The sequence below is a fragment of the Somniosus microcephalus genome, chromosome 19 (genome assembly GCF_052327205.1).
Source record: "Somniosus microcephalus isolate GS21.2 chromosome 19, FLI_Smic_1.0, whole genome shotgun sequence".
Lineage (NCBI taxonomy): Eukaryota > Metazoa > Chordata > Chondrichthyes > Squaliformes > Somniosidae > Somniosus > Somniosus microcephalus.
In genome coordinates, this window is record NC_141005.1 from 65,559,360 (window position 1) to 65,825,824 (window position 266,465).

Here is a 266,465-nt window from a genome sequence, read left to right on the forward strand (position 1 = left end):
AGATTGTTTTACATAGAGGGCTCGTCTACCAATATCAAAAGGATGGACACGATAAGCAGATATATCACCAATTGCTTTAATTCATTTTCTTACGTTACAATAATTGCTATCACTTGTTTCTCTATTAATGATTCCAATGATAAAGTTGCTACGAAATGACCAATATTTAGCATTGCTTAACAGAATCTTCCTCAGTAGAAGCACAATATCCGGACTTCAGTATTACAATAGCAGAGCCTTTGCTGGGTTAAACAACATAAAAAAACAATCGTTTTCCAAGATTACAGTTTAGTGTGTGGTCCGTAATCTCTAGCCAGCATCTTGATGTATATGTATCATTTATATTAAACGGAGTCCCAGCTTCCACTTAACCTTCCCAAACCGTCGAACTAATGAAACGAGGTTCACCTTTAAATACATTTTCTCTTACCTGCAATAAATCATAACTGCAGTCAGTCGCGCCAATATGCAATCTTAGCCAAGACAGAATTCCAATTAAAACCCGCAACGACAACATCAAGGAGTGTACAAAGGCTCTCTAGTCTATCCCGGGCCCACCATATATTTGAATAGATGTCAGGCAAATAAAGACTGGCGCTTGACATTTCCGCAGGTGTTCCCCGGAAAGAGATCGGTGGAGCCCCCAGAGAAACAGCGTTAACGGCAGTAGCAGCGCGGGATTTCAGCGTCGGTATGTTTAAAACAGAAGCGTTTTCATCGCTAACAAAAAAGTAAATTGGGTAAAATTGGGCTGTTCAGCCGAGAATGCCCGACAACCAAAGTTTCCACTGGACTCTGTTGGGTCGGTGTTGGGTCGGGCGAGCAGTCCTCTTCACATCGCATTCCGAAAATGACCTTCTTTCGGGGCTCGAATCGCCTCCATCGAAAGTGTTTCAAACCTCCTCAGAAATACTATTACGAATATCAGAAGAATGGCCTGAATGACTATGAAGACGAAGAGTCCGGTCTGACACTTCAGAGCAATGTTACAGTACCAGTCCTGACAGGTGGAGACAACTTCATCCTCTGTTAGATACAAGATCCTCCTGCCTTGGAGCTCCGCCGGCGAGGAACACTTTATGTTCTTATAGTGAGATCGATCTTCCTGTTTGAGAAGCCAGGATCTTAGGTATAAAATATTACAATCACAGGCCCACGGGTTGCTATCCAATGAAAATGATCTCAGGTGTTGTAGAGGGTCAAACAGCCCATTGGGGATGGCAGTTAGTTTGTTGTTGTTCAGTTTGATCTCGGTGACGGTGGCAGGAAAGCGCTCGGGAATTGTGCTAACATCCAGCTCCTGGCCGCTGCAGTTCATAAAGGTTCCGGTACAGCGACAGGTTACCGGGCACTGGAGGATCGCCACTGGAACCAAGGAGAGAAGCATGAGGAAAACTGCTTCCTGGCTCACCATTGACATCGCCTGGAACAGGATTAGCGGGTTAGTTCGAAAAGATAGAGCATTAAAGAGCCTCTGATTGTGAGAAATTGAATAAAAAATACACAAAGGCAATATATGGAAAATACAATGCCTGGTCAAAACATTGTCCAAGACACTTGTAAAAATTGAGTGTTTATCTGAAAATTGTAATCAAAGTAATGAGACATGATAGCCAGACACAATGCCACGAAGGTGAAGGACCCAGCTATAAAAATTATACCGAGGGTTTATTCCTTAAAGTATAATTGCACTAACCTTTCATTTCTGTATTTCAAAATATCTTATTGAACCAGAAGTTTAAACCTACATCAAAACAGCTTTAAGGAAAGGATTTAACTGCAAAGACTGGGATATTTTTCCACTATCTCAAATCTTGTGTCTTACAGGAGAGCTCCAAACCTAACACCTTTTATAGAATAATTTAAACATAGTTGTCATTAGTTGCGATTTCTGTTATATTGATTATCGGACTGTCTATAAATTTATCTCATAGCTCCTCCCTGCTTTTACTAAAGCAGTACATGGAAGGATAATATAAATGAAACGTCAGTGTGGGCAGCTATACCCTCGTGTGATTCTCATTGGCTAAATGCGCCGCACGGTGTTACTGAGCCACGCGGACCAGAAAACTCCTGGATTCGGACTTCCATCTGTGCCGGGGAGCTGTTCTCAGCGTTCAGGCCAAGGAGAGATATGAATCAGCCAGTGTATATTCTCGTCGCTCCAGTCTACTAGGAAGTGCATCTAGAGAGTGACTTCATGTGCAAATGCGTCTGGGCTGTAATTGCTCGGTCCTGGGTTCCAATAAGTTGCCCGTTATGAATTTTCAGATTTATGCTTGAGGAACAATGGAGTGGTCAAGATGTCAAACCGTTTGGAAAGCCCATGGAGTCATACAATCATACAGCACAGAAGGAGGCCATTCAGCCCACCGTGTCCGTGTCGGCTCTTTGAAAGAGCTGTCCAGTTAGTTCCACTCCCCTCCTCTGTCCTCATAGACCGCATTTTTTGTCCTTTTCAATTGTATATATAATACCCCTTTGAAAGTTACTGTTAAATCTGCTTCCACCACCCTTTCAGGCAGTGCATTCCAGCTCATGACAACTCGCTGCGTCATTATTTGGGGTCGCACTTTTCAACCACCTAACCATTGTTGACCTGCCAAATAAGTCAGCAACACATCAATAAACAGAAATGTTACAATGTGAGAGAAATAGAATCAGCCAATCACTTTTGACATCTTGAATGTGGAAAACGCACGTTAGGGAGACGAGTTTTCCATTTTTAGCCACCTCTGTCATAGCCAGTATTGCAGTGCACCCACGGTACTGGTACTGGTACCCTGTACTGCTTCCCCAGCTTATTTTCCATAACCCGTCGCTTCCGACATGTACTTTGTATGGGTCACCCTTCCTAATATCTCCTGCTGTGGCTTCTTCCGTTTCTTTGTATTAGGACCGTGTAAATCGCTTTGGGACATTTCCCTGCATTAAAAGAGTTACATAAATGCACAGAGATTCTGCGGCGCTACAACCCGCTCTCCTGCGATAGACTTGGGCTGGAGATTGGTCGTTTTCCACGCCGTTTCTTTGGAAGTTCCATCGGACTCTCATTTAAATTAACAAGAGACCGAGCAATTTCGGAGCCACATGCTGGAGAATTGCAATTTTATTCGATTATGGCTGTATTGATTCGAATATAATAATCAATTTTACTATCCATAAATCTCACAGCGACGCCACGAACGGAATATAACCAGGAGCAACCCTCTTCATCCAACACTTTATTCCATATTTATAAGTCCTTGGCAATCATTCTTGCCCATTGGTTGCCGGAAACATGCAAATGTTTTTAATCTGCCATAAAATATCGCATAATCGATTAAAACGTCACACGCGATCGCACTCTTTACATTAAATGTCTCAATTACCTTTCAGTGTCTTCCAGTAGATATGTATCACTTCCCACTATAATCCCTCCTTCTTATCATATAAATTAAAGGTAGATCAAATTCATACCCAACAAGTGTGCACAAGTATTTTGCACCGAAATAATTCAAATAAAACTCCTTCAATTCTTTTCAACTTTGAGTGACGATGTCAGGACGCCATGGCTGCCGCAGATAGGGAACTCTACTCTAGCTGATAAAGGGAGTACCCATAAACAAGCCGTTGGCGTAAATAAGTAACCCACCCAGTGTCGCGTTAAGACGTACACAGAGTGTGCGCGGGATCAGAGCAACGCGTCACAGCACGAAACTACCAAAATGCCATCGAACTCTGTGGTTATTAGCAATTTAATTTTTATTGGTTTGGTTGGTTAAAATTCATGGATTCATTTGTCCCCCTAATAATTCAGAGTAACTCGTGGCAGCACTAAAGGGAGTTGTTGTGTATTAAAGCACGATAGGCATCCCAGGCACTGTCGTGTACTGGCTAAAAATTGTGTGCAACGTTTTAATGCGCATAACAACTCAAGAAAAAGGTCAAGGGTCAGAAAAGAGCCATTGCTATCATTGAGCTGATCCTACTAGTACTCCACTTCAGCCAGCCTATCGTCCAATTGTATTTTGAACTAGCGTCTTTGATTTATTTCCAGCATGTTCTGCTTTTATTTCAGATTTCCAGCATTTGCAGTCTTTTGCTTTATACCTGGCAGGGTAGTTTATTCCAATTGTTTATCACTCCTTCAGTAAAGGTTTTCTTCTAAGATTTGTTTTCGAATATTTAGCAACAAGCTGAATATTATTGTTCACGTAGAGCGAATCTATCTGCCCAGTGCTAAGCCTCATTGTATTTCACATTTGCAAACAAGGCCCGTCGAAACATTTTTTCATGTAGACCGTGTTTCTTTAAATTCATCCTACTCTGGAGTCTTGTTCATCCACCACTCCATTGCCCCACGATTGAAGAAAGAAAGTCTTGCATGTATGTAGTGCCCTTTACGATAATGAGGTAATTTTTTTAAGTGTAGTCACTGTTGTAATGTAGGAAACACAACAGACGTCCTCTTTTTAACCCGGCTATTTAAGAACGGAGGTAGCGATAAAACGGGAATCATAGGCCAGCCTGACATCAATAGCAGGTAAAATGCTAGAATCTATTATTAGGGATGCGGTGACAGGGCACTTAGAAAATCGTAATATGATTAGGCAGAGTTAACATGGTTTTATGAAAGGGAAATCGTGATTGACAAATCTGTTAGAGTTTCTTGAAGATGTAACTAGTAGGGTGGATTAGGATGGATAAGGAGGAATCAGGGATGTAGTGTATTTGGATTTTCAAAAAGCATTCGATAAGTTGCCACACAACACAAAATTAGGACTCATGAGATTGCGAGTAATATATTAGCATGGATTGGTTAACCAACAGAGAACAGAGTAGGAATAAACGGGACTTTTTAAGGTTGGCAGGCTGTAACTAGTGGGGTACCGCAGGGATCAGTGCTTGGGCCTCAGCTATTTACGATCTATATTAATGATTTAGATGAAGGGACTGAGTGTAACGTATCCAAGTTCGCTGATGATACAAAGTTAGGGGAGAAAGTAAGCTGTGAGGAGGACTCAAAGAGGTTGCAGAGAGATATAGGCAGGTTGACTGAGTGGGCAAGAGCACGGCAAATGGAAAACAATGTGGGGAAGTGTGAAGTTATCCACTTTGGTAGGAAAAACTAAAAAAGCAGAACATGTTTGGAATGGTGAGAGACTGGGAAATGTTTGCATTCAGAGGGACCTGGGTGTCATTGTACATGAATCACAGCAAGTTAACATGCAGGTATGGCAAGCAATTAGGAAAGCTAGTCAGAGTAGAAATAGGAGGATATTTCAAATGAATACGTGGCTACAGGAATGGTGCAAGGGGGAGGGATTCAAATTCCTTGGACATTGGAACCGGTTCTGGGGGAGGTGGGACCAGGAGAAACGGGACGGTTTGCACCTGGGCAGGGCCGGGACCGATGTCCTAGGGGGAGTGTTTGCTAGTGCTGTTGGGGAGGGTTTAAACTAAAGTGGCAGGGGGTTGGGAACCTGAGCAGGGAGACAGAGGAAAAGGAAACAAGGAAAAAAGCAAAAGACAGGAAGGAGAAAAACAAAATTAGAAGGCAAAGAACTCAACGGTTTAAATCAAACATGGTCACAGTAAATAAGAATTCATATAGGTCTGCGAGCATTAAAAAAACAAGCCTGAAGGCTTTGTGTCTTAATGCAAGGAGCATTCGGAACAAGGTGGATGAATTAGCTGCGCAAATAGAGGTAAACAAATATGATTTGATTGGGATTACAGAAACATGGCTCCAGGTTGGCCAAGGTTGGGAACTCAACATCCAGGTGTATTCAATATTTAGGAAGGATAGGCAAAAAAGAAAGGGAGGTGGGGTAGCATTGCTGGTTAAAGAGGGGATTAACACAATTGAAAGGAAGGATATTAACTCTGATGATGCAGAATCTGTATGGGTAGAACTGAGAAATATCAAGGTGCAGAAAACGTTAGTGGGAGTGGTATATAGACCTCCAAACAGTAATATGGAGGTTGGGGATGGCATTAAAAGGGAAATTAGAGAAGCATGCAGTAAGGGCACAGCAGTCATCATGGGTGACTTTAATTTACATATAGATTGGGCTAACCAAATTAGTAAAAATACTGTGGAGGAGGAATTCCTAGAATGTTTACGGGATGGTTTTCTGGAACAATATGTCGAGGAACCTACCAGAGATCAGGCCATCTTACACTGGGTATTATGTAATGAGAGAGGATTAATTAGCAATCTTGTTGTATGAGACCCCTTGGGTCAGAGCGATCATAATATGATAAAATTCTTCATTAGGATGGAGAGTGAAGTAGTTGACTCGGAGACTAGGGTCCTGAATTTAAATAAAGGAAACTACGATGGTATGAGGTGCGAATTGGGTAGGATTGATTGGGGAATATCACTCAAAGGGTTGATGGTGGATAGGCAATGGCAAACATTAAAAGACCGCATGGATGAACTACAGAAGTTGTTCATCCCAGTTTGGGATAAGAATAAAACAAAAAGGGCGACTCAACCGTGGCTAACAAGCGAAATTAGGGATAGCATAAGATCCAAGGAGAGGGCATATCAATTGGCCAGAAAAAGCGGTAACCCTGAGGATTGGGAGCAGTTTAGGATTCAACAAAGGAGGGCAAAGAGATTAATTAAGAAGGGGAAAATAGAATATGAAAGTAAGCTTGCACGGAACATAAGAATTGACTGTAAGAGCTATTATAGATATGTGAAGAGAAAAAGATTAGTGAAATCAAGTGTAGGTCCTTTGCAGTCAGAAGCAGGTGAAGTTATAATGGGGAACAAAGAAATGGCAGACCAATTAAATGCATATTTTGGTTCTGTTTTCACAAAGGAGGACACAAATAACCTCCCAGAGATGTTGGAGAACATCGGGCCTGATAAGAGGGAGGAACTGAAAGAAATCAGTATTTGTAGGGAATTGGTGTTAGGGAAATTGACGGGATTGAAGGCTGATAAATCCCCAGGGCTTGATAATCTACACCCTAGGGTACTTAAGGAGGTGGCCCTAGAAATAGTAGATGCATTGCTGATCATCTTCCAAAATTCGAGGAATCTGGAACTGTACCCATGGATTGGAGGGTAGCTAATGTTACCCCACTATTCAAAAAGGGTGGTAGAGAGAAAGCGGGGAATTACAGACCGGTAAGCCTGACATCGGTAGTGGGGGAAATGCTAGAGTCCATTATAAAGGATGTAATACCTGAGCACTTGGAAAACAGTGACAGGATCGGACAAAGTCAACATGGATTTACAAAAGGTAAATCGTGCTTGACTAATCTACTCGAATTTTTTGAGAATGTAACTGGGAAAATAGATAAGGGAGAACCAGTAGATGTGGTCTATTTGGACTTTCAAAAGGCTTTTGATAAGGTCCCGCATAAGAGATTAGCGTGTAAAGTTCAGGCACATGGGATTGGGGGCAAGGTATTGACTTGGATAGAGAACTGGTTGGCGGACAGAAAGCAGAGAGTAGGAATTAACGGGTCTTTTTCCGAGTGACAGGCAGTGACTAGTGGGGTACCACAGGGATCGGTCCTTGGACCCCAGCTATTCACAATATACATTAATGATCTAGATAAGGGAACTAGATGTAATATCTCCAAGTTTGCAGACGACACAAAGCTGGGTGGGCGTGTGTGCTGCGAGGAGAATACCGAGAAACTCCAGGATGATTTGGACAGGTTGGGTGATTGGGCAGAAGCGTGGCAGATGCAATATAACGTGGATAAATGCGAGGTTATCCAATTTGGTGTCAAAAACAGAAAGGCAGGCTATTATCTGAATGGCAATAGATTGGGAGAAGGGGAAGTGCAATGAGGCCTGGGTGTCCTTGTGCACCAGTCGCTGAAGGTAACCATGCAGGTGCAGCAGGCAGTGAAGAAGGCAAGTGGTATGTTGGCCTTAATAGCGAAAGGGTTTGAGTACAGCAGCAAGGATGTCCTGCTGCAGTTGTAAAGGGCCTTGGTGAGACCACACCTTGAGTACTGTGTGCAGTTTTGGTCGCCTTATCTGAGGAAGGATGTTCTTGCCATGGAAGGAGTTCAGCGAAGATTTACAAGGCTGATACCTGGGATGGCAGGAATGATGTATGAGGAGAGATTGGGTCGATTGGGCTTATACTCGCTGGAGTTTAGAAGAATGAGAGGGGATCTCATCGAAACTTATAAAATTCTGACAGGTCTGGACAAACTAGATGCAGGTAGAATGTTCCCGATGGTCGGAGAGTCCAGAACCAGGGGTCATAGTCTAAGGATAAGGGGTAAGCCATTTAGGACAGAGATGAGGAAGAATTTCTTCACCCGGAGAGTGGTGAACCTGTGGAATTCTCTACCACAGAAGGCGGTTGAGGCCAAGTCTTTAAATATATTCAAGAAGGAGTTAGATATATTTCTTAGAGCTAAAGGTATCAAGGGATATGGGGAGAAGGCAGGTACGGGGTACTGAGTTTGGATGATCAGCCATGATCTCATCTAATGGTGGAGCAGGCTCGAGGGGCCGAATGGCCTACTCCTGCTCCTATCTTCTATGTTTCTATGTTTCTATGTTGGCCTATATTGCAAGAGAATTTGCGTATAAGGGTAAAGACGTCTTACTGCAATTATATATGGCCCTGGTGAGGCTACACCTGGCGTATTGTATAGGATTCTGTTCTCCTTACCTAAGGAAAGACATACTTGCCTTAGAGGGAGTGCAATGAAGGTTCACTCGACTCGTTCCTTGGATGAGGATATTGCCTTATGAGGAGAGACTGGGTAGACTAGGCCTATATTCCCTAGAGTTTAGAAGAATGAGAGGTGATCTAATTGAAGCATGTAAAATTCTTAAGGGGCTTGACAGGGTTAATGCTCAGAAAATGTGTCCCCTGACTGTGGAATCTAGAACATGGTGTCACAGTCTCAGAATAATGGGTCGGCCATTTAGGACTAAGATGAAGAGAAAAATGTCTTCACTCAAAGTGTGGTGAATCTTTGGAATTCTCTACCCCAGAGAGCTGTGGATGCTCAGACGTTGATTATGTTTAAGACAGAGGTCAATATTTGGGGGGGGAACTAAGGGAATTAAGAGTTATGGGGATAGAGCAGGAAGGTGGAGTTGAGGTAGAAGATCAGCCATGATCTTGCTTAATGGCAGAGCAGACTCGAAGAGCCAAATGGCCTTCTCCAGCTTCTATTTCTTATGTTCTCGTGTTCTTATGTTCTCTACCCACAGGGGCCAGGAGGACATCCTGAAAGAACGATGTGGGACCAGAGCACCGATTCTGTCACTGCCAGTAGTTTCGCCCACACAACCTGGCTCCAGGGTCCAAAGAATCTTCATGACCTAAGAGCAGTGATCAAGTTCACCTTCAAAAGCCATTTCCTACCAACTCCACCAAGAGCCTCAATGCACGATTCTTCTGCCACCCCTCCCCCCCCATCCAATCACTCACCAACCAACAATTTGTACCAAACATGAGGCACACCTCACATTCCTAGCTTCACCTCACACCCTTGGAGGAGATGGTGCTGGCCATTCTGGGCACGGGCATGGCTGAGCACTTTGCTAGTGGCATGAGAGAAAAGATATAAGATGCTTATATCTTCATACGTTATCCTCCTTCTCGCATGCACCTCTTGTTTTCCCACCATCGCCTCACCATAACTCCACTCTTGTGCCTTCCTCATTTCATGCACCCAAGAAATGCAGCCAACCCAGCCAGTGGTTTGCCAAGAAGAGGGAGAGGTACGTGAAGCAGAAGAAGTAGAAGAAACACCATAGCTCGATTAGACACTCCCAACCACCAACTCCTCAAGATCGACCAACAAGGCCATTTGCAGTGTCCCCCACTGAAAGTCAGCAGCCTTCCCCCAGCCATGCTGCAGCCAGTGTGGTGGCACTGCGTGACATCAGTAAGATAGGAAAAAGCACACACAAGACAGTCACTAAGAGAATGCATAAGTGTGATGAGTTGATCTCTTGCCATCATATTGGATGGATAGATGTATAAATTTAGATTGAAAAGTTTGCTTTGCGGTGGCTTTTATATCAGCAGCATAGCCAAAAGACCACTTTGATGGTCAGTAACAGAGGGAAGGTAAGGTGTGGGACTATTGTTGCAAGGGGATTAGGGGTTGTGGTCACTGGTACTGCAAACGACGACTCCATCTCGGATATCATGGCCAGAAAGTGGCTCTCTCGGTTGCATCCTTCCTTCAGCTTTTTCATCTTCTGCTTCCTCCTCTTCTGTTTACCCCTCTTCAGCTTTTTCCTCTTTTGTTTCTTCATCTTCTGCATCATCCTTTGCTCTCTGCAAGCAGATGCTGTAAATCTGAAATGACGGCATAAAATTCTGAAAAAGGCTCAGCAGGTTAGGCAGCATCTTGACCTGAGACGTGAATTCTGTTTGACTGGCCTGCTCAGTATTTGCAGCTTTTTCTGTCTTCTCAGAGGCCTTCCTTTGCCATTGAAGTCCAGCAGCACTCCCTGCACACTTAAAAATGTTTTAACATTGATGCGCTATCAACAATACCAAAGACTACGAGATGGACTTAAATGAAGTAGGCTTTTATTGACTAAGAACTAGAGCATGCCTCTGCTAGTGAATCCATCCTAAGAGCTCCCGGGGGAAGGGTGGTGAGTCACCTTTATACCCAGGCTTAGGGGTGGAGCCAGGGGCTGAGACATGCCTGGACTTGTACAGGGTTAACAGTGGTTTACCACACAGGCATGTACAGGTTAACAGTGGTTTACCACATTCAACCCTCGTTTAAAAAAGAGTCCGGCGGGGTGAAGTGTTTCAAAAGTTCGTATACGAAAGTCTCTCCGGGGGTCTTGTCTGCCGTAATGATCTTCGTGGTGCCAGTTGCGGCGGTTCTTTGCCCGCGGCCGCTTCTCGCGTGGGACGGAGCACTGGCGTGTCGTCCTCTCGGGGTAGGGATGGCACCGGCATGTCGTCAGTTCGTGGTAGACACCCCGGTGGTGCGTCGTGGGAAGTGGTGGTGGGTGGAGGTAGTGGATGGTGATCGATGGTGTTTCGGGTGGTACCTGAGGCTGCGAGGTCTCGAATTGAGACTGTGTCCTCCCGCCCATCAGGATACGCCACGTAGGCGTACTGTGGGTTGGCGTTGAGGAGGTGAACCTTTTCGACCAGGGGGTCCGTGTTATGGCTCCTCACATGTTTCCTGAGCAGGACGGGTCCCGGAGACGTCAGCCATGGCGGTAGTGACGTCCCCGAGGTGGATTTCCTGGGGAAGACGAACATCTTCTCGTGAGGGGTGTCGTTTGTGGCAGTACAGAGCAGTGATCGTATGGAGTGGAGTGCATCGGGGAGGACATCTTGCCAGCGGGAGATTGGGAGGCCCTTGGATTTTAGGGCGAGCATGGCGGTCTTCCACACTGTTGCATTCTCCCTCTCTACCTGTCCGTTACCCCGGGGGTTGTAGCTGGTAGTCCTGCTCGTGGCTATGCCCTTCTCGAGCAGGTACTGGCGCAGCTTGTCGCTCATGAACGACGAGCCCCTGTCACTGTGGATGTAATTGGGGAAGCCAAATATGGCGAACAGGTCGTGGAGGCACCTGATGACTGTGGCGCTGGTCATGTCCGGGCAGGGGATGGCAAAGGGGAAATGGGAGTACTCGTCAATAATATTGAGGAAGTACGTGTTGCGGTCAGAGGAGGGAAGGGGCCCCTTGAAATCGACGCTGAGACGTTCGAAGGGGCGGGTGGCTTTAATCAGGTGTGCCCTGTCTGGCCTATAAAAATGCGGTTTGCATTCAGCGCAGACCTGGCAGTTCCTGGTCATGGTCCTGACCTCCTCGATGGAGTAAGGCAGGTTGCGAGCTTTAATAAAGTGGAAGAACCTGGTGACCCCCGGGTGGCAGAGATCATTGTGGAGGGTCCGTAGCCTATCGACTTGTGCGTTGGCACATGTCCCACGGGATAGGGTGTCTGGGGGCTCATTAAGTTTCCCGGGCCGGTATAAGATATCGTAGTTGTAGGTGGATAACTCGATCCTCCACCGCAATATCTTATCATTTTTGATTTTCCCCCTTTGTCTGTTGTTAAACATAAATGCTACTGACCGTTGGTCAGTGAGCAGGGTGAAACGTTTACCGGCCAGGTAATGTCTCCAGTGCCGTACAGCCTCCACTATCACCTGGGCCTCCTTCTCGACTGAGGAGTGTCGAATTTCAGGGCCCTGGAGGGTCCATGAAAAGAAGGCCACGGGTCTCCCCGCCTGGTTAAGGGTTGCGGCTAGGGCAAAGTCGGATGCATCGCTCTCCACTTGGAAAGGGATGGACTCATCCACTGCGTGCATTGTGGCCTTCGCAATGTCCTCTTTCATGAGGGTGAAGGCCGCATGGGCCTCTGCCGTCAGGGGGAAGGAGGTTGACTTGATGAGGGGCCGGGCTTTGTCCGCATAGTTGGGCACCCACTGGGCGTAGTAAGAGAAGAACCCTAGGCATCTCTTCAGGGCTTTTAGGCGGTGGGGGGGGTAGTTCCAGGAGGGGGCGCATTCGGTCGGGGTCGGGGCCGATGACTCCGTTTTCCACCACGCAGCCAAGAATAGCGAGGCGCGCAGTGCGGAACATACATTTTTCTCTGTTGTATGTCAGATTCAGCCGTTGGGCCATACGGAGGAATTTTTCTAGGTTGGCGTCGTGGTCCTGCCAGTCATGGCCGCAGATGGTGATGTTGTCTAGACAGGGGAAGGTGGCCTGCAGCGTGTTCTGGTCAACCATCCGGTCCATCGCCCTTTGGAAGACCGAGACCCCGTTGGTGACGCCAAAGGGGACTCGGAGGAAGTGGTAGAGGCGACCATCAGCCTCGAAGGCCATGTACTGGCGGTCCTCAGGCCTGATGGGGAGCTGGTGGTATGCCGACTTCAGATCAATCGTCGAGAATAACTGGTATTGTGCTATCTGGTTGACCATGTCAGATCTGCGGGGAAGTGGGTATGCGTCTAATTGCGTGTATCGATTGATCGTCTGGCTGTAAACAATAACCAAGCGCTGTTTTTCGCCGGTCTTTACTACCACCACTTGGGCTCGCCATGGGCTGGTGCTGCCCTCGATAATCCCTTCCCTCAGGAGTCTTTGTACTTCTGATTTAATAAAGCTCCTATCCCCGGCACTGTACCGCCTGCTTTTAGTAGCAATTGGCTTGCAGTCTTTGGCGAGGTTAGCGAACAACGGGGGGGGGTTTGACCTTCAGGGTGGACAGGCTGCATACTTTGCGCGGCACCGTGTTTAAATTCTGCTGGCTGCAGACTGTAAGTGGGGGCAGGGGCCCGCCATATGCCATCATGATGCTCTCCAGATGGCACTGGAAGTCTAATCCTAGCAGTACGGGAGCGCAGAGCTATGGCAGGACGAGGAATTTAAACCCTCTGTACTCCACGCCGTTCACTGTCAGAGTCGCTACACAGTAGCCACCGACGTCCGCCATATGGGACTTTGAGGCCATAAAGACCTGGTGGCGTGTGCGCATAACCGATAGGGAGTAGTGTCGCACCGTGTCGGGGTGGATGAAGCTCTCCATGCTTCCGCAGTCGAAAAGGCAATTTGTGGCATGGCCATTTACCTTTACGTTCATCATGGACCTGGCTAGTTGGTGGGGCCTAGATTGGTCCAGGGTGATGGAGGCCATCGTCGAGGTCGGTGGGTCGCTGTAGTATTCGCCCGCGCCGAGGGCCTGGTCCCGAGATGGTGTCCAAGATGGCGGCTCCCCCTCGGCTGATGGTGTCCAAAATGGCGGCCCGCACGGCTCACACGTGGTTGGTGGGGTCCAAAATGGCGGCCTGTATGGTTTACACGCGGCGCTGCTGGAATTGGGGGTCGATTTCACCTTGCACACTCTCGCGTAGTGGCCTTTCTTGCCGCATTTGGAGCAGGTCGCGTCCTTTGCTGGGCATTGCTGTCTGGGGTGCTTGGCCTGGCCGCAGAAGTAGCATTTCTGGCCTCTGGTCATTGCAGCTGTAGTTGGGCTGCTGGCGGCTTGTGGCCTTACTGGGTCCCAAGATGGCTGCTGCCGTGGCATCCACGTGGCCATCCGATCAGGGGGGTAGGCGTCCATGTTCTGGAGGGCCACGTCTAACGAGTTAGCAAGGGCCACCGTCTTCTGCAGGTCGAGCCCCCTCTGTTCCAGCAGCCTCTGCCGAGTATAGTTGGACCTGATGCCGGCTACGTAGGCATCTCGGATCAGGTCTTCCGTGCATTCCTTGGCCGTCACCGCTTTGCAATTACAGTCCCGGCCGAGGACTCTCAGTGCCAGTAAATATTCAGTGCCTGATTCCCCGGGGCGCTGTTTTCGGGTAGCCAGGAGGTGTCTGGCGTAGACCTCATTAACAGGCCTCGCGTATTGTTCCTTTAGCGTCGCGATGGCGGCCGCGTAAGTAGTGGCGTCTCGGATGAGCGAGTAGACTCGGTGGCTCACCCGTGGCTTCAAGACAAGCCGTTTCGCGTCATCTGTAGTGACAGTAGTGCTGGAGGCCTCCAGGAAGGCTTCGAAACAGCTCAGCCAGTGTTCAAAGTTATTGGCTGCATCTGCTGCTTGAGGATCCAGGTCTAAACGTTCCGGCTTCAAGATTTGCTCCATGTTTAAAATTAGTCCATAAAATTGATGGGCTATCAACAATACCAAAGACTACGAGATGGACTTAAATGAAGTAGGCTTTTATTGACTAAGAACTAGAGCATGCCTCTGCTAGTGAATCCATCCTAAGAGCTCCCGGGGGAAGGGTGGTGAGTCACCTTTATACACAGGCTTAGGGGTGGAGCCAGGGGCTGAGACATGCCTGGACTTGTACAGGGTTAACAGTGGTTTACCACACAGGCATGTACAGGTTAACAGTGGTTTACCACAAACATCAATTCCAAAAACCACTACTGCAGTGAAATCTAAAAATCCCAATCCAAAAGCTTAAATGCAAACTTACCTGATAAATGTGTGTGTCCGTTTAAGAGATGCTGACAGCCTCTCTGTCAGTCTGATTGCACATTGGGTTTACCTGGCGAACTCAGGACCCAGCACTGAACTCAACACAAAGGTCCAAGTTTGCCGTGGGACGTTAAGTCAGCGTTGCATGTTGACTGACGTCACCACTCCCTCATTCTACTTTGCAGGGCGACGCCTCTTACCCGCAGCGCTGCCGGGCCTAGGAAAATGTTGGAATCCACGGGACCTGCCACCAGCTGCGGAAAGAGCGGCGGCCACCCTCTTTTCACGATATTTTGACGGTAACGGGTGGCATAATGTCCTCGAATTTTTAGCCCTTCATTTTTTATAAGTAAAAATAAGAACATTCTGCAGTTAACTATATCACAGTCTTATCAAAATAATAACAACTTAAATAACGCGTTTGTCTCCAAATTACCCATAATTATTTACATAAACCCTTTGAGGCTTCCCAAATTGTCTTCAACTAACACTTCATGTTGCGTAGGTTTGGCCTGCAAAATCCTAACAACATAATCTAAACCATGTGTTTACTGCATCATACAGAATGAATCAATAATAGAAGGATTTTAGTACCAAAATCTATATTCAGCTATTTTTCATTATTTCACATCAGAGGGTCTAAGCCTTCTGCCACATCACGCCCAATATAACCCTTGGTTGTCTACATTTGCCCCTTAACTTAGCGCTCTATATAAATCATAACATAATACTCTTTAAACATACCAACCTGTCAACCTATTGTATTAAACACTGCCCTGTACTGTCCAGACCACGAGCGGGTGCAACACTTTTTCCTATGCCTGTCTTTTCATGGGATATGTGGAACATTCTTTATGCCAGTTCTACTCAGGTCCCCTCGCTCACCTCTTTTTCCGGTCCATCGATGACTGTATCGGTGCCATTTCCTGCTCATGCCCTGAACTAGATAAGTTCATTCACTTTACTTCCAATTTCTACCCTTCCCTCACCTTCACATTGTCCATCTCCACCTCTTCTCTTCCCTTCCTTGACTTCTCCGTCTCCATGTCTGGCAATCGGCTTTCGACAAACATCCACTACAAGCCCACTGACTCCCACAGCTACCTGGACTACACTTCCTCCCACCCGGCTTCCTGTAAGGACTCTATTCCATTCTCCTAGTTTCTCCTTCTCCGCCGCATCTGTTCTGACGATGCCACCTTCCATACCAGTGCTTCTGACATGCCTTCCTTTTTCCTCAACCGAGGATTCCACTCTACTGTGGTTGACATGACCCCTGACCATGTCCATTCCGTTTCCCGCACTTCTGCTCTCACCCATTCCCCTCCCTCCCAGAACCACGATAGGGTTCCCCTTCTCCTCACCTTTCACCCCACCAGCCTCCACATTCAATGGATCATCTTCTGCCATTTCCGCCACCTCCAACGTGATTCCACCACCAAATGCATCTTCCCCTCACTTCCCCTTACAGCATTCCAAAGGGACCGCTCCCTCTGCGACACCCTGCTCCACGCCTCAATCACCCTTAACAGCCATTCCTCTTTGCCTGGCACCTTCCCTTGCACGCGCTGGAGATGCAACACATGCCCTTTTACCTCCTCCCTTCCCACTGTCCAGGGCCTCAAACAACCCTTCCAGGTGAAACAGCGATTTACTTGTATTTCTTGTAATTTAGTATACTGTATTCGCTGCTCACCATGCGGTCTCCTCTACATTGGGGAGGCCAAACGCAGATTGGGCGACCGTTTTGCGGAACACCTCCGTCCAGTCCGTAAAGGTGACCCTGAGCTTCCGGTCGCCTGTCACTTTAATTCACCGCTTCACTCCAAATCTGATCTCTCTGTTCTCGGCCTATTACATTGTTCGAATGAAGCTCAATGTAAGCTCAAGGAACAGCACCTCATCTTTCAATTATGCACTTTACAGCCTTCTGGACTCAACATTGAGTTCAAAAATTTCAAACTATAACCCCTGTCCCCATTTTTCATGCTGCATGATTTTCCCATTCCCATTTGCAACATTTTATCTTTCCTGCCTCTTACATAAGCACAGTGTTTTCCTTCAATTCCTGTGTAACTAGGAGGGGAACTTGCAGGTGATGGTGTTCCCATGCATCTACTGCCCTTGTCCTTCCAGGTGGTAGAGGTCGTGGGTTTGGAGGTGCTGTCGAAAAAGCCTTGGTGAGGTGCTGCAGTGCATCTTGTAGATGGTACACACTGCAGCCACATTGCGCCGGTGGTGGAGGGAGTGAATATTTAAGGTGGTGGATGAGGTGCCAATCAACGGGCTGCTTTGTCCTGGATGGTGTCGAGCTTCTTGAGTGTTGTTGGAGCTGCACTCATCCAGGCAAGTGGAGAGCATTCCATAACTCCTGAACTGTGCCTTGTGGCTGGTGGAAAGGGTTTGAGGAGTCAGGAGGTGAGACACTCGGCATAGAATACCATGCCTCTGACCCGCTCTTGTTGCCAAAGTATTTATGTGTCTGGTCCAGTTAAGTTTCTGGTCAATGGTGACCCCCAGGATGTTGTTGGTGGGAGTTTCTACGATGGTAAGGCGTTGAATGTCATGGGGTGGTGGTTAGATTCTCGCTTGTTGCAGATAGTTATTGTCTGGCACATGTGTGGCGCATATTATACTTGCCACTTATCAGACCAAGCCTGATTGTTGTCCAGGTCTTGCTGCATGCATAAATGGACTGCTTCATTATCTGAGGAGTTGTAAATGGAACCCAACACTGTGCAATCATCAGCGCACATCTCCACTTCTGAACTTATGTTGTAGCGAAGTTCATTGATGAAGCAGCTGATGGTTGGGCCTAGGAAACTGCCCTGAGGAACTCCTGCAGCGATGTACTGGGGCTGAGATGATTAATCTGCGTCAACCACAACCATCTTCCTTTGTTAAAGGCAAATTGTGTTTAATTAACTTGATTGAGTTGTTTAATGCAGTAAGGGAGAGGGTTGATGAGGGTAGTGTGGTTGATATTGTTAGCTGTACTTTCAAAAGTCGTTTGAAAAAGCACAACATAATAGACCTGTTAGCGAAATTGATGTCTACTGGATTAAAGGGGCAGTGGCTGCATAGATATATCATTGGTTCAGGGACGGAAACCAGAGAGTAATGGTGAGCAGTTGTTTTCAGACCGGGGAGAAGTGCACAGTGGTGCCCCGCAAGGGCCACAGTTGGGACCACTGCTCCTGTTGATATATATTAATGACCTTGGATTGGGTATACAGGGCATAATTTCAAAGTCTGCAGGTGATACGAAACTTGTAAATGTAGTAAAGAGTGAGGAGGATAGTAACAGACGCCAGGAGGGCATAGACAGACTGGTGAAATGCACAGACACATGCAATTGTAACTTAACAGAGTGATGTGAGAACTGATTTCGGTAGAAAGAACGACGAGAGGCAATATAAAAGAAATGATAGATTTTAAAAGGGTGCAGGAACTGGAGTGTACGTATAAAAGTCTTCGAAGCTGGCAGGAGAAAACGAGAAGGCTGTTCAAAAGGCATACGGGATCCTGATAGCCAGCACGGATTTGTTAAACGCATATCCTGTGTGACTAACTCGATTGAGTTCTTTGGTGAAGTAATGGAGAGGGTTGATAAAGGTAGTGCCTTAATAAATAGAGGTAGAGAGTACAAAAGCAAGGAAGTGATGCTAAACATTTATAAAACACTGGTTAGGCCCGAGCTGGAGTATTGTGTCCAATTCTGGGCAGGATTCATTAAGGTCGATGTCAAGGCCTTAGAGAGGTTGCAGAGGAGATTTGCCAGAATGGCACCAAGGATGAAAGACTTCAGTTACAAGGGAAGACTCGTGAATCTGAGGCTGTTTTCCTTAGAGAGAAGGGTACGGTGAGATTTGAAAGATGTGTCCTTGAAGGAGTTTGATAGATTAAATAAGGAGAAATTGTTTCCAGTGGCAGAAGAGTCGGTAATCAGAAGACACAGATTTAAGGTAATTTGGCAAAAGAACCAGAGGTGACATAAGGGGCGAAATATACAGCGAGTTGTTATGATCTGTAATGCACTATCTGAAAGGGTGGTGGAAGAAGATTCAACAATAATTTTCAAAAGGGAATTGGATAAACTCTTGAAGGTGGGAAATATGTATGGCTATGGGGAAACAGCAGGGCAGTGGGTCTAATTGAATAGCTCCATAACAGAGCAGTCACAGGCGCGATGGGCTGAATGGCCTCCTTCTGCGCTGTATCATTCTATGATTCTATGTACTTATGGGACGCTAACTGCACCCACGATCGTCAGTCTTCTCAGCGCAGTGATTCAATCGTTACTTCTTGCTCTCTTCTGTGCCCTTCAGCTAGAGGATGAAAATGTTATTGCATTCAGTTCTTCAAAGACACCTGGAGTGAAGCCGGGCGATAAGTTATTAGGTACCAACATTCAAATTATTTGTATGAAATGTCTTTCTGATTGATATTTTTAAAATAGGAAACTGTGGAATTTTTTACAACGGTTCCTACAATAACATGGCACAGCGGGATTTCAGCTTGCAGTTTTCCATATCAATCACAAGTGTAATAAACAACTGTGACATTTGTCTCATTCAACCTTCGTCCATCCCAAGACTTGAATGCTGCCCCCGGGGAACTTTTGATACCTCACTCACATTCCAGGACAGGATAGAAGGAAAAGGTTCCTCTGTGTTTCTCCATCCTTGACTCACCTTCAATATATAATCTATCTATCTATCTATCTATCTATCTATCTATCTATCCCTGATGCCATTACGGACAGTGCTCAACCTCATAAACTAATAGTTTTTACAAATCAAATCACAACTCATACTCTGCTGATCCAATTCATTCTCCCGCGGACTCCATCGCTATTAATCCGTTTACCGCCCTCAGCTTTCCCTCTCTATTATAATGTTCAGGTTTCTAAAACCTAAGTCTGGCCTCATCTGATCGCCCCTCCTTGTCTCACCGCACCTTTTATTTTGCTGTATTCAACCATTCCCGTGTTGTCTTCTACCTCTTTTATCCTTTGTTTCTCTTTTTCTAAAATGCCCGGCATGCACATTATGCAAGTATCAAGGTAGGACGGGATCCTATAGCCCGATTTGACGTGGATGGGGATTTGCATGCATAATTAATATTCAATGACGTTGCGATGTTTGAAACTTCTTAAGCAGACGGTGAGAAAGAGCCCAGAACCACATTTGTGTCAGAAACTATTTTCCTTGTGACCCTCACCAGAACCTTCACTATGATTGAATCGGTTCGTGTTCTCGCCGCGCTGATGTTCTGTCTCCACAGTAAGTACAGGCGTTAACCTTCAGTATCGCGACGGTATACATTGCTCTGATTTTTTGTGCTTGCGTTGAGCGGACCTGAAACACACGCAATATTCACCATTGCACAGAGTGCAACTGATCAATAACTTGTTATTTCACCAGGTACAAACGCAGATCCTGTCCTGACTCAGCCCGCGTCCATCTCAACCTCCCCGGGGGAAACTGTCACGATCACCTGTGCCCTGTCCGGAGGCAGCATCGGCAGCTACTACACGAGCTGGTACTGGCAGAAACCCCGCAGTGCCCCTGTGCTTGTTTGGGACGAGGACGACGATACTGCTTCGGGGATTCCAGATCGATTTACCGGGTCTGTAGACTCATCAAGTAACAAGATGCATTTAACCATCGCCAACGTGCAGTCCGAGGACGCCGCCGATTATTACTGTGCTGTGTGGGACAATGATGATGGATTCACCTTCGGGAGAGGGACCAAGCTGAATCTGAGCAGTAAGTAAATTATTCGCAGTTTGTGACTTGGGATTTGTCAACAAGTTTTCGATTTGTGTTTGGTTTTGTTTAGCCGAAATTCACGGGATCTAAAAATATCAGTGTCCGAGTCGCTCGTGGTCTTTACACAGCCAATTATATTTTTCTTATTCTGTTGGCAAAGCGCTCATCAAATTGTCCTCTAACTTTTGCAGCGTTACTGACGAAATACCAAAAATACTTTTAAATCATTGGCTTGGTAGATTGAATTGGTGTAAATCAAGATTATTGCTCTTAAAATATATTCATACAGAGCTTGTGAATCAGCGTCCAGTGATATTTAAGAGATAGCCGGGCACAAAGCACGCCCGATTTTACGGAGAGTGTTCAGGCCTTGGAGGGGGTGCACGGCGCAATTTATTAAGTTGATATCGTTCCTGCGAGGTTTTAGTCACGAGAGACACGAAGGACGCTGGTTTCACTACAAGCTAACGCTGTGATCTGACGGACATGTTCAAAATGAGGAACCATTCTGTTACGGCAAAATGGATAAAAACTATTTTCACTCATCGTTCAGTTGGTAGCCGGAGGACATAAATTGAAGGTCATTGCTAGAAGAACCAAGGACAGGTTAGGATATTTGCTTTAGCCAAGGGACTGGTAGGACTGCAGTGTCCTCCCTGTAAGAGTGGGGCGAGCAGAACCATAGTGGCGCTTAAATGGGAACTGGTTAAACATTTGAAAAAGGAAAAACAAATATATGGGACATGGACTAAGTGGACATGTCTTTAAAGGGCGCGATCAGTCCTGTGCTCCATAATTCTATAATTCTATGAATCCCACATAGTATTTCAGACTGGCTCACACTCGGCCCTTATAACTCAAAAGGCTAAGAACACAAATTCAAACTTTTCGCACAATACCGGTTTTATTCCACTTAAAGCACTGCCACGATTTATCACCATTCTTGGATTGAGATTGCGGAATGATAGTGTGGCGACTTGCAGTAACTCACTCCCACTCTTCCCCAAACTCAGTGATAACCCTTCAGTACAAAATCCTCCGTCCTACATTTCGCATTAATCCCCGAAGACTGCACTAATCAGACTGTTGCGCTAAAATCAGCGAGTGATAAACATCAACACTATTCGATTTTCTCCATAACACAGTAACAACCCTCAATGATTGTCAGGATGTCTATTGTCTTAACAAGTGACGGGCTCATTACCTTGCTATCCGATCAATTGTGTGCGAATGTCTCGGAATAGCTTTTCAGATTTTCGAACCTGCGTTTCTCCTCACTCAATTGCGCTTTGCTGCTGGTGCTGTGGTCAGTGTCAGTGAGAGGAGTAAACTTACAGAAAATGCGGAGTTAGAGATATTGTCAGACTACTCGCATTTCAGCATCCAAATGATAATGTAGAGAAAGAAAGGTGAAGTTGTAGGCTCCAGGGCGAACCTCTCAGAACGGCAATAGATTGTGAAACCGACCCGGGTAAACCTGGTATTGGTGAGACGCGCTGATACAGCTGGCACCTCACCTCAATGCCAGGGCCAATTGTAGCGGCCCAGCCTCTAATTCTAGTATTGAAACGAAATAGTGTTTTAGCCCTTTCTTCGGTGCTTTGCGGTACATAAACCATTTTACCGAGGGGTTGTAATTAGCAGCTGATGCTTATAGCCTATGGTCGTTGCGAACGGTCATTTAAAGAGAGAGGAGATTTTGATAATCCGGCTTCAACATTCTTACACTGGATTATATTTCATTGTTACTATCTTTGAATAATTCTATTTAATAATAAGAAAAAATGAACTTGCATTGAAACCTCGGGGCATCGCAAGTTGCTTGACAGTAGTCGCCCTTGTAATGTAAGAAACGCGGCAGCCTATTTGCGCACAGCAAGGTCCCACAAACAGCAATGTTTTCGCGATGTTGATTGAGGGACACATATTGCGCAGGACATTTTTGTCTTCATTATTTGCATATTGAGGATATTGCTGAGGATACAATTGTTTACAATACCAGACGTTCTTTGTTGGAAACTCTTTCTCTTTAATGAAAACGCAACATTTGTGACACTCTGACCCCAGAGATGTCTCCAAAGACCGTAATTCGAATGTGATAGAACAGTCTTCTGAAGGTTTACACAATATAGTCACCGTCGGACGGGGCGGGAAACCTTGTGGAAACGCGGAGCCGAGCAGAGCGGCCGCGGCAGTGATTGTACAGAAATCCAAATATTAGTCCAATATTTACCACTTCCGTCAATAGAAGAGCAAAACTGGAGACAGAAGAAACAATCGAGATTAACAGTAAATTGATTAGAATCCAGTGTTTCCAGTTAAATATTACAGAATCGTTGCTGTCAGCAATGGTTCCAATATTTATCCCAAATTCGGATTCATTGCTTTTTACGTTTCTTTTAAATCCTCAGCCCCTGGGACGCTGTTTGTGACAGATTGCGTCAGACCAGTACATTTCAATATAATACTGTGTCCAGTATTATTTTCATGTTTCTGTTATTTTCTGACCCAATTATTTCCTTTAGATTAAATTTCCTTTTAAGAATTGTCATGTGCTCCTTTCCATGTAGGAAACGTAGTAACATCTTCTCAGGTTCTATACTTTCGAATACTTTGGACCCCAGTCGTTGTACAATTGACACTAATGAGGTTCCGTTGTATTAATTTCCTCAAAGCTTTGTAGAGTGACGCGGAATTTTAAAAGAATTGAAGAAAGTAAAACATTGATTGCGACTTTTATGTCAATTAAGATGGATCTTCTTTCATTTGTTTCTTCTTTTCAGGTCCGCGGGCCCCCTCGGTGACCGTCCTTCCGCCTTCGTCGGATCAAATCGCAGCAAAGAACACGGCGACCCTGGTATGTTTGGTGAACGGCTTTAACCCGGGCGCTGTGGAGATTCAGTGGACTGTAGATGGCAGTGTGAGAGGGAATGGTGTTGAGACCAGTCGGATCCAGCAGGAGACGGACAACACGTTCAGTGTGAGCAGTTATCTGACTCTGCCAGCCTCAGAGTGGAACTCACACGAGCTTTACTCCTGTCTGGTTAAACACGAGACTCAGGCAAACCCGCTTCAAACAAGTATCGCCAGATCCAGCTGTATCTGATTCAAGAATCTTATGTATTGATCTATTATACCATTAGTAAAGTTTCCTTAAAATTACTTTCCGTAATCAACTATTACGTCTTTGAGTTTAAGTGGAATATTTCAAAAGTCAAGCAGTTTGTCCGCTACATTCCGCTGTCTGTATTTTACAGTGTGATCACCCTGAGCTGATCAAAGGTTCAGTGTAACTTTACAAATACCGCAGTGTAATAAAATGTCTCTTCCATTATCTCAAGTGATGTTATTCTTTCCTGTCCGTTACCCCTGAAGCAATTCATAGCAACATTCTAAATCTGACAAAATAGTGAGGCTTTATTCTTTGTGACATTCTGCACATTTTATGTAGAGTCAGTGAAATCAGTGAGATTAGGTACACGATGTATAACTTTAATTCAACATTTCGTGAAAACAATCTTACAACATAGTTTTGAAAATAGACCTGGCTGAATCGTGCCCGTGTGGGGAAGGAGCTCACTAATTGTCTGTTTTTATGACAAGGATTCAAAGCACGTTGTGTAAATTCTTCTAAATTATCTGGTTGCACAAATTCAGCGAAAACCTCTGACCGCCTCCATTTTGAATACCCCGGAACTACAGCGGTGCAGCCTCTGCAATTGCTGATTTTTTTCCTAAACTATCCGAGGACTTTAATCTTTGGTCAATAATGGTTATATTAAAACAGGTGCTATTAGCAGCAATTCAAAGCGTCATAACTACAGGTTCTGTCAGGCCCTTGACTGAAACCAGCTCAGATAAGAGTGGCACTTCTTAAATTGAACTTCACACTAATCACACACTCGGTACAGTATCCCTTTCGTAAGTAGTCTTCGTTGTTCAGACTGATTTAGGACTATAAATACTTAAATCGCTAAAAGGAGAAACACAAGTTGTTAAGGCCATAAAGATTCCAAACAAGAAATAGAATACAAAAGAAGGAGGTTAGTGCTAGATTTATATTGAACTGTGTTCGGTTCTGGTCTCCACTCTACAAAAATGATAATGAAAGACTGGAGAAAGTGCAGAAAATATGTACAAGTTTGTTACAAAAATGGGAGGATGCCACAATCAGGAAAAATGAACAGGTTCAACTCTTTTCCCTGGAAATGAGAAGACTGATGAGATTTGATAGAGGGCTTTAAAATATGAGTTGGTGCGATAGTGGGGACATGGAGAAACTGTTTCCACTGTGGGTGTGTCTTGAACAGGAAGGCATAAACATAAGATCAAATGAATAATATATTTGAAGTAATGGGTTGGTAATTAGTTCGGAGGTTGTAAACGAAGAGTAGGGATAAAGGTTCGTTCTCTGATTGGCTGGATGTGACATGTGATGTTCCCCCGGGATCAGTACTGGGACCTCAGCTTTTCGCCATATATATTAATGACTTGGATGAAAGCATAGAGAGTTGTATATACAAGTTTGCAGATCAGACTAAGTTAAGAGGCACAGGAGGTTGTGTGGATTCGCGATGGAAATTACATTGATAGACTAAGTGAATGGGTAAAATGATGGCAGATGAAGTTCAATGTGGAGAAGCATGAAATCATCCACTTTAGAGATGAGAATGACAAATCAGAATATGTGCTTAATGCTGAGAGACTAGGAGCTGTGGGGTGAGCAAACGGATTTAGGTGTCCATGTACACAAATCATTAAAACTAGTGTACGGGTGCAAAAAGTGATCGGGTTAATGGAATGTCGGCCTTTATCACAAGGGGGTTTGAATTAACAAATGAAGAAGTAACGCTTCCGTTGTACACAGCCTTGGTCAGACCCCATCTGGAGGACTGCATTAATCAGTTCAAATTCATCAAAATGATATCAAGGCTTAAAGGATTCAATTATGACGACGGATTGCATAAACGTGGTTTGTATTCCCTTGTGTATTAACGGTTGAGGAGTGATCTAACCGAGGTATTTAACATTATCGAGGAATTCGATAGGATAGATACAGAGAAACTAATTCCACTAGTGAGGCAATCCAGAAGAAGAGGAATCAGGAAGCAATCTTTCACACACACGGTAGCTGAAACCTGGAACTAACTACTCCACCCCCCCCCCCCCTCGCCAATGCTGTGGATACTGAGTCAACTGACATTTTCAAGACTGAGATCGATAGATTTTTGTTAGGTAAGAGTATCAAGAAATATGGAACAAAGGCGAGTAAATGGAAGTGAGGTGCAGATCAACCTCATTAGGGATCACAGTCTCAGAATAAGGGGTCGGCCATTTAGGACTGAGGTGTGGAGAAATTTCTTCACTCAAAGGGTTGCGAATCTTTGGAATTCTCTACCCCAGAGGGCCGTGGAGGTTCAGTCGCTGAGTATATTCAAGACAGAGATCGATAGATTTTTGGATACTAAGGGAATCAAGAGATATGGGATAGGGGGGGAAAGTCTTGAGGTAGAAGATCAGCCATTATCCTATTGAATGGCAGAGCAGGCTCGAAGGGCCGAATGGCCGACTCCTGCTTCTATTTCTTATGTTCTTAACCATGATCTAATTGAAGGCCGGAACAAGGTCGATGGGCTGAATTGACCTGTTTCTATGCTGTAGATTCTCTGCAATTATGTGTAGTGAGAAACTATTTAAATAGCAGGATAGCATCACATTGTATTTAGAGTCAATAATAATATTGATCTAATTTCAAATGTGCCAAGAACACGAAGTTTGAGAGATTTTTTCAATCACAATACATGGCTGCACACAGTCATCCCTCCCCATCTAAGATACATCGATGATGGCCGAGTTAGCTTTTATTTCCATTCATTTAGCTGGAGGTCCACGTGCAGTAGGACAGCGACCACTTTTGTTCCGAATCAACGCCGTTGGGGGTCCGATTGAAAGAGATTTCCCTTCTCTGACCAGTAGTGTCGCTGTGGAGCAGATTTAACTAAAGTGCAAAGCCTGACTCCCAAATAACTGAGAAATGGAGCAAGGTAACACTGGGTAAAATAAACTCAAACCTATAAGCGGGAAAACAAACTAATCGATTTAGTATAACGTGAAGTGAACGAAAATAAAAAATAATGAAAATGTTGTCCGTATTCTGCTATGTCCTGAGCGATTTACAATGGAGTTGTTAGATTTTATAATGAACATAAGAACATAAGAAATAAAAGCATGAGTAGGTCACTGGGCCCTTCGAGCATGCTCCGCCATTCAATAAGATCATGGCTGATCTTCTACCTCATCTCCACTGGCCCGCACTATCCCCATATCCATTGATTCCACTAATATTCAAAAATCACTCACGAGACATCAGAGAACTTCCTTGTAGAAAGATGTAAGTCACACTTCCAATATGTATCCATTTCAGCTGGAGAGACTCAAACGGCTTCCTCTTCTACCAATATGTAAGAAATGCATCAGAGTTCATCTTCGCTTCTAGATGTAGTGAATAATTTAGCCTGATTTAGATTGTTTTACATAGAGGGCTCGTCTACCAATATCAAAAGGATGGACACGATAAGCAGATATATCACCAACTGCTTTAATTCATTTACTTACGTTACAATTGTTGCTATCACTTGTTTCTCTATTAATGATTCCAATGATAAAGTTGCTACGAAATGACCAATATTTAGCATTGCTTAACAGAATCTTCTTTAGTAGAAGCACAATATCCTGACTTCAGTATTACAATAGCAGAGCCTTTGCTGGGTTAAACAACATAAAAAAACAATCGTTATCCAAGATTACAGTTTAGTGAGTGGTCCGTAATCTCTAGCCAGCATCTTGATGTATATGTATCATTTATACTAAACGGAGTCCCAGCTTCCACTTAACCTTCCCAAACCGTCGAACTAATGAAACGAGGTTCACCTTTAAATTCATTTTCTCTTACCTGCACTAAATCATAACTGTAGTCAGTCGCGCCAATATGCAATCTTAGCCAAGACAGAACTCCAATTAAAACCCGCAACGACAACATCAAGGAGTGTACAAAGGCTCTCTAGTCTATCCCGGGCCCACCATATATTTGCATAGATGTCAGGCAAATAACGGCTGGCGCTTGACATTTCCGCAGGGGTTCCCCGGAAAGAGATCGGTGGAGCCCCCAGAGAAACGGCGTTAACGGCAGTAGCAGCGCGGGATTTCAGCGTCGGTATGTTTAAAACAGAAACGTTTTCATCACTAAAAAAAAGTAAATTGGGGAAAAATTGGGCTGTTGAGTCGAGAATGCCCAACAACCAAAGTTTCCACTGGACTCTGTTGGGTCGGGCGAGCAGTCCTCTTCACATCGCATTCCGAAAATGATCTTCTTTCGGAGCTCGAATCGCCTCCTTCGAAAGAGTTTCAAACCTCCTCAGAAATATTATTACGAATATCAGAAGAATGGCCTGAATGACGATGAAGGCGAAGAGTCCGATCTGACACTGCAGAGCAATGTTACAGTACCAGTCCTGACAGGTGGAGACAATTTCATCCTCTGTTAGATACAAGATCCTCCTGCCCTGGAGCTCCGCCGGCGAGGAGCACTTTATGTTCTTATAGTGAGATCGATCTTCCTGTTTGAGAAGCCAGGATCTTAGGTATAAAATATTACAATCACAGGCCCACGGGTTGCTATCCAATGAAACTGATCTCAGGTGTTGTAGAGGGTCAAACAGCCCATTGGGGATGGCAGTTAGTTTGTTGTTGTTCAGTTTGATCTCGGTGACGGTGGCAGGAAAGCGCTCGGGAATTGTGCTAACATCCAGCTCCTGGCCGCTGCAGTTCATAAAGGTTCCGGTACAGCGACAGGTTACCGGGCACTGGAGGACCGCCACTGGAACCAAGGAGAGAAGCACGAGGAAAACTGCTTGCTGGCTCACCATTGACATCGTCTGGAACAGAATTAGCGGGTTAGTTCGAAATGATTGTGAGAAAATGAATAAAAAATACACAAAGGCAATATATAGAAAATACAATGCCTAGTCAAAACAGAGTAGAAGACATTTGGAAAAATTGAGTGCTTATCTGAAAATTGTAATCAAAGTAATGAGACATGATAGCCAGACACAATGCCACGAAGGTGGAGTTCCCAGCCATAAAAATTATACCGAGGGTTTATTCCTTAACGTATAATTGCACTAACGTTTCATTTCTGTATTTCAAAATATCTTATTCAACCAGAAGTTTAAACCTACATCAAAACAGCTTTAAGGAAAGGATTTAACAGCAAAGACTGGGATATTTTTCCACTATCTCAAATCTTGTGTCTTACAGGAGAACTCCAAACCTAACACCTTTTATATAGAATAATTTAAACATAGTTAAGTCATTAGTTGCGATTTCTGATATATTGATTATCGGACTGCCTATAAATTTATCTCATAGCTCCTCCCTGCTTTTACTAATGGTGTGGAGATGCCGGTGTTGGATTGGGGAGGACAAATGTAAGAAATCACACAACACCAGGTTATAGTCCAACAGCTTTATTTGAAATCACAAGCTTTCGGAACGCTGCTCCTTCGTCAGGTGAAGGAGCAGCGCTCCGAAAGCTTGTGATTTCAAATAAAGCTGTTGGACTATAACCTGGTGTTGTGTGATTTCTTACATTTGCTTTTACTAAAGCAGTACATGGAAGGATAATATAAATGAAACGTCAGTGTGGGCAGCTATACCCTCGTGTGATTCTCATTGGCTAAATGCGCCGCACGGTGTTACTGAGCCACGCGGACCAGGAAACTCCTGGATTCGGACTTCCATCTGTGCCGGGGAGCTGTTCTCAGCATTCAGGCCGAGGAGAGATATGAATCAGCCAGTGTATATTCTCGTCGCTCCAGTCTACTAGGAAGTGCATCTATCGAGTGACTTCATGTGCAAATGGGTCTGGGCTGTAATTGCTCGATCCTGGGATCCAATAAGTTGCCCGTTATGATTTTTCAGATTTATGCATGAGGAACAATGGCGTGGTCAAGGTGTCAAACCGTTTTGAAAGCCCATGGAGTCATAGAATCATACAGCACAGAAGGAGGCCATTCAGCCCACCGTGTCCGTGTCGGCTCTTTGAAAGAGCTGTCCAATTAGTTCCACTCCCCTCCTCTTTCCTCATAGACCGCATGTTTTGTCCTTTTCAATTGTATATATAATACCCCTTTGAAAGTTACTGTTAAACCTGCTTGCACCACCCTTTCAGGCAGTGCATTCCAGCTCAGGACAACTCGCTGCGTCATTATTTGGGGTCGCACTTTTCAACTACCTAACCATTGTTGACCTGCCAAATAAGTCAGCAACACATCAATAAACAGAAATGTTACAATGTGAGAGAAATAGAATCAGCCAATCACTTTTGACATCTTGAATGTGGAAAACGCACGTTAGGGAGACGAGTTTTCCATTTTTAGCCACCTCTGTCATAGCCAGTATTGCAGTGCACCCACGGTACTGGTACTGGTACCCTGTACTGCTTCCCCAGCTTATTTTCCATAACCCGTCGCTTCCGACATGTACTTTGTATGGGTCACCCTTCCTAATATCTCCTGCTGTGGCTTCTTCCGTTTCTTTGTGTTAGGACCGTGTAAATCGCTTTGGGACATTTCCCTGCATTAAAAGAGTTACATAAATGCACAGAGATTCTGCGGCGCTACAACCCGCTCTCCTGCGATTGACTTGGGCTAGAGATTGGTGCAACCCTGGGAGAAACGAATAAACGGGCGTTTTCCACGCCGTTTCTTTGGAAGTTCCATCGGACTCTCATTTAAATTAACAAGAGACCGAGCAATTTCGGAGCCACATGCTGCAGAATTGCAATTTTATTCGATTATGGCTGTATTCATTCGAATATAATAATCAATTTTACTATCCTTAAATCTCACGGCGACGCCACAAACGGAATATAACCAGGAGCAACCCTCATCATCCAACACTTTACTCCATATTTATAAGTCCTTGGCAATCATTCTTGCCCATTGGTTGCCAGAAACATGCAAATGTTTTTAATCTGCCATAAAATATCACAATCGATTAAAACGTCACACGCGATCGCACTTATTACATTAAATGTCTCAATTACCTTTCAGTGTCTTCCAATAGATATGTATCACCTCCCACTATAATCCCTCATCAGCTAAATTAAAGGTAGAGCAAATTCATACCCAACAAGTGTGCACAAGTATTTTGCACCGAAATAATTCAAATAAAACTCCTTCAATTCTTTTCAACTTTGAGTGACGATGTCAGGACGCCATGACTGCCGCAGATAGGGAACTCTGCTCAAGCTGATAAAGGGAGTAACCATAAACAAGCCGTTGGCGTAAATAAGTAACCCCACCCAGTGTCGCGCGTTACGACGTACACAGAGTGTGCACTGGATCAGAGCAACGCGTCACAGCACGAAACCACCAAAAGGCCATCGAGCTCTGTGGTTATTAGCAATTGAATTTTTATTAGTTTGGTTGGTTAATATTCATGGATTCTTTGTCCCCCTAATAATTCAGAGTAACTCGAGGCAGCACTAAAGGGAGTTGTTGTGTATTAAAGCATGATAGGCATCCCAGGCACTGTCCTGTACTGGCTAAAAAATGTGTACAACGTTTTAACGTGCATAACAACCCAAGAAAAAGGTCATGGGTCAGAAAAGAGCCATTGCTATCATTGAGCTGATCCTACTAGTATTCCATTTCAACCAGGCTATCGTCCAATTGCATTTTGAACTAGCGTCTTTGACTTATTTCCAGCATTTTCTGCTTTTATTTCAGAATTCCAGCATTTGCAGTCTTTTGCTTTATACCTGGCAGGGTAGTTTATTCCAATTGTTTATCACTCCTTCAGTAAAGGTTTTCCTCTAAGATTTGTTCTGGAATATTTAGCAACAAGCTGAATATTATTGTTCACATACAGCGAATCCATCTGCCCAATGTGAAACCTCATTGTATTTCACACTTGCAAACAAATTAAGGCCCGTCGAAACATTTTTTCATGTAGACTGTGTCTCCTTAAATTCATCCAACTCTGAAGTCTTTCCATCCACCATTTCATTGCCCCACGATTGAAGAAAGAAAATCTGGCATCTATGTAGTGCCCTTTACGATAACGAGGTACTTTTTTAAAGTGTAGTCACTGTTGTAATGTAGGAAACACAACCGCCAATTTGTGCACAGCAAGCTCCCACAACCAGCAATGAGATAATGACCAGATAATCTGCTTTAATGATGCTGGTTGAGGGATAAATGTTGGCCAAAGTGGGGAGAGCTCCTTCTTCGAAATAGTGTCCGTGGGATCTTTTCCGTCCACCTAAGAGGGCAGATAGTTTGCTTTTGTTTGGTTTAATGTCTCATCAGGAAGACGGCACATCCAACAGTGCAACATTCCCTCAGTACTGCACTGGAGTATTTGCCTAAATCTCTGGAGTGAGACTTGAACCCACGACCTCTTGACTCAGAGGCAAGAGTGCTATCAACTGATCCACGACTGACACGATTGGCAGCCCTGCCTTCAGGGATATAAGCCTTAGGGGGTGAAATTCAGTAGGTTAGCGCCCCCAATTAGCGCCTGGCAGGGACACTAACAGGGCGCTCAAGCAGTAGCGCCACAGTGAGGCAAATCGCGTGCTGTACAGCAAATTCGCCAGCCCCGTAGCGCTGGCGATAACAGTTGGAGCCTTGGTTCCTCTCGCCATGCAGATCATGACCACAGCAAGTGTGCAACACTCACTGGGTGCCCGAGCCGCAAACTTCAGTAGTGCCCCCTGCCTTACCACCTCACGCTGACAGCACCAGGAAGCAATGGCGTGAACCAGCTGGCTGGCGACTGGCAGGGCGCTACTTAAAGGGATGCGCCCCAGCTGTCAAGGAACTTATGTTCGAAAGGTCAGTTATAAGTGGCAGAGAAGCCAGGATGTATCTGCAGCTAAATAAAGGCTGCTTAGTCCCCGGAGCATTGCGGGTCATCAAAGTACTTTCCATTTCATCTCACAGCATATCGCCATTCTGCGCTACCCGACTCATTGAGGGCTGGTGTGCAGACTCCAGTGACCCTCCCCTTTAATGGCTGGAAGGCGCCTGCGCCAATGCTCACTTCCAATTACACAACACTTAGTATTCGTAAGATATTCATCGTTCCTCGAACTACTGCTCTCGCCGCATCTTGAGATCCACGCTCAATGCCATGCGGCACCACATGAACACTCTCGATCTCTCTCTTCAGCAGCACCAACTCACTCTATCTCAAAGCTGTCCTGGTCCACAGTTCCATTTCATCCTTCGACTCATCTGACACTTCAACAAAAAACTCTTATTCTTCCTTTCTGATGTCAAGGATCGCAAGCATCATCAACTCTTGGACACCAACGGCCCTCCGGAACCTTCTCCCCCTTCACTTTCCTCTGACCCCATCCCTTCTTCCAATCTCACGCCCTGCCATGTTTTCACTATCCCCTCTGACCTTCCCCTCTCTGACCCCGAACGATCAGTCCTCAGCAAAGGCCTGAGCTTCATCCCCGTACGCCCCCATCTCAATGAATTTCGAGCTCGGCACGATGCTGAGCTCTTTTTCCATCACCTTCATCTCTGTGCCCATTTCTTTGGCCAGAACTCTTCCACCCCGCACAGCTGACCCCTTCTCCTGCTTTCAAAATTCTTGTTCTACTTGGAACCAACCCTCTGGCCTCTTACCCACTCTAGATTTTTTCATTGCTAACTGCCAACGTGACATCGGCCGTCTCAATTTCTCTGCTCCCCTCTCTCACTCCAACCTACCTCCCTCTGAACTTGCAGCACGCCGTTCTCTCCGATCCAACGCTAACATTATCATTAAACCTGCTGATAAGGGTGGTGCTGTTGTTGTTTGGCGAATCAACATCTACTGTGCGGAAGCTGAATGCCATCTCTCCAACTCCTCCTCCTACCTCCGCCTGGACCATGACCCCACTAGCAAACATCAAACCATTGTTTCCAACACTGTCACTGACCTCATCTCCTCTGGAGACCTCCAACCTCATAGTCCCCCAGCCCCGCACAGCCCGCTTCTACCTCCTTCACAAGATGCACAAACAGGACTGCCCTAGTAGACCCATCGTTTCAGCCTGTTCTTGCCGCACGGAACTTATCTCTTCCTATCTCGACTCTATTTTTCCCCCCTTGTCCAGTCTCTTCCCACCTACATTCGCGACTCTTCCGACGCCCTTCTTCACTTTAACAGTTTCCAGCTTCCTGGCCCAAACCATTTCCTTTTCACTATGGACGTCCAATCCCTCTACACCTCCATCCCCCACCAGGAGGGCCAGAGGGCGCTCCGCTTCTTCCTTGAACAGAGGCCCAACCAGTCCCCATCCACCACCACCATCCTCCACCTGGCTGAACTTGTTCTCACAATGAACAACTTCTCCTCTGACTCCACTCACTTCCTCCAAATTAAAGGTGTTGCTATGGGAACCCACATGGGCCTTGGCTATGCCTGCCTTTTCATGGGATATGTGGAACATTCTTTGTTCCAGTCGTACTCAGGTCCCCTCCCTCACCTCTTTTTCTGGTACATCGATGACTGTATCTGTGCCATTTCCTGCTGTCGCCCTGAACTAGATAAGTTCATTCACTTTACTTCCAATTTCCACCCTTCCCTCACCTTCACATGGTCGATCTCCGACTCTTCTCTCCCCTTCCTTGACTTCTCTGTCTCCATTTCTGGCAATCGGCTTTCATCCACTACAAGCCCACTGACTCCCACAGCTACCTGGACTGCACTTCCTCCCACCCCGCTTCCTGTAAGGACTCTATTCCATTCTCGCAGTTTCTCCATCCCTGCCGAGTCTGTTCTGACGATGCCATCTTCCATACCAGTGCTTCCAACATGTCTTCCTTTTCCCTCAACTGAGGATTCCCCTATACTGTGATTGACATGGCCCTTGACCGTGTCCATTCCATTTCCTGCACTTCTGCTCTCACCCCTTCCCCTCCCTCCCAGAACCATGATAGGGTTCCCCTTGTCCTCACCTTTCACCCCACCAGCCTCCACATTCAACAGATCATCCTCCGCCATTTCCGCCACCTCTAACGTGATCCCACAACCAAACACATCTTCCCCTCACCTCCCCTTTCAGCATTCCGAAGGGACCACTCCCTCCATGACACCCTTGTCCACTCCTCAATCACCCTTAACAGCCCTTCCCCTTTGCCTGGCACCTTCCCGTGCAAGCACAGGGATGCAATGCATGCCCTTTTACCTCCTCCCTTCCCACTGTCCAGTGCCCCAAACACCCCTTCCAGGTGCAACAGCGATTTACTTGCACTTCTTGCAATTTAGTATACTGTATTCGCTGCTCACGATGCGGTCTCCTCTACACTGGGGAGACCAAACGCAGATTGGGCGACTGCTTTGTGGAACACCTCCATTCAGTCCGTAAGGGTGACCCTGAGCTTCCGGTCACCTGTCACTTTAATTCACCGCTTCACTCCAAATCTGATCTTTCTGTCCTCGGCCTATTACATTGTTCCAATATAGCTCAACGTAAGCTCGAGGAACGGCACCTCATCTTTCGATTAGGCACTGTACAGCCTTCTGGACTCAACATTGAGTTCAACAATTTCAAACTATAACCCCTGCACCCATTTTTCATGCTGTATGATTTTCCCATTCCCATTTGCAACATTTTAACTTTCCTGCCTCTTACAAAAGCACCTTCAATTCCTTCCTACCCTCCCACCTCCCTCCCCCCTACCCCCCGCGTTTCTGCACCTGCTTAATATCTGTTACATCTCCAGCTTTTTCCAGTTCTGATGAAGGGTCCCAGCCCTGAAACGTTAACTCTGTTTCTCTCTCCATGGATGCTGCCTGGCCTGCTGAGTGATTCCAGCATTTTCTGTTGTTACTTAGTATTCGTTATTGCTTGGAGCTAAACGCCACTCACCTACACCATTAGCGCCTGATTTAGCGCTCCCCTGCATTCTTTGAGCACTGAGACTGAATTTAGTGGACAGCAAGATTAATTAGCACTCAATTTCCAACTTCTCAAAAGTTAGCGCCCCTTTCTGGGCATTACTGAATTTCTCCCCCCTAAACTCTGGAATTCCATCCCTACACTTCACCTCTCTCCTCCTTTAACACCTTCTTAAAACTTACCTATTTGAAGAAGCATTTAGTCACCCATCTTAACCTCTCCTTCTTTGGCTCATGTCAATTTTTGTCTGATTACACTCTTCTAAATCATCTTGGGATGTTTAACTACGTTAATGGCACAAAATAAATGCAAGTTGTTGTTCGTTGTTGGACATAGATATAACAATTAATTTTTACGAATCCGGGGCTCTTTTACCCTGTGCTTTGGATGTCATGTTCTGAATGTCATTGAGTTCTGTAAAGTGAAAATGCCACAGTTCCCCTGTAACCAATCCACACAGCTATGGAGGGAGGTTATGCACTTCCTGCACCTTTTTGCAGTGAAAGCACTGTTTTTTGTCCAGCGTTAAACTGGGAAGTATACACCCTTATCTCAGACAATTTTCAAAGTACTACAGTTAATATTAAAGCTGTTGTCCTTTCCTAAAATATAGCATGGAGGACCACAAATGGGCTGTCTGTGCCAAAGACCATCTTGCCTTTGAGACCAAACGGATCAAATTATTGTTTCCTTAGAGGACAATGTTATTTTATATGCTCACTGCCTCATAACAGTCAGGGAAAATGATGGTTTGAGTTGCTGGTAGATTTTAGAAACAAACTTTTCCAAAAGTTAACATATGAGATTTACAGATCTTGGATCAGAAAAATTTAATTTCTCTGCTTACTGAAATATTAAAGGTAATTGTTTGTTGGGTGGCATTACTGCCACCCAGCGAACAGCAATGTGATAATGAACAGATAATCTGTTTTTGTGATGCTGATTGAGGGATAAATATTGGTTGGGACACTAAAGATCACTCCCCTGCTCTTCTTCAAAATAGTGCCATGGGAACTTTTACGTCCACCTTAGAGGGCAGACAGCGCCTCGGTTTTATGTCTCATCCAGAGGACGGTACCTCCAACAGTGCAGCAGTCCATCAGTACTGCACTGGAGTGTCAGCCTAGACATTGTGCTCAAGTCTCTGGAGTGGAGCTTGAGCCCAGAACCATCTGACTCAGAGGAGAGAGTGCTACCAACAGAGCCATGGCTGACACATCTAAGAAATACATTCTAAAAAATGTATTTTAACATCTTATGGGCTGATTCTATTTTTACTGATTTTTGAAGTGTTACATTCTCCATATCTTACTGGTCACTCTGCATCCATGTATTATTCAGCTGTAAATCCTTCATTCATTTGTCTAAATGCCTGGTATTTTTCTGGGGAAACAAAAGAATGCAGCGGGCAACTGATCTGATCTCTGCTGAACTACATGCCATAATTAGGGGGAAATTGTTAATTCTGGGTGCCCTACTGCACATATATAAGGGTACAGGTTTTGAATCATAGGCACTTACTCACCAATAACCTGCTCACCAGTGCTCAGTTTGGGTTCCGCCAGGACCATTCAGCTCCAGACTCATTATAGCCTTGGTCCAAACATGGACAAAGGAGCTGAATTCCAGAGGCGAGAGTGACTGCCCTTGACATCAAGGCAGCATTTGACCGAGTGTGGCATCAAGGGGTCTAGTGAAATTGAAGTCAATGGGAATCACGGGGAAAAGTGTCCACTGGCTGGAGTCATACCTAGCACAAAAGAAGATGGTTGTGGTTGTTGAAGGTCAATAATCTCAGCCCCAGGTTATCGCTGCAGCAGTTCCTTAGGGTAGTGTCCTAGGACCAACCATCTTCAGCTGCTTCATCAATTACCTTCCCTCCATCATAAGGTCAGAAGGGGGGATGTTCACTGATGATTGCACAGTGTTCAGTTCCATTTGCAACTCCTCAGATAAGGAAGCAGTCCATGCCCGCATGCAACAAGACCTGGATGACATTCAGGCTTGGGCTGATAAGTGGCAAGTAACTTTACGCCACACAAGTGCCAGGCAATGACTATCTCCAACAAGCGAGAGTCTAACCATCGCCCCATGACATTCAATGGCATTACTATTGCCGAATCCCCCACCATCAACACCCTGGGGGGTCACCATTGACCAGAACCTTAACTGTACCAGCCACATAAATACTGTGGCTACAAGAGCAGGTCAGAGGTTGGATATTCTATGGCGAGTGTCTCACCTCCTGACTCCCCAAAGCCTTTCCATCATCTACAAGGCACATATCAGGAGTGTGATGGAATACTCTCCACTTGCCTGGATGAGTGCAGCTCCAACAACACTCAAGAAGCTCAACACCATCCAGGACAAAGCAGCCCGCTTGATTGGCACCCTATCCACCACATTAAACATTCACTCCCTCCACCACTGGCACACTGTGGCTGCAGTGTGTACCATCTAAAAGATGTACTGCAGCAACTCACCAAGTCTTCTTCGGCAGCACCTCCCAAACCCGCGACCTCTACCACCTAGAAATGTATGGGAACACCATCACTTGCAAGTTCCTCTCCAAGTTACACACCATCATGACTTGGAAATATATCGCCGTTCCTTCATCGTCACAGGTTCAAAATCCTGGATCTCCTTCCCTAACAGCACTATGGGAGTACCTTCACCACACAGACTGCAGCGTTTCAAAGGTGGCTCACCACCACCTTCTTAAGGGCAGTTAGGAATGGACAATAAATGCTGGCCTTGCCAGCGACGCTCACATCCCAGGAATGAATAAAAAATGTCAGTCTGCTCATAGAAACCTTTTCAATGTGAATACAGAACAGAAAAATAGGGGAAGATCCCAAATTATAACACACATCTCATATATTCAGGGATAGAATGAAAGAAAATCAGATGATTATTTTCTCTCACCTCTAACGTCCAGCATCTTTCTTGTTTTATTTTCTTAATACTGCACTTGCCTTTATTTCTTTGAACTTGCCTCCCTTGTTGCTCCTAAGTTCAAAATATGTATTCCTTTATAATCTTATACATTGTCTCGTACTCTAACTTATTCTCTCCTCCGACTGCAAAGGATTAATCTCTTTAACAAAAGTAAAATACTGCGTATGCTGGAAATCTGAAATTAAAAACAGAAAATGCTGGAAACGTTCAGCAGGCCAGGTAGCTTCTGTGGAGAGAAAAGCAGTTACCATTTCCGGTCGATAATAAATGTCATCGACCTGAAACATTAACTCTGTTTCTCTCTCCACAGATTTTGTCTGACCTGCTGAGTATTTCCAGCATTTTCTCTTTTTTAGTTATGAAACTCTTTACCTCCCTTAGTAATCCTTTCTTCCTACCTAAACTGGGCGTCGGCTTCTTGGTTTTTCTTTTCTTCTCGTCTTTTCCACCTTGGTGTTGTTCTACACAATGGGTTTCAGCAATGAGTATAAATAAGGCTCTTGCAGGCAGTCACAGTCCTTTTTTCCAAACAGGGCTTATCAGCTTTGCTGGATATTTAAGTATATCCGGCCACTGTAGTAGCGTAGATGAGTTGGCGAGTTCTTTTTTTCAGTTTATCTCTGTCACCCTCTTGGAGCTGCATGTTATCTCAGCATGACTAGGAAGCGTGTCAAAGAGGTTTCAGATCTTTGCAAAACCCGATAGCAGTGGTCACTGTTATTACTCGAATGCAGTCTTTATAGTGTACCTACTACTGGAATGTGAACAGTATTTTAGCAGCAATGTAATTAAGGAGCGAGGGTTACAGGAAGATGGAATCAGAAAACGGGGAATGATAGAAGTCAACTGATGCGATACACTGAGCAAATAGTGAGAATTCTCATCCAAACATTAAAAAAATATGTTTACATGACTGCGTGTGCTAACTCTCATGCGATGACTGTAACGCTATATAAATGGAACTCCTCGTAAGAACAGATCAACAGAAGGCTGGGTGTGTTGGGGAGGTCATAAATGTAATATTTGGAAAAGATGCCATTGACCAGGGACACTAAACATATAAAGGCCGCAAAATCAGGAAGTTAGGTGAAGAGATATTCCTTAGATTACATTACCTGAGTGAAAATCTCCATAATATAAAGCTATCCAACTTCACTGTTAGAGTGCCCCACAGTGCAAAATGGGAAAAGGAAACCCAGACAGTACTGCAATAACAGTAAGAGATTGCTCTAATTTACGCGGTCAAATTTCAGTGCACCAAGAGACTCGGAAACATATCTATGTATAGATGTATGTGGTGGGCACGTGCAATTTCCGAGCTTTCCTTGAAGTTCGAACTTTCCAGTACGTTTCTTTTAAAATTTCTAACACAGGGTTTCTATTTTTCAAAACGCTTCATAGCCACTTTTGTTGCTTTGGAAAACGCATCTATGCAAACCTCAAATACACCAGGGAAAACGCAGTTTCTCCCGGACACTGTTGAGAAGGTGCAATGAGATGCATTATGACAGTAACGATGGTGACGCCCTTATCGTGCCTCTTTTTACCTATATAGTGCACGGATGATCCCTTAGACTATGAGAACTATATAACTATTCCTCTTTTGGTTTTTTAAAAAGCTGTTTAGTCGAAACTGTCCCGATCCTAGTTTATTCCAATCAAGTGGAAATGAGCACTTGAATTAGATATAGTTGAAAAGGAAAATGTTTCTGGGCTATGCTGAAAGGGCAGGGGATTGAGACTTATTGGAGAGCTCATTCAAAGAGCCGGCACAGGCACGACGGGCCGAACGGCCTCCTCCTCTGCTATACGATTCTATGGTTCTGTGATCAGCCAATATCTTTTGACAATAATAAAATAGATTCCACAGATCCTGTTCACGCGGTTCATGATACGGATAATCCAGGATTAGCTATAGAAATGGAACAAAAAGAGGGGTCTTAATCATATTCATCGTGAGGTCGAAACAGCAAGTCACCGCCATTATAATGATATGAATCTCGATTTAACTGCGTGAGTATGAGTTATATCTGAGTTTGTGCAGAAATGCAGATTATTATGAATAGTTTTTAAATATAAATTGAGTATTCATAAGGCAACATGCACATCACTGCCGATGACGGGAAAGGTATGTAACCAGATATTATCTGGTATGAAATTGGCAGCATACAAATCCATCTAGAAAATAGGTGAAGGATAGATTTCAATGCACCCTAGCCTCTGAGTCAGCAGGCCGTGGGTTCAAGTCCCACTCCATGGGACTTCAGCACAAAGATCAAGACTGACACTTCAGTGCAATATTGAGGGAGTACTGCACTGTCGGAGGTGCCAGCTTTCGATGAGTCGTTAAACCGAGGCCGTTGGAAACATAGAAAAATAGAAGCAGGAGTAGGCCATTCGGCCCTTCGAGCCTGCTCCACCATTCAATGTGATCATGGCTGATCCTCCATCTCAATACCATATTCCCTCTCTCTCCCCATACCTCGTGGTGCTTTTTGTGTCTGGAAATCTATCTACCTCCTTCTTAAATATATTCAGTGACTTGGTCTCCACAGCCTTCTGTGGTAGAGAATTCCATAGGTTCACCATCCTCTGAGTGAAGAAATTTCTCCTCATCTCAGTCCTAAATGTCCTACCCCATATCCTGAGACTGTGACCCATCATTCTAGACACCCCAGTGAGGGGGGGGGTCTAGAACGAGGAATAGGAAACATCCTCCCTGCATCCAGTCTGTCTAGCCCTGTCAGAATTTTATACGTTTCAATGAGATCCCCTCTCATTCTTCTAGACTCTAGTGAATACAGGCCTAGTCGACCCAATCTCTCCTCATAGGACAGTCCTGCCGTCCCAGGAATCAGTCTGGTGAACCTTCGCTGCACTCCCTCTATGACAAGTATATCCTTTCTTAGGTAAGGAGACCAAAACTGCACACAGTACTCCAGGTTTGGTTTCAACAAGGCCCTGTATAACTATAGCAAGACATCCTTGCTCTTGTACTCAAATCCTCTTGCAATGAAGGCGAACATATCATTTGCCTTCCAAACTGCTTGCTGCACCTGCATGTTTGCTTTCAGTGACTGGTGTACAAGGACACCCAGGTCCCTTTGTGCATCAACATTTCCCAATCTATCACCATTTAAATAACACTCTGCTTTTCTGTTTTTCCTACCGAAGTGGATAACTTCACATTTATCCACATTATACTGCATCTGCCATGTATTTACCCACTCACTCAACTTGTCTAAATCGCCTTGGAGCCTCTTTGCATCCTCCTTACAGCTCACAATCCCTCCTAGTTTCGTGTCGTCAGCAAACTTGGAAATATTACATTTGGTTCCCTCATCCAAATCATTGATATATATTGTGAATAGTTGGGCCCAAGCACTGATCCCTGTGGTACCCCACTAGTCACTGCCTGCCACCCTGAAAAAGACCCATTTATTCCTAATCTCTGTTTCCTCTCTGTTAACCAATTTTCAATCCATGCCAGTATATTACCCCCAATCCCATGTGCTTTCATTGTGCACACTAACCTCTTATGTGGGACTTTATCAAAGGCCTTCTGAAAATCCAAACACACCACATCCACTGGTTCTCCCTTATCTATTCTACTAGTTACATCCTCAAGAAACTCCAGTAAGTTTGTCAATCACGATTTCCCTTTCATAAATCCATGTTGACTTTGTCTAATCTCGTTGATATTTTCTAAATATCCTGTTATCACATCCTTTATAACAGACTCTAACATTTTCCCTACTACTGATGTTAGGCTAACCGTCTGTAGTTCCCGGCTTTCTCCCTCCTTTTTTAAATAATGGGGTTACATTTGCCACCCTCCAATCTGCAGGAACTGTTCCATAATCTATCTTTTGCTAAAAAAAAATTTGTTTATCAGAGTGAAAAATGTCAGTGCTGGGGAATCGAGCATTTTCCGCATGGGGAACCAAATGTCAACTCAAAGCATTGGCAGGTCCGGTATAGCACAGGTTAGATGCAGGTACACTGTACCATTAAACACTGTCAGGTTAGGTAAAGGGTGGCCAGGTGCAGAGTAAATTATATTTCTAATCCGCCCAACAACGTGTGTGCTCTTTTGAAAATTATAATAAAGAGTAAAAAAGGATGGTTTGACAGAAGTGCATTTGTCCTCATTGGAGGAAGAACATTAAGTGTGGTCACGACCGAGGGCATTCAAATCTGAAAAGCAATGTTAAGTGAGTTATTTAATTTAAAAGATGATCATTGAGTAAGAAGAGTAAGAAACACACAATCGACAATTGGAAGTAAGACATTTTGGTCATCAGAAAAGTAAAAGGCTCCATCAAACCTACTTAATGTTAATGTTGATGAACTTTTTTAAAAAGCTAGAAGAATATGTTTGACTGAAAGCTACGGTAGAAGGTACAGACATGGACGATCAAATACTCTAAAGATCACAATCGCTCAATTTCTTAGGTCAAGCTACTCGCCAGTTTGCAGCTAACAGCAGTGCGTGTGTTCCTCTGTCTCCAATCCATCATTCTTCTTGCCGCTCATTTGCTGCCTGTTGCAGTGCTTCTTCGTGGCATTAATAACTTTTGATATTGTACCAGGGTTTATTCCCTCTGGCTAAATTTCAAGAAGCAGTTTTGATGAGTGAAAGCTTTCAGAGAATTTAGAAAAGCTTCTCAAATAAATAGTTAACAAAAAGTCTGTACCAAAACTTTGTTCCAGTTTGTATTCAGCTTTTTTTGTTAACAGTATTGGGAAATTAAGTACTTAAAAAAAAGTTTTGTGTTATGATTGAGGGGTTTTGTGCAGATTCCAGTGGTAACATTATTTTGCACAGAATTACTGCATTTCTTTATAAGTCTAATTTTATACCACATTGTTTTCTGACGAGAAACCATTCAGACTAAGGCTTCCATACTGTGTTCTTCTCACGTGGCCACACCCGATGGGTACAAATCATATACTTCAGTCATCAATGGATTACATATCCTAAAGAAGTACAGAATTGCAGAAATCACCAGTACACAGAAATGCCTCATTAACCATAGTCTCTGAACATGAGAATCTCTCTACAATACATTGTGGATCTTAATGAAAAGCTAATTCTGCTGGGAAATGCACCACTTTCAGAGACTGCAATGTGTACCGGTTTCTACATGATGCAGTCATGATTACGAGCATTGTGGGTGTTAAGTATTAATCTCAATAACAATGATATTTTCTACAAGTAAACCAGTGACATTCATTGCAGTTATTACTAAAATAACGTTCTGTAAATTCGAATGTAAATCAGCAGATCTTCAAGTTGGAATTGGTAAACTCCAAACATCCCAGCAGGTATGACTAATGTTTATTGAATAAATAGTTTCACAGTGAGACGCAATAGCATGGGGATTCCTGATGGCATCATTAACATCAAAGTGGGATATGGGAACAATGAATGAACAAGAAGCAGAGCTAAGAGGGTATAGAATATTTAGTATAAAATCAGAAAATGCTGTAAATACTCAATAGGTCAGGCAGCATCTGCGGAGACCGAAGGTTATCGACCTGAAACGTGAACTCTATTTCTCTCTCCACAGATGCTGCCTGACCTGCTGAGTATTTCCAGCATTTTCTGTTTTTATTTCAGATTTCCAGCATCCGCAGTATTTTGCTTTTGTAATAGAATATTTGTTAATAGGTCTATTTGCCTGGACAGGAATTAGCATTATTCTCAATACAGGAGACAAGGGCAAGTGGTGAATATATAGATACATATTTCTTACATAGTAATGAAATAGACTCACACCACAGTGTTAATTAATTCCGTTTTAAATCGGCTGAAAATTATGAATGGGGTTGAAGGTTATAGGCATAATATAATAACGGTTACAATATAATACAGACCATGAGGGTTCCAAATCTGTTAAGAACCTGGGAATACAACTAGTCAGCATTGCATAACATATATTCTGATGTATGGCATCCTGATTTTTTCAAGAAATAAATGTATAGAATTTCCCCGTGAGCGGTATTGCTTGTGGCTATTAATTGTAAATGAAGACATTGTCGAGTGTCAGTGTCTGTACAAATTGCGTACGTCCCATTGGGAGTATTTGGCTTGATGAATAGATCATTCTCCTTCAGTCATTTCCTTCATTATTACGTGGCCACTCCTAATGCGAGCTGCCAATCTATAGGCAATGGTGAAGTGGATCACAATTCCACCCGAAGTATAACATCGTGGATAATCATGGGAATCCCAGAAGAAGCATGCAGAGATCATCAACCAAACGGAAGATGAGTGAATCTGCTTTGGATTTGGAGCTTGACTGGACTTTCCACTACTGTACGCCTTCTTTTAACACGTACTGTAAAATCAGTACAGTGTCATAGCACTGATCAATGATATTCAGATACCGACTCACCACAGACGAATGTGTGCTGAAACCAATTGAGGCCTGGGGTGACACATGTTCAGTTTTTTGACTGGACAGCTCAGTTTTTATGCGAGGCGTCAGCAAATTTCTAAAGCTGTAAACTGACAGAAGTTTATTCTTCAAAATATAAGTTCCTCTCGGGTGGATATAAAGGATCCCATATCATTATTCAAAGAAGAGCAGGGGAGTTCTCCTGCTGTCCTGGCCAATATTTCTGCCTCACCCAACATCACTAAAACAATTAGGTCAAGTATCTCATTGCTCTTTGTGGGACCATGCTGCACGCAAATTGGCTGCCTACATTACAACAGTGACTACTCTTCAAAAGTACTTCATTAAATGTGAAGTGCTTTGGGATGTCTTGACATCATGAAAAGCGCTATATGAATGAAAGTTCTTTATTTTTCTATTTATTTCTGTGTAGTATGAACGTAGGAACGGGGTAAACCATTCAGCTCCTGGATCCTGTTCTGCCATTCAGTGAGATTATGGCTGATCTGTATCCTAACTCCATCCATCCGCTTTGGCTCCAATCCCTTAATACCCTTGGAGAGCAAAAACCTATCGATCTCAGATATCAAATTATTCGTTGAGCTAGCATCTATTGCTTTTTGTGGAAGAGAGTTCCACACTTTTACCACCCTTTGCGTTACGAAGTATTTCATAACTTCTCACACAAAAGCAAAATATTGCAGATGCTGGCAATCTGAAATAAAAACAGAAAATGCTCAGCAGGTGCTAGATACGCCTTGTCCTAGACGCCCCCGCCAACAGAAAAACTTTCTATCTACCCTATCAATTGCTTTCAAAACCCTAAAAACCTCAATCATATCACCTCTTAACCATTTATATTCCAGGGAATACAAGCCTAGTTTATGTAATCTCTCCTCATAAACTAATCCTTGGAGCCCTGGTCACAGTCTGGTGAATCTGCGCTGCACTCCTTCTAGGGTGTGGTGCCCAGAGCTGTACACAGTACTCCAGATGTGGTCTAACCAGGGCTTTGTATTGCTGTAGTAAAATTTCCTCCACTTTATATTCTAGCCCTCTAGTTATAAAGGATAACATTTTATTGGCTTTTTGATCATTTGTTGTACCTGGCTACCCTTTACAAGTCTATTTTGGCTTTCTATAATCAGCTTAAATTACTTTAAGGGCTCAGTCACTCTGTCCTTAATTATAGATTCCAATAACTTCCCCACAACAGATGTTAGACTAACAGGTCTATAATTTCCTGGATTCTCTCTCTCGCTCTCTCTCTCTGTCCTTTCTTAAATAATGGAGTTACATTTGCAATTTGCCAATCTAAAGGGACAATTCCTGAATCGAGGGACCGTTGGAAGGTTATGGCTAAAGCATCTGATAAAGTAACTGCAATTTCCTCATCTACTTCCTTTAAAACCCTGGCTGGAAATCATCAGGTTCTGGTGATTTGTCAGTCTTTATTGTCATTATTTTTTCTAACACTGTTATCTTGCTTTTATTTACTTTAGTGAGTTCCAGTCCTTGATTCATTATTAATTTCCCTGAAATGTCAGGTATATTATCCTCTTCCCTTACTGTGAAGATTGATACAAATTAATTATTCAACAAGCCTGCCATTTCCTTATTTTCATTTGCAATATTACCCGCACCTGTTTTTAAATGGCCGACATTACCTTTGACTGCCAGTTTTCTTCTAATATAATTGTAAAAACCTTTTGTGTTAATCTTGATATCCCTCGCAAGTTTCTTTTCGTATTCCTTTTTGCAGCTCTTACTATATTTTTAGTCTTCCTTTGCTGTTCTTTATATCTCTTGCCATCCCCTGGATTTACAATACTCTGCACTTTTGTATACTCTTTTGTTTAGTTTTATGTTATTGCTTACCTCATTTGTTGACCATGGCTGTTTTATTTGATAAGTAGAACTCTTTATCTTTATGGGTATATAATGGTTCTGTATTAAGCTAACTTCCTTTTTGAACACCTTCCACTGTTCATCTGTAGTTTTACCCGATAACAGTTTTAATAAGTTTGTTGTCATCAGTCTCTGTCTCAGTCTGTTAAAGTTAGCCTTACCAAAATCTAGAATCTTGGTAACTGTGTTAAGTTTCTCCTTTTCAAACCTAACATTTAATTTGTTCATATTATGATCACTGTTAGATAAATGTTCCCATCTGTTAGATTATTAACTAAGTCTGGCTTATTACTAAATCTGGTATGGCCTGCAATCTTGTTGGTTCTAGAACATATTGCTCCAGTAAACTATCTTGAATGCACTCAAGAAATTCACTACCTTTCCAACTTGAGTTACTCCACTCTTCCCAATCTATATGCAAATTAAAGTCTCCCATTACAACATGTTTCCTACATTACAACAGTGACTACACTTCAAAAGGAGTTCATTGGCTGTAAAGCAGACTTGTTGAAAAATTAATTTGTGTCAGTCTTCACAGTAAGGTCATGAAGGTGATATATAAATTCAAGTCAGTCTGTCTTTCCTTCTTTCTTTCCTTCCTTCTTTCCTTCTTCAACTCTGCTTTTGCTACAACTCTCTCTAATCTCTGAATTAATAGATTCTGCCACTTCATTGCTGCTATCAGGAGGCCTGTAGACAACTCCCACTATAGTTTTAAGTCCGCTCTCGTTCCTCAATTCTAGCTGTAGAGTCTCCACTGATTGGTTTCTCATACCTATATCCACTCTTACTAATGTTGTAATAATATCTTTAATCAATAAGGCTACCCCCTCCTCCTCGTCCAGTTTCCCTATCCTTTCTAAAGACCTTATAACCTGGAATATTTAACTCTCAATCATAACCATCTTGCAGCCATGTCTTAGTAATAGCTACCATGACATACTCTCTAAGCTGTATTTGAGCCTCTAATTCACTCAATCTATTTCTTGAACTCCGTGTGTTAATATATAAAGCTCTTATTTGGGCAAGAGACCCTAACCTTTACTTCTGCCCTGTGCTGTCTTTCTCCCAGCATTTAACTTAACATGTTTCTTATTTGTCACTCCTGCTGTATCTGCTTTAATTATTTTAGTATTCCCTTCAACTGGAGTGTCTACATTAGGTTAAAGTCCTTTTTACCAGCCTATGTATCCTATCCGCTAGGATCCTGGTCCCAGCCTGGTTCAGGTGCAGCCCACCCGAATGGTACAGCTTCCTCCTGTCCCAGTACTGGTGTCCCATGAAATGGAACCTCTCCTTCCCACACCACTCCTTTAGCCATGTGTTCACTATCCTGATCTGTTTGACCCTACACCAATTACCACATGGCTCGAGTAATAATCCTGAGATGAGCACTCTTGAGGTCCTGCTTTTTAATTTAGCTCCTAACCCCTGATAGTCCCTCAGTAGGACCTCCTCCATTTTTTCCCTATGTCATTGGTCCTAACTTGGACCATGACAACTTGATCTTCCCCCTCCCTTTCCAAATTCTTTTCCAGCCATATCAAGATATCCCTTACCCTGGCACCAGATAGGCAACACACCGTTCAGAACGTTGGATCATGGCTGCAAATTATGCTATCTTTCCCCCTAATTATTGAATGCCCTATAACTACTACATTTCTATTCTGCTTCTCTCTGCTTTAGACAGCCCTCTGCTCCATGATACCTAGGTCAGCATTGTGGTTGTCCTCCCTGTAGTCTTTCTCCTTATCCTAACAAGTATCAAGTACATTGTACCTGTTGGATAGGACCAGTGTCTGTGGGTCCTCCTCTATCTCCCTTCGGTCCCCTTTACCCTGCTGACTGACAATCACGTTCTCCCTTTCCTGTATCTGTGCTTTCCTGTGGAGCGTGATTGTACTCTGGAGAAAACGATCCAGAAATTCCTCCCCCTCCCTTTTGTGTCGGAGTGTCTCTAACTTGCACTCCTAATGAAGGACTCCGAGCTGGAGTGTCTCAAGGCAGAGGCATTTTCTGCAGTTGATTGACTGTCAACTTCCACTTATTGCAACATTTTAAAATTTAGAAATCCAAGTTAGATTTCAGTTTGATAACAACATGCTTTCTCTGTACTACTACTCACCCACTACTTACAAGTGAATTCCAACTTGCTCCAAATTCCCGCTGTTACTCTGTTTAACAAGCCACAGCATTTAGCAGATTCACTCAACACTCACCAAGCTCTGTGCTTAAAGGTCTATGATGTGGAGCATTAGCTATGAACGGTTAGTAAGGCTTTCAGTTTAAATTCTATTATCACCACAGAAAACATCAGAATTCAAGCCATCCCCTGCACCTTTCCTATCCTGCCCAATTTTTCATTTGAGAACAAAGGGCTAGAAATTCATTATAGGCTAGGAATGAGCGGTATCATTAGAAAAGTTTGAGAATTAGCGCCAGGCGCTAATGCTTTAGACTGCATGCAAAATTCATTCTCACTGCTCAAAGAAATGATTGGAGTCCTAATTCAAGTCTTAAAGGCCTAGCGTTACACTTAAAGGGTGGACCAATATCAGGTGCAGTCTAATCGCAACTCATCATTGCCACAGGCTTTTCCCAGTACAAAGGGGTGGTTCTTTGATACTGCAGCACCTCATTCTCAGCATTGCTGGCTGTGCAGCTGCCTCAGCAAAGAGAAGCACAACAAGGAAAAGGAACCAGAGGATTGAAGCAAGTGTGCTCATGGCAGATCCACCTCAGTCAGGTGATCAAGGCGATTGAATGCTTCAACAAATGCTACATACCACCCATCTGTACCATAAGCTTCACACACTGCCCAAAGCACCAGACCCCCAGCACTCACCCACCAACAATCTCTACCTACCAACACTCACACCCACATCTTACACCTTGCACACAATGACAGCTATTCAACAATGGCAGGTACAAGAGTCATTAGTTATTAGAATGAATGTGATATGTGTGATATGTTTATGCATACATTTATTAATGAAGTTTGCAATATTTTGTGGTCTCTCTCATTTCACCTTTGCACCTTTGCAGGAGGACACTGCGATATGGCATGACACAGGGATGGTATGATAAGCATGTGGTGAGCAAAAGGGATTTGGGGTTTAAGTCATCCTGGTGTGAGGCTGGAGGTCTGTTTGGAGGAGGTGTCAGAGTTCTGTAACCACCACCTTGGTGATGCAGAGCCATCTAATACACTGCTTGTCACTTAATTGGAGGTAGCAGAAGTGCTGTTGGAATACCCTCAGAGGGTAAGGCCTCCTGGTGTGAGCCCTGATGTCCCTCCTCATCCCTCTGCGCACATGTTCCTGTATTTCTCACTGCCTACGCTCCCTCCACCATAGATCCTGGACATTCCAGTATAGCCCCCATTAATGTTGCCAGGTGTAGCAGTTTGAATCTTTGAACAATAAATGTAGCTACTTTGTAGTTGCCAGAAGACCGCTGATACAAAGGAAGCTTGAAATTACTCATAGGAATTGTTCTACTGGGTAAAACTGACAACAAACCATTAAAACTAACCTGCCCTGACAGCTAGGAGTGATTAATGCTGATGCCTTTAAATAATGTCACTGGAGCTGGCTTCCTGGAGCTGCACGCCAGCTTTCCCTGTCGCTGTCTGGTCGAGACATTAAGGTAAGTGGTGACAATGAATTTTCCAAATCGGGCAGCCAGTGAGCATTGCACGCTCACTGACGTCATGATCTCCCTGGCATTGAAGTCCACGGCGGTACCTCGTACCAGCGGCGCAACAGGGGGCCGGATTTACCATACATCGCTGGATTCGCCTCGCCCTGGCGCTACTGCATCAGCACCCCATTACCGCCATCTTCTGGCACTAACGGGAGGCACTAAGATACCGAATTTTTCCCCCAAAGTGTCAAAAGTGAAGTTGAACCTCACATTACAGTCCAGCAAGTGGGTGTATCAATAGGCAGAGACCAGAGTGATGCTGAAGTGCAGTTTGCATGTACAGACACTGGTTAATGCTCCTATTCTACACAGTACAATTCACCAGCTCTGAAACCTCATCAGAGTCACCTCAAAGTCTCTAATTTCATAGGGTCAAATGAAACAGCCCCACACATTGGGGGGAAAATTCAGTATCGCCCCGTTTGGGGCGCCATTAGCGGCCGTGCGCAAAGTTTAGCGCCTGGCGCTAATTATCACCTCCGACTGCAAACTTGGCTTTTATCGCCCCTGGAGGTGATTGGAGCGCTAAATCAGACGCTTCACACCTGTCTTAAGGCGCAAAGGCCGAGGAGCAAGGTGCTACCTCAGAGCGCTGGCAAAGCTCATGTGATGTCAGTCAGCAATGGAACACAGACACACTGGTGCCAGCCAGTTCTTAAAGGGGAGGGCTGATGAAAGGTCATCGACCTGAAACGTTAACTCTGTTTCTCTCTTCACAGATGCTGCTTGACCTGCTGAGTTTCTCCAGCATTTTTCTGTTTTTATCTTAAAGGGGAGGGTTGATTTTGCTCTCCATCCACATCCTGCTCATTGCAGCCTTGAATCTCGGCCTGGAGAGACCTGTACATCAAATCTGCTGGAAAGAACAATGGAGAGACCCAGGGAAAGAGCTCTGAGTGCAGCCCCCAAGGTCTCTTCTAAATAGATACAAGGGCAAATCAAAATGAACCTGCAAAGTGCTGCTCAGTATGCAAAACTCCTTCACACAGCGTTGAATCTCTCCAGAAGTCTCTCTCTCTCTCTCTCAGAATTCGTGGTGCATAAATGTCACCAACAAAAAAAGGCAGGAAGCGGTCGCCTTTAAATAGCGCTCCCCAGTCCCTTCCTGACTGCAAAACGCTCCCCTCAACCTGTCGTTGCTAGCGGCAGGCGGTAAGGCAAGGGGCGCAACTCAATATCCGGTGCGGGGCGCTACCGGGGCATTGCGCACTCGACTGACGTCATGATCTGCTGGCGCAGGAGATGGTAGTGATAGTGTTTAGCGCCGCCACAAAATGTCTAGTTAATTTCGTGAGCGGCGCAAACATCGCCGCACCCAGGCACTAGTTGCTTTGCGCCCCATTAGTGCCCTCTTAAGGTGCTGACGGGAGGCGCAAACAACTGAATTTTTCCCCCATTGGCCTTGAAACTCCGTGGGGCTTCTTACAATGCTTCTGCCATAACTTCAGTGAGAGACTTGCAGAACCTTTTCAGCTGTTCACACTATTGCTATAGAGGCCCTGCCAGTCTCCCACCTTGTGGAATTCCAGGGCCTGTAATTATATCTGTAATTTAATCTCAAAGTGCAGTGAAATTTACCTGGGCCATCCCAGCATTATGTCGTCATATGGTTTATGATGCTGGATGTGATAGAATGAAAGCATTCATTGAAGATTCTGATTATGGAAGTATAAAACACAAACTGGGTGGAACAGAGTACAGCTGGAGGGCTGTCTGGAAGAGTGCATTCTTGGGTGGCAGAGGATGTTCAAGCAAGAGGGCCAGGTCTCTCTGCATAGGCATGAAATGCCACAGCATATAGGACAGGGGGATGGTGTCTGAATGGGAATGGGGTGAATTGTTATGACCCAGAATGCACTGCCTGAGAGGGTGGTGGAAGCAGATTCAATAGTAACCTGCTATAGGCAACTGAATTGAATACATGAAAAGGAAAAATTTGCTGGGTGATGGGGAAAGAGCAGGGGAGTGGGACTAATTGGATAGCTCGACCAAAGAGCCGGCACAGGCACGATGGGACAAATAGTCCTTCTGTGCTGTATCATTCTATGATTCTATGATTTTGTGACATAGTGGAGGTCATTTTCACCGTTAGTGATTGGGTGCTAACCTAGTGGAGCAGACTGCTCGCCCATTTCTTGAAAGCTGTCCGATTGTTATCCTGTTGAAATCAATGGGATAATTATCAGGTGTGTTCTACAATGGTCAGGCGATCCATTCTACTACATTAAGTCACAGGCGGTGAAGAGGAAAATCACCCCCAGTGTGTTAGAACGGGAGGATGCTCTCTGAACAGCCATGAGTTGAGACAGCATGTGGAACAGGAGGATGGTGTCTCCGGGCAATGGGGATGGGGGGTTAGGGGGAGTACATTCTAGTACAGGAGTTTCACTTTTTTTTGTAAACAGGGCATTCACACTACAACTGGAAGGCCTAGAAATTCAGTTGGGCGCGCCAGCCGTTAGCGCCTTAGGGGGAGTAGATCTCGAGCGCTAGGCGCTTATCGCCCGGGCGCAGCGCGATCTGCGCCTCTCCCCAACTTCAGGACACATTTAGCGCTGGCGCAAAGTCTTAGCGCGCGCCCTGCTGCGCGCGCAGATCATGACGTCATTTAATAGTGCAACGCCCTTTGTGCGCCCCAAACCGGAACTTCACTCGCGCCGGCCCATTGTGCGCCGGGCGTCCCGAGCGACTGTGAAGTGGAACGGTACACAGGCCAGCCGGGCCGGGGGGAGCGCTAATTAAAGGGCACTTACCCAGCAGTATAAAGGCCAGCCATTTTGCAGCATTCACTCTTGTGCAATGGTTTTTTGGACAGAGACCAAGGAGGAGAGTTTACTGGTTTGGACCAACACTTGGACAGGTATTTTTGGCTCAGGCCAGAGCTTACCAATTATCTTAGCCTTCATTCAGAGCTCAGTGTTTGCCAGCATATAATGGGGGCTGCATTGGGTGGCAACGCTGAATTTCAGCCTTATGCCAGAAGGGCATACAGACGCCGTGAGAGAGTGGCAGCCCTGGCTAGACGCAGAGGGGGCAACAGGCATCGCCAACTGAGGCCTTACCCACACAGGGTATACCGCCAGCAGACCTCCTATCTGACCATGTCTGCCGCGATGTGTGTTAGGAGGCTGCGATTCCGAAGGGAGGTGGTTACAGACATCTGCCGGCTGCTTCAGAGAGATCTGCAGCCACAGCTGATGCGCAGGACGTCTCTGTCGGTGGCAGTGAAGGTGACGGTGGCTCTCAACTTCTATGCCTCTGGCTCCTTCCAATCCGCTACTGGGGACATCGCTAACATCTCCCAGTTCGCCGTGCATTGCTGCATCCGCCAGGTGACCGAAGCCCTTTTCAGAAGGAGACATCAATTCATCTCCTTCCCCATGACCCTGGACAAGCAGCAGCAGCGTGCAGTGGGGTTTGCAAGAATAGCGGGCTTCCCCATGGTGCAGGGCGCCATTGACTGCACGCATGTGGCTTTGCGGGCACCTCTTGAGCATGCCGAGGATTACTGCAACCGGAAGGGCTACCATTCCCTCAATGTACAGCTGGTGTGTGACCACAGGCAGCGCATCCTAGCTGTCAATGCCCGCTTTCCAGGCAGCAGCCACGATGCCTTTATCCTGCGACAGACAACTGTGGCTGACATGTTCCAGGCACAGCCTCCCCCAAGAGGATGGCTTATCGGGGACAAAGGCTATCCTTTGTGTACCTGGCTCATGACCCCGCTCCGCGCGCCCACGACCCCTGCTGAAGAGGCATACAACGAGAGCCATCAAGCGACGAGGAGCCTCATAGAACAAACAATCGGCGTGCTCAAGCAACGGTTCCGCTGTCTCGACCGCTCCGGGGGAGCCCTCCAGTATTCGCAGGATCGAGTCTCCCAATTCGTCGTCGTTTGCTGCATGCTGCACAACCTGGCTATCCGCAGGACTCAGGCACTGCCACCTCACGTTGGACCACCACCTCAGGAGGAGGAGCAGGAGGAGCATGAGGACGACGAGGAGTACCAGCCCAGGAGGGACGCACAAGGTCCAAGTGCCGCCCGTCGTCGGCTTATTGAACGTCACTTCTAGGCCCCCTGTCAGGGAATGGCTTGTGCCAATGATAGAACATGATTGCAGCCGCTCCGCAAGCCCTCAGCCGGTTAAGGCAACAAACACTTCAAAGATCAAACATGGACAATGTGAATAAATAAAATGCTTTATTGTACAAACTCTGGGCCCTTCCCACATGAAAACCAAAAACAGAGGAAACCCCCAAAAAACACTCAAACACATTACTCGCTCCCACAACCTGGGGAGGATTAACAAAAGAGGGCAACTAAAATGGCCGCCATTCTCGGCCTTCGTCCAAAACAAACATCGCATCATCGGCCTTCAAAAAACAAACATCCAATTCTCGGCCTCAAGAAACAAACACAAATGGCCACACATTCGACTATTTGGCCCGCTAGGGCGATGCCTTGGCCATCTTTGGGTGGCCCCTGCCCGCCCTGCTGCTCCGCCTCAAAGTAAGGCCATTGGCTGCTGCAAGGCTGGGGGCAGGCTCCTGAGGGGCACATGTCGTGACGGCAGATGCCCTTGGGGGTCAGCCTAGTCGAGGTCTGGGCGTCGAGCGGGCGGCTGTTGATTGCTGCAGCTGTGGCTGGCCAGCATCAGTCGCTGCAGCAGCTCCTGGCAGCTCCACTGGGGGAGTGGCAGTGGCGGCTGGAGGAATGGCGGCAAGCTGGCGGATGGCAGGCGCTCGCTGGTCGCCTGAGACACTGGCACTCGCCCGGGCCAGCACTGCAGCATGCGCACCAATCTGCCGAGGGACAGACCGATGTGCTGCTGCAGCACACCGGGTGCCCTGGCGATGCCTGGCTGACACAGCGAGTGTGGCAGCAGTGAGTGCCCGTGTTGACCTGTTCACTGACCGCAGCAGAGCAGCCAGTGACTGGACAGCACCACTAATCACCTGGCCAGTCGCTGAAAGATCTGCCTGGTATTCCGCCCGACTGGTGGCCTCTAAGGGCCCGAACTCGGCCACACTCCGAGAGAGGGAATCGATGGACTCAGGCAACCGTGCCACTGCCGCCATGAGCTCCGTGTGCCGGCGCTCCGAGTCCACGGACAAGTCTTCGAGGCGTTCCATCTCCTCGGCGCAGAGCATCTCCTGATTGGAGGCCGGACTCTCCCTCTGGGGAGAAGGCCGCCGAGCTGGCCGACCCTTCCTGCATTGCTGGAGGCCGCTGGGCCCAGCAATTGGACTCCCCTCCGACGCATCCCCCCTCTGGGGAGAAGGCCGCCGAGCTTCCACCCCCCTCCCGCCTTTCTGCAGCACGCAGGTCCCAGGAGCTCCCCTCCCCTTCGACACTTCTGCCACGCTGCCCTCCAGGGAAGACGTGTCCCCTACATTGGCCTGGGTGGCCGCAGCTGAGGGTTCCCCTGATGGGCCGCCTTCCTCTTGCTCCTCCTCCTGCTCCTCCTCGGAGGGTCTGTCACTGGCAAGTTGAGGGACCTCCTCTTGACCATCTGAAAGCAGGAAGGCACAAGAGTAGCTTTAGAGTGAGGAGAGGGCGTCAGTGCGGGATGCATGAGTGGTGGCATTCAGCGCATTGGTCGGACAGTGGCAAAGGATGTAGATCTGATGCGCAAGTGGGACGAGAGAGGTGCAAAAGGTGATGTCCTTACCATTGCTTCCCAGAACAGGGTCGGCATCTCCACATGCAACGGGCCCAATCACCCGGCGACCCATGAGGCACTCCACGCGATGTTGCAGGTCGGTGAGTGGCTGGATATGGGGTCGTCCTCCCCCGGTCGCAGTCCGGCTCTTGCGATTATTCGCCAGCTTGGCCTGCAAGAGAAAGGACGGCCTCGAAGTACAGTGTGTCGCCGTGATCTTGTGTGCACTGCCTCCCATGGTGGAATAGCCTGGCCAGTGTGTCGCCATGATCTGTTGTGCACTGCCTCCCATGGTGGAATAGCCTGGCCAGTGTGTCGCCATGATCTGCTGTGCACTGCCTCCCATGGTGGAATAGCCTGGCCAGTGTGTCGCCATGATCTGCTGTGCACTGCCTCCCATGGTGGAATAGCCTGGCCAGTGTGTCGCCATGATCTGCTGTGCACTGCCTCCCATGGTGGAATAGCCTGGCCAGTGTGTCGCCATGATCTGCTGTGCACTGCCTCCCATGGTGGAATAGCTTGGCCAGTGTGTTCAGTGCAGAATGTGCAATTGATGCTCATGCCTGTGCCATAGCTGCTGGATGAAGGCTGGCCATTAGAGCTTTCAGGTCCCTTTGCCCATAATGTGAGGTGCACATGCAAGGATGAGGAGGTCATTGGAAAGGGTACTCACCCTGACAATGCGTGTGAGGTCATTTAACTTTTTGCGGCATTGGGCACCGGTCCTGGGGACGTCGCTGTTGGCTGACAGCTTGCTGGCGACATGCCTCCAGGCTCTCCTGTAGACGCGGACCGTCGCCTTCTTGCCATTGTCCGGGTACAAAACATGGCGCCTCTTCTCCACAGCAGCAAGCAGCACACTCAGATCACGCTCTGAGAAGCGCTGCGCACGTTCACGGGCCTTCTCCATGTCTTCAGGCGCTATTTGGGTCCAGCAGCAGTGTTCAGGCCTAGCTGGAGGGCTCCACTATCCAGGGCGTGGCAGCAGACACAGTCAACCCTTCCCCCTTAAGAGCTGGCCGGCGCCAGGGTGTCTGCTGTCAGTCACGAGATGGCCGCACCTGCGCTGCGCCCGGCCTCGGCGCTATCGATCACCACCTCCGGCTTAGCGCCCAAAGAGAGGCGTCCAACAGCAGTTTTAGCGCTCGCCCGAACTAGTAGGGCGAAGCTAATGAATATCGGAGAAGTGGCCTAGATTTGGCGGCGGCCGCAAACTTTAGCGGACGCCCCACTTTAGCGCCCCAAAAGTGGCGTCAATGAATTTCTAGGCCGAAGAGTTTCGCTTTGCAGTTAATGGTGTACATTCTGCCTGAATCCAGAGTCAAGGCATGATATGAAAGAGATCATCTCACTTTGGAGTTAGTTTGGGCTTTAACACCCAATTTACACTACACACATTTGTTGTGTAAAAGAAAGCAGCCAATGAAGTATTTTTGAAGTGTGGTCACTGTGTAGCGTTTCCAATCAAAATGTGGCTTGAATGGTACTGAAACTCTGCAGAGGTTCTTCTGGTCTGCTGCCATAGCTTTGGCAAGGAGACCGGTGGAACCCCTAGGGAAATGGTGCAAATTGACGTTTTGAACCAATTATACCATTTCCTGGGAGTTCTGCTGAAGTTACGAAGGGAGGCCTGGAGAAGCCCTGCAGAATTTCAGGGCCTCTTGATAAACATCTCAGTGGACTAGAGGCAGAGTTCAGAGCGCAGAGCAGAGAAACATTCACCTGACACCAACCTGGAAACTTTCTGTGAGAAGCCTTATATGAAACCTAGAGTGTACGGCAAATAAAGCATCTTCATTTTCATGCTAAACTCTGGTGCAGTAATGGTCAGAGTTCAGAGGCATGATGATGTCAGTGGTAGGTCCTGAGCCGTACCCGAGCTTTATCTAACTCTGTCCCCCGCGGGACAGCATTATGGCCCGGGCTTTTCCCTGCTGTAAATTTGGTAGGATGTCGGGCAGAACTCAGAGAAACAAGGTAAGCAGCCATTTTGGCCACTTCTCCACGGGTTCGCCAGAGAAACCCCACTCCCTTCTTACAGAAAATCCAGGCTTATGTCACTGGGTACAAAATGAATAATTGGCCAGCACTTGCACGCCTCACCTTTAAATAAAGCCCACTGCCTGAAGTCAGACCCATTTGAAAACATTTATTAGTAAAGAGTATTTTCCACATAAGCATTCCGATGCAGATACGTTTCTGAATGGTCTTCAATTGTACTGACAAGATATTAAATACAAACCCAAACAAACAAGCAGGATATGTAAATGATATGGTGGCACTATACAGAGTAGGCTGGACACATGGTCACCCTCGAGCTGTCTCTAGAGTATAACAGGAAACACGTGACACGTTCTGTACAGTGCATTTCCCCAGAGGCGTGGCCTGTGTCTTGCCCCGCCTTCTTCATTCCGATTTAATTTGGCTGAAGAGGTGAGTCTTTGTTCTTCACTCAGTTTCAGTCCGTCACTCACTGGTCCTGCATTTGCTGTTGCATTCGTTGCAACATTTCCTGCATTCGCCGCAGCTGCAGAAAGAAAGTCGCAATTACTGAGCACTGTCGGCTACTGCTGCACATCAGTGACGAGCAGCAACTACGCTCTCCACTACTGACCACTACACGCTGACTCAATATCCATCAAGCTCCTACAGTAGGACAATATTTATCTAGAGTGTGGGAACATCCATATTTAGATCATGAATAATCCAAACAGGTTGGCTGCATAATAATTGAAAGTTATACAATATTAAATGATATTCATTTACTATGATAATTGGCACTTAGTATGATGAAACATTTCTGCATACATGACATGGACGGTAGCGTAGTGGTAATGTCACTGGGCTAGTAATCCACAGGTCTGGACTAATAATCCAGTAGACACGAGTTCAAATCCCATCACGGCAGCTGGGGAATTTTAATTCAGTTATTTAAATAAATCTGAAATAAAATACCAGTAATGGTGACCATGAAACTATCAGATTGTTGTAAAAAACCATCTGCTTCACTAATGTTCTTAGGGAAAGAAATTTGGCCTGTATGTGACTCCAGACCCACAGCAATGTGGTTGACTCTTAACAGCACTGTGGGAGCACCTTCACCACACGGACTGCAGTGGTTCAAGGCGGTGGCTCACCACCACCTTCTCAAGGGCAATTAGGAATGCTAGCCTTGCCAGTGACACCCACAGCCCATAAACACATTTAAAAAAACATGAAGGTGCAATCGGTTTGACCACCTAGTCAATTCAAAGATTTGGGGTGGATTTTCAACTTGCCACCTGGATGTAAAACAGGTGTTGCGGGTTAGCTGCTTGCTATAGAAACTGCCAAATTTTAATTTCTAATGACTTTAATGGATCTGGAATTTTAATCACATCTGGGCAGCAAGTTGAAAGTGTAGTCCTTTGGTATTCGGACAAAACATCTCTACGAAGCCCACCACTAGGAATGGCCAATAAATGTGGCATTGTCAGCATTGGCCATGTCCTGAGAATTAATGCAACTGTACTGCTGATCATAATTGTCTGGCACTACCTACATCTATGAATCCATAGTTGCACTGCCCATCACCAGAATGATGAAATGTCTCATCTGGCATGATTTGAAAATGGTCACCTCATGACATCTTTCAGAAACAATTCATTGCAAAAATATCACCGAAAAACGGGAACACAGCAAACAAGATTAAAAGCTGAAGTCACAACAGTGAAGGAAACATTTACTGATGCGCACACTCACACAGATGGTCAGCAGCAGTACGAAACTTCACATAGTCACAGCCTATTCAACCACATGGCAGGGCCTGCATGCCCCAGATACTCACTCACCTCTTCATCCTTCATTTTGATCAGTTTCTCTGTCTCTGCGTCTGGAGTTGGCACTGGCAGTATGGGGAGCGGGCTTTCTGCTCGGTTATCCTGGGTCAATTTACTGTGAAGGTTAAAGTAAGAAAAATTCAGTGGCTTTACAGAATTTGTTCATCCCTGTTTGGCATAAAAATAAAACAAAAAAAGGTGACTCAACCGTGGCTAACAAGGGAAATTAGGGATAGCATAAGATCCATGGAGAGGACATATAAATTGGCCAGAAAAAGCAGCAAACCTGAGGATTGGGAGTAATGTAGGATTCAGCAAAGGAGGCCAAAGGGATTAATTAAGAGGGGGAAAATAGAATATGAGAGTAAGCTTTCAGGGAACATAAAAACTGACTGTAAAAGCTTCTATAGATATGTGAAGAGAAAAAGATTGGTGAAGTCAAGCGTAGGTCCCTTGCAGTCAGAATCAGGGGAATTTATAATGGGGAACAAAGAAATGGTGGACCAATTAAATACATACTTTGGTTCTGTCTTCACAAAGGAGGACACAAAACACCTCCCAGAGATGTCGGGGAACATAGGGTCTAATGAGAGGGAGGAATTGAATGAAATCAGTATTTGTAGGGAAATGGTGTTAGGGAAATTGATGGGATTGAAGGCCAATAAATCCCCAGGGCCTGATAATCTACATCCTAGGGTACTGAAGGAAGTGGCCCTAGAAACAGTAGATGCATTGCTGGTCATCTTCCAAAATTCTATAGACTCTGGAACAGTTCCCATGGATTGGAGGGCAGCTAATGTAACCCCACTATTTAAAAAAGGTGGTAGAGAGAAAACGGGGAATTATAGACCGTTTATTAAGCCTGACATCGGTAGTGGGGAAATGCTGCAGTCCATTATAAAAGATGTAATAGCAGAGCACTTGGAAAACAGTGACAGGATCAGACAAAGTCAACATTGATTTATAAAAGGTAAATCATGCTTGACTAATCTACTGGAATTTTTTGAGGATGTAACTGGTAGGATAGATAAGGGAGAACCAGTGGATGTGGTGTATTTGGACTTTCAGAAGGCTTTCGATAAAGTCCCGCATAAGAGATTAGCATGCAAACTTAAAGCACATGGGATTGGGGGCAAGGTACTGACTTGGATAGAGAACTGGCTGACAGACAGGAAGCAAAGAGTTGGAATTAATGGGTCTTTTTCTGAGTGGCAGGCAGTGACTAGTGGGGTACCGCAGGGATCGGTGCTAGGACCCCAGCTATTCACAATATATATTAATGATCTAGATGAGGGAATTAGATGTAATATCTCCAAGTTTGCAGACGACACAAAGCTGGGTGGGCGTGTGTGCTGTGAGGAGGATGCAGAGAAACTTCAGTATGATTTGGACAGGTTGGGTGATTGGGCAGATGCATGGCAGATGCAGTATAATGTAAATAAATGCGAGGTTATCCACTTTGGTGGCAAAAACAGGAAGACAGATTATTATCCGAATGGCAATAGATTGGGAAAAGGGGAAGTGCAACGAGACCTGGGTGTCCTTGTGCACCAGTCGCTGAAGGTAAGCATGCAGGTGCAGCAGGTGGTTAAGAAGGCAAATGGTATGTTGGCCTTCATAGCGAGAGGATTCGAGTACAGGAGCAAGGATGTCTTGCTGCAGTTGTACAGGGCCTTGGTGAGACCACACCTTAAGGATGTTCTTGTCATGGAGGGAATGCAACGAAGATTCACCAGACTGATACCTGGGATGGCAGGAATGACGTATGAAGAGAGATTGAGTCGATTGGGCATATATTCGCTCGAGTTTAGAAGAATGAGAGGGGGTCTCATTGAAACTTATAAAATTCTACCAGGACTAGACAGACTAGATGCAGGAAGGATGTTCCCGATGGGGGGGTGTCCAGAACCAGGGGTCACAGTCTAAGGATAAGGGGTAAGCCATTTAGGACTGAGATGAGGAAGAATTTCTTCACCCAGAGAGTGGTGAACCTGTGGAATTCTCTACCACAGAAGGCAGTTGAGACCAATCCATTAAATATATTCAAGGAGTTAGATATATTTCTTAAGGCTAAAGGGATCAAGGGATATGGGGAGAAAGGAGGGACAGGGTACTGAATTTGGATGATCAGCCATGATCTCATTAAATGGCGGCGCAAGCTCGAGGGGCCGAGTGGCCTACTCCTGCTCCTATCTTCTATGTTTATTCTGCTCGCTTTGAGAGTGACAAGGGACCAATTTCAGAACGTCTTGTCAGGATGAATAAAGAAACTCGGAAATTCTGCAAGTTGTTTTTTTCGAGCTTCTGTCATAACCTCAGCACGAGACAATTGGAACTCCCCGAGAAACAACGCAAACAGCTTAAAATGGCTGTTGACGTCATTTCCCCAAGGTTACGCCAGTCTCCCACCAGAGTTACAGCAGGGGGCTCAGGAGACCCCTCCACCCCACCACAGAATTTCAGGGCCACCCATGAGTCAATTTCCATTTATGATGGAAAAGCACAAGCTTTATGTCAGGAATTCCCGCAAGGGGTTCTCCCAATCATGCGTCGTAACTTCAGCGAAGGATCGGTGGAAACTCGGGAGAAATGGCATAAATGGCTGTTACGACAGATGATGGTTTGAACCTCCATGGAAATTCTACCCAATTACGCCTAACACTGCTAATTCTATTAACGGGGTGCATGCTTTAACCAGCTTTTGCTTCTGTTCACTGCAATGAGCCAAGTGATCTGAATCGTCCTGCGACTGACTCAACATTGATGGAATCTCAACAATGTGACGTAGAATTTGATCTAATTTAATAGATTAAATCAGATGCAGACGAATGCAAACTGCTTTTACATTGGGTGGAGCAATGTGTAGCTAAGTAAAACATGAATGGAATAGAATTACGACATGCTGCATCTGGGTCACTGCCAGTGTCTAGACTGTGCAGTGAGGCAGTTGAAACAGCTGACAAAATGCTAGGATCCATTGTCAGAATGGTGGAATATAAATTAATTGAGGTTATGCTCAGGTTGTACAATGTGCTGGTCAGACTGCACTTGAACCATCGTATACAGTTCCGTTTGCCACACTGCAAAAGAGATAAGAAACTATTGGCGTTTAGAGTGAAGAGCGACAAGAACAATTGCTATTGTAAGGTGCATGACACATGAGGAAAGGTTTAATAACCCACAACTTCTTCAGCCTGCAAAGTAGATGGTTAAAGCGAGCCCTGCTGGGCTGTATAAACTGATAAATACTTTAGGAATGGTAAACACTGAATATGACTCTATAATTAATGGGACCCGAGAATACAAGTATAACTCAATGAAGAGTAAATCAAAATCACATAAATTAGGAAGTTCTTCACCCAAAGGGTGAAAAATAACTGGAATAATCTGCCAGAATTGGTCGTAAAGACACAGGCCTGGAGATTCCATGGGGGTTCTCCGGATCTTCCGCCATAACTTTTGTTGGAGATGGGTGGAACCCCTGGAGAAACAGCATCAATGACCATCACAGAATCACAGAAATCCCACAGTGCAGATAGAGGCCATTTCGGCCCATCGAGCCTGCACCGACACATATCCCACCCGATCCCCGTAACCCCTACACCAACACATATCCCACCCTATCCCCGTAACCCCACGTATTTAATCCCCCTAACACTAAGGGTCAATTTATCATAGCCAATCAACCTAACCTGCACATCTTTGGACTGTGGGAGGAAACCGGAGCACCCGGAGGAAACCCACGCAAACACGGGGAGAATGTGCAAACTCCACACAGACAGTCGCCCGAGGCCGGATTCGAACCCGGGTCCCTGGCGCTGTGAGGCAACAGTGCTAACCACTATGCCACCATGTTCGGCATTTCTCCAGGGTTTCTACTGATCTCCTGCCAATGTCATGACAGGAGATCAGGAGAACCCCCATGCAATTTCAGGGCCACAGTTCTTACGCACATTGGATGCTAGGCTGGGAGAGTTGGAATACTAGAAGGACAGGTTTTAATGGGGCTGACTGGCCTTTGCTCATCCTTAAATTTTCTTATACATGGTATAATTACAAAAATATCAATTGCACTGTTGGAATTTGCTCCCCTCAAAGATATAGGCCTTGAAATTTTGTAGTAATTTAATAAGTAATAAATTTGTAATGTTGGACATGATTTGCATAATTGCATCACTGATCCATTTCTGTACATGGACTACAGCATCCTTGCCACCCTGTTACTATAACAACAGAGGTGAGAGGACAGCTTCCAGGCTTTAGACAATTGCTGCCCATCAGCCAGCTGTCGGCAGGGACACAAAGCTGCCCAGCAACAACCCTCCCTCAGATTTTCCTTCCCTCATAATGGTCTTCGTTTGACATCTCCACACAGAAATACCTCCGAGGTCTGCAACACAGCAGAGTGATGGCAGCAGTTCACTGGGCGGTGGGATGCCTGCATCCTTCCATCAGACCTGTGCGCTGATGGTTGAATGTGCTTTGCCACCACAGTGCCTGCAATAGCACCCATTCAAATGGACAAGGATTAGTTGTCTGGCAGATATTGTTCCCCGCGGGGGGATAAGCACAAGGGAGGAAAAAAAAAAACAAACCTGGTCATCTCCTGGATGCATCTGGCTCTGAAATTTTCATAGTGAATGTCCCAGGTCACGTCCTTCAGGTCCTGCATGTGCGTCCGGATCAGCATATTCCGCAGTTTTACAAAGTCACAGTGTGCCTGATTCTCCACTATGAAAAAAAAGGAAACCTTCACCGATCGGCTGCATTCCCAAACTAGTTGTTGTTTTGGTATCTTCGCATTCTTCCCTTGGAGAACAGTGTGAAGTAGTGGAAGGATTCGCAGGCAGATTGACAGGCCGCAACATGAACGCACCTTCCATGGCCATAACCATCTTTATACCAGCCCATACGGTGGTTAGTCCTATACAGGGGGAGAGTTATATGGGCCCCCAAAACCCATATGATGAGTGATAATTGGGGGGGAAAGGCATCCACACCCATTGGACTCAAATGTCAACTCAGAATTCAGAGCTGTGGAATTTTAAGCGCAAATTACGTTCAGTGCAAATTGAGTTTCCACAAACAATTGCGCTAGCTTAAAAAACATCGCGCTAGAAGCCGGCCCCATCCACAAATGTGGCCATGCCCCCAATCGAATTTATCACCATTGGGAGATTCCACTAGTTGCGCCCGTTTGCCGGCCTTCGAGGAGGCTCTAAAAATTAAGTCGGTTCTTTTGGGCGCAAGGACACTAATAGATACATTTTGAAAGCTTTTGAATGGGAATCTTTTAATTTACTAAGAAGCTGACTACTGTACCTCAATATAACTAACAAATGATGCTGTATATTTTTTTTAAGTCATTTTCAGTCATTTAAAATCAGGTTACTCACAGATGGTGGATTGACACTGATTAAAAATGCTTATTTTTTGTGACAAACCCATTTTCAGCTAAATTAATCAAACTGCACCAAGTTACCACTCTTAAATATATCAAGGAATATTTCTTTAAGCAATTATTATTTTTTTTAATAATGTTTTAGAGCGCTGCCCGATCGGGCTGGTTCAGATCAGATTTTGCATTTGGCGATATGCAAATGAGTTTGAGTGGAAACTCGAGCGAAAAGAAACTTCTCAAAACGGGCGCAATTTTGGGTGCACTTTGCGCTCGGGCCACCCATTGCACCCAAAGCGGAAACTCTACCCCATGAACTTTAACCTAACCAGCACAATTTCAAGCGCATTTTGGACAGAATTTCTCGATTGCGCCCACACCGGAAACTTTACCCAATAATGTTTACAGTTGTCACTGAGTATTACAGTTGGTGCTCAATGGGAGCTCAATACAGCCTTGGGGGGCACTTGTGGCCAGTCACCCCATCACATGCAGCCATCAGCAAAACTGCAGCTCATGTATATCCATCCCTTTCTTACAGAGTCCACGTGTGGGATGTTGCTGGTGTTGGATTGGAAGTTTTTACCCCTCTTTCTCTTATTTTCCAGTTAGAGAGAAGCAATGGAGTATTATTCGGAGGTGGCTATTATATAACTGAAAAAGGGATATAGAATTATTTGCCCTTTTTTCAATTTTCTCCCTTCTCTCCGGCAGCCTGGTCCTTGTTGAGGTATTGTTCCACAAGCACCAGCAGCCCTTCAGTAGCCCACTCCAGTGACTAAACCTAATGTTGAAGCCTATATATAGAGTGTCGATGGGCTATTTGACCCTGGGACATCACCATTGAGCTTGAGCTTTTCCTCAGCCAACATCCACACATGGACATCTATCAGCAGGAGTTACTGGGTAGCAACAAGGAATCGGAATATTGGCTGATTTATATCCCTTCCCAAGTACATTTGCACTAAGGCCAATTACACCGCCCCAACAGTTGTCCCAGCTGAGATCAGCTAACTGAGCAGAAAATACAGTACTGAACTTGGGAGCTTCTCATGTGTATATCTTAGTTCAACATCAGGCAGTGCCCTTACCTAGTTGGGTAGCAGATTAAGTGGAACATTTCCTTTCATCTATCTTTACATTCTGAGCCACGCCACACTGATGTCAATATATTTTTTCATCTCTAGAATAGTCAATGTTGTGTATTTACAGAATTCTGTTCAAGGAGGGAATGCTGTCATTGCTAAAACACTCCTCTCCTCACAGGTTTATAGTCTAATAAAAGTTGCCTCACACATCACGGCCATTTCTGAACACAGCCACTTGGAGGCAGGTTCCACTTGCTCTCTCAGCGAATGCTCGCTCACCTTCTACAATCCCCCAGGGGTACAGTCGGCCACGGACCCTCTGACCCCGCGCCTCCACCACTGTGTTGCTGCCGATGACTGCAAAGGGAATGCTCTCCTATAATCAATCAGAGGCAGAAAATGGCATTAAGCAGGATCAATAGAACTGAAAGGCTAAAGAAAGGCAGTGGAACTCTTTACTGAAGGGTTTGTCTCACAATGTCTGACTAACATCTACTTAAAAAGTGACTTACTCCGCTGATTGACTCGCTCCAAATTCAACAGATTAAATTTCAAAGTAAAGCCTCTCTATCGGGGATTAAGTAATAAAGATAACAGGAACAGGGAGAAAATAAAGGAAGACAATCCTGGGTTACTGCCCCACGCTGCCACTCTGTGCCGCAGTTAGAGGCTTCAGTCTCAGAACATTACCTCTCCCAATAACAATCAAGAGTTTCTGATTACATGAGCTAAAATGGACCAAATGGCCTTCGTCATCTGTATCTATGTGTAATGTTGTGATCTTTATTGATTTTAAGATACGTCAGTACAGTTGCGATCAGGTTCCGTTCCATTAATTCGCATTCTGAGTCCTGGTCAATCTACTAGAGGATTGAAGTTAGGTCCTATTCAACTCAGTTGGAAGTTAGAACATAAGAACATAAGAAATAGGAGCAGGAGTAGGCCAATCGGCCCCTCGAGCCTGCTCCGCCATTTAATAAGATCATGGCTGATCTGATCCTAACCGCCAATCTACTATCACAGAACCATCTCCTGAATCTAACAGAATTAGACACACGAAATAGGAGCAGGATCAGGCTACACGGCCCCTGGGCCCGCTCCGCTACCCACAGGGCCATGTCCGATCCGAACCTAGACTCATGTCCAAATTCCTGCCCGCTCCCCGTAACCTTTAATTCCCTTTACTTCTAGGAAACTGTCTATTTCTGTTTTAAATTTATGTAATGATGTAGCTTCTACAGCTTTTGGGGGCAGTATATTCCATGGGCCTACCACCCTCTGAGTGAAGTAGTTCCTCCTCATCTCAGTTTTGAAAGAGCAGCCCCTTATTCTAAGACTATGCCCCCTAGTTCTAGTTTCACCCATCATCGGGAACATCCTCCCCGCATCCACCCGATCCAACCCCTTCACAATCTTATATGTTTCAATAAGATCGCCTCTCATTCTTCTGAACTCCAATGAGTTCCAATTGGGGAGGATCCCATAGTCTCCAGTCAGGGTTAGAATTGGATCACAGTCCATCAGGGTAGTGGTTAGAGTTGATGCTGGTGTTGGAGATAGCTCAGCTACAGTTATATTCATCTCAACTTTCTCCTTCACCAGGATTTGCTTCACCTGTGTCCCAATCCTGATTCTTTCCCAAAGCTCTGATCTCCTCTCTCCACTCCTTCCTTCCACTACTATCGTCCTTTTGCATCCCACATCCTGGAATTACATCTCACCTTTAGTTCCTTGTCTTGCTGTTTAAACTCATCATCCTCATCCGAGTCACACTCTGGAAATTGATATATTTTAATTCCGTAGCGTTCAATTTCGTCTCTAATCTACATTGGCACAAGGATAAACATGGCATAGTTAGTGTTAATAGAAAAGCAGAACTAATTGAGAAACTATTCACATTGACAGTTGTGATGAAATATTTCCATTCATCACTGCCTGTGACTGAGATCGGTTTCAGTGTCATTTCCCTTCCCCCAGACCTCATTGTATTGTGTACTGGAATGTGCTGTATTGTATACTGGAATGTGCTGGAATGTGCTGTGTGTAGGGCTCCGCCCATACCTGGCCCCGTTTGTAAGCTAGCTTCAGTCTAGCCCCAGTCTCCAGAAGGACGACATCTCTCTCGCTTACGTGTTTCGTTCTAAGTTAATAAAAGCCTTGTTTTGTTCTGCTACCTTCGAGTCTCAGAATTATTGAGGCACATCAATTTTATTAACTTATTTTTTCAACACTATGGATCAACTCCTGAAACCCGAACGTTTGGATTTGGATCAACATGCTCCGGACGCATCAGCACGCTTCGGACACTGGTTTGAGTGTATGGAATTCTTCCTGGACAATTCCGCAGCCGTCAAAGACGCTACGGACGCTGCAAGGATGAGACTCGGAATTCTGCGGAATTGGGTAAGCCACCGGGTTTACCCCCTCATCCAAGACGCCGAGACGTACCTGGCCGCCTGCGACATCTTAAAGGCGCATTACCAGCAGCCTACGAATGAGGTGTATGCTAGGCACCTGCTCGCCACCCGCGCACAGCGACCTGGGGAATCGGTGGAGGAGTTCCTAAGCACCCTGAAAATGCTTGGCAAAGACTGCAAGTGCCGAGATGTAAAAGCCGCGGTGTACACTGACGAGCTTGTTCGCGATGCCTTCATCACAGGCCTCAGCTCCACTTACATCCGGCAAAGACTGCTGGAAAAAACGGGGTTGGACCTGAAACAGGCTGCGGACACCGCGCGATCCCTGGATGTGGCCCAGAGAAACTCGGACGCCTACTCTTCAGCCCGCGCCATCCACGCCGCCACGTGTGCACCGAGGGTGCCGCCATCTTGGAAGGCATCTTCCCCGCCCGACAGCCCGACACCGGCTGGGCCCCGCTCTCCCCCCAGAAGCCCTACGACAGCCGCGACGCGTCAGGGACCCAACTGCTACTTCTGCGGGCAGCCAAAGCACACCAGAAACCTGTGCCCGGCGAAAGGCACCACCTGCTTTAAGTGCGGTAAGAAGGGGCACTTCGGGAAGGTGTGCAGAGGGAACCCCGCCGGAAAACCAACCGCCGGAAAACCCGCCACCGCCGCGTGTGCGCCGTGGGAGCGGCCATCTTGGACGCCATCTTGCCCGACCTCGTGGGGTCCGCCATCTTGTGAGCAGACAGCGTGGACGCCATCTTGTATCGATCAGGGCCCTACAGTGGCATCGGTCACAGTGGACCAGACCAGGCCGCACCCGCTATCCAGATCAATGGTGGACATCGAGGTAAACGGGTGCCGGGTTAAATGCTTAATTGACAGTGGAAGCACGGAGAGCTTTATCCACCCAGAACTGGCACAACAACTCTCCCTAAAGGTGGTCCCTACTCAGGGTACCATCTCTATGGCTGACAAAACCCAGACATCGACCATTCTGGGTTACTGCACGGTACAATTGTTCGTTAACGGAACTGTATATGATAATTTTAAAGTATTAATCATGAAGAACCTATGTGCGAGCGTGATCTTGGGCCTGGATTTCCAGTGCAACCACCAAAGCATCACGCTCAAGTACGGTGGGTCCCAGCCGCCCCTCACAGTGTGCGGTCTGGCTACCCTGAAGGTAAAGCCGCCTTCGCTATTCGCGAACCTTACCCCTAACTGCCGGCCAATAGCGACCAAAAGCAGGAGGTACAGCTGGGAGGACAGGCGGTTTATCGCGACCGAGGTAGACAGGCTCCTGAAAGAGCGCATTATTGAACGCAGCAACAGCCCGTGGCGCGCCCAAGTGGTAGTGGTAAGGGGTAGCGAGAAGAAACGGATGGTGATCGACTATAGTCAAACGATCAACAGGTACACCCTACTAGACGCCTACCCGCTACCCCGCATATCAGAAATGGTGAACCAAATCGCCCAATACCGGGTGTTCTCCACCATCGACCTCAAGTCAGCGTACCACCAGCTCCCTATCAGACCAGAGGACCGCCCGTACACCGCCTTCGAGGCGAACGGACGCCTCTACCAATTCCTCAGAGTCCCCTTTGGGGTGACGAATGGGGTCTCGGTCTTCCAGAGGGAGATGGACCGCATGGTCGATGACCACCACTTGCAGGCAACCTTCCCCTACCTCGACAACGTCACCATCTGCGGTCACAACCAGCAGGATCACGACTCGAACCTCGAGAGGTTCCTGAAAACCGCACAAAAACTCAACCTCACCTACAACGAGGACAAGTGCGTTTACAACACCACGCGCCTCTGCATACTAGGCAGCGTGGTGGAGAATGGGGAAATCGGACCAGACCCCGACCGATTGCGCCCCCTACGGGAGCTGCCCCTGCCCAACACTCCCAAAGCCCTGAAAAGATGCCTGGGGTTATTTTCTTATTATTCCCAATGGGTCCCCAACTACTCCGACAAAGCCCGCCCCCTCTTGAAAGCATCCTCTTTCCCGCTCTCTGCTGAGGCCCACGCCGCCTTCAAAAGCATTAAGCAGGATATTGAGCGGGCCACGCTACAGGCAGTGGACGAGAACACTCCATTTCAAGTGGAAAGTGATGCGTCTGACTTCGCCTTGGCGGCCACCCTCAACCAGGCGGGGCGGCCCGTAGCTTTCTTCTCGAGGACCCTCCAAGGGCCCGAGATCAGACACTCCTCCGTGGAAAAGGAGGCCCAAGCCATCGTGGAGGCAGTGCGCCACTGGCGCCACTACCTAGCCGGCAAACGCTTCACCCTACTTACCGACCAGCGGTCGGTAGCGTTTATGTTCAATAATAAACAGAGGGGGAAGATTAAAAATGATAAGATTCTTAGGTGGCGGATCGAGCTCTCCACCTTCGAGTACGACATCATTTACCGGCCAGGGGCCCTTAACGAATCCCCTGACGCCCTCTCACGAGGGATGTGTGCCAGCGCCACCGGGGATCGGCTACAGACCCTCCACAATGACCTCTGCCACCCAGGGGTCACGCGGCTGTTCCACTTCATAAAGTCCCGTAACTTACCCTACTCGATTGAGGAAGTTCGGTCCCTGACCAGGAACTGCCGCACTTGCGCTGAGTGCAAGCCTCGGTTCTACCGCCCAGATAGAGCCCACTTAATCAAAGCTACACGGCCCTTTGAGCGGCTCAGCTTAGATTTCAAGGGCCCCCTCCCGTCCGTCGACCGCAATGTTTACTTCCTGAACATTGTGGACGAATACTCCCGGTTCCCATTCGCCTTCCCCTGCCCAGACATGACCAGCGCCACGGTCATTAAATGCCTCAACAGCCTGTTCTGCCTGTTCGGTATGCCGAGCTACATCCATACGGATAGGGGCCGTCCTTCATGAGTGAAGAGCTACGCCAGTACATGCTGTCCAGGGGGATCGCCACGAGCCGTACCACCAGCTACAACCCCCGGGGTAACGGCCAAGTGGAGCGAGAGAACGGGACAGTATGGAAAGCAGTCACTCTAGCTCTAAGGACCAAGGGCCTCCCTATCTCCCACTGGCAGGAAGTCCTCTCGGATGTGCTCCATTCAATACGGCTCTCCACCCCAGGTCCGGTACTCGTGCGAAGGCATGTGAGGGGCCACAAGACGGACCCTCTCGTGGAGCCAGTACACCTACTCCACGCCAACCCCCAATACGCATATGTCCGGCACGCCGACGGAAGGGAGGACACCGTGTCCATAAAAGACGTCGCCCCAGCCGGCATCGACAACAACCACGGCAATAGCGGCAACGACGATCACAGCAACTCTTACCCACCCACTACTCTTTCATCACCCCTGGAAGAACACCGACCAACGGCACCCCCACCAACTACCCCTTCAACAACCCTGGCGGCACCCCCGGCAGAGACCCAGGAGGCTACCGGGGACACCCAGCCGACACCCGCGGCACCGCAACAGCCACGTCGGTCGCAGAGGACTATCAAACCCCCGAACAGACTAAATCTATAGAAGGGGTGAATGTGATGAAATATTTCCATTCATCACTGCCTGTGACTGAGATCGGTTTCAGTGTCATTTCCCTTCCCCCAGACCTCATTGTATTGTGTACTGGAATGTGCTGTATTGTATACTGGAATGTGCTGGAATGTGCTGTGTGTAGGGCTCCGCCCATACCTGGCCCCGTTTGTAAGCTAGCTTCAGTCTAGCCCCAGTCTCCAGAAGGACGACATCTCTCTCGCTTACGTGTTTCGTTCTAAGTTAATAAAAGCCTTGTTTTGTTCTGCTACCTTCGAGTCTCGGAATTATTGAGGCACATCAACAGTAACAACAACAAATGCGTTTGACATAGTGAAGCATGCCAATGAGCTTTAGGGGAGGGGGGGAAACGGACACCAAGTAAGAGTTAGGACAAAGGTAGAGAGTCGAACGAAGGTGTGATCAGGGAGATTGTTTTTGAAGGTGGGAAGAGATGGAGGAAACAAGGGAGTAGAGGAAGAGAATTAGAGAATGCCAGAGTCTGGCGGGCCTGATGACTGAAGGCCCTGCCACCGATTGTGGGGCGGGGGGTGGGACCAACATACAGTACACCAGAGTCAGAGAAACCGAGGGTGTGAACTGTGACACAGGAGTTGAAGATATTGCAGAGGTGGTGGAAGGGGCAGGGGAAGGCGGGGAGTCCATGAACAAATTTGTACAAAAAATTGAGAATTTCAAAATAATGGCTGCGGGACAGAGAGTGTGGAACTTAGTGAGCCCTGGGGTAACAGGCTGGTACAGTATACAATGCCAGCAGGAGTTCTGGAGGAGCTGGAATTTGTGCAGGGTGGGGCCGAGGAAGCTGGGCAGGAGAACATTGGAGAAGGTTGAGCTTGGAGGTGACAGTGAGTGTGAGGTAGGAACAGGTGCCGGCGGAGACATATGGAGGTAGAAACAGTCGGCCTTGGTGATGGATAGGATGTGGGGGTTGAAGATCTGTTCAGGGTCAAACCAAGCCAGTGCACCAGTGGGTTCAGCCTGAGCAAACAGCCAAAGGGAAACATGGAATTGAAGGCTAGGGAGTAAAGATTTTCATCGAAGCCAAAAAGGGTACGGTAGCATCGTGGTTATGTTACTAGACTGGTATTGAGAGGTCTGGACTAACAATCCAGAGAATGCGAGTTCACATCCCACCATGAATTCAGTTCAAAAATAAATCTGGAAACAAAAAGCTGGTATCAGTAAAAGTGAAACTGTCAGATTGTTGCAAAAACCCAATTGGTTCACTAATGTCCTTTAGGGAGAGAAACCTGCCGTCCTTTCCCAGTCTGCTCTATAGGTGATTCCAGTACCAAATTAACGTGGTTAACTCTTAATTGCCCTCTGAAGTGATCTAACAAGTCACTCAGTCGTATCAAACCTCAGGGCAACTAGAGATGGGCAATAAATTCCAGCCTCGTCAGTGACACCCACATCATGAGAATGAATTAAAACAAGGATGGTTCTGATCTCGTCGGTGTTAAGATGAAGAAAGTCCTGCATTTTCCACAGCTGGGATGCTGGACAGGCAGCCAAATTGCACAGCAATGGTCATGGAGTTGAAAGCGGTGGCAAGTGAGGTAATGCTGGGTGTCATCGGCTTACACGTAGAAACTGACCCCATGCTTAAGGATAATATCAAGAAGCAGTGTATAAAAGAGAAAAAAGAAGGGACTAAGGAGCTTGCCATGGTTGACCATGCTGGCACCATTGCAGAAGATGCACAGTTGAGTTTATACAAAACAGAGGCCATCAATATAAGACAGTCACCAAGAAATCAAATAGGGAATTCAGAAGAAACTTCTTTACCCAAAGAGTGGTGAGAATGTGGAACTCGCTACCACAGGGAGTGGTTGAAGCGAATAGTATAGATGCATTTAAGGGGAGAATAGACAAGCATATGAGGGAGAAGGGAATAGAGGGTTATGCTGATAGAGTTAGATGAGGAAAGACGGGAGGAGGCTCGAGTGGAGCATAAATGCTGGCATGGACTGGTTGGGCCGAATGGCCTGTTTCTGTGCTGTATATCCTATGTAATCCTATGTCGGAAAGATTAGGACAGATCACAATCCAAAATACCATTCTCCATCAGCACTACTACAGGCTGCACTGCAGATGGGCACCTACCTAATGAGTGAGTGCTGCTCAATCCTAAACAGTTGATATTTTAAACCAGTCATTAAGGCTAAAACCACTTATTACCACTATTTGGGTTTACAGTTAAATGTGTATCATGGTTCCTGGCACATTTCCCTGGTTATCAATGGGGACAACAGTATTGAGGCTGTGGTTTCGACCTGGAGGAGCTCAATTTCACAATCTCGTTTTTAGCTCAGAGGTGGTGTTATTTTATGAATGACGTTTCTCACCCTCTCTTTGAGTTTCTTCACCTCAATGGGTGTGAGGGAGTCGGCTTTTGCAATCACTGGCACGATGTTCACTTTCTGATGTAATGCCTTCATGAACTCTGTGTCCAGCGGCCGCAGCCTATACCCAAAGAGATGGAATAAATTACACCCCAGACGGACAAATTACCCCACCCCACAGAGAAAGACAGATTATCACAAAGACATGTCACACCCGGAGACAAATCATCCCTCCCCACACAGAAAGACAAATCACCCCAAAGGAAAGACGGACTAATCACACCCCAGAGATAGTTAGATCATACCTCGGGGCGGGCAAGCGGTGATCGGCAGTGGCTCACAGATTTAGTGTGGAGCCGGGAGGAGCACTGCTGTTCCTCCCGGCTCCACAATCAGGTAAGCAAAATTCAAACTTAATATTCCAGTGGCAACCTCTCGCAGTCCCTTTAAGGGCCACTCCAGAGACTTGAGCGCAAAAACTAGGTTGACACTCCAGTGCAGTACTGACGGAGCCCTCCACTGTCAGAGGTGCTGTCTTTCGGATGAGATGTTAAACCGAGGCCCTGTCTGCTCTCTCAGGTGGAATTAAAAGATCCCATGGCACTATTTCGAAGAAGAGCAGGGGAGTTATCCCTGGTGTCCTGGCCAATATTTATCCCTCAATCAACATAACAAAAACAGATTATCTGGTCATTATCACATTGCTGTTTGTGGGAGCTTGCTGTGCACAAATTGGCTGCCGCGTTTCCCACATTACAACAGTGACTACACTGCAAAAGTACTTAATTGGCTGTAAAGCACTTTGGGACGTCCGGTGGTCGTGAAAGGCACCATATAAATGCAAGTATTTATTTTCTTTCTTTGAGGACCAGTGGTTTGTCTGCCAAGCTCCTGCACAATCAAGGGGACCTCAAACAGGCGTCAGACTCCCTATTGGCATATGCAAAGGACCAAGCGCCTGTTTCAGAAGAGCACACTGGATGCTTATACGTGTCTTTACCAATATGATGGTTGGCGCACTTACGGCGTGAAATGAGTGCGTACATGGCACCTGCCATATTGGACCCTTAGGCAAATATAGAAGATAGGAGCAGGAGTAGGCCATTCGGTCCCTCGAGCCTGCTCCGCCATTTAATGAGATCATGGCTGATCATCCACATTCAGTACCCTGTCCCTGCTTTCTCCCCATATCCCTTGATCACTTTAGCCTTAAGAAATATATCTAACTCCTTCTTGAATATATTTAATGAATTGGCCTCAACTGCCTTTTGTGGTAGAGAATTCCACAGGTTCACCACTCTCTGGGTGAAGAAATTCCTCCTCATCTCAGTCCTAAATGGCTTACTCCTTATCTTTAGGCTGTGACCCCAGGTTCTGGACTCCCCCGCCATCAGGAACATCCTTCCTGCATCTAATCTGTCTACTCCTGTTAGAATTTTATGTTTCAGTGAGATCCCCTCTCATTCTTCTAAACTCCAGCGAATATAAGCCCAATCGTCCCAATCTCTCCTCATAAGTCATTCCTGCCATCGCAGGTATCAGTCTGGTGAATCTTCGCTGCACTCCCTCCATGGCAAGAACATCCTTCCTCAGGTAAGGCGACCAAAACTGCGCACAATACTCAAGGTGTGGTCTCACCAAGGCCCTGTACAACTGCAGCAAGACATCCTTGCTCCTGTACTCGAATCCTCTCGCTATGAAGGCCAACATACCATTTGACTTCTTAATCACCTGCTGCACCTGCATGCTTACCTTCAGCGACTGGTGCACAAGGACACCCAGGTCTCGTTGCACTTCCCCTTCTCCCAATCTATTGTCATTCAGATAATAATCTGCCTTCCTGTTTTTGCCACCAAAGTGGATAACCTCGCATTTATCCACATTATACTGCATCTGCCGTGCATCTGCCCAATCACCCAACCTATCCAAATCATACTGGAGATTCTCGGCATCCTCCTCACAGCACACACGCCTACCCAGCTTTGTGTCGTCTGCAAACTTGGAGATATTACATCTAGTTCCCTCGCCTAGATCATTAATATGTATTGTGAATAGCTGGGGTCCTAGGACTGATCCCTGTGGTACCCCACTAGTCACTGCCTGCCACTCAGAAAAAGACCCGTTTATTCCAACTCTTTGCTTCCTGTCTGCCAACCAGTTTTTTATCCAAGTCAGTACCTTACCCCCAATCCCATGTGCTTTACCTTTGCACGCTAATCTCTTATGCGGGACCTTATCGAAAGCCTTCTGAAAATCCAAATACACCACATCCACTGATTCTCCCTTATCTATTCTACCAGTTACATCCTTAACAAATTCCAGTAGATTAGTCAAGCACGATTTACCTTTTGTAAATCCATGTTGACTTTGTCTGATCCTGTCACTGTTTTCCAAGTGCTCTGCTATTACATCTTTTATAATGGACTCTAGCATTTTCTCCACTACTGATGTCAGGCTTACCGGTCTATAATTCCCCGTTTTCTCTCTACCACCTTTTTTGAATAGTGGGGTTACATTAGCTACCCTCCAATCCATGGGAACTGTTCCAGAGCCTATAGAATTTTGGAAGATGACCAGCAATGCATCTACTATTTCTAGGGCCACTTCCTTAAGTACCCTAGGATGTAGATTATCAGGCCCTAGGGATTTATCGGCCTTCAATCCCGTCAATTTCCCTAACACCATTTCCCTACAAATACTGATTTCATTCAGTTCCTCCCTCTCATTAGACCCTATGTACCCCGACATCTCTGGGAGGTTATTTGTGTCCTCCTTTGTGAAGACAGAACCAAAGTATGTGTTTAATTGGTCTGCCATTTCTTTGTTCCCCATTATAAATTCCCCTGATTCTGACTGCAAGGGACCTACGCTTGACTTCACCAATCTTTTTCTCTTCACATATCTATAGAACCGTTTATAGTCAGTTTTTATGTTCCCTGCAAGCTTACTCTCATACTCTATTTTCCCCCTCTTAATTAATCCCTTTGTCCATTTTGCTGAATCCTAAATTACTCCCAATCCTCAGGTTTGCTGCTTTTTCTGGCCAATTTATATGTCCTCTCCTTGGATCTTATGCTATCCCTAATTTCCCTTGTTAGCCACGGTTGAGTCACCTTCTTTGTTTTATTTTTATGCCAAACAGAGATGAACAAATTCTGTAGTTCATCCATGCGATCTTTAAATGTTTGCCATTGCCTATCCACTGTCAACCCTTTAAGTAACATTCCCCAATCCATGCTAGCCAACTTGCACCTCATACTATCGTAGTTTCCTTTATTTAAATTCAGGACCCTAGTCTCTGAGTCAAATACTTCACTCTCCATCTTAGTGAAGAATTCTATCATATTATGATCGCTTCGCCCCAAGGGGCCTCGCACAACAAGATTGCTAATTAATCCTTTCTCATTACATAATACCCAGTCTAAGATGGCCTGATCTCTAGTTGGTTCCTCGACATATTGGTCCAGGAAACCATCCCGTATACACTCCAGGAATTCCTCCTCCACAGTATTGTCACTAATTTGGTTAGCCCAATCTATATGTAAATTAAAATCACCCATGATAACTGCTGTGCCCTTATTGCACGCATCTCTAATTTCCCGTTTAACGCCATCCCCAACCTCAGCATTATTGTTTGGGGGTCTGTATACAACTCCCACTAATGTTTTCTGCCCCTTGGTATTTCTCAGCTCTACCCATACAGATTCCACATCATCAGAGCTAATATCCTTCCTTACTATTGTGTTACTCTCCTCTTTAACTAGCAATGCTACCCCACGTCCTTTTCCTTTTTGCCTGTCTTTCCTGAATATTGAATACCCCTGGATGTTGAATTCCCAGCCTTGGTCACCCTGGAGCCATGTCTCCGTAATCCCAATTATATCATATCCGTTTATAGCTATTTGCGCAGCTAATTCATCCATCTTATTACGAATGCTCCTCGCATTAAGGCACAAAGCCTTCAGGCTTGTTTTTTTAACACTCTTAGACCTTTTAGAATTATTATTTCCTGTGGCCATGTTTGATTTAAACCCTTGATTTCTCTGACTGCCACTTTTGCTTTTCTCCTTCCTGTCTTTTGCTTCTATCCTTGCAACATTCCCCTTGAGCTGCGCTGGATGTCCCGGCCAGCCAACTCACCGACTTTTAAATGTAAATTTGAATGGGCTGTGCAGCCCATTAAAGGGGCCGCACACCCAAAATAAATTAGAGGAAACATTGCCCTTAGGCCCCTGTTTTACACCTGTAAAGCGAGCACAGCACCATCCAATTTCTAAGCCATATAAACCCTCCCAAGACACAGCAGAACAAATTAATTGCAGAACTGCCGCCCCACCCACACAGCCTAAAATGTGTTTACACAGATGGAGCAACCCAAACACAAACACTGATCTGCAAACAGAGAACTTAAACTTTTAAGAGGGCCCTGCCCCCAAGATAAACAGATAAATCCGACAGGAAGTTCAGCAATATCCTGCTAGCATCACGCCCCAAGAGATACACAACCTGCTCCTCCACCCCTTCACTCCTAAAGAACAAATTGAGCAGAGCTCAACAATGTCCTACAAACATACGGTCCCCTACAGACCAACTGATCATGGCTCCTCCCTGGATGAGTATCAACCCCTAAATTAACAGCAGGTCCTGGCATCTCCCTCCCCTAAATATCCAGGAATACCTTCACATTCAGGTCCATATTTGTCATCCAGCCACACTGATACTTCCTTCTCGCTCACCCCCCAGCAATGTTGTTATGGTCCATTCCCTGCCTCACTTATTGAGTTACAGAAAGAACTGATAGAAAAACAATACAATTACCCTGCAGCCCAACTCTGCCTCTTACCCGTGTCCGTAGGGGGAGATAAAATACAGGCAGCAGTGCACTCGGTTATCCTGAATGTTCTTCCGGTTTAGGCCACTCTCATCTCGGAAATACTGTTCAAACTGTTGGTCGATGTAATCGGCTATGGGCTTCCAGCTGCAACAAAAGAGGGAGAGTGGCTGGGATCAAAGAGATCGCGTGCTGCGGGTCTTTTATTGCAAAATGGACCCGCAATAGTCAGCAAAGCAGCATCACAGCTGTAATGTGATCTGCTCTTGGTCAATCAGAGATTGCTTTAAGAATATACAAAAGCATGGGAACGAGTCAAGGCCATTCAGCCCACAGAGCCCATTCTATGTCGATTTGTCATTGCACGTGCACTTTAGACACAGGTAGCCCTGGAGAAGGAGCACGCAGTGTCTGCCGGTATGTTTGAGGGCTTCCATGACCAGTGGGCACCGAAGGGACTGGAGTGTGTGGTCGACACAGGAAATAATATTATTATTTAAATTGTTACGTTTTTTTATACTTTTTTTCTGATTTGGGTTTTATTAGTTGTGCCCCCTAAAAAAGGAGCACTTTTGTTAGATCTTTTGTTTGAGGACACTGGGGCATCCTAGTGTCTCCTTAAGGGTTCCAATTAAAAGAGTAGACACATCAGCCAGAATTTTATCTTGGAGGCAGGTAGGAGCGGGGTGGGGGCTGGAATGCAGATGGAAAACCCAGGAGAATGGGTTTCCCTCAGGCCCTGCCGAATTTAACGGGAGGGCCTGATTTAAATTTTTTTTACGAGTCGAAATTTGATTTAAATGGCCAACCGAGAGGAGCTGCCAGAGAATAAAGGGTTAATTCATGCTTCAGAACTCCTAGTTTGACAAGTGATAGTTCAGCTCTTCCTGCACACAAGGCACAGAGCTCTCGGTGCTGACACTTTCTGCGCAAGAGCTCAACAAACAGAACAAGCTGTGCACCGAGTTTCACTGCTCGTATTCTGTGTGGACAGAATGCTGATATACATCTGTAGCACTTGTATAAATCCTGATATAAATATCGAGGCCAGTTTTATGTACTGTCAAATGTATATCTCTATAGTAACCATACTCCAGTAACATTGTATCTATTCAAATGATTAATTCTAATAACTAATAAATCCAATAGGGAATTCAGGAAAAACCTCTTTACTCACAGAGTGGTTAGAATGTGGAACTCGCTACCACATGGAGTAATTGAGGCAAATAGAATAGATGCATTTAAGGGGAAACTAGATAAGTACATGAGGGAGAAATAAATAAAATAATATGGTGATAGGGTAAGATGAAGTAAGGTGGGAGGAAGCTCGTGTGGAGCATAAACACTGGCACAGACCTGTTCTCCCAAATGGCCTGGTTCTGTACTGTAAATAGTATGTAATAATCACTTACACAGGAAGGAACAGGAGGAGGCCATTCAGCCCCTCAAGTCTGTTTCGCCATTCAATTAGATCATGGCTGATCTGTACCTTAACTCCATCTACCCGCCTTGGATCTGTAACCCTCAATACCCTTGCTTAACAAAAATCTATCAATCTCAGTTTTGAAATTTTCAATTGACCCCCCAGCCTCAACAGCTTTTTGGAGATGAGTTCCAGATTTCCACTACCCTTTGTGTGAAGAAGTGCTTCTTGACAGCACCCCTGAACGGCCTGGCTCTAATCTTAAGGTTATGCCCCCTTGTGCTGGACTTCCCCACCAGAGTAAATAGTTTTTCTTTATCTACCCTATCAACTCATTTGATCATCTTACGCACCTCAATTAGATCGCCCCTTAATCGTCTACATTCAAGGGAATACAAGCCTAGTCTATGCAACCTGTCCTCATATTTTGACCTTTTTAGTCCCGGTATCATTCTGGTGAATCTGCACTGCACCCCCTCCAAGGCCAATATATCTTTCCTGAGGTGCGGTGCCCAGAACTGAACACAATACTCCAAATTGGGTCTCATCAGAGTTCTGTACAGGTGTAACATAACTTCCACCCCTTTGTATTCCAGCTTTCCTGAGATAAAGGCCAACATTCCATTAGCCTTTTAAATTATTTTTTGTACCTGTCCACTCGCTTTTAGTGATTTCAGTACTTGGATCCCTAAATTCTCTGCTCATCCACAGTTCCTAGCTTCTCACCCTTTGGAAAATACTCTGAGCTATCTTTCTTAGGTCCAAAGTGATTGACGTCACGCTTTCCCATATTGAACTCCATCTGCCACAGTTTTGTCCACTCACTTAATCTATCAGTGTCCCTTTGCACTCTCTGCTCCCATCTACACTATTTACTCTGCCACCTAACTTAGTGTCCTCGCCACTTATTTATAGTAACTGTGATGTAAGATATCTGTTCACATCTCCATGGTAACCGAATCCTCAGTGATGTAATTATCTGTTCCAATCTCCGTGGTAACTGAATCCTCAGTGATGTTGGATGTGTACACACCTTTGTATGTTGTTCACCGCATCTCCAAATCCAGGCGTGTCAACTATCGTCAACTTTAGTTTGACACCTTTCTCTTCAATGTCCACCGTGTGTTTTATAATCTCCACTGTTTGGTGAATCCTCTCTGTAAAAAAGTTGGGGATAACATGAGCAGCAAGCTCCTTCAAACCCAATTAATACATAAAGCTCTCCCCACCCCTCCCGACCTCCAAGTGTGCTATCTGTATTTGGTGATCTCAATAAATCAGAGATAACATGTTCTATCTCCTTTCTTAAATATCGGTATAACGTTAGCTATCCGCCTGTCCTCTGGCACTCCAGCTTTTTCTGATGAATTTTTAACTATGTGTAATATTGGCAGGAACCTCCATCTGCTTCATACATGCTGCCCTGCTTCAGATGGGGTGCAGTGGTGGGGGGGCGGTGGGGGGAGCGGCAATCCTAGGCCGGTGGTGTCTTCAGCCATGGCCTGAGATCCATCAGATCAGGAAGCCAGTGCTTTGGATGAAAGGAGGAGTACTGGTCTCACAGCCAGCAAAAGTAGGGACCACCTTAGGGGTCTAGCTCCTGGCCTAGACCCCCCAAAGAAAGACAACTGAACTGAATCAGCCCCCTTTACAAGAGGACGAGGTATTAAAGATTTGTGGGGTGGGGCAGTGATCAATCAAACGAGCAGCTGCAGGCCACTGTCGCTTTTATCACCCAGCCACACATGGAGGGCGCCCATAGTGGCACAGGCACCCAACAAGGTGGAACCTTCCACAACCCTGCATCCTCTGTTGAGGTCAGAGGTGAAGGTTCCCGATGGGCATATCCTGGCATTTAGTCTAAAATGGCAGGGCGGACTTTCACCTCCACCCACCCCACTGCAATGTCTATTATCCCTGCAAAAAGGACTCAGCTCTTACCTTCAGCATTGAGAAGTTTCCTGTCTTTGTAAAGATCTGTAAGAAAGAGACTCTTGACCAAAGTGGACTTCCCCAGCCCTGACTCTCCTGTGAAGGGAAGAACAATGAATTTAAAACACATGCCTGGGGAGCATTAATTTCCTCAAAAACATCTCACCATCAGCAAATTCCACTCGCACACCAGTCAGTCTATGTGAAGCTCAGTGATTAACCATCATAACCCTTTGCTCCACCTAAAACTTTCTTTCTTTGTTGCATGGCAGATGAAATTAACACAGTGAAGTGTGAAGCGATTAATTTTGGTAGGAAAATGAGGAGAGGCGACATACTCTAAATGGTACAACTGTAAATAGGGTGCAGGAACAGAGAGATCTGGGGGTGTCCGTACACAAATCTTTGAAGGTGACAGGATAAGTTGAGAAAGCAGTTAAAAATGAAAACCAGCACAGATTTGCTGAATGTAAATCGTGTTTCACTAACTTGATTGAGTTTCTTGATGAAGTAACAGGGAGGGTTGATAAGGGTAGTGGCTTTATAAATAGAGGCTTGGAGTACAAAGGCAGGGAGTTTAGCTAAACCTTTTTAAAACACTGGTTAGACCCCAGCTGGAGTATTGTGTCCAATTCTGGGCACCACACGTTCAAAAGGATGTCAAGGCCTTGGAGAGGGTGCAGAGGAGATTTACTAGAATGGTATCATGGATGAGGGACTTCAGTTATGTGGAGAGACTAGAAAAACTGGGGTTGCTCTCCTTTACAGCAGAGAAGGTTAAGGAGAGATTTGATAAAGGTGTTCCAAATCATGAAGGGTATTGATAGAGTAAAAAGAAAGAAAGACTTGCATTTATATAGTGCCGTTCACAACCTCAGGATGTCCCATAGCACCTTACAGCCAATTAAGCACTTTTTAAGTGCAGTCACTGTTCTAATGTAGGAAACGCAGCAGCCAATTTGTGCACAGCAAGCTCCCACAAGCAGCAATGTGATAATGACCAGATAATCTGTTTTTGTGATGTTGATTGAGGGATAAATATTGGCCAGGACACCGGGGATAACTCCCCTGCTCTTCTTCAAAATAGTGGCACGGGATCTTTTACATCCACCTTAGAAAGTAGGTTTAACATCTCATCCAAAAGATGGCACCTCCGACAGTGCAGCAGTCCGTCAGAACTGCACTTGAGTGTCAGCCTGGATTTCTGTGCTCAAGTCTCTGGAGTGGGACTTGAACCCACAGCCTTGTGACTCAGAGGTGAGAGTGCTACCAACTGAGTCACAGCTGACAAACAGTAAGGAGTATAAGTAAGCATAAACTGCTTCCAGTGGCTGAAAGGTCGGTATCTAGAGGACACAGTTTTAAGGTGATTGGCAAATAAAAAACAGAGACGACATGAGGAAAAGAAAATTTACACAGTGAATTTTTATGATCTGGAATGCACTGCCTGAAAGGGTGGAAGCAGATTCAATAATAACTTTCAAAAGGGAATAGGATAAATACTTGAAGTGGAAAAATTTGCAAGTCTATGGGGAAAGAGCAGGGGAGTGGGACTAACTGGACAGCTTTTTCAAAGAGCCGGCACAGGCACGATGGGCCGAATGGCCTCCTTCTCTGCTGTATCAATCTATGATTCTATTACAGTACAGTAGTTTAAAGTCAATTCTGATTAAAAACATTAAAATCCAAATGATGCAGTAATTCAATATAAGCAGCTGTAATAAAACAATACTGGAGGCTTCTTTAGGGCAAAATTGAATTATCTGGCAATTTAGATTAAACAAACTCAAATGAACAGCAATAGACTGTAGGCAATTTATGATCCAATTTACAGTTTCCTCCTTTGTGCCTTGAACTTTCAGATTGACCATAAACTTCGTGTGAAGGGTGTTATAAAAGTCTTTCTGCATGTCAAAATATAGGGTGATGTTCTAAAGATGGTGATTCGATAATATCCAACAACCATCACCAGCATTGCCAAGTGAAAGTGGGGGTGGAATTGGACATGGCAGGGACACGCAACAGGCATAATGGAGATTTGCTGACTGCTATACGACAGGCTGGATAGTCAGTTCTATTGAAGTGAATGGAAGTGAATATCAGGAGGAGCGCCTGACAGGTGCCCGATTCGATACCGCCTGCTTCGTGTCCCCACCCATGTTCAATTTCACGGTCTTTATTATTCAGGTTACAGAAAATGTGTCTTATGAACATAACTGAGTGTTCTCATGAAAAGTCCCACTCAAAGCGTTCTGGCCCCGGAATCCCATGGGAATTCTGTAACTATGGCAGGAGATCAGCAGAACCCCCATAGAATGGGTCGAAATGGTTAAAAAGCGGGTGTTCATGCTGTTTCTCTGGCGGTTCCACGAATCTAACAAACTTACAGCAGGAGACTGGGAGAACCCCATGGGAGGTCCAGGCCTCTTGTCTTTTACTTTCAGATACTGGCCGGCCATCAGTTCATTTTCAGCACTTTCTGTTTCGAAATATAATCTACTTTGGGAGCAGTAGGTGACAGAAAATATTCTGATACAAGACCCGTGAAAAGCACATAACCCTGAATTGTTCACCGTTTCCCATCTGAGGTAGTTATGCAGCATCATCTGCATTCCTTTTTTTTAAAAACCTCCCCCACCTTCTTCCCCACCATTTTCTTCCCTCCGCTCCTGAAGACACCCACTCATGTTAGGGCGCGAGCCAATGCCTGCTGGCATCCCTTCAGTACTTTACCCGAGTGGCAATGACTGGTGAGCTGTTGGCTATGGGTGGGGGTGGGGGGTGGTATCACATATCGGGCTGCCACCCAACATCCGAACATATGAGAGGGGGTGGATTTCCTCAGGGCTTCTCTCACTCCATCATAAATAGGGTTTCCACCAAAAAAAGAACAAACCTGCATTTATATAGCTCCTTTCACAACCTCAGGACGTCTCAAAGCACTTTACAGCCAATGAAGTACTTTTAAAGTATAGTCATAGATACATAGATACATAGAAGATAGGAGCAGGAGTAGGCCATTCGGCCCTTCGTGCCTGCTCCGCCATTCGATGAGATCATGGCTGATCCTTTAATTCAGTATCCCGTCCCCGCCTTCTCTCCGTAACCCTTAACCCCTTTTGCCCGTAGAAATATATCTAATTCCCTCTTAAATATATTTAATGAGCTGGCGTACACTGCCCTCTGTGGCAATGAGTTCCACAGGTTCACCACTCTCTGAGTGAAGAAATTCCCCCTCATCTCTGTCCTAAATGGTTTAGCCCTTATCCTTAAATTATGTCCTCTAGTTCTGTTCTCACCCGCCAAGGGAAACATTCCTTCTGCATCCAGTCTGTCTAGACCTGTCAGAATTTTATACACTTCTATGAGGTCCCCTCTCAATCTTCTAAACTCCAGTGTGTACATCCCTAAACTACATAGTCTCTCCTCATAGGTCATTCCCGCCATTCCTGGTATCAGCCTGGTGAATCGCCGCTGCACCCCCTCCATGGCAAGAACATCCTTCCTCAGATGAGGCGACCAAAACTGTACACAGTACTCGAGGTGTGGTCTCACCAGTGCCCTGTACAGCTGCAGCAAGGTATCCCTGTTCCTGTATTCTAACCCTTTTGCTATGAAGGCCAGCATACCGTTTGCCTTCTTGACCGCCTGTTGCACCTGCATGCTCGCCTTCAGTGACTGGTGTACAAGAACACCCAGGTCTCTCTGTACTTCCCCCTCTCCCAATCTATTGCCATTTAAATAATAATTTGCCCTCCCGTTCCTGCACCCAAGGTGGATAACTTCGCACTTGTCCACATTATAGTGCATCTGCCATTTATCCGCCCAATCGCCCAGTCTGTCCAAATCGCTCTGGAGCTTCCTGGTCTCTTCCTCTGAGCCCACCCCCCCTCCTAGTTTAGTGTCGTCTGCAAATTTGGAAATGCTGCATCCGACTCCCTGATCCAGGTCATTAATGTAAATTGTGAACAGCTGGGGGCCCAGGACAGATCCCTGTGGTACCCCACTTGTTACTGCCTGCCATTCAGAAAATGAGCCGTTTATTCCAACTCTCTGTTTTCTATCTGACAGCCAGTTCCCTATCCACGCCAAAACTTTCCCCTTTATCCCATGAGCCTCAATTTTCCATGCTAATCTTTTATGTGGGACCTTATCGAAGGCCTTTTGGAAGTCCAGGTACACCACATCTACTGGCTCTCCCCCATCTATTCTACCAGTTACTCCCTCAAAAAATTCCAATAGATTAGTCAAGCACGATTTACCCTTTGTAAATCCATGTTGACTCTGTCCTATCCTGTCCCCATTTGCTAAGTGCTCCGCTATTTCATCCTTAATGATGGACTCCAGCATTTTGCCCACAACTGATGTAAGGCTTACAGGTCTGTAATTACCTGCTTTTTCCCTACCCCCCTTTTTGAATAGTGGGGTAACGTTAGCTACCCTCCAATCCATCGGCACTGTTCCCGAGTCTAATGAATTCTGAAAAATCATCCTTAGTGCATCCGCTATCTCTAGGGCCACCTCCTTCAGTACCCTAGGATGCATGTTATCAGGCCCTGGGGATTTGTCCACCTTCAATCCCTTTAGCTTCCTTAACACCATATCCTTAGAGATATTGATTTGCGTCAGTTCCTCCTTTGCCAATGTCCCTATTTTTCCCGATATCCCAGGGAGGTTTTTTGTGTCTTCCTTCGTAAAGACTGACCCAAAGTATGCATTTAGTTGATCTGCCATTTCCTTATTTCCCATTATATATTCCCCCGTATCTGACTGCAATGGACCAACTTTGGTTTTCACCAGTCTTTTCCTTTTGATATACTTATAAAAGCTTTTGGAGTTAGTTTTTATATTTTCCGCCAGCTTGTTTTCGTAAGCTATTTTGCCCCTCTTGATTATGCCCTTTGCCCTCCTTTGCTCTATCTTAAACTGTTCCCAATCTTCCGCTCTGGCGCTTTTTTTGGCTATTTTATACGCCCTATCTTTGGATTTTATGCTGTCTCTAATTTCCCCTGTTATCCACGGTTGAGTCACCTTTTTAGATTTCCTTTTATGCCAGATTGGTATAAACAATTTTTGCAATTTTGTCATTCTATCTTTAAATGTTTGCCATTGTTTATCTACCTCCAGTCCTCCCAGGAACGTTGTCCAATCAGACCTACTCAGTTCCCGTCTCATGGCATCATAATTCCCCTTGTTTAAATTCAGGACCTTAGTCTCTGAGTCAATTTCTTCGCTCTCCATTTCGAGTGAGAAATCGATCATGTTATGATCGCTCTGACCCAAGGGTCCCCGTACAACAAGATTACTGATTAGTCCCTTCTCATTGCACAGTACCCAGTCCAATATAGCCTGTTCCCGAGTTGGTTCCTCGACATATTGATCCAGATAACCATCCCTCAAACACTCAAGGAATTCCTCCTCCTCATTATTTTTACTGATTAGGCTAGTCCAATCTATATGTAAGTTAAAGTCACCTATGATGACAGCTGTGCTCTTATTGCACGCTTCTCTAATTTCCCTCGTGATGCCCTCCCTAACCTCTATTTTACTATTTGGAGGCCTATATACCACTCCTATTAATGTTTTTCGCCCCTCGCTATTTCTTAGTCACTGCTATAATGTAGGAAACACAGCAGCCAATTTACACACAGCAAGGTCCCACTAACAGCAATGTGATAAATGACTAGATGATCAGTTTTAGTGATGTTAAATATTGAGGAATAAATATTGGTCAGGACGAATAGCACCATGGGATCTTTTACGTCCACCTGTGAGGGGAAACAGGGCCTCAGTTTTACGTCTTATCCGAAAGGCGGCCCCTCCAACAGTGTCGCACTCGCACAGTACTGCAAAGTTATAGTCACGCAGTGGGAGGAGCCCTGAGGAAATTCAGCATCATGCACTTACCACTGGGGTCATGTAGTGACCGGCCAAGAGCAGAAACCCTGGTTTACTTTTGCATTCCCTAGCCCTGGGGTGCCAAGGCTATTTGTAGCACCCTTACTGCTGCCCCAGCTGAGGTCAGCCAATTCAGCACAGACCAGGAGCTGAACCCAGGATTTTTATGGTTCTATAATCAAGACCTTGCCTGGTGTTATATTTACCCACTGAGCCATAATTCCATGTTTGCTTGGAATCCACTCGCCTCCTCCACTTGTGTACCATGGCTGCAATGTGTACAATCTATAGGATGCACAGCCGCAACTCGCAACAGAGCCTCCTAAACACATAACCTCAACTACCTAGAAAGACAAGGGCAGTAAGTGCATGGGAATACCATCACCTCCAAGTTCCCCTCCAAGACACACACCATCCTGACATATATCACCGTTCCTTCATCGTCACTGGGTCAAAATCCTGGAACTCCCTACCTAACAGCATTGTGGGAGTGCCTTCACCACACTACCTTCACCACGCGGACAGCAGCGGTTCAAGAAGGCGGCCAATCACCACCTTCTCAAGGACTCTAAGGACAGGCAATAAATGCCAGGTTTGCCAGCGAGGCCCACATCCCGAGAATTAATTTATAAACAAAGTTTTTATTCTCATTTGGACCACGTGAATTGCTTTCCTTTTAACAGAGTCCAATACTTTTCCATCACAGATATTGACCAGAGCTATAGTTCTCGGGATCGTGCTTTGGAGTATTTCAAAAACTAGAACATCAACGATTTTGCATTTTATTCATATCATACCTGCTTCTCAGGAGCTACCCAGAAGTTATGACACATTTTCCCCAGTTTCTACCCTTCATGCTCAGGGCTACGTCAAACAAACGTGTAGATCAAAACAAATGAACATTTACGTTAAACAGCCTCACCATGTTGGATTGTGCATAGTTATTTTGCTCTACAGGTTTCAAGCAGTGTGAGCAAGTAGCATTCTTACCCGCTACCATTAACGTGAAGTCAAAGCCTTTCTTCACTGATTTGCGGTGGACCTGGTTGGGAAGTGTGGCGAATCCCACGTACTCCTTTTCCACATCCTGAAACAAAAAAAATGCCTTTAGACATTGGAAAACCTCAAAGAGATAATATATGGGCAACACACAACATGGACCAGAGAAAGCGCCAGCTTTTCCCATTAGTGAGGAACTTTCACAACTCACCTACAGTAAACTATAGTTCCCACCATATTCTCCTTGTATAACACATGCTTTAAGTTCTTCTTTGGTGAATGTATGTAGTCAACAACATAAAGCAATGCGGGCCGGTAGTGTTGGGAATGGAGCACTTTCCCGGTGTCAACAGCCAGCACTCCCAGTCAAGTATAGGACAGGCTAAAAACCCAAAAAATGCACCCCAACCAATATGTCAGAAGAGCATCCGCTACTGCACCAGCATGATGTTCTCTATTTCCCACAGCGGCTACCCTGTGGCCTCTCTAATTGGATTGCCAATTTAATCCCAAATGATGCTGTACAATTCTGACCACTTGGAACGTTGGTTGTGCTGGTTTTTGCTGGGACAGACGGTGAGGCCAGTTAGAATACCCTATACAGGGTCTTTTAGTCAAATGTGATTCCTCACACACAGGTCCTAAGAAAGACTTCATGACTCCCCAGGGAAGGAAGGAGAGATTAATTGGAGCACCCATCAACCCAAGACAGTCTGACACATCACCGAGTGTCCACTTGCTGCGCAGTATTGGCAGAGGCCTGAGAGTAGGCCTGCAACCTGTCCTCTGAGTGAGGCACATTGTTTGGTGCAGGGAGACTAAGGAAAGGGAGAAAGATTTGAAAAACCAAACAGAAGTGTATTTTCTAATGTGTGTGTGTAGGGGGTGGGCACAGTTCTCTCATTGGTTTTCACTTCTGTTGTAAATGTATCCAAGAGGTTTGCTCCAGATGGCGTTTGTTTAATGACCATCTTTTTTCAGAAGCTGACAGTCATTAAAACAAAACCCTGAATGTATACAGCAAAAACAAACGGCCCCTGATTCTGTCATATGCTAACCCGTGGTTCCAGCTTCTCTTTGTAATAAACATTCCTTCTAATTTTACCAACCCTTGGCCCCTCCAGTCTTGCAAACTACCGCCCCATCTCCAAACTCCCTTTCCTCTCCAAAGTCCTTGAACGTGTTGTCGCCTCCCAAATCCATGCCCATCTTTCCCGCAACTCCATGTATGAATCCCTCCAATCAGGTTTCCGCCCCTGCCACAGTACCGAAACAGCTCTCATCAAAGTCACAAATGACATCCTTTATGACTGTAACAAAGGTAAACTATCTCTCCTCATCCTTCTTGACCTGTCTGTAGCCTTTGACATGGTTAACCACTCCATCCTTCTCCAACATCTCTCCACCGTCATCCAGCTGGTTGGGACTGCACTCGCCTGGTTCCATTCTTATCTATCTAATCGTAGCCAGAGAATCAACTGCAACAGCTTCTCTTCCTGCTCCCGCATCATTACCTCTGGTGTCCCCCCAAGGATCTATCCTTGGCCCCCTCCTATTTCTCATCTACCTGCTGCCCCTTGGCAACATCATCCAAAAACACAGCGTCAGTTTCCACATGTACGCCGATGACACCCAGCTCTACCTCACTACCACTTCTCTCGACCCCTCCACAGTCTCTAAATTGCCAGACTGTTTGTCCGACATCCAGTTCTGAATGAGCAGAAATTTTCTCCAATTAAATATTGGAAGACCGAAGCCATTGTTTTCAGTCCCCGCCACAAACTCCGTTCCCTAGCCACTGACTCCATCCCTCTCCCCAACATCTGTCTGAGACTGAACCACACTGTTCACAACCTTCGTGTCATATTTGACCCTGAAATGAACTTCCAACCACATATCCGTGGCATAACTAAGACCGCCTATCCACCTCCGTAACATCGCCCGTCTCCGCCCTTGCCTCAGCTCATCCGCTGCTGAAACCCTCATCCATGCCTTTGTTACCTCTAGGCTTGACTATTCCAACGCACTCCTGGCTGGCCTCCCATGTTCTACCCTATGTAAACTTGAGGTCATCCAAAACTCAACTGCCCGTGTCCTAACTTGCACCAAGTCCCGTTCACCCATCACCCCTGTGCTCGCTGACTTACATTGGCTCCTGGTTAAGCAATGCCTCGATTTCAAAATTCTCATCCTTGTTTTCAATTCCCTCCATGGCCTCGTCCCTCCCTATCTCTGTAATCTCCTCTAGCCCCACAACCACTCCCCCCCCCAAGATATCTGTGCTCCTCTAATTCTGCCCTCTTGAGCATCGCTGATTACGATCGCTCAAATCCCAGGCGAAATTATCCTTTATTTTTGTGATCCTTTTTGCTGATTGAGGTGAGGGATGTTAGTTATAGAGGACGTATCACTAAGGAAGTGGTACTCGGTAAAATAATGGGACTCAAGGCGGATAAATCACCTGGACCTGATGGCTTACATCCTAGGGTCTTGAGGGAAGTGGTGGTAGGGATTGTGGATGCATTGGTAATAATTTTCCAAAACTCCCTGGACTCGGCAAAGGTCCCGGCAGACTGGAAAACTGCTAATGTAACACCCTTATTTAAAAAGGGCAGTAGACAGAAGGCTGGAAACTATAGACCGGTTAGCCTAACATCTGTGGTAGGTAAAATTTTGGAGTCCATTATTAAGGAGACAGTAACAGGACATTTGGATAATCATAATTTAATAGGACAAAGTCAGCATGGTTTTATGAAGGGGAAGTCATGTTTGACAAATTTGCTGGAGTTCTTTGAGGAAGTAACATATAAGGTGGATAAAGGGGAACCAGTGGACGTAGTGTATTTAGACTTCCAAAAGGCATTTGACAAGGTGCCACACAAAAGATTATTGCTTAAGATAAAAAATCACGGGATTGGGGGTAATATTCTGGCATGGATAGAGGATTGGCTATCTAACAGAAGGCAGAGAGTTGGGATAAATGGTTCATTCTCAGACTGGCAATCAGTAACTAGTGGTGTTCCGCAGGGGTCAGTGCTGGGTCCCCAACTCTTTACAATCTATATTAACGATTTGGAGGAGGGGACCGAGTGTAACATATCAAAGTTTGCAGATGATACTAAGATGGGAGGGAAAGTAGTGAGTGAGGAGGACATAAAAAACCTGCAAGGGGACATAGACAGGCTAAGTAAGTGGGCAGAGATTTGGCAGATGGAATACAATACTGGAAAGTGTGAGGTTATGCACTTTGGCAGGAAAAATCATAGAGCAAGTTGTTATCTTAATGGCAAGAAACTGGAAAGTACTGAAGTACAAAGGGATCTGGGGGTCCTGGTGCACGAAACTCAAAAGGTTAGTATGCAGGTGCAGCAAGTGATTAAGAAGGCCAATGGAATGTTGGCTTTCATTGCTAGGGGGATAGAATATAAAAATAGGGAGGTATTGCTTCAGTTGTGCAAAGTATTGGTGAGACCGCACCTGGAATACTGCGTACAGTTTTGGTGTCCATACTTAAGAAAGGACATACTTGCTCTCGAGTCAGTACAAAGAAGGTTCACTCGGTTAATCCCGGGGATGAGGGGATGGACATATGAGGAGAGGTTGAGTAGATTGGGACTCTACTTATTGGAGTTCAGAAGAATGAGAGGCGATCTTATTGAAACATATAAGATTGTGAAGGGGTTGGATCGGGTGGATGCGGGGAGGATGTTCCCGATGATGGGTGAAACTAGAACTAGGGGGCATAGTCTTAGAATAAGGGGCTGCTCTTTCAAAACTGAGATGAGGACGAACTACTTCACTCAGAGGGTGGTAGGTCCATGGAATATGCTGCCCCAAAAAGCTCTAGAAGCTACATCATTACATAAATTTAAAACAGAAATAGACAGTTTCCTAGAAGTAAAGGGAATTAAGGGTTACGGGGAGCGGGCAGGAATTTGGACATGAGTCTAGGTTCGGGTCGGTCATGGCCCTGTGGGTAGCGGAGCGGGCCCAGGGGCCGTGTAGCCTGATCCTGCTCCTATTTCGTGTGTCTAATTCTGTTAGATTCAGGAGATGGTTCTGTGATAGTAGATTGGCGGTTAGGATCAGATCAGCCATGATCTTATTGAATGGCGGAGCAGGCTCGAGGGGCCAATTGGCCTACTCCTGCTCCTATTTCTTATGTTATGTAACCGTTTTCCATTTCGGGCACTCTCAGATCCGGTACAATGTGACTGCCCACAGACTAAAGCCCACTCTGCTCTGCCCCAACTTGTCCCTGCCAAAACTTCGGAAGAGCACCACCAAGTTCAACAGTGTGGCATTTTTTACCCTTTCCATGACAACCATTCTGAGGTCTCTCTAAGTGAGATTGCCAATTTAGCATTGATGGGGTATAAATTCATCTAGAGCATATAAATTCATCATAATTTCAAATCGGCACCCCATTCTGGCTGAGGCTTGAAGAGCCACTGAAGTGCACAGAATCAAAAAAGCTTCAAGGTCCATTGGGTTGTGTGATTTAATAAGTCACTGCAGGTGTGTTCAAACAACAATTTTAAACACATCTTTCCCTGTCATGTCCCTGCTTCTCAGCCTTCCATCAGCACACCATTGTCTTTCAGCTGGCAGATGTTGCTATGGTTACTGCAAAAAGTCAAACCAATGGGGTGGGTGATGCAGTTGAAAATGATCAACATCGACATGGTGAGAGGGATGGGTTGACAGTTGAGGATGAGATTGTTTCTTCACAAGTGCAGGATTCCACGCTTACACAGTGCTCAGTTATTGAAAACGAGCAAACCCAGTCAAATAGCTCTGGATATAAGTCAAGGTTTCTACTCCAGCGATGGTCACCAAAGCTCAACAACCAGGAGAAACGATAAGGCAGCAACAGGCAACCAGATACGTCGGTCTGTCAAACAAGTGAATTGCGCACAATTCTCAGAAAAATAATGACCACAACAGGAAATATCAAAACTTCCTTCCCCAGTCCTTTTGTTACATATAATAAAGGTCTGAGACAGTGGAAAGAACATGTGCATATACAGATAGGCAGCGAGAGAATGCCTTATCATATCTCAGAAATGTCCCAGAGCACTTCACATACCAGGAATTACTTTGAAGCGCAGTCACTGTTGAGATGTAGGCCAACAAGGCAGCCATTTTGCACACAGCCAATTCCACAAACAGCAATGAGATAATGATGGTTAGTCTGCTTTTTGGTGGTGCTGTTTGGGGGAAGAACGATGGGAGACATCTGGAGACCTCCCAGCTCCTCTTTACATAGTACCATGGGATTACTAACAGCTGCCTGAACCACCAGAACAGGCAGGTAGGGCTTCAGTTTAACGTCACGTCCAAAACACAGCACCTCTGACAATGCAGCACTCAGTACTGCACTGAAGCCTAGATTAGGTGCCACAGGACCGCTGCTTGAATGGATCAGAGCCTAATTTATAAAACATGAAATGAACTAGTGCTCAGTCTGTGGGATGAGGGAGGCGTCTCTCTTTGATAACACCTTGGGCTTCGATCTGATTTGCACGCTCCTGATGTGGGCATAGAGCAGGGTAAGCACCATATAACAAGTACAGTTGCACCAAGGCCCGAGCTGGTCAGGGATCCCAAGCCAGTCAGGAATCCCAAGCCAGTCAGGGATCCCAAGCCAGTCAGGGGTCCCGAGTCAGTCAGGGGTCCCGAGTCAGTCAGGGGTCCCGAGTCAGTCAGGGGTCCCGAGTCAGTCAGGGGTCCCGAGCCAGTCAGGGGTCCCGAGCCAGTCAGGGGTCCCGAGCCAGTCAGGGGTCCCGAGCCAGTCAGGGGTCCCGAGCCAGTCAGGGGTCCCGAGTCAGTCAGGGGTCCCGAGTCAGTCAGGGATCCCGAGTCAGTCAGAGGTCCCGAGTCAGTCAGGGGTCCCGAGTCAGTCAGGGGTCCCGAGTCAGTCAGAGGAGTCAGTCAGAGGTCCCGAGTCAGTCAGGGGTCCCGAGTCAGTCAGGGGTCCCGAGTCAGTCAGAGGAGTCAGTCAGAGGTCCCGAGTCAGTCAGGGGTCCCGAGTCAGTCAAGGATCCTGAGCCAGTCAGGGTTCTTGAGTGGATTCCAGTGAAAGAACACCTACGCAATAGTAATAGCTGATCCCTGATCATTTACTTAACCATTTTTATGTTACCTATTGTAAACATGCCTTTATACAATGGTATATGTGAGGATTTGACACCAGATTAAGTGAGTATTTAGTACCATTGTCAAGTAAATTTAGGGGCCCCAAATCGAACCATGGCATGGAGGCCCCCACAAGGAAAGCACTGCTCCTGACATATACAGGTCCTCTCCAATTGGATTAACAAGTCAGAGAATCTCATTCTCCCGGGATGTTGCTCAGGCGAGTGTGGACTTCCCAGGCAGATTCCCCGCATCAGATTTACAAGGAGATGATACCAGAACTGAGAGGTTATAACTATCAGGAATGACTGAACAGGCTGTGGCTCTTTTCTCTAAAAAAGAGAAGGCTGATATATGACCTGATAAAGGTCTTTAAAATTATGAAGCGGTTTGATAGGATAGAGGTAGCAAAGATGTTTCTACTTGTGGAGGACAACAAAACTAGGGGGCATAAATATGAGATAGACACTAATAAATCCAAGAGGGAATTCAGGAGAAACTTCTTTATCCAGAGAGTGGTTAGAATGTGGAACATGCTACCACATGGAGTTGTTGAGGCGAATAGTATAAACTGCCTTTAAGGGGATGCTCGATATGTAAACGAGGGTGAAAGTAGAAGAATATGCAGATAGGGTTAGTTGAAGTAGAGTGGGAGGAGGCTCGTGTGGAGCATAAACACCAGCATAGACCAGTTGGGCTGAATGGCCTGTTTCTGCACTGTAAACTCTATGTCATGTAATTTGATGTAATATGTAATGCTGTTTGTGGGATCTTGCTGTGGGCAAAATGGTAGCCACATTTGCCTACATTCAAAGAAAAGTCATTGCCTTATTGTAGTGTATGTACCTTGAAGAAGGAACTATATTCTGCAGCCCCTGTATACTGCAGTACCAGTAGTGACCACCCCTGTATATAAGCCTGTGTAGTAACTTTGTATAGTAGTTCCAGTTTTGTCTCCATTCAGTAAACACCTGTTATAACCAACTTCTGCAGTCCGTGTCTCAATTACACACGGACATTACACTTATAAAGTAATTTTTCGTACGTGAAGTGCTTTGAGATGTGTTTGAAAGATGATAAGGCGCACTATAAATACAAGGCTTTCCATTAACACTTTCACCAACCTCACTCCTGGTTGTGGAAAAGCACAACCACTCTGATCCCTGCAGAGGGGGTGAACCTTTTAAACCTTTTTCGCAGTGAGATTGCATGTCCCCACTGGACCGGATTAATTCTTTCATGCTGCTCTTCCCACAAGCGGTGGAACACAGGGAAACAATATCAAAGCTGCCACACACCCTTGTTTATGCAGATGCCCCCATTCAGTTTACAGCCACAGTAACAGGGAATGGTGTCACAGAATCATGGAATCATGTAGCACACAAGGAGGCCATTCAGCTCTGTGAAAGAGTTATCCAATCAGTCCCACTCCCCTGCTATTTCCCCACAGCCCTGCAAATTTCTCCTTTTCAGGTATTTATCCAACGCCCTTTTCAAAGTTACTATTGAATCTGCTTCCACCACCCTTTCAGGCAGTGCATCCCAGATCACAACAAAGCACTGTGTAAAAATTGAAACTATGAAAAATTCCTCTACGGTTCCCTTAGGCGATCGAAACCAGCTCAGGAGATCGCATTGACCATTTTACCCACACACTTCAGATGGGTGAAAGTCCGAGTTGAACCCTGCCAGGATTTATACCCAGGTACCTCTGTCCCCGAGTTCAGTGCTCACCTTACTGAGCTGCCCACCCTTACCATGGAAGCAGGTGCCACCAGTTCCATTGTAGTTTTACCTGGATGAATTTTTCTCCACCCCTTTTCACAACAAACTACAACAACAATAACAACTTGCAGTCACATAGTGCCTTTAACGCAGCAAAACGTCCCATGGTGCTTCACAGAAGCGTAATCACACAAACTTTGACACCGAACCGCTTAAGGAGATAGCAGGGCAGGTGACCAAAAGATTGGTCAAAGACCTAGGTTGTAAGGAGGATAGAGGTCGAGAGGCGAAGAGGTTAAGGGAGGGAATTCCAGAGCTTGGGGCCAAGGCAGCTGAAGACATGGCCGCCAATGGTGGAGCGATGAAAGTTGGGGATGCGCAAGAGCACAGAATTGAACAACCACTTCATCAGCCTGCTTCTTTATAATCAAACTGCAGCCCTAGACCATTCCCTGAAGTGCAGCCCCTTTCTGGAAAACTGCATGTTCCCGCAAATATAAAAGCAATGATGCAACTTCCCATTCGATGGATATTCTATACAGTTCATACTGGACTGCAACGAACACTCACTGCTCAGTAATGTCTTTGCGCACTCTGTGTATCAATAAGTTCATCCTTATGTCTGGAATAGACACAGAACAAAAGATAAACTGCTGTGTCAGGCTATACGATGGAAAGTCCATGCTGTTCTCTGGGATCTGGAATAGCTCAGTGATAGAGCTGTGAGTCATGGATACAGCAGGACAGATGACACCCAGTGTCACTGAATGAAGGGACCCTAGGGGATCTCAGTCAGGACACCCAGTGTCCCTGAATGAAGGGACCCTGGGGATCTCAGTCAGGACACCCAGTGTCCCTGAATGAAGGGACCCTGGGGATCTCAGTCAGGACACCCAGTGTCACTGAATGAAGGGAGCCTGGGGGATCTCAGTCAGGACACCCAGTGTCCCTGAATGAAGGGACCCTAGGGGATCTCAGTCAGGACACCCAGTGTCCCTGAATGAAGGGACCCTGGGGATCTCAGTCAGGACACACAGTGTCCCTGAATGAAGGGACCCTGGGGATCTCAGTCAGGACACCCAGTGTCACTGAATGAAGGGACCCTGGGGGATCTCAGTCAGGACACCCAGTGTCACTGAATGAAGGGAGCCTGGGGGATCTCAGTCAGGACACCCAGTGTCCCTGAATGAAGGGACCCTAGGGGATCTCAGTCAGGACACCCAGTGTCCCTGAATGAAGGGACCCTGGGGATCTCAGTCAGGACACCCAGTGTCACTGAATGAAGGGACCCTGGGGATCTCAGTCAGAACACCCAGTGTCACTGAATGAAGGGACCCTGGGGATCTCAGTCAGGACACCCAGTGTCCCTGAATGAAGGGACCCTGGGGATCTCAGTCAGGACACCCAGTGTCCCTGAATGAAGGGACGCTGGGGGATCTCAGTCAGAACACCCAGTGTCACTGAATGAAGGGACCCTGGGGATCTCAGTCAGGACACCCAGTGTCCCTGAATGAAGGGACGCTGGGGGATCTCAGTCAGGACACCCAGTGTCACTGAATGAAGGGACCCTGGGGATCTCAGTCAGAACACCCAGTGTCACTGAATGAAGGGACCCTGGGGGATCTCAGTCAGGACACCCAGTGTCACTGAATAAAGGGACCCTGGGGATCTCAGTCAGGACACCCAGTGTCACTGAATGAAGGGACCCTGGGGGATCTCAGTCAGGACACCCAGTGTCACTGAATGAAGGGACCCTAGGGGATCTCAGTCAGGATACCCAGTGTCACTGAATGAAGGGACCCTGGGGATCTCAGTCAGGACACCCAGTGTCCCTGAATGAAGGGACGCTGGGGGATCTCAGTCAGAACACCCAGTGTCACTGAATGAAGGGACCCTGGGGATCTCAGTCAGGACACCCAGTGTCACTGAATGAAGGGACCCTGGGGATCTCAGTCAGAACACCCAGTGTCCCTGAATGAAGGGACCCTGGGGATCTCAGTCAGGACACCCAGTGTCCCTGAATGAAGGGACGCTGGGGGATCTCAGTCAGAACACCCAGTGTCACTGAATGAAGGGACCCTGGGGATCTCAGTCAGGACACCCAGTGTCACTGAATGAAGGGACCCTGGGGATCTCAGTCAGAACACCCAGTGTCACTGAATGAAGGGACCCTGGGGATCTCAGTCAGGACACCCAGTGTCCCTGAATGAAGGGACCCTGGGGGATCTCAGTCAGGACACCCAGTGTCACTGAATGAAGGGACCCTGGGGGATCTCAGTCAGGACACCCAGTGTCACTGAATGAAGGGACCCTGGGGATCTCAGTCAGAACACCCAGTGTCCCTGAATGAAGGGACCCTGGGGGATCTCAGTCAGGACACCCAGTGTCACTGAATGAAGGGACCCTAGGGGATCTCAGTCAGGACACCCAGTGTCACTGAATGACGGGACCCTGGGGGATCTCAGTCAGGACACCCAGTGTCACTGAATAAAGGGACCCTGGGGATCTCAGTCAGGACACCCAGTGTCACTGAATGAAGGGACCCTGGGGATCTCAGTCAGGACACCCAGTGTCACTGAATAAAGGGACCCTGGGGATCTCAGTCAGAACACCCAGTGTCACTGAATGAAGGGACCCTGGGTGATCTCAGTCAGAATCCCCAGTGTCCCTGAATGAAGGGACCCTAGGGGATCTCGATTATAGCTCCCTGCATCACAGTTTCAGAAACTTCTTCCCAAAGTGTTTGACTGCGACATCTCACAGATACTTTTATTCAGCATGGCTCGCACAGAGATGCCAAACAAACCCTCGTGTCTTGTCTGATCAGAAGAATAGTAATCAGGCGAGACTTGTTTCCCAGCAGAAACCTCTGTGCCCTCATTCCATCGGGTGAATCACCGAGGTCATTTGAACAGAAAGCACAAATGAATCAGCTCTACCGCTTCCTTCCACCCTCCCTTCTCCTGTCCAGTTTATCTGTCTTGCAAGCACCTTCCACTCCTTTCATTCTGCCTTTCTTCCGCAAGCTGGCCTGTCCCGAACCTCACTGTACCTTCAGCCGGGCGCGTCGGCACCTTTCCGATACAGTCCTGGGAGAGAGGAGTCGCTCCACCAAACGCTCCTGGATGATAATGGCGTCCATGTCGGAGATCGGATTTCTCCCGGCCTGGCAGCGAGACCTCTCCACCCCCGACGGACTCCGCTGAAGCCCTTCTGTGGGAGCTGCTGATCGTAATTGAACTGCAGCAGCCTAGTGCTGGGGAAAGGCTGGACTAAGGAACAGAAACCTGGAATTTCCTGCTTCATGCACTGTATCAAGAGTGGGGGTGGGTCTGACAGCCACAGAGCCTCATCCAAACAGATTTTCTTAAATCCGAGCATCGAGGGTTTTAAAAGATAGCACTGTGATGGGTTCAGATTTTTAACTGTGATTTTTAACCTTCGTAAGTCTCTGCCATTAAACAGAAAACTCAGAGAAAATGCTCCCCAACAATCAAGACTGACACTCAATTCCAGGAAATGTCTTTGACAGGATAGTCAGTCCAACTGATTCACCCCCCCGCCGCCGCCCCGTCCCCCCTTCCCATTTACAATTAGTCATTGGGCAGATCTCTCCAGCAGAGGGATTAACCCTTTCACCCGTCTCTGCCTGTCAATGTGGGATACGAGGGGATTAGCCCTATCAGCGGCTTCTTCCCACTTCCATGGGACACTGGCCAGCCTCACTGGAAAAGGGGATGAACCCTTTCACCCGTCTCTTCCCATTCACAGAAGGGGAAATTTAGCCTTTTGCCACCTTCTTCTATTTAAAGCAAAACACTGAAAGCATGTCCTTAGCAGAGGAAAGGAAAGAAAGACTTGCATTTATATAGCGCCTTTCACGACTTCAGAACATCCCAAAGCACTTTACAGCCAATGAAGTACTTTTGTTGAAGTGTAGTCACTGTTGTAATGCAGGAAAAATGGTAGCCAACTTACGCACAGCAAGGTCCCACAAACAGCAATGAGACAATGACCAGATAATCCTTTCGTTTTTAGGGCTTGATTGAGGGATAAATATTGGACCTCTGTTCAACATCTCATCCGAAAGACGGCACCTTCGACAGTGCTCAGTACTGCCTCTTTCAGTACTGGGCTGGAGTGTCAACCGTGAGTTTGTGCTCAAGTCTCTGGTGCACGACTTGAACCCACAACCATCTGACTCAGAGGCGACAGCACTACCACTGAGCCACAAGAGACCGATTTATCCACCTCTGCCCACTTACTGCACCAACAAACCTGGCACCGAACAGCAGTGAAGTCGGATGTCAGACATACTGTCTAGAATAAGAGTCACTAAAGGGTTATGAATTCTGAACAGCAAAGCAGGCCCTGCGTGGCCTCACTTTGCTTTGAATCAGATCGGCTGTGTTTCATGCAGCTAATCCCAAAGACACAGAATTTAAGTCACCCAGGCCCCAGTGGGATGAGGTCATTGGGATGAATGGCCTCCATTAAAGAGCAACTCTGATGTGGTTCTTGGTTGAGGCTGAGCTTTCTTTCCAGAGCGAATCTGCACTGGCCTTGACCCACTCACGTTTACAGCGGATTAAAAGGCCCAAATGGGACCATCAAAACTTTAACCCTAAATCAAGCTCACTATTCACGAAAATCCACCCAACACCAAGGTGCTCAGATACTAAGACACTCACATCAGATTTGTGATCTGGGTTGTCCCGAGTAAGAATCATACTAACCATCGAGTCCCGATCCAGGTATACCTGACTAACCATGGAGCTACATTGATACCCATAGGTGAGGAGAAGACTTTATGCCCTTAGGTCCCAATTGAGCCAGCTTTCAAGAAGTTGAGCAAGGAACTGAGGAATTCTTTGCATAAAATTAAGCAAAGCCCATAGAGAGATTTTTATTAGGTTCCCTCTCCCCACTCCTCCCACCCAAATATGTGCTCTTTCTCTGTCCTTTTCCTGAATGCGCTGACTCATGCTGGTGTATGTTCCACTGATGCCAGGAGCCCTTTGAAACCTCTCCAAGTGTCCTTTCTACATGTGTGGTTCTGGATAGTGAGTGTCAGCAGGTTATTTAACCGTTAGGGCACTGCAGCAGAGCCAGATCCTGTTCTCATCTGATATCCCCACAAGCACACACACATGCAGACACACGCACATGCATACGTACACACGCCTATGCACACGCACAAACATGCAGACACGCACGCAGTCGAACAGGAGTCATAGCCCAATAATCATAAGCAGAATCTTTGGCTCCCTTTCTCCCTTTGTAAACCAGGGATGCTGAGATCAACTGAACTAAACCTGAGACTAGATAACTTAGCACCAACCAGGGGTCGAATCTGAGGTTTCCCTTGTCCGCAGTGATCAGTACTGCACTAGGTGTATTCCGTTTACCCACTACTACTGTACTGATTGAGACTGGGATTGTCATTGTGTTTTCAAATGAGGACTGCACCAATTGAGTGATGTTATCTTTGATTGAGATTTATCAGTTGTATCACAGCAAACAGCTGGCTCCAATGAGATGAAGTGACCTGGGGAGGGGGGCGTTGGGCTGTTGCTCTGAGCAAATATTCATCCCCTCCAGAAGGTCTCAACTTCTTGACGATGGAGGCAAACGAGCGGAAGTGGCAGAACTTCACTCCAGGCTACAGCCCAAGCTCATCATCTGGCACACCTAGAGAACTGCTCAATTGTGAGATTGGTAGGGGCTCATTCTACGACAACAACAACTTACACTTGTATAGCACCTTTAACATAGTAAAACATCCAAGGTGCTTCACAGGAGTGTAATCAGACAAAAACTGACACTGAGCCAGAGAAGCAAGCATTAGGACAGGTGACCAAACACTTGGGCAAAGAGGTAAGTTTTAAGCAGAGCCTTAAAGGAGGAGAAAGAGGTGGAGAGGCAAAGAGATTTGGGGAGGGTATTCCAGAGCTTTGTGCCCTAGGCAGCTGAATGCACAGCTGCCAATGGTGGAGTGATGAAAATCAGGAATGCACAAGAGGCCAGAGTTGGAAGAACGTAGAATTCTTTGAGGTTGGGCTGGAGGAGGATACAGAGATAGGGAGGGGCAAGGCCATGGAAGGATTTGAACAAGAGGATGATCATTTTAAAATTGAGGCACTGCTGGACTATCTTTTGGATGAGACATTAAACCGAGGCCCCGTCTGCCCTCCCACGGCACCATTTCGAAGAAGAGCAGGGGAGTTCTGGCCAATATTTACCTCCTGACCAACATCAATAAAAACAGATTATCTGGCCATTATCACATTGCTGTTTGTGGGACTTTGCTGTGTGCCAATTGGCTGCCGCGTTTCTTATATTACAACAGTGGCTACACTTCAAAAAGTACTTCACTGGCTGTAAAGCGCTTTGGGACATCCTGAGGTCGTGAAAGGCTCTATATAAATGTAAGTCTTCTCGTCCATTGGATAAGGCAGATACTCAAACAGACGTTCCCAGTTCTACGCTGCCTGTCCTTTATGTGGAATATAATGCCTCCGTTTCCAGAACTGCGAAAAAAAAGGCCTTAGACTGGAACGTTCTCGAAAGAGCATTTTTAGCAAAGAATCTGCGGTCTCCAGTGTTGTTTAGAAGTTGTTAATAGTTTGACTGGACATCTACTCGTTTAGTTTTATGGCACTTTCACAAAGATGGACGGTTTATTATTGAAGCTGGGAGGCTCCAGGTGTCTGTATTCACTCCCAAGCTGCCAAAAAGTTTCTCTGGAAAGATACACATTCGTGTGAAAATGAAAGACTGCACTCATAGTACAACACTAACACCCTGTTAAGGGCAATCGTTGTGCTGGAGTGGTCGCCAGGACAGATGGCAAACAAAATATCTTTGGAATAAATTGAGAGGAGTTTAAAAAAAAAATCATCGCCCAGCAATCCAACAAATAAGTTTAACTTGGCTCGAGGGACAGGGCACTGTTGTGTTGTATTAAAGTGGAGCTGCCCTGAGCATCACGGCAGCCAACACTAAAATGTGAAACAAAGAACTAGATTTCAGACAGGCAATGGTCAATCTGAATGGCTGAACGGTTTTCCTGAACACAAAACTCTTGCTTGCTTGCTCCAGTTTTCTCCTCTCCTGGAGCCGTTGCCTGACCCACTGGGAGCTTCCGGCCAAAGTGCCCGTTCTTCATGCATGAGCCTTAATGGTGAGTTTTGGCATATTATTTGACCATGGAGGGCATCACCACTACCCTAATCTTGTCCTGATCTGGATTTGCACAGATGTGCACTTTCTATCAGGGAATCAGCGAGTAGCGAATGGGAAACATGAACCATGGTGGCTTTTCCTCCTCCCTGACTCAGGGCCACTGCGGCCAATTGTAGCACCCCCTAGTGCCACCATGGCTGAGGCAGACTATGGCTCAAACCTGGCATGGTTTTTGTTGTTGCATGGTTCCTTTCCAAACTGGGCCATGTTTTAACCATGAGGAAACCTCTACACAATTATTATTTCTCTCCTCTTGCATTCCCAGGTGACCTGTTCCAAGGCGCCCGCCAATGCTTCTCTGAAACTCGCATTTTCAACTTTCTTTCCAAAGCAACATCATAAAAATAAGTATCACAAAAAACAAACTCTCGTCTAAATGAGCAAATTTCTGATGAAGGATATCCCAGAGACAACCAATGGTTAATTGTGTAACACAAACATCTCAGTTCTTGATCCTAAACTCCAACATTTCTCACAGCAACCCCCTAGCCATTATTTTACAGGCTTCAAATAAGCCAATCCACCATAGCCAGGTACAATGGCAGCCATTCCATCTTAACCAGGTACCAAACCAGCTGTTCCACCTTAACCAGGCACCAAACCAGCTGTTCCACCTTAACCAGGCACCAAACCAGCTGTTCCACCTTAACCAGGCACCAAACCAGCTGTTCCACCTTAACCAGGCACCAAACCAGCTGTTCCACCTTAACCAGGCACAAAATCAGCTGTTCCACCTTAACCAGGCACAAAATCAGCAGTTCCACCTTAACCAGGTACCAAACCAGCCATTCCACCTTAACCAGGCACAAAACCAGCTGTTCCACCTTAACCAGGCACCAAACCAGCTGTTCCACCTTAACCAGGCACAAAATCAGCTGTTCCACCTTAACCAGGCACAAAATCAGCTGTTCCACCTTAACCAGGTACCAAACCAGCCATTCCACCTTAACCAGGTACCAAACCAGCTGTTCCACCTTAACCAGGCACAAAATCAGCTGTTCCACCTTAACCAGACACCAAACCATCTGTCCCACCTTAACCAGGCACCAAACCAGCTGTTCCACCTTAACCAGACACCAAACCATCTGTCCCACCTTAACCAGGCACCAAACCAGCTGTTCCACCTTAACCAGGCACCAAACCAGCTGTTCCACCTTAACCAGGCACCAAACCAGCTGTTCCACCTTAACCAGGCACCAAACCAGCTGTTCCACCTTAACCAGGCACCAAACCAGCTGTTCCACCTTAACCAGACACCAAACCATCTGTCCCACCTTAACCAGGCACCAAACCGGCTGTCCCACCTTAACCAGGCACCAAATGATCACGTGACCTCAAGCAGGCCTTAAACCAGCCGTGACATCTCAGCTAGGACCCTAACACGCCCTTAGGACTTAAAAGGCTAGAAATAGATGATATTGGGCCAGTAATTCCTGTCCCAACGCGTGAGTACGATCGGGGTACTCACGCGTCTGGCTGGAGGAAATGCCGGTTTTCAGCATGCACAGCGCATGCGGGGAAAACCGGCATTTCCTGTCCTCTGAACGAAGGGGTTCAGAGGCAGAACGCGCGCGACTGCACAGGCAGCGCGTGCGCAGTAAAATTCCTATTTTTTTTCCAAAGTTGCGCGCGTGTAAAGGCCTCCGGTCTTTACGCGTGGAAAAACAAGACGTAAGTATTTCGTTTTTCAGGTAAGTGGGCTTTTAGTACAGTGTAGACATTTTTTTTCCACAGGTTTGTTATTTTTAAAGAATTTACAGGATGGTAAGTTTAGTTTTCGACCCTATTTTTAAAAAATTTATTTTTTTCAAAAAATTGATTAATTGTTTAAAACATTTTTTTAAACTTATTTATAGTTATTATAATCAGTGGGATGTTTTTTAAAATTTTATTTAAAGTCAAAGTAGTGTTTTGGCAGGCCATACTTTTCATGAGTTTGGCAGCTCTTACTGTCAAACTCATGAATGAGTTTCCCCTCCCCTGATTGGCTGCACAGTGCTCACCTGATCCCAGCTGGCACATCGCACTAACTACGCCGCTGGATCAGGTAAGCACAGCGCGCCGACAGCTGAACCGGGCCTGTGACAGGAAATGCAAGCAGGCCCGGGCTTCAGATGTCGGCACGCAGGGTGAGTGCAGATCGGGGGCTTGCACGCGCGGCAAGCCCCCGATCTAATTTCAGGGCCAATAGCAAACAAATCTTTAACACATTCGTAGGACATTCCTCTGTCCACTATTTTAATGGAAGCAATACTTAGGCCCTGATTTTAACTCGGGATGGGTTTTGAGTGGGTGTTGGTCATCTGCTGCAGCAGAAAACAGGCCCAGGTTATTTTAACTCTAGAACCTCATTAACATGCTGGCGGTTCACTTCATGCCCGTTCCAGGCAGGAGGTGAGTGGGAAGAGGCTCCTGACCTTCGCAAAATTGGACAGCCCACTGACATGAGGGTAGATGTGGGGCAAGGGCGTTCCGGAGGGGTCTCATGGGACACAAAGTGGGCAGTCTGGGCCAGGGAAGGCTGCGACTTTCCTTGTAGCACCCGGACTGGTTCTACAAAGGCAAGTAAAGAAGAAGGAAAGAAAGACTTACATTTATACAGCGCCTTCCATGACCTCAGGGTGTCCCCAAAGCATGTTACAGCCAATTGAGTGTTTTTTTGAAGCGTAGTCACTGTTGTAATGTAGGTAACACAGCAGCCAATTTGCACACAGCAAGCTCCCACAAGTAGCAATGTGATAATAACCAGATAATCTGGGTTTTTTGGTGTTAGTTGAGGGATAAATATTGGCCAGGACACCGGGAGAACTCCCCTGCTGTTCTTTGAAATAGTGTCATGGAATTTTTTACATCCCTCTGAGGGGGTCGACGGGACATCAGTTTAGCGTTCCATCCGAAAGACGGCACCTCTGACAGTGCAGCACACCCTCAGCACTGCACTGGAGGGTCAGCCTGGATTATGCACACAAGTCTCTGGAATGGGGCTTGAGCCCACAACCTTCTGACTCAGGGGCAAGCGTGCCACCCACTGAGCCACGGCTGACAGGTAAAAAACTTAAATAACAATAGAAAATGCTGGAAATACTCAGCCGGTCAGCCAGCATCTGTGGAGAGAGAAACAGAGTTAACGTTTCAGGTCGATGACTTTTTGTTAACCCTTGTTTCTCTCTCCACCGATGCTGCCTGGCCTGCTGAGTGTTGCCAGCATTTTCTGTTTTTATTTCAGATTTCCAACATCCGCAGTGTTTTGCTTTGGTTTTAAGTAAAAAAAACTTCTGTTTGGGCTTCTTTTCCTTTCCAGCAGCTCCTGACTCTCTTCAGCCTGGCTCGAAAACCACAGCGGCTTCACCGCTCAGGCCTGAGTGAAAATCGCCGTTGGGGACCAATGACATCGTTGGAGCCCGATCTCCTTGTTTAAAGAAGGACCTTGTCAGCTTTGGGCAGGCTGCTTAGCTGCCCGCCTAGAAGCCCGGGTAAAAATGGCGTCATTGAGTAAAAAATGGGACCGGTCTGTAAATTCCTCAGCGTTTCTCCCAGTCTGCCCACGGTAATTCCGGCAGGAGACCAGCAGAACTCCTAAGGAATCTGGCATAAATACCGGTTTTCCATCAATTAGATGTTTTTTTTCACGGGTGCAGCTGAAATTACGGCGGGAGACCAGGGGAATCCTCGTGGAATTTCTGGGCCGTCGTCTGCTTTCTTTCTCCATCAAAAAACTTCTCGTGCAGAGCTCTTGTCCAGCTATGTAGCCGTTTGAGAGAGAGGCTCTAAAATCATTCCCTCCTCAATGCCCAAGAAAACACGATGGGATAGATTTTCAACTTGCCACCCCCGGTATAACACTGGCATTTTGGATGGGCTGCCCGTTACAGAAACCGCCCAATTTCCATTTCCGTTGAAACCAATGGGGATAAATATCAGGCGGTTTCTATAATGGACATCCCATGTCAAATACCACCATTAGTTGAAGATCTACACGAATGTACCATTATCTCAGTGAGGCTTCTGCCAAATTGGCAACAGTGAAGAGAGATCAAATCAGTAACAGTGAAGAGAAATCAAGTCATGCCTGGAGACATTGAGAGGCGAAGCGATCTCAAAATGTGTGTGAGCCACTCAAGAAGCTCCCTTTACAATCCATGGTATCACCAATCAGGTTCCAACACTGTAGTTCCCTCCTATCACTAGTGCCAATAATTCAATATATAAGCCCGCATTCAGAGGCTGACAAACTTTGCAAAAGGCCAGCTTGAATTGAAGACTTTAAGATAAAGGAGTTAATTGTTCATTCACATTTTGGTGTGAAACTTCAAGCTTCTCATTTCTGGTGACGTTATCTTGCATCAACCTATCTGAACAGGAGAGAGTCCGCCTGCCAGGCTGGGCCCTGATCCCAGACTCACTGCAGCTGGGAGGCTTTGTCAAGCATCCTGTTACTATAAATACAGGTTATTCAGCTCCTTTGTGTAGGGCCCCTGTGTACTGCTTCTGAATGAGACAGAGCAAGTGCCAAACTCTGACATCACACAGGGTTGGAGCCAAAGAAATCATCACCAGCTGTGAACAAGGGGGAAAGGGAGCGAGAGAATAGAAAGAGAGAGGAAGCTGTGAAATGGAGAGCTGAAAGAAAAATAGAAAGACAGGCAAAAAAAAGAAGAAATAGGAGAGGAGAAAAAAAAGGAAAGGAGAAGGAAGGCAAAGAGCATGTCGAAAAACACAGAAGGGAGACGTAAGAGAGGCTCAGCCAGGAAGTACAGCGATAGAGTAAGAGAGTACACAATGTTGGAAGGCAGCAGTAATGGAAGAGGGCAGCAACAGCAACTTGCATTTATATAGCGCCTTTAATGTAGTGAAAACATCTCAAGGCGCTTCACAGACAAAATTTGACCCCGAGCGACATAAAGAGAAAGAGGTAGGTTTTAAGGAGTGACTTAAAGGAGGAGAGAGCAGTGGAGAGTCGGAAAGGTTTAGGGAGGGAATTCCAGAGCTTCAGGCCTAGACAGCTGAAGACGTGGCCAGCAGTAGCGGGGCGAAGGAAATCGGAGATGCACAAGAGGCCAGAATTGGAGGAGTACAGAGTTCTCGGCGGGTTGAAGGGCTGGAGGAGGTTACATGGATAGGGAGGTGCAAAGCCATGGAGGGATTTGAACACAAGGATGAGAATTTTAAATTGAGGCACTCCTGGACAGGAAGCCAATGTAGGGCAGTTGTTGTTGTTGCTTCAGGGTAACATGAATTCAGCGAGTGATGCAACGTGACGCTTGCTGCTGTCGGTTCAGGACTTCCTGATTAAATGTACACATTGTGCGGCAGCGACCTCTGTGCCCTGGTACGAACCCAGAGTCCATGAATAACCTGCCAATCCACGCTGTTAGTACTCCTCGCACCTCAGTCATGACATTGGTCTTCCACTGGAAGTCAATGGAAAAGAAAATGGGGTGCGGTGTAAAATGGCTGCCAATTCGCTACGAGCTCCGTTCGCGCTATCTGCGAGCACCAATTTCAATCCCCTCATGTCGATGGCAACACATTATCAGGTAAAAAGTGAAACAGCAGCAACATGTTCTGCTCATCCCAGGAAAAGGTGCATCGGGCTGCAATGTCTAATGGTTTCCACAAGAGGAAGCCACAGGATAGCAAGAGCCTGTGTAAAACCTCTTCAGCGCAAGTCCATCTATTTACTGTAAGGATTTGCTGTTGTGCCAGTTTTTCTCCATTAATTGGCCCAGAATTTTCTGGAGTGGGACAGTCCCATTTGTTAGATTTTTTTCCCCATCCTTCAGCTCGAAAAATTCTGCGCCACAAATTGCTGGAAGTGCGAGCTGATAACGGCACAGCAAGTTCAGTGGTGCATCTGGGACCTTGGTGAATGACGGGACCAACACTGTGTCTCTTTAACCAATGAGATTTAAGGACAAAGAAATGGAGGAACGATGGAGAAAGAAATTGGATTAAGAGAGAGAGAAAAAAGCGACAGAAAGGAAAAGAAAGAATTTTTAATTAAATATTTTAGATTTTAAAAACCTCTAGGAACAATTTATTACCCGCAGGAATGTGACTCCACAGTTTCAATTGTTCCATTTCTGGGCCAGAGAGGTTGAGTGGCATTACAGGAACATGAATCTCATCATTAAAAGAGTCCTTATGTCATTAATCTACCATCTACAAGGCACAAGTAAGGAGTGTGATGGAATACTCTCCAGTTGCCTGGATGAGTGTAGCTCCAACAACACTCAAGAAGCTCGACACCATCCAGGACAAAGCAGCCTGCTTGATTGGCACCCCATCTGCCTCCTTAAACATTCACTCCCTCCACCACCGGCGTACCGTGGCTGCAGTGTGTACCATCTACAAGATGCACTGCAGCAACTCGCCAAGGCTCCTTCGGCAACACCTCCTAAACCCGCGACCTTTTCCACCTAGAAGGACAAGGGCAGCAGGTGCAGGGGAACAGCATCACCTCCAAGTTCCCCCCCAAGTCACGCACCATCCTGACTTCTTTGCTGCAGTCCGTGTGGTGAAGGTACTCCCACAGTGCTGTTAGGTAGGGAGTTCCAGGAATTTGACCCAGCGACGATGAAGGAACGGCGATATACTTCCAAGTCACGCACCATCCTGACTTGGAAGTATATCGCCGTTCCTTCATCGTCGCTGGGTCAAGTTGCTGGAATTCCCTCCCTAACAGCACTGTGGGAGTACCTTCACCACACGGACTGCAGCGATTCAAGAAGGCGGCTCACCACCACCTTCTTAAGGGCAATTAGGGATGGGCAATAAATGCTGGCCTTGCCAGCGACGCCCACATCCCATAAACGAATAAAAAAATATCAGCCCCAACTTTCTGCAGCAAGCTTAATTTTTGTGAGTCGAACAGCAAATTGTAGCAACTCGCGGCATATCTCTTCCTCGTCACAAATTGCTGGGTTATTTACACATTAGTAATGGCGTGCGCATTAAACTCTCAGTTATTTTTCCATCAAATTTATGGCCATTGTGCATCCCCCACAATATCAACCGCACTCTCACCTCTGAGTCAGAAGGTTGTGGGTTCAAGTCTGACCCCAGAGATTTGAACACATAATCTAGGCTGACTCTCCAGTGCAGTACTGAGGGAGTGCTGCACTGTCAGAGGTGCCACCTCTCGGATGAAACGTCTGCCCTCTCAGGTGAGCGTAAAAGATCCCGCGGCACTTTTCAAAGAAGTGCTGGGGAATTCTCTTGGTGTCCTGGCCAACATTTATCTCTCAACAACCGCCTAAAACACGTGGTCTGGTCATTTATTTCATTACTGTTTATGGGACCTTGCTGTGCATAAATTGGCTGCTGCGTTTCCAACATTACAACAGTGAATACACTTCAAAATTGCTTTATGGGCTGTTTAGCACTTTGGACTGGCCTGGGGTTGTGAAAGGTGCTATATAAATGCAAGTTTTTCTTTTGCTTTATTTTATGGCCTAGATGATAGGTCAAAGCATAACCTGCTCCCAGGCTATCACCGAGAGGTAGCTGCCAGGAGACAGAAGGGAATAGCCCAGTAAGGACAATCCCATTGGTTCCCTCCTCCCTCCTGGCAGGGGCAAAACTGCCTGGCCTCCACCCAGTGCCCTCCCCACCTGTACCCACCCACTCAATGATGGTGCACTGCAACAGTTTGGCCTCGACATTTAGCAGAGATTCTTCCGAACGTCTGGCTTAACTTCGTCAGTAGACAGATGGAAACCCCAGGAAGTAGCATAAACGGCCGCTTTCAGCCATTTATGCCATTTCTGTCGGGAAGGGAGTGGTCCCTTGCTGAAGTTGCGGCAAAATCAGGAGAATCCCCTGCAAAATTTCAGGGCTTCTTATTTTTTAAGAGGCTCCTTTCTTGCTCAACCCTCCTCCCCTTGGAGGTGCTGAACCTGGCTGAGGTACGGTTCCATAAGCATCAGCAGCCCTCCGCCACCTCACCAATGGGGCCACTCTTCATGCCTACACCTAGGCATTGAATGACAGCGGGCTATTCCACTATAGAGGGCAACACAGCTGAGGACCGGCCCTGAACTCACCTGATTTCCATGCATGTCCACTGTCCAGCAATGGTGACTCGATCACATTCAAGAGCAGGATCCGAATTTTGCCCCTCCCCCTTAGCTAAGGGCTGCTGAGACTAACTGTAGCACCCCTAACCCTGCCCAGGTTGTGCTCAAGTATCTCAACATAAAATGAGAATGAAAGCTAGGTCCTTATGGTGGGTATGCTACATTGGGCAGTCCCATTACTCACTCAGGCACTGGGGGAACTGTTTGTTTTTTAATTTAAAGGGAAAAGTTTAAAATAACTGAAAAACAGATTACTTAACCCAGTCATGACCCTTCTCCCTGCAATCAACACAAGGCGATTGGGAATACATTGGCCCAGCCTGCTGTGCCCACCCTATAAAAAAAATTATGCATTTATATAGTGCCTTTCATGGTCTCCGGACGTCCCAAAGCGCATTACAGCCAATGATGTACTTTTGAAGTGTAGCCACTGTTATAATGTAGGAAATGTAGCAGCCATTTTGTACACTCAACTGTGGTGCCCAATAGGATGCTACTTAGCACAAAGGAAGATGGCTGTAGTTGTTGGATGTCAATCATCTCAGCCCCAGGACATCGCTGCAGGAGTTCTTTAGGGCAGTGTCCGAGGCCCAACCATCTTCAGTTGCTTCATCAATGACCTTCCCTCCATCATAAGATCAGAAGTGGGGATATTCGCTGATGACTGCGCAGTGTTCAGTTCCATTTGCAACTCCTCAGATAATGAAGCAGTCCTTGCCCGCATGCAACAAGACCTGGATGACATTCAGGCTTGGGCTGATAAGTGGCAAGTAACATTCGCACCACACAAGTGCCAGGCAATGACTATCTCCAACCAGAGAGCGTCTAACCACCTCCCCAGGACATTCAACGGCATTACCATCGCCGAATCCCCACCATCAACATCCTGGGGGTCACCATTGACCAGAAACTTAACTGAACCGGCCATATAAATACTGTGACAACAAGAACAGGTCAGGGGCTGGGTATTCTGCAGCAAGTGTCTCACCTCCTGAGTCCCCAAAGCATTTCCATCATCTACAAGGCTCAAATCAGCAGTGTGATGGAATACTCGCCACTTGCCTGGATGAGTGCAGCTCCAACAACAACAACAGCAACAACAATGTGTATTTATACAGCGCTTTTAATGTTGTAAAACATCCCAAGGCGCTTCACAGGAGTATTTTAAAACAAAAAAATTGACATCGAGCCACATAAGGAGAAATTAGGGCAGGTGACCAAAAGCTTGGTCAAAGAGGTAGGTTTTAAGGAGTGTCTTAAAGGAGGAAAGAGAGGTAGAGAGGCAGAGAGGTTTAGGCAGGGAATTCCAGAGCTTAGGGCCTAGGCAACCACACTCAAGAAGCTCGACACCATCCAGGACAAAGCAGCCTGCTTAATTGGCACCCCATCCACCACCTTAAACATTCACTCTCTTCACCACCGGCACACCATGGCTGCAGTGTGTACCATCTACAAGGTGCACTGCAGCAACTCGCCAAGTCTTCTTCAACAGCACCTCCCAAACCCGCGACCTCTTCCACCTAGAAGTGCAGCAGGTGCATGGGAACACCACCACCTCCAAGATTCCCTCCAAGTCACACACCTTCCTGACTTGGAAATATATCGGCGTTCCTTCATCGTTGCTGGGTCAAAATCCTGGAACTCCCTCCCTAACAGCATGTGGGAGTACCTTCACCACATGGGCTGCAGCGGTTCAAGGCGGCGGCTCGCCACCACCTTCTCAAGGGCAATTAGGGATGGGCAATAAATGCTGGCCTTGCCAGCGACGCCCACATCCCACGTACGAATAAAAAAAACATAAGGGCCAATGTTTTGAACGGATGTCCCAGGGAGGAGCCTAATCCATGGTAGCGCATTTCCATCCATTAGACAGTAAATTGTGGGGAACGCCCCCCCTCTAACTCCACTATACTCTCCCAGTAGGACGGGTTCCATGCCAGGAGGATGAATTCGGATTAACAATCCTTTACTGTCCAGGGTCGTATGTGAAGAATGGACACGGGTGAGATTCTGGAGGGATGCTCGGGCTGATGGAACCATCTCTATGTATCATTCCTCGCCAAGGCCACTGTTTTATAGTCACTGAATAAGTCAAATTCTGTTCTTTATGACACAGGATTCCGGTATTTTAGAAAGAACAACTTTATATAGCACCTTTCAAAACCTCAGGACGTCCCAAAGAGCTTTACAGCCAATGAAGTATTGTTGTAATGTAAGAAATGTGGCAACCAATTTGCACACAGCAAGGTCCCACAAACAGCAGTGGTAATGACCGATCTGTTTTTAGTGATGTTGGTTGAAGGATAAATATCGGCCAAGACGCCAGGAAGAACTCCCCTGCTCCTCTTCGAAATAGTGACGTGGGATCATTTACATCCACCCGACAAGGCAACAGGGACTCAGTTTAACGTTTCATCTGAAAGATGGCACCTCCGACAGTACAGCACAGCACTCCCTCAGTACTGCACTGAAACGTTTGCTTAGATTATATGCTCAAGTCTCTAGAGTGGGACTTGAACCCACAACTTACCGATTCAGATGCGAGAGTGCTACCCACTGAACCACGGCTGACATCTTTTTTTCAAAGTAGTGTTTTGGGAATCTGTGAGAACAGGCAACTAATGGCTTTACCTAGAACATGTAAAAGGGCAGCTATTCCTTATAGTCAGGATCACTGGCTTATGGTGCCTGGATAAGTGGGATACTGGGATCCTTATTGGCTGGAGCTGTGAGTCTGTCTGCTGTTCCAGGGAAAAAGTATACTGTGTGGCCTAGCTCAATACCTTCAGCAGAAAACTGAAACACAAACAGAAAAATAAACTGACTTCACTGGTGGCACGGCAGGCCTGTAAGTAAATTGGGTCTGGGATTGGTGGCGATATTAATGGAGACAGCTCCTTCAGTAGAAAGCTGTGGCCACAAGGTGGTGCCCATCTCCATCATCTCTGAGACTTTCCTTCGGGAATGGTACTGGGAGGAGCCGATGGATTTCCTTCATCAGAATTCAGCAGCTTGTATCATTGAAATACAAGGCAAGGATAGACTCACTCTGAATAATTCTGTGGGAAATGTGCTCGAGTTAGATACTGCCAGATCCACAGAGAGGCACACTCTCGCCCATCCTTCTGTATGATACAGTGACAGCGACTTGGCTTGAAAATAATAATCTAAATAAATGTCCTCAGGTCAAACCATCTGCAATGCACCTGGCCTCGTCGGCCTCAAATGCATTTCCAATCTTGTAGAGGATTTCATGAATAATGAATTCATCAGAATCATTCTTTGTAACGGCTGGAGGCAAAATTAATCTTATAAATGCGACCAGGACTACCAAACCATTTTTTGACTGCGGCCAAAGCCCCCTAGCAACTCAGACACTCTGCCTCCTTTTTCCCCAGATCCTGGGAACACTCCCTCACCCCACTCACTCATCCCCTCCAACCAGAGTTATCCCAACGTGGGCATTGCAACCTTTCTCTGACACCCTATTTCATCGTCGGGTTGCCAACTCCCGGTTGGACGTGTTCCTGGAGGCTTCATCACATGACCTCCCACCTCCAACTGCCCACCAAACAGCTTTGCCCCCCCCCCCGACCCCACCACCGCCCATCTCATGAACCAAAAGTGGTCAAAGGAAATGAAAAGAAATGCACAATTCTTCTTTTAATGCCCCTATTATTTTTGTGTGGGTTGCTCGCAGCAGTGAGATGAATCTTTAATATCAGACTCCAGGATGCAGGAGCAACATCCACCTTGACCCCGGGTAACATTTCAAACCAGATGATCGCCAGATGTTGCGCACAACTGGCTGTGGCACCAAGTAGGTGTAATTGCTTTAATTTGAGTTGTTAATAATATTTAGATACTGTAACAACAACAGCTTGCATTGATATAGTGCCTTTAACATGGAGGAAAAAATGACCCAACCAAGATGCTTCACAAAAGCTTAAGGAAAAAAATGAACACCGGGATATCAGAAGGGCTGACCTAAAGCTTGGTCAAAGAGGTGGGTTTTAAGGAGGGTCTTAAAGGAGATGGGGAGGTGGAGGGGCACAGGGGTTTAGAGAGAAAATTTCACGCATGGGGCCTAGACGTCTGAAAGCCCACAGCCTAAATGGTGGGGCTGATGCAAAAAAGGCCAGAGGCAGAATAACCAAGAGATCTTGAAGGGGGCTGTTGGGCTGGAGGAGGTTACAGAGATTGGGAGGGGTTACAGAGATAGGGAGGGGTTACAGAGATAGGGAGGGGCTACAGAGATAGGGAGGGGCTACAGAGATAGGGAGGGGTTACAGAGATAGGGAGGGGTTACAGAGATAGGGAGGGGTTACAGGGATAGGGAGGGGTTACAGGGATAGGGAGGGGTTACAGAGATAGAGAGGGGCGACAGAGATAGGGAGGGGCTACAGAGATAGGGAGGGGTTACAGAGATAGGGAGGGGTTACAGAGATAGGGAGGGGTTACAGGGATAGGGAGGGGTTACAGGGATAGGGAGGGGTTACAGAGATAGAGAGGGGCTACAGAGATAGGGAGGGGTTACAGAGATAGGGAGGGGTTACAGAGATAGGGAGGGGCTACAGAGATAGGGAGGGGTTACAGGGATAGGGAGGGGTTACAGAGATAGGGAGGGGCTACAGAGATAGGGAGGTGCGAAACCATGATGGGATTTAAACACAAGGAGGAAAATTTTAAAGTTGAGCTGCTGTGGGACCAGGAGCCAATGTATGTTGTAACAAAATTGGTTAAGGTCCAAAGTGCATTAGGAGGACAAGCTATAAACGCACCTCATTTCCCTAACTTGATATACGGATAAAGAGACATTGTCTTAAAACCACATTACATAATATACAGGCCCTGCTCTCAATAGCGAAACTGTGCGACCACAATTAGGTTTTGCCCTTTGCTGCAACACTGCCTTCGTGTGTGACTCCTCTGATCGGCCAGCAGCAAGCGCTCATCACTGGGGAAATGCTGGCATAAGAACATAAGAACGTAAGACGTAGGAGCAGGAGTAGGTAATTTGGCCCCTCGAGCCTGCTCCGCCATTCAATAAGATCATGGCTGATCTGATCTTGGCCTCAACTCCACTTTCCTGCCCGCTCCCCATAACCCTTGACTCCCTTACCTTTCAAAGATCTGTCTATCTCCACCTTAAATATATTCAATGACCCAGCCTCCACAGCTCTCTGGGGAAGGGAATTCCAAAGATTCACGACTCTCTGAGAGAAGAAATTCCTCCTCATTTCCGATTTAAAAGGGTATCCCCTTATTCTGAAATTATGCCCCCTAGTTTTAGATTCCCCACGAGGGGAAACATCCTCCCTACATCTACCCTGTCCAGCCCCTTCAGAAGCTTATATGTTTCAATAAGATCCCCTCTCATTCTTCTAAACTCCAATGAGTGTAGGCCCAACCTGCTTAACTTTTCTTCATAAGACAACCCCTTCATCTCCAGAATCAACCTCGTGAACCTTCTCTGAACTGCCTCCAATGCAACTATGTCCTTCCTTAAATAAGGAGACCAAAACTTTACGCAGTACTCCAGGTGTGGTCTCACCAACGCCCTGTACAGTTGCAACAGGACTTCCCTACTTTATACTCCATTCCCTTTGCAATAAAGGCCAACATTCCATTTGCCTTCTTAATTACTTGCTGTACCTGCATGATAACTTTTTGTGATTCATGTACAAGAACCCCCAGATCCCTCTGTACCTCAGCATTTTGTAATCTCTCCCCATTTAAATAATAATTTGCTTTTTTATTTTTCCTACCAAAGTGGATAACCTCACATTTTCTCACATTATACTCCATCTGCCAGATTTTTGCCCACTCACTTAGCCTATCTATATCCCTTTGGAGATTGTTTGCATCCTCCACACAATTTGCTTTCCCACCTATCTTTGTATCATCAGCAAATTTGGCTACAGTACACTCAGTCCCTTCATCCGTCATTAGTATAGATTGTAAATAGTTGAGGCCCCAGCACTGATCCCTATGGCACCCCACCAGTTACAATTTGCCAACCTGAAAATGACCCATTTATCCCGACTCTCTCTTTTCTGTTAGTTAGCCAATCCTCTATCCATGTTAATATATTACCCCCAACCCCGTGAGCTCTTATCTTGTGTAGTAACTTTTTATGTGGCACCTTATCGAATGCCTTCTGGAAATCCAAATACATGACATCTATTGGTTCCCCTTTATCCACCATGCTCGTTACATCCTCAAAGAATTCCAGCAAATTTGTCAAACATGATTTCCCTTTCATAAAACCACGCTGACTCTGCTTGACTATATTATGATTTTCTAAATGTCCTGCTACCACTTCTTTAATGATGGACTCCAGCATTTTCCCAATGACAGATGTTAGGCTAACTGGTTGATAATTGCCTGCTTTCTGTCTCCCTCCTTTCTTAAATAGGGGCATTACATTTGTGGTTTTCCAGTCTGCTGGGACCTCTCTAGATCCAGGGAATTTTGGTAGATTACAACCAATGCATCCACTATCTCTGCAGCCACCTCTTAAGACCCTAGGATGCAGGCCATCGGGTCCAGGGGACTTGTCCACCTTTAGTCCCATTAGTTTGCCTAGTACTTTTTCTCGTGATGGCGATTGTTTTAAGTTCCCCCGCACCCCAATAGCCCCTTGATTATCCATTATTGGGATGCTTTTAGTGTCTTCTACCGTGAAAACTGATACAAAATATTTGTTTAAAGTCTCCGCCATTTCCCTGTTTCCCATTATTAATTCCCCAGACTCATCCTTTAGGAGACCAATGTTTACTTTAGCTACTCTCTTCCTTTTTATATACCTGTAGAAGCTCTTACTGTCTGTTTTTATATTTCTTGCTAGCTTACTCTCATAAGCTATCTTCTCTCTCTTTCATTTTTTTAGTCGTCCTTTGCTGTTTTTTTTTAAATTTCCCAATCCTCTGGCCTTCCACTATTCTTCGCAACATTGTATGCCTTTGTTTTCAATTTGATACCATCCTTTACTTCCTTAGTTAGCCACGGATGGGTCATCCTTCTCTTGGAGTCTTTCTTTCTCACTGGAATACATCTTTGCTGTGTGTTATGAAATAACTTCTTAAATGTCTGTAATAATGTTGTATTCAAACACTCTTTTATCAGTCCAGAATCTGATGGGGAAACCTGGTTTGAAATTTTGCTGCTAGTTATCTAGACCCAACATGGCTGCCACACAGAATCCAATTCATTAGTCAGCCTATTATAGGTCAGTGGATTGCCTAATAATTCATCAGGAATTACTATGGGTGATAATAGTCAACATTAACATGCTTACATGACATTGTTACATCAGTTTTCTTCCCGTGAAAGTGTTCCATCACTCACAACCTCATGGGAATAGAAGCAATGAAAGACTCACATACGTACTAGCTCGTTTCCTGCAACTTTTATCATCCCCATTAATGAATGTTGGACTGCGTTCCATACGATGGTAAGCAACTCAGTCACTACTTTCTACTTAAGAGCATTGCACACAACCAAAGACAAAGAGTTGTATACAGCCACAGGCATCTCTTCCCTCATGAAGACGAAGCACTGGAACTCCTGAGCATGAATGGGTGAGGGAAGAAATGGGAGGTGGAGAAGCAGGAGGAGATATGGCAGCTTCAGTTCGATGAGGAAATTCCTCGTTATTGTGTATCTTCACTTCCCGGTGCTCAAATGCAATCTGCCATCACAATACTTTGTGAGCACTTAAGCTCGTTCTTGGTACAGAAGGGGCAATGGCAATTGGGCAGCTCATCTACCCCAGCTGACCTCTTTTCATCTTCTACCCTCCCAGGTGTGCCACAGAGGAAGACTAGCAAGAGGAGCCTGGCCCCCTCTGCTTTCAGCAACACCAAGCCCCTCTTCCCCAACTCCAGACACTAGAGTACAAAATTGAGGCTGGCACTCCAGTGCAGTACTAAGTGAGTACTGCACTGTCGGGGGTGCCGTGTTTTGGATGAGACAAGTCCCATCTGCCCTTTCAGGTGGACCAAAAAGATCCCATGGCACTATTTCGAAGACGAGCAGGGGAGTTCTCCCGGTGTCCTGGCCAATATTTATCCCTCAACCAACATCATTAAAGAACAGATTATGTGGTCATTATCTCATTGCTGTTTGTGGGAGCTTGCTGTGCACAAATTGGCTGCCGCGTTTCCTACATTACAACAGTGACCACACTCCAAAAAGTGCGTCATTGGCTGCAAAGCACTTTGGGACATCCTGAGGTTCTGAAAGCGCCTTTGGGGAACTCACTTGGTGATGCACAGAGAAGGAGTGGTCAGGATAAGGTAGGGGTGAAGGATGAGGAGGCAGTCATGGCTGACTGGAGGGTAGGGAGATGGCCAGCATCATCTGAGAAGCCTGGGGGCCCAGATCTCAAGGGGTCCAGCATCTAAAAGAAGGATGCTTGAAGATCAAGCATATGTAAAGGTAGTGGAGATAGTGCCCCAGAATGCACAACAGATGGAGGCTCAGTTAAAGAAACCACTGCCCACATCTGTGACACCATGATACCATGCAGTCAACTGTGGAGTACGTGGTAACAGTGGAACAATCTACAGCCGAGGCCCTCCAACAGTGGAACTCAGGTCAGATGTAGCCTCTCACGTGGCAGCCACACTGCTACCATGGGCTGCAGAGTGGAGAGGGCCACCTCTCGGGGCTGCAGTAGTTTGATTGGGACTGTTCAGTTTGCTTTCCTGCTGGTCAATAACCAAGCAGAGCCAGAGCCCAATACGAGTGGCCAGGCAGGTTTGTGTTCCCATGGCGATGCTGTCTCTCAGGACGGCGCATGTGTCCCAACCCATCATTCCCTTTCAGATGCCCTGAGACGAGGGCTAACTCAGCTCCCTAGGCCCCTGCTAACTGCCCCAGCGAGCTACCTCAGAATCTCCTGCCACTGAGGGGGAAGTAGGAGGCTTGGTTTAAAGGGGCACTCAAGTGTATGAACCAGGAAAGGGCAGAGTGGTACATTTTTCTATGGATTGAAGAATTGCAAGCACTGAAGTTATATGTGCAGGCCGATGGTGACAAGGTGATAGAATCTGGAAGAGGAGCAAAATATTTCACAACTGGTCACAGTGGTAGTTGTGCAATAGACGGGAATGCCAGGATGCGAATGATTGGTGTCTGTTCAAAAACGGGGACCATGGAGGCAGGGCTGGGCCAGTCTTAGGCATGGCAACAATTTAGCTGAAGATGCCCCTTATGAGCTCCGCAGATATCTGGCAGGTGGCAAAGGGTTCTCCTGCATGAGCTCTTCCACAGTCAAAGCTCCGGCTGCCTGTTAACCTTGGTCAGCTTCCACTTCCTACCACCATGCCATTTCTTGATGCATCGGCTTCCTGCTCCATTGCCATGGCTCACTTGGTAGAACTCTCATCTCTAAGTCAGAAGGTTGTGGGTTCAAGTCCTACTCCAAAGACTTGAGCACAAAAACCTAGGCTTGACACTCCAGTGCAGTATTGAGGGTGTGCTGCACTGTCGGAGGTGCTATCTTTCGGATGAGACATTAAACCAGGTAGATGTAAAAGATCCCATGGCACTATTTTGAAGAAGAGCAGGGGAGTTATCCCCTGTGTCCTGGCTAATATTTATCCCTCAATCAACATCACTAAAACAGGTTATCTGGCTATTATCATATTGTTGTTTGTGGGACCTTGCTGTGCACAAATTGGCTGCCGTGTTTCCTACATTACAGCAGTTACGACATTTTCAAAAGTATTTAATTGGCTGTGAAGCACTTTGGGACGTCCTGAGGTTGTGAAAGACAATATACAAATGCAAGTCTTTCTTGCTTTAATCAATCGTCCTTCGCAGATGGCAACACTGTGCAGCCCAGAACAATCCGAGAGACCTCTAACTGGACTGTACTGGAGCGCGCCCTTTCACTCACCCCCAGATCTATCCTGGCACCTGAAGCGTACCTTCAGAATCCCTGCAGTCTGCTCGGTGTCAATCCTGGCACATGAGCCTCACCAGGTCAGTGCTCCACGGGATCCGAACCAGCATCCTCAGCCATTGCTGCAGAACTGGCTGCCGCATTAGCTGCCTTCCAACAGTGACCACACTTGGCTGTAAAGCGCCTTTGGTCATCCTGAGGTTGCTATAGATAGGCGCTATAGAAATGAAAGGTCTTTCTAAATAAGTCCTCAGCAGCCAACCACAAGGTTACTGTTGAAGGCAGCTTCGAACTCCAACTCCACCGCCACCCAGCAATCCAACATGCCTTCACCCCTGAAATTCCGCAGGGGCTCCCCTGCTCTCCCGCCATAACTTTCGGAAAATGGCCGCTCAGAGCGTTTCTTGAGGGGGGGTTCCGCCAAGACCGAGAGGACTCCCCGCGGAATCTCAGGGCTGGCACTCTGAGGACCAGTGACATTTTCTAGTGCTGGCCAGTTCTGTTCATCATTCCTTTACAGGGGTCGGCAGTGACCCAAATCCATAAGCAGCAGTTACCGACTGAACAGGCGGGACCCCCCTTCCTCCCCTTGATCTGCCGATGTTTGGAGGCAGGATTTACATGGGCTTAATGCGGTGGGAGTTTGGAATATCGGCTGGAATCTTTTTAGGAGCTGATTAGCATATCAGCAGCAGAGATTGAGGTCTTTTCAAGAGCGTACTTGGAAGAGCAATGAACTCTTTCAAACAATCATTCCAGTTGTAAGTATTGGAAATTACCAGTTGTGCTGTATGGTGTTTGTGCCCCTGTTTCTGATTCAATATCATATTAAATGGAAATAAATCTGATCAGTAATTTCACCAGTGGAAAGTGGTTGTTGTTGTAGTTTCCGTATCTTCGCGCCTTCCCTTGGAGAACAGTGTGAAGTAGTGGAAGGATTCTCAGACTGGTTAACAGTCTGACAGGCTGCAACATCAACACTCCTTCCATGGCCGTAACCATCTTTATACAAATGGATAGGGTGGTTAGTCCATTATGGCAGGAGAGTTGTATGGGCTCCCACATCCCACACATGATGTGGGGCCCCCAAGCCCACTGGACGAGTATCCCACTGGTTGTCAACCCAGAACTCAGAGACTTTAAAGGTGGAGAGAGAAGTGGAGAGGGAGAGGGGTTTAGGGAGCGAGAGTCTGAATGAGACGGCTGAAGGCACTGCCATCAAGAGTGGTGTGGCGAGGGAAGGGGTCGGAGTGTAGGACAGGCCTAAGGTGGAGGAGAAAAGGTGGGGGGTATAATACTGAAGGATGTCACAAAACTAGGGTGGGATGAAGTAATGCAGGGAATTGAAGTCGAGGATCAGAATTTTAAGAACATAAGAAATAGGAGCAGGAGTAGGCCATTCGGCCCTTCGAGCCTGCTCTGCCATTCAATGAGATCATGGCTGATCTTCTGCCTCAACTCCATTCACCGGCCCTATCGCCATATCCCTTGATGCCCTTACTAGTCAGAAATCTATCGACTTCTGTTTTGAATATACCCAATGACTGAGCCTCCACAGCCCTCTGGGGTAGTGAATTCAAAAGATTCACCACCCTCTGTGTGAAGAAATTTCTTCTCATCTCAGTCCTGAATGGCCTACCCTTTATCTTGAGGCTGTGGCCCCTGGTTCTAGACTCCCCAGCCAAGGGAAACATTCTCCCAGCATCCATCCTATCAAGCCCTGCAATAATTTTGTATGCTTCAATGAGATCCCCTCTCATTCTTCTGAATTCAAGAGAATACAGGCCTAGTTTACTCAATCTCTTCTCGTACGACAGTCCCGCCATCCCAGGAATCAATCCAGTGAACCTTTGTTGCACTCCCTCTATGGCAAGTATATCCTTCCTTAGGTAAGGAGACCAAAATTGTACACAGTACTCCAGGTGTGGTCTCACCAAGGCCCTATATAATTGGAGTAAGACTTCTTTACCCCTGTACTTAAATCCTCTTGTACTGCATTGGGACACAGGGCAGTGGGTCACTGACGCTTAGAGTGATGGGGGAGGAGGACATAGAGCAGGACAGGCTTCAGGTGGCTGAGGGTGAGGCAAGTCAGAATTTGTGGAGGAGAGAAAGAGGGCATGGAGAAAGCAAGTCTTGAGTTGGCAAAAACTATAATAATTAAGCTTCAGTCAGTCACTGGCAGATCAAGACTCCCTATGCGGCTCAGTGGGTAAAGAAACTGCCCTTGTGTGATACTGATAACCTAGAACAGAAGGATCCCAGGTTCACTCTATGATCTCAGTTGAATTAATACTGGTCCCTGCTCCTGGTCACTTCACTATGACTCCTGGTAGAAACTACAAATGTGGTAACAGCCTGCCAACATTAACTATCCAGGCTCACCAATGAAACACTACAACTAGTAATTTTTATGACAATCCAGCAGACTTCACAGTCATTTTCTGGTCACATAAATTACCTGATTTATTGAATTCAATTTCACAACCTGCCAAGCTGGGATTTGAACTTGCGACCTCTGGCTCTCTGATCTAATGCAATAATCACAACATTACTGTGCACAGTTTCAGGGCGTCCACCATCATTCAGGAAACCACCAACGAGAACAACTTGTATAGCGCCTTCAATGCAGTAAAACGTCCCAAGGCGCTTCACAGGAGTGTTATTAAATGAAATTTGACACTGAGTCACATAAGGACCTTTTAGAACAGGTGCTCAAAGCTTGGTCAGAGAGGTAGGTTTTAAGGAGCGTCTTAAAGGAGGGGAGAGGTAGAGAGCAATGTTTCCACTAAGCTGTGCAGTCACGCAGTCATCTGCAAGGTCTCGCGCAGGCCGCTCACCGGTTTTTCCACTGTAGATACCGTGCATGCACAAAAATTTGAATGGGCCACGCATTGCGGGGAGGCGGGCCGCGCAGGAGGCAGTGCAGAGAGAGGCGGAGAGGTTTAGGGAGGCAATTCCAGAGCTTAGGGTCTAGGCCGCCAATGGTGGAGTGATAAAAATCGGAGATGCTCAGAATTGGAGGAGCGTAGGGGTCTCGGAATGTTGTAGGGCTGGAAGAAGTTACAGAGATAGGGAGGGGCGAGGCCATGGAGGGATTTGAAAACAAGGATGAGAATTTTTAAATCGAGGTGTTGACGGACCGGGAGCCAAGGTCGGTCAGCGAGCACAGATGTGATGGGTGAACGAGCTCAAGTTTACAGAGAGTGCAAGATGAGAGGCCAGCCAGGAGAGCATTGGAATAATTCAAACCATTCCTCAACGCGACTGATCTATCAGCAGATCAGGCTGATAGACGGAGAAGAAATGGGAAAATGTGTGTGGCCCCACAGACAGGAGGGTGAGAAGAGGGAGGAACTACAAAATACAAAAAAAAATACACAGATTCAAATCACATTCTACATCGTCGATTCCGAAGTCATTAGCATTACACGTGCCAAACAGATGCTCCATCTTCTAGTAAAACTCGTAGACAGACGAGTCATAAAAGATCAGAAAGCTGTCTCCTGCACTACACAAAACTTCCATCTGCAAGAGGAAACTGTGTCAGGCCCCCCAGACCCTTTCTCAGCCAAAAAACAAATCACAGCAACACGCCCTGAGAGCTGTTAACACGGCTAATCCACAGCTGCCGATCAGCTATTGAAAAGGTTCCAGCAGATATTCCAAACACCCACAACATCAGCTACATGTAAAGTCTGCCTCCAACCAGCAGCAGATCAAAGGGACCCTCCTGTTCAGTCGATAAGCGAATGACCAGTCGTGACATTCAGTCACACAGACCAGCAAGGTGCCAGGTTTGATCTCCAGTTACATGATCTCAGCTGACTCAACTTGAACTACATACAACAACAAGAAATTGCCTTTAAAAAGCACCTTTAATGTAATAAAACATTCCAAGGCGCTTCACAGGAACATTATCAAACAAAATTTGACACCGAGCCACGTACGGAGATATTCAGACAGGTGACCAAAAGCTTGGTCAAAGAGGTAGATTTTAAGGAGCGTCTTAAAGGAGGAGAGAGTGGTAGAGAAGCAGGGAAGTTTAGGGAGTGAATTCCAAGCTTAGGGCCCAGGCAACAGAAGGCACGGCCACCAATGGCTGAGTGATTATAATCAGGGATACTCAAGAGGGCAGAATTAGAGGAGCGCAGATATCTCGGGGGGTTGTGGGACTGGAGGAGATTACAGAGATAGGGAGGGGTGAGGCCATGGAGGGATTTGAAAACAAGGATGAGAATTTTGAAATCAAGATATTGCTTAACCAGGAGCCAATGTAGGTCAGCGAGCACAGGGGTGATGGGTGAACAGAACTTCGCCCAGACAGTTGTCGGGCTGGAGGAGGTTACAGAGATAGGGAGGGGCAAGACCATGAAAGGATTTGAATAAAAGGGTGAGAATTTTTTTTAATCCAGGTGTTGCCGGACCGGGAGACAGTGTAGGTCAGCGAGCACAGGGGTGATAGATAATATGGTTACATGAGTAACTCTTACCCTACTGAGTAAACAGGAACTCCATGCAGTTATATAATGAATAACCCTTGCACTGCTGAATAAATAACTCCATACAGTTATGGTGTGGAGATGCCGGAGTTGGACTGGGGTGGACAGCTGCCCTAAGCTTGACATGTATGCTCAAGCTGTCAGGAGATGCATCAACACCAGATTCATCAGCCGCACTCACAAGACAGTCCAGAATGTCACCCGAGCACAACGCAACGCCATCCACGCTCTCAAGACCAACCGCAACATCATCATCAAACCAGCAGACAAAGGAGGTGCCATCGTCATACAGAACAGAACGGACTATTGCAAAGAAGTATACCGACAACTGGACAACCAGGAACACTACAGACAGTTACCCGCAGATCCGACCAAAGAACACACCCGCCAACTCAACAGACTGATCAAAACCTTCGATCCAGACCTTCAAAGCATCCTACATGCTCTCATCCCACGTACTCCCCGCGTGGGAGACTTCTACTGCCTCCCAAAGATACACAAAGCCAACACACCTGGACGTCCTATCGCATCAGGCAACGGAACCCTGTGTGAGAACCTCTCTGGATATGTCGAGGGCATCCTGAAACCCATCGTACAGGGAACCCCCAGCTTCTGTCGCGACACTACAGACTTCTTACAGAAGCTCAGCACCCACGGACCAGTTGAACCAGGAACACTCCTCGCCACGATGGACGTCTCGGCACTCTACACCAGTATCCCCCATGATGACGGCATCGCTGCGACAGCTTCAGTACTCAACACCAACAACAGCCAATCTCCAGACGCCATCCTACAACTCATCCGCTTCATCCTTGACCACAATGTCTTCACCTTCGACAACCAGTTCTTTACCCAAACACACGGAACAGCCATGGGGACCAAATTCGCACCCCAATACGCAAACATCTTCATGCACAAGTTCGAGCAAGACTTCTTCGCTGCACAGGATCTCCAACCAACGCTATACACCAGATACATCGACGACATTTTCTTCCTATGGACCCACGGCGAAGAATCACTGAAAAGACTACACGATAACATCAACAAGTTCCATCCCACCATCAAACTCACCATGGACTACTCCTCAGAATCAGTCTCATTCCTGGACACGCGAATCTCCATCAAAGACGGGCACCTCAGCACTTCACTCTACCGCAAGCCCACGGACAACCTCACGATGCTTCACTTCTCCAGCTTCCACCCTAACCACGTTAAAGAAGCCATCCCCTATGGACAAGCCCTGCGAATACACAGGATCTGCTCAGACAAGGAGGAACGCGATGGACACCTACAGACACTGAAAGACGCCCTTGTAAGAACGGGATATGACGCTCGACTCGTCGATCGACAGTTCCGACGGGCCACAGCGAAAAATCGCATAGACCTCCTCAGAAGACAAACACGGGACACAACCAACAGAGTACCCTTCGTCGTCCAGTACTTCCCCGGAGCGGAGAAACTACGCCATGTTCTTCGCAGCCTTCAACATGTCATCGATGACGATGAACACCTCGCTAAGGCCATCCCCACGCCTCCACTACTCGCTTTCAAACAGCCGCCTAATCTCAAACAGACCATCGTTCGCAGCAAATTACCCAGCTTTCAGGAGAACAGCGACCACGACACCACACAACCCTGCCACAGCAACCTCTGCAAGACATGCCAGATCATCAACACAGATACCATCATCACACGTGAGGACACCACCCACCAGGTACATGGTACATACTCATGTGACTCGGCCAACGTTGTCTACCTCATACGTTGCAGGAAAGGATGCCCCGGAGCATGGTACATCGGCGAGACCATGCAGACACTGCGACAACGGATGAATGGACACCGCGCAACAATCACCAGGCAGGAGTGTTCCCTCCCAGTCGGGGAACACTTCAGCAGTCAAGGACATTCAGCCTCCGATCTTCGGGTAAGCATTCTCCAAGGTGGCCTTCGAGACACACGACAACGCAAAATCGTCGAGCAGAAACTGATAGCCAAGTTCCGCACCCATGAGGACGGCCTTAACCGAGATCTTGGGTTCATGTCACGCTACATGTAACCCCACCTGATGCAGGGTCATCCAGACTCGAGTCGACATTGGCTTGTTCTCTCGACACAGATGCGGCCGGACCTGCTGTGATTTCCAGCCAAAAAAAATGTTTTTTGTCTGTTTTTTTGTTTTTCATACAGACCCCAGCATCTGCAATATTTGACCCCTTGTGACCCCACCTCATTGTTCTTTGATGTAATGTTTCCCTGACTGACCTGTTCGGACACCATTCACACCTTTGACTGCTGTGATTATCTCTCTGCCGAGGTGTGATAAATGGCAGTTGGAAAGGTTACCTGTAAACATCTGACATGATTCTCTGACTATATAAGCTGTGTCTTTATGCATTTCTCCACTTCACCTGAAGAAGGAGCAGCGCTCCGAAAGCTTGTGATTTCAAATAAAGCTGTTGGACTATAACCTGGTGTCGTGTGACTTCTTACATTTGTCCATACAGTTACACAGTGAGTAACCCTTATCCTGCTGAATAAATAACTACTCTGTACAGCTATACAACAAACCATTGATGCTTGAATTCTTAACCCACTTCCCCACAGGGAACGACATCAATCAGCTGGTCAAACCCACGTCCCTTGTACCTGCAGGTGATTGGAGGTCGAGGACTGGGTTGTCTTTTCACCCTCTTTGCCTGTGAGATTAGTATAAATTTTAAATGAGTGATTAATGGAAGCTGGGTGGTAAAGTGGGTTAGACACAGGCCTATTATATCTGGGACCTAGATTCAACTTCAGCCCAAACTGATGGGATAACAGTCTCCTCCTCCTGTTGACTGCAAATACGTGGTTGCATTGCGCAGTCTCAACCTCCTGCCACAAAACTGCCCCTAATTGACAATGTCACTCAGAAAGGTCACATGATGGATGGTGCAGCAGATGCTCTTCTGACCTTGGGACAGAATAGTGAAAGAAAGAAAGACTTGCATTTATATGGTGCCTTTCACAACCTCAGAACTTCCCAAAGCACTTTACAGTACTTGTGAAGCAAAGTCACTGTTGTAATGTGGAGAAACACAGCTGCCAACTTGTGCACAACAAGGTCCCAAAAACAGCAATGTGATAATGACCAGATCATCTGTTTTTAGGTGTTGGTTGAGGGATAAATATTGGCCAGGACACCGAGAGAACTCCCCTGCTCTTCTACGAATAGTGTCATGAGATGATTCCGGTCCAGCTGAGAGGGCAAATGGGGCCTTGGTTTAACATCTCATTCAACAGCCGTCTCCTCCGACAGTGCAGCGTTCCCTCAGCACTGCACTGGAGTGTCAGCCTAGATTTTGTGCCCAAGTTTCTGGAGTGGGACTTGAACCCACAACCTCTCTGATTCAGAGGCGAGAGTGCTTCCCACTGAGCCAGGCCTGATAAGGGAACATGATAGGTAGAAAGCTTCAGATAGGTGTCTCAAATTGGAGAAACAACCCTCACCTGGAGCACAAGATTCTCAAAGAAGCCACAAACAAAATAAATAATTATTACTTTTTTAATGGAAATGGCGTTAAACTGTTCCACAACCTCTGCCAGGAAGGATGAGTGTGTAGTCATGGAAACCAATTACTGGAAGGGTTGAGCGGTTCCCAGATGTGAAGCCATTATGGGTTCCAAGCAGTAAAACAGCACTGTGTGACATCATCAGAATTTAGTCCAACTGGCCATTAAATAAATGTGTTAGGTAGTGACTCAAAGTGCCATTCCCTCTCACCAGTAACCATGGAAACTATGGATCAATGGCAAAGACCAGGCTCAAGAGTGATTCAATATTCTGTATAAATATCCAACATTAAAGCTACAGCATAACACAGGAGGGGGAGGTGCTTCAAGAGAAACTATTTTTGATTTTTGACCCTCTGTATTTCTCCCCTCCTCTTCTACTGTTGCAGCCTAAAGTGGGAGTCTGGTTCCATAAGCACGGACGCCCTTCAGTACCCATTCCAAGTTATCATGCTTCTGTTCTCAATCTGCAAGTTTAGACGGCTATTTTACCATAAGGTCCCTCCCAGCTGAGACCAATCTTACCCTCAACCAAAGTCCACACATACACATGCGCACACAGGCACACAGGCACACACACAGACACCCAACAGGAGCCACCGGATAGTGATCAAGAAGGGAACCCTAAGGGGGCAAAATTGGCTCACGCCCCCTTTGGGGTGCTGACTTTGCCCCGTGCCCGAAATTCACTGGTAACGCCCCAAGAGGGAGGCGGCGCGCTACTCGAGTGAATCACGCAACCCGGGGCCCAGCTGGGCCACCAGGGATCAAGGGGGGCTTCAAAGGAGGCTGGGGACAGCAACGGGGGCAGGTGCTGGCAGGCGGCCAGCAACAAACATGGCCACCCGGCACCTCCCCTTTCATTTGTGCCGCCCCGGCCGCAGGAAGGCCCCCCTGACCCTGTCGGACAGAGCGTCCGGCGGCAAGTCAGGGGGCGCTACTGAAGATCGCGGCCGGGCGTGAGCGGGGTGCTGCACACGGCAATGACGTCATCGCTGGAGGCGCAGAGCTGTGGGGCGCTGAATTTCGCGGGAGACATTAGCGGCGTTGCGTCCGGGCGCTAGTTGCTTTGCGCCCCGTTAAACAGGAGGCACAAATCAACCGAATTTTTCCCCCTGTTTTTTCACCTCCTTAGCCCAGAAACACAAAAGCCAATTTTAGCTCACCTACATCATCCCAGGTGAGACCAGCTAACTCCGCAGAGACTGCGTCGTGATCCTAGCTCCTTCCTGGGCTGTATGACTCAGTTGAGCCCTGGATAGTGAGCTGACCAGCTAAGCCATAGAAGAAGCACACAATTCCCCCTTACTTACACTATAGCTAATCGCAAGCACTAACCTGTCTGTAGGAGAGGCAGGAAACAGAAAAAATGTTTTACCATGGTTGTACTACAGGAGAGAATGGGCCAGTCAACTTATGACTTGACCAGTCAAAGTAAAGGAATTTGGGCTCCCGTGGTGGACTAGTGAGTAAAGCCCATTGCCCAGTTTAGTATGAAGCCAGAAGTTTCACAGTTAATTCCTTGTCTGTGCTGAGTTAGGTGACCTAAGTAGGGGTGGAAGCAATTACTCAGAGAACATTTTTCTCTGGAGTCCATGGGCAGGGGTGGGGTGGTTGGACCAGGACAAGGTTGGTAGATCTCAACCCCATCTGCGCAGCCCATTGGCAGTTTCACGCATGCGCGATATTTAACATTGAAAACGCCGGTCCCGGACTGCGTGGGACCAGCAGAGAGCTGCGCGGCCACACAGCCCCGCAGCTTAGCGGGAGCGTTGAGTGGAATCAACTGGATTTCTCTTTGAAAGAGCCAGCGCAGACTCGATGGGCCGAATGGCCTCCTTCTGTGCTGTATGAGTCTATATTCCACAACTCCATCATTACCCTTTAGGTAAAAATGCTCTGCCTGACTTCCCATCTGACTCCCAACATTTTAATGTTTAAACTTGCGACCCTTGGCATTTGATCCTTTCACCATGGCAAACAATTTGCCTGGATCGATTTTCTGAATCCCTTTTGAAAACTTCAATAAGTCACTTCAAAGTCATTTCTCTTCCAAAGAAAACAAGCTCAACTTCTTTAACCTTTCCTCACAAGTTAATTTCCTGACATCTGGAAACATCTCCTTGCGTCTCTCTATACTCTTTCAAAGGCAATTTTATGTTTCTTGAAAATAGGTGACCAGAACTGTACGTAATACTTCAGATAGTGTCTTATACATCAACTTTCATCACAAACAAAGCAAACTTTAGAACTCAAGCTATGTCCCACCCCTATTCTGCCCCCGATATACTCCCATCCTGACCCTTTTCTTGCCCCCTGTCCATTTTGCTCCCCCCCATCCCACCTCTATCTCGCCACTTACGGCAAAATGGCAGCATCCCTCGCAAACACCCACCAAAACTGCAAAAACTCTTTCATTCGTCCTCAGCAGTGACTCCACTGCCATTCAGAATACAAAGAATACATTTATTTTGTCCTGGCCGACATTTGTCTCTCAGCCAACACCACTAAAACAGACTAGCTGGTCATTTAACTCATTGCTGTTTGCGGTACCTTGCTGTGCACAAAATGGCTGCCTCATTTTCCTACATTACAACAATGACTATATTTTGAAAGTACTTCATTGGCTGTGAAGTGCTTTGGGACGTTCTGAGGTTGTGAAACACGCTTTATAAATGCAAGACCTATATTTGTGTGATGAAATATGCCATTCATCACTCATCTGTATTCTCTGTGTGTGATTGTGCCTGTGACTGTGGTTTAGTTTCAGTTTCATTTCCCTTACCTCAGTTCCGTTTCCTCACCTTGTATTGTATTGTGTGTAGGGCTCCGCCCATACCTGGCCCCTATGTAAGCAGGCCCAGCGTGTCTCACATCCAGTACAGCAGACCTCTGGATGGAAGACACCTCTCCACTGTGTGTTACTTTCTAAGCTAATAAAATTGATGTGCCTCAATAAATCCGAGACTCAATGTTAGCGGAACAAAGCAAGACAGTGGGAGCACGGAGAGTTTTATCCACCCTGAACTAGCACAACAACTCTCCCTAACGGTGGTCCCTACTCGGGGTACCATCTCTATGGCTGATAAAACCCAGACATCGACCATTATGGGTTACTGCACGGTACAATTGTCCGTTAACGGAACTGTATACGATAATTTTAAAGTACTAATCATGAAGAATCTATGTGCGAGCGTGATCTTGGGCCTGGATTTCCAGTGCCACCACCAAAGCATCACGCTCAATTACGGTGGGTCCCAGCCGCCCCTCACAGTGTGCGGTCTGGCTACCCTGAAGTTAAAGCCGCCTTCGCTATTCGCGAACCTTACCCCTAACTGCCGGCCAATAGCGACCAAAAGCAGGAGGTACAGCTGGGAGGACAGGCGGTTTATCGCGACCGAGGTAGACAGGCTCCTGAAGGAGCACATTATTGAACGCAGCAACAGCCCATGGCGCGCCCAAGTGGTGGTGGTAAGGGGTAGCGAGAAGAAACGGATGGTGATCGACTATAGCCAAACGATCAACAGGTACACCCAACTAGACGCCTACCCGCTACCCCGCATATCAGAAATGGTGAACCAAATCGCCCAATACCGGGTGTTCTCCACCATCGACCTCAAGTCAGCATACCACCAGCTCCCTATCAGACCAGAGGACCGCCCGTACACCGCCTTCGAGGCGAACGGACGCCTCTACCAATTCCTCAGAGTCCCCTTTGGGGTGACGAATGGGGTCTCGGTCTTCCAGAGGGAGATGGACCGCATGGTCGATGACCACCACTTGCAGGCAACCTTCCCCTACCTCGACGACGTCACCATCTGCGGTCACAACCAGCAGGATCACGACTCGAACCTCGAGGGGTTCCTGAAAACCGCACAAAAACTCAACCTCACTTACAACGAGGACAAGTGCGTTTACAACACCACGCGCCTCTGCATACTAGGCAGTGTGGTGGAGAATGGGGAAATCGGACCAGACCCCGACCGATTGCGCCCCCTACGGGAGCTGCCCCTGCCCAACACTCCCAAAGCCCTGAAAAGGTGCCTGGGATTATTTTCTTATTATTCCCAATGGGTCCCCAACTACTCCGACAAAGCCCGCCCCCTCTTGAAAGCATCCTCTTTTCCGCTCTCTGCTGAGGCCCACGCCGCCTTCAAAAGCATTAAGCGGGATATTGAGCGGGCCACGCTACAGGCAGTGGACGAGAACACTCCCTTTCAAGTGGAAAGTGATGCGTCTGACTTTGCCTTGGCGGCCACCCTCAACCAGGCGGGGCGGCCCGTAGCTTTCTTCTTGAGGACCCTCCAAGGGCCCGAGATCAGACACTCCTCCGTGGAAAAGGAGGCCCAAGCCATCGTGGAGGCAGTGCGCCACTGGCGCCACTACCTAGCCGGCAAACGCTTCACCCTACTTACCGACCAGCGGTCGGTAGCGTTTATGTTCAATAATAAACAGAGGGGGAAGATTAAAAATGATAAGATTCTTAGACGGCGGATCGAGCTCTCCACCTTCGATTATGACATCATTTACCGGCCAGGGGCCCTTAACGAATCCCCTGACGCCCTCTCACGAGGGATGTGTGCCAGCGCCACCGGGGATCGGCTACTGACCCTCCACAACGGCCTCTGCCACCCAGGGGTCACGCGGCTGTTCCACTTCATAAAGTCCCGCAACTTACCCTACTCGATTGAGGAAGTTCGGTCTCTGACTAGGAACTGCCGCACTTGCGCTGAGTGCAAGCCTCGGTTCTACCGCCCAGATAGAGCCCACTTGATCAAAGCTACACGGCCCTTTGAGCGGCTCAGCTTAGATTTCAAGGGCCCCCTCCCGTCAGTCGACCGCAATGTTTACTTCCCGTTTCCCATTCGCCTTCCCCTGCTCAGACATGACCAGCGCCACGGTCATTAAATGCCTCAACAGCCTGTTCTGCCTGTTCGGTATGCCGAGCTACATCCATACGGATAGGGGGGCGTCCTTCATGAGTGAAGAGCTACGCCAGTACATGCTGTCCAGGGGGATCGCCACGAGCCGTACCACCAGCTACAACCCCCGGGGTAACGGTCAAGTGGAGCGAGAGAACGGGACAGTATGGAAAGCAGTCACTCTAGCTCTAAGGACCAAGGGCCTCCCTATCTCCCGCTGGCAGGAAGTCCTCCCAGATGTGCTCCATTCGATACGGTCGCTATTGTGTACTGCCACTAATGCCACGCCTCATGAACGAATGTTTGTCTTTCCCCGGAAATCCACCTCAGGCGTATCCATGCCGTCATGGCTCTCCACCCCAGGTCCGGTATTTGTACGAAGGCATGTGAGGGGCCACAAGACGGACCCTCTCGTGGAGTCAGTGCACCTACTCCACGCCAACCCCCAATACGCGTATGTCCGGCACGCCGACGGAAGGGAGGACACCGTGTCCATAAAAGACGTCGCCCCAGCCGGTAATGACAACAACCACGACAACAGCAGCAACAACGATCACAGCAACTCTTACCCACCCACTACTCTTTCATCACCCCCGGAAGAACATCGACCAACAGTACCCCCACCAACTACCCCTTCAACAACCCTGGCGGCGCCCCCGGCAGAGACCCAGGAGGCCACCGGGGACACCCAGCCGACACCTGTGGCACCACAACAGCCACGTCGGTCACAGAGGACTATCAAACCCCCGAACAGACTAAATCTATAGAAGGGGTGAATGTGATGAAATATGCCATTCATCACTCATCTGTATTCTCTGTGTGTGATTGTGCCTGTGACTGTGGTTTAGTTTCAGTTTCATTTCCCTTACCTCAGTTCCGTTTCCTCACCTTGTATTGTATTGTGTGTAGGGCTCCGCCCATACCTGGCCCCTATGTAAGCAGGCCCAGCGTGTCTCACATCCAGTACAGCAGACCTCTGGATGGAAGACACCTCTCCACTGTGTGTTACTTTCTAAGTTAATAAAAGCCTTGCTTTGTTCCGCTAACATTGAGTCTCGGATTTATTGAGGCACATCAATTTGTATATTTGTGTATGATGATTTTGCATTCTTGTGTGTGGGACCTCAGAAACTCTAAGCATAGCAGCTTGAATGTTTGCTTATGCAGTGACCCCTTTTTTTGTGTATAGAGGGCTTGTTTTTCTAATTAATAGAGACTCGGATTTCAGTGTAACCACACGCAGCCCACTCACCAGCTCCAACACCAGCCTCTGGTTCCCAGCACCAAAGTTGGGGCATCCTCACTTGAGGGCATCAAAAGGCTGGCATGTGATCAGCGCCCCCCCCCACCCCCCAACGGTGTGGCCTGGAAATTCCATGGCGGTTCTCCCAATTTCCTGCCGGAACAACCCCCACAGAGAAACGGTATAAACAGGAGATTGGTAGGTCCCCCTCCTCCTCCATGGGATTTCAGGTCCAGAATCCCCGCTGATCTCAATGGGGGAGGTTGTGAGGGTGGGGGCTGGGGTGACAGTAACAACGATGGGAGTAACGGGGCTAAAAATCAGGCAGATGCTTACACAGGAATTGCAAGACGAGAAAAGACCAAAATGCATCTGGTTCGCCTTCCACCATGCTGGTAGTCACATGATACACCAATACTGGAGTTGTTGACTGATCACAGCAATCAATTTCCTATCAATTAGCCTACAACAGACCCAGACATGAGGCCAGGGAAAACCCCAGTGGTGGAGAGCTTTGGCAACCATAGTTTGCTGACAATACAAAGCTAGGTGGGACAGTAAGCTGTGGGGAGAACACAAAGGGCTGGATTTTCCAAGCCCCGAGAAAGTGGGCATGGAGGCGGGACAGCCCGTAAAATCAGAGAAAGTGGGGGCGGATGGCAAACCCGCCCCCATCCCGCCTCCGTGCCCACTTGCCAGGAGGCGGGAAGATGTGCTGCTTCGGGTCCCGTCTCCTGGAGGCGGGAAAGGCTTTTAATCCTTTTAACTGCCTGTTAACAGATAGTTAACAGGCAGAAAAAAGGATTAGTGCCATTTTACCTTCACAGGTGGAGGCTTCCCGACCTCGGAGAACCCCGTCGGGTTGGAGGAGACGTGGAGGAGGTCTGCCTCCATCATCGTCTGACCAACCAGAGGAATTTTCCCCTGATTGACCTTGTTAAGCCTGCCCTGCGGGCTCAGCAGGCCAATTAGGGAGAAAGTCACTGACAGAGCACGTCAACGTCAGACGTGCTATCTGTCAAGACTTCTTGAAAGAAGAAATGTCAGTGTTTGATAGCTCTGTGAAGCTGTCAAACACTAACATTCTCTGTAGTTTGATGAGTCCTTGTGTTCAGGACTCATCAAACCTTTCAACTTTGTCGATTTCAGATGGTTGTTGGGTCAGAGGATCCAACAGCCAGTCTGTAAAATCGACAAGGAAGATGTCGGGTCTCCCGATCCAGGGTGGATGAAGGCTGTAGGAAGAAAACAAGGTAAGTGAACATTTTTAAACACTTATCGCTCACCTTACATACTTACTGATGTAAGAAAAGGAGACTTACCATCAAGTAACTTTAAAGTAAGCTTTAAGTAACTTATAAACACACTATATACAAGAGAGGTCTTTACCATGCCTCTGGTAGAAGCCTCTTACAATACTGAACAGACCAGTATTTATACCAGTCCAACAGGAAGTGTCATATGACAGGAAGTGAGGTATGTACACAGTTCATAGTTCACAGTTCATAGTTCACAGGAAGGGATGACATAACTTCCCGGAAGTTAGCATTTTTATCACATTCTTCCCTCCTGCAGGATTAGGAGGCTGTGGTCTACCTTTTGGTCCGCAGCCGCCGAACAAGGAAGAGTCGCACCCGTTTGGATTCCCGTCGTAGAGGGTCGCTGGTCCGCTTACATGCGGTTGGCCATTGGTCAGAGTCTGTGTGGCCTGGATTGCCCTGTGAAGGGTCGGGGAGATCATGGCTTCGAGTACGAGCCCCAATAGGTTCAAAGTCGGACTGCCTCTGTTCAGAGGGAGGTGCAGAGCTGGTCTGTGGCGGATCAGTACTTTCATGCGCGGTACTGGGAGGGTCGCAACCTTGAGCACGGGGTTCTACCGGCACCAAGCTAGTTGGTGTCCGATCAGGATCCTGGAGAGGGGTACCCGATAGGTCCCAAGAGTTTCCTGGTGAAATGCCATCACCCGATGTCCCACTAGGTCCTGGTGGGCAGGGAGCCAGATCCCGTAATGATACGGTAGATTCTCGGCCGTCGGAATATCGTATGTTTGCATAGGTGGGGTTGGCATCGGTTAGTTCGACCTCGTCTACGAGAGGGTCATTTTTAGACGTCCGAACGTATCTTCGGAGTAATACAGGTCCAGGAGTAGTTAGCCATGACGGGAGTGATGTCCCATGAGATGAGCGACGCTGGAATCCAAAGAACCGCTCATGAGGTGTAGTATTTGTGGCTGTAGAAAGCAGGGACCGTATAGAGTGCAATGCATCCGGAAGCACTGTTTCCCATTGCTGGTCTGGTAGGCCCCGAGATCTTAAAGCGAGACGTACGGAATTCCAGATGATACCGTTATACCTCTCTACCTGCCCATTTCCGATGGGATGGTATGGTGTTGTTTTGCTTGTAGCAATTCCCCGTTCTGAGAGGTAGTCCTTGAGTTCCCTTGACATAAAGGATGGACCCCGATCTGAGTGAATATAAGCCGGCATGCCACAGAGAGAAAATACCTGCTCAAGGCAGCAGATTACTGTGGACGCCAGCATATTGGAGCAGGGGAAGGCAAACGGAAAACGTGAATATTCGTCGATCATGGTGAGCAAATATGTGTTCCGAGTTGAAGAGGGCACTGGGCCCTTAAAATCGATGCTAAGTCGTTGCATCGGTTGGGTTGCATGTATGAGTATACCAGCTGAGGGGCGGAAGAACTGAGGTTTTAATTCCGCACAAAGCCGGCATTCTGAGCATATTTTCTTTACATCTCCAGTGGAAAAAGGGAGATTCCGTGATCGTACGAAATGTAGCATGCGCGTAACGCCAGGATGACACAAACCATTGTGGACATCCATGAGAGTGGAGGATGACATAGTGGAGCAGAATGCCCGTGTGAGGGTGTCCGGGGCCACATTCTCCTTGCCAGGCCGATAGAGAATGGTATAACCAAAAGAGGCCAGTTCCATCCTCCAAAGTTGTATTTTATTATTCTTAATTTTGGTTCGTTTTCGATTATCGAGCATGAAGGCGACTGATCGTTGGTCCGTGATCAATGTAAAGTGCTGGCGAGCTAGAAAATGGTTCCACTTCCGTACTGCCTCTATGATGGCTGTGGCTTCTTTCTCAACCGGAGGATAATGTAGCTCGGCACCTTGTAAGGTCCTGGACATAAATGCTACAGGACGACCTTCCTGATTCAGAGTAGCCGAGATCGCCACCTCCGAGGCATCACATTCAACCACGAAAGGGAGATTCTCATCGATGGAGTGAAGAGCCGCTTTCTCCAACTGTTTTTTGAGAAGGTTAAAGGCTGCAACAGCCGCTGTTCCCAGTGGAAATGATCTAGCATGCAGCAAGGGTTGGATTTTGTCCGAAAAATGAGGAATCCATTTAGCGTAGTATGCAAACAGACCGAGAGCCCGACGTAAAGAAGCCGGATTCTTAGGTGACGGGAGCTCTTGGAGCGGGCGAAGTCTTTCTGGGTCTGGCTTAATGATACCATTGCCTACGCAGTAGCCAAGGATGTTGATGGTCGGTTGCGACTCAACAGATTTGGATTCATTCAGGGTCAAATTACGGCGATGGAGGGCATCCCGAAATTTTTGGAGGTTGGAGTCGTGTTCCTGTTGATCGTGACCTGCAATGGTAATGTTATCAAGATAGGGAAAAGTGTCCCTTAGGTTTTCCTGCTTAACCAGGCCATCCATTGCCCGTTGAAAGACAGCCACTCCATTAGTAACCCCGAATGGGAGGCGACGAAATTGGTACAGCCGTCCATTAGCCTCAAAGGCTGTGTACTGCTTATCTGAGACCTTCAAGGGTAACTGATGATAGGCACTTTTTAAATCGTAAGTTGAGAACACTTTGTATTCGGCCAGTTTATTAACCATATCATCAATGCGTGGCAATGGGTAGGCGTCCAAGTCGGTATATTGATTGATGGTTTGCGAATAATCGATGCATAGTCGCTGTTTGTGAGGTTTTAGAGGGTTCTTGACAATGACGACTTGAGCCCGCCAGGGCGACGAACATGGTTCAATGATATCCTCAGCTAGAAGTCGAGAGATTTCAGCCGCAATAAAAGATTGGTCTTCCTGATTAAAGCGCCGCGATTTCGTTATTATCGGTTGGCATTGAGGCGGAATACTGGCAAATAATGAGGGTTCATCAAGTGAAGCTGCTGATAATGCACAAAAAGGTAATTTAGATGGTATATTAGAAATAGTAAGTCCGGGTTTGGATCCACCAAACTCAATGGTGAGTTTCTTATGCTGTTTTTGGAAGTCCAGCCCTAAGAGGAGATCACTACATAAGTCTTTGAGCACCGAAAGTCGGGTGGAGGGATACATACGACCATGAAGTGTCATATCAACAACACAAAAGCCGAAGATTCTGGTATTAAGTGATGACTGGGCCATCGCAATTGCCTGGTCCGATGGGAAGACATGTAGTTTCAATTTCGCAACAATCTGTTCCTTAATGAAACTATCAGTACTTCCTGAGTCAATTAAGGCATCTAAGGTATGCCCTTTAATTGAAATTTTTGTGGCTGCCTGAGACAGGTTCTGTGGGCAAGCAGCTGTAATTGGTGTCGTTGCACAGAGAGTGGCTAAAACTCTCGGTGTGCTTCTTCGGGAGAGAGCTCGAGAGGAAGCTTGATAGGTCCTAGCTGGAGCATCTCGATAGGCCCTAATTGGGGCAGTTCGGTAGGCCTTAGCTGGATTGGCCCTCGTAGAGGCCCTTGATAGGCAAACTTTAGCAAAGTGTCCTTTTTTCCCGCAATAACTGCAGATTGCATTGCGAGCAGGGCAGGTTTTCCTAGGGTGAAAAGCATCTCCACAAAAGAAGCATTCCTTCCTAGATTGCCAAGAGGCTGCTAAAGTGGGGTCGTCCTCCTCTTCTTCATCAGAATTATCAGAATTAGATTCCCCCATGATAGGGTTCACCTGAGACCGCTTGAATTGTCTGGTTGCAGCTACAGCAGCAGATCGAGATCTGGGCAGCTGATAGAGGTCTGCATTTCTCTTTGCCAAATCCAGTGAACAAGCTAGGTCAAAAGCTTTTTGTAGCTCAAGTGTTTTACTTTCTAGTAGACGCTGGCGTATAAATGGAGAGGCAATCCCGCAGATGAAAGCATCACGAATCATTTCTTGGCGGTACAGCTCAGCTGAGGCTGCCTGAAAGTTACAATCTACGCTGAGCCTGCGAAGTTCTTGCAGGAATTCGTCAATTGATTCCCCTGGCCCTTGTCGGGCTGTGGCCAGTAGATGTCTAGCATAGACCTCATTTGGGGTCTTCGCATACAGTTTCTTAAGTGCCCGAATCACCTCTTCGTAATTATCCCAGTCATCAACATATTCGAACACTTTTGGGGTCACATAATTGACAAGTATCTTCAATTTAGCAGGAGCATCCACTTTACATTCATCCAGAAAATTCTCAAAAGTACGATACCAATGCTTCCATACCCTGCCAGCTGCTGGTGTATTCGGGTCCAAGTCCAGACGAATAGGTCTAAGGATTTTCTCCATGATGGGTGGTTCCCTGGATCCTTAACTTCCGAGTTTGTCTGAAGGTCTAGTATTTGTCAGTGTAAATACTAAGTTACTTAAATTGATGTAAGAAAAGGAGACTTACCATCAAGTAACTTTAAAGTAAGCTTTAAGTAACTTATAAACACACTATATACAAGAGAGGTCTTTACCATGCCTCTGGTAGAAGCCTCTTACAATACTGAACAGACCAGTATTTATACCAGTCCAACAGGAAGTGTCATATGACAGGAAGTGAGGTATGTACACAGTTCATAGTTCACAGTTCATAGTTCACAGGAAGGGATGACATAACTTCCCGGAAGTTAGCATTTTTATCACACTTACCACTCCACACTTGCACCCATCACTCACCCCTACATCTTACTTCCAGGTGCCTCTGTCCCCCGCAGACCTCCTTCACGTCTCCTCCAACCCAGCGGGGTTCTTCGAAGTCGGGAAGCCTTCACCTGAGAAGGCAAAATGGCACTAATCCTTTTTCCTGCCTGTTAATTACTTGTGCACTACTTGTTAACAGGCAGTTAAAAGGATTTAATGCCTTTCCCGCCTCCAGGAGACGGGACCCAAAGTAACACATCTTCCCGCCTCCTGGCAAAAGGTCACGGAGATGGGTTCGCCATCCGTCCCCACTTTCTGCTACTTTACTGGCAGTCCCGCTTCCATGCCCGCCTCCTCGGGGCTGAGAAAATCCAGCCCATAGTCTCAGGATAAGGGGCAGGCCATTTAAGATCGAGATGAGGAGGAATTTCTTCACTCAGAGGGTTGTGAATCTTTGGAATTCTCTGCCCCAGAGGGCTGTGAATGCTGAGTCTTTGAGTATATTCAAGGCTGAGGTAGATAGATTTTTGGACTCTAGCGGAATCAAGGGATATGGAGACCGGGTGGAAAAGTGGAGTTGAGGTCGATGATCAGCCATGATCTTATTGAATGGCGGAGCAGGCTCGAGGGGCCGTATGACCTACTCCTGCTCCTATTTCTTATGTTCTTAACCATAGGCCCACCTGTTCCTCCTAAGCATGCTACACATAACGCATGTCATATCTCAAATTACTCACACACCGTATTACAAGGCGATCACTCCTGGTCGCTGTCCAGTGTCCCCTGATGGAAGGCATGGGGGTAGTTACTGCTTGTTAATGATCTGGACGAGGGAATTGGATGTAATATCTCCAAATTTGCAGACAACACAAAGCTGGGTGGGAGGGTAAGCTGTGAGGAGGATGTTGTGAAACTCCAGTACGATTTGGACAGGTTGGGTGATTGGGCAGAAACATGGCAAATGCACTATAATGTGGATAAATGTGAGGTTATCCACTTTGGTGGCAAAAACATGAAGGCAGGTTATTATTTGAATGGCAATAGATTGAGAGAAGGGGAAGTGCAAAGAGACCTGGGTGTTATTGTGCACCAGTCGCTGAAGGTAAGCATGCAGGTGCAGCAGGCGGTTAAGAAGGCAAATGGTATGTTGGCCTTCGTAGCAAGAGAGTTCGAGTACAGGAACAAGGATGTCTTGCTGCAGTTGTACAGGGCCTTGGTGAGACCGCACCTTGAGTATTGTGTGCAGTTTTGGTCACCTTACCTGAGGAAGGACGTTCTTGCCATGGAGGGAGTGCAGCGAAGATTCACCAGGCTGATACCTGGGATGGCAGGAATGACGTATGAGGAGAGATTGTGTCGATTGGGCTTATACTCACTGGAGTTTAGAAGATTGAGAGGGGATCTCATAGAAACTTATAAAATTCTGTCAGGTCTGGACAGACTAGATGCAGGCAGGATGTTTCTGATGGCCAGGGAGTCCAGAACCAGGGGTCATAGTCTAAGGATAAGGGGTAAGCCATTCAGGACTGAAATGAGGAGGAATTTCTTCACCCAGTGAGTGGTGAACCTGTGGAATTCTCTGCCACAGAGGGCGGTGGAGGCCAGTTCATTAAATATATTCAAGAAAGAGTTGGATATATTTCTTGAGGCTAAAGGGATCGAGGGATATGGGGAGAAGGCAGGGACAGGGTACTGAAATTGGATGATCGGCCATGATCTCATTGAATGGCAGAGCAGGCTCAAAGGGCCGAATGGCCTACTCCTGCTCCTATCTTCTATGTTTCTATGTTCCCGCTAGTTTTGCGCCCAGATTCCAGCGATCCTGATCCCAGAATCAGCCGAACAAACACCAAAGATCGGGGAATTTAAAACGTACCTGAGTGGCACCCAAAACCACTTACATTTGTGTTTTCTGCGATCTTTTACACTGGTTCAAGGTTCAATACACCCAAAACTGGCCAGGCCCCCAGCTCAAAATCGTGAGATTCTGTGAATTGCGCTGGTTCAGGAAGGCTCTTCAAATAGTGTTCAGTTTCTTAGGCAGATATCAAAAAAGATTTAATTTACTAAGAAACTAGTGTATACCAATGAAACTATGAAATGGTTTAGTATAGGTTTTTTTTAAGCAATTTTCAGTGATTTTAAATCAGGTTACTCAGAGGTGGAGGACTGGCCACCCTTGTTAAAAATGATTATTTTTGGCGATAAACTCATTCCCAGCTGTATTAATAAAATCACACCAGCTTACACCAGCTTACTACACTTAAATACATCAAGTAATACTTTTTAATGGAAAGAAAAAAGAAACAATTACGTTCTATTACGCTGTGCAATTTCAAGAGCTAGTTCATGGCAGATTTTACGTTTGTGATTATGCAAGTGAATTTTAGCGGAAACCTGGAGACTAACCTAACCAGCACAATTTCAAGAGCATTTTGTGCTCAATTTTCGGATTGCGACCAAAGCGGAAACTCTGCCCCGTTTTGACATTGGGTGAGTCCAGGATCGTGTTGCGAGATAACCCGGCCGGCACTCACTGTTCAGGCCTGTGCGTGTAGAATGGATGACAAACATCGGCCGACCCATCAACAGACTGCGCACTCAGGAGGGCAGAGAGTTTCACAGCCAGCATTCCTTCTCATAATCGGGTAGTTACAAATAATTAACACTAACATCCTTTGGTTTGCTGCTTGTCTCTCTGTTGGTTTTATTTCGGGGTGGGCAAAGATACAGAATCTAACAGCTTGAAGAAGCTGAATCAGCCTAGGAGAGACACGGTGAGATTCAACTTCACGCTGTGCATATTAATCCAGCTGCTGTCATGGTCAGGCTCCACCCAGTGAATCAGGAACCTGTACATCAACCAGCCCTCAGGGACCAGTATAGATTCTGCAGCTACGCTCAATAATACCAGCGTTCTACTGCAACGATTCCTTAGGAAAAAGAACATCAGAACGGGACTTGCCATGTAGATTATGATACAAAATATCACTGAATATTGGGCACAGTCACGGCCCAAGGATTGGACGACATCCTCAGTGTAGTGTGTAGTTAAAGAAAAGGACGTTCATCAGACACAGCATCTCACCGGAGAGAGATAACAGGGCCCACGATACTGAGAGTACCAGAGTCACAAACCCACTGAAGCACAGCCCCAACATTACCCCTCCACATACCGTCTCACTCCCCACACACTGTAGCACTCCCCCACACACCGTATCACTCCCCGACACACCGAATCACCCCTACACACCGTATCACACCCCACACACAGTATCACTCCCCCACACACAGTATCACTCCCCCCCCACACACCGTACCACTCCCCCACACACCGTATCACTCCAACTCACACCGTATCACTCCGCCCACACACCGTATCACTCCCCACACACACGGTATCACTCCCCCCACACACCGTATCACTCTCCCCACACACCGTATCACTCCCCCCACACACCGTATCACTCTCCCCACACACCGTATCACTCCCCCCACACACCGTATCACTCTCCCCACACACAGTATCACTCCCCCACACACAGTATCACTCCCCCCCACACACCGTATCACTCCCCCACACACCGTATCACTCCAACTCACACCGTATCACTCCGCCCACACACCGTATCACTCCCCCACACACCGTATCACTCTCCCCACACACCGTATCACTCTCCCCCACACACCGTATCACTCCCCCACACACTGAATCACTCTCCCACACACCGTATCACTCCGCCCACACACCATATCACTCACACCTTATCACTCCCCCCACACACCGTATCACTCTCCCCACACACCGTATCACTCCCCCCACACGCCGTATCACTCCCTCACATGCCGTAGCACTCCCCCCACACACCGTATCACTCCCCCACACACTGAATCACTCTCCCACACACCGTATCACTCCGCCCACACACCGTATCACTCCCCCCACACACCGTATCACTCCCCCCACACACCGTATCACTCCCCCACACACCGTATCACTCCAACACACCGTATTACTCCCCCACACACCGTATCATTCCCCCACACATCTTATCACTCCACCCACACACCGTATCACCGCCCCCACACACCGTATCACCGCCCCCACACACCGTATCACTCCCCACACACCGTGTGATAATAATAATAACTTCCGGGAAGTTATGTCATCACTTCCTGTGAACTGTGAACTATGAACTGTGTACATACCTCACTTCCTGTCATATGTCACTTCCTGTTGGACTGGTATAAATACTGGACTGTTCAGTATTGTAAGAGGCTTCTATCAGAGGCATGGTAAAGACCTCTCTTGTATATAGTGTGTTTATAAGTTACTTAAAGCTTACTTTAAAGTTACTTGATGGTAAGACTCCTTTTTCTTACATCAATTTAAGTAACTTAGATATTTACACTTACAAATACTAGACCTTCGGACAAACTCGGAGTTAAGGATCCAGGGAACCACCCATCATGGAGAGGATCCTTGGACCTATTCGTCTGGACTTGGACCCGAATACACCAGCAGCTGGCAGGGTATGGAAGCATTGGTACCGTACTTTTGAGAATTTTCTGGATGAATGTAAAGCGGATGCTCCTACTAGATTGAGGATACTTATCAATTATGTGACCCCAAAAGTGTTCGAATATGTTGATGAATGGGATAATTACGATGAGGTGATTCGGGCACTTAAGAAACTGTATGCCAAGACCCCAAATGAGGTCTATGCTAGACATCTACTGGCCACAGCCCAACAAGGGCCAGGGGAATCAATTAACAAATTCCTGCAAGAACTTCGCAGGCTCAGCATAGATTGTAACTTTCAGGCAGCCTCAGCTGAGCTGTACCATGAAGAAATGATTCGTGATGCTTTCATCTGCGGGATTGCCTCTCCATTTATACACCAGCGTCTACTAGAAAGTAAAACACTTGAGCTACAAAAAGCTTTTGACCTAGCTTGTTCTCTGGATTTGGCAAAGAGAAATGCAGACCTCTATCAGCTGCCCAGATCTCGATCTGCTGCTGTAACTGCAACCAGACAATTCAAGCGGTCTCAGGTGAACCCTATCATGGGGGGATCTAATTCTGATGAAGAAGAGGAGGATGACCCCACTTTAGCAGCCTCTTGGCAATCTAGGAAGGAATGCTTCTTTTGTGGAGATGCTTTTCACCCTAGGAAAACCTGCCCTGCTCGCAATGCAATCTGCAGTTATTGCAAAAAAAAGGACACTTTGCTAAAGTTTGCCTATCAAGGGCCTCTACGAGAGCCAATCCAGCTAAGGCCTACCGAACTGCCCTAATTAGGGCCTATCAAGATGCTCCAGCTAGGACCTATCAAGCTCCCTCTCGAGCTCTCTCCCGAAGAAGCACACCGAGAGTTTTAGCCACTCTCTGTGCAACGACACCAATTACAGCTGCTTGCCCACAGAACCTGTCTCATGCAGCCACAAAAATTTCAATTAAAGGGCATACCTTAGATGCCTTAATTGACTCAGGAAGTACTGATAGTTTCATTAAGGAACAGGTTGTTGCAAAATTGAAACTACATGTCTTCCCATCGGACCAGGCAATTGCGATGGCTCAGTCATCACTTAATACCAGAATCTCCGGCTTTTGTGTTGTTGGTATGACACTTCATGGTCGTATGTATCCCTCCACCCAACTTTCGGTGTTCAAGGACTTATGTAGTGATCTCCTCTTAGGGCTGGACTTCCAAAAACAGCATAAGAAACTCACCATTGAGTTCGGTGGATCCAAACCCAGACTTACTATTTCTAATATACCATCTAAATTACCGTTTTGTGCATTGTCAGCAGCTTCACTTGATGAACCCTCATTATTTGCCAGTATTCCGCCTCGATGCAAACCAATAATAACGAAATCGCGGCGCTTTAATCAGGAAGACCAATCTTTTATTGCGGCTGAAATCTCTCGACTTCTAGCAGAGGATATCATCGAACCATGTTCGTCGCCCTGGCGGGCTCAAGTCGTCATTGTCAAGAACCCTCTAAAACCTCACAAACAGCGACTATGCATTGATTATTCGCAAACCATCAATCAATATACCGACTTGGACGCCTACCCATTGCCACGCATTGATGATATGGTTAATAAACTGGCCGAATACAAAGTGTTCTCAACTTATGATTTAAAAAGTGCCTATCATCAGGTACCCTTGAAGGTCTCAGATAAGCAGTACACGGCCTTTGAGGCTAATGGACGGCTGTACCAATTTCGTCGCCTCCCATTCGGGGTTACTAATGGAGTGGCTGTCTTCCAACGGGCAATGGATGGCCTGGTTAAGCAGGAAAACCTAAGGGACACTTTTCCCTATCTTGATAACATTACCATTGCAGGTCACGATCAACAGGAACACAACGCCAACCTCCAAAAATTTCGGGATGCCCTCCATCGCCGTAATTTGACCATGAATGAATCCAAATCTGTTGAGTCGCAACCGACCATCAACATCCTTGGCTACTGCGTAGGCAATGGTATCATTAAGCCAGACCCAGAAAGACTTCGCCCGCTCCAAGAGCTCCCGTCACCTAAGAATCCGGCTTCTTTACGTCGGGCTCTCGGTCTGTTTGCATACTACGCTAAATGGATTCCTCATTTTTCGGACAAAATCCAACCCTTGCTGCATGCTAGATCATTTCCATTGGGAACAGCGGCTGTTGCAGCCTTTAACCTTCTCAAAAAACAGTTGGAGAAAGCGGCTCTTCACTCCATCGATGAGAATCTCCCTTTCGTGGTTGAATGTGATGCCTCGGAGGTGGCGATCTCGGCTACTCTGAATCAGGAAGGTCGTCCTGTAGCATTTATGTCCAGGACCTTACAAGGTGCCGAGCTACATTATCCTCCGGTTGAGAAAGAAGCCACAGCCATCATAGAGGCAGTACGGAAGTGGAACCATTTTCTAGCTCACCAGCACTTTACATTGATCACGGACCAACGATCAGTCGCCTTCATGCTCGATAATCGAAAACGAACCAAAATTAAGAATAATAAAATACAACTTTGGAGGATGGAACTGGCCTCTTTTGGTTATACCATTCTCTATCGGCCTGGCAAGGAGAATGTGGCCCCGGACACCCTCACACGGGCATTCTGCTCCACTATGTCATCCTCTACTCTCATGGATGTCCACAATGGATTGTGTCATCCTGGCGTTACACGCATGCTACATTTCGTACGATCACGGAATCTCCCTTTTTCCACTGGAGATGTAAAGAAAATATGCTCAGAATGCCGGCTTTGTGCGGAATTAAAACCTCAGTTCTTCCACCCCTCAGATGGTATACTCATACATGCAACCCAACCGATGCAACGACTTAGCATCGATTTTAAGGGCCCAGTGCCCTCTTCAACTCGGAACACATATTTGCTCACCATGATCGACGAATATTCACGTTTTCCGTTTGCCTTCCCCTGCTCCAATATGCTGGCGTCCGCAGTAATCTGCTGCCTTGAGCAGGTATTTTCTCTCTGTGGCATGCCGGCTTATATTCACTCAGATCGGGGTCCATCCTTTGTCAAGGGAACTCAAGGACTACCTCTCAGAACGGGGAATTGCTACAAGCAAAACAACACCATACCATCCCATCGGAAATGGGCAGGTAGAGAGGTATAACGGTATCATCTGGAATTCCGTACATCTCGCTTTAAGATCTCGGGGCCTACCAGACCAGCAATGGGAAACAGTGCTTCCGGATGCATTGCACTCTATACGGTCCCTGCTTTCTACAGCCACAAATACTACACCTCATGAGCGGTTCTTTGGATTCCAGCGTCGCTCATCTCATGGGACATCACTCCCGTCATGGCTAACTACTCCTGGACCTGTATTACTCCGAAGATACGTTCGGACGTCTAAAAATGACCCTCTCGTAGACGAGGACGAACTAACCGATGCCAACCCCACCTATGCAAACATACGATATTCCGACGGCCGAGAATCTACCGTATCATTACGGGATCTGGCTCCCTGCCCACCAGGACCTAGTGGGACATCGGGTGATGGCATTTCACCAGGAAACTCCTGGGACCTATCGGGTACCCCTCTCCAGGATCCTGATCGGACACCAACTAGCTTGGTGCCAGTAGAACCCCGTACTCAAAGTTGCGACCCTCCCAGTACCGCGCATGAAAGTACTGATCCGCCACAGACCAGCTCTGCACCTCCCTCTGAACAGAGGCAGTCCGACTTTGAACCTATTGGGGCTCGTACACGAAGCCATGATCTCCCCGACCCTTCACAGGGCAATCCAGGCCCCACAGACTCTGACCAATGGCCAACCGCATGTAAGCGGACCAGCGACCCTCTACGACGGGAATCCAAACGGGTGCGACTCTTCCTCGTTCGGCAGCTGCGGAACAAAAGGTAGACCACAGCCTCCTAATCCTGCAGGAGGGAAGAATGTGGTGATAATAATAATAACTTCCGGGAAGTTATGCCATCCCTTCCTGTGAACTGTGAACTGTGAACTATGAACTGTGTACATACCTCACTTCCTGTCATATGTCACTTCCTGTTGGACTGGTATAAATGCTGGACTGTTCAGTATTGCAAGAGGCTTCTACCAGAGGCATGGTAAAGACCTCTCTTGTATATAGTGTGTTTATAAGTTACTTAAAGCTTACTTTAAAGTTACTTGATGGTAAGACTCCTTTTTCTTACATCACACCGTATCACTCCCCACACATCGTATCACCCCCCACACACCATATCACTCCCCCCACACACCGTATCACTCCCCACACACACCGTATCACTCCCCACATACCGTATCACTCCCCACACACACCGTATCACTGCCCCCACACACCGTATCACTCCCCACACACCATATCACCCCCCCACACACCGTATCACCCCCCCACACACCGTATCACTCCCCCACACACCGTATCACTCCCCCACACAACGTATCAACCCCCCACACACCGTATCACTCCCCACACACCGTATCAACCCCACACACCGTATCACTCCCACACACACTGTATCACACCCCACACACACCGTATCACTCCCCCACACACCGCATCACTCCCCCATATAACGTATCATCCCCCACAGACCGTATCACTACCCCCACACACTGTATCACTCCCCCACACACCATATCACTACCCCACACACCGTATCACTACCCCACACACCGTATCACTACCCCATACATACCGTATCACCCCCCAACACCGTATCAATCCCCCACACACACCGTATCACTCCCCCACACACCATATCACTCCACCACACACACCGTATCATTCCCCTCACACGCTGTATCACCCCCAAAAACACCGGATCACTCCCCCCCACACACCGTATCACTCCCCCACATACACCGTATCACTCCCCCAAAAACACCGTATCACCCCCCCACACACTGTATCACTCCCCCACACACCGGGGTCAATTTTCTGGCAGCCGTCGGGCGGCTTTTCAGGCGGCCGGGGGCCGAAAATCGCCAAAAAAGCGGGTCGGGACCCCCCCCCGCCTGATTCCCCGCCCCGTCCGACTTTCGGACCGCCGTTTCTCTGCGACCCGCTTCAGTCCCGGCCGCCGCTGGCGGGACTGGTCGTCGGCACACTAATGACTAATAATTACCTTGTTGAAGTAGATTTTCCGGGGCCATTGCGACTTTGGGGCTTTCCCCACCTGAAACACGCCTGCGGAGAACCCCGCTGATGAGACCTGGCGTGAAGCTTGCCGGCTTGCTTGCTTGCAGCTGCAGGTCAATCGGAGAAGCTGCGATTTAAAGGAACAGCACTTGCACGTTGAAGGACCTTGTTGTTGCAGGTTTGGGGCTACTTCTTCAAGGCTTAGGCACAGCTGTGGAAGGTTGGAGCCTCACACACTTCTCCAATGCGATCTCCTGGGAAGCCCCTCTCGCCACTCTCACTCAGCGCTTCCTCAGTGGAGGCATCTACAAGAAGCATGGGACGCCTTTTTTTCCTTCCCTTCTTGCCATTAGAGGATCTCCAGCAGCAGAGGCAGCAGCCGCAGAACCAGGAACAGCAGGATCAGCACCAGGAGCACCAGGCTGCTGCTCACTCACCTGAAGCTGCACAGGCCAGAAGGGGCCAACGCTTGGAAGTGGCTTGAGAGCACCTTGCTGCGCTTTAGGGGGCCATGGGGACCCATTTCTGCACTGGCAGTCCTACTCAGAAGGACTTCCATGAAGATCTGGTTTCTCTGTTCAACAGATGGCCAACGCTCCTCAAGAGATGTCATTCTCTTTTGAGCACTCACCATGTTTTCTGTACCCTGGCGAGTTATCTCCTCCATGGAGATTGCCATCCTTTCCATGGTGATGCGTTCACGTGCCAATGACTCCACAAAGGCTCTGCTCATGGTTGCTATGGACTCCTCCACTCGCAGCGACCCTGGAGACAAAACCTGCCAGAGACTCCTGCATTTCTGCATGGAGATCCATCACCTCTTCTCTTGCGGATGGACCCAGAGGCAGAGGGTCGACATGCAGCGCAGCTGAGCTGAGCTGGCAGAGTCCTGCGCCCTCCGACGAGGACTCTCCACTGCTGTCCCTATCTCCAGAATCTGCTGAGGCTCACTTGTGAGCTGTGAAACACCAGGTGACAACACTACTCTATGTCCCGAAGGTCCCCCCGAGGTGTGAGTGTCTGCGCTGATGCTGGGTGCGCTTACTTCTGCTGACGCTGCGCCCTCAGAGGTTGGAGCTTCCTCTGAGGAGTCTGGCTGCACAGCCTCTTCCTCCTCCACAGTGAGGACGGGGCTCTGGATGGTACTGTGAGGGAGTAAAGGAAGGAGTTAGAGATGTAATGCCAAGGTTCTTCTGGTGACACCCAGCGAGTTGGCATCTGCTGACACCTGCATCCATGCAGCATTGGTTTCAGTGGGAGGCCTCTTCCTCCCTGACCGAGGGAAGAGGACCTCCCTGTGGGCCCCAACCCCATCCAATAATGCCTGCAGTGAAGCCTCGTCGAATCTGGAGGCAGTTCGGGGTCTGGCACTGTCCACAGCTGCTGCAGGCTCCTCTGCCATCCTGTATGGTTCGTTTGGAAGTCTTCAGAGGATGCAGTGCTTGCTGTGGACCTTGAAAGCACCATGAATGATGACATACTGTGGGGATTTCTGACTCGAATTGGACAATTAGCAAGGCTTCCCACATGCTGGGAATTAATTGGCCACTTGAGGGAAAATTGCGTGGAGCTGGCTGACACTTTTTTATGTGTGTCAGAAACCCCACATTCGGGGAAACCCGACCATTTCCCACACAAGCCGAAAATCGGGGCCACCATATCACTCCCCCACACACCGTATCACTCCCCACACGTACTGTATCACTCCCCCACACACCATATCACTCCCCCACACACCGTATCACTCCCCCACACACTGTATCACTCCCCACACACACCGTATCACTCTCCCACACACCGTATCACTCCCCAAACACCATATCACTCCCCCACACACCGTATCACTCCCCACACGCACCGTATCACTCCCCCCACACACACCGTATCACTCCCCCACACACCGTATCACTCCCCACACGCACCGTATCACTCCCCACACGCACTGTATCACTCCCCCACACACCGTATCACTCCCCACACACCGTATCACTCCCACACACACCGCATCACTCCCACACACACCGTATCACTCTCCCACACACACCATATCACTCTCCCACACACCGTATCACTCCCCAAACACCGTATCACTCCCCCACACACCGTATCACTCCCCACACACACCATATCACTCCCACGCGCACCGTATCACACCCCACGCGCACCGTATCACGCCCCCCAGCACCGTATCACTCCCCCACACACCGTATCACTTCCCACACCACGTATCACCCCCACACACCGTATCACACCCCACACACACTGTATCACTCCCCCACACACCGTATCATTCCCCACACACACCGTATAAACTCCCCCCACACACCGTATCACTCCCACACACACCGTATCACTCTCCCACACACCGTATCACTACCCCCATACACCGTATCATTCCCCACACACCGTATCACTCCCCGCACACACCGTATCACTCCCCGCACACACCGTATCACTCCCACACACACCGTATCACTCTCCCACACACCATATCACTCCCCCACAAAACGTATCACTCCCCACACACACATCATTCCCACACGCACCGTGTTACACCCCACACGCACTGTATCACGCCCCCCCACTCACCGTATCACTCCCCCACACACCGTATCACTCCCCACACCACATATCACCCCCACACACCGTCTTACTCCCCAGACCACATATCACCCCCACACACCGTATCACACCCCACACACACTGCATCACCCCCCCACACACCGTAGCACACCCCCACACACCGTATCACTCCACCCACACACCATCACTCCACCCACACACCGTATCTCCCCCGCACACACCGTATCACTACCCCCACACACCGTATCTCTCACCCCCACAGACCGTATCACTCCCCCACACACACTGTATCACCCTCCACACACCATATCACTCCCCACAGACCATATCACCCCCCCACACACCGTATCACACACCCACACACCGTATCACCCCCCCACATACACCGTATCACACCCCCCACAGACGGTATCACTCCCCCACATACCGTATCACTCCCCCACACACCGTATCACTCTCCACACACCATATCACTCCCCTCACACACCGTATCACTCCCCTCACAGACCGTATCACTCCCCTCACACACCGTATCACTGCCCCCTACACACCGTATCACTCACCCCACACCCCGTATCACTCACCCCCACAAACCATATCACGCCCACGCACACCGTATCACTCCCCCACACACCGTATCACTCCCCCACACACCGTATCACTCCCCCACACACCGTATCACACCCCACATGCACCGTATCACTCCCCCACACACCGTATCACTCACCCACACACCGTATCACCCTCCCACACACTGTATCACTCCCCACACAACGTATCCCACCACAAACCATATCACCACCCACAGTGTATCACTTCCCACACACACCGTATTACTCCGCAACACACCGTATCACTCCCCTACACACCGTATCACTCCCCTACACACCGTATCACTCCCCAACACGCCATATCACACGCCCCAAACACTGTATCACTCCCCCACACACACCGCATCACTCCCACACACACCGTATCACTCCCACACACACCGTATCATTCCCCCCACATGCCGTATCACCACCAAAAACACCGTAACACTCCCCCACACACACCGTATCACCCCCCACATACACCGTATCACTCCCCCACACACCGTATCACTCCCACACACACCGTATCACACCCCACGTGCACCGTATCACTCCCCCACACACCGCATCAGTCCCACACACCGTATCACTCCCGACACAATGTATCACCCGCCCACAGACCGCATCAATCCCCCACACACTGTATCACTCCCCACACACCGTATCACCCCCACACACACCGTATCACACCCCACGCGCACCGTATCACCCCCCCCACACACCATATCACACCCCCTCACACCGTATCACTCCCCACACAACGTATCCCCCCACACAACGTATCACCCCCCCACACACATCACTCCCCCGCTCACACTGTATCACTCCCCCACACACCGTATCACTACCCCACACACCATATCACCCCCCCAAACACCGTATCAATCCCCCCACAAACCGTATCACCCCCCCACATACACCGTATCACTCCCCCACACACCGTATCACTCCCCACACACAGTATCACTCCCCACACACCGTATCACTCCCCCACACGCCGTATCACCACCCACACACCGTATCACTTCCCACACACCGTATCACTCCCCCACACACCGTATCACTCCCCCACACACCGTATCACTCCCCCCACACACTGTATCACTCCCCCACACACCGTATCACTCCCCACACACCGTTTCACCCCCACACACACCGTATCACACCCCACGCGCACCGTATCACACCCCGCCCACACACCGTATCACCCCCCCACACACCATATCACACCCCCACACACCGTATCACTCCCCACACAACATATCCCCCCACACACCATATCACCCCCCCCACACACCATATCACTCCCCCGCTCACACTGTATCACTCCCCCACACACCGTATCACTATCCCACACACCGTATCACCCCCCCAAACACCGTATCAATCCCGCACACACACCGTATCATTCCCCCCACACGCCGTATCACCCCCAAAAACACCGTATCACTCCCCCCCACACACCGTATCACCCCCCCCACATACACCATATCACTCCCCCACACACCGTATCACTCCCCACACACAGTATCACTCCCCACACACCGTATCGCCACCCACACACCGTATCACTTCCCACACATACACCATATCACTCCCCCACACACCGTATCACTCCCCACACACAGTATCACTCCCCACACACCGTATCGCCACCCACACACCGTATCACTTCCCACACACCGGATCACCCCCCACACACCGTATCACTCCCCCACATACCATGTCACTCTCCCACACACCGTATCACTCCCCCATGCACCGTATCACTCCCCCACACACTGTATTACTCCCCCACACACCGTATCACTTCCCACACACCGTATCACTCACCCACACACTGTATCACTCCCCCCACACACCGTATCATTCCCTTAACACACCGTCTCACCACCATACACACCGTATCACTCCCCCCCACACACCGTAGCACTCCCCCCACACACCGTGTCACTCCCCCCCCACACACCATATCACTCCCCCCCACACACCGTATCACTCCCCACCCACACACCGTATCACCCCCCAAACACTGTATCACCCCCCACACACCGTATCACTCCCCCACACACCGTATCACCACCCACACACCGTATCACTCCCCCACACACCGTATCACCACCCACACACCGTATCACTCCCCGCACACACCGTATCACTCCCCCACATACCGTGTCACTCTCCCTCACACCGTATCACTCCCCCACACACCGTATCACTCCCCCACACACCGTATCACTCCCCACACAATGTATCCCCCCACACACCATATCACTCCCCCCACAAACCGTACCTCCCCCGCACACTCTCCGTATCACTCCCCCAACACACCGCATCACCCCCCGCCACACACCATATCACCCCCCACATGCCGTATTGTAATGTTTGTGGGGGTGATACGGTGTGTGGGGAGTGATACGTTGTGTGGGGGAGTGATACGGTGTGTGGGGGATTGATACGGTGTGTGGGGGAGTGATACGATGTGTGGGGGAAGTGATACGGTGTGTGGGTGGTGAGAACTACTTTTTACAGCTCCTGTATACTGTAGTACCGGCAGTGACCGCACCTGTATATAAACCCTGAGCAGTGATCTGTAGAGTTAGTTCTAGAGTAACCCTCATTCAGTAAACACCTGTTGAATCGTTCCCTGCAGTCTGTTGTCGGATTATTGAAGGACACAACATTAAGATACACGGACCTAACATTAGCGACGAGGCAGATTCGAACCTACCTGCAACTCTGCATCACCTCCCAGGGATTCGCTCCTGGAGAACAGTGGAAGAAGGTCGAGTACAGAAGCACGGGCGTCGACCACGGGCAACCGCCCAGTCATCCAGCGGAGATTTGAGCATCGCAGGGGAGGCTGTCGAGAGCCAGGCTTGGCTTTCCAGTCACGGTGGTCCAGCGAAACCGGCTGGCAACAGGTACTGCGCAGACCCTTCCGGACAGCGGCGGGCTAGAGCCCGACCGAGCGGCACAGAAAAAGGCCGAGCAGCGTCGACGGGGGAGAGAGAGAGGGCAGAGCGCACAGGGCGCAGCCGGTGTTCAGGAGCGAGCGGCGTCAACGGGGGAGAGAGACGAGAGAGAGCAGAGCGCAGCCGGTGTTCAAGGGCCGAGCAGCGTCAACGGGGGAGAGAGGCACGCAGGAAAACGCGAGGCGCTGCCATTGCCACGAGGACCACAGACAGCGGCGTTGGCAGCAGCGCAGGAGCAGCGCACAAAACCCACAGGGCGTCGCCATTTGCCACGAGGACCGCCGAGAGCGGCGTTGGCAACAGCGCGGGAGACGTCATTTTAAGCCGCAGCAGGGAAGAAAGGAAAGCGCGGGAGACACCATTTTAATCCAGTCTAACCACACCCAAAAATGCCGAAGAGTGGCAGTATCACAGCGTTCGACAATGAAGTCGAAGATTGGACGACATATGTCGAACGCATAGAAGTATACTGCAAGGCGAATGAAGTGCCAGATGACAAGAAAGCGCTGGTATTGTTGAATTCAATGGGTGCAAAAACATATGGCTTACTACGAAACCTAGTAACCCGAGAGAAGCCAGTAGAAAAGGATTTTGAAAACATAGTGTCAATCCTACAGGACCACTTAAACCCCACACCGCTGCTGATAGCAGAAAGATTTAAGTTTCACAAAAGGAACCAGCATAAAGATGAAAGTAATGCTGAGTATTTAACGGAACTGCGCAAGCTATTGAAACACTGCCAGTTTGGAACGGGACTAGCAGATACTTTAAGGGACAAGTTTGTGTGTCGGCTTCAAAGTGAAAGAACCCAGAAACGGCTTCTATCAGAAAAGGATCTTACGCTGGACAAGGCTTTCAGTATTGCAGTATCACACGAAGCAGCAGCACGGGGTGCTGCAGAGATACAACGGAGACCGCAAGAATATGGCACAAATGAAATGTCATACGGAACAGTGAAGTGCTATTGCTGCGGCAGAACAACACACGACCATAATGATTGCTGGTTCAAGGACAAAGTGTGCAGACAGTGTGAAAAAGTAGGACACATAGCAAGAGTCTGCAGGTCAGGAAAGAAAACCAGCAGCAAGAAATCTCCACAGGAGAAGTACAAGAAGGTACATAAGGTGACGGAGAGTAGTTCAGACGAACAGAAGAGTGATACAGACTCCGGAAGCAAGGAGCTGGGTTGTCTGAAACTACATAATGTGATCAAAACGGAGGATCACCAAACTATCTGGGTCACGCTCAAGATAGCAGGAGTCCAAGTGAAAATGGAATTGGACACAGGATCAGCCCTAACAGTCAAAACCGAAGGGACTACAAGCGGCTATTCTCACATATACCCTTGAGAGATACAAAGATTGTCTTGAAGACGTACACGGGGCAAAAAGTCTATCCCAAAGGAAAAATAAGGGTGAACGTTATATATAGCGGCAAGGAAACACCAAAAATGGACCTATATATATTGCCAGATGGAGGACCACCACTACTAGGACGTGAATGGATCCGGAAGATACAGCTAGATTGGCATTCCATACAAGCACTGACTGTAGATGCCAAAAAGGATGACGACGTCACACCTGGACGACTGTCAAAAATGTTAACTGACGCACAAGAAGTGTTCCAGCAGGGACTCGGAACACTAAAAGGCATAACAGCGACGATCAAAATAGAGGAAAATGCAAGCCCAAAGTTTTTTAAGGCCAGACCGGTACCTTATGCGATCCGCCCAGCCGTCGAAGCAGAGCTGGAAGGTTTGGAACGTTCAGGAGTACTGTCCAAAGTGGACTGGAGCGAGTGGGCTACACCCATCGTTCCTGTAATGAAGAGGTCGTTGAGTAATACGCCTGGGGAACCAAAGAAGGTTCGCATCTGTGGGGACTTTAAGGTGACAGTGAACCCAGTCCTTCACACTGTACAATATCCGCTTCCGCGGATTGAAGATATTTTTGCCTCGCTATCTGGAGGGAAACGCTTCACTAAGATTGATCTGGCCCAGGCGTACCTGCAAATGGAGGTAGAATAAGCCTCGAAACAGTACCTCATGATCAACACTCATAAAGGTCTCTACCAATACAACTGGCTGGTGTTCGGGGTAGCATCAGCTCCGGCTATTTGGCAAAGGGCAATGCAACAAGTCCTGCAAGGGATTCCAGGGACCCAGTGTTATTTGGACGACATCCTGGTCACGGGCGAAAATGACAGTGATCACCTCGCCAACCTGGAGCAGGTGCTCACTAGATTGAAGGAATATGGGCTCCGAGCTAATCGCCACAAATTCGAGTTTTTCCAGAAGCAGATCTCGTATTGTGGCCACGTTATTGATAAAGAGGGGTTACATAAGTCCCCTGAAAAGATTGAGGCAGTAGTCAAGGCTCCAGCACCGGAAAATGTGTCACAACTGAGGTCGTTCCTCGGGCTGGTGAACTACTACCATAAGTTCTTGCCGAATTTGTCTACCGTACTACACCCACTGAACAGCCTACTGCAAACGGGGGTATCATGGAAGTGGAGTGACGAATGTAAACGAGCTTTCCAGAAGAGCAAAGCATTGATCACATCAAAAGAGGTGTTGGCTCATTTCAACCCAGCACTACCAATTCGGTTGGCGTGTGATGCATCACCCTATGGCATTGGAGCGGTGCTGTCGCACAAATTCCCGGACGGCTCGGAGAGGCCAGTAGCCTTTGCGTCTCGGTCACTAACCTCAGCCGAGCGTAACAACGCCCAGATTGACAGGGAGGCCCTCAGCCTAGTGTGGGGAGTGAAAAAGTTCAATCACTATCTGCACAGGCAGAAGTTCACCTTGCTGACTGACCACCAACCACTTGTCTCCATCTTTAATCCAAAGAAGGGCGTTCCGGTGATGACTGCGCAACGGCTACAAAGATGGTCCCTTTTTCTAGGGGCGCACCAATATGAAATCGAGTATAAGGTCACGAAACAGCATGGAAACGCTGATGGGCTATCACGCCTGCCACTGCCTACTGCGGAGGAAGCACTAGCAGTGGGTCCTGTCGAAATATTTCATTCGACTATAATTGAATGCTTGCCAGTAACTAACGCTGGTATAGAGAAGGAGACCCGAAATGACCTGACACTGTCTCGGGTATATGATTTGACGGTGAAGGGATGGCCAGCACATGGCGACTCACTGTTGCCAGCATTCTCGTCCAGAAGAGAACAGCTGTCAGTATGCCAGGGGACCTTGATGTGTGGATCCCGAGTGGTAATTCCACCCAAGTTAAGGGAGAGAGTGCTCAATGAGCTTCACGAAGGTCATCTGGGAGGGGTGAAAATGAAAAGCCTTGCTAGGGCTTATGTGTGGTGGCCGGGGATCGATCAGCAAATCGAGGACCTGACAAAGAGCTGCTCAGGATGCCAGAAGGTCCAAAATGTACCACCACATGCCCCTCTACACCCATGGGAGTGGCCCTCATCTCCATGGCAACGGGTGCATATTGATTTTGCTGGTCCATTCATGGACTCAATGATTTTAATAGCCATGGATGCGCACTCGAAATGGCCTGAGATGATCAAAATGTCCTCCACCACCACGGAGAAAACTATTGCAGTCCTACGGACCATTTTTGCCAGAAACGGCTTGCCAGAGCAGATTTGCTCTGATAACGGGCCACAGTTTGTGTCCAAAGAGTTTCAAAGATTTATGAAAAGGAATGGGGTAAGGCATTACACATCCGCCCCGTATCATCCAGCCACAAATGGATTGGCTGAGAGGTTCGTACAAACCTTTAAAAAAGCAGTAAAGGCCATGTGCGATGACGACATTCCACTGCAGCATAAGGTGGACAATTTCCTGTTAGCCTACAGAAATGCAACACATGCAGTCACCAACCAGACCCCGGCCATGATGTTCTTTAACTGAAGGTTGAGATCTCGTCTGGATTTGCTCAGACCAAATGTACGAAGAGATGTTGAGAGTAAGCAATTCCAGCACATCAATGAGAAACCGACAAGGAGCTTCAATGTAGGGCAACCAGTCTTGGCCCGCGACTACCGAACAGAGAAATGGCAACCAGGAACGATATGCACACGGCAGGGGCCACTAATGTACACAGTGGATGTTGGGGAGAACATTGTGAGACGCCATGCTGACCAGATCCTAGAGTCACAGGAACGAGTCAACCCCATGTCTCGGCCATACGTACCTGGTGAGGAACCCGACGTACAGGTCGCATCTACCTCAGAAACAATAGCATTGGAAGCTGATGAATCAACTGATAACAGGGTGCTAGAATCGCCTCCACACCAAGAGCGAGACACTCGGGAAAGGCGTTATCCAGAAAGATTTCAGGAAGCCTCCCCAGAGACTGAATATATGAATGGACTATTTTCATATAACATTGTATATTAAAAATGTTAATTGTTAAATGAGTATTATGGTACTGTTAATCTAAAAGGGGAGGAATTGTAATGTACGTAATGTATATATACCTTAAGGGAGAGAACTACTTTTTACAGCTCCTGTATACTGTAGTACCGGCAGTGACCACACCTGTATATAAACCCTGAATAGTAATCTGTACAATTAGTTCTAGAGTAACCCTCATTCAGTAAACCCCTGTTGAATCGTTCGCTGCAGTCTGTTGTCTGATTATTGAAGGACACAACATTAAGATACACGGACCTAACACGTATCACTCCCCCAAACACCGTATCACTCCCCCCACCCATCATATCACTCCCCTAACACACCGTATCACTCCCCCACACACCGTATCACTCCCCTAACACACCGTATCACTCCCCCCACAAACCGTATCACTCCCCCAAACACTGTATCACTCCCCCACACACCGTATCACTCCCCCACACACCGTATCACTCCCCCACACACTGTATCACTCCCTCACACTGTATCACTCCCTCACACTGTATCACTCCCCCACACACCGTATCACTCCCCCACACACCGTATCACTCCCCCACACACCGTATCACTCCCCCACACACCGTATCAATCCCCCACACACCGTATCACTCCCCCACACACCGTATCACTCCCCCATACACCGTATCACTCCCCCACACACCGTATCACTCCCCCACACACCGTATCACTCCCCCACACACCGTATCACTCCCCCACACACTGTATCACCCTCCCACACACCGTATCACTCCCCCACACACCGTATCACTACCCCACACACCGTATCACAGCCCACGCGCACCGTATCACTCCCCTACACACCGTATCATCACTCCCCTACACACCGTATCACTCCCCAACACACCGTATCACTCTCCCCAAACACCGTATCACTCCCAAAACACTGTATCACTCCCGAACACACACCGTATCACTCCCCCACACCGTATCACTCCCCCACACACCGTATCACTCCCCAACACACACCGTATCACTCCCCAACACACACCGTATCACTCCCCCATACACACCGTATCACTCCCACACACACCGTATCATTCCCTCCACCCGCCGTATCACCCCCAAAAACACCGTATCACGCCCCCCCACACACCGTATCACCCCACCACACAACGTTTCACTCCCCCACACACCGCATCACTCCCACACACCGTATCACTCCCCACACAACTTATCACCCCCACCACACACCGTATCACACCCCACACGCACCGTATCACTCCCCCACAAACCGTATCACTCCCCCAGACACCGTATCACTCCCCCACACACCGTATCACTCCCCCACACACCGTTTCACTCCCCACACACCGTATCACCCCCACACACCCCATATCACACCCCACCCACACACCGTATCATGCCCCGCCCACACACCGTATCACACCCCACACACACCGTATCAGTCCCGCACACACTGTTTCACTCCCCACAGACCGTATCACCCCAACACACACCGTATCACACCTCACGCGCACCGTATCACGCCCCACCCACACAACGCATCACCCCCCACACACCGTATCACACCCCACACTACGTATCCCCCCACACACCGTATCACTCCCCCTACACACCGTATCTCCCCCGCACACCCTCTGTATCACTCCCCCCACACACCGTATCACCCCCACATAACGTATCACTCCCCCACACACCGTATCACTCCCCCGCTCACACCGTATCACCCCCAAACACCGTATCACTCCCCCACACACCGTATCACTACCCCACACACCGTATCACTACAGCATACACGCCGTATCACCCCCTCAAACACCGTATCAATCCCACACACACACCGTATCAATCCCCCACACGCCGTATCACCCCCCCCACATACACCGTATCACTCCCCCACACACCGTATCACTCCCCACACAACGTATCACAACCCCACACACCGTATCACACCCCACACGCACTGTATCACTCCCGCACACACCGTATCACACCCCCACACACCGTATCACTCCCCCACACACCGTATCACCACCCACACACCGTATCACTTCACACACACACCGTATCACTCCCCCACATACCATGTCACTCTCCCATACACCGTATCACTCCCCCACACACCGTATCACTCCCCCACATACCGTGTCACTCTCCCACACACTGTATCACCCCCACACACGCCGTATCACTCCCACACACACCGTATCACACCCCACGCGCACTGTATCACGCTCCCCCACACAACGTATCCCCCCACACACCATATCACTCCCCCTACAAACCGTAGCTCCCCCGCACACCATCCGTATCACTCCCCCAACACACTGCATCACTCGGCCCCACACACCGTATCACTCCCCCACACACCGTATCACACCCCCACACACCATGTCACTCACCCACACACCGTATCACCCCCCCATACACCGTATCACTCCCCCCACACACCGTATCACTCCCCCCACACACCGCATCACTCCCCCACACACCGCATCACCCCCCACACACCGTATCACTGCCTCCACACACTGTATCAACCCCACTCTCCGCATCACTCCCCCCACACCATATCACTTCCCCACACACCGTATCACACCCCTCAGACACCATATCACCCCCCATGCTCCGTATCACTTCCCGCACACTCCACAGCACCCCCCCAGACACCGTATCACTCCCCTACACACCGTAACACTCCCGCGCACACTGTCTCACCCCCCCTACACACCGTATCACTCCCGCGCACACCGTATCACTCCCGTGCACACCGTATCACCCCCACACACAGTATCACTCCCCACACACACCGTATCACTCCCCCACACACCGTATCACTCCCCCACACACCGTATCACTCCCCCACACACCGTATCACTCTCCCACACACCGTATCACCCCCACACACACCGTATCACTCCCACACACACAATATCACACCACACGCGCACTGTATCACGCTCCCCCACACAACGTATCCCCCCACACACCGTATCACTCCCCCTACAAACCGTACCTCCCCCGCACACCCTCCGTATCACTCCCCAACACACTGCATCACTCCGCCCCACACACCGTATCACCCCCCACACAACGTATCACTCCCCCACACACCGTATCACTCCCCCACATACACCATATCACTCCCCCACGCACCGTATCACTCCCCACACAACGTATCACAACCCCACACCCCGTATCACACCCCACATGCACTGTATCACTCCCGCACACACCGTATCACACCCCCACACACCGTATCGCTCCCCCACACACCGTATCACCACCCACACACCGTATCACTTCACACACACACCGTATCACTCCCCCACATACCGTGTCACTCTCCCACACACCGTATCACTCCCCCACACACTGTATCACTCCCCCACATACCGTGTCACTCTCCCACACACTGTATCACCCCCACACACACCGTATCACTCCCACACACACCGTATCACACCCCACGCGCACTGTATCATGCTCCCCCACACAACGTATCCCCCCACACACCGTATCACTCCCCCTACAAACCGTACCTCCCCCGCACACCCTCCGTATCACTCCCCCAACACACTGCATCACTCCGCCCCACACACCGTATCACCCCCCACACAACGTATCACACCCCTGCACACCGTATCACTCCCCCACACACCATATCACTCCCCCATACACTGTATCACTCTCCCCACACACCGTATCACTCCCCCCCCACACACCGTATCACTCCCCCAAACACTGTATCACTCCACCCACACACCGTATCACTCCCCCCCAAACACTGTATCACTCCCCCCACACACTGTATCACTCTCCCACACCGTATCACCCCCCAAACAATGTATCACTCCCCCACACACCGTATCACTCCCCCACACACCTTTTTAACCCCCACACACCGTATCACTCCCCATCCCATCGTATCACTCCCCCACACACCGTATCACTCCCCACACACCGTATCACCTCCCCACACACCGTATCACTCCCCCACACACCGTATCACTCCCCCACACACCGTATCACTCCCCCACACGACATGTCACTCACCCAGACACCATGTCACTCACCCACACACCGTATCACCCCCCCACACACCGTATCACTCCCCCCACACACCGCATCACTCCCCCACACACCGCATCACCCCCCCACACACCGTATCACTGCCTCCACACACTGCATCACCCCCCACTCTCCGTATCACTCCCCCACACCATATCACTTCCCCACACACCGTATCACAGCCCTCAGACACTGTATCACACCCCCCACACACCGTATCACTCCCTCTCACACCGTATCACCCCCCATGCTCCGTATCACTCCCCGCACACTCCATAGCACCCCCCCAGACACCGTATCACTCCCCTACACACCGTATCACTCCCGCGCGCACTGTCTCACCCCCCCTACACACCGTATCACTCCCGCGCACACCGTATCACTCCCGCGCACACCGTATCGCTCCCCCCACACACCGTATCACCCCCACACACCGTATCACTCCCACACACACCGTATCACCCCCACACACAGTATCACTCCCCACACACACCGTATCACTCCCCCACACACCGTATCACTCCCCCACACACCGTATCACTCCCCACAGACCGTATCACCCCCACACACACCGTATCACACCCCACGCGCACCGTATCGCGCCCCGCCCACACAACGCATTACCCCCCACACACCGTATCACACCCCCACACACCGTATCACACCCCACACACCGTATCACTCCCCACACTACGTATCCCCCCACACACCGTATCACTCCCCCTACACACCGTATCTCCCCCGCACACCCTCTGTATCACTCCCCCCACACACTGTATCACCCCCACATAACGTATCACTCCCCCACACACCATATCACTCCATCACACACACCGTCTCATTCCCCCCACACGCCATATCACCCCCCCACATACACCATATCACTCCCCCACGCACCGTATCACTCCCCACACAACGTATCACAACCCCACACCCCGTATCACACCCCACATGCACTGTATCACTCCCGCACACACCGTATCACACCCCCACACACCGTATCGCTCCCCCACACACCGTATCACCATCCACACACCGTATCACTTCACACACACACCGTATCACTCCCCCACATACCATGTCACTCTCCCACACACCGTATCACTCCCCCACACACCGTATCACTCCCCCACATACCGTGTCACTCTCCCACACACTGTATCACCCCCACACACACCGTATCACTCCCACACACACCGTATCACACCCCACGCGCACTGTATCATGCTCCCCCACACAACGTATCCCCCCACACACCGTATCACTCCCCCTACAAACCGTACCTCCCCCGCACACCCTCCGTATCACTCCCCCAACACACTGCATCACTCCGCCCCACACACCGTATCACCCCCCACACAACGTATCACACCCCTGCACACCGTATCACTCCCCCACACACCATATCACTCCCCATACACTGTATCACTCCCCCCACACACCGTATCACTCCCCCCACACACCGTATCACTCCCCCAAACACTGTATCACTCCACCCACACACCGTATCACTCCCCCCCAAACACTGTATCACTCCCCCCACACACTGTATCACTCTCCCACACCGTATCACCCCCCAAACACTGTATCACTCCCCCACACACCGTATCACTCCCCCACACACCGTATCACCCCCCACACACCGTATCACTCCCCATCCCATCGTATCACTCCCCCACACACCGTATCACTCCCAACACCGTATCGCCTCCCCACACACCGTATCACTCCCCCACACACCGTATCACTCCCCCACACATCGTATCACTCCCCCACACACGTCACTCACCCACACACCATGTCACTCACCCACACACCGTATCACCTCCCCACACACCGTATCACTCCCCCCACACACCGCATCACCCCCCCACACACCGTATCACTGCCTCCACACACTGTATCATCCCCCACTCTCCGTATCACTCCCGCCACACCATATCACTTCCCCACACACCGTATCACACCCCTCAGACACTGTATCACCCCCCCACACACCGTATCACTCCCTCACACACCGTATCACCCCCCATGCTCCGTATCACTCCCCGCACACTCCATAGCACCCCCCCCAGACACCGTATCACTCCCCTACACACCGTATCACTCCCGCACACACCGTATCACTCCCGCGCACACCGTATCACTCCCCCCACACACCATATCATCCCCACACACCGTATCACTCCCACACACACCGCATCACCCCCACACACAGTATCACTCCCCACACACACCGTATCACTCCCCCACACACCGTATCACTCCCCCACACACCGTATCACTCCCCCACATACCGTGTCACTCTCCCACACACTGTATCACTCCCCCACACACCGTATCACCCCCCCACACACCGTATCACTCCCCCCACACACCGTATCACTCCCCCCACACACCGCATCACTCCCCCACACACCGCATCACCCCCCACACACCGTATCACTGCCTCCACACACTGTATCAACCCCACTCTCCGCATCACTCCCCCCACACCATATCACTTCCCCACACACCGTATCACACCCCTCAGACACCATATCACCCCCCATGCTCCGTATCACTTCCCGCACACTCCACAGCACCCCCCCAGACACCGTATCACTCCCCTACACACCGTAACACTCCCGCGCACACTGTCTCACCCCCCCTACACACCGTATCACTCCCGCGCACACCGTATCACTCCCGCGCACACCGTATCACCCCCACACACAGTATCACTCCCCACACACACCGTATCACTCCCCCACACACCGTATCACTCCCCCACACACCGTATCACTCCCCCACACACCGTATCACTCTCCCACACACCGTATCACCCCCACACACACCGTATCACTCCCACACACACAATATCACACCACACGCGCACTGTATCACGCTCCCCCACACAACGTATCCCCCCACACACCGTAACACTCCCCCTACAAACCGTACCTCCCCCGCACACCCTCCGTATCACTCCCCAACACACTGCATCACTCCGCCCCACACACCGTATCACCCCCCACACAACGTATCACTCCCCCACACACCGTATCACTCCCCCACACACCATATCACTCCCCCATACACTGTATCACTCCCCCCACACACCGTATCACTCCCCCCCCCACACACCGTATCACTCCCCCAAACACTGTATCACTCCACCCACACACCGTATCACTCCCCCCCAAACACTGTATCACTCCCCCCACACACTGTATCACTCTCCCACACCGTATCACCCCCCAAACAATGTATCACTCCCCCACACACCGTATCACCCCCCACACACCGTATCACTCCCCATCCCATCGTATCACTCCCCCACACACCGTATCACTCCCCACACACCGTATCACCTCCCCACACACCGTATCACTCCCCCACACACCGTATCACTCCCCCACACACCGTATCACTCCCCCACACATGTCACTCACCCAGACACCATGTCACTCACCCACAGACCGTATCACCGCCCCACACACCGTATCACTCCCCCCACACACCGCATCACTCCCCCACACACCGCATCACCCCCCCACACACCGTATCACTGCCTCCACACACTGCATCACCCCCCACTCTCCGTATCACTCCCCCACACCATATCACTTCCCCACACACCGTATCACACCCCTCAGACACTGTATCACCCCCCCCACACACCGTATCACTCCCTCTCACACCGTATCACCCCCCATGCTCCGTATCACTCCCCGCACACTCCATAGCACCCCCCCAGACACCGTATCACTCCCCTACACACCGTATCACTCCCGCGCGCACTGTCTCACCCCCCCTACACACCGTATCACTCCCGCGCACACCGTATCACTCCCGCGCACACCGTATCGCTCCCCCCACACACCGTATCACCCCCACACACCGTATCACTCCCACACACACCGTATCACCCCCACACACAGTATCACTCCCCACACACACCGTATCACTCCCCCACACACCGTATCACTCCCCCACACACCGTATCACTCCCCACAGACCGTATCACCCCCACACACACCGTATCACACCCCACGCGCACCGTATCGCGCCCCGCCCACACAACGCATTACCCCCCACACACCGTATCACACCCCCACACACCGTATCACACCCCACACACCGTATCACTCCCCACACTACGTATCCCCCCACACACCGTATCACTCCCCCTACACACCGTATCTCCCCCGCACACCCTCTGTATCACTCCCCCCACACACTGTATCACCCCCACATAACGTATCACTCCCCCACACACCATATCACTCCATCACACACACCGTCTCATTCCCCCCACACGCCATATCACCCCCCCACATACACCATATCACTCCCCCACGCACCGTATCACTCCCCACACAACGTATCACAACCCCACACCCCGTATCACACCCCACATGCACTGTATCACTCCCGCACACACCGTATCACACCCCCACACACCGTATCGCTCCCCCACACACCGTATCACCACCCACACACCGTATCACTTCACACACACACCGTATCACTCCCCCACATACCGTGTCACTCTCCCACACACCGTATCACTCCCCCACACACCGTATCACTCCCCCACATACCGTGTCACTCTCCCACACACTGTATCACCCCCACACACACCGTATCACTCCCACACACACCGTATCACACCCCACGCGCACTGTATCATGCTCCCCCACACAACGTATCCCCCCACACACCGTATCACTCCCCCTACAAACCGTACCTCCCCCGCACACCCTCCGTATCACTCCCCCAACACACTGCATCACTCCGCCCCACACACCGTATCACCCCCCACACAACGTATCACACCCCTGCACACCGTATCACTCCCCCACACACCATATCACTCCCCCATACACTGTATCACTCCCCCCACACACCGTATCACTCCCCCCACACACCGTATCACTCCCCCAAACACTGTATCACTCCACCCACACACCGTATCACTCCCCCCCAAACACTGTATCACTCCCCCCACACACTGTATCACTCTCCCACACCGTATCACCCCCCAAACACTGTATCACTCCCCCACACACCGTATCACTCCCCCACACACCGTATCACCCCCCACACACCGTATCACTCCCCATCCCATCGTATCACTCCCCCACACACCGTATCACTCCCAACACCGTATCGCCTCCCCACACACCGTATCACTCCCCCACACACCGTATCACTCCCCCACACACCGTATCACTCCCCCACACACGTCACTCACCCACACACCATGTCACTCACCCACACACCATGTCACTCACCCACACACCGTATCACTCCCCCCACACACCGCATCACCCCCCCACACACCGTATCACTGCCTCCACACACCGTATCACCCCCCATGCTCCGTATCACTCCCCGCACACTCCATAGCACCCCCCCCAGACACCGTATCACTCCCCCACACACGTCACTCACCCACACACCATGTCACTCACCCACACACCGTATCACCTCCCCACACACCGTATCACTCCCCCCACACACCGCATCACCCCCCCACACACCGTATCACTGCCTCCACACACTGTATCATCCCCCACTCTCCGTATCACTCCCGCCACACCATATCACTTCCCCACACACCGTATCACACCCCTCAGACACTGTATCACCCCCCCACACACCGTATCACTCCCTCACACACCGTATCACCCCCCATGCTCCGTATCACTCCCCGCACACTCCATAGCACCCCCCCCAGACACCGTATCACTCCCCTACACACCGTATCACTCCCGCACACACCGTATCACTCCCGCGCACACCGTATCACTCCCCCCACACACCATATCACCCCCACACACCGTATCACTCCCACACACACCGCATCACCCCCACACACAGTATCACTCCCCACACACACCGTATCACTCCCCCACACACCGTATCACTCCCCCACACACCGTATCACTCCCCCACATACCGTGTCACTCTCCCACACACTGTATCACTCCCCCACACACCGTATCACCCCCCCACACACCGTATCACTCCCCCCACACACCGTATCACTCCCCCCACACACCGCATCACTCCCCCACACACCGCATCACCCCCCACACACCGTATCACTGCCTCCACACACTGTATCAACCCCACTCTCCGCATCACTCCCCCCACACCATATCACTTCCCCACACACCGTATCACACCCCTCAGACACCATATCACCCCCCATGCTCCGTATCACTTCCCGCACACTCCACAGCACCCCCCCAGACACCGTATCACTCCCCTACACACCGTAACACTCCCGCGCACACTGTCTCACCCCCCCTACACACCGTATCACTCCCGCGCACACCGTATCACTCCCGCGCACACCGTATCACCCCCACACACAGTATCACTCCCCACACACACCGTATCACTCCCCCACACACCGTATCACTCCCCCACACACCGTATCACTCCCCCACACACCGTATCACTCTCCCACACACCGTATCACCCCCACACACACCGTATCACTCCCACACACACAATATCACACCACACGCGCACTGTATCACGCTCCCCCACACAACGTATCCCCCCACACACCGTAACACTCCCCCTACAAACCGTACCTCCCCCGCACACCCTCCGTATCACTCCCCAACACACTGCATCACTCCGCCCCACACACCGTATCACCCCCCACACAACGTATCACTCCCCCACACACCGTATCACTCCCCCACACACCATATCACTCCCCCATACACTGTATCACTCCCCCCACACACCGTATCACTCCCCCCCCCACACACCGTATCACTCCCCCAAACACTGTATCACTCCACCCACACACCGTATCACTCCCCCCCAAACACTGTATCACTCCCCCCACACACTGTATCACTCTCCCACACCGTATCACCCCCCAAACAATGTATCACTCCCCCACACACCGTATCACCCCCCACACACCGTATCACTCCCCATCCCATCGTATCACTCCCCCACACACCGTATCACTCCCCACACACCGTATCACCTCCCCACACACCGTATCACTCCCCCACACACCGTATCACTCCCCCACACACCGTATCACTCCCCCACACATGTCACTCACCCAGACACCATGTCACTCACCCACAGACCGTATCACCGCCCCACACACCGTATCACTCCCCCCACACACCGCATCACTCCCCCACACACCGCATCACCCCCCCACACACCGTATCACTGCCTCCACACACTGCATCACCCCCCACTCTCCGTATCACTCCCCCACACCATATCACTTCCCCACACACCGTATCACACCCCTCAGACACTGTATCACCCCCCCCACACACCGTATCACTCCCTCTCACACCGTATCACCCCCCATGCTCCGTATCACTCCCCGCACACTCCATAGCACCCCCCCAGACACCGTATCACTCCCCTACACACCGTATCACTCCCGCGCGCACTGTCTCACCCCCCCTACACACCGTATCACTCCCGCGCACACCGTATCACTCCCGCGCACACCGTATCGCTCCCCCCACACACCGTATCACCCCCACACACCGTATCACTCCCACACACACCGTATCACCCCCACACACAGTATCACTCCCCACACACACCGTATCACTCCCCCACACACCGTATCACTCCCCCACACACCGTATCACTCCCCACAGACCGTATCACCCCCACACACACCGTATCACACCCCACGCGCACCGTATCGCGCCCCGCCCACACAACGCATTACCCCCCACACACCGTATCACACCCCCACACACCGTATCACACCCCACACACCGTATCACTCCCCACACTACGTATCCCCCCACACACCGTATCACTCCCCCTACACACCGTATCTCCCCCGCACACCCTCTGTATCACTCCCCCCACACACTGTATCACCCCCACATAACGTATCACTCCCCCACACACCATATCACTCCATCACACACACCGTCTCATTCCCCCCACACGCCATATCACCCCCCCACATACACCATATCACTCCCCCACGCACCGTATCACTCCCCACACAACGTATCACAACCCCACACCCCGTATCACACCCCACATGCACTGTATCACTCCCGCACACACCGTATCACACCCCCACACACCGTATCGCTCCCCCACACACCGTATCACCACCCACACACCGTATCACTTCACACACACACCGTATCACTCCCCCACATACCGTGTCACTCTCCCACACACCGTATCACTCCCCCACACACCGTATCACTCCCCCACATACCGTGTCACTCTCCCACACACTGTATCACCCCCACACACACCGTATCACTCCCACACACACCGTATCACACCCCACGCGCACTGTATCATGCTCCCCCACACAACGTATCCCCCCACACACCGTATCACTCCCCCTACAAACCGTACCTCCCCCGCACACCCTCCGTATCACTCCCCCAACACACTGCATCACTCCGCCCCACACACCGTATCACCCCCCACACAACGTATCACACCCCTGCACACCGTATCACTCCCCCACACACCATATCACTCCCCCATACACTGTATCACTCCCCCCACACACCGTATCACTCCCCCCACACACCGTATCACTCCCCCAAACACTGTATCACTCCACCCACACACCGTATCACTCCCCCCCAAACACTGTATCACTCCCCCCACACACTGTATCACTCTCCCACACCGTATCACCCCCCAAACACTGTATCACTCCCCCACACACCGTATCACTCCCCCACACACCGTATCACCCCCCACACACCGTATCACTCCCCATCCCATCGTATCACTCCCCCACACACCGTATCACTCCCAACACCGTATCGCCTCCCCACACACCGTATCACTCCCCCACACACCGTATCACTCCCCCACACACCGTATCACTCCCCCACACACGTCACTCACCCACACACCATGTCACTCACCCACACACCATGTCACTCACCCACACACCGTATCACTCCCCCCACACACCGCATCACCCCCCCACACACCGTATCACTGCCTCCACACACCGTATCACCCCCCATGCTCCGTATCACTCCCCGCACACTCCATAGCACCCCCCCCAGACACCGTATCACTCCCCTACACACCGTATCACTCCCGCACACACCGTATCACTCCCGCGCACACCGTATCACTCCCCCCACACACCATATCACCCCCACACACCGTATCACTCCCACACACACCGCATCACCCCCACACACAGTATCACTCCCCACACACACCGTATCACTCCCCCACACACCGTATCACTCCCCCACACACCGTATCACTCCCCCACATACCGTGTCACTCTCCCACACACTGTATCACTCCCCCACACACAGTATCACGCCCACACACACAGTATCACACCACACGCGCACTGTATCACGCTCCCCCACACAACGTATCACCCCACACACCGTATCACTCCCCCTACAATCTGTACCTCCCCCGCACACCCTCCGTATCACTCCCCCAACACACTGCATCACTCCGCCCCACACACCGTATCACCCCCCACACACCGTATCACTCCCCCACACACCATATCACTCCCCCATACACTGTATCACTCCCCCCACACACCGTATCACTCCCCCCACACACCGTATCACTCCCCCCCAAACACTGTATCACTCCCCCCACACACTGTATCACTCTCCCACACCGTATCACCCCCCAAACAATGTATCACTCCCCCACACACCGTATCACTCCCCCACACACCTTATCACCCCCCACACACCGTATCACTCCCCATCCCATCGTATCACTCCCCCACACACCGTATCACTCCCCACACACCGTATCACCTCCCCACACACCGTATCACTCCCCCACACACCGTATCACTCCCCCACACACCATGTCACTCACCCACACACCATGTCACTCACCCACACACCGTATCACCCCCCACACACCGTATCACTCCCCCCACACACCGCATCACTCCCCCACACACCGCATCACCCCCCCACACACCGTATCACTGCCTCCACACACTGTATCACCCCCCACTCTCCGTATCACTCCCCCCACACCATATCACTTCCCCACACACCGTATCACACCCCTCAGACACTGTATCACACCCCACACACCGTATCACTCCCTCACACACCGTATCACCCCCCATGCTCCGTATCACTCCCCGCACACTCCATAGCACCCCCCCAGACACCGTATCACTCCCCCACACACCGTATCACTCCCAACACCGTATCACCTCCCCACACACCGTATCACTCCCCCACACACCGTATCACTCCCCCACACACCGTATCACTCCCCCACACACCATGTCACTCACCCACACACCGTATCACCTCCCCACACACCGTATCACTCCCCCCACACACCGCATCACCCCCCCACACACCGTATCACTGCCTCCACACACTGTATCATCCCCCACTCTCCGTATCACTCCCGCCACACCATATCACTTCCCCACACACCGTATCACACCCCTCAGACACTGTATCACCCCCCCACACACCGTATCACTCCCTCACACACCGTATCACTCCCCATGCTCCGTATCACTCCCCGCACACTCCATAGCACCCCCCCCAGACACCGTATCACTCCCCTACACACCGTATCACTCCCGCACACACCGTATCACTCCCGCGCACACCGTATCACTCCCGCGCACACCGTATCACTCCCCCCACACACCGTATCACCCCCACACACCGTATCACTCCCACACACACCGTATCACTCCCCACACACAGTATCACTCCCCACACACACCGTATCACTCCCCCACACACCGTATCACTCCCCCACACACCGTATCACTCCCCACAGACCGTATCACCCCCACACACACCGTATCACACCCCACGCGCACCGTATCACGCCCCGCCCACACAACGCATTACCCCCCCACACACCGTATCACACCCCCACACACCGTATCACACCCCACACACCGTATCACTCCCCACACTACGTATCCCCCCACACACCGTATCACTCCCCCTACACACCGTATCTCCCCCGCACACCCTCTGTATCACTCCCCCCACACACTGTATCACCCCCACATAACGTATCACTCCCCCACACACCATATCACTCCATCACACACACCGTCTCATTCCCCCCACACGCCATATCACCCCCCCACATACACCATATCACTCCCCCACACACCGTATCACTCCCCACACAACGTATCACAACCCCACACCCCGTATCACACCCCACATGCACTGTATCACTCCCGCACACACCGTATCACACCCCCACACACCGTATCGCTCCCCCACACACCGTATCACCACCCACACACCGTATCACTTCACACACACACCGTATCACTCCCCCACATACCGTGTCACTCTCCCACACACCGTATCACTCCCCCACACACCGTATCACTCCCCCACATACCGTGTCACTCTCCCACACACTGTATCACCCCCACACACACCGTATCACTCCCACACACACCGTATCACACCCCACGCGCACTGTATCATGCTCCCCCACACAACGTATCCCCCCACACACCGTATCACTCCCCCTACAAACCGTACCTCCCCCGCACACCCTCCGTATCACTCCCCCAACACACTGCATCACTCCGCCCCACACACCGTATCACCCCCACACAACGTATCACACCCCTGCACACCGTATCACTCCCCCACACACCATATCACTCCCCCATACACTGTATCACTCCCCCCACACACCGTATCACTCCCCCCACACACCGTATCACTCCCCCAAACACTGTATCACTCCACCCACACACCGTATCACTCCCCCCCAAACACTGTATCACTCCCCCCACACACTGTATCACTCTCCCACACCGTGTCACCCCCCAAACACTGTATCACTCCCCCACACACCGTATCACTCCCCCACACACCATATCACCCCCCACACACCGTATCACTCCCCATCCCATCGTATCACTCCCCCACACACCGTATCACTCCCAACACCGTATCACCTCCCCACACACCGTATCACTCCCCCACACACCGTATCACTCCCCCACACACCGTATCACTCCCCCACACACCATGTCACTCACCCACACACCATGTCACTCACCCACACACCGTATCACCTCCCCACACACCGTATCACTCCCCCCACACACCGCATCACCCCCCCACACACCGTATCACTGCCTCCACACACTGTATCATCCCCCACTCTCCGTATCACTCCCCCACACCATATCACTTCCCCACACACCGTATCACACCCCTCAGACACTGTATCACACCCCCACACACCGTATCACTCCCTCACACACCGTATCACCCCCCATGCTCCGTATCACTCCCCGCACACTCCATAGCACCCCCCCCAGACACCGTATCACTCCCCTACACACCGTATCACTCCCGCACACACCGTATCACTCCCGCGCACACCGTATCACTCCCCCCACACACCGTATCACCCCCACACACCGTATCACTCCCACACACACCGCATCACCCCCACACACAGTATCACTCCCCACACACACCGTATCACTCCCCCACACACCGTATCACTCCCCCACACACCGTATCACTCCCCCACATACCGTGTCACTCTCCCACACACCGTATCACTCCCCCACACACCGTATCACTCCCCCACATACCGTGTCACTCTCCCACACACTGTATCACCCCCACACACACCGTATCACTCCCACACACACAGTATCACACCACACGCGCACTGTATCACGCTCCCCCACACAACGTATCACCCCACACACCGTATCACTCCCCCTACAATCCGTACCTCCCCCGCACACCCTCCGTATCACTCCCCCAACATACTGCATCACTCCGCCCCACACACCGTATCACCCCCCACACAACGTATCACACCCCCACATACCGTATCACTCCCCCACACACCATATCACTCCCCCATACACTGTATCACTCCCCCCACACACTGTATCACTCCCCCCCACACACCGTATCACTCCCCCCCAAACACTGTATCACTCCCCCCACACACTGTATCACTCTCCCACACCGTATCACCCCCCAAACAATGTATCACTCCCCCACACACCGTATCACTCCCCCACACACCTTATCACCCCCCACACACCGTATCACTCCCCATCCCATCGTATCACTCCCCCACACACCGTATCACTCCCCACACACCGTATCACCTCCCCACACACCGTATCACTCCCCCACACACCGTATCACTCACCCACACACCATGTCACTCACCCACACACCATGTCACTCACCCACACACCGTATCACCCCCACACACCGTATCACTCCCCCCACACACCGCATCACTCCCCCACACACCGCATCACCCCCCCACACACCGTATCACTGCCTCCACACACTGTATCACCCCCCACTCTCCGTATCACTCCCCCCACACCATATCACTTCCCCACACACCGTATCACACCCCTCAGACACTGTATCACTCCCCCACACACCGTATCACTCCCTCACACACCGTATCACCCCCCATGCTCCGTATCACTCCCCGCACACTCCATAGCACCCCCCCAGACACCGTATCACTCCCCTACACACCGTATCACTCCCATGCACACTGTCTCACCCCCCCTACACACCGTATCACTCCCGCGCACACCGTAGCACTCCCGCGCACAACGTATCACTCCCCCCACACACCGTATCACCCCCCCACACCGTATCACTCCCACACACACCGTATCACCCCCACACACAGTATCACTCCCCCACACACTGTATCACCCCCCCACACACCGTATCACTCCCCCCACACACCGTATCAACACACCACACACCGTATCACTCCCCCACACACCGTATCACTCCCCCACACACCATATCACTCACCTACACACCGTATCTCTCCCCCCACACACCGAATCACCCCCAAACACACCGTATCACCTCCCCACACACCGTATCACTCCCCCACACACCGTATCACACCCCCCACACACCGTATCACTCCCCGCACACACCGCATCATTCCCCACACACCGTATCACCCCCCACACACAGTATCACTCCCTCCACACACCGTATCACCCCCCACTCTCATCACTCCCCCACACCATATCACTGCCCCCACACACCGTATCACCCCCCACACACCGTATCACTCCCTCACACACCGTATCACCTCCCCACACACCGTATCACTCCCTCACACACCATATCACTCCCCCCACACCATATCATTTCCCCACACACCGTATCACACCCCTCAGACACTGTATCACCCCCCCACACACCGTATCACTCCCTCACACACCGTATCACCCCCCATGCTCCGTATCACTCCCCGCACACTCCATAGCACCCCCCCAGACACCGTATCACTCCCCTACACACCGTATCACTCCCGTGCACACTGTCTCACCCCCCCTACACACCGTATCACTCCCGCGCACACCGTATCACTCCCGCGCACAATGTATCACTCCCCCCACACACCGTATCACCCCCCCACACCGTATCACTCCCACACACACCGTATCACCCCCACACACAGTATCACTCCCCACACACACCGTATCACTCCCCCACACACCGTATCACTCCCCCACACACCGTATCACTCACCTACACTCCGTATCCCTCTCCCACACACTGTATCACCCCCCCACACACCGTATCACCTCCCCACACACCGTATCACTCCCCCCACACACCGTATCACTCCCCCCACACACCGTATCAACACCCCACACACCGTATCACTCCCCCCCACACACCGTATCACTCACCTACACACCGTATCACTCCCCCCACACACCGTATCTCTCCCCCCACACACCGAATCACTCCCAAACACACCGTATCACCTCCCCACACACCGAATCACTCCCAAACACACCGTATCACCTCCCCACACACCGTATCACTCCCCCACACACCGTATCACACCCCCCACACACCGCATCATTCCCCACACACCGTATCACCCCACACACACAGTATCACTCCCTCCACACACCGTATCACCCCCCACTCTCCTTATCACTCCCCCACACCATATCACTGCCCCCACACACCGTATCACCCCCCACACACCGTATCACTCCCTCACACACCGTATCACCTCCCCACACACCGTATCACTCCCTCACACACCATATCACTCCCCCCACACACCATATCACTCCCACACACACCGTATCACCCCCCCCCACACACCGTATCACCCCCACACACCGTGTCTCTCCCCACACACCATATCACTCCCCCCACACACCGTATCACTCCCCCCACACACCATATCACCCCCCCACACACCGTTTCACCTCCCCACACACCATATCACTCCCACACACACCGTATCACCCCCCACACACCGTATCACTCCCCCCACACACAGTATCTGAATCCCACAGCCCCACCAGTTCTGCACCGCCCTCCCCCCCACCCACCCGAACCACCCCAACTTAGCACGGATGGTACACTGGTCAGCAGCTGCACATATATCAGGCCAATCCCATCTGGCTGAAAAGCATTGGCTTGAGTCTCACTCTGAAAGGAGGGAACAGTATTTAAGGGTGATCCCCTCCACTGCAGGACAGGCTGCAGCATAGCTAACTCTGAGGTGATGAGGGGGTTAACACCAAGTATTTTTAGGAAGCAGTGCGTGTGAGGAGGAAGCCTCGCTCTCATGGGCAATTAACGTGTTTTTCTCGTTCTGTGGTCATTGTTGGTTTCTTTTTCCTCAATTGTCCTCTGCTGACAAATAAACACCTTCTCTTCCTGTAAACATGGCTCCCCTCGAAAACTGCACTTAAAGTTCCTTTGCAGCACGGTGGCATAGTGGTTAGCACTGTTGCCTCACAGCGCCAGGGACCCGGGTTCGAATCCGGCCTCGGGCGACTGTCTGTGTGGAGTTTGCACATTCTCCCCGTGTTTGCGTGGGTTTCCTCCGGGTGCTCCGGTTTCCTCCCACAGTCCAAAGATGTGCGGGTTAGGTTAATTGGCTATGATAAATTGACCCTTAGTGTTAGGGGGATTAAAATGTGTGGGGTTACGGGGATCGGGTGGGATATGTGTCGGTGCAGGCTCGATGGGCCGAAATGGCCTCTATCTGCACTGTGGGGTTTCTGTGTGATTTCTGTGTGATTCTGTGCATCTATTTGTTAAAACACACAACTGTAATCTGCCAAACATTCGACGTTTGCATGAACCCTCACAGCCACAGATGAATTCTCCCTGCCACCGTGGGCACTCGCCCCCCTCACCCCCAGCACCAGCGGACAGCCCCGTCTAAGGTTGGCAGCGACCACGCTTTCAGTAGCAAACTTCTCCCTCCACTGCTCGGGCGGAGTGTGTAGACTTGGGTAACCACAGACTGCAATAATATTTAGAGAAAAGTGTCAATCCCAGCCAGCATGTGCAGGGCAGACACTAGTCCATTCTTGAGGCTGCCAAGTCATCACCAGTCACATGCCTGCTGCTGGCCGAGAATCATAGAATCATACAGCACAGAGGAGGCCATTCGGCCCTTCGTGCTTCTGCCAGAGCTGTCCAATTAGTCCCTCTCCCCTGCTTTTTCCCCAGAGCTCTGCAAATGTCTCCTTTTTAAGTAGAGACCCAATTTACTTTTGAAAATTACAATTGAATCTGCTTCCTCCATCCTTTCAGGCAGTGCATTCCACATCATAACTCACAGCAGAAAAGAAATTGCTCCTCATCTCCCCTCTGGTTTTTTTGCCAATTATTTTCAGTCTGTGTCCTCTGCTTACCGGCCCCCATGCCAGTAGAAACAGTTTCTCCCTATCTATTGTATCAAAACCCCTCATGATTTTGAACACCTCTATTAAATCTCCCCTTAACGTTCTCTGCTCTAACGAGAACAATCCCAGCTTCTATATTCTCTTCAAAAAATTGAAACCCCTCATCCCAGGTACCATTCCAGGTAAATCTCCTCTGCACTCTCTCCATGGCCTCAGCATCCTTTCTAAAGCGTGATTTGACACAGTACTCTAGCTCGTGGATTTCTTTTAAGAGAGGGGTGGTTAGTCCGGGTTTGATGGCTAACTTTCAGCTGAGGGCTACATCCCCCACCAGCCTCTTGCCTGCGGGCCACACCCAGGAGTGCTGCCCCATGGAATGATGGCATACAGGTCTGTCCCTCCAATTCCCCCACACAGCTTCAATCATGTTACTTTGGGTTGTTGCCAAGTGGAAGCTAAACACAGCAATACAAAGAAAATATCCAACGATAGGACCAACCATTCTAATTTAATAGGGTCCTTTTACTTGCTGCAATGGAGACAGGGGTAGCTCTGTCTACCAAGAGTGTTCCTTGTAACAATGCACCATGTCTCAATGTCAGGGTTGCCACCTGGTGCCAGGTCCAGAAACCGTACGGTAGTGGGATGGGTCCAGGAGAGCAGGATTAACTATTTGAGTTCTGAGATCTGCTTTGTTGAAAATTTTAATATCTCCATGTCACAGCAGAAACCACTGTGTGTGTGTGTGTGTGTGTGGGGGCGGGGGGGGGGGGCGGTGGGTGGTGGGAGAAGGATGAGAAGATTTGTTCCCCCAAATGCTTGTCCTCCTAGATTGTCTACTTTCCGTGTTTGATGTGTCTCCAAACACTGAGCGTTGATGGTGTTTCAAAGATCGGTTTGTTAATTTGCTGAGATGCAGTGTCAAATGATTTGGCAATCCATGTCGGTTGGGCTGGCTCCTTCCCGTCTAACTTAAAGCGAGAAATTAAAAATCGAAAGTCGTTCTGCTTTGAACAGCAAGCGTTTGTGGACAGATTGATATGTGAGCTTGCGTTATAAAAAGGAAGTTTCTTTTTTCTTATACAATGTGGAACTGAACCACATCCATAAGGAATCCCACCCAATTTTCCATCCAAAATGCCAGACTTCTCCCTACATGGTTGTTTTTAAATCCAAAATGGCATGTGCTGCTCCCTGCCTGATTTTCCTATATTCATTATGCTCAGGTATAGGCCCAGCAGGAGTTCCCCGGGTTGGACCCCAGTCTTTTGATGGAGGTACACACTTGGCTTCGGTGGTGCTGGGCTAGAAAGGGGGGGAAACAGATCTGCCCACGTTGCCGTTCCTAATCTCCTTTCGGTGATTCCTGTCGGAAAGCCGAGGGGGGTGAATTTTGGGAGAGGACGGGATAGGGCTCGGCTGCCATGGTCTCCTGTTTGGAATAGTCTGCTGACACTGACTGTGCTTTGCATGTGAAGAGCTGAGGGGGAGATGGGTGTGAGTCAAGGCCTCCCGGAGAGGAGGGACAGGAAAAGGACACGTGACTGCATTTAACTAATCAGTCGGAAAGGCACAGAAATAGAGGACGTTGCCATGGAAAAGGTCCAGGTAACCACACGGCTAAGAGGAGGAGCCATCGCACTATACCGCTAACCCTTCACCACTTCACCAGAGGGCTGCATATCCCAGGGATTGGCTCTATTTAGCTTGAGAACAAGTGGCTGTTTAATATCAGTAGAGAGAGGTTATTCCTCTACGTTGATATCTCCTAATGCAAGGATGTGCGTGCACTGACTGTGAGAGAGTTCAGTCACACCCCCTCTACTGTAAGAAGCTGGGCTGAAAATCCATTTCAAACATACAGGCCTGCTATTTTCTCTGTCCTGTCATCACAACCACTTTGCCTTTAGTGCACTTCACCCCGTAAATTGGATTACGTATTCCTCTGCCAAATGAAAGTGCCTCATTCTCTCAGAGTGCTGCTTCTCCTATGGGAACTGTAGTCTTTACCTTCCTCTCCCGTTTACGATGGAGATGGATGGCTTTTTGGTTAATTTCTACTTCATCCGACTTGTGCCGAAAAACAAGGGCTCCTTGTAACAAAAGGTATCAGAACCCACCTTTCTGTTATTGAAGTCACTCTGTGTTCCATCAATAGAAATACTCCGCTCTCTCTGATCAGCTTCATATTCCTCGTGGGCCCATTCCCCCACCCCCCACCGTGCCCTAATGCTTACCTGAACTGGGGTGTAAATTCGCAGGCAGCCCGCAATGGGGAGCCCCATCACAGGATGGTAACTCCTTCCATGAAAGGAATGGGGTGAGGAACACTGACCCCTTGAACCATGACAGGTGCATCACTTGCCCCATTATCACCTCCTTTTGCCTAGCACTATCAACACTTTTGTCATTTGTCTAAGGGCACGGTAGCATCGTGGTTATGTTACTGGATTAGTAATCCCGAGACCTGGATTAATGATCCAGAGATATGAATTCAAATCCTCACCATGGCAGTTGGGGAATTTAAATTCAGTTAATTAAATAAAAAATCTGGAATAAAAAGCCAGTATCAGTAATAGTAACCATGAAATTATCAGATTGTTGTAAAAACCCATCTGGTTTACTAATGTCCTTTAGGGAAGGAAATCTGCTGTCCTTACCTGGTCTGGCCTATATGTGACTCCAGACCCACAGCAATGTGGTTGACTCTTAACTGCCCTCTTAAATGGCCTCGCAAGTCACTCAATTGTACCAAACTGCAACAAAGAAGTGCTGTGGTGATTCAAGAAGGCGGCTCACCACCACCTTCTCAAGGGCAATTAAGGATGGGCAATAAATGCTGGCTGTGATGACAGGAAAGAGAAAATGGCAGGCCTGTATCTTTGAAATGGAATTTCAGCCCAGCTCCTTAAAGGAAAAAAAAATCACTCCTGCCTGTCACCCCTGTCACCCTTGATCGCTCCCTGACTCTGTACTTGCTTTAAAGTTGTTCATCTCTAACATCTTCCAGTTCTGACAAAAGGCTCTGTTTCTCACTCCACAGATAATACCTGACCTGCTGAGGGTTTCCAGCAATTTCAGGATCTATAACTGGTGCATCACCTATTGGCTAATCGTGGAGTGACAAATGCAGAAAGGGCCGGGTGTGGCCTTCCCTATTCTTTTGAGGCAGAAGCTCCTGACCCACCTTCCTAGGCCCCAGACACTTGGTCAAAATCAATCTCTAAGAATTGGGCAGAAAGTAGCTAAAACACAAATGCACCAAGACCAGGACCGTGGCACACCAACAGTACAGGCTACAGATAATCCAGTTAAACCAGTCCCAGGGCTTCATTAACTCGCTAATAAAAAGAATAAGAAGTTAAGATTTTCCACACTTGAAACTGTCATCCACCAGTTTACTTTTGTGATCACCATCCCCGAGCCATTAACCCAATAAACTACACCCTCACACTATCAGCTCTTCCATGCTGTTACATTTTGGGTCTTTCTAATCTTCTTACCCCAGATTATTTCGGCTCTCATCTTAGGTCATGCTTCTGGGTGAGTCCAAGCTCCGCAAACCTTTGACAGTGTCTGTCCTTGCCTTGAGATCTAGGTAACGCACCCAGGCAACTGAACAACAAACACTGTTTGCTGATCGCTTTTAGCTACTGAACTGTCTTACATAAAGCCCCATAAGATTCCATTCCCGGTCTTCAGGAGCAGCAGAGTCTCACAGCAAACTTGGATCCTGAAACTGTGCCGGGGTTCTCCGGTGACCGGCTGAACCCTTAGGGAGACTGGGTAATCAGCTCTTTTTAACTGTTTGCACCGTTTCCCTGGAGGTTCTGCCAGTCTCCCGCTGAAGCTCTGGCTGGAGATTGGGAGAACCCCCGTGGTCTTCATCCTTAAGTTTAAAATACCAAATTAATTTATTAAACAAACAATGAACAAGCAAATCATTTTAGCGCTTTTTCTCATTTATTCTGGGGATATGTGTGTCGCTGGCAGGGCCAGCATTTATTGCCCATCCCTAGTTGCCCTCGAGAAGGTGGTGGTGAGCCTTCTTCTTGAACCACTGCAGTCCGTGTGGTGAAGGTGCTCCCACAGTGCTGTTAAGTAGGGAGTTCCAGGATTTTGACTAGGCAATGATGAAGGAACAGCGATGTATGCCCAAGACGGAATAATGTGTGACATGGAGGGGCACTTGGAGGTGATGGTGTTCCCATGCACCTGCTGCCTTGTCCTTCTATGTGTTGGAGGTCAAAGATTTGGGAGATGCTTTCAAAGAAGACTTGGTAAGTTGCTGCAGTGCATGCTATGGATAGTTCACACTGCATGCACGGTACACCGGTGGTGGAGGGAGTGAATGTTTAGTTACAATAAAGTTATAATGCAGTTATAAATTTACAGTAGCCTAACTTCTCAAGTAGACAAAATAATAAAAAAGTTCTCAACTCTAAGAACTAATCTAATGTTCATAAGTTACTTTTATGAACACACAGTATTTCTTCTTCCTCTTCCAAGAATATAAACTTTTCTCCTTTGAGGTTTTCGAACTGTCTCTTCTCATGAGATTCTCCAATTAACTGCCTCCCTCATATGATCATAAAACTGCCCTTTGTTGCCTAGATTTCCTGTAAGACAGAGTCAGGGGACATTCTGTATTTGGAATATCGCACCTCTCAAATTCAAAAGAGTACAATCAATCTGAACCAATCGCAAAGTCTATAGAATTTTGAAAATGTGTGTTAGGCTCTCTTGCTCATTTGCATAACTCCATATATTGGGCTTGGCACTGAGCACACACCAGTGGAAGGCAGGACATCATATATAAGCAGCCCTTAAAGATTATGTGTAAATTTAAAGGGATGTGGCCACTTAAGAACATAAGAAGTAGGAGCAGGAGTAGGCCATACAGCCCCTCGGGCCTGCTCCGCCATTCAATAGGATCATGGCTGATCCGAACCTAGACTCACATCCACTTCCCTGCCCGCTCCCTGTAACCCCTAATTCCCTTATCAGCTAGGAAACTGTCTATCTCCGTTTTAAATTTATTTAATGTCGCAGCTTCCACAGCTCTCTGAGGTAGCAAATTCCATAGATTTACTACCCTCTGAGTGAAGAAGTTTCTCCTCATCTCAGTTTTGAAAGGGCAGCCCCTTATTCTAAGATTATGCCCCCTAGTTCTAGTCTCACCCATCAGTGGAAACATCCTTACCGCATCCACCTGATCAAGCCCCCTCACAATCTTATATGTTTTGATAAGATCGCCTCTCATTCTTCTGAATTCCAATGAGTAGAGGCCCAACCTACTCAACCTTTCCTCATAAGTCAACCCCCTCATCGCCGGAATCAACCGAGTGAACCTTCTCTGAACTGCCTCGAGAGCAAGTATATCTTTTCTTAAATATGGAAACCAAAACTGTACGCAGTATTCCAGGTGTGGCCTCACCAGTACCCTGTATAACTCAAGCAAGACTTCCCTGCTTTTATACTCCATCCCCCTTGCAATAAAAGCCAAGATTCCATTGGCCTTCCTGATGACCTGCTGTACCTGCATACTAACCTTCTGTGTTTCATGCACCAGGACCCCCAGATCCCTTTGTACTGTAGCACTTTGCAGTTTCTCTCCATTTAGATAATAACTTGCTCTTTGATTTTTTCTGCCAAAGTGCATAACCTCACACTTTCCAACATTATATTCCATCTGCCCACTCACTTAGCTTGTCTATGTCCTTTTGCAGGTTTTTTATGTTCTCCTCACTCACTGCTTTCCCTCCCATCTTTGTATCGTCGGCAAACTTGGATACGTTGCACTCGGTCCCTTCCTCCAAATCATTAATATAGATTGTAAAGAGTTGGGGTCCCAGCACTGACCCCTGCGGAACACCACTAGTCACTGAGTGCCAACCCGAGAATGAACCATTTATCCCAACTTTCTGTTTTCTTTAAAGATGAACAGTCACGTGTGGGAATAAGGGAAAATTGATGACAGTATTTACAAAGGTTGCTAATGTTTTAATGTATATTTCAGTCTTTGCAAAGATTTCTTGAATTACAAAAGTGCCTTGCACAATAAATGTGGGGCAAAAAATTAGCAATGGAATGACACAACACCCCGATCCCTGTTTGATGGCTTGTGAAGTCGAGAGGTTCAGATGGTAGCAAAGTGTATGGCCCTGTCTACCACTCTATGGTACTCTCCCAGTATGGCAGCATTATAGCATGCCTGGGTCAATGAGGAGTGGCAATATAAACTAAATGAGAGCATTTTAAAGGAGTTGCAGGAACAGAGAGACCTGGGGTTGTACGTACATAAATCTTTGAAAGTGGCAGGACAAGTTGGGAAAGCTGTTAAAAAAGCACTAGGCTTTATAAATAGAGGCATAGGGCTGGATTTTGTCAATGGGGACGTGATGGAGGCGGGACTCCCACTTTTTGGGTTGTAGTCTCGCCTCCATCGATTTGTGGCCAACCCACACGATTTTCCCTTGATTGACCTTGTTGAGCCCGCCCAGCTGGTTACAGGTGACGTCAGGGATTGACATTTCATCTGTCAAGAGCTTTTGACAGATGAAATATCAGCGTTTGACAGCTCTGTGAAGCTGTCAAACACTGACAATCTGACTTCTAACTTGAGTCCTTCTCCACAGACTCAGTTAGAAAAATCTCCAGAACAGAAAGCAGAACGCTGCAACTTTTGACAGCTCGCGGCCATTCTGCTTTCTGTGCCGGTGAGATGAGGGACTCCCGAGTCCTGAAGGAAGGAAGCCTGCATTAGTAAGTAAAGGTAAGTAAAACTTACTTAAACACTTTGCACACACCAAACACACTTACCTCTGCACTCATGCACCCATCACTCACCTGAACACCAGACATCTCGAACCCTCCAAGCCCTTCAGCCCGACGGTCCGCCTCGCTAACTTGGCGTGGTTTGGTGCCGTCGGGCAGCCCACATTTCAGGGCTAAAAATAGGGATTAGGCCAAAAACTGCCTGTTAACCACCTGTTAACAGGCAGTTAATTGGCATTAATCCCCTTCCCGCCTCGGGGAGGTGGCTCCCAGCACAGGTCGGGTACCCGCCTCCTGGGAAACGGGCATGGAGGCGGGTTGGGGGCGGGAAGGGTCGTGCCCCCCGATTCTGCAATTTTCCCCCCACTCCTGCCTCCAAACCCGCCTCCACGGGGCTTGGAAATTCGAGCCCATTGAGTATAAAAGCATGGAAGTTATGCTAAACCTTTATAAAACACTGGTTATGTCCCAGCAGGAGGATTGTGTCCAATTCTGGACACCACACTTTAGGAAGGATGTCAAGGCCTTAGAGAGGGTGCAGAGGAGATTTACTAGAATGGTACCAGGAATGCGGGACTTTAGTTACGTGGAGAGACTGGAGGAACTGGGGTTATTCGCCTTAGAGCAAAGACGGTTAAGGGGAGTTTTAATAGTGAAGTGAAAATCATGAAGGGTTTTGATAGAGTAAATAAGGAGAAACAGTTTCCAGTGACAGAAGGGTCGGTAACCAGAGGTCATGGATTTAAAGTAATTGGCAAAAGAACCGGAGGCGACATGAGGAGAATTTACGCAGAGAGTTTCTGCTCAGTCAGTGTCAGGTAGGTGAACCTCTGCCCCGTAAATAGGGATAGGATGGTACTGGTGGGTGGGCACAGATGGCATCTGGAGCAGCTTGGCCTGCCTGGCATCCCTCTTCCTCCAAGATAGAGGGGTTCCTATTGGGAAACTGGTGCGCTATCAATTACTCATAAAAGACGGAGAGTTAGGAGAGTAACTAAAGGCTTTTATTAGCAAAGAACAGAGCATGCCTCTCCTGGTTGACTGGGTTCCAAGAAGGCAGGGGGCTGCAGAGCAGTCACCTTTATACTTGGGCCTGTGGGTGGAGCCAGGGGCGGAGCCAGCAGAGACATGCTGAGGCATGCATAGGTACAACAGTGTGCAACAACAACAACAACGGTGAACAACAATAACAGTGGTTTACCACATTCACCCCTTGTTTAAAATTGAGTCCGGTGGGGTGAAGTGTACTAAAGGTTCGTGTAAGTAAGTCTATCAGGTGGCCTTGTATGCCGTCCTGATCGTCGTGGTGGCGGCGGTGATGGTGCAGCATCCAACGTTGAGTCTGGCGTCTCATTGAGTGGTTGGGTGGTCAATGACGGGTCCTGGGGCTGCGGCATGCCGTCTAGCGGGGTTGGGTTGTGGGTAGTGGTGGATGGCAATGGTAATGTTTCAGGGGCACCCGAAGGTGCGAGATCTCGTGTGGAGGCTGTGTCCTCCTGCCCGTCCGGGTACGCTACGTAAGCGTACTGGGAGTAGGCGTGGGTAGTGGTGGGTGGCGAGGGAGGTGTTTCGGGAGCACCCGAAGGTGCGAGGTCTCGTATGGAGACTGTGTCCTCCCGCCCGTCCGGGTACACCACGTAAGCATACTGAGGGTTGGCATGGAGGAGGCTCACCCTCTCGACCAGGGGGTCCGTCTTATGGGGCCTCACGTGCTTCCGCAGCAGGACGGGTCCTGGAGAAGTCAGCCATGTCGGTAGCGAGATCCCCGATGTGGACTTCCTGGGGAAGGAGAACATTCTCTCGTGAGGGGTAGCATTGGTGGCTGTACAGAGCAGTGACCGAATGGAATGGAGTGCCGCAGGGAGGACCTCCTGCCAGCGAGAGGTCGGAAGGCCCTTAGATTTCAAGTTTAAAAGGACTGCCTTCCAGACCGTCGCATTCTCCCTTTCCACCTGGCCATTCCCCCGGGGGTTGTAGCTGGTGGTCCTGCCTGTAGCAATACCTCTCGCGAGCAGGTACTGCCGAAGTTCGTCGCTCATAAAGGATGAGCCCCTGTCGCTATGGATATAGCTAGGGAAACCGAACAAGGCGAAGAGGTCATTCAGACATTTAATGACCGTGGTACTGGTCATGTCTGAGCAAGGGATGGCAAACGGGAAACGGGAGTACTCGTCAATTATGTTGAGGAAGTACACATTGCGGTCGGAGGAGGGGAGGGGCCCTTTAAAATCGACGCTCAGCCATTCAAAGGGGCGCGTGGCTTTGATCAGGCTTGCTCTGTCTGGCCTATAAAAATGCGGTTTGCACTCGGCACAGATTTGGCAGTTCCTGGTCATGGTCCTGACCTCCTCGATGGTGTAGGGCAGGTTACGGGATTTGATGAAGTGAAAAAACCTGGTGACCCCCGGGTGGCAGAGGTCATTGTGGAGGGTCTTCAGTCTATCAACCTGCGCGTTGGTGCATGTACCACGTGATAGGGCACCTGGGGGCTCATTGAGTTTCCCGGGCCGGTACAAGATATCGTAATTGTAGGTGGAGAGTTCGATTCTCCACCTCAAGATCTTGTCATTCTTGATTTTGCCCCTCTGCTTATTATTAAACATAAAAGCTACTGAACGCTGGTCAGTGAGCAGGGTAAATCGTTTTCCGGCCAGGTAATGCCTCCAATGTCGCACAGCTTCCACAATGGCCTGGGCCTCCTTTTCGACAGAGGAGTGTCGAATCTCGGGGCCCTGGAGGGTCCTTGAGAAAAAGGCCACGGGTCTCCCCGCCTGGTTAAGGGTTGCAGCTAGGGCAAAGTCGGATGCGTCGCTCTCCACTTGGAAAGTGATGGACTCATCCACTGCGTGCATCGTGGCCCTTGCAATATCTCTTTTTATGAGAGTGAAGGCTGCACAGGCCTCTGCTGTCAGGGGGAAGGAGGTGGACTTGATGAGGGGTCTGGCTTTGTCCGCATAGTTGGGCACCCACTGAGCATAGTACGAGAAAAACCCTAGGCATCTCTTCAGTGCTTTTTGGCAGTGGGGGAGGGGGAGCTCCATAAGGGGGCGCATCCTGTCGGGGTCGGGGCCGATGACTCCGTTCTCCACTACACAGCCAAGAATGGCAAGGCGCATGGTACGAAACATACACTTGTCCTTGTTGTATGTTAGGTTCAGCCGTTGGGCCATACAGAGGAATTTCTTTAGATTAACATCGTGGTCCTGCTGCTCGTGGCCGCAGATGGTGACGTTGTCTAGATAGGGGAAAGTGGCCTGGAGCGCGTTCTGGTCAACCATCCGGGCCATCTCCCGTTGGAAGACTGAAACCCCATTGGTGACGCCGAAGGGAACTCTGAGGAAGTGGTAGAGACGACCGTCAGCTTCAAAAGCTGTGTACTGGCAGTCCTCAGCCCTGATGGGAAGCTGGTGGTATGCCGACTTCAGATCAATCGTCGAGAACACCCGGTATTGTGCTATCTGATTGACCATGTCAGATATGCGGGGGAGTGGGTATGCATCTAGCTGGGTGTAGCGATTGATCGTCTGGCTGTAGTCAATAACTAGGCGCTGTTTTTCGCCAGTCTTCACTACCACCACTTGTGCTCGCCATGGGCTGGTGCTACTTTCAATAATCCCTTCCTTCAGGAGTCTCGCTACCTTGGATTTAAGGAAGCTCCTATCCCCGGCACTGTAACGCCTGCTTTTGGTAGCGATGGGCTTACAGTCGCGGGTGAGGTTAACGAACAAGGAGTGGGGGGGACTTTAAGGGTGGAGAGGCTGCAAATGGTGCGCGGCGGGCGATTTAAAAGCTGCTGGCTGCAGACTGTGAGTGGGGGGAGGGGTCCGTCGTACGCTAATGTGACACTCTTAAGGTGGCACTGAAAATCCAACCCCAGTAGAATGGCAGCGCAGAGATGTGGCATGACCAGAAGTTTAAAATTTTTGTATTCTGTGCCCCGTACTGAAAGGGTCACTACACAGTAGCCAACGACGTCCGCTGACTGGGCTTTGGAAGCCAAAGAGATCCGATGGCGCGTCGGCAGGACCGGGAGCGAGTAACTGCGCACCGTGTCGGGGTGGATAAAGCTGTCCGTGCTCCCGCTGTCAAAAAGGCAGGTAGAGGCGCGGCCGTTTACCGTAATGTCCATCATGGACCTGGACAGTTGATGAGGGAGAGATTGGTCCAGCGTCACGGAGGCCAGCGTATGGTCGAGCGGGTCGATGTGGTCGTCAGATGGGGCGGTGGTTGAGTCCGGGTCCCCCGTGGTTGAAGTTGGAGACGTCCAAGATGGCGGACAAAATGGCGGCGCCCATGATCCCGATCCCCACGCGGCTGGGGGAGCACAAGATGGCGGACAAGATGGCTGCCCCCAGGGTTCGCACGCGGCGCTGCTGGCGTTCGCGGTTTTACCTTTGCAGGCGCTGACATAGTGTCCTTTCTTCCCGCAGCCGGAGCAGGTAGCGTTTCTCGCCAGGCAGCGTGCTCTGGGGTGTTTTGCCTGGCCACAAAAATAACATTTCTGTGCCTTGGACATCGCAGCAGCAGTTGAAGGTGGTGGTCCCATGACCCAAGGTTGTGGCGTCCACGTTGCGGAGCGGTTAGGGGAGAAGGCATCCATATTCCTGTGGGCCGCGTCGAGCGAGAGAGCGAGGGACACTGCCTTTCTCAGGTCCATTTCGCCCTTTTCCAACAGTCTCTGCCGGGAGTAGTCGGACCTTAGACCCGCAACGAAAGCATCTCGGATCAGTCCCTCCGTGTGTGCTGCGGCTGATACTTCTTTGCAATCGCAGCCTCGGCCGAGTATCCGTAGTGCCCGTAGGAAGGCCTCCACCGATTCCCCGGGCTGCTGTCTGCGGGATCTTAAGAGGTGCCTGGCATAGACCGTATTTACCGGGCGTGTGTATTGCCCTTTTAGCAGATCGATAGCCGCCGCGTAGGTCGTCGCGTCCTGGATTATTGTATAAACTTGGTGGCTCACCTTTGAGGCCAGGATTTCCCGCTTGTTTTCGTCCAGGGTCACAGTTGAGGTTTGCAGGTAGGCCTCAAAGCAACGCAGCCAATGCGCGAATTTGGTAGCCGAACCCGCTTCTTGGGGGTCTAGGTCCAGGCATGTTGGTCTGAGGGCTCGCAGCAGCTCCTGCTGCTCAGCGTTTGTTGTCGACATTTTGTTTTTGCTAATAAAATTGATGCGCTATCAATTACTCATAAAAGACGGAGAGTTAGGAGAGTAACTAAAGGCTTTTATTAGCAAAGAACAGAGCATGCCTCTCCTGGTTGACTGGGTTCCAAGAAGGCAGGGGGCTGCAGAGCAGTCACCTTTATACTTGGGCCTGTGGGTGGAGCCAGGGGCGGAGCCAGCAGAGACATGCTGAGGCATGCATAGGTACAACAGTGTGCAACAACAACAACGGTGAACAACAATAACAGTGGTTTACCACAGAAACCCACTGTACCAAAATAATATCAATACCAGAAAACTTGGCACAAAGCCTCCTGCCCAACAAAGGAACAGAGCAAGAAAGAAAAGTTCAGAAATAGACTCGAAATGCTGCTACAAATCTTTAAATTTACTTCCATAACCCTGGCTGCCCATTTTATATGGGACGCAAGGAATGATAGTGCTGGGAAATTGAACTGCAGTTAAATGACATTATTGGGGTCTCATTTTAGTAAAAATTAACAGTAATCTGGCGGACACTACAGAATCTGAAAAGATCAATCGGATGGTTAATCTGGTGCAACAGATCTCCACGCATTCTTTCAGTTGGTTATACCCATGTTACCTCTGTGAATCATGCATAATCCATGGGCAAATCCATCCCCTTACTATGTCATCGTACAATAAATCAAATACAGCGTATCACCACATCAGCAATCTTCTTCTTCTTAGCCAGTCCCTCAGAACCGAGGATGACTTGCTTCCACATTAAAAATGAGTTCGCAGGTGACTGATGAGTTCAATGCGGAACCTACAGTCTCTGTCACAGGCGGGGCAGACAGTGGTTGAAGGGGCGGGTGGGTGGGGTGCTTGGGTTGACGTGCGCTCCTTTCGCTGTTTGCACTTGGCTTCCGCTTGCTCCCGGCGAAGAGACTCGAGGTGTTCGGCGCCTTCCTGGATGCTTCTCCTCCACCTTGTGCGGTCTTGGGCCAGGGATTCCCAGGTATCGGTGGGGATGTTGCACTTTTTCAAGGAGGCTTTGAAGGTGTCCTTGAAGCGTTTCCTCTGCCCACCTGGGGCTCTCTTGCCGTGCCGGAGCTCCGAGTAGAATGCTTGTTTTGGGAGTCTCGTATCGGGCTTGCAGACGAAGTGGCCCGTCCATCGGAGCTGATCGAACGTGGTCAAAGCTTCGATGCTGGGGATGTTGGTCTGAGCGAGAACACAGACGTTGGTGCGCCTATCCTGCCAATGGATTTGCAGGATCTTGTGGAGGCAGCATTGGTGGCACCTCTCCAGTGCTTTGAGGTGCCTGCTGTACATGGACCATGTCTCTGAAGCATACAGGAGGGCGGGTATCACTGCTGCTCTGTAGACCATGAGCTTGGTGCTAGGTTTGAGGTCCTAGTCTTTAAACACTCAATTCAAGCAATTACCCCACGCCCATTATCACAATACTGCATCATCATACAACCAATTGCTCAATCCACATTTAATCCAGCCCACAGTCAATTATTCAACACCCATCACACCAGCACACAACTGTTCACACCCATCACACCAGCACACAACTGTTCACACCCATCGAACCAGCACACAACTGTTCACACCCATCACACCAGCACACAAATGTTCACACCCGTTACACAACTGTTCACACCCATCGAACCAGCACACAACTGTTCACACCCATCACACCAGCACACAACTGTTCACACCCATCCCACCAGCACACAACTGTTCACACCCATCACACCAGCACACAAATGTTCACACCCATCACACAAATGTTCACACCAGCACACAACTACGCATCAACCCAGCACACAGTTAACTGTGCCAAACCCATTACTGCATCAAATGAACTGCCCCATACAGATTTTGCCAATACACTCTTCTTGTCATATGATCGATCAACCAATCCAAGCCCATTAACGCATGACAGGATGAACAGAATAACCTAACACACTGAACCATCACAGCAAAGCACAAGATCAGTCATCTCACAGTTATTTACTGTTTACCCGTTCAGTGCTACTGCGTCCTACTCTTCAACAAATAGCACCAGATGGGTTTATGTGAACAGGACTTGGGTTAATGAAATCTTCCGGCCCACACACGGTGTTTGAAGTGTATTCGGATTCAAAGAACAATCACTGTGATGTACAATCACTACACTATTTATCAAAATGACATTCTTCATTCATTGAGGCTAAGAAAGTGCTGACTTGATCATTTATTTTGCTGTTAGATTTGAGGACTGATCTTCCATATTACACTGTCAGCAAATTCCAGGCACTGCCTCCAACAAGAAGTAAACATCTCATTTGGAGGGAAAACAAAAGCATTTCTCCAATGTTCCTACACCTTACATTTCATGAAGAAGTGCAGTTTTGTTTCCATTGAATCTTCTCCCCTCCTGTTCAGTAGGCCGGCCTCGTGGTCCTAGGGCCTACAGATCATGAGGAGAGTTCGAAGGGCCTGACTACCCACCAATACCTCAGACAAGTGGCCATTCTTAGTCTAGGAGCATGGACGGAAACAGTTAGCAGGGTTTTCAACCGATAAGGGCATCGTACCTAAGCCCATCCTGTCCTCATCTGAGGTATTTTATATATATATATATACACACACACACAAACCCAGCTCTCCGCTCTTCAATGTGCATACCTGTACCCTTGAAACAAATTTACAGTTAAAACTCGCAACTTCATTGAAATGAGTGGATGTTCATTCAACACGGAAATCATTCATTGCTAAATCCTTATCTTTAACACCACATACAAGTTGCACCAGGTTAAAAATATCCTAATTTATTCTGAGAATACACCCTGCCAAAGCACCGAAACTTAAGGTAAGGTTGTCATTAAGAAGTGAGAGATGGAAATTCCACCCTCCCCTCCCTCCCCATGCACCAGCAGAACAGTTTCATGCCCGGATGTGCGCGTCCCCTGGGCTTACCGGTGTATTGTGAATGCGCGACAACTATGTAAACGAGGAGATGGGGGATGGGGGGGGGGCGGGTGGGGGTTGAACCCTGGAATAGTCCCCTCAGTTCAGCAGCAAAATGAAATGCTCCAAGCCAACTGCACTAGTGACGCTAATGTGCCCAAAGCAGAAATGCAGCCCCTAGAAGTACCTGTTCCAGGTACAGGGAGAACCTCATGCACCATTCATGGATGTAATAACAGCAACTTGTATTTATGTAGGGCCTTTAACATAGTAAAAACATCCCAAGGTTCTTCACAGCAGCGTAATCAGGCAAAATTTGAAAATCAAACAGGAAAAATATATACATATGCCCCCATATACAATTCCCTCCACACCCTCCTATCAGGTCAAACACGTTTAAGAGCCAGTTCGGAGCAGGCCGCTCCTCTGCTTTCATCATGCTATTTGTGTATTACGTTCTATATTTAAACATTCACTCCTCTGTGGAGCATGCAGAAGCTTTGATCCATACTTTGCCCTTTGTGTATGCTAAGCCTCACCCTTGCTGTATTGCTGCAGGCCAAACTCCTCCTCGTTTCGCTGGTGGGTGACTCAGTCCGTTCAGCAGCCGAGAAAATGCCTGTCTTTACCTGTGTGCATAGAATTCTTGAGTCAGACAGCTATCCAGATGAAGTTGTCACATACAATTTGGACCGAGCTCGGGAGGCCCCAAGCATCCTCACTATCTTACCCTTAATCTATTTGCTAATATAAGCAGGGACACCTCATTCTATTGTCATGCAGACAGTTGCAGAGACTTTCATCCTAACCACCGGGGTCATTAGGCCTGCTTCCGACCCTGCTACCGACACAGACACCTAAAGTAGAGGTCTATGGGAAAGGCAAATCAGACCTTGCAACATCTATTGATATTCTACAGGAAATTCCCCCCATTCAACATTGCAGAGCAGATGGGAGTCTGACCCCAGGGCTGCAGTAAATGGAAGATGAGAGTAAAACAGTGCCATTAAACTCATACATAGATACATAGAAGATAGGAGCAGGAGTAGGCCATTCGGCCCTTCGTGCCTGCTCCGCCATTCAATGAGATCATGGCTGATCCTTTAATTCAGTATCCCGTCCCCGCCTTCTCTCCGTAACCCTTAACCCCTTTTGCCCGTAGAAATATATCTAATTCCCTCTTAAATATATTTAATGAGCTGGCGTACACTGCCCTCTGTGGCAATGAGTTCCACAGGTTCACCACTCTCTGAGTGAAGAAATTCCCCCTCATCTCTGTCCTAAATGGTTTAGCCCTTATCCTTAAATTATGTCCTCTAGTTCTGTTCTCACCCGCCAAGGGAAACATTCCTTCTGCATCCAGTCTGTCTAGACCTGTCAGAATTTTATACACTTCTATGAGGTCCCCTCTCAATCTTCTAAACTCCAGTGTGTACATCCCTAAACTACATAGTCTCTCCTCATAGGTCATTCCCGCCATTCCTGGTATCAGCCTGGTGAATCGCCGCTGCACCCCCTCCATGGCAAGAACATCCTTCCTCAGATGAGGCGACCAAAACTGTACACAGTACTCGAGGTGTGGTCTCACCAGTGCCCTGTACAGCTGCAGCAAGGTATCCCTGTTCCTGTATTCTAACCCTTTTGCTATGAAGGCCAGCATACCGTTTGCCTTCTTGACCGCCTGTTGCACCTGCATGCTCGCCTTCAGTGACTGGTGTACAAGAACACCCAGGTCTCTCTGTACTTCCCCCTCTCCCAATCTATTGCCATTTAAATAATAATTTGCCCTCCCGTTCCTGCACCCAAGGTGGATAACTTCGCACTTGTCCACATTATAGTGCATCTGCCATTTATCCGCCCAATCGCCCAGTCTGTCCAAATCGCTCTGGAGCTTCCTGGTCTCTTCCTCTGAGCCCACCCCCCCTCCTAGTTTAGTGTCGTCTGCAAATTTGGAAATGCTGCATCCGACTCCCTGATCCAGGTCATTAATGTAAATTGTGAACAGCTGGGGGCCCAGGACAGATCCCTGTGGTACCCCACTTGTTACTGCCTGCCATTCAGAAAATGAGCCGTTTATTCCAACTCTCTGTTTTCTATCTGACAGCCAGTTCCCTATCCACGCCAATACTTTCCCCTTTATCCCATGAGCCTCAATTTTCCATGCTAATCTTTTATGTGGGACCTTATCGAAGGCCTTTTGGAAGTCCAGGTACACCACATCTACTGGCTCTCCCCCATCTATTCTACCAGTTACTCCCTCAAAAAATTCCAATAGATTAGTCAAGCACGATTTACCCTTTGTAAATCCATGTTGACTCTGTCCTATCCTGTCCCCATTTGCTAAGTGCTCCGCTATTTCATCCTTAATGATGGACTCCAGCATTTTGCCCACAACTGATGTAAGGCTTACAGGTCTGTAATTACCTGCTTTTTCCCTACCCCCCTTTTTGAATAGTGGGGTAACGTTAGCTACCCTCCAATCCATGGGCACTGTTCCCGAGTCTAATGAATTCTGAAAAATCATCCTTAGTGCATCCGCTATCTCTAGGGCCACCTCCTTCAGTACCCTAGGATGCATGTTATCAGGCCCTGGGGATTTGTCCACCTTCAATCCCTTTAGCTTCCTTAACACCATATCCTTAGAGATATTGATTTGCGTCAGTTCCTCCTTTGCCAATGTCCCTATTTTTCCCGATATCCCAGGGAGGTTTTTTGTGTCTTCCTTCGTAAAGACTGACCCAAAGTATGCATTTAGTTGATCTGCCATTTCCTTATTTCCCATTATATATTCCCCCGTATCTGACTGCAATGGACCAACTTTGGTTTTCACCAGTCTTTTCCTTTTGATATACTTATAAAAGCTTTTGGAGTTAGTTTTTATATTTTCCGCCAGCTTGTTTTCGTAAGCTATTTTGCCCCTCTTGATTATGCCCTTTGACCTCCTTTGCTCTATCTTAAACTGTTCCCAATCTTCCGCTCTGGCGCTTTTTTTGGCTATTTTATACGCCCTATCTTTGGATTTTATGCTGTCTCTAATTTCCCCTGTTATCCACGGTTGAGTCACCTTTTTAGATTTCCTTTTATGCCAGATTGGTATAAACAATTTTTGCAATTTTGTCATTCTATCTTTAAATGTTTGCCATTGTTTATCTACCTCCAGTCCTCCCAGGAACGTTGTCCAATCAGACCTACTCAGTTCCCGTCTCATGGCATCATAATTCCCCTTGTTTAAATTCAGGACCTTAGTCTCTGAGTCAATTTCTTCGCTCTCCATTTCGAGTGAGAAATCGATCATGTTATGATCGCTCTGACCCAAGGGTCCCCGTACAACAAGATTACTGATTAGTCCCTTCTCATTGCACAGTACCCAGTCCAATATAGCCTGTTCCCGAGTTGGTTCCTCGACATATTGATCCAGATAACCATCCCTTAAACACTCAAGGAATTCCTCCTCCTCATTATTTTTACTGATTAGGCTAGTCCAATCTATATGTAAGTTAAAGTCACCTATGATGACAGCTGTGCTCTTATTGCACGCTTCTCTAATTTCCCTCGTGATGCCCTCCCTAACCTCTATTTTACTATACTCATCACGAAGACTGGAAGGAAAATATAGTTTACTGCTTGGTAGCTGCCACGCATGGAAACCCGTCACCATGTTTAAGGCTCTACAAACCAAGCTACTGGGGAATCCACTCAGGTAGCGTTTCCCTTCGCCCAATATGGAGTGTACACACTCTCCCCTTAGGGGCATATCACACCGATGTAAGACCAAACAGCTTAGGTTGGAAAAACCAGAGCTTAGTGACCACAAGTAAAACTATGGACCCTAAAATTCTGCAGGTCTCCCACTGTAATTTTGGTGGAATATGGATGGAAATCCCGAGAAACAGCACAAGTTTTTAGTCATTTATTCCATTTCTCTGGAGGTTCCTGTGGAGAACTCCTTGCCCCCCCCCCCCCGCCTCCCCCACCCCCAGTAGAATTCCCAGTTGGTGCAGACTACCAGCAGAGAGCACTTATAGACATCCCGCAGCTTGTGTTGCCAGACCACCCTACCCATTAGGGCACTGGCTTGCAATATTATCTGGAGCCAAACAGGAATAATCTCTGCCCCAGTAACATGTCTGCCCTCCAGGTTTCATTGAGTGAGCCAGGCTGGCCGTCAATCATTTACAGTAATCTGGGCTGCTGTGGACCCATTTGGCTCAGGTACCAGATTATCAAGTCTACCTTGGTTCCAAATTTTCCATCACCAGAAATGCCACCTTGGAGCCACCTTGACCTGAAACGGATGTCACTTACTTTCCCGAGGAGGATAGTCACAAGTTGGTCAGCAGACAACCCAAGAGAGCTGGTTTGAACCCTCATTAAGTTGACAGCAGGTATAGAGAACTCCTCACAAGGGGTCCAGTAAGCAGCTCAACTCACCATTAAATCTGTCAGTGTGTTACCACCAACCTCCTCATCACAGCATGGACACACACTATGGGGGAGAAATTCAGTATCGCCCTGTTTGGGGCGCCGTTATCGGCCGTGCGCAAAATTTAGCGCCTGGCGCTAATTATCACCTCCGACGGCAAACTTGGCTTTTATCACCCCTGGAGGTGATTGGAGCGCTAAATCAGGCGCAACACACCTCTCTTAAGGCGCTAAGGCCGAGGAGCGAGGCACTACCTCAGAGCGCGGGTGCAGCGCAGGTGCTGTCAGTTACCGATTGAACACAGACACACTGGCGCCGGTCAGTTCTTAAAGGTGAGGGTCGATCTTGCTCTCCAGCCACACCCTGCTCATTGGAGCCATGAATCTTGGCCTGCACAGACCTGTGGCTAAATCTTGCAGACAAGGACTGTGGAGAGGGCCAGGGAGCGAGCACATCGCTTCAGCGAGCGGGCCTTGGAGGCTCTGGTTGGCGCGGTGGAGCGCAGAAGATCTATACTGTACCCAGAGAGTGCCACGTGAGTACAGAAGAGTGTGGAGGGAGGTGGCTCAGAGCGTCTCCTCAAGGGGCATGTTGCCCAGGACCCATATCCAATGTAGAAAAAAGTTCAACGACCTCACACGGGTCGTCAGGGTGAGTGGCTTCTTTTCAAAACCTCTCCATCCCTCCATCTCAACCTCACTCTATGGCCAGAGGGTCTTAAAAACCCCAATGCCCAACACTCATCCAAGACCTATGGCCCTTTCATGAAACACACACACACATTCCACACTTTGCATACAGTAAGGGCTATTCAACTATGGGATGCACATCAGGCAAGGCCATGGCTGCATACAGTAAGGGCTATTCAACTATGGGATGCACATCAGGCAAGACCATGGCTGCATACAGTAAGGGCTATTCAACTATGGGATGCACATCAGGCAAGACCATGGCTGCATACAGTAAGGGCTATTCAACCATGGGATGCACATCAGGCAAGACCATGGCTGCATACAGTAAGGGCTATTCAACTATGGGATGCACATCAGGCAAGACCATGGCTGCATATTTACTCAGACGCCGTCCTTTTTCTTGCAGGCCAAGCTATCTCATAATAGGAGACAGCAGCAATGGACAGGTGGAGGGCGGCCTCAGCTGCAACCCCTCAGCGATCTTGAGGTGCACGTCCAGAGGATTGTGGCAAGCCGGGTGATCGGTCCCGTCACCACTGGAGACGCTGACCCCGTTCTGGACAGCAATAGTAAGGTCATCACCTTTTTGTCCTCTCACCTTCCACTTGTTCCTCACAACACCAGCCTTTGACACTTTCAATCCAAATTACTAAATCGCTGCACTGATTCCTCCCTTGCTGCCACCCTGTCCTCACGCTAAAGCCACTCTTGTACCTCCCTGCTTTCAGATGGTGATTCACCAGTTGAGGAGACGGGCCCTCAAGCTGCCAGTGGGAGTGAAGCTGCAGGCGAGGAGGAAGAGGAAGCCAGAGCATCAGCGCCACCCTCTCCTGAGGAAGCCCATGCCCACACTGGGCACACGACTTCCCTGGTGGGGAGCAGAGGGGAAGGGTCTGATGAGGGTGAAGCTCCAGGATCCAGCGGGCTGCAGCAACGCGATGGGGGTAGGGAAGCTCGGGGGCCTTCTCCCCGGAGGGAGAGTATGCCATCGAGTCCTGCTGCACTGGACGCAGAGGAGGAGCGGGTCCTTGCTGAAATGAACACCCAGGCGGTGCACAGGCACACTGAGCTCATGGGTGTAGTGGGAAGGGTGCCCGAATGCATTGAATCACTGGCAAGGAGTGTGGAGCACTTCACAGTAGCACAGGCAGATGCCACGCAAATGCTTAGTGCTGCAATTCAGGCACTGGCTGCCATGACCCCATCTCTGACTGTTCTCATGCAGACTCAGATTGAGGCCACACGAGCACTGAATGCTGCCATCCTCGCTGGTTCGGACACATTTCCCCGGGGCTCTCACCGCGCCACAGCAGGCCAGCAATCTGTGCTCCAGCAGATTGCTCCGGATGCTGAGGTGCTGCCCCGTGGGAGTGCCAGTGTGTCGGTCGAGCAGGGAGTTACTGTCCTCTCTCAAGATGACAGCATTCCTGCTGCCACCACTGTCACTTCTCCACTGCACTTGCCACCACCTGTAGGACAGACTGCTGCCGCCCATGCAGAGTTGGTGCAGTCTGCAGCTGGGCCCTCCAGGCCCAGAGCTGGTCGAGGCCATCCTTCAAGGGCATCTGCAGTCTCAGGTTGTGACAATCAGCAGCCTTCCACCAGCCTTGCTGCAGCCACTGGGGTCCCATTACGGAGGAGCAGTAGGGTGGGAAGGGGGGAAGTGTGCAAGGGAAGGAGATCACCCTCGAAGGGCAAAAAGTAGGAGGTGTGACAAAATGTTGTTCATTTTTTTATTAAAGGCCAAGGCTCGTGGTCAAATTTTTTTGAGTGTTTTGGACATTATCTCCAGGTTGTGAGAGCCAGTTATGTTAATGACTGTTTTTTTTGTGTTTCTTTCTATTAGTTTGTCATGCGGAAATGACACACACAGAGATTGTAAAATAAAAACATTTTTGTATTCAAAATGTACATGTTTGGTCTTTGCAATCATTGTTGCCTTGGCCAGCTTAGGGGTTGCGGGTTGGTTTCATTCATGTTGTTCTCAATGGCAGAAGCCATTTCCTCAGCAGGGGCCTAGAAGCGGCTTGCTATCAGCCGTTGATGGACGGCCCTTCCAGTTTCGACAATGTGTGCCTCCCTCCCGCCTTGGTGCTGCTGATCATCATCCTCATCTTCCTCCTCCTCTTCCTCCTCCTCCTCTGGTGGTGCTCCAAGGCTTGGTGGCATTGGCTGGGTCCTGAGGATTGCCAGGTTATGCAGCATGCAGCACACAACAACGAAGTGGGAGACTCGCTCAGGCGAGTACGGCAGGGCTCCTCCAGAATGGTCCAGACAGCGGAACCGTTGCTTGAGCACGCCGATTGTGTGGTGGGTGTTGGGCGTACGGAGCGGTGTCATCAGCCAGGTGCACAGTGGATATCCCTTGTCCCTGAGAAGCCAACCACCTGGGTGATGCGGTGCCTGGAAATGTTCTGCCACAGTAGTCTGGCGCAGGGTGAATGCATCATGGCTGCTGCCAGGATAGTGGGCATTGACAGTGTGTATCAGCTGTCTGTGGTCACAGACTATCTGAACGTTTAAGGAATGGAAGCCCTTTCAGCTGCGGAAATCCTCGGCATTCTCATGCGGAGCACGCAAAGCCACATGCGTGCAGTCAATGGCGCCCTGCAGCATGGGGAAGCCCGCTATCCTAGCAAAGCTATTTGCGCGTTCTTGCTGCTTGTCCGGGGTCATGGGGAAAGAGATGTACTCTCGTCTCCTTTTATAGAGGGCATTTGTGACCTGACGGATGCAGCAATGCACCACGAACTGGGAGATATTGGTGATGTCCCCAGTAGCTGATTGAAATGAGCCGGTGGCATAAAAGTTCAGAGCCACTGTTATCTTCACTGCCACCGACAGAGACGTCCTGCTCCTCAGTTGAGGCTGCAGATCTGGCTGCAGCAGGTGGCAGAGCTCAGTGACCACCTCCTTGCTGAAGCGCAGCCTTCGCAAACACTGCTCCTCAGACATATTAATGTAGGAGAATTGTTGGCGAAATACCCTGGGAGGGTAAGGTCTCCTGTACAGAGGCCTGTTGGCCCTCCTCCGTCTGGCCATGATTGCCACTCTCTCTCTGCATCTCTGTGCCCTCCGAATTTGATGGCGCAGGATGACGTCCCCATTCATTGCAGCCCCCATAGTATCTTGGCAATCAAAGTAATGAAGGTCAAAATCCAAAGTACCTGCAAAGTTATGGTCAGAAGTCAAAACTATTTCAGACAGCGTTGACTCAATGCAGAAGTCTCTCTTTCTCTCTTTCCCTCTCTCTCAAAATCTCTCTCTCTCTCTCAGAACGAGTAGTGCAAAAATGTCTACCACAGAAAAAGCCAGGAAGAGGCCCCCTTTACATAGTGCCCCCCAAGCCCCACAGCGACTGGGTAGCGTTCCAGTCTACCTGTCGTTGGTAGCGCCAGGCGGAAAGGAGGGGGGGTGCCACTCAATTTCCGTTCCGGGGCGCCCCAAGGGCGTTGCACACTCGAATGACATCAAGATCTGCGTGCGCAGGAGATCGGGCGGTATTGTTTAGCGTCGCCGCAAAATGTCCGGTCAATTCCGCGAGAGGCGCAGATATCGCCTCGCCTGGGCACTAGTTGCTTTGCGCCCCATTCGCGCCCTCTTAAGGCGCTAACGGGAGGCGCAAACCAACTGAATTTTTCCCCCTATATCTCATTGACTAGCAGTTCCACTAGTTACAGATATGAATCAGTCATTGGAACAGGCCACCCCTGCATCTACAGGTCAATACCTTTGAGAACCCAAGAAAAGTACAAGACAGCCAGGTACCAAGTGGGATATCAATGCTCTACAATTTTTGCCATGATTCAAGTATCTATTTTCAATGTGGTATTTGTGCAAAGAGGGGACAGACGCTGTGTTAATGATGTACCAGTGAACCATCACTGGCAGCATAATAATATAGAATCATAGAATCTTACAACACAGAAGCAGACCATTTGGCCCATCGTGTCTATGCTGGCTCTTTGAAAGAGCTATCCAATTAGTCCCACTCCCCTACTCTCTCCCCATAGCCTTGCAATTTTCTATCCTTTTCAATTATTTATCCAATTCCTTTTAAAAGTTAATACTGAATCTGCTTCAGTCACCATTTCAGGCAGTGCATTCCAGATCATAACAACACGCCGAGTAAAAAAAATTCTCCTCATCTCCCTCTGGTTCTTTTGCCAATTATTTTCAGTCTGTGTCCTCTGGTTACCAACCCTCCTGCCAGTGGAAACAGTTTCTCCTTATTTACTCTATCAAAACCCCTCTTGATTTCTATTAAATCTCACTTTAACCTTTCCTGCTCTAAGGAGAACAATCCCAGCTTCTCTAGCCTCTCCATCTAACTGAAGACCCTCATCCCTAGTATTATTCTAGCAAATCTCCTTCGTACCGAATCCAAAGCTTTGACATCCTCCCTAAAGTGGTGCCTAGAATTGGACACAATACTCCAGCTGAGGCCTAGCCAGACATTTATAAAGGTTTAGCAGAACTTCCTTGCTAATAGAGTGCCAGGTCTGCCACAAAGAACACAGATGAGCAATACTCCAGCTCTGACTGGCATGGAAGAATATTACAGCTGCTCCATTATATATTTATATACTCTTTTCTGCAGTTCTTCTTTTCTTGTTCCTATGGGTCTCTGTTAATGCCAAGAGCAGGGTAGGGAGAACGCCTTTGCTAGCGTCCACCATTCGATCTGTTTATTTTTCAGAGGTTATATTTTTAAACCAAAATGAATGCCTGTCACTGCCAATGAGCAACACCAGAAAGATTTATTTAAGCTCGGTTTATGCAGGTTATGTTCTTCCCTTGAGATCCAATCAATTAAATACATTACTCTAATGAGAGAAAGCTGGATGGCCAGGAGCGAACATAAAAAAATAAAAAAAATAAAAAAAATAAAAGCTTTGCATTTATAGAGTGGCTTTCCTGACCTCAGGACGTCTCAAAGCACTTTACAGCCAATGAAGTTCTTTTGAAGTGTAGTCACTGTTGTAATGTAAGAAATGTGGCAGCAACTTTGTGCACAGCAAGATCCCACAAACAACAATGTGATCATGACCAGAAAATGCTTTTTGCAGTGATGTTGGTTGAGGGATAAATATTGGCCAAGACACCAGGGAGAACTCCCCTGATCTTCTTCAAATTACACCCAGGAGCACAGACGGGGCCTCGATTTAATATCTCATTGGAAGGACAGCACCTCCGACAGTGCATCACTCCCTCAGTACTGTACTGAAGTGTCAGGCTAGATTATGTGCTTGAGTCTCTGGAGTGGGGCTTGAACCTACAACTATCTGACTCAGAGGCAGGAGTGCTACCACTGAGCTACCACTAGCTTAGACTGGGATCCAGTCAAGGTGTTCGTATGGGTTATAATGGATACTTAGGAGTGAAATACCATCTTCAATCTAATCGAGGGGTTCGGATCATTCATATATATAATAGTAAATGTATTAAGCCTGCAGCTGGCATAGAGCTTCACTTGGTGGGAGCATGGGTCTGAGAATTGGCACAGTCCAACATGCCCAACTCATAACCCTTCCAATCTTCCAGTGATTAATTTTAATCACCTGTAAATCAGAAGTATGTGAATCTGAGATCAACTAAATTAGGGAGGAGCTGGAAACAAAGCTGGGCCTTCTGGTCTGTATGGGTCAGTTATACATTGTTGTTAACAGCTGAGCCACCGGCAAAGTTCTCAATATATAGAATACAACATTTCTTCAGTGCTCCTCACATTTAGGAAGATGGGTAAAAATGCTTTACATTAAAGAGGAAAAACAGTAGATATCAAGCAGGAGGGAAAAACTGAGAACATAACGAGATGAGGAGCACGAGCAACGGTGCGGTCAAAGAGAAGAGTCACCAGCAGTTTCTGAAAACAAGAGCAAAGTTGCAAGTTGGAGGGAACCAGGGAGAGATGTTCAGAAGACTGGGCCGTGGTGACTGACAGAGGTGTGGGAGAGGGATTGGGAAAGAGTGCAGGCACAGAGGATGCGTGAGGGACTTTTACTGGAGGAATTTACGAAGGGAAAGGTGTGGTGAGGGTTTAAGAATGAGGATGAAGACAGTGCAGTCAATTTGTTGCAACACAGAAGGCCCAGGTTTATTTCCAACTCCACGCTTACAGAGGTTGGATGAGACAGCATGGGGTGGTGATGAGATTGCGAGGGTGAGTGCATGGGCTGCAACAGTCTGGATGAGCTGTGATTTGTGAAGGGTTGAGATGAGGATCGTTGAAGGGGAGGTAGGCTCGCAAAGCCTAGCCTTGAGGTAATAAAGGCATGAACTGGGATTTTGGTGACAGTGGGGGATAAAATAGGGGCCGTGGCGAGCAATGTTACAAGGGTGTCATGGCATCAGTATCGATGTGAGGGAGGAAGCTCAGCTTTAGGTCAACCTTATCCACTGGGAGTACAAATCAGTAATTCAGGGGCGTATTGTGCATGATTTTCTGACCAATTTGGTGCCCCAGAATCTCCATTCTGACGCTCCTCACTTGTAGCACAAACTCGTAAAATTATTCCTCTGGCAAATTAGCCTGAGGTGGCAGCTGGGGTGTTGATGGAATGGAGGCCAGAAGCAGGTAAGGGCCGGCAGGGGCTGAGGACAATGGCTTCCATTTTGTCAGCATTCAGCTGGACGAAATTTTGAACTCATTTGGGTCTTGATGTCAGGCGGGCAGCTGGAAAGTGTAACCAAGCTTGAGGGAAGAGGCAAATAAATAGAGCTGGGCATCGTTGGCATACACGAGGAAGCTAACTCCAAGCTTCCAGGTGATGCCAACATAGAGTAACATAGGGATACCTGGAAATGTGTTACAGTTTGGAATACAGCGTAGGGTTCAATCTACAGTGTAAGAATCGCACTACAAAAACAACAAAAAGGTGCATTTATATCGTGCAGAAAAACATTTAATGGGGTAGATTTTGACATTGTGCAATAGTGTAAAATGGGCAATAGCGAGTCGGCAGCTCCTTTTAGATCTCTACCCACAGACTTCAATAAAAATTAAAATGGGGAGAGATGTCGGCTTGTTAACACCCCAATCAGCCAACAAGGTCACAAGATTAGATTACTGCCTTAAAATTACTTTTATTATACATAATTTTTGTAATGTACAGGAAACTTTCGATTAACCGGCCACTAAATAACCGGAACGCTCTATCCACCGGCAAAATTCAGGAGTCGGTTCAGATAACTTTTTTTACTTTTAGTTACTTTTTTCACTCCATTTGTGGCTGTGCAAGTGTGTAGCTGAAGCTGTTGCTGAGCTACAGAGACGCTTGCAACTTGTACCGATTGTTTTGAAGCAGGGTTTGTTGCTTTATACGGAGCTCTGAGCTCCGTATCTTTTACTATAGCAGAAAGTTTCCTGTACATGATTAATATGATGCACAATTTCAGTTCACTTTTGAGCCCATCCAACAGCATAATTTGTTGTCAACGCTGATACGTAGTGGCATTCACACTGACTGATTTAATGATTGTGATTTAATTTCGGCAAGCTTATTGATTTCACTGCTGATTACTGTTCATACTCACAAGAGGAAGGGAAGAATTCCCATTTATACAGAGCCTTTCACAACCTCAGGACATCCCAAAGTGCTTCACAGCCAATGAAGTACTTTTGCAGGGTAGTCACTGTAGGCAAAATGCAACGACCAGCTTGTACACAGCAAGGTCCCTACTGTAGTATTCATCCTCCAGTGTCAGCTGTGGCTCAGTGGGTAGCACACTCGCCTCTGAGTCAGAAGGTTGTGGGTTTAAGTCCCACTCCAGGGACTTGAGCACATAAAGCTAGGCTGACACTCCAGTGCAGTGCTGAGGGAGTGCTGCACTGTCAGGGGTGCTGTCTTTCGGATGAGACGTTAAACCGAGGCCCCGTCTGCTCTCTCAGGTGGACGTAAAACATCCCATGGCGCTATTTCAAAGAAGAGCAGCGGAGTTATCCCCAGTGTCCTGGCCAATATTTATCCCTCAATCAACATCTAAAACTGATTATCTGGTCATTATCACATTGCTGTTTGTGGGACCTTGCTGTGCGCAAATTGGCTGCCACATTTCCCACATTACAACAGTGACTCCACTTCAAATAGTACTTCATTGAGTGCAAAGCGCTTTGAGACGTCCGGTGGTGGTGAAAGATGCTATATAAATGCAAGTCTTTCTTTCTTTTTCACTGTAAACAGAGTGTCTGCTAGGAGTCTGCATTCCACTGTACACCAAGCATCTGTCAGGAGTCTGCACTCCACTGTACACAGAGCATCTGTCAGGAGTCTGCACTCCACTGTACGCAGAGCATGTCAGGAGTCTGCACTCCACTGTACACAGAGCATCTGTCAGGAGTCTGCACTCCACTGTACGCAGGGCATCTCTCAGGAGTCTGCACTCCACTGTACGCAGAGCATCTGTCAGGAGTCTGCACTCCACTGTACCCAGAGCATCTCTCAGGAGTCTGCACTCCACTGTACGCAGAGCATGTCAGGAGTCTGCACTCCACTGTACACAGAGCATCTGTCAGGAGTCTGCACTCCACTGTACACCAAGCATCTGTCAGGAGTCTGCACTCCACTGTACCCAGAGCATCTGTCAGGAGTCTGCACTCCACTGTACGCAGAGCATCTGTCAGGAGTCTGCACTCCACTGTACCCAGAGCATCTGTCAGGAGTCTGCACTCCACTGTACGCAGAGCATCTGTCAGGAGTCTGCACTCCACTGTACCTAGAGCATCTGTCAGGAGTCTGCACTCCACTGTATGCAGAGCATCTGTCAGGAGTCTGCACTCCACTGTACGCAGAGCATCTGTCAGGAGTCTGCACTCCACTGTACCCAGAGCATCTGTCAGGAGTCTGCACTCCACTGTATGCAGAGCATCTCTCAGGAGTCTGCACTCCACTGTACCCAGAGCATCTGTCAGGCATGTGCTCCCCTGTACACAGAGAATCTGCCAAAAGTGTACATCGCCCACTGTGCACTGATCCCGTGTGGAGCATGCACTTTAAATGTACCTTCAACAAATGTCGGGCGTTTGCCCCTCCACGATACCCATAGCACACAATAGGGGGCTCCACCTTCACTGTATCCGATGCAGGCATTTCCAGCCTCAACAGTACATGCACCTCCACAGTATAGGGAACATGCGGCGGGAGCGCACTAGCTATGGAGTGCACCATATCTAGAGCATTGTACATGAACCCCCACTGTATGCGAAGCACGCACCGGGGGAAGGAGGGGCATGTATCTCCAGATTACTCAGAGCACATGCAGCGAATGCACATTCCTAATGTACACAGACCAGTGCACAGAGTACACACCAGCAGCATGTACCTTCATAGAATCATATATTAATACAGCACAGAAGGAGGCCATTTGGCCCATCGTGCTGTGCCGGCTCTTTGAAAGAGTCCAATTAGTCCCAGTCCACTGCTCTTTCCCCAGAGCCCTGCAAAATTTCCCCCCTTAAGTATTTATCCAATTCTCTCCTGAAATTTATTACTGAATCTGCTTCCACCGCCCTTTCAGACAATGCATTCCACGTCATAACAACTCGCTGCTTAAAAACATTTCTCCTCCTCTTGTCTCTGGTTCTTTTGCCAATTACCTTAAATCTGTGTCCTCTGGTTACCGACCCTTCTGCCACTGAAAATAGTTTCTCCTTCTTCACTCTATCAAACCCCTGCATGATTTTGAATACCTCAAATCTTCCCTTAACCTCAGAACAGCCCAGTTTCTCCAGTCTCTCCACATAACTGAAATCTTTCATCCCTAGTACCATTCTGGTAAATCTCCCCTGTAGCCTCTCTAAGGCCTTCACGTCCTTCACAAAGTGTGATTTCCAGAATTGGCAACAATACCCCAGCTGGGGCCTAACCAGTGTTTTATAAAGGTTTGGCATAACTTCCTTGCTTTTGTACTCTATGCCTCTATTTATAAAGCCAAGGATCCCGTATGCCTTTTTAACAGCTTTCTCAGCTTGTCCTGCCACCTTCAAAGACTTGTGTACAAACACCCCCAGGTCTCTCTGTTCCTGCACCCCCTTTAAAATTGCACCATTTAGTTGATATTACCTCTCCTCAGCCTTCCTTCCAAAATGAATGACTTCACACTTTGCTGCGTTAAATTTCATCTGTGATATGTTTGTCCATTTCACCAGTCTGTCTATGCCCTCCTGGACTCTGTTACTATCCTCCTCACTGTTTGCTACATTTCCGAGTTTTGTGTCATCAGCAAACGTTGAAATTATGCCCTGTAGACCCAAGTCCAGGTCATTAATTTATGTGGTGCCAACATGACCCCGGGGGACACCACGGCACACTGATCTCCAGCTCACCACTATTCCTTGCTTTCTGTCACTTAGCCAATTACATATCTGCGCAGCCACTGCCCCTTTAATCCCATGGCTTCATTGGATTACTCAGAGTAAACAGAGAATGTGGAATGAACGCACGTCCCTAATGTACACAGAGTGTGCACAACAACATCTTGCATTTATACAGCACCTTTAGCATAGTCAAACATCCCAAGGCGTTTTTACAGGATCACAATCAGACAAAAATTGACAACAAGCCAAAGGACATATTTGGATAGCATGTACTTCCGCACTGCCTAGAGCCCACAGAGTGAATGTGCATCTCTACTATACCCAGAGCACCACAGAGATGAGATGTATCTCCATAGCACTCGGAGCACCGTGCACTGAACGCACATCCCTAATGCACCCAGAGCAGGCACCCCACAGTATACAGCAAGAGCATGAATCACCTCCCGGGTCAGAGCACGTACCATGCGTGCGGCCCAATTGAACTGACCCATGAGGGGGAAAAGGAAGAACAAACTCTTCCACGAGCCATTGAGAGGTAGAATTTTTTGAAGATTTTTTTTTCACTTCATTTAATTGAGAGAAGCAGGTGAATTATGGAAGGGTTTAAAGTAGCTCAGAGAGAGGGGGGAAGGGGGAGGGGGGAACTCTTCCAATACCATGGGGAGGGTGGGCACCACTGAACCGACTGCACATATTACAACAACAACTTGCATTTACATAGCACCTCTATCGTAGGATAACGTTCCAGGGTACTTCACAGGAGCGTTATCAGACAAAAACTGACACCAAGCCAAAGAAGGAGGTGACTAAAAGCTTGGTCCAAGGGGTAGGTTTTATTTATTTTTTATTCGTTCCTGGGATGTGGGCGTCGCTGGCAATGCCAGCATTTATTGCCCATCCCTAATTGCCCTTGAGAAGGTGGTGGTGAGCCGCCTTCTTGAAGCGCTGTATACTTCTTTGTAGCGGTTTGGTACAACTGAGCGGCTTGCTAGGCCATTTCAGGGGGCAGGTAAGAATCAGCCACATTTAAGGGGGGTCTTAAAGGAGAGAGAGGCGGAGAGGTTTAGGGAGGGAATTCCAGAGCTTGGGCTCGAGATGGCTGAAGGCACGGCTGCCAATGGCAGGTCGAAGGGAGTGGGGGGGGGGGGGGAGCTGCACAAGAGGCCACAATCAGAGGAACCCAGAGTTCTCGGAGGGTTGTAGGGCTGGTGGAGGTTAGAGATAGGGAGGGGTCCAGGCCGTGGAGGGGTGTGAACACGAGGATGAGAATTTTAAAACCGAGGCATTAAAGCAGAGTGATCCTTATTTTTTTTTAAATTTTCTACACTCTCTGCATGGAAAAGAAATGAATGGAGTAGGCACAGAGAAATGGTGCAGAGCAGGCTTTGTGAACCCGACCATTCCGATTATTTCAGTCCGCCCACGCCTAGTCCCATGTGATCCAGGCTGCAGGAGCTGTCAATGGTGCAATGTGCCCTTTAGCAACTAGCAATGCAGCACGGGACAGCTAAGGTGATCTTATATTTTTTTGACACCGTTTCATCTGTTAGTTAATACGTTGGAAAACACAACTGCAGCGGCACACAGTGTAGCTGCAGAGACTGTCAATCAAAACCCGTCTGTTTATGAAAGACTGGGAATTGGGATCACAGCGAGATGTGAAATCGCTGCTGTGAGAGCCTGTCCCGGCTCTGAGACCCTTCAGTCACTCGCCCACCACAGCACCGTCCAGTTAATGCAGAGTGAGCTGCGGACGCGCAGTGATGCACTGGATGTTTGCACAGATTGAAGCCTGGCCTTGATCCGTGTGTCGGTGTTGTCACTGCTGCAGATGCGGCTCTTCCAAAGGGAACGCTTACTTATTTTTTTAACAGTAATCTCCGAATCCAGCGGGAGATCTTCAGCACCAAACTGCGACATTTAAAAGAGGCGACGGTGCTGGAGAGAGCACACAGAGAAAGCACCGCGCCGTGTTTACCAGGGGATACTGCAATCCTCAGCACAAACAAAGCAGGGAGGTGTCAAAATGGCTTGAGACCCAGCCCCGCCCCCTTTTGCCATGCACCATCATCCCTGTTGTCATTGAATCACTCCTGCCCTCCATCCTATCACAGACCTTTCCCTTTTGTTCGCTCCCCCTTAAAAGCTATTAATCTTTAACTTCTTCCAGTTTGTGACTCAGTAGGTAGCACTCAGCTCTGAGTCAGAAAGTCCTGGGTTCATAGTACCCACACCAGAGACAAAAGTGAGCATAAAAATCTAGGCTGACACGCCAGTGCTGCACCATTGGAGGTGCCATCTTTCAGATGAGACGTTAAACCAAGGCCTGTCTGCTCTCTCAGGTGGATGTAAAAGATCGAATGGCACTAATTCGAAGAAGAGCAGGCGAGTTATCCCTGGTGTCCTGGCTAATATTTATCCCTCAATCAAGGTAACAATGGCCCAGAAATTCGGGTTTCCACGGGTGAGTACGTGCTGGGCACTCACCCGTAAGCCCGATGGAAGTGCCGGTTTCGTGCATGCACTGCGCATGCGCGGGAAACCGGCACTTCCGTTCCTCTGAACAAAGGGGTTCAGAGGTCGGACGCGTGCACGGGGGAGTCTGCGCGTGCGCTTTGAACTTACTTTTTTTTTACAGGTTTTTCCGTGAGGGTAAGTCTTTAGAATTTAGAAATTTAAAAAGCAAGTGTAAGGCCTGCTTTTTACAAGGTAAGTGGTCAATAATTAAAATTTAAACATTTTTTCCACAGGTTTATTATTTTTAAATACTTTAAAGCAAGGTAAGTTTATTTTTAGCCCCGTTAGAATATAAAATTATTTTTTTCAAAAATTTAAATTATTGTTTAAAATAGTTATTTAATGTAATTTATAGTTTATTTATAAAATGTGATTTAAAAAAAAAATTTAGTTGAAGGTTTACTGCTATTTTGGGGCCGTAGTATTTATAAGTCTTGACAGCTCTTCTTGTCAAGACTTATGAATGGGCATTTCCCTGCTCCGATTGGCTGCCCATGGCCCACGTGATCCCAGGGGACGCATCGAACTAACTGCGCCCCTGGGACACGCAAGCACTGCGCACCGGCAGTTGGAGCAGGCCCAGGATCGGAATCCCACGGGGCCCTACAGCTCAACTGCCGGCGCGCTAGGTAAGTGCAGGTCGGGGGCTTGCACCCGCGGGGAGCCCCCGACCCGAATTTCTGGGCTATTATCACATTGCTGTTTGTGGGAGCTTGCTGTGCGCAACTGGCTGCTGCATTTCCTACACTACAACAGTGACTACACTTCAAAAGTACTTCATTGGTTGTGAAGCATTTTGGGATGTCCTGAGGTTGTGAAAGGTGCTATATAAATGCAAGTCTTTCTTTTTTAATCGACCTGAAACGTTAACTCTGTTTCTCTCTCCACAGATGCTGCCTGACCTGCTGAGTATTTCCAGCATTTTCTGTTTTTATTTCAGATTTCCAGCATCTGCAGTATTTTGCTTTTGCTGGCGATTAATACCTACGCCTGCTCCATCCCTCATCCGCATGCCCAGTCTCTGTCTCCTAGTCCCCGCCCAACAATCAATGTATTAGATCGTGCGATGTACAGGGAATCCCCATTATACTCAGTGAGATTACAAATACTCAATATGTCCCAGTTTATCGCGTTAACCAGGTAAAATACTGACGTGCTTATTACTCATGAGCCTCAATTAACGCCAATGACTATTAAAATGGCCTTTACCAGCTCCCCCAATGACCTAGTGTGTAAAGGTATCACTCAGGCAGTCCAAGGTCAAATTCCCAGTCTGTGCCGAATTTGGTGATCTCAGATGTGGCACAGTTTGGATGCCACGGTTGCCTTCAGTGCCCCAGCCTAGGAAGCCAAGGGCTATGACGCTGATCACTGGTGACTCCCGCTGGAAAGTGTGCATGTGCGAACATTGAGTGAGAACCGGGATCAGGCTCAACTGCATGCCCCCTCCCCCCATGGTCAAATAGCCTACCGACTCTCACCGTCTAGGCTCACATATGAGGAACTTGGACAAGCCACCAAAAGGTTGCTGTTACCCGTGGACCTGTATACAGCAAGAATTCATTCCTTTGAGAGGAGGAGCAGAAAATTGGGAGGAAATATTTGCTGTTGTGAACTTGAGAGAGTAATTTTTTGTGATTTTCTTTTCCAGTCAGGTTACCAAGCAGGTAACCTACTGATGAAGTTGGTGTTGCTAAGCAACCCTGCTGAACTGGAGAATGCAAACTCAGAGTGTTTCCAGTCTTGCAATTGTGATCAGGGCCACTAACCCCCGATTAATCAGATTAACTGCACATACCATCCTAATACCCAGTCCATTGCCACTGATCTCATATCTATGCTTACACAGAGGGAGAGACATACACATTAGTGGTGTAACCTATTCACACCAAGCATCTCCTCTGTTCCACAGATGCGATCAGGTCGGCAGACTGTCAACCTGAACAAAGCCGCTTTCAATAACTCTGTCGGATTTGATCATGGATATGAGAAGTTTTATGGAAATCATTCCTCATGTTCTAATAGCTTGCTTTTTTAATTTGTCATCCTCTTTTATATTAACCTTTGACTTTTTAATCTGCAAGAGCAGTTCGTTGCAATTGGACTCCTCATCAGCCTCCCCAGGAATTCCATCAGACCACCAGGTTCCAATAGAAGAAACCAGTAGAAAGGAAACCAACTCAACCTCCTGCAGACAAATTATTCAGCCACTCAGCGTCCATTATCCGATTACCTGGGGGAATCATATGGAAAATCGCTTGTAAAAATATTTTCACACAAAAGGGAGTAGAAATTTGGAACTCTTTTCCCAAAAGGCTGTGGATGCTGGGTCATTTGGAGCCGTCAAGACTGAGATCGACAGAATTTTGTCAGGTAAGGGTATCAAAGGAGCAATGGAGTTGATGTGCCGATCAGCCATGATCTAATTAAATGGTGGAACCGGCTCGAGGGGCTGAATGGCCTACTCCTGTTCCTAATGTTCCTAATATTCCTAATATCCCGACGATGTGTTCGGCGAGTCGGGCAGAGGAGCGCAGCGCAACGAGCAGCAGCAGCAGACTCACGACACGCTGCAGCACGTCAGCCGGCAGCTCCATTTCGGGTAACTCGCAGTCCGGATGGGAGGAGGGGAGCCGGGCATGGTGGCCAGAGCGGGAGAAGCAGGCCACCACATGTGGAGCCGGCAACAGTGAGGAGGAGGCCGCGGTGAAGAGGAGGACGGAGCGGCTGAGGGACATCGTGCTCCCACTGCCACGGGAAGCCATTGTATTGACTCTGAACACGGCGCTGTATGTATAGCTGACGCGTCCCTACGGGGAACAAGCATTCCATTGTACTTGTTACATATGGCAAATAAATTAATCTGAATCTGAATCTGATAACTCCAGTCAGACTGCACAGGGTGTGATATCCCAATAGTTCTTGCATTAGGGTGACAGTCACTCATCTGAGTTTCATAATGTGACATATTCTGAGGAATATCACTTTTAAAAATAAACATAGTTCAGCGAATTTATCCAGTGGGCAGCTGAGTCATACCGATCAGAAAGGTCCCAGGTTTCGTCTCTGGTCTGTGCTGATCTCAGATGGGGCAGAAGGAAGGGGGCTACCACTCGCCTCAGCATTCCTCAGTAAAAGAGCAGAAAATCAGCCAAGAAACCCACTCCCGATCACGATCCAGTGACCGCTGCCGGAAGTCAACGTGTGTGAACGCTGGGTGAGGATAGGATTGGACTTGGCTGTCATGGCAACCACAGTTGAATTGCCTCCTGATTCACTGTCGAGAATCACATATGAATAATGGCCCCTCACCAGTGGTACGGAGAGGGTGATTGCTTCCCGTGTAAGTCTATTCCAGCATGGAGTCAACCCCTTCAGAAAAGGGGAGATTATAAAATTAGGAGTGAGGAAACAAAAAAATCTTTAACCACGACAATAAACCCATTTGTTTTGAACGAAGGTTAATAAGTGTCTAGAAGATTTTCTATTTCCTGTGTCTTCAGGTTGTTAGCTTGATCTGAAACTGACTTCACAATTGTGGTCCTGAGCCTTTTCCTGCTGATGAACTGGAATGAGTGCTGTTCATAGGTTTAATTAAGTGATTGCACAAACTGAGCTAAACTACCTTAAGGCAGGAGACATTGATTTCCATTGTTCTGTGAGATACTTTCCACTGTTCCTTAAGGGGTAGATAATGGAGAATTAATGGGTGAAATATCCAGTTTGTCTGGGGATGGAATTTAACATTAAAAGTCTTTCTCGCTTCAGTAATATAATCCTCTGAACTATAGAGAAACAGGCATCAACATCTAATTTTTGGACCATCCAAAACCAGGGAATACTGTGATTTGACCACTTTGCTGTGTTTCAGATCTTCTCAACGTGAAAAGAACAGTTCTTTAAAAGGGTTCAAAATGAGTCAAGTTCTATTTCCCCTCTTCTGATAAGTAATCTCGTATCTCATTTAAACAGCAGATTGAATTCAGTCCCAATCTGTTCATCCAAACATAACTTAATCATCCCTCATTTTAGCAGGATATCTCACATCTGATTAGAATCCAGCAGAAAAAAACATCACAAATCAAAATGGGAAGCCTGCAGGAAATAGGCGGGTGCACATTACTGTCATGTGACTAAACAACAATAAGCCCAAGGAATGTTGTGCTAAGATGTCGATTGGCACCAATACAGGCTCAGCAACACCACAGTTTCAGTCAGTGCCAACACAATCTACATGAACATACTGGTGTTGTGTATGTAATATGTGTGCTACTTTGAACCTATGGACAGGACTGCACTACTTGTTGGGCGTAGTGATACGCAGTACCACTCCTGGCCATAGGGGTATAAATAGTACTGTGGGTACTGATCTCCCCTCAGTTCCCGCCTGTGGGCATGAAGTAAAGACCTATGTATAGTCCCTACCTCCAACCAGTAAAGACCTGTTTGAGTTATACGTTTAAGTCTTTGTGTTAATTGTTCAATACAATACACATACTTAACACTGGCGACGAGTCAGGTTCTTACCCTGCGGCAGTTGAAGAGAGGTTTCAAACATCACCACCCCACTAGAAGCGACAGGCTTTAGGACTCTGAAGCCTCCATCAGCGACTGAGCACTGGAGTGCAGCAAACATCCTGACAGCTTCCAGCGACTGACAGAAGTCTTTCTGCAGTTTCCTTGTTCAACCTAGGTGGTGGGGTAAGCCGTGCAGTGTTGGCTGCAAAGACAGGGCTGGGGAAGTTGGAGAAGATAAGGGCGATCGCAATCCCTGATAAGAGCCGCGGTGAAACGCGCGAGCGGGTAAGCCAGAGCCCGGGAGGGAGCGAGCAAGAGTTGAATGCAACGAAAGAGTTCTTTGATATAGAGTTGGAGAATCTGGAAAGACAACAGAAGCAGCTGATGGAGAAAATGGAGCAGGAGCACACAAAACGTCTGATGTCAGAGGAGTTAACGGTCAGCCAACTCCTGCATATGCTGAAGGACAGGACTCTGAAATGGGAAAAACTTGAACACGAACTTCAATATTCAAACGAAAGGGGTTCGGAGCTCTCAAAGGTTATTGGAAGAGCTGAGGTGGCAACACAGACTGAGATGACTGCAACAGAGCAGCCCTTGGATGCCAAAAGTACGCTGACTCACGTCAACGTAGAACAACAGGCCGCTGAAACAGCTGCTCCGGTAGAGGGATTGAATAGTCCGATCAATCAATCTCCAAAAGAAGTTGAAGTAGTAAAATCTCAAATGAGGTCATTAGTAAACGACTTGCTGAAAGCCCAGAAAAAGCTGGATGAAGAGGTACGCATGAAGAAGTCTCTTCAGGAAAGATGTCTGGACTTGGAACAAAAGCTGGCTAACGCCCAGCTGGGTATGGAGGAAATAGAAGACCCTCTCGCTGGCCTAGATCAGGACGACACCGAATATTACTATGTCCTGTCCTGCCCAACTTGTAACTTCGACTCCCACCATACAGAAATCATGGAGGAGCACCGAAAGTCTACGGAACATCGGGAGAAGGTGGCTCTACTATGGAAAAAGGAGGGAGAGAAGGAGGAACTGCGCATGCAGCTGGCAGCTGACAGTGGAGCCCAGAGAGTCTCCAAGAAGCAGAAAAGGAAAAGTCGAAACAGAAGATGACCCATCTGAACCATTATTACCTCTACCAGATCACACACGTGGTCCCTCCGAACGGAGCCAATTCAGTTCGGAAGTTCAAACTGTTAAATCCATGGAAGGACTATTGAATGAGTCACTCCAGCAACGTGAACCGACTCCACCACAGAGATTGAATCTGTGAACTGTTTTCCGCAGAGACTGAATCTGTGATCTGTTTTGACATGAAGTTATATATGTATATATGTTATTACGTTATGTTAAATGGGGAGATGACTGTAAAGCTAGGAAGGGAGGAATGTTGTGTATGTAATATGTGTGCTACTTTGAACCTATGGACAGGACTGCACTACTTGTTGGGCGTAGTGATACGCAGTACCACTCCTGGCCATAGGGGTATAAATAGTACTGTGGGTACTGATCTCCCCTCAGTTCCCGCCTGTGGGCATGAAGTAAAGACCTATGTATAGTCCCTACCTCCAACCAGTAAAGACCTGTTTGAGTTATACGTTTAAGTCTTTGTGTTAATTGTTCAATACAATACACATACTTAACAGGTGTAGCTTAGCCTATTGTGGTGGCAATAGGGCAAATCAGGTGCAATTTGCACTAATGCATTGATCAGTGTTGCGCCAAGCACCAACTGGACTTATGTACCAGTTAACATTAATAAAGACACAGCCCACACTAAGGTAACTGGTCGGTTACAATACAGACACATGCTATTCTAAGAAACTTAGCAACACCAATAGAGGCACTGCCCACCATTCCAGTCAGTGCTGATGTAGACACAGCTCATACTAACCCTATACTAATGCATGAAATATGGAATATCCATTTGGACCGTGAAGACTGTTTCTTCCAAAAGTCAGGTCTGTTTTACAACAGTGATGCACTCTCCTCAGCTCACTCAGTCTCATCAGGTAAGTGATTAACCACAACTTAAACTTCCGAGAAGATGAAGAAATGTGAAATTTCTCCATCGCCGAAAGCCAATCAAGCAAAACCTCAAAGATATCAATCTAACATAACAATATTCATTACTCAACCCAGACCTCTCGTATTCCACAGATCTCAGTCCCATAATTCCACCAGTACCTCAGCATGGGCTGTCCCTGTACCAGTGCTGTCCAGTACCTCAGCATGGGCTGTCCCTATACCAGTGCTGTCCAGTACCTCAGCATGGGCTGTCCCTATACCAGTGCTGTCCAGTACCTCAGCATGGGCTGTCCCTGTACCAGTGCTGTCCAGTACCTCAGCATAGGCTGTCCCTATACCAGTGCTGTCCAGTACCTTAGCATGGGCTGTCCCTGTACCAGTGCTGACCAGTACCTCAGCATAGGCTGTCCCTGTACCAGTGCTGTCCAGTACCTTAGCATGGGCTGTCCCTGTACCAGTGTTGACCAGTACCTTAGCATGGGCTGTCCCTTGACCAGTGCTGTCCAGTACCTTAGCATGGGCTGTCCCTGTACCAGTGCTGACCAGTACCTCAGCATGGGCTGTCCCTGTACCAGTGCTGACCAGTACCTCAGCATGGGCTGTCCCTGTACCAGTGCTGACCAGTACCTCAGCATGGGCTGTCCCTGTAGCAGTGCTGACCAGTACCTCAGCATGGGCTGTCCCTGTACCAGTGCTGACCAGTACCTCAGCATGGGCTGTCCCTGTACCAGTGCTGACCAGTACCTCAGCATAGGCTGTCCCTGTACCAGTGCTGACCAGTACCTCAGCATGGGCTGTCCCTGTACCAGTGTTGCCCAGTGCCTTAGCATTGAACCAATCAGACTGTAACCTAACTTTAGTATGGGTTGTACTTGCATTGGCGTTGACCAGACAGGAACTATATGATTTCAAAAAGTAACTCATTATCTTTGTCTAAACTAATCTTTGATCCCTTTATTAAAGAACTATTCAGCTTTCCTTTAAAGGAGTTGATTGATAATATTAACTGCTTTTGATGGACTTGTTCACGACACTGTGATGCTGAGGAGAGCATTTCATCTAATCTTGCTGGGCAATTTATGCCCTACAGTTACACAATTACAGGTTAAATAACCTGATGATATCTCCTTATGTGCACTTTCAATATTTTGTAGAGTTACATTATGTTCCCTCCTGATGTTCCTTTCTGCAGTGAGAACAGTCTATTATCATCCTTGTTCCTTTTCTCTTAACTATCTCCAATCAGCCATGTCTCTTTGAAGATCAGGTGACCAAAATTACATAAGTGTTCCAAACGTGAGTTTACTGGTGAGTTTCAAAATGCTAAAATAACCTGGAATCAAATTTTCTCCAGCTGCATCTCACTACTAATTATCTTTGCCATTGCTAACAGCCTCACATCAAAAGGTAATTGCAGTGAATGCTCAATAATGACACCTAAAGCTACTTTGTTTTCCATCTTTCCTTACAAGCACTCATCCATTGTGTGCTGGCAGCTTGTCCATGTTCAATGCCAGAATGTTTTGTCTGCTGGTTCACTGGATGATCCCTGTGACCAGAAGACACTGAATGGAATGTTTGTTTTAGCCTGAATTCATTGTTTTGATTTGATGTTGTTGTTTTAGTTACTTGTGTTATTTTTCTTTTGAAATCAGTCTAGATGAGCTATCCTCCCTGGAAATGTAAGAAACCACACAACACCAGGTTATAGTCCAACAGCTTTATTTGAAGTCACAAGCTTTCGGAGCGCTGCTCCTTCGTCACTTGACGAAGGAGCAGCGCTCCGAAAGCTTCTGACTTCAAATAAAGCTGTTGGACTATAACCTGGTGTTGTGTGACTTCTTACATTTGTCCACCCCAGTCCAACTCCGGCATCTCCACACCATGGCTCCCTGGAAATGGTCTTGCCCCTTTAAGGAGATGCACTTGTTCTATCCTGGTGGGATTGGGTTTAGCTTAATCTAACATTGACCTCTCTAAAGTAGGACCCACCCATTGTGTTCTGGTGCTTTGTCCATAGTTCGTGACTGGGCGACTGTTCAACACCCAAATGTGGTGCCTGTCAGCTCATAGATACCTTCCGTGATCGGTGAGGACCCTTTGACAATTTTGTTTTGATTTCCACCTTTTACTTGCTTTTGTTATATTAGATACTTTTGTTTATTTGATTTGTTTAAGATCCAGTTTGAGTGGGTCACCCCTCACTTAAACTTTAGTGTTCTCAGTGCTTTAGGGAAATTATTTGTGAAATCCTAGTAGGATTAGTATTACTGGCCTAATTTATCATAGGATCCATGCATTGTGTTCTAACCCCTGTTCACGACTTTAGTTTGGTTACCCGAGAATACCAGAATCTGGTGTCTACCAGCTCACTGGATGCCTTTCATGCCTGATGAACAATGCACGGTTTTGATTACCCCTGGTTTTGCCCCTTTGTTTTTTTAAATAATGTTTGTTTTGTTATGTTTCAAACCAGTTTGGGCGAGCCACTCGGAAATTTTAGTGGGGTTGCCCCTTTAAGGGGAAGCATTTGATGTATTCTGGGACAGTTGCATTTTCCCAAATCCCACTGTCCCACCAGCCTGCTTTAAAATGGGATCCATCCATTTGGTTCTGACTGTTTGTCTCTGTTCATAGCTTTAATTTGGGCTTAGATAACTATGAGTTGACAGCGAGAATTGTCTACTGAAGTGCCTTTTGTTTAATACACCCCAAACTTCTCATTTTAATTGAATTTTGTTTAAAAAATGAATTTGAGTGTGCCACCCCACCCTAAAGCTTTGGTGACTCCCTCTCTTTAAGCAGAAGTGCTTGACACTAGCTTTAATCCAAAATGGGACCTATCTATTGTATTCCAATGAGTTACCAGTGTTTAATTTACCCCAGCTGATCACTGAATACCAAGGGATGGTGTCTATTGGCTCACTGCCTGGTACTGTACCGTTGGGTTCCCTTGATTTGTTTGTACGGGACAACTCTCCCTGAACCTTTGATGGTTTCCACTTTTTCAGGCAAGGTATTTAACCTATCACTATGGAGATGGGCTTTACCCAATCTCATAATTCTGGCCTATCACAAAATGAGGACCTTACATTGTCTTCCATCTGCATGTCTATGTTTAGAGCTTCAGTTTATGCTTGAATGAGTTTTGAACACCAATAAGTAGTGTCTGCAGCTCATTGGATGCCAATCATGTTCGGTTGACGTTGCATCAAACCCTTTGTTTGATTTCTCCTGGTTTACCACTTGAGTTTGTTTTGTTAAAGTCAGTTTGGGTGAATTCCACTCCCCGAATTTTTAATGTGCCCTCCCTGTGAGTGGAGGCAGCTGATGATATTTGCCAATGGGATTGGGCTTACCCCAATCCTGCAGCTCACCAGGGCAATAGAACACAGAACCCATCCATTGTATTCCAACTGTTTGTCTTTGTTTACAACAACAACAACTTGTATTTATATAGCGCCTTTAATGTAGTAAAACATCCCAAGGCGCTTCACAGGAGTATTATAAGACAAAACTTTTGACTTTATTTACATAGAATTACATAGAATTTACAGCACAGAAACAGGCCATTCAGCCCTACTGGTCTGTGCTGGTGTTTAGGCTCCACACGAGTTTACAGCATCAGTTTGCACCTGGGTGACTCCTGAGTTGCAACAATCTAGCTTGGAAATTCCATGGAGTTTCTGCCAGTTTCCTGCTGTATCTTTGACAGGAGAGCAATGAAATTCCCCTAAGTCTGGCTGAATTTTTAGTGGTGTCCTCCCTGTATACAGAGGCAACTGATGATGTGTTCTGTGCAATAGGCCCTCATCCAAACCCACAATCCACCAGCCTCCTTCAAAATAGGACACATGCATTCTGTCCATATGTTTTATGCTCGCTGTCCCAGTACCTTACATTGATCCCCATTTATTACCATCTGCCATTTCCATAATGTATTATACATCTGTTTACTCTGGATTGCTTTGAATAGTTTCAATCTACCAAGATCATAGAGTTTGATATGTTCAGCAAATCTAATGTTTTTTCTAATCATTCTTCAGGATATGGGCATCACTAGCAAGACCAGAATTTATTCCCCATACCTAGTTTCCTTTGAGAAGGTGGTGGACAGTCTGCTTCTTGAACCGCTGCAGTCCATGTGATGGAGGTGCTCCTACAATGCTGTTAGGCAAGGAGATCCAGGATTTTGACCTAGCGACGATGAAGGAACGGCGATATACTTCCAAGTCAGGGTGGTGTGTGACTTGGAGGGGAACTTGGAGGTGATGGTATTCCCATGCACCTGCTGCCCTTGCCCATCTAGGTGGTGGAGATCGTAGGTTTTGGAGGAGCTGCCGAAGAAGCCTTGGCGAGTTGCTGCAGTGCATCTTGTAGATGGTACACACTGCAGCCATGGTATGTCGGTGGTGGAGGGAGTAGTTGTCTAAGTTGATGGATGGAGTGCTGATGAAGTGGACGGCTTTGTCCTGCAAAGTGCCAAGTTTCTTGAGTGTTGTTGCAGCTGCACCCAGGCAAGTGGAGAGTATTCCGTCACACTCCTGACTTACGCCTTATAGGTGGTGGAAAGGCTTTGGTGAGTCAGGAGGTGAGCCATTTGCCACGGAAAACTCAGCCTCTGACCTGCTCTAGTAGCCATGGCATTTATGTGGCGGTTCCATTTGTGTTTCTGGTCAATGGTGACCCCCAGGATGTTGATGGTGGGAGACTCGGCAATGGTAATGCCCTTGTGTCAGGGGGGATGGTTAGACTCTCTCTTGTTGGAGGTGGTCATTGCCTGGCACTTGTGTGGTGTGAATGTTACTTGCCAGTTATTAGCCCAAGCCTGGAAGTTGTCCTGGTCTTGCTGCATGTGGAGTTGCTAATGGAACTGAACACTGTGCAATCATCAGCGAATAACCCCACTCCTGACCTTATGGTGGAAGGAAGGTCATTGATAAAGCAACTGAAGATATTTGAGCCTAGGACACTGCCCTGAGGAATCCCTGCAGCGACATCCCGGGGCTGAGATGATCGGCCTCCACCAACTACAACTATCTTCCTTTTTGCTAGGTATCACTCCAGCCATTGGAGAGTTTGCCCCCTATTGCCAGTGACCTCAGTTTTACTCAGGCTCCAAGGTGCCACATTTGGACAAATGCTGCCTTGATGTCAAGGGCAGTCACTCTCACCTCACCTCTGGAATTCAACTCTTCTGTACATGTTTGCACCAAGGCTGTAATGAGGTCTGGAGCTGAGTGGTCCTTGCAGAACCCAAACTGAGTACTGGTGTTATTAGAAGTACCTTACTATCAAAAGCAGCATAACAAATCCAAGCAGTACTCCACTCATCATTGCCACCACATAGAGCTTCATATTACCAAGACAATATTCCAATCTAAATAGCTAATTTCCATTAATTCTATGATCGTTAATTTTTTTTTTAAACAGGTCTTACATGTGGAATTATATCAAATGCTTTCTGAAAATCTAAACAATAAATATTGAATGAAAAAAAATCATTGTCAACCAATTTAGTTACCTTAAAGAATTCCAAGTAAATATGCATAATGACATGGGCATGGGCCAAGATAGATTACACAATACCAGGCCGCAAAAGCAGGGGCCCTCCCCAAGCTAAGGAGCGCACTCCCATACTGCACTGATACTGCAATATCACACTATGTTACACAGTACCAGCCAGCACTAATTGCAGGCATTCCTGCACTGAGATACATGATAGTGATCAGTATGTTACAGACATTCCCCAGGTAAGGTTACACAGTGTCAACCAGCATTCAATCTGCTGATACAGGCATTGCATAAAGCATGATATGTCGTGATTGGGGTACCTTTGTAGAACCATCCAGCATAATAGTCAGGCATCCACACATATCTGTGCCAATGGGGTCTGTTGTCACAAACTACCTTGAGAGTTGGCGCCTCCTTATCTATTAGTCATCTACCAAAGCACGGTATGTTCACCTCTGTCTACAGATGCAGGTGTGCAGGTACCAATGGGCGGGCACAGCACATATCTCATGCAGCTTGACCTGTCTGGTATCTCTTTGACGGTCCTCCTCTTCTTCCAATCACCTCAGATAGCGGGATTTCGATTGAGAAACCCCATTGGTGCCAATATGGTACTGGGGGCAAAGGAAATTAAAACAATTGGCACAAAGGCTCATGAGAACCTAGGTTTCTGCAGAAAAAGGAAAAGAAAATAATGGCCAAAAAAAAGGCCTAGAAACTATTGAATGAATTTTCTTCCTGGCCCTTTAAATTTACTTCCAGGTATGGCTCAGTCCCTAACAACCCCGGATGCCCATTTTTATGGGCATGATTTGGAAATGCTGTGAAAACTGGATAAAGACATAATGTAGCTCCAACATCACTTGAATTCAATAACAAAGATCCCACCTATTGCAGGTGGGAGTTTCTTCCACCCACCTCGCCCTTCTAGAGATGGAGCAGAGACCAAGCGTTATGGATCTTCACTCCTTTTTCCGTGCAGTAGTGCCCCATGGACTTATGCACATATACAACAAAAACTGGCCCTTACTTTCAATACCTGGAGATTCTACGCAAACAAATGTACAATGGCTGCACCAATATGCAAACCAGTGTACGATTTTTTCTAATGGAAAAAGAGAGAACTTTCATTTATATAGCGCCTTTCACAACATCACAAAGTGCTTCACAGCCAATGAATTGCTTTTGAAGTGTAGTCGCTGTTGTAATGTAGGGAAACAAGGCCGCCAAATCGCTCAGAGCAAGGTCCCACAATCAGCAATGAGATAAATAACCAGATCATTTGTTTTCGTGAAGTTGATTGTGGGCTAAGTGTTGGCCAGGACACCAGGAGAACTCCCCTGCTCTTCTTGGAATTGTGCCATGGGATCTTTTACATCCACCTAAGGAAAGATGGAGCCTAAATTTAACGTCTCATCCAAAAGACAGCACCTCTGACAATGCAGCACTGCAGCGGCAGACTAGTTTATGTGCTCAAGCCGCTGGAGTGGAGCTTGGAACCCTCAACCTTCTGACTCAGAGGTGAGCGTGTTACCACTGAGCAGGGAAAAGAGGCTAAGAAAGAGAAGACTATGTGAATGCCAACTGGTCTTCCCCTGCAGCCATGAGATGGATGCAGCTTGTGGTTTTAACCGCTACTAAATATTCAGCAAAGGTAAGGCCTCAAGTATTTATAGCTCATGACTGAAAATCTCCCACCCTGGGTTTTGAAAGCTCTGGTTCACTTCACATCCGAGGCCCAGGACGTGGTGTGTACTGCGCCACGGGTCAGACAGGCAACACACTGAATCAGGCCAATCACAGGCCGACCCTCGACACGGGCCCCGCACACTCCCAGACAACGTGTTCTGAACAGTCAGCGTATTTTTCCTATTTCCTATTACTTGCCAAAGGCAGCAAACAGAGTGCCCCCTCCCCCATCCAATCTGCTGCACTCGTGGATATAAATGAGCCAAACTTCCCAGTTATCACGACCTGTCTCTCAAGCTGCCATCGCCAGTTACAAATAAAAGCACGTGGAGCCGGAACCCCTCCCGTTTCGTGATGGGTTTCACCTCTCATGCTTTCAACGGGCCCTTCCTTAGCAGATGAGGCACTAGGTCAAATACACAGGGGAACGTATTATTCAGGGATCCTGGGTCTCCCCCACCCCCAACCCCTTGGAAAATATAGAAGTACCATAAACACCTTTCAGTATCACTGTGCAGAGCTGGGCTGCCAAGTCAGGTTTTTTAAAATATATAATTCAATGTCAACTTCAAACCTGATGCAACCTAGAAAAATTGGCAACTAGATACACTGTGGCCTGTGGACAGATTTCAGGGGCGGAGTAAAAGAGAGTGGGCACGGCATAACTCCTGAAGAATAAATAGTATCTAGTGCTAAGGTTAAGATGATTCCAAACCAAATGCACAACCGTCAGTGTTTACTGCCTTTACAGTAAGATACATTCGCACACCAACACCCATCTCACAGAGAGATACAAGATCATTCGGGACAAGCTGTCTCAAACTGCAGCCAAAGTATGGGATCTGACAGCCAGACATGGTCCCAACCGAATGGAGGTGGCATTACTATGGGATCGTTCCCACTGGATTCCTGCATGTTGAACTCATCCCAGCTCGACTCCCCAGCCCTTACTCTTGGCTGCAATCTGCTGTTGCCGGCTCCAGGCAGCTCGGCATCATTTGCTTTGCAAATCTCTGCACAAAGATGAACCGAGATGTTTAAATGGGCTGGGGGGAGAAAATAACAAGGCGAGTGAACGCAGCCCTCTGGGAATAGCGCTGCCAAGTGGATCGAGGGGACAGAAACAGGTCCGGGCAGGGATCCCGAGACCCCAGCTCGGTCATGCCGGTATGAAAATTTAAACTCTCCGATCGGGACGCAATAATATGAAAAATTACCCGTCAGATCCGACGCAGCCCATTTCCATTTCAGAGCGCACTACCACTGAGCGTATTTACACGCGGAAAGAGGGCGCATCGCAAACGCACCGAAGCCGGCTCAATGCCATTAAATTAAGGAATGTCTGGGACTCACCTCCTTCTCCTCTGGATCGCGCAAGAGCAGCGAGCGGAAAGCGGCACCGGTCGCATGGTCGGTGAAATACGGCAGGTTCAGTATCCCAGCGACGCCCATCGGCAGCCGGCGTACCGTGCAGAGAAAGGAGAGGCAGTGAATGGGAAGGTTCATTCAGTAACACAACAAGAGACCGAGGGCAATCGTCAATCGGTTTTTATTTGTGTTGTTGCAATAAATGGGACTTACCCGATTTCAGCATTCGGCTTTTAAACCTGACGTTGCTGACCATTGTGACAGATTTAAATCCCTCCGACACTGGGGAACACGGAGCCTGATTCACCGAGAGAGCCAGGATTACTGACACAGTGAAACTGGTACCCAGCGCAAGCAGCGAGCCAATCACCTGCACCAGGGCGGCGCACAGAGCCAATCACAGACAGGAAACAGACAGGGAGCCAATCGCGTGCAAGCGCTGGAAACAGGGAACCAATCGGGCGCATGACACATCCTGGATCAGCCAATCGCAGGTGTGATACCGACACAGCGAGCCAATCAACGGGCCGGTATGAGACTGGCCGCAGAATCAATCAGGTGCCAAGGAAGTGTCGGGGAAAACCAATCAGAGACGTAGCGCAGGCATAATGAGCCAATCAAGTGAATGCACAGGCAGGAAAAAAAATCAGACAAACAACTGGAGGAAAAACAAACACAAACAACTAGACAGAGAGAAGAGAGGCGATTAGCACAACTGACAACTTAAAGAAAATGTTAAGACTAAGAGTTATGATAAGAAAAGTGCGGCAGGCTGCAAATCCATTAAAAAATATGGATTGGCTGACATCATGCTCAGCGGTAAGGGGGTAATTTTCACCGTGGGTGTGGGTGTGGGCGGAAAACTGGTCGTTGCGGATCGGCCGCCCATTATACACACCGCCCAATTTTCCTTTCCAGGGACTTCAATGTCAATTATCAGTGATGCTGTCAACACTGGGGAGCGGAAGGAAACAATGCATTCATGTTTATTTTTCAGAGTGAGATATAGTGAAATAGTTTACATTCTTAAAACAAAAATGAGGACATTTCCAACTGAGTCTAGATACGTCTGTAATCGGACACCCAAAACAGAGAAAAACAACTATTGGTTACAGAGCGAAAACAGCGAGCAAATCGGGCATTCAACGTAAAGAGAGACAGAGGCAGCCAATCAGATACAGAAACAACAACAACAACTTGTATTTATATAGCGCCTTTAACGTAGTAAAACGTCCCATGGCGCTGCGCAGGAGTATTTTAAGGCAAAAAAACTGGAGATGTCTATCCACTTTCCAAACCTTTTCAAACTGGTCTGTTCTGATACAACTTAAGTTTGAATATTGGTCACCTGAGACCGATTTTTGTTCTCTGCCTTTTAGAAACAGCAGAAAAATGTGAACTCTGATTCAGCAATCACTGAATGAAGTTGTGGTCTATTCCATGAGTAAATTACTGAGCATGAAATAGTTACGTTTAGCTTATGTCCAATGTTCCCAGTAATTTTTTTTTGTGCGCGGCCCATTTCATTCTTCGCGTGGTTATTCCCATTGAAAAGCCCGTGAGCAGCCTGTGCGGGACCTCCAGACCACTGCGTGGCCGCACAGCTTAACAGGAGCATCGCTTATGTCTTTCTTATTTTACGCTCTTATTCTTTGCATTTTCTTTCCTAGTTTTGCAAAAACAAAATCCTCTCTACATCCACATTATTCACTTTCTTTTTCCAATAATGACAGTTTCAGCTTTCATTTGGCTGTGTGATCTAAAACTTAGAGTCACCTTTACTGAGGGAGTGGTGAGAATGTGGAATCTGCTACCACATGGAGTAGTTGAGGCGAATATCATAAATGCATTTAAGGGGAAGCTAGATAAGTACATGAGAGAGATAAGAATAGAAGGATATGTTGATAGGGTGAGATGAAATAAGGTGGTGTGGAGCATAAACAGCGGCACAGACCAGTTGGGCCGAATGGCTTGTTTAAGTGCAGCAAATACTATGTAATACGATGTAATCTTTGTTTCCTTTCACTGAATTCTTTAACTACCCCCATATCTTTTCTTAGTTATCATAATCATAATCATAATCAACTTTATTGTCATTGTTAGTGCACAAGTGCAGTACAACGAAATGTAGGCTTGCGGCTCCCGAGAGTGTACATTTAGATTAAGACATTTAAACATTCAACATACATTTGGCTTGTAATACATTAACATAAACATAACCATAATAAAGTGCATTGGCAGATGTGCAGGCTTTAGAGTTTATTTGTGGAGTTCAGTAGGATGACAGCCCTGGGAAAGAAGCTGTTCCTAAATCTGATCATACGGATGCGAATGCATCTGTAGCGTCTCCCAGATGGCAGGAGGGCGAACAGACTGTGGCTGGGGTGGGTAGGGTCTTTGTTGATGGACCGTGACCTCCGTAAACAGCGTTTTTGGTATATGTGCTCTATGGTCGGTAGCCGGGTGCCGGTAATGCGTTGGGCAGTTTTGACTACCCGCTGCAGGGCTTTCCGGTCATAGTAGCTACAGCTGCCATACCATACTGTGATACAGTTCGTCAGGATGCTCTCTATTGTGCAGCGGTAAAAGTTAGAGAGGATCAGGGGTGACAGGTTACATCCCTTCAGCCTCCTTAGGAAATATAGGCGCTGCTGGGCCTTCTTCACCAGAGAGGAGGTATTGAGGGACCAGGAGAGGTCTTCCATGATGTGGACGCCGAGGAACTTAAAGCTATCCACCCTTTCCACCACAGCCCCATTGATGTGGATGGGGGTGTGACTTCCGCCTTTAGACTTATAGGAACCATAACTGAATAAAATACTCCATATGGTCTCACTGATATAGAGTGTCAACTCTTTGGATTTATATTTATAAATCTACTTATATTTTATTTGATTTTGTAATTGCTGCCATACATGATGACATTTGTACATCTCAGGATTTTCATGACTTATTAAATGGTATACTCATTCAATTCTAATCACTGTTTTCTTTCTAATATGCATTTCTCAGTATCACACATTTTTCCCACCCAGCTGCTAAGTCTCTCTAGAGCTCTCTGAATGCTAACCTTCTCAGCACAATTTTACGTGCTCTGCAAACTTAGAAATTCTACTTTCAGTAGTTTCACAGAGGTCACTCTAAATATTGTAGGCAACAGAGGTCCCAGCCTCGACCCTTGGGGTACTCTACTGATCACAGATACTCAATTAGAAATATCATTGCTAACTATCCTTTTTTTCACTATTATTGAGTCAATTTATTGTCCATTCTGAATACTTCCTCCTCTTCCCAAGAATTTTCACTTCATCAGATGATTATTCCGAGGTAACTTATTAAAGATCCATAACATCTGCCATATCATCATCTTTCAATTCTGTTGTATCTTGAAAGCCTCATTGAGAACATGACCTCCTGAGATGTAAATGGTGAGCTACTGAACTCAACGTGCAACGTCTTCAAAGGATGCAAAGATCAGGTGATGATAAATGGGCATTCATTTCTTATCAACACACATAAGCAGGGGTCCTCACAAGGCATCTGGTTAACCACACTATTTTTCTCATTTTGACAACAATATGTGTATATCATCAAAAGTTATATCTTTGTTGATGACACCACCCTCTACATAACTCTTCAACTGAAGGTCAAGCAGCAGCTGAATCAAGGCAGACAGAATAGGACAGTGGATGGATAAAAACAATGTTATCCTCAGCACTGAAATGGCCGAGTCAATAATTTGATCAAGAAAACATTGTCACGATCTTGTCCAGCTACCTACAAAGGTTGCAAACTCTTCAGTTAAAACATTCAGGTACTTGATTTGGTTCAATATTTCTACTCTGGTCTGGGGCAAGAAAGTGAGAAAGATCATTCAACAAGAATAGGAATCTTGACGACCATTTGTCAGCTCAATATTTTAAATTAGTTCGAAAATCAGCACAGAATGTTGGAGGGAAAGCTTGTCTCACCGCTTCTCCCTGGAACCCTCTCCCTTGTGCATAAAAATTTAAACACAGGTTTAACCATCACATGCTGAATCAAGGTCATGGAAAAGGACAGGGATGGGCCGGAAATAAAGGTTCTAAATTGGGGGAAGGCCGATTTTAATAGGATAAGGCAGGATCTGGCCAAAATGGACTGGGATCAGCTACTTGTAGGAAAATCCGCATCGGAGCAATGGGAGGCTTTCAGAAGGGAGATTGAGAACATACAATGGCAACATGTTCCCGTAAAGGTCAAGGGTGGTTCCAAAAACCACAGGGAACCTTGGATGTCAGGGGATATACGGGAATGGATTAGGAAAAAAAGGAGGGCTTTTGGTAGATACAAAAGGCTAAAGACGGAGGAAGCCCTAGAGGAGTACAAAAAGTGCAGGGGGATACTTAAAAAAGAAATTAGGAGATCAAGGAGGGGCCATGAAATAACACTGGCAAGCAAAATAAAGGAAAATCCGAAGATGTTTTATAAGTATATTAAGGGTAAGAGGATAACTAGGGAAAAAATAGGGCCCATTAGGGACAAAAGTGGCAATCTGTGTGTGGAGCCGGAAGATGTAGGAGGGGTTCTGAATGAATTTTTTGCGTCTGTTTTCACTATGGAGAAGGACGATGTAGACATAGAAATAGGGCGGGGGGACTGTGATATGCTCGAACATATTAACATCGAGCGGGGGGAAGTATTGGCGGTTTTAGCTGGCCTAAAAATGGATAAATCCCCAGGCCCGGATGAAATGTATCCCAGGCTGCTGTGTGAGGCAAAGGAGGAGATTGCGGGGGCTCTAACACATATATTCAGGACCTCTCTGGCCACAGGGGATGTGCCAGAGGACTGGAGAACCGCTAATGTAGTACCATTATTCAAGAAGGGTAGTAGGGAAAAACCGGGGAACTACAGGCCAGTGAGCCTAACATCAGTGGTAGGAAAATTATTGGAAAAAATCCTGAGGGACAAAATGTGTCTCCACTTGGAGAGGCAAGGATTAATCAGGGATAGTCAACATGGCTTTGTCAAGGGAAGATCATGTCTGACTAATTTGATTGAATTTTTTGAGGGGGTGACTAGGTGTGTGGATGAGGGTAACGCAGTGGATGTGGTATACATGGATTTCAGTAAGGCCTTCGATAAAGTCCCGCACAGGAGACTGGTCAAGAAGGTAAGAGCCCATGGAATCCAGGGTGCCTTGGCACATTGGATACAAAACTGGCTTAGTGGCAGAAGGCAGAGGGTGATGGTCGAAGGTTGTTTTTGTGACTGGAAGCCTGTGGCCAGTGGGGTACCACAGGGATCGGTGCTGGGTCCCTTGCTGTTTGTGGTCTACATTAATGACTTGGATATGAATGTAAAGGGTATGATCAGTAAGTTCGCGGATGATACAAAAATTGGTAGGGTGGTAAATAGCGAGGAGGGTAGCCTCAGTCTGCAGGACGATATAGATGGGTTGGTCAGATGGGCGGAACAGTGGCAAATGGAATTTAACCCGGAAAAGTGCGAGGTGATGCACTTTGGGGGGACTAACAAGGCAAAGGAATACACAATGAATGGAAAGACCCTAGGCAAGACGGAGGGTCAGAGGGATCTGGGTGTGCAAGTACACAGATCCCTGAAGGCGGCGGAACAGGTGGATAAGGTGGTAAAAAAGGCATATGGGATACTTGCCTTCATTAGCCGAGGCATTGAATATAAGAGCAAGGAGGTTATGATGGAGCTGTATAAAACACTGGTTAGGCCACAGCTGGAATATTGTGTGCAGTTCTGGTCGCCACACTACAGGAAGGATGTGATCGCGTTAGAGAGGGTGCAGAGGAGGTTCACCAGGATGTTACCAGGGCTGGAGCGCTTCAGCTATGAAGAGAGACTGGGCAGGTTGGGTTTGTTTTCCTTGGAGCTGAGGAGGCTGAGGGGGGACATGATTGAGGTGTACAAAATTATGAGGGGCATAGATAGGATGGATGCTGAGGAGCTTTTTCCCTTAGTAGAGGGGTCGATAACTAGGGGGCATAGATTCAAGGTAAAGGGCGGGAGGTTTAGAGGGGATTTGAGAAAGAACTTTTTCACCCAGAGGGTGGTTGGAGTCTGGAACTCACTGCCTGAAAGGGTTGTGGAGGCAGAAACCCTCACAACATTTAAGAAGCATTTGGATGTGCACTTGAAATGCCATAGCATACAAGGCTACGGGCCAAATGCTGGAATATGGGATTAGATTAGACAGGGCTTGATGGCCGACGCGGACACGATGGGCCGAAGGGCCTCTATCCGTGCTGTATTACTCTATGACTCTATGACTCTAAGGTTCTTGCATTATCACTGGACTATGAGAAATTTGTGGTTCATTTGTGCCAAGTACATTCTCAGCAACCATAATGGTCAATTTTGTGATGAAAGGATCATTACTAGTCCTAGCCCCTGTAGGGTTACCCCAGATCAGGCATATTCCCCAGACGTTCACCTTCAACTAAAGTTAGAGGTGGCTGAATCCTAAAGACGCTTAATTGGGTCTAAAGGTTCAGACTATCTCTCCCTAAAGGAAAGTAATGACCTGAAGATGTTACCGTCCTCCAGATAGCACTTTTAATAAGTTTAACTAGACTGTAACCTTCCAGATATTATGAGGGTCCGGATAACTCCTCCAGAATTCTGCAACTCCTCACCAAAGACTGTACAGAGATTGAGTTTGCGAGTTTGATACAGAAGTACTATGTGAGACAATTCTAAAAAAATATAGATTTATTAAAGAACCGACATGTAACTTACAGCTGGTGATTCAGTCGCAACATTAACAGTTCAAAATACAGAAAACTTACAATTCTTATTATCAGAGATCCTTATTCTCAAATCTTAACTTCATTACATTTTTACATTTATTAGTCTTATTTTCTAGGATAGCCACCAAAATCAAATACCTTTGATTCTCGAGACTCAAAGAGTTAAAAACTTACAGAACCTGCCTCTGAAGCGTGAGAATCGCTTTGCCCCGTTCAGTGAATTCTGTCTTCCCATTTAAAAGTTCTATATTTATACCCTTTCTGCAGCGGTAAATCCTTTGAAGTTTTCTGCTGATGTAAGCTAATTATCTCTAGTCATTTTCCTGTTGACTTCTTTCTATTCTTACTGTTAGATCAGCTTTAGCTTGCAGAATTATGTCTGCTGTGTAGGTGTCTCAAGCTTATCATAAAAACAATGTGACAGCAATGGTTCTATTTGATTTCATTTTTATCAAAGTCTCCTGTTTGTATCTTTTGCATTTAGAACACCTCAACTGGTTGGAACACAGACTTTGTGTCTCCTAGGTGTTCCAAGTTCAACACAAAAACAATGTGATGACTGTTGCCTCCCATGTTTCATTTGATGTTAATTTTACAAAGGTATTCTGTGCAATTCTTTTTACAACATGTAAATTAAAAACACCTCAACTAGGGTGATCTATGCAATTCTTATTTACCTCAGTTGGTCGTGTCTCCATGTTTCATTTGATGTCATTTTTACAAAGGCACATGTTTCTTTAATCTTTCTGTGTTTCTTTCCAAAGTGTTGGTTTATAACACTTTAAACTGGGTATAGCTATTGTGTTCTTTCCAAACTGCAGACTTCCTGGAACCTCCAACTTGCTACTTCAATAGGGCTATTGTTTCAGTGTCAACAACCCATCTTATCTCAAAAGCCTGTATGCTGTTTACAGTTTTTGATTGTTAAGGCTTTCAGACTTCCAGACCCAGTATGTCATGTTTTAATAAGTCAAAATTATGTTCATAGGCTGGTGTATTTTTCAGAATATGGCTATTCCTTCACAGTGAAACATCAACCTTTATTGTAGTTCTTTCCAGTTATAACCTATGAGGACCTTTGATATTAAAGAAAAGGCTTCCATTAAACTTGATAATTAACCTGCCTTTCATAAACTCATATAGCTTTGGAATTACTGTCTTTCCTCACTAACTTAAATTGCTTCCCTTACAATAGACTCCAATATTTTTCCCACTACAGATATCAAGCTAACACAGCTGTACTTTTCAGGATCATGTTCTTAACCTCTGTAAACAATTGGGACAACATTAATTATTTTCCATTCATCTATTATCACCTCACCCCTGTATTGAGTGACCTACAAAAATGTTCATCTTCATTTTCCAAAGTACTTTTCCCTAGCATCCTGTTATGAATATTGAAGCACTTCAGTGTCTTAAGAACTAATTGACTATCAATGTCTACCTTCTCCACAAGCTAAGGTGCATCTCCTAATCCTGTAACTACTGGAAAGGATGTTTTCTATTGTCAAAACTATTACAAAAATCATTTGACATTTCTGCTACAATTCTCCCCCAATGATTTAATTGGTAAGTGCACCGGCAAGTATGGAACTGCGCCATCAAGCTCAAGAGAGCCTTAGGTTTAATCCCGTTCAGGAGAGAATATGAGATATTTGAAAGAAGAGTATTTCTGCCATTTATGTTTCTTTTCCCTCTATCTCTCTTTTATATTTAAGAGGCTGCAGTTGTTCTTTTTTCCCTTTCTGATTTTCTATCCTCCCATCCTGTTAGAGTCCCATACCCCTCCTCCTTAAATATTTGAAGTCACTTTTTATGCCGTTTTCTTCTCTTTTTCATCACATGTCCTCCAGTTATGGGCAGACTATAAAAGGTAGGAGCACAGGGAATTTAATAGTTCAAAATTTTACATTTCCCGAAAGTTTGTGAGTTAAGCCTCAGAGGAGTCCCAGGCACTGTACAGTGCCTTATGTAATAGATGCTCAATTTATAATGGTGTAATTGATGATGGTTGTCAAATGGTATCCCAACATACTGGCAGTGCTACATCTCAAAGTTCTCTGTGGATCTAACTTCCCTAACCTCGCCATTATTATAGTGATAGAATTTGTATGAACTGGCTTTGTGGGGCTGCAAAACCAAGTTTGCTCAACCTCCATGCCAGCCCACTAGGAACAGGGGGAGGCAAATCAGCCCCTCAAGCCTGAATTCTGCTGTTCAATTCGATCATGGCTGATCTATACATCAACTCAATTTACCAGTCTTTTGTTCCATGTCCCTTGATACCCTTACCCAAAAACCATGGGCTAAAAATTTGGAGGCCATACGCCACCCATTGTAGGCAAAAAAAATCGCAAGAAGAGGGCAGCCGCCACTCTTTCGCCAGCTGGTGGTGGGTCTTGCAGCGTCCTCCATTTTCCTAGGCCTGGCAGCACTGCCAGTAAGATCCATTACCCTACAGATTTTAAGTGAGGGAGAGGGGGCGTCAGTCGGCATGCAACACCAACTTAACATCACCACGGTAAACTTGGAACTTTGTGCTGAATTCAGCGCTGACTCTTAAGCTCACCAGGTAAACCCAGCGTGCAAGCAGACTCACAGAGCCACTGTCAGCACACATCTAAAGGGACACACACATCTTTGAGGTAATTTTGAATTTAAGCTTTTGGACTTTAAAAAAAATGTATTGAAGTAGTGGCTTGCTGCAATAGATAACAGAAGTTTTTTTAAGTGTGTAGGGAGTGCTGCTGGATGCTTGAAAGGCCTCAGATGGTAAAGGAAGGCCTCTGAGAAGACATAAAATGCTGCAGTTACTCAGCAAGTCAGGCAACATCCATGGTGAGAGAAACAGAGTTCATGTCTCAGGTCAAGATGCTGCCTGACCTGCTGAGTATTTCCAGCATTTTATGCTGTCGTTTCAGATTTACAGCACCCGCTCGCAGAGGGCAGAGGAAGCTGCAGAAGAGGAGGACACTGAAGAGAAGGAGGAAACAGAAGAGATGGAAACAGAAGAGCAGGAAGCAGAAGAAAGGATGCGCCCCAGACAGCCCCGGGATGGAATGATAGGCCTGTGGTCCCAGTAACCACAACCTCAATTCCCCTTTCAGCATTTATCCCACACCTTACCTTCCCTCTATTACTGACCATCACAGCGTCCTCTTGGTCATGATGCTGAAATAAAAGCCACCACAAAGCAAACTTTCCAATCCAACTTTATACATCTATCCATCCAATATGACATAAAAAAATCAACTTATTGCCCTTATGCATTCTCTTAGTGACTGTCTTGTGTGTGCCTTTGCCATTCCTACTGTGCTACTCCACTGGCTCCAGCATGGCTGGGGGAAGGCTGCTGACTTTCAGTGGGGGACACTGCAAATGGCCTTGCTGGTTGACCTTGAGGAGCTGGTGGCTGGGAGTGTCAAATCAAGTGACAGTGTTTCTTCTTCTTCCTCTTCATCTTCTTCTTCACTCTCCTCTCCCTCTTCTTGGCCAACCACTGGCTGGGCAGATAGCATTTCTTGGGTGTGTGAAATGAGGAAGGCACAAGGGTGGAGTTGTGGTGAGGGGAGGGCAGGAAAGCAAGAGGTACATGCCAGAAGGAGGATAAGATATGAGGCTACCAACATCTTGTATCCTTTCTCCCCTGCTGCTGGCCAAGGGCTGCTGCCAATAATGGCCTGCACCCTCTCCTCCAAGAGGCTGAGGTGAGGCTAGGAATGGGAGATGTGCCTCATAAGAACATAAGAAATAGGAGCAGGAGTCGGCCATTCAGCCCCTCGACCCTGCCCCGCCATCCAATAAGATCATGGCTGATCTGATCTTGGCCTCAACGCCACTTTCCCGCCTGATCCCCACAACCCTTGACTCCCCTATAGCTCAAATATATGTCTATCTCCACCTTGAACATATTCAATATATCCGCCTCTACAGCTCTCTGGGGTAGAGAATTCCAAAGATTCATGACCCTCTGAGAGAAGAAATTCCTCCTCATATCCGATTTAAATATCCTGAAACGATGTCCCCTAGTTCTAGATTCCACCACGAGGGGAAACATCTTCTCTGCATCTACCCTGTCAAGCCTCCTCAGAAGCTTATATGTTTCAATAAGATCCCCTCTCATTTTCTAAACTCCAATGAGTATAGGCCCAACCTGCTCAACCTTTCTTCATAAGACAACCCCTTCATCTCAGAAATTAACCTAGTGAACCTTCTCTGAACTGCCTTTAATGCAAGTATATCCCTCCTTAAATAAGGAGACCAAAACTGCACACAGTACTCCAGATGTGGTCTCACCAGCACCCTGTACAGTTGTAGCAAGGCTTCCCTACTTTTATACTCCACCCTCTTGCAATAAAGGCCAACATTCCATTTGCCTTCCTAATTACTTGCTGTACCTGCATGCTAACTTGTTGTGTTTCATGTACGAGGACCGCCAGATCCCTCTGTGCCGCAGCATTTTGTAGTCTCTCCATTTAAATAATAATTTGTTTTTTTATTTTTCCTACCAAAGTGGATAACCTCACATTTTCCCGCATTATACTCCATCTGCCAATTTTTTGCCCACTCACTTAACCTATCTATATCTCTTTGCAGACTCTGTGTCCTCCTCACAACTTGCTTTCGCACCTATCTTTGTATCATCAGCAAATTTGGCAACAGTACACTCGGTCCCATCATCCAAGTCATTAATATAGATTGCAAATAGTTGAGGCCCCAGCATTGATCCCTGTGGCACCCCACTAGTTACAGTCTGTCAACCTGAAAATGACCCATTTATCCTGACTCTTTGTTTTCTGTTAGTTAGCCAATCCTCTATCCATGCTAATATATTACCCCCAACCCCATGAGCTCTTATCTTGTGCAGTAACCTTTTATGTGGCACCTTATTGAATGCCTTCTAGAAATCCAAATACACTACATCTACTGGTTCCCCTTTATCCATTCTGCTCGTTACATCCTCAAAGAACTCTAGTAAATTTGTCAAACATGATTTCCCTTTCATAAAACCATGTTGACTCTGCTTGATTGTATTATGATTTTCTAAATGTCATGTTCTTACTTCCTTAATAATGGATTCCAGCATTTTCCCAATGACAGATGTTAGGCTAACTGGCCAATAGTTTCCTGCTTTCTGCCGCCCTCCTTTCTTGAATGGGGCATTACATTTGTGGTTTTCCAATCCGCTGGGACCTCTCCAGAATCCAGGGAATTTTGGTAAATTACAACCAACGCATCCACTCTCTCTGCAGCCACTTCTTTTAAAACCCTAGGATGTAGGCCATCAAGGGGACTTGTCAGCCATATCTGACCCTGAAATGAGCTACCAACCACATATCCGCAACATAACAAAGACCGCCTACTTCCACCGGCCGTCTCTGCCCTTGCCTCAGCTCATCTGCTGCTGAAATCCTCATCCATGTCTTTGATACCTCTAGACTTGACTATTCCAATGCACTCTTGGCTGGCCTCCCACATTCCACCCTACATAAACTTGAGGTCATCCAAAACTTGGCTGCCGGTGTCCTAACCCGCACCAAGTCCCATTCGCCTATCACCCCTGTGCTCGCTGACCTACATTGGCTCCCGGTTAAGCAACACCTCGATTTAAAAATTCTCATCCTTGTTTTCAAATCCCTCCATGGCCTCACCCCTTCCTATCTCTGTAATCTCCTTCAGCCCCACAAACCCCCCACCCCCCCGAGATATCTACACTCCTCTAATTCTGCCCTCTTGAGCATCCCTGATTATAATCGCTCAACCTTTGGTGGTCGTGCCTTCTGCTGCCGAGGCCCTAAGCTCTGGAATTCCCTCCCTAAAACTCTCCGCCTCGCTACCTCTCTTTCCTCCTTTAAGATGCTCCTTAAAACCTACCTCTTCGACCAAGCTTTTGACCTGTTCTAATTTATCCTTATGTGGATCGGTGTCAAATTTGTTGTCTTAAAATATCCCTGTACAGCACCATGGGACATTTTACTACGTTAAAGGCGCTATATAAATACAAGTTGTTGTTGTTGTTTAGTCCCATTAGTTTGCCTAGTACTTTTTCTCTGGTGATAGTCATTGTTTTAAGTTCCTCTCTCCCTATAGCCCCTTGATTATCAATTATTATTGGGATGCTTTTAGTGTCTTCTACCATGAAGACCGATACAAAATATTTGTTCAAAGTCTCTGCCCTTTCCCTGTTTCCCATTATTAATTCCCCAGGCTTCTTCGGCAGCATCTCCAAAATCCGTGACCTCTTCCACCTAGAAGGACAAGGACAGCAGGCGCATGGGAACACCAACACCTCCAAGTCACACACCATCCTGACTTAGAAGTATATCGCCGATCCTTCATCGTTGCTGGGTCAAAATCCTGGAACTCCCTTCCTAACAGCCCTGTGGGAGTACCTTCACCACACGGACTGCAGCAGTTCAAGAAGACGGCTCACCACCACCTTCTCAAGGTCAATTAGGGATGGGCAATAAATGCTAGCCCACATCCCACAAATGAATAAAAAAAAGTCTCATCCTCTAAGGGACCAACGTTTACTTTAGCTACTCTCTTCCTTTTTATATATCTATAGAAGCTCTTACTGATTGTTTTTATATTTTTTTGCTAGTTTAGTTTCATAATCTATCTTCTCCCTCTTTATTATTTTTAAGATTGTTGGTAGGTGAGTGACTGGGTGGGGGGGGGGGAAGAGTCGTGCATTGAGCAATGTGTGAGGCTAGTGTTGCAGTTGGTAGGAGACGGCATTTGAAGATGCATTCACTGACCTTGGCCAGTGGTCTGAGGTTATGCAGCTTCTTTGGGTACTGGAGGCCGGTTGTGGGGACGATACTGCTGGCAGTGATGGCTTTGGTGGTGTGGACCCACATCGTTCTTTCTGGAGGGCCTCCTGGCCCCTTTGGTAGAGGACCTCTCATGCGGTGTTGACCTCCTGCACAAAGCTGGAGTGCTGTGTGTGAGACTCTGGTTGCCCCTTCCCTGGCCTGCTGAACCATTTGTGTTAGTGCTGAAGTGCACTTTTTCACTTCATTTTAATTCTTATTAGTTCAGATAGCATTGTCCTTTTAATGCATTGCCCTTTTATTTTCCAAAATGCCTAGCAAACTCCATTGCCTCACTTCCAGAGGCTGTTGGAAGCTGGAACACCACTTCAGGACAGGAACTTTGACCTCCATGCCTGCACTAATGCCACCAGGAGGGCATTACACAGTGAGTTAGCACTGGGCTAAAAATCTTTAGACCCCAGTACAAATTTTTTTCTGGTAGCGCTTGGTCCATTTTCAGCGGCCGTTAACCCCGGCATCTCTCGTGGCAGCCACAAATGTTTTCCTCCCAAATCCTTTGATAGACTTATCTAGGGAAAAATATGCTTGAAATGATGTTTCTTTTCTTTCCCCATTCAGGTCTTCCTCTTATCACTATCACTTTCTCCCCACTCTTTCTTTAGGTCAATTGGCATTGTTTTGTTTCCTCTGTAACAAAGTACCACGCTTGCCAGTAGTTTATGGTGTACCAGAAATGAAATTCACATATTTTATAGATTGTAGCCTTGCTTAACTACCTACAATAAGTGGAGCTGGCTGAAACAGGCCAGATTAATGCTGAAATGGTCATCAACATGGTGGATCTGGATGGCTGGCAGTCTGACGAATGGCTTGGCTGTTAACTTAACCGACTATTCCTGTATCTCAGTTCCAACATTATCTAACTGTTCCAGTTGAGTGAAAATAGCACAAATAAATAGAAGCAATTTCTGATAACTTTTGTTTTTAGATTTGTTTTTTGAGGTACAGTCTCTTCAGGAGCTATCAAGGATACCAAGTTGGTGTCAGTGCCATGGCTAGCTTGGCTGATATGGGTTTGTACTTGTGCTGGGAAACCAGAGGCCTTCTCCCTGTTCCTCAAATTATCTGGACATGGTTTAAGAGCAATCTGAGAAGAACTGTTACAGGTCAGGACAGTGCTTGGGGCAGGGTGGTTTATTGTTGAATCAGCATATGGTCAATGGTAATATTCTGATTCAGACTAGAGAACCGACAACCTCTATGCTCAGACTAGAAAGAATTGTTTATACTGTTGAATTCAGATTGTTTTTTCTCTGACCCAGACTACTGGGAGCTTTCACAGCTACCTAATCGAACTATCCTGGAAGCTTCTCCATCTGCATTTTAAGGAACTTGAGGAAGCTCCCTGATAGCCTAATGGGAAAGGCAGTGCCTTCATTAAGACATACTGAACTGGTGATCCCAGCTTTCATTCCAGGTCGGAGCGGAGTTAGCTAATCTCAGCTGGGGCAACAGTTGATGAGCTACAATTACCCCAGTTGCTCCCGGCTGCTTCTGATTACTATCTAGTGACTCAGTTGGAAGTTAGGAGAAACAGGGTCTACTGTGATGACATGTGTGGGCAAACATCTGCCAACACTCACTGTCCAGCCTCTCACAGGAAGAATGGGCACTTGAGTATGGTACCAGAAGGCTGGATATCCCAGCAAGAGTCGTGCCTTCAGGAGAGGAGGAAAAAACTGAAAGAAAAAGGAGTTTTTAGGGGCAAAGTCAGGAGAAATTAAACCTTGTATTGTGAATGGTACAACCTTCTCCCTATTTTTATTCAAGGTTCCCAACTCCAAGAAAATGAACCATTGGGAAAAGCTGGTGTGTCCTGCAGTCTTTGACCATTATCCTGCTTTACCTTTCCTGGCCAACATTTATCCCTCAACCAATACCATTAAAACATATTATTTGGTCATTTATCTCATTATAGTTTATGGGACCTTCCACCCACTTTGGCTCCATATCCCGTAATACCCTTGGCTAGCAAAAATCTATCGATCTCAGATTTAAAATGATTAATTGAGCTAGCATCTACTGCTTTTTGTGTGAGAGAGTTCCACACTTCTATCACCCTTTGTATGAAGAAATGTTCCCTAACTCTCTGCTGAATTGCCTGGCTCTGATTTTATGCTATGTCTCTTTGTCTTAGACTCCCCCACCAGCGAAAAATTTTTTTCTCTATCTACCCTATCAATTGCTTTCAAAATCCTAAAAACCTCAATCAAATCATCACTTAACCATCTAAATTCCAGGGAATACAAGCCTAGTTTATGTAACCTCTCCTCATAATCTAACCCTTGGACCTTGGACACATTCTGGTGAATCTGTGCTACACTCCTTCCAAGGCCAATATATCCTTTCTAAGGTGCGGTGCCCAGAACTGCTCCCAGTACTCCAGATGTGGCCTAACCAGGGTTCTGTATAGCTGTAGCATAACTTCCTCCCTTTTATATTCTAGCCCTCTAGTTATAAAGGCTAACATTTCATTAGCCTTTTTGATTAATTTCTGTACCTGACTGCTACATTTTAGTGATCTGTGTACATGGACCCCTAAATCTCTTTTGAATCTCCACTGTTCCTAGCTTCTCACCATTTAAAGAAATACTTGAATCTATCCTTTTTTAGTCCAAAATTGGTGAACTAACACTTACCTGCTTTCAGAAATCTATCTTTCAGAAACCCATCTGCCACAGCTTTAATTTTAGCTGTGGAACCTTATCGAATTCCATCTGGAAGGCCATATAAACTACATCCACAGACATTCCCCTGTCTACTACTTCAGTTACTTCCTCAAAAAATTCTATTACATTCATTAGACATGACCAATCCTTTATAAACCCATGTTGGCTCTCTCTAATCAGCTCTAATTTCTCTAAGTGCTCAGTCATTCGGTCCCTAATTACAGATTCCAATAACTTCCCCACAACAGAGGTTAGACTAACAGGTCTATAATTTCCTGGATTCTCTCTCTCACCTTTCTTAAATAATGGAGTTACATTTGCAATTTTCTAATGTAAAGGGACAATTCCTGAATCGAGAGCGCTTTACAAGATTATGGATAAAGCATCTGCAATTTGCTCACCTACTTCCTTAAAAACCCTGGGGTGGAAACCATCAGGTTCTGGGGTGGAAACCATCAGGTCCTGGGGTGGAAACCATCAGGTCCTGGGGTGGAAACCATCAGGTCCTGGGGTGGAAACCATCAGGTTCTGGGGTGGAAACCATCAGGTCCTGGGGTGGAAACCATCAGGTCCTGGGGTGGAAACCATCAGGTCCTGGGGTGGAAACCATCAGGTCCTGGGGTGGAAACCATCAGGTCCTGGGGTGGAAACCATCAGGTCCTGGGGTGGAAACCATCCGATCCTGGGGATTGGTCAGTCTTTAGTACCATTTTTCTAATACTGTTTTTTTGTTTATGATAACTTTAGTGAGTTGCAGTCCTTGATTCATTATTAGTTTCCCTGGAATGTCAGGTATATTTTCTTATTCATCTACTGTGAAGACTGACACAGTGTAATTATTTAACAAGTGTGGAATTTCCTTATTTTAATTTGCAATATTACCCCCATCTGTTTTTAAATGGCCCACATTACCCTTGACTACCCTTTTTCTTATAATATACTTCTAAAAACTTGTGTTGATCTTGATATCTCTATCAAGTTTCTTTTCGTATTCCTTTTTGCAGCTCTTACTACCTAGTTTGTCTTACCTTGCTGTTCTTTATATCTCTCCCAGTCCCATGGATCTACACTATTCTTAGCACTTTTGTATGCTCTTTCTTTTAGTTTGATGTTATCTCTCATGATCTGGTCATTATCACGTTGCTGTTTGTGGGAGCTTGCTGTGCGCAAATTGGCTGCCGTGTTCCCTACATTACAACAGTGACTCCACTTCAATTGGCTGTAAAGCGGTTTGGGACGTCCGGTGGTCATGAAAGGTGCTATATAAATGCAAGTCTTTCTTTCTTTCATTTCTTTTGTCAACCATGGCTGTTTTATTTGGTAAGTGGAGCTCTTTGTGCTTAGGGGTGAATATTGGTCCTGTATTAAGCTAAATTCTTTTTTGAAAATCTCCCACTATTCATCCGTAGTTTTACCCGATAATAGTTTAGACCCGTTTGCTGTCGTCGGTCTCCGTTAAAGTTAGCCGTACCAAAACCTAGAATCTTATTAACTGTTTAAAGTTTCTCCTTTTCAAACCTAACATTGAATTCTATCATATTATGATCACTGTTAAAATAAATGTTCCCTTACAGTTAGATGATTAACTACGTCTGGTTCATTACTCATTACTAAATCTAGTATGGCCTGCCCTCTTGTTGGTTCTAGAACATATTGCTCCAGAAAACTATCTTGAATGCACTCAAGAAATTCACTACCTTTCTGAATTGAGCCACTCTGCTCTTCCCATTCTATATGAAAATTAAAGTCTCCCATTAAAACAACTCTACTTTTGCTATAAGCCTCCCTAATCTTTGAATTAATACATTCTGCCACTTCATTACTGCTATCAGGAGGCCTGTAGACAACTGGGGTCCTAGCCAGTTTTAAGTCCTCTCTTATTCCTCAATTCTAACCATAGAGTCTCCACTGATTGGTTTCCCATACCTATATCCACTCTTACTAATGTTGTAATAATATCTTTAATCAATAAGGCTACCCCTCTTCCTCTTCCAGGTGCCATATCCTTTCTAAAGACCTTATAACCAGGAATATTTAACTCCCAATCATGATCATCATGCAGTCATGCCTCTGTCATGGCCACCATGTCATACTCTCTAAGCTGTATTTAAGCATTTAACTCACTCAGTTTATATCTTTTGCTCCATGCATTAGTATATAAAGCTCTTATTTGGTCAAGAGACTTTAATCTGTCTTTCTGCCCTGATGCTGTCTTTCTCCTACTGTTTAACTTAACACATTGCTTATTTGTCACTCCTGCTGTAAAGAAAGATTTCAAAGAAAGACTAGCATTTATATAGCGCCTTTCACAACCTCAGGACATCCCAAAGCGTTTTACAGCCAATTAAGTACTTTTGAAGTGTAATTGTAACGTGGGAAACCCGGCAGCTAATTTGTGCACAGCAAGCTCCCACAAACAGCAATGTGATAATGACCAGATAATCGGTTTTAGTGATGTTGATTTTAGGGATAAATATTGGCCAGGACCCCAGAGATAACTCCCCTGTTCTTCTTCGAAATAGTTCCACGAGATCTTTTACATCCACCCCAGAGAGCAGATGCCTCATTCGAAAGACGGCACCTCTGACAGTGCAGCATTTCCTCAGTACTGCACTGAAATGTCAGCCTAGATTTGAGTTATTTTAGTATACCCTTCACCTGGAGTATCTATATCACTGTTTGTGACTTGAATTCTGCTCTTAGTTTAAAGTTAAAGAAAGGGCTATCATTTTTACTATTACTTCTGACTGAGTACTCCCTCACCCACCTCCCATTTATTAGTTTAAAGACACATGGGATATTCCTACTCTGAATGACTCAGGAAGAAAAAAAGACTTGCATTTATATAGCGTGTTTAATGACCTCAAGACATCCCAAGGCACTTTACAGCCAATGAAGTACTTTTGAAGTGTAGTCACTGTTGTAATGCAATAAGGTCCCATGAACATACATACGAACATACGAATTAGGAGCAGGAGTACGCCACTCGGCCCCCTCGAGCCTGCTCCGCCATTCAATAAGATCATGGCTGATCCGATTACTCCACATTCCCGCCTATCCCCGATAACCTTTCACCCCCTTGCTTATCAAGAATCTATCTACCTCTGCCTTAAAAATATTCAAAGACTCTGCTTCCTTTGAGGAAGAGAGTTCCAAAGACTTACGACCCGCTGTGAGAAAACATTTCTCCTCATCTCTGTCTTAAAGGGGCAACCCCTTATTTTTAAACAGTGACCCCTAGTTCTAGATTCTCCCACAAGAGGAAACATCCTCTCCACACCCACCCTGTCCAGACCCCTCAGGATCTTATATGTTTCAATCAAGTCATCTCTTACTCTTCTAAACTCCAGCGGATACAAGCCTAGCCTGTCCAACCTTTCCTCATAAGACAACCCACCCATTCCAGGCATTAGTCTAGTAAACCTTCTCTGCACTGCTTCCAACGCATTTACATCCTTCCTTAATGGCCGAAAATGGGCAGGTCATATGTTCTTAGGTTTTGGTCGATAAATATTGGCAATACACCAGGGAAAACTCCCCCGCTTTTCTTCGACTAGTGCCAAGGGATCTTTTACGTCCACCTGAAAGGGCAAATGTGGCCTTGGTTTAATGTCTCATCCGAAAGATGGTACCACACTGCTAGAGCATTTGCACACAGAGCCATGGGGCTGGGGAAGTTGGGTTCTTTTCTTCTGGATTTGAGGGAGGATTAGAGCAAATTCCAGAGTCTGTCTGAGCGAGAACAAGCATTTTTTTTTTCTCGTGAATATGTCTGTATTTGAAGCAAACACATTTCCTGGACTGGGTTCTGAAACCCAGCTATATTAGTACCGAGGCAACATGCCAAGACAAACAATAATCTCACATTCCATAATGTTTTCAAGCAGCTTTTAAGTTTAGCTCGTCACAAAACAGGAATCGACTGCATGCCTGTGGTGCTTTTTATTTAGTAATGAAGCTTTACCTCGGTGACCGTCACCCATTTCTCACAACTGAGCCTCAGTCTCCCGGCTGCAGGTTACCACCCGTGGCTATTGTGTTCCATGCGATGAAGGTGGGGTTCACGATCTCCCAAATATTTAATATTAATTCAGCATTTTAAGGATCGTTTCCCCCATCGACACAGGAAAATAATTTAATTAGGGAGTGCAGCAGTGTATTGCCCTGTTTTGTTATGACACAACTGTGCACATTGTTACCTGCCTTTGATATTTTCACGAAAAAAAAGGGTACCCATGTTACACAAAATAAGACAAGGCATGCTCGTGATACACTGAATGGAGTGGGGCACTGGGTGTGTTACACTGAATGGAGTGGGCCACTGGGTGTGTTACATTCAATGGAGTGAGGCACTGGGTGTGTTACACTGAATGGAGTGGGTCACTGGGTGTGTTACACTGAATGGAGTGAGGCACTGGGTGTGTTACACTGAATGGAGTGAGGCACTGGGTGTGTTACACTGAATGGAGTGGGGCACTGGGTGGGTTACACTGAATGGAGTGTGGCACTGGGTGTGTTACACTGAATGGAGTGGGGCACTGGGTGTGTTACACTGAATGGAGTGGGGCACTGGGTGTGTTACACTGAATGGAGTGGGGCACTGGGTGTGTTACACTGAATGGAGTGAGGCACTGGGTGTGTTACACTGAATGGAGTGAGGCACGGGCCGTGTTACACTGAATGGAGTGGGGCACTAGGTGTGTTACACTGAATGGAGTGGGGCACTGGGTGTGTTACACTGAATGGAGAGGGCACTGGGTGTGTTACACTGAATGGAGTGGGGCACTGGGTGTGTTACACTGAATGGAGGGGGCACTGGGTGTGTTACACTGAGTGGAGTGAGGCACTGGGTGTGTTACACTGAATGGAGGGGGCACTGGGTGTTTTACACTGAATGGAGTGAGCCACTGGGTGTGTTACACTGAATGGAGTGAGGCACTGGGTGTGTTACACTGAATGGAGGGGCACTGGGTGTGTTACACTGAATGGAGTGGGCCACTGGGTGTGTTACACTGAATGGAGTGGGGCACTGGGTGTGTTACACTGAATGGAGCGGGGCACTGGGTGTGTTACACTGAATGGAGTGAGGCACTGGGTGTGTTACACTGAATGGAGGGGGCACTGGGTGTGTTACACTGAATGGAGTGGGGCACTGGGTGTGTTACACTGAATGGAGTGAGGCACTGGGTGTGTTACACTGAATGAAGTGGGCCACTGGGTGTGTTACACTGAATGGAGTGGGGCACTGGGTGTGTTACACTGAATGGAGTGGGGTACTGGGTGTGTTACACTGAATGGAGTGGGGCACTGAGTGTGTTACACTGAATGGAGTGGGGCACTGGGTGTGTTACACTGAATGGAGTGGGTCACTGGGTGTGTTACACTGAATGGATTGGGGCACTGGGTGTGTTACACTGAATGGAGTGGGGCACTGGGTGTGTTACACTGAATGGAGTGAGGCACTGGGTGTGTTACAGTGAATGGAGTGGGGCAGTGGGTGTGTTACACTGAATGGAGTGGGGCACTGGGTGTGTTACACTGAATGGAGTGAGGCACTGGGTGTGTTACACTGAATGGAGTGGAGCACTGGGTGTGTTACACTGAATGGAGTGGGGCACTGGGTGTGTTACACTGAATGGAGTGTGGCACTGGGTGTGTTACACTGAATGGAGTGGGGCACTGGGTGTGTTACACTGAATGGAGTGGGGCACTGGGTGTGTTACACTGAATGGAGTGCGGCACCGGGTGTGTTACACTGAATGGAGTGAGGCACTGGGTGTGTTACACTAAATGGGGTGGGGCACTGGGTGTGTTACAGTGAATGGAGTGAGGCACTGGGTGTGTTACAGTGAATGGAGTGGGGCACTGGGTGTGTTACACTGAATGGAGTGGGGCACTGGGTGTTTTGCACTGAATGGAGTGGGGCACTGAGTGTGTTACACTGAATGGAGTGGGGCACTGGGTGTGTTGCACTGAATGGAGTGGGGCACTGGGTGTGTTACACTGAATGGAGTGGGGCACTGGCTGTGTTATACTGAATGGAGTGGGGCACTGGGTGTGTTACACTGAATGGAGTGGGGCACTGGGTGTGTTACACTGAATGGAGTGGGGCACTGTGTGTGTTACACTGAATGGAGTGGGGCACTGGGTGTGTTACATTGAATGGAGTGGGGCACTGGGTGTGTTACAATGAATGAAGTGAGGCACTGGGTGTGCTATACTGAATGGAGTGGGGCACTGGGTGTGTTACACTGAATGGAGTGGGGCACTGGGTGTGTTACACTGAATGGAGTGGGGCACTGGGTGTGTTACACTGAATGAAGTGGGGCACTGGGTGTGTTACACTGAATGGAGTGGGGCACTGGGTGCATTACACTGAATGGAGTGATGCACTGGGTGTGTTACACTGAATGGAGTGGGGCACTGGGTGTGTTACACTGAATGGAGTGAGGCACTGGGTGTGTTACAGTGAATGGAGTGGGCACTGGGTGTGTTACACTGAATGGAGTGGGGCACTGGGTGTGTTACACTGAATGGAGTGGGGCACTGGGTGTGTTACACTGAATGAAGTGGGGCACTGGGTGTGTTACACTGAGTGGAGGGGGCACTGGGTGTGTTACACTGAATGAAGTGAGACACTGGGTGTGTTACACTGAATGAAGTGAGACACTGGCTGTGTTACACTGAATGGAGTGGGGCACTGGGTGTGTTACACTGAATGGAGTGGGGCACTGGGTGTGTTACACTGAATGGGGGGGCACTGGGTGTGTTACACTGAATGGAGTGGGGCACTGTGTGTGTTACACTGAATGGAGTGGGGCACTGGGTGTGTTACACTGAATGGAGTGGGGCACTGGGTGTGTTACAATGAATGAAGTTGGGCACTGGGTGTGTTACACTGAATGGAGTGGGGCACTGGGTGTGTTACACTGAATGGAGTGGGGCACTGGGTGTGTTACACTGAATGGAGTGGGGCACTGGGTGTGTTACACTGAATGAAGTGGGGCACTGGGTGTGTTACACTGAATGGAGTGCGGCACTGGGTGTGTTACACTGAATGGAGTGAGGCACTGGGTGTGTTACACTGAATGGAGTGGGGCACTGGGTGTGTTACACTGAATGGAGTGAGGCACTGGGTGTGTTACAGTGAATGGAGTGGGCACTGGGTGTGTTACATTGAATGGAGTGGGGCACTGGGTGTGTTACACTGAATGGAGTGGGGCACTGGGTGTGTTACACTGAATGAAGTGGGGCACTGGGTGTGTTACACTGAATGGAGGGGGCACTGGGTGTGTTACACTGAATGAAGTGAGACACTGGGTGTGTTATACTGAATGAAGTGAGACAGTGGGTGTGTTACACTGAATGGAGTGGGGCAAAGGGTGTGTTACACTGAATGGAGTGGGACACTGGGTGTGTTACACTGAATGGGGGGGCACTGGGTGTGTTACACTGAATGGAGTGGGGCACTGGGTGTGTTACACTGAGTGAAGTGAGACACTGGGTGTGTTACTCTGAATGGAGTGGGGCACTGGGTGTGTTACACTGAATGATGTGAGGCACTGGGTGTGTTACACTGAATGAATTGAGACACTGGGTGTGTTACAGTGAATGGAGTGGGGCAGTGGGTGTGTTACACTGAATGGAGTGGGGCACTGGGTGTGTTACACTGAATGGAGTGAGGCACTGGGTGTGTTACACTGAATGGAGTGGAGCACTGGGTGTGTTACACTGAATGGAGTGGGGCACTGGGTGTGTTACACTGAATGGAGTGTGGCACTGGGTGTGTTACACTGAATGGAGTGGGGCACTGGGTGTGTTACACTGAATGGAGTGGGGCACTGGGTGTGTTACACTGAATGGAGTGCGGCACCGGGTGTGTTACACTGAATGGAGTGAGGCACTGGGTGTGTTACACTAAATGGGGTGGGGCACTGGGTGTGTTACAGTGAATGGAGTGAGGCACTGGGTGTGTTACAGTGAATGGAGTGGGGCACTGGGTGTGTTACACTGAATGGAGTGGGGCACTGGGTGTTTTGCACTGAATGGAGTGGGGCACTGAGTGTGTTACACTGAATGGAGTGGGGCACTGGGTGTGTTGCACTGAATGGAGTGGGGCACTGGGTGTGTTACACTGAATGGAGTGGGGCACTGGCTGTGTTATACTGAATGGAGTGGGGCACTGGGTGTGTTACACTGAATGGAGTGGGGCACTGGGTGTGTTACACTGAATGGAGTGGGGCACTGTGTGTGTTACACTGAATGGAGTGGGGCACTGGGTGTGTTACATTGAATGGAGTGGGGCACTGGGTGTGTTACAATGAATGAAGTGAGGCACTGGGTGTGCTATACTGAATGGAGTGGGGCACTGGGTGTGTTACACTGAATGGAGTGGGGCACTGGGTGTGTTACACTGAATGGAGTGGGGCACTGGGTGTGTTACACTGAATGAAGTGGGGCACTGGGTGTGTTACACTGAATGGAGTGGGGCACTGGGTGCATTACACTGAATGGAGTGATGCACTGGGTGTGTTACACTGAATGGAGTGGGGCACTGGGTGTGTTACACTGAATGGAGTGAGGCACTGGGTGTGTTACAGTGAATGGAGTGGGCACTGGGTGTGTTACACTGAATGGAGTGGGGCACTGGGTGTGTTACACTGAATGGAGTGGGGCACTGGGTGTGTTACACTGAATGAAGTGGGGCACTGGGTGTGTTACACTGAGTGGAGGGGGCACTGGGTGTGTTACACTGAATGAAGTGAGACACTGGGTGTGTTATACTGAATGAAGTGAGACACTGGCTGTGTTACACTGAATGGAGTGGGGCACTGGGTGTGTTACACTGAATGGAGTGGGGCACTGGGTGTGTTACACTGAATGGGGGGGCACTGGGTGTGTTACACTGAATGGAGTGGGGCACTGTGTGTGTTACACTGAATGGAGTGGGGCACTGGGTGTGTTACACTGAATGGAGTGGGGCACTGGGTGTGTTACAATGAATGAAGTTGGGCACTGGGTGTGTTACACTGAATGGAGTGGGGCACTGGGTGTGTTACACTGAATGGAGTGGGGCACTGGGTGTGTTACACTGAATGGAGTGGGGCACTGGGTGTGTTACACTGAATGAAGTGGGGCACTGGGTGTGTTACACTGAATGGAGTGCGGCACTGGGTGTGTTACACTGAATGGAGTGAGGCACTGGGTGTGTTACACTGAATGGAGTGGGGCACTGGGTGTGTTACACTGAATGGAGTGAGGCACTGGGTGTGTTACAGTGAATGGAGTGGGCACTGGGTGTGTTACATTGAATGGAGTGGGGCACTGGGTGTGTTACACTGAATGGAGTGGGGCACTGGGTGTGTTACACTGAATGGAGTGGGGCACTGGGTGTGTTACAATGAATGAAGTTGGGCACTGGGTGTGTTACACTGAATGGAGTGGGGCACTGGGTGTGTTACACTGAATGGAGTGGGGCACTGGGTGTGTTACACTGAATGGAGTGGGGCACTGGGTGTGTTACACTGAATGAAGTGGGGCACTGGGTGTGTTACACTGAATGGAGTGCGGCACTGGGTGTGTTACACTGAATGGAGTGAGGCACTGGGTGTGTTACACTGAATGGAGTGGGGCACTGGGTGTGTTACACTGAATGGAGTGAGGCACTGGGTGTGTTACAGTGAATGGAGTGGGCACTGGGTGTGTTACATTGAATGGAGTGGGGCACTGGGTGTGTTACACTGAATGGAGTGGGGCACTGGGTGTGTTACACTGAATGAAGTGGGGCACTGGGTGTGTTACACTGAATGGAGGGGGCACTGGGTGTGTTACACTGAATGAAGTGAGACACTGGGTGTGTTATACTGAATGAAGTGAGACAGTGGGTGTGTTACACTGAATGGAGTGGGGCACTGGGTGTGTTACACTGAATGGAGTGGGACACTGGGTGTGTTACACTGAATGGGGGGGCACTGGGTGTGTTACACTGAATGGAGTGGGGCACTGGGTGTGTTACACTGAGTGAAGTGAGACACTGGGTGTGTTACTCTGAATGGAGTGGGGCACTGGGTGTGTTACACTGAATGATGTGAGGCACTGGGTGTGTTACACTGAATGAATTGAGACACTGGGTGTGTTACACTGAATGGAGTGGGGCACTGGGTGTGTTACACTGAATGGAGTGAGACACTGGGTGTGTTACACTGAATGAATTGAGACACTGGGTGTGTTACACTGAATGAAGTGAGACACTGGGTGTGTTACACTGAATGGAGTGGGCACTGGGTGTGTTACACTGAATGGAGTGAGGCACTGGGTGTGTTACACTGAATGGAGTGGGCACTGGGTGTGTTACACTGAATGGAGTGGGGCACTGGGTGTGTTACACTGAATGGAGTGAGGCACTGGGTGTGTTACACTGAATGGAGTGGGGCACTGGGTGTGTTACACTGAATGGTGTGGGGCACTGGGTGTGTTACACTGAATGGAGTGGGGCACTGGGTGTGTTACACTGAATGGAGTGGGGCACTGGGTGTGTTACACTGAATGGAGTGGGGCACTGGGTGTGTTACACTGAATGGAGTGGGGCACTGGGTGTGTTACGCTGAATGAAGTGAGACACTGGGTGTGTTACACTGAATGGAGTGGGGCACTGGGTGTGTTACACTGAATGGAGTGGGGCACTGGGTGTGTTACACTGAATGGAGTGGGGCACTGGGTGTGTTACACTGAATGGAGTGGGCACTGGGTGTGTTACACTGAATGGAGGGGGCACTGGGTGTGTTACACTGAATGGAGTGGGGCACTGGGTGTGTTACACTGAATGGAGTGGGCACTGGGTGTGTTACACTGAATGGAGTGGGGCACTGGGTGTGTTACACTGAATGGAGTGGGCACTGGGTGTGTTACACTGAATGGAGTGGGGCACTGGGTGTGTTACACTGAATGGAGGGGGCACTGGGTGTGTTACACTGAATGGAGTGGGGCACTGGGTGTGTTACACTGAATGGTGTGGGGCACTGGGTGTGTTACACTGAATGGAGTGGGGCACCGGGTGTGTTACCCTGAATGGAGTGGGGCACTGGGGGTGTTACACTGAATGGAGTGGGGCACTGGGTGTGTTACACTGAATGGAGGGGGCACTGGGTGTGTTGCACTGAATAGATTGGGGCGGTGGGTGTGTTACACTGAATGGAGTGGGCACTGGGTGTGTTACACTGAATGGAGTGGGGCACTGGGTGTGTTACACTGAATGGAGTGGGCACTGGGTGTGTTACACTGAATGGAGTGGGGCACTGGGTGTGTTACACTGAATGGAGGGGGCACTGGGTGTGTTACACTGAATGGAGTGGGGCACTGGGTGTGTTACACTGAATGGAGTGGGGCACTGGGTGTGTTACACTGAATGGAGTGGGCACTGGGTGTGTTACACTGAATGGAGTGGGGCACTGGGTGTGTTACACTGAATGGAGTGGGGCACTGGGTGTGTTACACTGAATGGAGTGGGGCACCGGGTGTGTTACACTGAATGGAGTGGGGCACTGGGTGTGTTACACTGAATGGAGTGGGCACTGGGTGTGTTACACTGAATGGAGTGGGGCACTGGCCGAATGGGGCAAGGCTTTGCTCCTATTACAGAATGGACTGGCCGTTGCCTTTCTTTCCCCCTTCCTGCAGGTCGTGAACCCCATCTTCAACTCATGAGCTAAAACAACTGCTGACGATCAAATTCGAAAGCAGGGTCTCCAGGAACGCCGAAATCTACAGGCTCCACCCACCCGTTGATGCTCAGGCAGTTCAGAGCTTAGAGATTCTCCATAAATTACAGTGAATTAAATGTGAAGACCCACATCAGCCCCAGCACAGCATCATAACAATAATGCGAATATCATTATACTGGAAACCATATCAGTATCACAGTATTGATAATAAATAGAAATATGTGGGTGCTTCTATTGTTTTTACTTCAACCTGAGGAGGCATGTGAACTTTTTGTAAACCACAATGTACTGTACATTTCAATCTTTTTTAAATTGAATGTGTGAGTTGTGGTGTATGTAACCTGTTCCACCTTAAGAGAACTTAAGCCTGGTCCACCTTAAGAAAGGTACTACTTTCTTTGGCTGCTGTATACGTAATACCGGTGGTGACCACACCGGTATATAAGCACAGTGTAATAATATTGTATTCAGTCTAGTCCGACCTCCAACCAGTAAAGACCTGTTGAATTTACTCTTGTGGTCTGTGTAGTAATTCTCACTATAACACACAGACTTAACAGTGGCGACGAGTCCGATTCTTACCCTGCTGCAGTAATTTCCACGGCGACTTCGTCCACAGACAGGACGTCGAAGAGAGGTTTCCACCCTCATCACCTACGGGAAGACACGTCGAGCGGCAGGCATCGAGCAACCAGAGTGCAGAAGACATTCCGACCTCAAAGCCTCCATCAGCAACTGTCAGCTTCTTCTACTACCTCGTGGTGGGTAAGCCGGGCAGCGACGCGACAGAAAGTCAACCGCGTTGGCTGTACAGACGGGGCTGGGAAGACGGAGGAATAAGGGCGGTGAGGCCGATCGCAACCAGAGATAAGGGCCGGGCCGCTTTCGAGCGAGAGGCGCAGCGCGGGACATCGATCGCGACCGGAGATAAGGGCCGCATTCGGGCTAAAGGCGCAGCGTCTGGGGAAACTGAAGGCGCGAGAGCCGCGGTGAAGCGGAGACAGCGTCGGGGGACGGGTGAAGACCGCCAAGTGCGGGAAAACCGCCATTTTGTGGGCGGAGGACGACGGCAAGAGCGGGAAGCCGCCATCTTAGATAACATTAAAAATCCGATAAATTGCTACGATGCCTAAACATGGGAACATTAATGCCTTCGACAGTGATATAGAAGACTGGGCTATGTATGTAGAACGCGTACAAAACTATTGTAAGGCAAATAAAATTCCTGAGACAGATAAAGCACTAACATTACTAAACTTAATGGGTGCGAAGACATACGGGCAATTGAAACACCTGTTATCACCAGATGAATCGGCGGATAAGACGTTCGAACAGATTGTTACTGTCCTAAAAAATCATCTTAGCCCCACGCCGCTGATGCTAGCGGAACGATTTAAATTTTACGATAGAAGACAGCTGCAAAATGAAAGCAATGCTGAATATTTGATGGAATTACGTAAGCTAGCAAAATATTGTCAGTTTGGAACGGGACTGACAGAGGCACTTCGAGGTAGATTTGTGTGTGGTTTATTTAAACAGGATACACAAAGGCGACTGCTCGAGGAGAATGAGCTGTCTCTCGAGAAGGCGGTCACTATGGCAGCAGCACACGAGGCCGCAGCGAGAGGCACGGCAGTAATGCACCTATGGCCACCGGAACTCGGTACAAACAAATTGGGTTTGAGTTCTGTCAAATGTTATCGTTGTGGAAAGACAACGCACGATCAGAACCAGTGTTGGTTTAAAAACCAAGAATGCAGAACGTGTGGCAGGCTTGGCCACATAGCTAAAGTATGCCGGTCAGGAAAGAAGACCAGCAATAAAAAGTCACCGCAAGGAAAATATGCAAAGGTACACAAGGTGACAAAGAACAGTTTGACTGAACAGAAGTCAGATTCAGACGCTAGCAGTAATGAACTGGATAGCTTAAGAATACACAACGTTGGTAAGGATACAGACCTCCAGACAATTTGGGTCACTCTTAAGATAGCAGGAGTCCAAGTAAAAATGGAATTGGACACTGGATCGGCATTGACGGTTATGAATAAGAAAGATTACAGAAGGTTATTCCAACATATTCCCTTACAGGATACGGAGATTATACTGAAAACGTACACGGGGCAAAGAGTGTACCCCATCGGAAAAATAGAGGTAGAAGTGGTCCACAAGGGCGAAGGAAGCCAAGTAATGGACTTATATGTGCTACCTGAAGGAGGTCCACCACTACTAGGACGGGAGTGGATTAGGAAAATGAATATGGACTGGCACTCCTTGAAAGCACTAACGGTAGGTTCCGGGGAAACAGCTGTCAAACCTAAACGATTGTCCAGAATATTGGATGAGGCTAAAGAGGTGTTCCAGCCGGGACTGGGAACACTGAGAGGAATTACGGCAAACATCAAGATTGATGAACATGCACAACCAAATTTTTTTAAAGCCAGACCGGTACCCTATGCAATACGACCTGCGGTTGAAGCGGAGCTGGAAGCACTGGGTGTGTTACACTGAATGGAGTGGGGCACCGGGTGTGTTACACTGAATGGAGTGGGGCACCGGGTGTGTTACACTGAATGGAGTGGGGCACTGGGTGTGTTACACTGAATGGAGTGGGGCACTGGGTGTGTTACACTGAATGGAGTGGGGCACTGGGTGTGTTACACTGAATGGAGTGGGGCACTGGGTGTGTTACACTGAATGGAGTGGGGCACTGGGTGTGTTACACTGAATGGAGTGGGGCACTGGGTGTGTTACACTGAATGGAGTGGGGCACTGGGTGTGTTACACTGAATGGAGTGGGGCACTGGCCGAATGGGGCAAGGCTTTGCTCCTATTACAGAATGGACTGGGCGTTGCCTTTCTTTCCCCCTTCCTGCAGGTCGTGAACCCCATCTTCAACTCATGAGCTAAAACAACTGCTGACGATCAAATTCGAAAGCAGGGTCTCCAGGAACGCCGAAATCTACAGGCTCCACCCACCCGTTGATGCTCAGGCAGTTCAGAGCTTAGAGATTCTCCATAAATTACAGTGAATTAAATGTGAAGACCCACATCAGCCCCAGCACAGCATCATAACAATAATGCGAATATCATTATACTGGAAACCATATCAGTATCACAGTATTGATAATAAATAGAAATATGTGGGTGCTTCTATTGTTTTTACTTCGACCTGAGGAGGCATGTGAACTTTTTGTAAACCACAATGTACTGTACATTTCATTCTTTTTTAAATTGAATGTGTGAGTTGTGGTGTATGTAACCTGTTCCACCTTAAGAGAACTTAAGCCTGGTCCACCTTAAGAAAGGTACTACTTTCTTTGGCTGCTGTATACGTAATACCGGTGGTGACCACACCGGTATATAAGCACAGTGTAATAATATTGTATTCAGTCTAGTCCGACCTCCAACCAGTAAACCCCTGTTGAATTTACTCTTGTGGTCTGTGTAGTAATTCTCACTATAACACACAGACTTAACATGAGTGTGTGCTGTCTTTCAGAGATCTGCTGAACCTATGCTGTGATGTCCAGTTCTAGTGACCTAGTTGTTTGCCAAATAACCTTGCGACAATTTCCTCCAAATAGTTGCTTCCAGTTTTGGCCAATCTGCCGAAGCCACTTGTGACCAACACGTGTTGCCGACAGGTTTTTGCTGCAATTCACAAACCGCAAGGCTCTCCCTGAATGAACCAATCATTTTTGTGCTTTTCTTAATATGATAGAACGTTGCAGTTTGGATTTACCTTCGATTTGCAGTTTTACAGTCAGCGCCCCAAGCTGCTCTTCCAGCACTCCCGGGTCAGCCTCTACAGTTATATCCTCCTACCTGTTCAATTTTATTCAGCTTTAACTTGTAATAAAACAGCTCCAGGGATCATTGGTGCCTGTTGGATCAGCGGTCTGACTCAGGAGGCGCTGAAATTAATTTAAATTTATTTTTTCCATTTCCCCGGCCTGGTGTTGAACTTCCTGCCTGGCTGTTCCACCCCTTGGCCCAACGCTCTGCTCCTTGCTTGGTTTCTCCGCCCTCTGGGCCCCATGCTCTGCTCTCTGGCAACAATTCTGCTTCCTGTCCCCATGCAAGGGAACAACCATTTCCAAGTGGGATGAACTAGGAATAGGGGACAGCTCCTTCTGCTTCATGTGCTAACAGCGGGGAACTCTCCGTGGAAACTTTTTAACTATTTAAACAGCGACTGGGAGGTTATATTTAGATATCGTTTCTTTGTAATTTATTTGGAAGCGATGATGGGAGTCTTCTGACGATGCTTGGAGCTGACCTCAGGTACGTGACGAAAGAAAGTAATCTGGTAATTCAGCGAAGAATGTATGTTAAATACAAGAAACTCGGTTCCAAGCACAAGCCTACTGATGAGTAATGACACGGGAGGTCCAATAGGAATAATGAAGTACATTGATATGAAAAAATATAGGTGGAATGTGGTGTGTGTTTATTTATTTGTAGGGATGAATTGTTGTACCCGTTAGGGGATAGATGTTAATGCTGGAGGGATGGTACAAATTTCACAGGCCAACATCAATATCAGGCCCTTGTCATGTTTAACACAGCCAAATGCAAGGTTAAGTTTGCTCTCTTCTAATTATCTGCCTCACAACAGCAGGCTTAACTGCACCACTATGACTTTTTTTTCCCCCCATTACTCACACCGGGCGTCCTTGTGGTCTTCCCGAGGGATTTTACCACTTCGTGCCCAGTTCGGAGCAGGTTTTGACTGTGAGCCCTGGCTACTATGAACTGGATTGAGAGTTCCCAAATCATTTTTCAATAGGACCTGCAGAGAGACAGATCCCAGCAGTGAAAGGACATTGTGCTAACCCACTGCGTCACTCAGCCCCCAAAGCGTGGTATCAGACTGCATTTTAAAACAACCCAGACAGAGATTCCCAACAGAATCCTGGAATAAACTGCAGAGAATTTTTTTTTTTTTTTTTTTAATTGAAAACAATCTGCAATAGTCAAAAACAAATTCTAGTAATATAGATGAATGCATTTTCTTGGCACTACCCCTCAGCACAGGCCTGGAGAACCTCAAAGAAAAGTAGTATTTGTAAATAATAATTATAAAAAAGGACTGCATAAATGAGATTTACTGGGTTTCAGTAGCTAACCTCTGCCTCTTTGGGACTGAGCTGTGGCTTCATGCTTTATTTTAAGATACATTATTAAAGTGGGAAAAAGACTGGGCCAGAATTGAGAGAAAAGAATGAGACAGCTCTTAGATAAGCTGAGTGGAGATGCTGGGAACTTTCTCCCCTCCATGCCTCAGAGAAACATTAACATTTTTGTGAAGTCTGTATATTACTCCATTTCTGCACATTTCTGTCTACGGTACAATACTCTGTCTTCTGTATATTACTTTTTCCCTTTGTAAATTTGCCTTCCTAATACGTTATATTGTTTCTCATCTATTATTTCACCTCCTGCATATTGCTCTGTTCCTTGTTAACTGGTACTGGTGGGTTCTGGGGACCACAGGAAAATTTTGAGACGTTGGGTTAGGTTTACAACTCGCCGCCCAAGGAATGTGGATCAATGGAAATGAAAACCTGGCGGTTTCTATAATGGGTGGCAACCCCAGTTTTATACCTGGGCAACAAATTGAAAATCTACCACATTATATTGATTTAAGAACAGGCAAGTTGCCACTACATATGGACCTACACTCCAACAACCTTGGTTTAGAAACTGACGGTTAACATTGCATTTAAGAGTCTGCCTGCAACAGAAGACCTGCAGGTGACAACACTGCCTGGAAGACAAGCCCACATGCAGCTGGAATGGTCCCTGAAGATTTTCTGCTGGGACTCTGTGCTGACGTTCTAGATTGGCAGAAGGATGTTGAGTTGCAGCCATTCTTGGCATAAACATGGAGGTCGTGCTTAAGCTTTAAAAACTTTTCTGATGCTGAGCTGGTCATAACCTTGGAGATGACCAGGACAGCATATCCTCTGCGGAGGATGGATGTGGCAAGGGTGTAAGACCATTGTCACCAAGTCTATTAGTCTGAACGGCTTCATACTAAACTGAATCCAGAAGCAAGAGACATACAATCCATCACAGATGGATACGGGTTTTGTCGAACACTGTTACTGCCACCAGTGACTAGGACAGCTGAATATTATTAAGGAGTCCCACCCTTCTACCATTGTTTTCAGCCATGTCTGCAGGCTCAGTGTAAATTGAGAAGTGATTATGAAACCAAGGAGCTGAATGTGTTTAAGTGGCGAGAGCTCAGCAACCTTATAGATGTGGGTGGACAATATCACAGTCAAATTTCACAACTGAGGCATTGACTTAGTTCTGGACTGAAGATGACACCATTTGTTGAATTCTACTCTATACCCGTATATAATCACTTAGTTGCTGCTTATCGATCAGATGGGATGATGTCATCAGCAAATAGAACATCACTTTTGAAGCGCCCAGAGATCATTAAAAAGCGGAAAGAATTAGGACCAAGCACAGTTCA

At 47.9% G+C, this 266,465-nt stretch overlaps 3 protein-coding genes and 1 pseudogene across 6 annotated transcripts; 1 reads left to right on the forward strand and 3 right to left on the reverse strand.

Annotated features, from left to right (window-relative positions):
* Nucleotides 1–832: 832 nt before the first annotated feature.
* On the reverse strand, nt 833–1,420 carry LOC147104555 (platelet glycoprotein Ib beta chain pseudogene; annotated as a pseudogene).
* Nucleotides 1,421–20,083: 18,663 nt separating this feature from the next.
* LOC147104556 (immunoglobulin lambda-1 light chain-like) lies at nt 20,084–24,010 on the forward strand. Its single transcript, XM_085962151.1, has 3 exons — nt 20,084–20,187; nt 20,329–20,673; nt 23,460–24,010. Exons 1-3 carry the CDS (start codon nt 20,139–20,141, stop codon nt 23,780–23,782), a joined length of 717 nt encoding a protein of 238 aa, XP_085818277.1. The 5' UTR covers nt 20,084–20,138; the 3' UTR covers nt 23,783–24,010.
* Nucleotides 24,011–27,260: 3,250 nt separating this feature from the next.
* gp1bb (glycoprotein Ib platelet subunit beta) lies at nt 27,261–39,213 on the reverse strand. 2 transcript variants are annotated; one of them, XM_085961949.1, is made up of 2 exons: nt 38,998–39,213; nt 27,261–28,610 (listed from the first exon to the last, which is right to left on the reverse strand). In XM_085961949.1, exon 2 carries the CDS (start codon nt 28,605–28,607, stop codon nt 28,020–28,022), a length of 588 nt encoding a protein of 195 aa, XP_085818075.1. In that variant the 5' UTR covers nt 28,608–28,610; nt 38,998–39,213; the 3' UTR covers nt 27,261–28,019. The 2 variants fall into 2 exon arrangements, with proteins under 2 accessions (XP_085818075.1, XP_085818076.1); XM_085961950.1 differs by lacking the exon at nt 38,998–39,213 and adding an exon at nt 30,782–31,812.
* A 19,200-nt stretch (nt 39,214–58,413) lies between these two features.
* On the reverse strand, nt 58,414–232,326 carry septin5a (septin 5a). Of its 3 annotated transcripts, none has more exons than XM_085961952.1 (12): nt 231,969–232,326; nt 199,453–199,542; nt 89,942–90,038; nt 83,063–83,149; nt 82,155–82,278; nt 79,711–79,845; nt 74,871–74,988; nt 68,305–68,406; nt 66,863–66,959; nt 64,693–64,828; nt 60,110–60,212; nt 58,414–58,806 (listed from the first exon to the last, which is right to left on the reverse strand). In XM_085961952.1, the coding sequence occupies exons 1-12, from the start codon at nt 232,119–232,121 to the stop codon at nt 58,750–58,752; spliced, it is 1,299 nt and encodes a 432-aa protein (XP_085818078.1). In that variant the 5' UTR covers nt 232,122–232,326; the 3' UTR covers nt 58,414–58,749. The 3 variants fall into 3 exon arrangements, with proteins under 3 accessions (XP_085818078.1, XP_085818080.1, XP_085818077.1); XM_085961954.1 differs by lacking the exons at nt 199,453–199,542; nt 231,969–232,326 and adding exons at nt 100,866–101,010; nt 101,055–101,330; XM_085961951.1 differs by lacking the exons at nt 199,453–199,542; nt 231,969–232,326 and adding an exon at nt 100,866–101,324.
* Between the last annotated feature and the right edge of the window lie 34,139 nt (nt 232,327–266,465).

Bases quoted from the DNA above. Each gene is read 5' to 3' on its own strand.
- LOC147104556 (XM_085962151.1), top strand. From the start codon at position 20,139: ATGATTGAATCGGTTCGTGTTCTCGCCGCGCTGATGTTCTGTCTCCAC. The intron at 20,188-20,328 runs GTAAGTACAGGC...TTATTTCACCAG, and splicing joins GCTGATGTTCTGTCTCCACA to GTACAAACGCAGATCCTGTC. The intron at 20,674-23,459 runs GTAAGTAAATTA...TCTTCTTTTCAG, and splicing joins GACCAAGCTGAATCTGAGCA to GTCCGCGGGCCCCCTCGGTG.
- gp1bb (XM_085961949.1), bottom strand. From the start codon at position 28,607: ATGTCAATGGTGAGCCAGCAAGCAGTTTTCCTCGTGCTTCTCTCCTTG.
- septin5a (XM_085961954.1), bottom strand. From the start codon at position 101,194: ATGCTCGGATTTAAGAAAATCTGTTTGGATGAGGCTCTGTGGCTGTCA. The intron at 83,150-89,941 runs GTAAGAATGCTA...TTCCCTTCACAG, and splicing joins CTTCACGTTAATGGTAGCGG to GAGAGTCAGGGCTGGGGAAG. The intron at 60,213-64,692 runs GTTTGTTTTTTT...TAACCTTCACAG, and splicing joins TGCATCCAGGAGATGACCAG to TAAATTGACCCAGGATAACC.